Source organism: Gopherus flavomarginatus, chromosome 2 (assembly GCF_025201925.1).
Source record: "Gopherus flavomarginatus isolate rGopFla2 chromosome 2, rGopFla2.mat.asm, whole genome shotgun sequence".
In the NCBI taxonomy this organism is placed as follows: Eukaryota; Metazoa; Chordata; order Testudines; family Testudinidae; genus Gopherus; species Gopherus flavomarginatus.
In genome coordinates this window covers 21,295,136-21,534,394 of record NC_066618.1, presented here as the reverse complement: position 1 = coordinate 21,534,394, position 239,259 = coordinate 21,295,136, and the positions used below count along the sequence as shown (strand labels likewise).

At 42.4% G+C, this 239,259-nt stretch overlaps 1 protein-coding gene across 2 annotated transcripts; it reads right to left on the bottom strand.

Moving 5' to 3' along the window:
* Positions 1-132,473: 132,473 nt before the first annotated feature.
* On the bottom strand, positions 132,474-225,256 carry DNAJB6 (DnaJ heat shock protein family (Hsp40) member B6). Of its 2 annotated transcripts, none has more exons than XM_050942274.1 (10): positions 225,152-225,256; positions 200,971-201,063; positions 199,337-199,446; positions 196,286-196,345; positions 194,736-194,846; positions 186,543-186,674; positions 185,749-185,890; positions 181,123-181,193; positions 142,997-143,197; positions 132,474-134,113 (listed from the first exon to the last, which is right to left on the bottom strand). In XM_050942274.1, exons 2-10 carry the CDS (start codon positions 201,033-201,035, stop codon positions 134,031-134,033), a joined length of 975 nt encoding a protein of 324 aa, XP_050798231.1. In that variant the 5' UTR covers positions 201,036-201,063; positions 225,152-225,256; the 3' UTR covers positions 132,474-134,030. The 2 variants fall into 2 exon arrangements, with proteins under 2 accessions (XP_050798231.1, XP_050798232.1); XM_050942275.1 differs by lacking the exon at positions 225,152-225,256 and adding an exon at positions 224,603-224,805.
* Positions 225,257-239,259: the final 14,003 nt, after the last annotated feature.

Here is a 239,259-nt window from a genome sequence, read left to right as displayed (position 1 = left end):
TACTTAATATAATCCCACCAATACTTTTCTCCCAGTGCTTCTGTTGCTACTAGTAAATATAATGTTGGGGAAAACCAACAACCAGCATGTAGGAAGTTAAAATGAAAAGACTAAGGATGCATTTAGAATGAACCATACATCCATGGGTCTCAAAGCACGTTTCTAATGTTAATTTAAAGTAGGTAAGATACATAGGAACCATAGCGACCACCAACGTGTGTGGCATGCAACAGCTGTTTAATCAACAACTGGAAGCGATACTGGATCCAACTGAAATGCCAGGGAAGGAGTTGGCTAGGCAGAATGTAACTGACTGAGCTGAACTAGCTTCTCTGACAAAAAGCTCTTTAGAGCCCACACGTGGGGAAAGGTCTGAGGCCACAACTCTGCACATGCTGAAGGTGTAATTTCTAGCTTAGGTACACGAACGTGTGCTAACTTTGATTGAGTGAACACACTAGCCCCATACACACTTGGGCTCTCAGGAGCCACTGGACTCATGGCCAACCCTCCAACCACCCTTGCAGCTGTGGTTATACTTCTATTTTTAGTGCTCTAGCTCAGTTAAAACTAGCATGTATACAGCCCCCTGAGAGGGAAAGTAGGTAGCCGGAACTTTACAGATGACCTGGTGCCCCAAGTGCAAGTCTGGAACTGGGTCAGTAATGGGTAGGAGGAAACACCACCCCCTCTTCTTGCAGTAGCTTGGAGTTGTTTAGTGCAGTGACAGTCAATCTTCCCAGACTGCTGTACCCCTTCCAGAAGTCTCATTTGTCTTGCATCTCCCAAGTTTTCTCTCACTTTAAAACTACTTGCTTACAAAATCAGACCTAAAAAATACAAAAGTGTCCCAGTGCACTAGTACTGAAAATGGCTTATTTTCTCAGTTTTACCATATAATTATACAATAAATTAATTGGAATATATATTAGTACTTACATTTCAGTGTACAGTATATAGAGCAGTATAAACAAATCATTTGTCTGTATGAAATTTTAGTTTGTACTGACTTTGCTAGTGCTTTTTCTGTAGCCTGTGGTAAAACTAGGCAAATATCTAGATGAGTTGCTGTACCCCTTGGAAGACCTCTGCATAGCCCCAAGGGTACATGTACCCCTGGTTGAGAAACACTTTAGCAGTGTCTCCCTGATGCAGCGACCCCTGCTGAAGCAGTGAGATCTGAGGGGACTGCAGCACAGAAATAAAAAGTTTGGGGGTGGAGATTGTAAAAATCCGAAAGCGTCATCTGCATTTTACAAATTATAGATTTAAAACCGGTTTAAAAAAAAACATGTTCAGCAAGAGAATATATTCACAACGCAGTCATGACCTGGCTTTCTAACTAAGTGGGTTATAGCTTTTGTCATGAAATAGCATTTGAATGCAGGCTCAAGATTGGTACTGCGTCATGTCTCAATGCGCAGCACCCTCAGGCCTTCCCATCATTCAAATGAGCAATCCCCAAGGAAAACCCAGTGCTGCAGGAAGTGGCGGTGCTCAGTAGCTGGCTTTTTGCTCTGAGTCAGTACTGAACAGCTGCCTCGGCCTGAAGTTAAACTGCTGTGTGTTGCTGGACAAGTAGAAATAAAGTCATGGCCACTTGTGTTCATTAAAGGCACGTTGGATTTTACCCAAGAACAGGCTGTGACCCCGGGAATCTTAGCCCAAAACATTCTGCTTGCATCGCAGAGTTACGAGGTGAAATCCTAGCCCCATTGAAGTCAATGGCTGAATTCCTGTTGACCTCACTAGGATCAGGATTTCACTCATAGTCCTTATTCTTTATGTGCTCTCCATGATATTTTGGGGTGCGGGGGCAGACGACAGTTGTAAGGGTCTCCTCCGGCCTTAAAATGAATGAAACGGGAGCAGAAGCTCTTCCTGTTGAGTGGACTGGGGAGCAATGCTGAGGCTGAGCATCTCTCTGCACTGCTAAGGTAGCAGGCCCAGCAAGAATGTGAAACTGGCACAAATAATATTACTGTCCTCTTCTTGCTGCTGCAGGAGAGGTGCTAATAATGGTGCCGTTCTGAACGACAAGCTCTCCTGCCCCTAGAGAGTGGGGTATAAATTCATTAGGCAAATTAACGGCTTGTGGGTGAATCATGAGAAGCCTGGTAATCAGGTACAGGGGCATGTTTCATTATTAAAATACAAACAGAAAGCTGCTTTTTTTTTTTTAAATACCGCCAGATTTCCTTCTGAAAGGCCAGCAGAGGAAAGTGACATGGCGTATAGCTCCCTTTGTTAGCTCCAGAAAAATGAAATACTAAAGGCAGTGGCAGAGCGATGACTGCATCTTTGCACTGTTTCGTTAGAAATACCTGTAACGTCTATTCCCTGTGCCTTTCTGGTTTGTCTGTCCTTCCTATTGCTAATCTAATCTCCTCTTCCTTCCTTATTTAGCAAATTTAATATATATGGTACCATATTATGAAAACATCTCTCATTACTTAAAAGAGAGCCGTCTGCCATTTCATACCCCTTGTTAATTTTTATCTTATATGGTCATTTTGGCCTTGTCTATGTAGGAAAAAGCATTTTGTGAGAGAACTTTAACTACCATGAGAGCCCTTATGACTCTTGAGTATCAAAGGGGTAGTTGTGTTTGTCACTTTTTACAGAGCCAGACTAAGAGTCCTGTAGCATCTTTATAGACTAACAGATGTATTGGAGCATGAGCTTTCGTGGGTGTGTCTGACGAAGTGGGTATTCACCCATGAAAGCTCATGCTCCAATACGTCTGTTAGTCTATGGCTACGTCTTCACTACCCGCTGTATCGGCGGGTAGCAATCGATTGCTCGGGGATCGATATATTGCGTCTCATCTAGATGCGATATATCGATCCCCGAACGCGCTTATATCGATTCCGAAACTCCACCAACCCAAACGGACTTGCGGAGTCGACATGGGGAGCTGCGGACATCAATCCCGCGCCTTGAGGATAGTGAGTAATTCGATCTTAGATACTTTGACTTCAGCTATGTTAGTCACGTAGCTGAAGTTGTGTATCTGAGATCGATTTTCCCCGGTAGTGTAGACCAGCCGTATAAGGTGTCACAGGACTCTGTCACTTCTGACTCTTGTTTGACAGGGGTTAGTTAAAGCCTGTGAGTTAACTTCCTTTCTAGCATGATGCATTTTGCCAGTGCATCTGAGGCCTTAACTGCAGATGTTTATCTGTCTTAAAAAGCTCTAAAGTAGTGAGTAAAAAACCCTCAAAGAACACAGCTACATATACAACAGATGGGCAAGTGCACCTTGAGATGTATATTATGGATGGAGAATCATTGTAATACGCCTACCAAGCACATGTTCACTTACTCAAAAATTGTACATCTGTGACTCCTTTACACTGCAGTGTGGGAGACTTCCACGCCTTCGCTATCTTCATCACTATCTCTACTCATATAGGAATTGGTGGGTTTTCTTACTTAATGGCTTTTGAGGTGGTAAGTTTTTGAATGCATCTAAATCTAATTATCACAGAGAAACAAGTTGGGCTAGTGGACAGGGCATAAACTCGATGTCAAGAAACTTGGGCTATCCTATGATCTCAGTGATGGAATTTAGCCTCTCTGTGCCTCAGTTTTTCCATCTATAAAATGAAGATAATGATGCTTACTCACCTTTAAGTATTCTATAGAATGAAAGTTCTATAGAGGTGCTAAGTAGTCTTCTTTATTATTGTAGTGTCAGTGCAGACAACACTAAGATAAAGATACAGCACCATACATTGGTGGCGGTGCTAAAGTTTTTGTTTTGTATATTATGTTGTTGTATCACGTCGGGGGGGTTTTAGGTCCTGCCTATCCGTGCTGGAATTGGTATTTGCAGTGTTCCAAGGCTAGAAGTCACTGTTTTGCTTCTGTATGTGCATGGACATATGTCTGTGAAGGCTAATAGAGCACAGGACTTGGAATCAAGATACCTGAGCTGTCACATGCTCTGATAAAGCTGTTTTTTTGTTTTGTTTTGTTTGTTTGAAAGCAAAAGAAATTCGCTGGAGGCTTTACAATTTTGTTACTTTTTTGAAATTTCAGCAAAATATTTCAACTGTCAAAAAATTTCAATTGCCACCTGACAAATGTTAACAAAATTTGTAATGAGTGTTTCTTCCATCAAAAATTTGAATTTTGATGAAAAATGTAATTGAAAATTCAAAATGTAGAAAGTTTTGACCAGCTCTAGCTCAGAAGAGCTTCCCCTGATAAGATTATCCTATACAGTGTTCCCAATTTACAGTTTTATCATAAGTCTTGCGTCAACTGTTGTTTTTCTTAAAGTCTCAGCTCCTGGAGTCCTGTGAATAAGTAAGACTACATGTTTGTGGAGATAAGTGTTAACATTTGACTTCAGTATACTCTTAAAAAATGCAAAAACCAGAAAGCAAATAAAAAGAAATCAGTGTATTTTTAAAAATCTCATTAAGCCAATCTGATGATCTGGAGGAGGGAGGAAGGCAGAGGTGAAAGTAAGCCGGTCCGGTCCGGTACAGCATATCGGCAAGAGCTGGTACGCTGTGCCGGACTGGACCGGCTTCCTGGGCGGTGATTTAAAGGGCCCGGGACTCCAGCTGCTGCGGGCAGCCCCAGGCCCTTTAAATCACTGCAGGGAGCCCCAGGGCCTTTAAATCACTGCCGGAGCTCTGGCAGCCGGGCTTGGGTGGGGATTTAAAGGGCCCGGTGCTCCAGCCGCTGCGGGAAGCCCTGGGCCCTTTAAAGTACCACCGATGGAGCTCTGGCAGCGGGGCTTTGACAGCGCTTTAAAGGGTCCAGGGCTCCCCACAGCGGCTGGAGCCTCTGACCCTTTAAATCCCCACCGAAGCCCAGCAGCCAGGCTCGGTTGGGGATTTAAAAGGCCCGTGGCTCCTGCCACTGCAGGGAGCCCTGGGCCCTTTAAATCACCACCAGAGCTCCAGCAGCAGGGCTCAGGCAGCACTTTAAAGGGCCCGGAGCTCCATAGCGGCCGGACCCCGGGGCCCTTTATTTCACCCCTGAGTCCCAGGGCTCCCAGCCACCTCGGCAGCTGGGAGCTCCGGGGTGATTTAAAGGAGCCCCAGGACTGCAGCCAATAAAATGGCAGGGCTGGAGTCCAGTGCATTTAAGACCTACAGCTGTTGTTTCTAATTATTAATATTTATTTAGTCATCAAACACAAGTGTATATGGTTCGTTACAAATGAAGAAAAGTTCCCCTCCCTAAAGAGCTCACAGTCTCACTCATACATAGCTCCTGCTGGTGTATAATTGCAGTATTCTTGCTGATGAACTTATTTCATACATGATGCAAAAAGAGGGAGGGCAGGCCTCCAAGAAGGACAACTCAATAAGCTAGTCCTTCTCTAAGGGCCAGATTTATAAGAGGTTCTCGGCCCAGCTTCCCTTTTAAAACCACTTTCTTTGAAGGCACGATTGGTGTCATTTCACTGGAGCAGGGACTTAGAACCGGGGGCTCCCAGATGAGCACCTTAGACTTAGTCTGTAGCCTGCAAGTTCTCCCTCTGGCTCAGTTAATATTTTAAGTATTTCATAAAAAATGGAATAGCTTCAACAGGAGCTACTGATCTACAGACCTTTATAGAACCCCTTGGTTAAGGCATTCACCTGGAAGGTTGGAGCCAGGGGTTCAAGTCCCTGATCTGACTCATGTAGACTGGGGATTTAAGCCTGGATCCGTGTGACAGTCCACGCCCCTAGGGTCAGGGCAGCATGGCCTATTGGTCACAGTCTATAAAGCAGCCCTTCGGTGCAGGGCAGCACAGCCTAGCAGCCAGGGTCTGTGAAGCAGCCCTTCAGCGCAGGGCAGCACAGCCCACTGGACAGAGCCTATAGAGCCATTGTGACGGTCTACGCCCCTAGGGTCAGGGCAGCATGGCCTAGCAGCCAGAGTCTATGAAGCAGCCCTTCGGTGCGGGGCAGCATAGCCTAGCAGCCAGAATCTATGAAGCAGCCCTTTGGTGCAGGGCAGCATGGCCTAGCAGTCAGAGTCTATGAAGCAGCCCTTCGGTGCGGGGCAGCATAGCCTAGCAGCCAGAGTCTATGAAGCAGCCCTTCAGCGCAGGGCATCACAGTCCAGTGGACAGAGCCTATAGAGCCATTGTGACGGTCTACGCCCCTAGGGTCAGGGCAGCATGGCCTATTGGTCACAGTCTATGAAGCAGCCCTTTGGTGCAGGGCAGCATAGCCTAGCAGCCAGAGTCTATGAAGCAGCCCTTTGGTGCAGGGCAGCATGGCCTAGCAGCCAGAGTCTATGAAGCAGCCCTTTGGTGCAGGGCAGCATGGCCTAGTAGCCAGAGTCTATGAAGCAGCCCTTTGGTGTAGGGCAGCATGGCCTAGCAGCCAGAGTCTATGAAGTTGGGGCACCCACTGAGGGGTGTGTTAGCCCCAGTAAGGGAGCCCAGGCCCACCCGACTCCACCAGGCCCTGACCCAAGGCCCTAACAGTGGCGTAGCAGCTTGCCACCGACTCTGTGGTCAGCAGAGCCGGTCACCTCCAATGGCTCCTCCAATCAGGGGCTGTGGTTGGCCATCCACAGGCTCTTCCCAGACAGGTCCTTCCCCTGCAGCCTCCAACCCAGAATGAGCTGGGCTCCCTCCCTTTATACTGCTAGAGCATTTGCCAGGGAGGCGGGACTTCCGCTGTCAATAATATGGGTTTAACCCTGTCTGGGCTAGTGCAGGGTAAGCAGACCCTGTCACAGTCGCCTACATCTTGGGTGAGTGCTCTAACTACTGGATCGGGGTAGGCAGCGCCACCGGCATGGCTTCTAACCTGGCTTATGTGCCTAACTCCAGAAAAGGGTTCATAGCTGTTAATCCTGAGTGACGGGAGGCTCCTCCCTTCGGCCCACAGTGAGGTGCTGAACTCCCTTTGAGGCATGTGGCTTAGGCCACGCCCCTCTCGTCAGCATTTCCTATTGGCTATTTTAGACAGCTCCCTGCTCAGCTTGCGGGCTTTTGTGAGTCCTGTTCTTAGGTGCCCAGCTCTCCGCCTGCACTGTACACGAACCCAGGGCTGTGGCATCTGCCTAAACATTAGGCATTAGAATATTGAATCTAAATCCTAATCTAATAAACCGTAGTCCTCTTTGCTTCTTCCATCCCAGTTGTGGCTCATTTGAGAGATAACAGCACCTAAAGGATAGTTGTCATGTGATTCCATGCTCCATTTTGTACACTTTTTACTGGGAAATGCCATTTACATTTCCAGTATGTTCCCCTCCTCCCCCTGCCCCCCCAAAAATCCAGAAACTGTTCAGAAATCCATGTTGCTCATTTGTTTTTCTTTTCTGTTTCCTTCTCTGAAATCCGTTGCATGGGTCAGAAACATAATTTAGGCCCTGGCCTATTACATCTGTTGCCTGTGCTGGGCAGTGTTTATTACCAACAGCCATTCACTTTCAAATCAAGTAGATTTGCAACTAGAGAAGGAAGGAATTGTAGCCAAAAACGGGGCACAGGGGGAAGCCAGCAAAACCCAAAACCATGGAAACATTTAAATCAGCCTCTTTGTCAATAGTTTAAAATCCTCTGAACCCCATGTTTTCTAATCTTCCCATCCAGTGTGTATGTAGGGAAGGGGAAATCCTCTCCTATGCTGTGACACTATGTGCAAAGTTTTAGCCTAGAGGAAGCTTTGATCAGGGTATAGCTGTAAATCTAGCATTGTGGCTGTGACGTAGCAAGCTGGAAATGGCCCTGGGCATGTAAAGTGCTTTGTTCCTAGCTTCTGGCTCGCTCTTGGTTGAATTTGTCCAGGGCAGAGCGGCGGGGGGGCGGGGGGCACAGGCTGTGTAGTGGGTGTATGGGGCTTTTGTAGTTCTGGCACTAGGTAAGTTGGGTCAGATACAGAGAAGGGCTGGAATGCAGCCACTGGCTTTGTGAACATCTGGCAACAGACCTTCATAGCCGGGTGTGCAGAGCTCATGTGTGCAATTTCTGCCCAGCAGCAGAGTTGGCCCAGTCCCTAGTCACAGGTTGAGATGGTGGCTCCTGTTGCCTTGTTAGCATGTGCCTTGTTCTCATTTACTCAGGCTTTGGGTGTGTGTGTGTGTGTGTGTCTAGAGGGGGGGTAAACTTCCCACCTTGAAACTCAGGAGGCCTGTGTCTTGGACAGGTCATTCCTTTACCATTAATTTAGTGCTTAGGAAGAGCCTGACTGCCAGCCCTGGGCTTTTATCTGCAGAACAGCCCAGCCCAGCTCGGCAGTGTAGGGGTGAATTTCCCAGTGCTACGAGTTGTGCTATACAGCAGACATAGGCATTACCAGACTGACTCTAACTTTTAGGTGCCCTCCCACCTAGTAGAGGCTCCCTGTACCATGAAGAGGGAGGGTTAGGCACCTAAGACTGAGATCCCCAAGAGCCACCAGCCTGAGTGGGGAGCTGCCTAAGCTAGCCCCCAGGAAATGTCAAGGAGAGGGGTGCGGCTGAAACCCCTTTCCTCAAAGAGAGTTAAGTGCCCACATCCTGCCCAGACTTGGTGCCCTCCTTTTCTCAGGCTTCACAGCTGCAAACTCTCTCTGGGAGGTAGGGGGGTAGCCCCCTTTCTTGCAAAAAAAATAAAGAGGAGCCTTGTTTATAAACTTTGGCCCAGTGGTTAGCAAGCACACTCAAGATGTAAAAGCACCTAGTTCAAATCTAGAGTAGAGATTTGAACACAGGTTTTCCCACACCTCGGATAAGTGCCCTAAATGGTGTATTCTGAGCTGAGTGGCTCTCGGTCTCTCCTGTGGAGGTAAAGCCACATTGTCTGAACTACTTCATAATCCCTGGGGAAGTAAAAGTGTGAGAATGGCTGTTATAGCTCAGATGTTGGTGCAATCACCCAGCAAGTGGGAGACTCAAGGTCTGGTCCAATAATTATTTCTATCGAAATTTAGGCACCTACAGCATTAGACAGCCCCTGAATAGGGATCTGGGGGTTCTAAATTTTGGAATTCAATGTCTAAATCCCTTCATGAATCTAGTGCTATGCTCCTAACATGTCTCAATGCTTCTCCCAAGAGACCACCTGTAGGGGACAGGAGACAGTTCAGCCTCATCTAGGCCTTGTCCCCTCTGATGGGACTGCGACCAGGCTGCCAGCTGTGGTGCTGGTTAGAGATGTGGACAACTCTTTAGTGGGAACTGAGCTGCGACCAACCGCTCATTTCATGTAGAACATCTGAGCTGCCTTCTGATGGTAACAGCTTTTGGGCAGTACCAAAACTTCAGCATGAGTGCCTAGAAGTACTAGGCCTTAGTTTCTCTATATTAGCCTCATCCTTCAGCACCCAGTCCCTTTTTCCTGAATTTTCTTCCCCTGTTGTGCATGTGTGTCACACTGTGTGCACAAGGCAAGCTGAGATGGGTTGGCATTTTTAGGACAAGGAAACAAATAATTTTCACAGATTTAATGAAAGAATTGTGGCTGCAAAAGGTAAGTGACAAAGGAATAAGAAGCACAGCAAGCCAATTAGTCTCACTCTTAGCTCTCTGGGGCCTGATCTTGCAAACACTTACTCATGTGAATACGTTTCCTCTTGCACATAGTCCCATTGGTTTTAATGAGAGCACTCACAGCACTGTTTTGAGGATTGGGTCCTTGTTTTGCCCACCTGTATTTCTCCTCTAATTTATTGATTTCTCCAGTGCTGGTGATTAGGTCAGTCTGTGTCACATGTTTCAAGTATTCAAGCCAATTAGCACTCTTTCTGGGTGAATGGGCTCGCCAATCGATTAAGCTTCTCCATCCCACTGAGATTCCTTGTGGTGGCAAAAGCAAAAGCTTGTTCATATACAACACATTGAAATAGAATTAATGAAAAGCAAGGCCTGATTGACAGATGATATGGTCTTTACTTTCAGAAGCCCCCCCAAGAGGTCTTTTCTCCCCCAGCTCTTGGACAGGAATAACAGCTATCGTTAAAATGAGTGTGGGAGGGGGTGGAGGAATTCAGGGAGGTTAATGCATGGATTTCAAGTGGAGAAGACTAAAACAAGTCCCCTGTTTAAACGGTCTCCACCTTCTAGATGCATGGGCTCCCATCCACGCCACCTTTAGAAAATGTGCATTATACAGGGCTCTTACACAACACATTATTAATTCCCCAAGGGCCAAGCCTTGGCCCAGCTTGTGCTGCAGTACAAAGGAGTAAGGTGCTTGTGCTGGCTACCTCCATCATGGATAGTAGTGTAGAGTTCCACCCTGAATGAGTAGGCAAGAAGAGGCAAGGAGTGGACAGAGCCTGGGTTCCACATCCCCAGTGTGCTGGTACCCATAATGCCTCACGCACATCGCAGGACATTTGCTGTGCTGAGCTTGTGATTCTCAGCACTATGTTACGCTGTTCTCGTGTCAGAATAAATCTTATAGTCAGGACCTGGCCCCAGATTTGATCATTCAAGTAGTCCCTTGTAGATTGGTTCACTTTTAAAAACTCCCATTATAGATACTGAAAGAACAAGCAAACAGCAAACCTGGATTATTTTCCAGGGTAATTGTAATTTTTCAAAAGAATCGTGGACAGAGTAAAACTCTGACCCTGCAAAGCACTTAAACACAAGAGAAACTTTACTCACGTGAGTAGCCCCTGACTTTGTGCAGATCTGTTGCATGTAAGAAAATACTATATAGTTTTGAGAGATCAAGACTATAAGGGGCTACAGTCCCTCCTATGTGCAGATACAGCTCAGGAGGGGCAAAATGGCACTAGCTGCTCCAGAGCAGACCTTTCTCACACACATGGAATTATCCACTAGCTATTTCTGGCCATGCCACTAGCTCTTTACGTCCCCTTTGTGCTGCTACAAAGTGGACCTAGTGGCTGAGCAAATCTGGCCCAATGTGTTTTAAATGCCCCTGTAATATTACGTTGTTTTAAAAGGGCCAAATACATATTTCCTTTGCAAATGGTCCTGAATGGATGAGTTCACTGAAAAAAGTCCCCTTATAAGACATAGTGCACAAGATCTGCTTACAGTGACTGGGAATGAAGCATGAGGGAGAATTGTAAGGATGATTCTTTCAGTGCTGTGAATCAACTTGGGGGACTTTTTAAAATGCAAGAGTTGCAAATAAATAGTGCTGTTGCATATGCTTTCAGCCTCAGAGATGTGCAGGTTAGAAGAGCCAGTCATGATCTTCTACTCGGACCACCTTCACATGGCAGGCCACAGAACCTCACTCACTCACTCCTGTAATAGGCCCAGAAACTTTGGCTGGGTTACTGAAGTCCTTAAATATTGATTTATATTTACAGAGAATAAGAACATAAGTCACCCATCCGTATCGCCCATTCCCAACTTTTGACAGGCAGAAGCTAGGGACACCATACCTGCCCATCCTGGCTAATAACCATGGCCGTTAAATCTGCCCTGCATTTATCTAGTTCTTTTTTGAACCCTGGTATAGTCTTGGGCTTCACAACATCCTCTGGCAAAGAATTCCACAGGTTGACTGTGCGTTGTGTGAAGAAATACTTCCTTTTGTTTATTTTAAACCTGCTGCCTATTAATTTCATTTGGTGATGCCTAGTTCTTGTGTTATGAAAAGGAGTAAATTAAACTTCCTTATTTACTTTTGCCACACCAGTCATGATTTTATAGCCTTCTATAACATCCCTTTTAGTCGTCTCTTTTCCAAGATGAAAAGTCCCAGTCTTATTAATCCCTCGTCATACAGAAGCTATTCCTAATCAGGGCCGGTGCAGGGATATTTCGCGCCCTCAGCGAAACTTCCACCTTGCGCCCTCCCCTGTCGCCGAGCCCCTGCCCTGAGGCACCCCACGTGGCAGCTCACCCCCTCCACCCTGAGGCATCCCCCCTGCAGCAGCTCCCCATCTCCTGCCCTGAGGCACCCCCCTCACCCCTGCTCCGCACACGAGCATGAGCACCCCAAGCATGCCGTAGCTGCTTCACTTCTCCCACCTCCCAGGCTTGCGGCGCCAATCAGCTTAGGCACCGCAAGCCTGGGAGGCAGGAGAAATGAAGCAGCCACGGCATGCTCGGGGAGGAGGCGGGGTAGGGGTGAGCTGGGGCGGGGAGTTCCCCTGTGTGCCGCCTGCCCCTACTTGCTGCAGGCGGCCCTCCCCGCGCTCCCCTGCCCCAGCTCCCTCCACCTAAATGCCAGCGGCGACCGGGATGGCCAAAGATACGGCCGCCACGGTAGCTGCCAAAGAAAATGCCGCCCCCCAAATCCTAGAGCCCTAGGCAACCGCCTAGGTCTCCTAAATGGTTGCACTGGCCCTGTTCCTAATAATTTTCGTTGCCCTGTGCTGAACCTTTTCCAATTCCAATATATCTTTTTTGAGATGGGTTGACCATATCTGCACACTGTATTCAAGATGTGGGCGTACCATGGATTTATATAGAGGCAATATGATATTTTCTGTCTTCTTATCTATCCCTTTCTTAATGATTCCCAACATTCTGTTCCCTTTTTGCTGCTGCACATTGAGTGGATGTTTTCAGAGAACTAGCGACACTGACTCCAAGTTCTTTCTTGAGTGGCAACAGCTAATTTAGACCCCATTTTATATGTATAGTTGAGAGCGTTTTTACAATGTGCATTACTTTGCATTTATCAAAATTGAAAATCCACCATTTACTCTAGTTCAAACAGCAATTGATCCATGCCGCACACTGCAGAGGAAGGTGAAAACCTCCTAGGGCTGAGGTGGGCAAAGTACGGCCCACGGGACCGTCCTGCCCGGCTCCTGAACTCCCAGCCAGGGAGGCTTGCCCCTGGCCCCTCCCCCACAGCCTCATCTCACTGCGCCACCAGGCAGCTCAGCACTGGCGCACCTCCCGCGGGGGCGGGGTGGGGACAGGGGGGAGCCCGGAGGGAGGCTCACCCACAGCTTCAGGGGAGCAGACGGGAGGTGCAGGAGCACTATGAGCACCATGAGGAGCACCATGAGCATGGGCCAGAGGACTCAGGAGGAGCACTGGTCAGCCGCGTAACTGGCCAGAGAGAAGCAACGCTTTAAAGGGGAAACCGCCACTTCGTTCTGGCTGTGTGGCTGCCCCTGGTCCTCCTGAGTCCTCCAGCCCATGCTCACAGGGCCACATTCCAAAAGGGGCTGGGGTAGGGGGTTGGATTGGAGGTGGGATCGCGGGGGGGTTAGGGGCTGGGGGCCCCAGGAGGGGGGGTTGGGGATAAGGTGCAGGGGGGGGTTGATGGGTTGGGGGTTCTCAGGGAGGGACGTCAGGGGGTGGGACGTGAGCTGAGTTGGACAAGGGGGCGGGGGCCAGGCTGTTTGGGGAGGCACAGCCTTCGCTACCCGACCCTCTATACCATTTCACAACCCCAATGTGGCCCTTGGGCCAAAAAGTTTGCCCACCCCTGCCCTAGGGTCTCTGCCAATCTGACCTGGGGGAAATTCCTCCCTGAACCTGAATCATGAGCATGTGGGTGAGCCAGCCAGCTGGGAAAGCATTCTCTGTAGTAACTCAGAGGCCTCTCTGCCTGTTGGAGATATTTGCTAATAGTAGTCATAGATGGGCCATTGTAGGCAATCCCTTCATACCAAACTATAAACTCATGAAGCTGTCTTGAAACAAGTATATTTCCCTCCTCCCCCCCAACACACACACACTACTTTCCTTGGAGGGCTGGTCCTGAACTTCACTCCTCCTCTGATGGTTAGAAACCTTTGTCTAATTTCAAGCCTAAACTTATTTATGGCCTGTTTATATCTATTTGTTTTTGTGCCAACATTGGTGCTTAACTTAAATAACTCCTCTCCCTGCCTGGTCTTTATCCCTTTGATGTATTTATAGAGCACAATCTTATTGCGTTTCATCCTTTGTTTTTTTAGGCTAAATATGCCAAGCTCCTTAAGTCTCCTCACCTAAGGTAGGTTCTCCATTCTTCTGATCACACCCGTAGCCCTTTCTGTACTTAGACTATCAGGGTTGGAAGGGACCTCAGGAGGTCATTTAGTCCAACCCGCCTGCTCAAAGCAGGATCAATCTCCAGACAGATTTTTACCCCAGTTCCCTAAATGGCCCCCTCAAGGCTTGCACTCACAGCCCAGGGTTTAGCAGGCCAATGCTCAAACCACTGAGCTATACTTGGTCCAGTTTGAATTCATCTTTCTTATATATGGGAAATATATATAAGCATTTTTATTTACTTTTCTCAAAACCATTGATGATGCTTCTGAAAAGAGGTCTTCTCTCACTCCAGCACCATACATATATTACTGCTAGATGCAGGGTATTAACAGAGACATTGGAGTGCTTTTGGCATTATGGAAAGGTAATAGTTGCCCCTGAAATGTTTAAATTGTTTCCTGGGACAGGCAGCCAGGAACTCTGGCGTGCTAATCTCAGCTTTCATATTGATTCCCAGTCCCAGCACTGATAACTGCTTCCCTGTGTGGCCTGGGACAAATCACTAATGACTTGATTCAAAGCCCATTGATTGCAGTGAATAAATTCCCACTAACAGTCCTACCTACACTACTGTTTCAAAACAGTGGGCTGTCCCTTGCAAGTCGTCTCTGCCCAGAGCTCAAAGTGGATTTACTGGCATTCTTCCCTGAAGAGACGGCACGTGCAGCGGTGACTTGCTGCCAAGTGGGAGAGAGAGGAGCTGAGTCACTGTACAGAGGCAGCTTTTATCAGCTTTCCCATGTGACTGGAGTTTTGGGCCTCTCAGGGGAGCTTGGCATAGACTCTATGCCACGTGCCACATTAAACAATGACATTTTCCATTTTCTCTTTTGTAAACTGCCAAGCGAGACTTCTCTGACTCTAATCTCAACACAGGTGACACTGAATCTTACATCGAGCAAAAAAAAAAAAAAAAATCATAGGCATCCTCTCTGAGGACCCAGAGCTCTGGAGCGGCAGAGGGAAGGGAAAGTGACAGTCTAGGTAGGTCACTCAGGCATGGTGAAGGCCTTTCCCAGAGCCATGCTACGGAGGACTCTGAGGGCCCAAGATGGCTAAACAACCTTACAGTACAAGGCCTCTTGCCCTTCCATTTTAGTTTATTATTATTTGTATTACAATAGAACCTAGAGCAGGGATCGGCAACTTTTGGTACGTGGCCCATCAGGGAAAGCCGCTGGTGAGCCTTGCCGGTTTGTTTACCTGCGGTGTCCACAGGTTCGGCCGATGGCAGCTCCCACTGTCCACAGTTCACCGTTCCCGGCCAATGGGGGCTGCAGGAAGCAGCACGGGCTGAGGGATGGGCTGGCTGCCGCTTCCCGCAACCCCCCTTGGCCCAAAACAGTGAACCGCGGCCAGTGGGAGCTGCGGGTAAACAAACCATCCCGGCCCGCCAGTGGATTTCCCTGACGGGCTGCGTGCCAAAGGTTGCCGATCCCTGACCTAGAGGCTCCAGCTGAGAATGGGGCTTTATTGCACCAGGCTCTGTTCAAACACTCAGTAAGAAACTCTTGCCTCTCAAGAACTTATAGTCTTAATAAACAAGACAACAAAATGGTCAGAAGGGAATCAGACGCACAGAGGGATGAGTGACTTACCAGTGGTCACGCAGCAGAGTTGGATATAGGACATCTGGTTTCTGAGTCCCAGTTCACTAAACTCGTTGCACTTACAGCAAATCCAGTCAGAAAATGGCCAATTCAATGAACAGTCTAAATGTACATGGAGTGTCTTGTTTGCAGCCATCAGACACACTAATCCTGAACAGGACACAGTAAAAGCGTGATTGTTTTCTCTCATTACTCTTGCTATCTTTGGCATCATGCCCACATATCTGCTTGGTCCACATCTCTTGTTTTCTTGGTTTTGACTTTCTATACAGCCAGTAGTTCATCAGCAAATAGTGGCTCAGCTTTTTTACCAAAAAGCCAATGATTTGGGGCAGCTGATTGTGAAACATGGTCTTAATTAACATTCTATTGTGCCTAATCTATTTTATCAGTTCCTTAATACAGAGAATCAATGGTTACATACATCAGAGCAGATGAGTCTCTCACAGGGAAAATAAGACAGAGACAGTTACGCTTCGTAAAGCTGCAAATTAATAACAGTGCATTCCACTAAATCTGTTTGCAAGGTGAAAATTGCCATTGTTTTAACCTAGTGCTCAGCTGTCTGCTCTGACAAAATTGTTAAACATGCTTTCAATAACCACTTTCAAAGCAGTTGTAACTTGCATTGCACCTCCGTGAATATTTTGGTGAATAATCCAAGTACAGGTGGTTATAACAGTTATCTGGATGTAATAATAGACATACTTAACCTTGCAAAATTGTCAAGACAATTTACTAGACGCAACATAAATTCCACACAGTTGGCCCTTTACTATGATTGGTGTACTAATGATATTGGTACTTATGGTACTTATGGTACTTACGTATAAAAATTTTTTGTCATGGGTGAGTGGGTGGGTGTCTACTTTAACTAATGAAACCTCACAATAATTCTGTCTGTTGGGAAGGAGTATTATCCAAATTTTGCATATGGGGAAACTGAGGCACAGAGCTGTGAAGGACTGCTCAAGTTTACAGATGTCAGAGCCAAGGTTAGGACTCTGGTATTCTGATTCAGAGGGACATGTATTCTGATTCAGAGGGACATGTTTGGCCAACACTCCTCTCTTATGATTGTTCATGTATAGGTTTTGTATGAAACTGTTTGATGTCAAAGTGGCTTAAGGGCCAGAATCTCAGTTTGTGAAAATCAGCAAAGGGCCATTGAGTTCAAATTAGGTGAGTCGGGGGGGAGGCTACTGAGCTGAGGCCTCTGCCACCCCATATAATCTCATTGTTTCCTTGTGCTCCCGGTCTGTCTGTATTCACCTATCGCCTCCTATCTTATACTGAGACTGGGAAACTCTTTGGGATGAGAATTGTCTTTTTATTCTGTGTTTGTCCAGAACCTAGCACAATGAGGTCCTGGGCCATGACTGGGGCTCCAAGGCGCTCTGGCAATAGATATAATAAATAATAAAAATAACAATTAGATTTTAATACAGCTACATGGCTTTATATCAGTTGATGCTCTGGCTCACTTTCTTTTGTCCAGGCCAGGTGACATCCTGTCCATTTGAACTCCATGGGAGTTTTGCCATTGACTTCACTGGGGCCAGGATTTCATTGTAATTTCTAATGGGATTGACGTGTTGGATTGGCCTTGTGCTGGCCCTCTTCAGAGAAGTGAGTTTGAAGTTATCTGAGTATATTAATTGTGTGATGGGAAATAGATAGGAATGTGTTATTCCAGGGCAGACAGACCAAGTAATGTATTCTCAAAGGTTGGCCTCAAGGAAGTTCTCTGTAAAGGTCACCAATGACTACCTAAATGCTCTTGAGGGGCAGGACTACAGCACTACCTTGAGAGATCGGTGCTCACATACTCTGGTGATAGGATTTATAGAAATGATAGATACATGGGGTGGATTGGCCTATATATTTGAGGAGGCTCATTAGGGTGTGATGGGTTTGGTCAGAGACACCCCATTGGAATTGTCACCTGACGTGCTGAGACTATCTCTGAGCCTGTTTTCTCTGCCAGTTTGAGCCTCCAGAACCCTGTTTTGTTGAGCCAGATACGCTAATCTGCTGCAACACGGACCCAGGGTCTGACCCAGGCTCCCAAAGCTGCAGACTTAACTGAAGACGGTTTAGTAAGTGCTTCTGTCTCTAGCACCCAGACACTCAGCTCCCAATGGGATCCAAACCCCAGATTATAAATCCGTTTTACTCTGTATAAAGCTTATACAGGGTAAATTCATAAATTGTCCGCCCTCTGATAGAGAGATATGCACAGCTGTTTGCTCCCCCATGGATTACTTACTCTGGTTAATTAATAATCAAAAAGTGATTTTATTAAGTATAAAAAGTAGGATTTAAGTGTTTCCAAGTAATAACAGACAGAAAAAAGTAAGTTACCAAGCAAAATAAAACAAAACATGCAAGTCTAAGCCTTATACATTAAGAAACTGATTACAGAGAAATCTCACCCCCAGAGATGTTCCAATAAGCTACTTTCACAGACTGGACTCCAGCAATCTCTCACACGCCCGTAGTTACTGTCCTTTGTTCCAGTTTCTTTCAGGCATCTCTTTGGGGTGGAGAGGCCATCTCTTGAGCCAGCTGAAGACAAAATGGAGGAACTTCCAGGGCCTTTTATATTCAACCTCTTGTGGGGGGAAAACCCTTTGTTCTTTTGTGCAAAATCACAGCAACAAGTTGGAGTTCGTAGCCACGTGGGCAAGTCACATGTCCATGAATGATTCAGCTTTTTGCAGGTCTATGCCATTGTTTACCTAGAATATCAAGGTTGGAAGGCACCTCAGGAGATCTTCTAGTCCAACCCCCTGCTCAAATTAGGACCATCCCCAGACAGATTTCTGCTCTAAATCCCTAAATGGCCCCCTCAGTTCTTGAGCTCATAACCCTGGGCTTAACAGGCCAAGGCGCAAACCACTGTGTTCCTAGAAAAGCTCAAATGTCGATTGGCGTCTCCCAAAGTCATTTAAGTGTTTCTTGATTGGGCACTTACTGAGAATAGTCCTTTCTCAAGAAGCTGACCAAATGCTTCACTGAGGCTACTTAGAATCAAACACATTGAGACACAAGTACATAGCCAATATTCGTAACTTCAAATACAAAAATGATACACACATACTGAGAGCATAATCATAATCAGCAAATGGCAATCTTTCTATAGACCTTCTTTGTACAAGATTCGGTGCAACTATAGGACCTTTGTTGCAACAATGATCTATACGGTCACAGGTCATGTCAATAACGTCACAACAGGAACATAAGGAGAATATTGACTAATATTCAGTGTTGGCACTCAAAGAAACAGCGATTAGCTCAAATCAGGGTTCAGAAATGAATGTGTTTCGTCTTATTAACAAAAGAAATCCCCATAAGAGAAATAACTATCTTGATCTTGCCTGGAAGATAATACAATGCCACAAGCTAATGGAGAAAACTTGAGCTATGCTAAAGTTTATGGGCTACATCTACAGGTTTGTCAGTGACTCTGGGAACATTCCAGAACATGTCACTCTGAGACACTTGATTGGACTGAACTGAGAGGCAGAAGCAGACAGCTTAAGGCTGTGAGAGAGAAAAAGGATGTTTTCTCCCATGCTGTAGGTAGTATTTTAATATTCAGGAACGTATGCTTTATTGCCAGCCTGCTGATGCTTTCCTTTTTATACGTCTAGTCATGTTTATTTTTATATCTAGCCTTCATTTTATGTTTTTTGTCTCTAGTTCTAATTTTTAAAATGCCAGGCTGAACTGGCTCTCGAGACTTTTATGCATTTACAGTGGGAAAAGAAACTGAAATTTGGCCTTAGGGAAGGCAGAGCCAAGAGTGGAGGAACCATTGGGCCAACTCTCTGTAGTCTCTACTGGTGAAGTCATTGGTCTCAACAACAAGTTTTGTGATCTCCCCATGGAGACAGCTATTGCTATGGGACAATTATATCTATCAGTAGACACTGCCAGGGATTTGTCCAATGGCTGCTCTACTCCAATTTATGGGAGAAGACATTTTGACTTATAATCTTAGCCTAGCATCTAGCCCTGGATGGTTTCCAAATGGCCTGATGGTCACTTTTCATGACCACTAGGCCATCAAAAGATTGGATCAAAGCAGGACTTATGATTGGAGCAGTCTGTAAACATTACACAGTCTCCTTTGTATTTGATTACTGTCTGGCTCATTATTTATTAACATTTCAGCCTTTGTGTCATAAAGGTTATTATGTTATGAGGTATTTTTCTTGAAGGGACACATTGGTTATTTAGTTTACTGTAGTGCCCAGGGACCAACCGAGAACAGGGCACCATTTTGCTAAGGAATGTAGAAACTAGAGTAACACAGTCTCTGGCTGGATGATCTTACGATCAAAAGGATACCCTGAGTAACGTCATTTAGCTCTCTATTAGCAATAAAACTCTGATTTAACACAGGTTTTTAGTCTGGGAGTTACTTGGAAAGGAAACACGTCTCCTGAGGAGGAGCAGTAACTCTCTCTTTGTAAACCACAGAGTTTATTGCTGGAATTATCACAGCGATATACTTTAGGCCACACTGTGATACCCTTACATATGTTGAGCAGCACCTTAAACCATAAGCAATCCCACTAAAGTCAATGGGAGCACTTACAGCATATCCTTGTGAGGAAGAGAGTCACAATTTGTCCTTTCTTTATACTTTCCCTGTTACCAAAATGTTTCTTTAGAAACCAGTTCTCTGTGTAGGGTGACCATATTTCCCTATGCTGAATATGGGATACCTGGTAAAATTACTTGTATTCAAGCAAGTTCAACGGCAATCAATCGGAACTATGGAGTACAAATGTTCAAATTAACAAGTTGCCTGAGCCTCTGTTAAAAAGAAATACTGCATAGTTGGATTCTTTTTATTTATCTTCTTATCTTTAAGGCTTTAAGGTTCACATGGGGAGGGGTGACACCTCCCCCCACTCCCATACGCCTCTCTCACAGCAGAGTGCCTAACTCCCATTGGCGCTTTTGAAAAACTCCCCCAATATGTCTATTTCTCTGCCTGGTTAAAATCTCCTGTTGGTTTAAACTAAAGCTCTCATTCTTGGCCAATTTTTAAAAATCAAAGAATTTCTAACAAAAGTGTTTTAATTGGAGGCTCCTTTGTATCCTGATTCTGGCATTTTCCTTCAAATAGAAAAGTAAATTAAGAGTGCCTGCAATGAGTCTTTGTGCATGTTTTAAATGTGCATGTTAGATATATATTCCTTGTTTTTTATCTGTCAGAATAAGATTCTCTCTCTCACAGAGAGACAGAGAGGATTTTGAAGGTCATTTCCCACTGGGGCTCTAGACCTGAGTTATTACTAATTCTGTTTGTTTCTGTTTTCTTGCCATGGCTTTGTGCCTGACTTTGTTAGACCCAGTGAGAGGGGGCTGTTTCAGTCAAAGAGTTATGTATTAGAGACCTGATGGTGAAACCTTGGCTCATACTGGTGAGCACTTAGACCCAGATCCTCAAATGGATTTAGGGTCCAACCAAGAACATTAGTTTAACTGTGAGTTAGGCATCTAGATACCTGTGGAGATCTGGGTGGTAAGCCCAGATCCTGCTGTGGGATCGTTGTGGTCAGATTGTTGTGCTTACATGAAGCTCCATTGATTCCCTTTCCCCACAGATCACAATGGAGGCTCAGGGCCTTACTTGGGTGAAGAGACCCAGGAAAATCAAGCAGCCTTTCAGTGTCAGTAAAACATCACCGACATGAAAAAGGATTGCATAATTGAGCCTTAAGGTCACACTCAAGGGGTGCAATCCTGGCCCTGTCACAGTCTCTGGGAGTTTTGCCATTGTTAATGAGCCCAGGATTTCATTCATGTTTTTTCCCAGATTTTAAGGATAAGCAATTTTCTGCCCAAATGCAGAAGAGTTGGCAAATTCAGTAAAACACGTAATCTAAATGTTTGTGACAAGGATTTTTTTTAAATTACTTTAGTTTTGAAGCTGAACAAAAAATTGACCTTTTGTTGCTGTGATTAATGAGGAGCGTTTTGTCAGGACCCTGAACTGGATGCATCAGCAAATATTTTGTGGTGCTGCAAAATACCTCAGGACCTCCAGCAAACTTGTGTGCAGCCAGCAACAAAAGATGGTTGACTAGCACCTTTAGAATATGAAACACACTCACACAGCCAGCAAAAAAAAAAAAAAAAGAAATCCACATATAACATCAGGCAGGGGATGCTGTTTTCTGCTTTCAGTGAAAGGAATTAAAAAAAATGGGGGGGACCTCTCTGAAAGTTGCTGGGCTCACATTGCTTCTGTATAGTACAGCATGGCTAAGCAAGCCACCTCTCATTATCACTTCCATCTCTCATGCTGGCTTCTGTAGTGTGATAAAGAATTAGGTTTAGCAAATTAGGTGAGGGAAAGGGAATTTGGAAATGACACCCCTGATGATTGATGATACTAATAAGTCCTATGCCAAGGAGACATTCTCTTCCCCCACTACACACACACACACATATATGGGGAGTTCAAACATCAGCATCACTGTACACAATATATAGAAGCATCTAGAAAAAAAATTGCAATCTTAACTCATGTACCTTCTGTAGCATGGTTCCTAGACATAAACATGCCTCATATACATAAGCACATAGCTCTCTCTCTTGCTCTCTCTTGCTGTTATTTTAAAAAAAACCCAAACCAAGACACTCCATTGCATACACCTCTCTCTCTCTCTCTGTGGAAAGGATGCGAGAACAAACACATGACAGATGTTAGTCACGTTACTTAATGTCCTACTGGAAAGCACTTAGATAGTATGGTGACCAGGGCAGTATAAGGACCTATATGGCACAGAATCAAATAGAATCATCAGTAGTTTTTAATTAAATAGGTTTATTGATATGTAGCATTAATTTCTTTATTAGGCTTAATACCTATTCTTTCTTTCTCTCTCCTACACATGTACCCTAGCGATAATATGTTTCTTCAGTCTGTCACGTTGTCAGCAGTTCTCAAACTGTGTGTCAGGACCCCAAAGTTGGTCGGGACCCCATTTTAATGAGGTTGCCAGGGCTGGCATTAGATGTGCTGGAGCTCAGGGCTGAAGCCCAAGCCCCACCACCTGGGGACGAAGCCCAAGGACGTCATCCCTGGGCAGTGGGGTTCAGGTTACAGCCCCATCTCCCTGCCCAGGGCTGAATCCCTTGGGCTTTGGCCCTGGCCCCCCACTGAGTGGGGCGGGGCTCAAGGGGGCTCAGGCTTCAGTTCCCCCCTCTTGGAGGTTATGTAATATGGGGGTTGCTGTGCAGTGAAGTTTGAGAACCCCTGGATTAGGTGAAATGCGAGTGTGTTGGTTGGTCTCTTTGAAGAAGACATGCAGCACAGTGTCCTGAGAATGCTACCTTTGCCATCTAGTCAGGAGTGGCAAGCAGTTGTAAAGTGTGTCTGGGAGGTGCCTGAAGCACGGTGTGTATATTTAGCCAGCATTCTTTTCTACTGAAGCTATTGTTGGGGCCATTGTTGGACAAATGAAGCCAAGGTTGAGACTTTGATCTAATCCACACTCACTGCTGCTACAGCAAAATTGTTACTAAATCTCTTCTGTAAATAACCACCGTGTAGGCTCTTTCAAATCTTTTAATACCAAGTGCCGCCTGTTTTCTGATTTTGAGATGGAAGAACGGACCACCCCCACCCCCACCCCAGACTGGGTCACTGTTCTACATCTTGTAACTGGTTATATTTGTCCACTGGGCCACAGACTTCTGGTGGCAAACATGAAGCTTTTCAGTTTATATTAGCTCCTGGCTAAAATCCTTCTAAACATGGCTTTTGTCACACTCAGTTCTCTTGTCAGCACCCTTGAAAGAGATGTGTAGCCCAACGTACTCTCATAGTCACTAGTCTGTTTTGTTGGACTGACACTTTCTTTTCCTCTTACAAGCTTTGTACATTGAGAGGAACTCTGTCAAACCTCCTCAAGAAGGGAGAGAATGTTATACATGTTTTCTCTGAACTGAGCTGGGGGATTCCCTAATCCTTATACTGATCTTTTCCACTACTCTGATTTAGATGGGACTTCAGGATGGTGAGCAGTGACATCTTGGCCAACTTTGCCTTGGTGATTTCTCCAGTTCCTCAGGCTTAGGCCTGGTCTACATTACACAGTTATGTCACTGTGCACTGCCTTGTGTTGACCCAGTTACCCGTGTCTACCCTACAGTTTGTCTCCCACTAATGTAAGTGCCCTATTATGCTGACACAGTAACACCACCTCCCTGAGCGGCATTGTGCTGAGGCTGGTGTCTAGAGTTCAACACAGCACATGTGTAGACACCTATGTCAATCCGAACAGTCCTCCAGCAGCTGTCCCACAAATGCCTGAAACTGATTGCTCAGGTTGACATTCACTGCCCTGGGGTCACTTAGACCAGAAGCTCATCCTTCCCTTTAGTTATTAAAATCCCTTTCCCTGATTGCTTGGCTTGGTGAGCACACCGAGCAGCTCTCTGTGGGTGAGTGCAACTGCCAGGCTTACTATGCTGAATACACGCTCCAGACTCACTCCTGCCTGAAGCAGGTTGGAGATAGTGGGTTTCCTGGTCCTATGGGGAGAAGAGGCTGTGCAGACACAGCTCCAAATAAGCTGTAGAAAATGGACATCTCCGTCCAGCTTGCTCAGGGGATGCAAGGAAAGGGATATGATAGGGCCCATCAGCAGTGCCATGTGAAAGCCAAAGAGCTGCGGCAGGTGTACCAGAAGGCCAGGGAGGCCACCAGTCAATCTGGTGCTGAGCAGCAGACCGGCTGTTTTTACAACAAGCCACATGTTAAACTCAGCAGAGACCCCCACCATTACCCTACACAACAGTATAGATACATCTGAGATGCCTGAGTCACAGCCCCCTGTTGTGAACAGTCAGGAGGTGGATGAGGAAGAGGATAATGGGGGGGGGCGGTGCACAGTGAGCCAGGACTTCTTTTTGACTCCACTTCAGTCCCATCACTCAAGCACAGGTGAGCCCCGTGCAGGGGAAGGAACCACTGGTAAGTGTGTAGATACATTTTCTATTATGGGGATGGGCCCCTCCCAAAAAATAGCAAGATAAGCTTTTGACTTCATTAATTTATTCATATTAGAAGAGGTAGTGGTACAAGCTAGAGAGATAGAGTTATGATCTGCTCTTCAGTCCTCTCTAGAATAAGGCAGAGTGGCCATGTGGAGAAGCTTGTTTATATACACAGGAATGTCCCTTGGGTCCTCCTGAGAGATCTGGATGACCCTTTCATGGAGGCACTCTGTAATCCTCTCTTGAAGATTTCTGAGGAGGGCTGCCTTATTTCTTCCTCCTCAGTAGGACACGTTCTCATGCCCATCAGCCATAACACTGACAGGCTAGCAGCACATGTCCCCAGGCAGCTTCAGGATACCGGTGGCAGCTGTGCTCTCCCTGCCTTTGTTACCCTCAGGAGTGACATCATCTAAAATCAGCACCACCTGTGGAAAATGCCAGTATTCAATGCCATTGCCCTATACTACAAGATTCATAAAATGAAGTAATTCCTTCCTCAATTCCCTAGGCCCCAGTAGGCCATACTCACTATAGCTGATGCTATGACTGGCACACTCAGTCTCAAGCAGAAGTGAGAATGTTATGCTTTCCATAGTGAATAGACTGACAATGATAGCTATGAATGTTTCGTTTGCAGTAGCTGCCATTGCAGCCTTCAAGGTCTCCCCCTCCACACCCATGAAACGCCTGACCCAGATAAGAAGGAGAAAGAAGACAACTCGGGATGCAGTGAGAGCCTGCAAGGCAGTGCTGCATCAGACTGTGAGCACAGGGCCTGGAGGATGAACACCACGGACAGTCTGGAAAAGGAAGGAGAGGAGAGGAGAAGTAATGGGGCTTCTCAGGCAGCATAAAACAGATGCTGCAGACTCTAATGGACTTGCAAGTTCAACAATCCTGGGCTCATCTCCCTCTGCAACCCATTAAGAACTCAATGTCGGGCCTTCCCTATATCCACCCTGAACCTTCCATATGGTATTGTAGGGGGGTTCATTGCACAGCTCCTACCACTCCACCCTAGAGTACATTAAAGACAATTGCAGCTTTACATACACCAACCATTGCTTTCACAGATCAGTGTATGTGAACTGAAATGGCATGAATGTTCTTTCCCCTTCCTAAATTCTATTCTCTTAATTTATTAAGTTTAATTGTTTTAAATATATTTGTTTTAAAAGGTAATGGTTCTTTTTTTGTATTGAATTCTGTTACAAAATAAAGGTCTATTATTTAAACCATAGTTCATCTTTATTAGTTTGCAACATCTGCTTGTTACAGACAATGTGACACAACTCATCGGATAAGCAACAAACAAAATTAATAGATTTATTGACAGTGTTATATTCCCACATGTACAGCAATCATCACACAATTCCCAAGACACCACAAAACAAGAAGTCAGGTATATCACACTACAACAAAACACATTGCTGTTGTTCACTGTCAAAATGGCCTTTCAAAGCCTGCCTGAGCCGTATAGCTCTGCACTGAGCTCTTCTAATAGCCCTTGTGTTTGGCTGTTCAAACTCAGCAGACCTCCACCCTGGCTGAAACTTTTCCCTCTTTGATTCAGATATATTATGCAGGACATAGCAGGTCGCTATAATCAGTGAGATGTTTTTCTCAGTAAGGTCCGATCTTGTGAGTAAACTATGCCAGTGACCTTTCAATTGACCAAAAGCACATTCAACTGTTATTCTGCACCTGTTGTGTAGTCAGGAGCGGTACCACGGTTTTTGCCGCCCTAGGCGGCAGCGCTCCTCCTCTGAGCATTCGGCGGCGGGGGTCCTTCTGCCTGTATCTTCGGGGCATTTTGGTGGCGGGTTCTGGAGTGACTGAAGGACCGGCCGCTGAATTTCCTCCGAAGACCTGGAGCGGAAGGACCCCCCCACCTCTGAATTTCCGCTGAGGGCAGCAAAATACGGCCCCCACTCCCCAAATCCTGCTGCCCTAGGCAACCACCTAGGGTCGCCCAGTGGATGCATCAGCCCTGTGTGTAGCTGAGCTGTTCCTTGGTGCTGTCAAGATGCCTGATATACAGAGTCATGGGAAAGAAACTCCTTGCTTGCAGTTTTCTGAAAATTTTTGTGTTCTTAAAAATGCAACCCCATGCACCTTCCAGACAAGCCCACAATGATATTGGTGGAGCATCCCTGGCGAGCCACCAGTACTTACATAACCATAGAAAAGTAACCCTTTCAGTTGATGTATTTTATGGCAAGGTGCTCTGGTGCCAAAATAAGGTTATACTGTCTCTTGCTCCACTGCCGTTCGGGAACCCCTTGCTGCAAATCCAGCCACTATGTGTTGCACTTTGCCCAGAGTCACAGTCCTGCATAGCACAAGGCGATTAACAGTGCTTCACATTTACAAGACAAGATCCCCCACAGTGGATTTCCCAACTTCAACTTGCTTTCCAACTCATTGGGCGCAATCTGGCAGTAGCATTGCAAGCTTCCGCAGTGTGATCGCCTCTCGCTTCTCCGCTGTCAGTGAAGCTCTGATTTTGGTGTTCCTGTGCTGGAGGGCTGGGGTGAGTGCAGCGTACAGCGCCAAGAATGTGGCCTTGCACAGCTGAAAGTTCTTCACCCACTGCTTGTCATCCCACGCCTGCAGCACAATGCAATCCTACCAGTCATGGCTCATTTCTCAGGCACAGAAGTGGCGCTCAACCATCTGCAGCTGCTCTGTAAACTCCACCAACAACCTTGCACTGATTCTCGCTATGTACCACAGCAAACTGTCCTCCAAGAAATCATCATGTTCATCACTGATTCGTTTCTTCTCGCGGCACTGCAAATACTGCAAGATTGGGCACTCTGTATTTGCAACACTCATGACACTAGTGCAGAGCTGTGCAGACACCACGCTTCTGTCAAAGATGGTGGAGAGTGAGAAGGGCAGCGAGGGATTTGGGAATTTTGCAAAAAGTATAGGATTCTAATGACATTATGGGATGGTGACTGTTGCAAACTGGGAAGCTGAACCCCCTCTCCCCCAAATGCTCCCAGTCACCACTGTGTGACTTGTTTCAGGCCCATCATGTATTTCCAAAAGACAGTGTGTTGAATGGTGGCAGGTTGCACACTGGGATACCTACCCAAGGTGCATTGACACACGCATGTCTGGTGAGTATATGTACTGCCGACACAAGGAGCCAAGGAGGCATGCGCACAAGGCATGTACCAACTTCAGTGCCTTTATACCTACATAATGTGCATCAATGTCACTTTGTAGTGTAGACACAGCCTCAGATTGTTATGGCCTATATATATTATCACTGAGACCTTGAATAGCATGTAGAATACTGTGGCAGCCTTGAAATTATTTGGTTCAATATGCAGTAAATGATAATGTGTTTATTTCATTGTACCACAATGTTAATATCAAAGATAAAGAACTTGTCTCCACTAGCTTAAACTGTGGATAGTCATTTACATTGGTGCAAAGTTGATGTAAATTGCATCACCATTAGCCACTTATTTACACTAGTGGTAGGGTCCTGCACTCACTTTGTATAGTTGTACATGACTACACAAGGCGCACGACAGGCGTGAATCAACTGAGAGGGTTCTTCTATGACAACTGAGTGCTGTTCCTGCATTTCTCTCACTGCAGATCATCTCTTTCCCAGGCTTGTTTGTTTGATTACATCATATTCTGATCATCCCAATCAGACTGATCGCAGACTGACCTGCACAGTTGAGTTCATCATGCATTTTTCCACTGATTACATAAATAATCATGGCCACGGGTGGGGGCATGTAGAAAGAGTGCCTGTTAGGTTAATATGTAGTTGCCCTTGTATGAGCTTTACTCATCTTTATTATTCAACAGCATAAATACATTTGGGGTGGGAAAGGTAAACAAAAATATTTAGAATGGCATCCTGAAAGAGCAGCACAGTCACCAGAACCCCTCATGTTGATCTTGCTTCTCTTCCTGCTGTGAAAGATGCTGTAGCTTCTGAATTCTCTGTTGAAGGACTTATGGCACAATCAGGGGTGAATTCCAGCAACCAGCATGGGCCCCTTTGTTGTCAAGTGGAATAAACATAACTTTCTGCCATGCAAATCAGGACTGGTAGGGCAAATGGTAATCAAAAAACACAATCAACTGCAGGGATGCCGGGAACTAAAGTAAAATAATTTCAGTGAAAACACAGCAGAGGACAAAATTCCTGATTTGTTGCTATCAGAAAAACATGGAGGAATTCAAATCAAGCCCAGTGGACTCTCAGGCTGAGAAACCACCATGCTCTATAAGAGGGCCACACACGTGCTTGACCTCCCAGGTGAGATGAGACAATGGAATCATGGGGGTATGGTATGGCATAGGAGATATTGCATCTGATTTAGCTTGACATTTCTGTAATAAAACCCATAGAATTAATTCAAATAACACAACGTTGCAATGAAACCGATGAAGAGATAGGAAATGGGAGTCTTTGTCAGTTCACGTATGATGTGCATTTTGAGTGGCAAGATAGACATGACAATTCAAGCACATCCTTAACATTCAACATGCATCTCGATATGTTTTACAAAAGCTACTCTGCGCATATGTCCTGCACCCACTCATCCAGCTGGAAGAAGGCAAGAGACGCCCCCCCTCAGCCTCTCTTTAATATCACCGTGGAAGTGGCTTCCTCCGCTCCCTTGTTCTCTGCAATACTGACATAGCCTGCTCTTCACTGGCAAGGATCTCTTCAAACTTCAGAGAGACATGTTCAGCACCACCGCTGCTCTTATTCACGGTTCTGCAGAACACTGATGCCGTTGTTTTTGTTGTTCTAGTATGAGGACCTTTTGCACCACCCTCTTCAATACAAAGTCCTAGGGCCATGAGGCTCTGCTGAAGCCTCCCAGAACAACACGAAGGTTCAACAGCAGAAAGCAGGCAGCCACTGTGCGCCTGACTTACACAACATCACAAGCTGGGTTGTACATCTCCATGCCACAAACTAACTTGCAGCATTAATCAACGTTCGCTCTCTAGTGGATTGATTAAAAATACCAAAGAAACATCAGTTTATGGAGACTACATAAAACCAGTGGAGATTCAACTGATCAATATCCAACCTCCTCCTCTGGCAATATTGGAGAAACAAGTCATGGTGAATGAGTGGAAGCCAAAATAAGAGAAGGGAGTTTGGAGATAAGTGGGATGAAGGTTACAGTTTGATAGAGTGGAGGGAGAATTCTGAGACTCGAATGAGTAAATTTGACCTGAATTTGGAGATGGACAGAAAGCCACTGAAGTTGGAGGAAGGGATTTAGGATTTCTTGAGCAGTATGGCTGCAGCACGAGAGAATTTAGGAAGACCATCGAATAGAGAACTGCAGTAGTACAAACAAAGTGATTAAGGATTGCTAAGGAACAAGGAGACAGAACCAAAATATAGATAGTGTCTAATTCCAGAAACGGACTCAAAGACAGAGGGATTAAAAAATGATGTGAGGAGTCAGTTGAACCCAGTAGAATCACTTGCATCAACTCAGCAATGACAGAACCTTTGATCAATAGGAAAATGGACTTTGGTGGCTGAGAGTTCAGCATCTTCCTGAGCATGTCAGAATCTGACAAGGTGCATAGCTCCTTTATAGGTCCCAGATAAAGCATTCACTCTGCGTACTCTCATCATGGAGATTGCTGTATCTGGTGCCAAGATTGGGAAATGAGCATAGACCTGAACATGGTTGCTTCCTGAACATGGATGAAACAAGTAAAAGAACAGAAAGAAAAGGAAACCATTCCATTTTTTCTGTGCAAAAGTGGATCATCTGTAATGAAGAGCAATGAATGGGTCATGTCATGGCATCCATAAAATAAGGCACCAGTCCAGGCAGGTGGTTTCATCTATGTAACAATTATGCTACTTTTTGCTCAGCCAGACGGTCAAATTCCATTCTGTGCTACACCAGTGTAAAACCATGATTCTCTCCAGTGGTTTCAATATTAGCCTAGATTAACACTCAGGTTGTGGAGTGGAATTTGGTGCTTTGTGTCTAATTTTACGGTAAGAGGTTACTAACATTACCCAGTAAACAAACCAAGAGGCATAAGGTGGCTTTCCTATCCCAAAAGCTGCAGCGGGGTCTGTTACTCATTTATGATTCACTGATAATGTATTAAACTGTTCTTTCCTTCTCCATAGGCTTTTCTTAAAATAAATAAATAAATAAATAAATAAAGCCCAAGTCTCAAAACCCTATGGGATAGAGTCAGCAACATACAAATAATCATTCTCTCCTCTAACTGTAGTGCATGCAGCTAGCAGTGTCAGTCTAAATCTCTGACTATGCTTTGATGACACCCGCTAAACAAAAGGGGCCAGATCTGTCCCTGGTGTCACTCCAATGAAGTTTTACCCAATATGTTTAATAGTGCTGGATATGCTGAAGTATGTGCATCTCCTGGGTGAATCCGCATTGGTCTACTATCTAGACCAAGTTTTTCTCTGTCACTATGCTTCTCTTTTTCTCTCTGTCTCTTGCAGATTCATATGAAATATATTCTTGTTGGGTTTTTTTGGTCTAATCTTCATCTTCTCAGTTTTTGTCTGCCTTGTGAATTCTGCCTAATTAAGAACATTCCAAATTCTCTTGTGACCCTGAGTTTTCTCAAGCAGAATTTGGAATTAGAAAATTTTTGTGGTCAGATTTGTGCTTTTAAAATGCTAAATTAATAATTAACAGCAATACTTTGCACTTCTTTATGTTTTTTTCTCTGGGGAATGTCAAAGCACTTTAAAAGGGCCAACTAATCATGATTCGACACTGAGTTAAGAATTGCATAGGGTCATATCTCCCACCACTGAAATGCAGCCACCTCTGGAGTAGAAGGCAGTAACTGTTTTAGGATACTTTTTAGTGGAGTACATTGAACACAACAAAGCAGATATTAGGGCGGGAAGTAAAGCAGAACAAAATGTCTGCTTGAAAGTGCCAGGGGGATTTAAATAGGCAGAATGAAATTACTCAAACGGAATTTTAATTAGCATGCCACAGCTAACACCCCTGTGCACTGGAAGTAGAACCTTAGTTTCATGTCTCATGCAGAAACACCCAACAGAGTAGTTCCAAAGACATCACTTACAGGTGCACAGTATCTCCTAATACTGCTGGAGCTTTGGCTTAGTACTAACTCGAGAGGGAAGAGTGCCACCTACTGAATGATCAGCACCACCTACAGTCGGAATCCTATAGTGTTCTCCCAGGTATCTGTAGGTCTGACCCAGCAGCACAGTCTTGCTTAACTTGTAAGAATTGGTACATTCAAAGGCTTAGTATATACGGTGGTAGCTGAAAAGTCAGATTACTGAAAAGATCCAGATGTTTCTTTTAATTAATCAGTTTATTAAGGTGTTCAGAAACAAAAAATATGAATACAGAACTGAAATATATGAAAGATGCCCCGTCTTCTAAGAGGTTACATTTTAGGTACCAGTGAACTGCAAGGCTATATTAAAGACATCAACGAATGAAAATAAACAATTCACTGATTCATATAACACGTTACTTAGAGAAATAAGCATCTGGAGAAGTGTTCATATGTATATAAAATATACCCCCAACGCACCATTTTTTAATGAGCAGCCGGTTGGCCTAATTCTTCAAAACTGGCCTGCAATATCACAGATGCAATTTTGCATCCACAAATCACAGATTTATGCTTCTGTAGCTGGGCATTTGCAGATGCACATAATTACACCTCCAATTTTGTGTCTTTATTATGGGTGCAAAATTGTGCCTGTTTTATAGTGGTCACCCAGCTACATAAAACTTCTTTGGTTAAACTTTATTTGTCCTTCAGGATTGTTCTAAGTCCCCCTTTCATGACATACAAAGTGAATTGAGAATTCTAAAAATTGCATGTGGCTCCAGGAAGGATAGATTAAGAATCAGCATTGTACCGATTGGGAGACTGTTAATGAACACAGAAAAGTAAACAGATGTATTCCTATCAGAGATGTTTGATTTTTCCCAAAGGGTCCCTGGGGTTGCAAAGATTTGCCCTTATGGAGCCTTTGGCAGGCATGGGACTTTCTCCAGTAACTACTTCAGTATTACTGAAGTCAGGTGCGGCTCCAGGCCCCAGCACGCCAAGCATGTGCCTGGGGCGGCAAGCCATGGGGGGTGCTCTGCGGCGCCGCGAGAGTGGTAGGCAGGCTGCCTTCAGCGGCTTTCCTGCAGAGGGTCCGCTGGTCCCACAGCTTCGGAGGACCTGCTGCAGGCATGCCTGTGAGAGGTCCGCCGAAGCTGCGGGACCAGCGGACCCTCCGCAGGCAAGCCGCCAAAGGCAGCCTGCCTGCCGTGCTTAGGGCGGCAAAATGCCTAGAGCTGCCCCTGTGTGAAGTACCGAATCTTCAGTATTCATTGTGTCAACTATCCTTGTCTCAAACAATCACTTTAGTTTGTACTAGTGATCCACTGGGAAGGACGGCTTAGAGCATTCTGAAAGGGTAGATATTGGGTCTTTTTAAAATATATATATAAATCTGATTGTGGCACGCTCTGAAATAGACTGCAAGTATGCCTACAGGCCTAGATTCACAAATCAGTAGACATTAGAAGCCTAAATACCTTTGTGGCTCAGGGCCCCACTGCCAAGAACAATGGGATCCTGACCAAGGCCCTTTTGCACAACTGAACTACAAAAAACAAATTATAATATTGTTATATTATGGATTATGTTCCTTAAAGAGCGTATCTACCTGCACTCCTATCACTTGGTATCTTCCAAAACAATTTAAGGGAATACAAGAATTATATTATTAACTAAAAGTTTCAGGTTACTCACAGCCAAGTAATCCTAAGGACAGGCTGTCAACATTTTAATACCAATTAATGTATTGATAAAGCTGTTGGAGTAGTGACATTAACAGCCTCTCCTTAAAGAGCCCTACAGGTAATATCAATCCAATTGCTACTGAACTCAATGGGAGCAGTGTTGGGTCCTAGATAACAGAATTATCAGGCTACATTGAATTACTTCTGGCAATAGGGAAGCAATAAGAGTGAAGCTCTACAAGGAACATATTTGTTGAACAAATCTGAAGCACAGATGTTCCCAGGCCATTTAGGGCTAATGATGAAATATTCAAAGACTTGTATGTTTCAAGTAACTACAGCCTCAGCAACACTCTCAGTGCACTATCCCTACCTTTGCTTAAAGGGTCTGACTTCAAGGGCACACCCATAGCATGAGGTAGCAGCCCACTAAGGGTCTGAATGCTTTCCATTGACTACAGTGAGTCTGGGGTTGGCCCTACATGACGATTATTAAAGACAAACTTTCTCCTTAAAGATGTGTTTGTGTGAGCGTCAAAACTCGAGCAGAGAAAGCCACTGTTATACAAAAAAGACCTGGATATTTATCATTGCACCAGCTAGCGCTCTCTCTCTCTCTCTCTCTCTCTCTCTCTCACACACAGACACACACACTCTCTCTCTCTCTCTCTCTCATTAGACTCCAGTTCTGGAAATCAAGCTATCACTCATATCCAGAGGCCTCAGAAAGGGGAATTCAGCATCCTTTCCCTTTAGCCTCCCAGCTTTCTAAATGTGTCTGTTGATCTACTCATCAGTTTGGCTTTATCCTCTCATAAGAGCCTTTCCCAGCATAGGATCTCCAGAGCTGGCCCTTTAAAGCTGAGAGAGAGAGACAATCAGTTCTCACCTCAAAGTGGCCCTTTTGCTTCTGACTGCTGCAGGTTGCAAATCCCTCCTTTCAGCCAGTAAATTTCTACCTCCATTTATACTGTTCTCTCTTGCTTGCTCATCTCTGAAGAGCTGATTCCTGCTCATGAATGTGATAGAAATATCTTTGAATACCTGAGATGAAATTCTGACCCTCCTGACATCAATTTCAAAATTCCATTGACTTCAATGGGGCTGGGATTTCACCTCCAATTTCCCCATATATGGCCACAGTTAGATAAAATATGCAATTGTGATGTAATGTATCTTTATAGTAGCTGAGTCTAATATGCTGAGGCTTCAGAATAGTTTCTTCAAAAAGCTCCTTTAAGCATCTTTTGCCGCCTCCCTTCCTTCAGATTCAGAGTGTGTGAGAAATTCAAGGTCAGATGGAAATATCAATTAAACACAGCTTCCTACAGTTACTCTAATATCTGAGTTCTGTACTGGCCATTTTGGTTACATCAAAGGTAACATGTCAGGGTGGGGGAGGAAAGACTAAATGGTCAGAGATGGACTATTTGACGTAAACCAAAAGTACATTTGCCAAAACCAATGAACATTAAAAACCTCTCTGAAATGTGATTGTTTAATGAAGATTCTTAAGCTTTTTTGATTTAAGGAATTTTTGTTTTTCAAAAGCAGCATGTATGATATCGTTTGAAAAAACAATGAAGAGGCCTTGTGGCACCTTTGAGACGAACAAATTTATTTGGGCATAAGCTTTCGTGGGCTAGAACCCATTTCATCAGAATCATGGAGTGGAAAATACAGGAGCAGGTATAAATAATTGGAAAGATGGGAAACTCCCATCTTTCCAATTATTTATACACCTGCTCCTGTTTTTTCCACTTACCAAGCTTACCAAATGTGAGGTCGGTCTAACGGGACAATTCAATTAACAGTAGGATACCAAGGGAGGAAAAAAAACTTTTGTGGGGGTAATGAGAGTGGCCCATTTCAAACAGTTGACAAGAAGATGTGAATAAAAGTAGGGGGAAATTAGTATGGGGGAAATTAGGTTTAGGTTTTGTAATGACCCAACCACTCCCAGTCTTTATTCAGGCCTAACGTGATGTTGGCCAGTTTGCAAATTAATTCCAGTTCCGCAATTTCATGCTGGAGTCTGTTTTTGAAAGGTTTTTGTTGTTGCTGTTGAAGAATTGCCACTTTTAGGTCTGTTATTGGGTCACCAGAGAGACTGAAGTGGTCTCTTACTGGTTTTTGAATGTTATAATTCCTGATGTCAGATTTATTCTTTTGTGTCCTCCCTTGGTATCCTACTGTTAATTAAATTGTCTCGTTACACTGAGCTCACACTTGGTAAGGCAACTCTGTGCATTTATACTTGCTCCAGTAATTTCCACTCCATGCATCTGATGAAGTGAGTTTTAGCCCATGAAAGCTTATGCCCAAATAAATTTGCTGGTTTCTAAGGTGCCACAAGGACTCCTTGTTGTTTTTGCTGATACAGACTAACACGCTACCACTCTGAAACCTATTATATTGTTTGGTACAGTTATGTCAAGAGCCACCAGATGGCACTATTATATGTAGTTTTACAAGTTCATTTCAATGTGTAAGCAAGTTTTTAGTCTTGGAAGAAATACCTTTATTATTGTTGGTTTTCTGAGATAGGATTTTTTGGTGGATCTGCAGCAAACTATGAGAATTTGTTCCCTGGGAACTGATTGTTGATTTTGCCTGAGAGTCCTTAAAGAGGGGATTGCCTTCATGCTATTTGTGACCATCTCTGTTCTAGGACCTGGGTAAGTAAGAAAGTCAAGCTAAGACTGTACCTGGACTCTCTTGTGTTATTGAAATCTTCTCCTAAAGGAAGACAACCTAGAAGACCCCAAGGGTCTTCTGCTCAGCCAGAGGGTGACAGTATCATACACAATGTCGCTTGCAAGGAGGTATACTTACAGACCAATGGAAATGTGCTTTATATCCTAACTCACTGAAATGAGGGAACATGGCATGGGGCTGGGCCTGCATAAAAGGGCACAGTGAAAACATTATGGTTAGTGCCCGTTCAAGCCACAGAGCTGCTCCCATCTGTTATAAAAGCAGATGCCGCTCCAGACAAGCTTCCACCCTCACCAAAACTTGTGTGTGCTGCTCCCCGCATCCTACCCTTTAGAACAGAGGTTCTCAACCAGAAGGGATGCTCTCCCCTACTTTTGGGGAGGTGTGCATCAGACTTTCGGGGGGGCCATGAGGTGAACCTTCTGATGGTTTGGTGGTTATTGTGGAGGGGCAAGCATCAAGTTGCAGCACCACTCACTCAGGTTTGGGTTGACCACCCCTTTGTCATGTTGCGGGGCTGGGCCAAATCTGGGTGAGTGGCATTGTGACCTGGCACTTGGGGGTCACAGTGCCATTTAAGTCTGACCAGGCTGCCCCTAGGCAGTTGCCTACTTTGTTTATAGCTAAAGTAGCCCTTGAACAAAAGCCAAGATTCGGTGTTCCAGCTTCTTGTGATAGGGTGGCCCCTTCTGGAGCGCCCGTCTGTGGCAACCTGTGGCAGCACCGGCACACCTGCCTCAATCCCCCCCCCCCCTTCAGAACTTCACAGCAGCTTGCTTGCCTTAATAATGCCCCTCCCTGGGGTCAGTTTATTACCAAAACTAGGAAAGGAAATAAAGGATGGGAAAACCTCTGAGGTATACAACTTGACCTGGGTATGCTGCTATCCTCTCCATCTTCAAGTCTCTCCTGAAAACACATTTTTTTAGGGGGCCTTCAAATTCTATGATGTCCACTCCACCCTCTGTCCCTTAACTTACTCAAAACTATGGGCATTAAAATAATAATACTAATGAATAAATAAGATATTACTAATTAAAGGACCCATTGAAGAAATAATGGCACAAACAAGGCACATGCTAAACTTCAACATTCATTGACATTACTTTCTGCAGTTTCCCCTTTCCTGGTTGCATTGTGTAATGATGTCTTCTCACTGTCTCCTCTTAATAATCCTTAATGGTATTAAACTGACAAATAGACATTTCAAATAAAGCATGCTTAATTATGGAGTGTTGGAGGTTGATCCAGCATTAGCAATAGTTTTGTTTGTTTGGTTTAGAATTTTGGCAGCAAGCTAATGAAACTATTCCTATATGTGTTTAAATAGCTTGTTCTTCTTCGAGTGATTGCTCACATCCATTCCAGTTAGGTGTGCGCGCCGCGCGTGCACGTTCGTCGGAAACTTTTTACCCTAGCAACTCCAGTGGGCCGGCAGGTCGCCCCCTGGAGTGGCGCCGCCATGGCGCCCAATATATATCCCTGCCGGCCCACCCGCTCCTCAGTTCCTTCTTACCGCCGTGTAGGTCGTTGGAACTGTGGAGCGCGGCATAGCTGTCCTCCACGTCCCTAGCTCTCCTTGTTCTCTATCGTTTATCTCTAGCACTATTGTAGTTGTTAATTAGATTGTTAAGTGTAGATAGTAGTAGTTAAGTTAAGTAGTTTGTAAATAGTTCTTCGCCGGGGGCTTAGCCCTTCCCGGCACCCGGCACCAGGCTCATGCCTGGTTCGCCGGGCTTCAAGCAGTGTGCGGCCTGCAAGAAGCCCATGCCCACCAGCGATCCCCACGACGCATGCCTGAAGTGCCTGGGGGAATCGCACAGATCCGACAAGTGCCGCATCTGCAAGGCTTTTAAGCCAAGGACTAAGAAGGAGAGGGATCAAAGGCTCCGGACTCTCCTTATGGAGGCGGCACTTGACCCGGCGGCTTCGCAGGCCGTGATCTCGGCGCCGGCACCGGATCGCACCGGCACCGAGAAGACTCCCCGGCACCGACCTTCTCCGGCACCGGGGACAGAGCCTAGGCTGTCGAAGTCTATTACTCCGGCCAGGCAGACCCGACTGGAGCGCCCGGCCTCAACATCGGCCGCGGCGCCGCCGGCACCGTCGACTCCGGGCCCGGCGGGTCCGTCGAGTCCGGTGCCGCCAAGCTCCCCCATGACATCTGGGGTTGAGATAGTGGTGCCATCCACACCAGAGACCTTCGCCTCGGCACGGGACCTCATAGCCATGACTGAGCCCACTCAGCGGCCACCCCCGGTACCGCCGGTGCGGGTCGTGTCCAGAGGCAAACCTATGATGTCGGCACCGTCCCGGGACTCACGTTCTCGATCCAGGTCCCGACGTCACGGCCGCTCCAGATCCCGCCGCCGCTCGCAGTCCCGGCACCGCTCCCCTCAGCGGTACCGGTCGCACTCGCGGCACCGGTCGACATCACGACGATCGCGGTCGGACTCCAGCCGCCGATACCGGCACCGCGATTCCAGGAGCCGATCCAGACTTTATTCGCCGCACCGGTCGACCTCCCGGCGCCGAGCTGGTGGCAGGTCCCGGTCCCGGTCGACCTCCCGGCACCGAGCTGGTGGCAGGTCCCGATCCCGGCACCGAAGTGGCGCCCGGTACCGGTCCAGATCCCGGCACCGTGACAGAACCCGGTCCCGGTCCCGGCACCGATATGACTCCCGACACCGGTCCCCGGCACCGAGACGATCGTCCGTGCCGGCCCGCGCGGACCCTTACCATCCAGGGTCCGCCCCGCCATGGCCCTCCAGACAGCCGTCCGTATCTTCGCTGACGGACAGTGGGTACGCGCTGGGCACCGACCGGCAGGCGGCGCTGTTCAGCGATCCGCCACAGCAGGACCAAGGCCCGCAGCAATGGGGATTCTGGACACCCTGGGCATATCATCAGGCCCAGGGCCCCCAACAGCTCCCTGCTAGGCCGGCGACTGCGGAGCGCAGGGCACCTGAAGCCTCGTTGTCTCGCCCCCCTCCCTCCCCGGATGGGGAGGAAGGGTCCAAGCATCAAGACTCCGCTTTGGCTCCTGAGGCAGAGGCGAGGGCCGAAGGAGACCCGCCGTTAGACACTCTCTTGCCAGGGGTCTCCTCATCCTCCTCCCCGGATGAAGCGGTGGCTGGGACCTCCTCCAACACCCCCCCCCCCCCCCCGCTGGACCTCAGGGCGCACCAGGACCTCCTCAGGCGAGTAGCTCAAAATCTGAGTCTGCAAGCCGAGGAGGTCTCGGAGATAGAGGATCCAATTGTGACCATCCTCTCGGCAGACGCTCCCACCAGAGTCGCTCTGCCGTTCGTACGAACCATCCAGGCCAACGCCAACACCATCTGGCAGTCTCCGGCCTCCATTCCTCCCACTGCGAAGGGCGTAGAGAGGAAGTACATGGCTCCTTCTAAGGGCTACGAGTACCTCCACGTGCACCCGACTCCGTGTTCCCTGGTGGTCCAATCAGTCAACGATAAAGAGCGTCACGGCCAGGAGGCTCCAGCCCCCAAATCCAGGGAGGCCAGGCGGATGGATCTCCTTGGCCGTAAAGTGTACTCGGCGGGGGCCCTGCAGCTCAGGGTCTCCAACCAGCAGGCCCTGCTGAGCAGATACGCCTTCAACTCCTGGGTGGCAGCAGATAAATTCAAGGAGCTGCTGCCACAAGATGCTCGTCAGGAGTTTACGGCCATTTTGGAGGAAGGCAAGAAGGTCGCACGCACGTCCTTGCAAGCCTCTTTGGACGCTGCGGACTCGGCTGCCCGTACCCTCGCGTCGGGTGTAACAATGCGTCGCCTCTCCTGGCTGCAGGTTTCTGGCCTTCCGCCGGAGCTCCAGCACACTATACAGGACCTTCCTTTCGAAGGCCAAGGCTTACTCTCGGACAAGACAGACCCCAGACTCAAGAGTCTGAAAGACAACCGAGTCATCATGCGGTCACTTGAGATGCACACACAAGTGACGCAACGTAGACCCTTCCGGCCGCAGCAACAACAACAACAGCGCAGGCCGTATTCCCAGTTCCGCCAGCGGCAGGACCTTAACAGGCGCCGCGGCAGGAACGGAAGGCGCAGGCACTCGGGGAACCAAGGGGGGCAGAACCAAGGCTCCTCTAAGCCCCCGCCTGGACCTAAGCCTTCATTTTGAAGGTGCGCCCGAGGGCGCAGTAGCAGTTTCCCCAATGGATCCTTCCCCCCCGTTTTCCAACCGCCTTTCGTTTTTCCTCCCGGCGTGGTCCCTAATAACATCAGACCGCTGGGTCTTACGCACGGTGCAGTCGGGATACCGCCTGCAGTTTGTTTCATTTCCTCCTTCCCGCCCCCCTTCCTCGTCCCTCTTCAGGGACCCCTCTCACGAGCAATTCCTTCGGCAGGAGGTGCAGACGCTCCTCGGCAAAGGAGCTATAGAGGCGGTGCCGGAGAACGAGAAAGGCAAGGGGTTTTATTCCCGCTACTTCCTGATCCCCAAGGCCAAGGGGGGCCTCAGGCCTATCCTCGACCTGCGAGAGCTCAACAAGTACCTGGTGAAGTTGAAGTTCCGCATGGTATCCTTGGGGACCATTATCCCATCCTTGGATCTGGGAGACTGGTACGCCGCCCTCGACATGCAGGACGCGTATTTTCACATTGCTATCTGGCCACGTCACAGACGTTTCCTTCGCTTCGTTGTGGGGTCTCTTCATTACCAATTTGCAGTCCTCCCATTTGGCTTGTCCACGGCCCCGAGGGTGTTTACGAAGTGCATGGCAGTTGTTGTGGCGCAGCTCCGGCGCAGTCGTATCCACGTGTTTCCGTATCTGGACGATTGGTTGATTCGGGGCACGTCGGAACAACAAGTCTGCAGCCATGTCCGCGTGATCACCGACATGTTCGCCACTCTGGGCATCTTGGTGAACACAGACAAGTCCACCCTGGTTCCCACACAAAGGGTGGAATTCATCGGGGCCGTCCTGGACGCCACTGTGGGCAGGGCCTTACTGCCATTGCAGCGGTTCCAGGCCTTGTCGGCGATTGTGCAACGGCTGCGGACAGCCCCCTTAACGTCAGTGAGGACATGTCTAACCCTGTTAGGCCACATGGCGGCTTGTACTTTTGTGACCAATTACGCTCGGCTCCGCATGAGGCCCCTCCAGTTGTGGCTCATCAGTCATTACAGGCCGACAAGACAGCCGCTAGATATGTTAATCACAATCCCCCAGAGGGTCCTAGATTCTCTCGGCTGGTGGCTAGACCAGTCAGTGTTGTGTGCGGGTCTCCCCTTCCACCCATCTCAGCCCTCGGTGTCCCTAACAACGGATGCCTCAGATCTCGGCTGGGGGGCCCACGTAGGGACCCTGAGGACGCAGGGCCTGTGGTCCCAGGAGGAGGTGGGGCTACACATCAACATGCGGGAGTTGAGAGCGGTCCGTCTTGCTTGTCAAACGTTCTGTCATCAGCTTCAGGGTCGCTGTGTCGCGGTGTTCACCGACAACACGACGACCATGTATTATATCAACAAGCAGGGCGGCACCAGATCCTCCTCCCTGTGCCACGAGGCGATACGACTCTGGGACTTTTGTGTAGCCCACTCCATTCACCTCATGGCTTCCTTCCTCCCCGGAGTACGGAACACGCTGGCGGATCGATTGAGCAGATCCTTCCTGTCACACGAGTGGTCCCTTCGCCCAGACGTCGCCCTCTCCATCTTCCGGAGGTGGGGTTATCCCCGGGTGGACCTCTTCGCGTCCAAGGGGAACAGGAAGTGCCAAGCGTTCTGCTCCTTTCAGGGCAGGGAGCCCGGGTCGATAGCGGATGCCTTCCTCATCCAGTGGTCGACCCACCTGTACTATGCGTTTCCCCCATTCCCTTTGGTCCACAGGGTCCTTCTGAAGGTACTCAGGGACAGGGCTCACGTGATCATGGTAGCCCCGGCATGGCCCAGACAGCACTGGTACCCCATGCTGCTGGACCTGACTATAGCCGACCCAGTTCCCCTGCCCCTTCATCCGGACCTGATTACCCAGGAGCACGGGACCCTCTGTCACCCGGACCTGCAGTCGCTGCACCTAGCAGCGTGGCTCCTGCGTGGCTGACTGGCTCTGAGCTGCGCTGTTCCTCGCCGGTGAGGGAGGTGCTCTTGGGCAGCAGGAAGCCGTCCACAAAAACGACATATTTGGCCAAATGGAAGCGCTTCTCCTGTTGGTGCGTGGAGAGAAATCTCCGCCCTATGGAAGTTTCGGTAGCCGATATCTTAGACTACATTTGGTCCCTTAAAGGGCAAGGTCTGGCCATATCGTCGTTGCGAGTCCACCTAGCAGCTATCTCCACCTTTCATCCGGGTGCGGATGGTCGCTCTGTTTTTTCTCACCCGACGGTGTCTAGATTCCTTAAGGGGTTGGAACGTTTATACCCTAACGTCCGTCCCCCTGCTCCAACCTGGGATCTTAACCTGGTGTTGTCCCGGCTCATGGGGCCCCCCTTTGAGCCGTTAGCCACTTGCTCCCTGCTTTACCTCTCTTGGAAGACGGCCTTTCTAGTAGCTATCACCTCAGCTAGACGGGTGTCGGAACTCCGGGCTCTTGTGGTAGACCCCCCATATACGGTCTTCCACAAGGACAAGGTGCAGCTGAGACCACACCCTGCTTTTCTCCCCAAGGTGGTCTCATCCTTCCACGTCAACCAAGAGATATTCCTTCCGGTTTTTTTCCCGAAACCTCACTCCTCAGGCAGGGAGCAGCAGCTCCACTCGCTTGATGTCCGTAGGGCTCTCGCGTTCTACGTGGAGGGGACCAAGCCCTTCCGCAAATCCCCCCAGCTTTTCGTGGCAGTAGCGGACCGCATGAAAGGGCTTCCTATCTCCTCCCAGAGGTTATCCTCTTGGGTAACGTCCTGCATCAGGACCTGCTATGACTTGGCCCATGTCCCTACGGGCCGTGTGACTGCGCATTCTACCAGGGCGCAGGCGTCGTCGCTGGCTTTCCTCGCCCGTGTGCCCATCCAGGAAATCTGTCGGGCAGCGACCTGGTCATCGGTCCACACCTTTGCTTCCCACTACGCCCTGGTCCAGCAGTCAAGAGAGGATGCGGCCTTCGGATCTGCAGTGCTCCATGCCGCGACTTCTCACTCCGACCCCACCGCCTAGGTATGGCTTGGGATTCACCTAACTGGAATGGATGTGAGCAATCACTCGAAGAAGAAAAGACGGTTACTCACCTTTGTAACTGTTGTTCTTCGAGATGTGTTGCTCACATCCATTCCACACCTGCCCTCCTTCCCCACTGTCGGAGTAGCCGGCAAGAAGGAACTGAGGAGCGGGTGGGCCGGCAGGGATATATATTGGGCGCCATGGCGGCGCCACTCCAGGGGGCGACCTGCCGGCCCACTGGAGTTGCTAGGGTAAAAAGTTTCCGACGAACGTGCACGCGCGGCGCGCACACCTAACTGGAATGGATGTGAGCAACACATCTCGAAGAACAACAGTTACAAAGGTGAGTAACCGTCTTTTTCACAGTAGCATCCTTGAACCCTACAGCATGCACTGTAGCTTCACAGTCTATAGTAAATTTCCATAGAAAGCCAGAAGGGATGATGAACAAGAGCTGTGTCCTTCTCAGCTTGGCTTCCAGAGGCACTTCCTTCTATGAATCTGATTGAATGAAGCTGGTAAACTTTTACCCCAGGGGAACTTAGTGACCCTGCCAGATACCAAAACATTTCACCATGCACCTCAAAACAGTCCCCTTCAGACTGAAACAAAAATGATCCAGGTTTTGTCATCGTTATTTATAATCTTTATTGAGGATGGTGCAGCCCCACCCAAACTAGATGAGACTGGCATATCTAATGCATGTTACAGTATATGGCATAGGCCACAGAGGTGGTAGGCACCAGAGAGGGCCTGAGAGTGTCACTAGCCCAGCTGGGACATGGAGATTACCTGAAAAAAAAAACTTCATGAATTTTGCCATTTTCATGAACACTTTCCTGCTACCATGTAGATCACAATATCTGAATGCAAACACAATGGACCTGAGGTAAGCAGACACAATCACCACTGGCAGGTTGCACTTCACTCTTACCATGTTGGAATTTGGCCTGCTGGCATTTTCCAGCTCTATCAAGAGCTTCAGATTTTGGCTTTGTAAAGCATCCTTGGCAAAGCTGGACATACTTGCAAGGCAGTCAAACTTTCAGAAGGAACAGTTTTGAGCATACCGCTCTTTACAATCTGGTTCAAATTCAGCTGGTCTGAATTCGTTTTGTTTCAGAGGGGTTCTCCAGATTGATTATCCATATCCTTTCCCTATTTGCATGTCATCTGTGCAGAAGCGAAGGATGAGGAGGGATTTGGTAGCTGCTTTCAACTACCTGAAAGGGGGTCCCAAAGAGGATGGATCTAGACTGTTCTCAGTGGTATCTGATGACAGAACAAGGCGTAATGGTCTCAAGTTGCAGTGGGGAAGGTTTAGGTTGGATATTAGGAAAAGCTTTTTCACTCACAGAGTGGTGAAGCACTGGAATGGGTCACCTAGGTAGGTGGTGGAAGCTCCTTCCTTAGAGGTTTTTAAGGTCAGGCTTGACAAAGCCCTGGCTGGGATGATTTAGTTGGGAATTGGTCCTGCTCTGAGCAGGGGGTTGGACTAGATGACCTCCTGAGGTCCCTTCCAACCCTGATATTCTATGATTCTATGAAGTGGTGCCTTTTCTTGCTGTGTTACATGATAACAAACATATAAACATATGGGCTTTAGCCATTTAAGAACATAAAATGCACCTCAGAAACTCTGAGGGGCTGAGCAGTGCCCTAAACCAGCCTTGACTTCAGTGATAGAAGAAAGGGTGCTCAGCACCACAAGTCCAGCTTCTGCTAAGGGATTTAGCAGACTGCATTTGTGCACTCCAATTTCCACTGTGGTTTGTTGCTGTGTCTAAACAATTCTGGTTTTGGAGGCCTAGAATAAGTCACTGAACAATGAGGTGATCAAATTGTTTCCAGTGGATTGAAAATTGTGTTCCTTTAGCCCTCTGGGCTTTGCCACAGCACACAAGTTATTTGTTTTAAATAATGCTTTAGGTAAATGAGAGTATTCACTTGAAGAAGATGAGCAGGATTTGACTCTTAACCAATAGAGTGCCATACTATAGTTAATATTTACCTACAGCATTTTTGCAGTCCCCCCCAAGAAGACCTTAGGTAGATCCGGCAATATACATATAGATCTGATCAAAAGTAATTCCCATGTGGTGATGCTTTTCTGTCCTACATGAAATCAGTTCAGTGCTCTTACACCAGTGACGACTGTCCAAATATCTACATTAGGAAAAAATATCAGTGCTAGTGGCCATCTTAACAGAAGGGCCAATGAACGAATCAGTAAAGATCTTAAATGCACTTCTCAGCCCAAAGACTGTCACCCCCTAAACATGGTTGAGTCATGATGGCTGACTTGTGTGGGGAAGCTTACACTGCTACTGCCAGTGTTATGGCTTCCTAGAGGACTTCAGTCTTCCTAGTTCTCAGTTATCCACCATTCATGCATAGGTGTGAGCACTAAGGGTGCAAAGTGTGATTAAGCGTCAACGTGAGAGATACAAATAAATTCTACATGCAGGAAAGTTGTGATGCTATGGAATTCCTTTAGAGCAAATAGCTCTCTGTAACCTCTGCGCTGTGATTCTTTATTTCTGTCAGCTATAATTTTCAATTTTAAAGGGGAGGCGACAACATGTTTGCATGGCATGTGGCTAACCTCGAGCCTAGAACGAGGGGCATGCAGGTGATATGATCATCTGGTTCCTCACTGCAGCTTGAAGGAGTGGTAGCCATTTGCTGCAAGGCTTGATCCAGATTTCACTCTGGTCCAGTGGCATAACTCCCACTGACTTTGAGGGAGTGGCACTGACCAAAGGGAGAGCAGATTTCAGTCTGACTATTCCAGCTGTCCCTCTGTGTGCAGGACTCATTGTGCAGTGAGTAACTCTGCTCATAAATGGTTTAGAGGAAAAGCAGCATAGAAAAAAGACAAAGGAAGAACAGACCAAAAAGAAAAATAAAATAAAAGAGAAACTTCAAATCAACGTGAAAAATAGAAGCTCACAAGCTTGACTTCAGTGTTGAAAATAATAGGGTTTTCAATAGTTAAAAGGTTTTAAAGGGTCATTATGCATTTAGCAGCAAAAGAGCAATATGAATTTCTAAGCAGCAACATCTGAAAGATCAAAAGAAATCATACTTCAATCAGCATGAAAATCTCTGCTCATTACACGCAATCATATTTAGTTATTAATAGACACTGGCTAGACGCTGACATTTTATACATTTCATCCTATGATGCGCCTGGGACACTTCTGGCATTTAGTTTATCATTTTCATCAGTGTCATGGAAAGAGTGACCGATATGACCCCAAAAATCTCACACTGTCACTCATCGTAAGTGAATTTATCAACACGTACGGAATGGGAATACACATGAGAATTTTAACTGTTTGCATACTAAATTACTTCATTCTTTGCACTTCCAAAAAAATTCAGTTTTGCATAATAAATAATGATAAGGGCCAGTGGACAATTACATAGGTGGAAATAGTATACAAACTGATTGGAATTCAAATCTGTTGTGTGAATGTATCTGGGGGTTGCTTAAGTAATCAGCTTCAGCGGCTGATTTTATCCATTGTTAGAGGTAAATACAAAAGCTCTTCAGCTCATATTAGAAGCAGGCTAACTTAAACTGCAAATTGGCAGATCTCCTATTAGTATTTTCCTTCTATGACATATCCTCCAACTGACTTAGCGCCACAGTCAGGAGAATATTTAAAATTAATTGGTCCGTTATTTTAATGCTGAAAACAAAAGTATTGCAAAAAATGTATGAGGCCAAAAATAGTGATGAATTCGACATGCACACAAAAGGAGAATAGCATAAACTATTAGTTCTAGATTAAAACTGTACAGGTCTTTCTTTCTTTCCTCCTCCCTCAGCTGGGAACCGTTTGCTAATTTGGCATATTTGATTTCATGACTGATTTTTGTGTGTAATAATTGCATTAAAGAAGTAATGAGAGTGGGTTTCTTTCTAGTTTTAACCAATCACTGCAGCAAACATGCTGAGGAACTGCTTCAGACAGAAATGTGATTTTCCTTCTAATTACAATTATTTTTGGACTGAATTGTAATTTAGTTCGTTAATTAGATCTGTCACTGCATTTTCTAACTCGGTTATTGCAGCCTTTGATGATTTTACCAGAATTATAGTTCTATTTCTGCCACTTTGCATTCTATGCTTTAATAATTCTTCAGACAAATACTCTAGGTAGTCGATTACATTTTGTGGTAGCCGTATTTCAAATCCGCTCCCATTTTATATTGATTCAAAAATCATGCTGATCATTGAACCAATGCACTGCATCAATAACTCTAAGAGACTGACGTGTTCCAAGGGATTTAATCACAAACAGATTAGAGGCATACTTTTTTAATGTGTTAAATTAAAATAAATATACATAAGACGTCAAAAATGAAAACAGCATTTAAAAAAAAACCTGGACACTCTAGAGTTCATTTAATTATCAGCAAAATGGTATGTTATCTTCCAATCATTTCTAGACAAATTTGTCTAGGTTTCTATTCTATTTATTTTTAAAGATCTGGCAGATTTATAAAATATTTGCCAATAATACGTGCTGGTTTTATTAGCTTTAAAATTTAATTTAATTTTAAAAGTGAATTATGCCACTGTACTGACCCAAAATGGTAGGTACAGAGACTGATTCATTCATGTAATAAAAGCAATACTGACCCTCGTAACCAACACAATATCGCCAGGGCTCCTGATTTCTGGTTGGGACTGTTCTCAAATGTGCTATGGATGGCTGTATGTATGCAAGGGCAGAAGGTGGATCTGAGCAGGATTACAAACCATGTGCCTGATCCTGAAAATGCCTACAACCAAACGTAGTGTTTACTGCTGTGAGCAGCCACTCCAGGTTAGATTGTGACTTTACAGTCTGCTCTGAGGGGGCAGCTGCAAGTCCCAGCATCAGAGCAGAGGCTAATCTGTAACCCAAAGCCACAATTCCTCCCCGTTTGCCTGTTGCTCAGGGTGGACAGGGAGAAATAATTACCTCACTCTTTTTTGTGGCCAGTTGAGTCCATCTTGATGCTCTTGGCCAGCTACTGTGGCTGATAAATTGGAGGGCCAGGGCTCCACTCACTCTCCCGCCTCCCACCTCATCCCTGTCCAGAACCTCTCCACCCATGCAGCCCTTAGGCCATGGAAAAGTTTTTCTGTATATATTTGCCCTCACCAGTACATGTAGCACAAAAGAGTGCAGCCACAATACTTTGTTTATGCTAGTTTAAGCTTCTTCCCTTTTGACTCCTTGTGTCCACACAACTCTGCCCTTGCTCAAAATAACTGCACAGCATTCCAGGCAGATGGTCCATGTTGCAATGTTCTGCCACTAGGCTCGATGCAACCTGAGATTTTTCTCCTGGTACATTGTGGGATGCACTGAACTTACTGGAATTCTGAGAGATGGGGTCAAACTAACAAACTCCCACAGTTTTCTCCAGGCATCCCATAATTCATCTGTTTATTGTCAGGCAGCATGGAGCAAACACTACTGACTTCTGTGATCTTGACACGCCTGGGAGTATGCCTATAAAATTTGCAGATGACACTAAACTGGGAGAGGTTGCAAGCACTTTGGAGGAGAGGATTAGAATTCAAAACAGCCTTGAGAAACTAGAGAATTGGTCTGAATCCAACAAGATGAAAGTCAATAAAGTACTTCACTTAGGAAGGAAAAAATCAAACGCACTACTACAAAATGGGAAATAACAGGGTAGGTGAGAGTACTGCTGAAACAGATATAGGGGTTATAGTGGATCACACTTTGAATATGTCAACAATGAGAGGCAGCTGTGAAAAAAGGCTGTTACTTTTGGGGGAGGGAGATGGATGTTAGCAGGTGTGGCCTATGTAAGACATGGGAGGAAATGTCCCACTTTACTCAGCACTGGTGAGGCCTTAGCAGGAGTACTGTGTCCAGTTCTGACTGCCAAATTTTAGGAAAAATGTAGACAAATTGGAGAGTGTCAGAGGCGAACAACAAAAAATGATAAAAGTTTAGAAACCCTGACCTATGAAGAAAGGTTAAAAAAAAACTAGGCATGTTTAGACCTGAGAAAAGAAGACTGAGGGGTGCTGACAACGGTCTTCAAATATATTAATGGCTGTTTTAAAGAGGATGGTGATCAGTTGTTCATGTCCACTGAAAGTAGGGCAAGAGTAATGAGCTTAATGTGCAGCAAGGGAGAATTAGGTTAGACATTAGCAAAAACTTCCTAACTATAAGGGTAGTTAAGCTCTGGAACATGTTTCCAAGGGAGGTTGTGGAATCCCCATCAATGGAGTTTTTTTAAGAACAGGTTGGACAAACAGCTGTTAGGGATGGTGTAGACTTACTTGGTCCTGCATCAGCACAATGGTCAAAATAAATAGACATTTGCAGTAATTGGTTTGAACCTGAAGAGTTAACAGTGCTGAGGGTGTGATTAAAAAATAGCCATGGATGCCTCATTCTCCATGCATTTTGAAATGTGCCTAAGGATTAATTTTGGCAATTTACCTCATACAACATAAAGGTAGTTAAAATCCCAGGTACTGATCAAATTGTGAGCTGAAGTATTTGTTCTATGACCTTTTCTCTATCTGCCGTTATAATAAGCATGTGATCTGGCTGATGTTTTCATATTCTGATAGAGTTGTATATCACAAGCCATTAAATTTCACCCAGCTACCCCTATATTAAGCCAAATACCTCAGTTAGACTAAAGCACTTCAGAAGCCTAAACTGTGTGCCATAGACAGAGCACGAGAGAGACCAGGTGCTACCATCCCCAAGGCCTATGCAGTTGCAGGGAATTGATTAGGTGAGATATGTCCAGATGATCCCAGCAGGCAAAGCAGGCCACAGTGTGCAGAGGAAGGTGAAAAATGCCAAGGTCTGTTCGAATCTGACCTGAGGGAAAATTACCTCCCAACCTCAAATCTGGTGATCGGTTAGACCATGAGCACATGAACAAGACTCACCTGCCAGGCATCTAGAAAGAGTATCTCTGGTCCACTTCAGAGCATGCATCCAATCAGTCATGTGTCCTGTCTCCAGCCGCAGCCAATCTTTGACACTTCGGTGGAAGGTGAGGAAAAAAACCCCAGACAAATGGAATACAGCCAACTGTAGCTTTGGGAGAGAAATAATTCCTTCCTGACCCCTACAGGCCACCATCTGAAGCCCTGAAGCATGAGCTTTGATTATAGGCATTTTCTTAATGCAGAGCTGCAAGTGATATGAGCATGTTGAGGGCAACAAAGGCAATCCTGTTTCCCTACAGCTCATGAAGGAAGGGGATGAACAGGGAGATTCACAACCCTTCCTTTACCCCCACACCTTCCTGCACAAACAGGAGTCTGTAGAATCTGGAATCAAGCATATATTTTACAAAGATATCTCATCAAATTTTAAAGACTCCATGCAATGGTGAGTCCACTAGCTCTCCCAGATAGCTGTTTCTCTGTTTAATTAATTAATTAGATATTTTAATCCTCACAGTGCTGCCATCTTGAGCAGGGCCTATGGCTGGCTGGGAGGGAGAAAGAGAATCAAGCAACATGGGAAGAGAGATTGGGGTGGGGGGTGGAATGGTTGACTGCTAGTTATGGGATTGGAGCCTTCAGGGACATAATTGCTTTAGACCTTAAAATCTTTTACAGTGGTGCACTTTGAGCATGCTAGGAAAAGGGAGTGTGCAGGCAGAGGGAGGCTCAAAGCATTGCAGAAATCTGGTCCATCCCCTCGTAGCAGGTACTGGAGGTCTCTTCTTGTCTCTTGTGTTCTTGTAGCTCTGCTGGGGCTCCTTTGCTTTGATACAGCACTGTGCTGTACCCTGTGTCCTGCTCAGTACCCACCAGCAGCCAACCTCCCCCACCCCCAGCACCTCCCACCCACCGGCAGCCCCCACCAAGCCACTCCTCCCCCCTCCCTCCAAGCACCTCCCACCTGCCTCTATCAGCTGTTTCATGGCATGCAGGAGATGATGGAGGGAGGGGAGAGGAGTGGGGACAGGGCACGCTCAAGGGAGGGGGTGGAACTGGGCAGGAAGGGGCAGGGAAGAGGTGGGGCAGTAAACAGGAAAGTATCATTTGGACACTGAATCCAAGTATCCTGCATGAGTGGGGCTCCTACCCCCTTTTGCTCCCTTGCACCGGTTTGTTGTCTGAGTAACCTCAGAGGAATCCATTTTTGTTGAACTAGACCGGTCCTTTATTAAATAGCGGCTCCAGCTGAACTTAGGGTTCCTAGCCATGTGCACACAGACTAACTTCCTGGTGCCTCTCCAAAAACTCTTTCCTCCTGCAAAAAGTGCACCTCCCTCCAAGTTCCATGCAGGTTGCTATAACAAGCTAATGCTAAATAAGTAATTTTAAGGAGCTAGTATCCTATGTTATTGCAAAATAAAATTGAAAACACACAAAAACAAAGTCAGCTTTGCGTTACACATGGAAAAACTGCATGAAAACCAAACTACAACAACAAGAAGTCTGTGTTTATGACACTTCTGCACCATAACATTTTTTGCTACAATAAAAAAAAGTAGAATAAAATTGCCTTTGTCTGAGACCTTTCAACAAGTATCAAATTTTCATAGCTGGGTTATAAACCACTGAATACCAAGGTTTATAATGGAAACAGTGATAGCCCCTTAACCACAATATAATGGTACTGTTGGGTCTCTCTTACGCTGGAAAATGTTCTTTTGTCATGTTATAGTTCCTTTTTTCCCCCAATTAGAAATAAATCTATAAGTTAATGTAACAAAAAATGCAAACCTAATTGTGCAGATGCACAGTTAATTAATCACATAATTTAACTCATTTAGCTTCAATAGGATAAAAATATAATTTAACAGTCAAGGTAGCAATATTTTTCAGTACACTCCAATGTTTAAGAACAGCTAGATTTTTAGAAATAGTGCCTAAATTCAACTGGTTGATGCTAATCTCTATGCTTAATTTCGTATTGGAAAGATTAGATAACATTTAATAGGCAGTGTGCACATTCTGTGTAAAAATAAAAGTGCCATTAAATGTCTGGTAAATATTAACAAGTTTTATTAAAAGCAAATACATATATTTGTGGAAAGATAGATTAGAGAGCTACTTAGCTGTGAAAATTTGCTTTGGGCTGAAATTTGATCAAAAAATTGTGTGCTTATGATTCTAAAGTACACACTGCTACAAAACATTGTGCTGGTTCATTATATTTTAAATCTGAGATTCCCGTGTTAATGACACTATAGTAGCCATTAACATAATGCAGCTTTAAACAAGCTATGCTCCATTGCTTCTACCATGCATCTATGTTTGTCAAGGACAGACCTGCTCCCAAGTCCATTGAAGTCAGTGGAAAGATTGCTGTTGGCGTCAATGGGCTTTGAATCAGGCTCTGGTTCCTTTCAATTTTTGTGTCAAAGCCATCTACAGCTGCGCTGCCATGGCCTGTGGTCTTGGGAGATCTAACCACAGTTTACCTTAGTCTGAATTTGTATTGTTTCTCTTTACACAATATATGAAACATGAAGGAAAATGCACAGGCATGGTGGGGTCCTAATACTTAACATACATAATTTCAAGGCCTCACTCCATATATACAGTGTTGTTCTAGCAGGCCTCTGGCAGCTCCTGAATCACAGAAGACAGTAAGGGCTCACAAACCATTTAAAGGGATAGTATTTGTCCTGTACACATCAGTCATGGAGGCCCTTTCAGGAAAGATTCAAGGGTCTGAAATCAGAAAAGCGCAATGGGTTTACTCACGTATTCAGATGTGAGCATGTGCTTGAGTAAGGGAATAATGCCAGTGCTGATGCAGGTTGCGTTCGCCCCCATAAATCATACTGAGACAGTGTCCTGGGGCTAGGGGACGCAGTGCCGTACTGCTGTCTTTTTGCACTTATATATAGCATCAATGACCTCTGAGTGCTTTAAACAACATGGTTCATGAATTAGAACTCACAGTGTAGTACCTACTGAACGGTAGGGTGACCAGATGTCCCGATTTTATAGAGACAGTCCCGATTTTTGGGTCTTTTTCTTATATAGGCTCCTATTACCCCCCACCCCATCCCGATTTTTCACACTTGCTGTCTGGTCGCGCTATGGAACGGGGAGGTAGGTAACTTTGCCAGCTGGGGAAACCGTAAAAGCCAGGTCTTTATCACTTGTGGTTGTTAGCTGGTCTCTAGCCCGCTTCACAAGAATAAGAGTGTCAGTGCCAACGTCCTGGCCACATTTGACTGTGAGTAGTTATACTTTATCTACCTGCCCTGAAGTGTTGTTTAATGGAGCTCTGAAAGCTACAAAATGCTAGCAGAGGTAGCCACATTTCAGGAGTGAGTGGAATGATTCCTGAATCTACAGTGGATTTTGGGATGAGAATATTATGTAAGTGTAAATAAAAGCTATTACTGAGTGAGCTGCAAAAGCTTGAAAACTCATATTAGAACCCCTTATTATTTGGAGATAGGAGGAATTTGCCAGGACCCGATCCAAACTTAGAAGGGGCTTGTTTTCCATTTCTGCTATATATTTAACCATAATCTGCTGACAACAGCTATTCTCCTTCATGAACTGCCCCTGCAGATTTGCAGCGTTGCCAGCGCGAGTCATTTTTGGCATTTTTCATAAATCTCCAGCTTCTGGATTCAAGTGATTACATGAAAATCCTAGTTCTCATATATATATATATAAAACTTTTTAGCCCTTGTGGTTGTGAAGAAAAGTTTAAAATCCTGACCTCAAGTGCACCTTAAAGGCTTAGAAACCAAAAGACAAATACTATAGGTCCCAAAATTTTTACATCTCATGATTTTTAAGCCAATCTCATATGGGATTTTTTTCATTTTTTTTTTTGAGTGCTTGGACTTGGTAATACTGTATTTGCCCTTCAAAGCTGTGTGCTGAAGAAACACTATCAGTAGAAAAATTGTCAGGGGTTCCCTGTTGCTCAGTGATCAAAACATTCCAGAACCCAAAACTACAAAAGGCTCCGCCCCTGTAAGGATATGTGCACTGTTTCTTTAAATCTGTAGCAAGAGGTCAGGCAGCTGCAAGGTTAGGGAAGGTCTAGGCAGAAGTTTTGCAGCGGAGCAGAAAGACAGAGTAGCTTTGGCAATCATACAATTTTGCTTTATTCTGATGGAGTTCCTTGTTCAGTGTTAGAAGAAAGTGACTCTTTTGTGCTTCCTTACCATTAGCATTTGACATGTCCCTACGCGCAGTCTCAGTTCTTTCTTTTCCATTTGCAATGCTGTCATGGAATCAAAGTTCCTAGGGACTAAACGATTTAATTTTCCCTAACAGGAGAGAAATATTTTACTTGAATCCAGAAACCCTCATGGAGGAATGTTACAAGTTTTACAGAGAAAGTGGTTTTGTCCATTGTGTCATAGGTGAGGGTACAGGGAAAACCTGTAAACTCACTGGGTGAAATTCTGGTCCCACTGAAGTCAATGGCAAAACTCACATTGATCTTACTGGGACCAGGATTTCAACTTTTGTTATATTTTAAAAACTCAGGTCTGTCTTTGTCACTGTAGTAGAGGTTAATTTAGCAGCTCTATGATGCACCAGTTAGGGGATCTTCCCTTAGGAGGCTTTTCTCAATGTACGGTTAAAGATTTTAGAAAGGCCATTAAACTTAGTCCCTTTGATTCATGATTCCTTGTCCCCTCGGACTCAAATCTGCCGTTCTCCAAATTGATGACTTCTCCTTTTAGCACATCAAGCCTGTAAACTCACTGGGTGAAATCAATGAAGCAAGGGACTGCTCCCAGAGCCTGTCTGCTGGACTTCCTGGAGTGCGGGAAGTCTGCCACTGTGGAGCTGCTCTCCTGCAGAATTTCGAAGGTCTTCAAGGTTGGGAGCTCCTCCTGGACCCCTGCAGACCTTGGCAGGAAGATTTTTATACACTAGAAAGAAAAATTGCATATGCTGTAAATTGCCCATGGCTTTGTGAGCTCTGTTTGGCTGAATGTGGGTCTATGGCTTACTGGATCTTGTTTCTGGTGCAATGATTCTCATTTCTGGAGTATGCTCAAGCCAGATTTGTCAGACAGGTGTCACCCTTATAATAGAGTCCACACTGTTTAGTCCTAATGCTGTTAGATCCCATGACTGCCTACTGTGCATTCTTCCACATTTCTCCAAAGAAGCTGGTACTGGCCCCAGTCGGAGACAGGACATTGAACTTGATAGAGCACTGTCTGATGGAGCATGGACATTTTTATGTTTCTAGATCTAGAGGGGAAAATAGCCTACAAGACATATAAGGGAAAAAAAGTGAAATCCTGACACTGATTATTCACTTAAGTGCAATGCCTAGTAATTGAATGGAATGAATACAACAAAATGCTAATCATTGATAAGACCTAGCTTTTGTATAGCACTTTTTATCAGTAGATCTCAAAGTGCTTTACAAAAGTTTTTCAGTGTCAAGTAAAAATGAAAATTGTGAGGAAGTGGAAGATAACAGAACTATGAGCAACAAATAATACAACTATTGTAACCGTCAGACCCCAGTTGCTGGTGGGTGGCATTGAACCTGGGACCTCTGGATCTTAGTGTATGAGCCTCTACAGCGTGAGCAAAAAAGCATAGGCCTCTTAGCCATGGTTGCAGAGCAGACTCATCAATCTCTCTCTAAGTGGTCTTGGTGCCAAACACCACACTCAGGAAGATTGTGGGTTACACATAGAATGTAGAAATCATGCTCAGCCTGGTTGCTTTTTATTTTATCAAGTCACAGATGTAATCGGTGATGGTTGACAAAGGGAAAGCTGGACTTTAGCGCGCCATCAGAGCCTTACTCTCATTAAGTCTTCCCTGAAAAATAAATTCATATTGGCTTGAATGTGGGCTTTGTCGCAAGGACTGACAACTGGCTGAATGGCTGCAAACAATGGGTAACGATAAATGACACTGTATCAAGTCGGTGTGTGTGTGTGTGAAGGTGACGGCCAATGAGATGCCATTGACAAGAGGCTGCAACTGTTATAGAGACAGCTCAGTTTTTATATAGCATCTTTGCTAATGATCTGGACGAAGAGGTTAAAAATACACTATCTGATTTCCAGGAAATGATGTAAGATTCTCACCTGCTCCTAGGAGACCCTTAATATCAAAGTGCTGTTATCCTTGTGTCTAGATTGCTCCAAGCCCGTGCAAATGATTGTTTGAGAAAGTACATGGTACTGTAGGTGGTGGCAGCAACACAAAAGAATGCATAGCAATTACCTGCATGGCACGGGGCTGTACAGAAACAATCCAGCTCTTGACGTCAGCAAAATGCAGAGTGTAAAGCAGCCAAAAATCAATCTGTGAGGTTTATTTTAAACTCTAAATTGGCAGGATTTTGCTCCAAATTATTTTGACAATATGTGGGATTTCTGCAGAGGATTTCTTATTTCCTCTTTCCATTGTTAACTGATTCCATCATGTATAAGAAATGTAAGAAAAGAGGAGGGTGAGGTGGGGAAACATATTACCCAGATGTTGCAGTGTATAATGGCAAGGGGAAAAAAAACAAAGAGAGGGAGAACTGCAAAGGATGATTCGTATGACTGAGTGGACAGAAAACCCCCCACCATGGAAACAGTCAGACAAAGGGAATGCTGTTGTCAAGGGTTGGGAAGAGACTCTGCAAGATGTGCTAAGGTGGGTCGGGAAAAAGTCTGATTCCTCTTTGCTTTTCATGGTCCTGAGAACACAGCCCCAAGTCTATTACATCCCCTGCATCCCATCTGGCTGGAACCCAGAGGGGATATTTATACCAACCCGGAGCAAGGAAAATAAAGCAAATGACAGACCAAAAAAATCAAATAGCAGCATGGGGAAGATGTAAATCCTGCAACAAGCTCTCCTTCAATCCATTCCTGCGGCTGTTACAGAAGTGGAGGGAGGAAAAAAGCCACATACTTCATCCCCTGATTTCTCCTCCACCTTCGCTGACTCCACATTCATACAAAAAGATGCCTCTTCGCAGAGGCTGTTTCAAAGAGCAGATCAGCTAACCACTCCCCTTACTTCTTCTTGATCATTTCTGCTGTTTTGTGTAGGCAGTGCTATTGTCAGACTCTGAAAACCATCACGACTGAAGGAAAAAAGAAAATGAGCGTGGCAAGGAAAACAAAAACAAATGAGCTGCCATTTCTCAGGAATTTTCCAAACAAACAACTTCAGAAAACAAGCCAGGTCTGCCTTCCAGCTGGTTTTGAGAGGCCACACATTTCTATTGCCTTTTATATATATACACAGACATGCACACACATACACAAAACCTATGGCTTGCTTCAGTATAAAAGCCAACAAATAACCCTACACAGAAAATAGTTCAATCGGTGCATTGTAATAGCTGGAGAATTGAATGCAATGACTGTATCTTCTAAAGATCAGAATATTTTGAATATTGAGGGAGCGAGGGGAGGGGAGATGACATTCCGGAATAGCCTGATTAATATCCTTATATGCAGGACCAGGTCTTTAACTAGTGTAAATTGACATTGCTCCATTGAAATCAGTGGAGTACCCTGATTTACAGCAGCTGAGGATTTGGCCCAGATATGTAAATGGTGTGCTTCGGGGCACAGAATGTGTTGTAGGCACACACATGGTACGTTGTGGGTTCTGCTGGCACACAACTAATTAATAGTCATGATAAATTCTACCAATGCCTTGGTATAGAACTTATACATGTCCCTTCACTAGAGTAACTCATTCAGCAGCAGAATATCATGACATAGTATATTTTGGTCCAATAAGGTTGCACAGCCAAAAAGAAGGGGAGAGTGGTTGTGCTTCCTCAAAACCTTTTCAGGACCTGAGGCTGAGAACCATTAACCAATAATACTTCCCAGTCTCTGATTAATATGATATGTGGTAGGAAACTTCCATTTCACTGTAAGAAGAGAATCAATGCTCAGGGCCAAATCCTGTTCCCATTTAAGACAATGGCAAAGCTCCCACTGACATCAATAGCAGCAGTATCAGTAGAAAGAGCTCACATTTCAAGCACATATTTGCGGAAAATGATTCTACTAAGATTACCTAATTAATTAGCCTCTTAGAGCTGGTATGGCATCTTCTGTGTATGTATATATATACTCTTCTTATATGTTCCATTCTATGCATCCAATGAAGTGGGTTTTAGCCCACGAAAGCTTATGTTCAAATAAAATTTGTTAGTCTCTAAGATGCCACAAGTACTCCTCTTCTTTTTACTAAGAACTATGCAGCTCTTATTATGCTCCTCTCTCCCCCTTCACCCTCCCGGTATATTATCAAAGGCAGATTGCCCACAGAGGACACAGATGCACTCCATTAGATGTAGCACAAGTATTGTTAAAAATATCCCCTCTAATACCAACTACATATTTACTTCTTTGTAACCTCATCAACTGTGACACTGTATAATTACAGGTTGTTCAAGAGTCTTGTCTACCCACTCAGTGCCAGAATGAAAAACAACCGCAAAAAAACCCCAGCGCTAAACATGGGACCTATACCACATACTCTGTAAAAGCTCTGGAACATAATATGCCCTATGTCTATGGTCAAAGTTCAAGGAGACTAAAGCCAATCAGCTGGCTAACTTCGCAGATGAGTAATTATTTTTTTTAATCTCATCAATGAAAACCTTTTAATATATTGAAACTAGCAAAAGCAAAAAACACTAACACAGAGAGAAACAAGCAATAAAAAATGGATAAGGATTGGCAAGTCACCTTTAATGACATTCCTTGTTTGAATGCACATGCTTTCAAAAATGATGATTTTCCCACTGGATGAAATAATGGCTTCTTGTTGTTATTATCATTATTGATATTGTGGTTTTGCCCACACTGGTATGCTAGGGCTCTGTCCAAACATATAGGAAGGTGTTGTCCTGCCCCAACAAGTTTACAGACTAAGGACCCCCTGATCCTGCAATCAGATTCACATGTGCAGACCCTGAAGATCAGGCACAGCACCAGTGACTTCGGTGGGACTCACTATGGATAAAAGGAGCTGTCCACATAGTTCTATTCCATTCTATACAGGTTCCTATAGAAACTTCAGTGGGCTAGAGAATAGTTCCAATTGCAGAAGCCAGGTCTAAGAACAAGCTAATAACAAACAAATTGGTAACACATACAATCTGTTTTTTAAACAGAATTCAGCTTGTGCTTTGTTTTGAGCCTCGAAGTATGATATGATTGCTTCAGTGAATCATGTGGATGCTTTAATTAAATTCTTTGTATATATTATAACTGTTGTTTAAAACCATTTACTTCTCCTTGGGGGGAATATATGGCAGAAAAAGTCACTCTTTCCAAACTCACATCTTCCATAACATACACAGTAAACTGTAAGGTAGGCAGGTGTTGAGTGCTGATCATGGCTCCTGATTGGCTAAGAATTATACACAACATATTTTTTTTGTTACCTCACCTCTCTCACTCTCCACCCCAGCCTGCTTTGCCCCACTTACCTGTTGTATCTTATCTTGTAGATCGTACTCTCTTTCGGATAGGGACTGTCATTTATTATCTGTCTGTACAGAGTTTAGCACAATTGGGCCCCCATCTGGTTGGCCTCTAGGCACTTCCACAATATAAATGATCAATAATAAGTACACACATAGATAATTATAATAAATAGGATGGGACACTATGAATCTGAATATAAAATTAGTTGTGAAATTGTATAGTTATCTTGTTTTCAGTGTCACGCGTGTCAGGTTACTGATTTAACACTAGATTGTGGGCCCTTGATCCTACACATGAGTAGTTATTCATCTCAGTAGTTTCCTTGACTTCAATGGGAATATTCAGATGAGTAAGTGATGACCAATAGGACTCAGGAGTTTACAATCTAGCCCCTCACGTGGTGCTTATTTTAACATAAATCCACATTTTCAAAAAGAACAAATCAGTAATAAACTATAAAATCCCCAGAGAGAGAGAGAGAGAGAGAGAGAGCGCGCGCTAGCTACAGTGTGGCTATGAACACATTTCTGTTTAGTTACATTACTAGATGAATGGGATTAATTAATCAAGTGGCCCTGTCTTAGCCTAATAAATTGGTTTTGCACTTAGAATATGTGTAATTATTTATAAGAAAGCAGCATCCTGTTAACTACACGGGTTACTGCTAGAATGAGCACAAATTTCAGGAGCTGTTACCTATTCGCTGAAAGATCCTATAAACCCCTTTGTCCTGAATGGAGCTCTAGATACAATTCATCACGGTGCTCCTTAGACTTGATCCCACAAGGCGCTGTATAGTTCCCCTGAGGTGTGGCATGAGTACCCTCAAATCCCACTGGAACTCAGAAGGTTGAGGACATTCAGTACCTAGAATGATCGCAGCAATAGGAGCTACTACTGCATTTTCTAATGTTCAGCAACATCAGCCTATTCTTTTTGTACAGTGAGGGGCATCTTCTCTCTAGGTAGAAATGGGTGTGGTTCTGTTGGTCTCTTTGATGACAGTGGAGCTACGCTAGTTTAGATCAGCTGACAGGCTAGTACTATGGCCCTATACTACATACAAACTAAACTCATGGCCCCTCTCTTTGCAGGGGGGTTCGGGGAATGCGAGAGCAAACCGCGGGGAAGGAGAGCTGCTTGCGGGGGGGTTCGGGGAACACCGGAGCAAACCGCGGGGAAGGAGACCTGCTTCCCCGCGGTTTGCTTTCGCGTTCCCCGAACCCCCCTGCAAGCCGCCCAACAGCGCTGCAGTGTGGCCACATCTAACACCACTTGCAGCGCTGGTTGCTGTAAGTGTGGCCACTCTGCAGCGCTGGCCCTATACAGCTGTACTAACACAGCTGTAACTACCAGCGCTGCAAAATTGTAGATGTAGACATACCCTCAGCAAACTAGAAGAACTACTCAGCATCTCAAGAGCAGGCTGGGTGAGGGGGGTGTTTAGATATTTTTCCTCACAATATCAATTTGCTATTCAATGGACAACTTATGTCTCTCCCAAAGATCCGACCAATGGTTGACCATTGGACAGTGCATTTAGGAACCTACCATCATTCCTCATTATTTTCCCTGTTCTTCTCCTGCTGCTAGCCATGGGCAGTGCCTGGCCTGAGGAAGTGCAGGACATGAAAAGGAAGCTCTGGAGACATGGTGGGGAAAAGGGCAAAAAATAGCTTTATGGGGCAGATCCTCAGCTGATGTAAATTGTCTTCAATGGCGCTATGACAATTTACCCCAGCAAAGGATCTGCCCCATAGATATTTTCAGGCTTAGGGCTGGATCCTGCTTCCATAAGAATGGGAGTTTTACTACTGATTTCAACAAGAGGGAGAGACAGCCATATACATTTCAGACTAGCATTTACAGTTACAGCTCCCCCAGTTCAATGCACTTTACTGGAGGCTGTGATCTGACAGCCACTTTGAAAAATCAGCTAATGCAGAATATGGCAGCCTACTTGCTTAAAGGCTCCAGGGTCTTGTTTTTGTCCATTATAGAAATATAATCAAGATCAATTATAGGTCTGAGGATCCAGGTCTGGGTTCCAGCCTGTCTCCCCATCAAAGTTCAGGGATTTGATTTGCTGCCATGTATGAGCACGTAGCACTAGGGCTCTTGTGGTCTGGGCTGACTGTTTCCAGGTGAAATTCAGGGTCTTGATTTTACATTACAGTCCCCTAACTCAGTGGTTTTCAATCATTGTATTCTAAGAGTCCCTGTGTGTAATATATTAGTGGACAGACAACAGCTACCCCATCTTCTCATACCATGCCCTAGCACAGCTGTCATAGCTCTACTTTTTCTGTCATCTTCTTCTGTCTCCTTTTCTGTTGTCATTCTTTCACCTTCCCCACTGTTCGTTTTGTTTTCCTCTCCTCTTATTTATAGTTGCTCTTGATCGTGTGTTTTATTCCCCCCCTCTTCTATTTCTCATTTTCCCTTGCTTACCAGAAGGCTGAATGGTGCTTTAGTGGTGGATGTATGAGGGGAGTCCATTCATTGCAATGGATGTCAGGACTCATGCTCTCTCTCAACTAAACTCTGTCCTGGGAGAACAGGAACACAGAGTAAGGGCTGCCAAGCAGCTTCTTGAACCTCTAGCTCTGTACACATGCATTTTATTTTATTTTGGTTTAGAATAAATAAGAAGAGCTCATCCACAAGCATCAAGGAGCTAGCTAGCATTCTGCCCACCACAACCTGTTTCAAGGTGAATCCAGGAGCATGCAGTTTTGCTCATCCTCTCTGCAGGATGGTTGGCCCCTGGGTTGGGAAACACTGTGGTTTGGGTCATAGACCTTTTCTATTTCCATGCATCAACCCGGATGTTGGGATCATTGGGTTATTCACACTAATCCCTGGAGTTTTAGAGCTGCTGGCAGGGTATTCCCAAGGAGTGCCCTAAGCCTGGAACTCATTTCACCCTTGGTCTAACAAAGCTGCAATTTGGTGACCTTTAGTTCACACTGTAGGACCAATCTATTCACTCAGCACTTCCTGAGCAGGTGGCATTAAGCAGTAGGTTTCTTTTTGTGGGCTAGGATGTCCTGTTTGACCTTTGTAAGTTCTTATTACTTTCATTGCACTATATGATGTTTTTAACTCATTGTAAATTCAACCAAAGAGTCCTGATGGTAGAGCTGCTTGAAACTTCTCTAATTTTTATTTTTTATAAAAAGGGCCTTTATTCCAAAGCAAAGGTTTTTAGATAAAATTCTCATGTGAAAAAAAAAATTTTTGTGTGTGAAAAAGTCATCCTTTTAAAAATTTTTATAATAAAAATGCTGTCAAATATTCCATTTACCAAAAATCCATTTTACAGTAAATGAAAACGGTTGATAGGATTTTCAAAAACAAAAATTACATAAAAATATTTTTTGAAGGACAAAAATTTTTGAAAGAAAAAAAGTTTGTTTTAAACTGTTTGAAACTATACCCACTTTAGCATTTTTTTGGTGACAATGGGTTTGCACATTTCAGCCAGCTCTAATCGATGGCACATATTTTACAAATCACAAAGATATCAAGCAAAAGTATTGGATGCCTAGCTGATGCTTCATAGTTGCTGCAATTGTAAAGACAAAAGTTGACCAGAAGACACGTCCTCTGCATTCTCTCTCAAAATATTCCCTCTCATTACCACTCTCTCAAGGTCTTCACACTCCTTCAATTCACATGCCAATCTCCTACTGCCCATGCTCACTCATATCTTTCCTTAAGAACCACTTCTTCTGTGAATGCTTCCGGCACTGCTCTTCTCACTGTTACTGTCTCCAGGCCTTCTGGAACTTGAATGATTGTATCCACCTGAGTTAGATGGTCAACTCTACCACAGGGGCCTTGAGAGATGGCTGCCTTTCCTTTAACTCACACACACACACACACTCTCTCTCTCTCTCTCTTCCCATTCCCCCGCTCCCTCCCACAAAACTTGGGAGAGAATCATAGCATCTTAGTCAGGAAAACTCAGGCAGGTCCCCTTGAGGAATTTCCTATAAAACATCTTAGGGAAGCCACAGAATTCTCTGGGCATGAGGCCTTCATACCATACCAGCAGATCCAGGAAAGAGAGAAGAATTGTTCTGCCAGGATGGTTGCAATGATGCCCAGCTGTTCTGGCTGCCGTACCACCTGGCTTCATGGCTCTGCCATTGGCTGAGCACTTGTGGCTACTTGATAGAAGCCATGGAGAGATATTGGGACAATTAATGTCAATGGCACTATTCATGTGCTTACAGTTATGAATGCACTTCAGTCATTTGTTTTACCAGGGCCTGGCTGAATATTTAAGGTATTCCCAATCTCATATGGGATAGTGCATTTATAAAAGTGTGAGAACTGTCATTTTCCTGCATGTTAGCTTTAGGGTATTAAACATAAAAGAAAAGCCACTCAATGAACCATTTAAAATATAATTGTTTGGTTCAGAAAAACATGACTTACATTTTCTGTGACTTCAGATTGCTAATGTTTTCCATTTTAATGTATCTTAGAGAATCACTTCCACAGAACAATCATATATGTTCACAAGCACGCGTGCACACACACACACATTTTCAGCAAACTGCATCTTGTAGCCATTTCTGGGCTTTAAGCATCATCAAGTCCCTAATGACACATCTTTATCTTGGTTTGGTTTGGGTTTTTTAATGGAGTTTGATGAATACTCTATCATTGTGGAAGGTTTCGGATGGGAAATGCAGTTTTCATCTTAACTATGTTCTTCACCATAAAAACCGTTAATAACAGACAATAATAATAATAGTCAGTCTAGAAATTGGTCTCTTAGAAAATTGACAGATGGTCAAAGCAGGTAATTACAGGTGTTTTCAGTGTCTGTCTTTTCTGTATTCACTGTATTTAATTAATTTGCTCCATTTACTGTTTTTAGTTGCTTGTTGGTTCTTAAACAACAGAACATTTTGCTTAATAATCCTGGAAAACAGGTCATGATCGTACCTGTGAATCACGTGGGGGTTACTGTGTATTTCATCTTCATTTCAGAGCTCCTACTTAAGTCATTTACTTCTCCCTGAGGAAGAATCATGAAGCAGCTGAAACTGTAGGGTGTGAAAGCATAACCCCCACTATAAAATTTGCAGAAATGTATCTGATAGGTTTACATTAATTTCAGCGCTGGGTAAATTGCTTAACGTGTAGCTGAATTAAATACCGGACTTCAAAGGAAAATGGTGGGCCTGATTCTCCTCTCACTAATGTCATGATACTTTCAAGTACTCCGTGCCCTCCCCTTCAATGGATTTTCAGCGAGAGCTGCAGGAGCTCCACACTTTGCAGGATCAAGCCGTTATAGTGGGTCACATTAGAAGTAACTCTACTGAAATCCATGGTTTTACATAGGCTTAAAACCAGCATGAGAGAAGAATCAGGGCCATATCTCTAAGCCTGATCAATATTTTTCCTGTTTACATCTGTCCACTAAGGTCTGATATAAAGAGGGTTTAAATCATTTTGTCACTAGTATGTGAAAATATAAAATATTCTTATTTATGCCCAGGCAGCGTCTGTTGTGATGATATCACTGATACATATAGAAAAATATTAACATTTAAGTAGCATAGTATACATTGTACCTCCTAACTGATGTGTGTGCAGGAGATTAGGGAAGTTAAATGACTCATCCAAACCTGCTTACCTCCCCACTCCCTAAACTTAAAGGATCAGATGCACTATTCATGTAGTGAATGCCAGCTGGGGAGTTAAATGTGTGCAATTACATTCTGGTTTTCACTTGTTTGAAATAGGCACATTGTACATGTAACAGGAACTGAGCACCTCTCTCCAGACAAATCCTATCAAAGCCATCGATTAGAGACCCAAATTGTGCACAGTATGCAGACAGAGGGGCATAGATCATATTTGGGCAAAGACTCCTTATACTAAGTGGACAAAAGAAAAAAATGGTTTTATTAGCTAGTCCTCTGGCCAGACTAGCCACCACAAACCCGCCCCCACTCCCACCCCCCTTCACGGCTGTCCAGGGGACAATTTCCTGTCTAAAAGTCATAGAAAATACCACTTTGAGTGTTTATATCCTATTTTGTCTCCAAACAAAAATAAATAAATAAATAAATACAAATACCCCAAGGGGTCGCAGAGTTCAGTGAAAATCCTACAAGCTTTTCCTGAACCAATAATAGATAGTGACCTCTGGCCCTCTTTTTGCATAAGAATTAACATCAGTATTCAGGAGTCACTGCTGTGACTGGGGACTACGCAAATGCCAGATTCTGATTTAAAACTCAGATTTTTTTTTTTTTTTATTTTTTAAGAACCCAGAAGAAAAGGGGGGACTTGGAGCTCATCTGCATTACAGATCAGGTCTCTTTGAGAAAATCAACCATCCATAATTCATTACATGTTTCCTGCAGGGCCTGGAGACAGCGGAGATCCTAGCAACAGAGTCATAGCAACAGCAGCAAATCCTGGCCAATCTAGTGGTAGGCTTTCTGATTCCACTTAACCAATCCGGGAGGGCAACAGAGACAGAAATATTGTCAACCAACTGGTAATACTGTCCTGAGCCTAGTTTTCTACTAATCTGCTATTGGAATTCTCACTAACAACTAATACATTGACTGGGACAAAAATATCTGAGGCCATGTCATTGATGTGCTGATTTTTTCTATAGGAAATACTGGGTAAATCTGACACTCTATTCAACAAAACCTTAAAAACACAGGTAGATTAAGTATAAAATATGTTAATATTAAAATATTCAGGCTTTTGATTGATTCTAGAGGAATAATAATATTGATACTTAAGATTGTTTTATTGTAAACAAGAAACTACATTTTAAAATGCTCTTTTATCCCAAGAATCACTAATCTGTTGAGAACAAGTGTACCCTTGAAATATTTTACATTGTTTTTATGTTAGCCACAAAGCCTGTAAGAACCTCCTCATCTTTTTTTTAAATCATCTGATGCTGACCTGTAAGAAACGGCCTAATTGTGAATATGTCCTTATAGTGCCCAGACCTTTACAAAGCTGAAGCTACTACAAATCAAGTCATAACACTTCACAAATGAAAGATACTATGAGATCTGCCTTTGCAACTGTTCGTTTATGAATTAAATTTGTAACATTCTATATCTACAATCATAATCATCATTTTGTGAATGCTAATAATTTATCTTACATCATGTGATATGCTGGCTGTCCTGAAATGACACCAGAGAGAACAAAGAAAAGAAATTGCAGAAGACATATGGAGCCAAAATGGAATAGAAAACAACAACAAATCCTTTGGGGTATAATCTATACTTTGTAACAAAAGAGTTTAAAAGAAAAAGAAAGAAAGAAAGCCCTGAGCCCTCGTGCATGCAATTCTGAGGTGATGTTTTGTTGACCGATATAAGGTCATAACAGCATTACACAAACAAACTCAAACTCATGTGATTTCAGTCATGTTTTCTTTGAGAGGGAGGAGTGATATTGGGTTTTGTTTAGATTAAATGAGGCTATTATGCCCATAAACACTCTCTGACAATTAAGGGCATAGGACTGAAACATGTATCTATAAAAGAATATGATTTTAATCATTGCTGGCATAAGAGAATAGTTGTACTTGGAATATTTGCGCTTAATCTAAGTTTTAAAAGTGATGCTATATTTGCATGTGTGTGCTGTGCAGACTTGCTGATACAGAGGCATATAAATCCTCGTATAAACCTTTACCTTTTATGATTTATCTTTGGTAAAAATGAAAAGCAATCATTTACCCCTAGTTGAACATTACACTTGAAACCAAGATATGGTAGGTTATCTGAGTAAATGTCTTGCACCTCAACCTGAAAGCTTATCCTAAATTCCACTCTAATGCATACGTTGCTCAGCTAGTAAAAGCCAAGATTAGGAGATTTGCTATGGATGCTTCAAAGTACATTTTGGGACCTAGTGCCCTATGTTGAACTTTACAGATGATGCATAAATTGACTAAAGCTGTGAAGGCTGCCTGGGGATGATTGAAAAATATATTCCAATCTCCCCCCATATATTTTGTAACGTATTGCAAATGACCTGCTTTGTCAGGTGATGCTGTGAGAGATTCCACAGATGAAAAGCATCATATTCCCAACTACTTTTTGGTACCAAAAAGTGGCTAAAATCCCTGTATTAATAATTCAGTTTCCCAGGAAATCAGTAAACCTAATTATAATGCTTTTCTTATATTTAAAGTTGGCTGTTTTTCCTCCAATCTGAAGAGAAGCCATTCAAGATTATTTTACAGCAGGCTTTTTGCAGGGGTTCAAACTGAAATCAAAATATTTGTGCTACCTTATAAAAAAACAATAGTTCACAATGAAACTGCACTTACTGACTGAAATTTACATTTCAATTCCTTGGTAGGGTGGCTCTATTTAGCAATTTCATATTTTGGTTGCAATTAGACACAAAATGAGAGAGGAATTTGAACATTGGGCCTATGACTGTTAATTAAAATAATCTAATGAACCCTGTAGTTAAAAACAAGAACTTGCCTTCCAAGATGGTTAAGTGGTCCCATACCTTCCTCCTTAACTTTGACGGATTCAACGCAGAGCTAGAGGCATGCTCATTTTGAAAAAGCACAGTGCTCTCTAATGAGCTGTTAGAATCATACAACTTAAGCGAATGGTTTCTTATCCTCTTATTCTGATAAAAGTTTCTGGTAGAAGTCAAAAGATCTCAGCATTTTAAGTGGATTTGTACTTTCCATTTGGGGAGGGGAACCTACAATGGATAAAATTCATAGTATAAATCTTAAACAGTTGTGTGGCAATAACTTAACTAAATAATAATAACTTATAAGACATTCTTGTACGTTCAATTCAAGACAAAGTGCGGAACATAGAAGGACTGGTTCTGCTTCCCTTGAAGTCCATGAATAGTAATGGATCCAGAGGGCAAAATTAAACTCTGCACAGAGAACTAGTCGAAGGGCTATGCACCACTTCAAACCAAGCTGTAGAATAATGCATTCTTTTTATTTGTAAAGACTAAATTCTCCTCTTGTAAATGAGCATAAAGCGATGATTAAAGTCATCCATGATGAATTCAGCTGTAGTGAAACTGCATTGAATAATAACATCAATAATATTTGGCACTTCTATAGACACTTCTGTTCCAGGATCTCAAAGTATTTTGCAATAATTAATTAATCAAGCCTCACACCATCCCTTTTGGGATAGGTAAAATAGGGAATAAGGATTAAGTCAGTCCACACTAACATGCAGCCACCTCTGCAGCAGTAGTTTAACATGAAAGTCCTGAATTGTTTCAGTGCATTGAAATGTGCAAATGCAATCATAGTTCTAGTATGAACATCTGCTTAAAGGAAAGCTCTTCTGATTTTTTTTTTCAATGACTTCACTATAAATTGGTTCCACTGTAAACAAACCTGGAGTGTGTCAAGGAAATCAGCAAAAAGCTGGTGAACGTTGCACATGCAGGTTCCAGGCACGTGTTTCATTTTAATTTATGTTGCCTAATTTGTTTTCCTTTTCAATGAGCAAATGGGGAAGGAGAAGGCCATGTGGCTTTTGTGAGCAGTTTACCGCTGTTCTCTTTTTAAATACCAAAGGTTGTGTTTTTAATACATCTTGATAATTTAGGTGTGTGTTTTCCACCTTAACCTTAGGGCCAAATTCTGGCTTAAAGATAAGCATGCATGATGCAACTCCTGTTTCCCTGGGCTCCCAGTTGCCTTCCCACCTATTTTTTCTTCTTTGAAGGCAGAAAAGAACAGATCCTTGACTTCAATGAGAGCTGCACACTCGTATCTCTGAGTGGAATTCGGCCCTAAGACTTAAAACTCAGAAGATCATCTGTGAAAGCATCTCTCTTGCTGGGGAACCTAATTCTAAATCGTCAGTGATCTTTCTGGGGAGCAATCAAACAACTGCAGCACAAAAAAGGCCGATCCAGAGCACATTGAATCAGTGGTAAGACTCCCACTCACTTCAGTAGGCTTTAGATCCAGGCCCTAAAGGAATAATCCACAACAATTAGAATCTGGAAGGACAATTAGGAAAGCAGGTGACTATGTATTGTTTAGCATTTGCAAGTGAAATGGGCCCATTTGTAGCTGCAGCAGACGCCTTCACCAGTGTAACTGAACATGGAATGTGGCTCAATATCTGTATTTCACTTTTATTTTAAAAGCTTTGCTCAGCCAGTTCCACAGTGCCCTGGCAGCCTGTGTCACGCCATCAAAAGTCTTCACAGATAAAACTTAAAAACTCCCCCTTAGTTATTGTCTCCTTCCAAAATGGGGGCCAGGTAATTAGTTCCTCTATAGACAGAGGGAGAGAACAGAGGAGAGCCAGGAGAGCCTCCCCTCTTTGGGGGATTGGGAAGGAAGAGCAGGAATCTGTCCATTCACAGAGTGGACCATGGCATTGATACAGAATACCCTTCCCTGCTGATGGGACAAAGTCAGCGGAAGTGACTCTTGCTGTGCCTTCTGCCAGGAAGCCAGTGAAATAACCATTGATCTGCCCTTCCTTTCCTCCAAAGCCAAGTCAAGGGAATTAACTAAAATCAGTCCCCGTTTTTTCCCTCACCCAGGAAAGCAGGAGAAAGAGTCTTTTCCTTTAAGGAGGCTGGATGCTCAAGTAAGAGCCCTCAGTTTCTTCTTCCCTCCTGGGAAACAGCATGTAGCCCTAAGTAGACCTCCTGCATCCACAGAGGGGCTGGAAGAGTGACAGCACAGTGGGCAAGGAAAATGGCTCACAGCGAGGCTGCATATGCCCCGTAGGGTTTGCTTTGTAAAGGGGCTCGCTAAACGAGCCCTGCTGTTTGGTACACAAAGCCTGGGAGCAAACCAGGCCTGGTTCACTGAGAGGTTCAAGTCTGTTTGACCCGCTACCCCCAACAACCCCTCATTATTCCCTACCAAGCCCTAGGCCATCCCTTTGAAGAATGGAGGGAGGGGCAGCTGGGGGCTTGTTGGAGGCAGAAGGCACATTTGGGGGCTAGAAAGGGAAACTGGCTGTGAGGCAGGGGCTGTGGCAGCTCCTCCGCTGGGTGAGCGATTGCTGCCCATATCTGCTGAAGTTCACAGAAGCATTGAGCCTTGCATCCAAGGCTAAGTTTGAATGGATCTGAGCTTCAAGGCACACACAGCTCTTCTCCAGGCTGGGTAAAGCGAGGGTGTCTCATTGTCTCCCCTCCCTTTTCAAAGGGGTTTGAATTTGTGTCTCAGATCCACACAGGGTGTATCGGGGGAGGGGTGACCGTTGGTTCTTTCTGCCAAAGGGAATCTGAGAAAATGACCCCTTGCCCTTTAGCTCCATGGGGGCTGGGGAGAGGTCGGGAGGAATGACTCGTGGTCCAATCTTTTTCTCCACAGGGGTTGGGAGGGGGAAAAAAAAAGGACTCGAGGAATATGTGATGCGTGGGATTTCAGGCTTTTTCTGAAAAGGGAGCACATTTACCCACAGACCCTGTAAGAGAAAAAATGTGCCCTTGAGAAGCAAGTAAATCCATTTCAAGCAAGAATGAGCCTCAACTCTGTGACCGAGAAATTGGGAAAGAGTGAAAAAAATATAAAATAAAAAAAAAATCAGGGATGTAAAGCAAAATCAGGAGGTGTCCTCTGAAGAGGTGTAATCAAGACTCAGTTATCAGTTGTATTGATGTTGATTAAAGAAAACAGTGCAGAAGTCAGCTCAATTATTTTTATTTTTAAATGGCATGATTTTTCCTTACAAGTCTCCATGCTGAACATGAACAGATCGAAGGAGGATGTGGGTTGTTTAAAGACAGTCAGGTTAAAAGGCATGGAGAAAAAAACTTCTAAGTACCATGCTTGTTTGTTTTTCAATGGCATGTGCAGAAGTCATTTGGAAATGGGAATGCTTATAAACGGAAATGAAAAATGTGCAAAAGAGATGCCCTCCAGATTTTAGCCAGTCTAGCCACTACTCTGCCGAACATCCACTTCTTGCACAATATCCACGCTAGTCAATATTATAATTATAGGAACATCGGAATTGCCACAGTGGAGCAGGCTTGCAAACCACTTCTGACAGTGGCCAGTACTGCTTTAGAGGAAAACGCAAAACAAAACAAAACAAAACTTCCTGACCTCCATCAGCTAGAGGAAGGTTTATACTCGGATGTATTTCTTTTTTAGTGTTCAAATTGAAAATCAACCTCCCTTCCTATAAATGTCCTATTGACTTCCTACATTGGACTTGTTTGGGCCAAAAGCACTTCAGAGCAGGGAGCATCTGTATTTTCTGTCATGTTGAGGGCAGAACATATTTGTTAAGCACTAACAATACCAATGAGAGAGCCTCTAAAGGTTCAGAGTTTGGGTTTGGTTTGGATCTGCAGTCTGAAGGTGGTCAGATGTTTATTCAAAGCCTTTTGACCATTGTAACTCTGTGCTGGGAGTCTCAGGGGAATCATTTGTCCATGAGATCCCTACCATCACTACTGTTTCAGGATGGAAATGCCTTCAGAACAGTCTTTGTTTTGTGATTTTCATAATCTGAAAGAGCAAATGGTATACATCAAAATGGGTGGTGGTGGGGAAGGAAATATATCCAATTCCAGGTATTTAAGAAGGTTTGAGTTTAGTTCTCTGAATAGGCTAAGGTTTGACAGTAGGAAGATAGGACTAATTTTTTCCAACTATACCTCTACCTCGATATAACACTATCCTTGGGAGCCAAAAAATCTTACCACATTATAGGTGAAACCGTGTTATATTGAACTTGCTTTGATCCATCGGAGTGCGCAACCCCGCACTTCCGGAGCACTGCTTTACCGTGTTATATCCAAATTCGTGTGATATCGGGTGGCGTTACATGAAGGTAGCGGTGTAGTTGCCCTTCTGCTCTGCTCATGTGTCCTTCCTGAACTGCCATGTGCTAGGGAAAGTGGAGCTATGCCCTCATCCACTGCCCTACCAGGCACTGACTAGTCAAGATGCATTTTTACAATTACAGGATTTCTGCTGCCTTCTTTCATTTTTAATTTTCCATTTAAAAACAGCAAAATTTTGAAAGAGATTCAGCTGCTCTCTCTCTCTCTCTCTTTTTAGTTAATTAAATAATAATCAAGAGACACAAAATATCATAGGGTGGAAATCAAGAGAAGAAATCTAGAAGCCAAACTCCCCAGTTAGGGAAGGAGTTTCTATACAGTTAGCTACCTTTTTCAGTGGATCTGAAAGCCAGCTTCTTGCTTGCTATTGAAAACCATGCTCCTATCCCCACTCTCACATAAACACACACTCTAAGGGCTGATGCTTGTGATAATTGTTGGGAAGATAAAGTACCTGCATACCCGTTGATTTCATTTTGATGCTATGGAAGCTTCAGGCTCATGACTGTGCTGTTTTCTCATTCCAGGCTTGATATGCAGACTCAATACACATAGGAGAGAAGAACATTTTCATCAAAAATGCACTGTGCAACGTAGCCCATAAAGCATCAATAGCACATTTACAACATAGCTGAGAGTTTTAAAAAGCTGAGCTGAGTATCTGGACACTGATGCTTGGAGGAGAGTTGTGAAGGGGAGCACAGATGTAATAGTGACCTCTCCCTTGCATTAGACAGAATTAGATCAGGCCTGCAGCCACAGCACCATGTAAAAGAACTAGGAACTGGAGCTCTGACTCTCTTTGTTCCAAGGGGTGAAAATACATGAGAAAGAGAAAACAGTTCAAAGAATGATTATTGTAGATGCTTGCAAATTATGTATGGCCACACTGAATGGTCAGAAAGCTTGTTGTATCCTTCAGTCCAGACTCAATTAGCATTTGATTTCTAGAAGCATGGCAATCTTGTACGTTCTTTTCACTGACAGCATGTGTTCTATATTCATAGGAAATCAAAGTAGTATAATGTTTACATTTCAGCTGCATGCTTTGTGGAATTAATTTAGCCAGTCAAGGCAAAACTACTTTTAAATACTATTAAACTGACAAAAACCCTGGAACACAGCGGGATGTCAGAGTTCATTCCTCACCTGCTGGAACTAGATTCTTAATCTGCCCACTGGCGCCATTGAAGGGTCCTAAGATGCCAAGTGAGTGCCTATGCTAGAACTGCTTAAACTATTAGTCAGGAATAACTTCTTGGAGGTCTCAGCCGTTTCCATAATGTGACCCCCTTTCCTCACATTAAGACCCACCCCCTCTTTGATCGAGAATACAGCTCCTCTCCCATTTAGTACTATGGGCAGCAGGGTGGTCACTCACAACCCCGTTACCTGTGGGTGGATAGTTAATTCCGTGGGTTCAACCCATTTTTCTCATCACTTTGATTCTGAAGGATTTCTTCAACTGTTGCAACTGTTTGATAGTTTAGAGGGAACAATTTCAGGGAATCGTTCTTTGACTATTCATTACTCGTTAGCCACATTGGGTGAGTGGTCACATGGCCTGGTTTATGCTTCGTGATTGGGTGACTGAAATTCTGTAAACAGGAAAATATGGAATGACAGCTAAATGCTCTTGTTCACATAAAAGTACCCTGTTAGCATACAAATACGAGTATTCATAGGAAAAACAATTATTCCCCAATTAAAATCCCATTCACACAAATGTGTGCAAATAGTGAAGAAAAAGGGGCATGACCATGGTTGGCTCATTTGGAGTGGGATTTGTCAGTTAATATGTCTGTGAATGCATTTCCCCAGTATTTGCGGAAGCTCCGCTATGGGCTCCCTTACTTATAACCAATACAGCACTACGGTATTCTACAGCCTTGGTTCAAAGCACAACTTCCAGTAATGTTCTTAAGGTGTTTGGAGTCTTTTCTGTAGAATGCTGAATCGCTTATATTTGGAAAGGCGAAATTTGCCTCTCCTCAATATATTTCACACATACTGTGCAAAGCCAGAGTAAATTAGCTTTGCATGGAGAAGGATGGCAGCACAGGGTTTGTGAAGACTCCCTCTTGGACTGTAGTGGTTGTGGCTGGCTTTCTGAGTAGATTTTCTGGCCAGTAGCCTCATGCAATTTGCAAATCTACTGACCACATACCCAACCCCTCTGCCCTCACCATGAGCTTCTATTGGGTGGGCTGGGGAGGCCACCTGGCTGGACTTAGGAGACATAGATTCAATTCAAACCTCTACCATTGCTTTGCTAGGTGACCTTGGACAAGTCCCTTTCCTCGTTGTGCCTCAATTTCCCCATATCTAAAATGGGAAAGATAATACTGACCTCCTTTGTAAAGTTCTTTGAAATTTATGAATGAAAAGTGCTGTACAAGAATTGGCTGTTAAAATCCTTTGCTTCTATCCCTTATCCTGCATATAGCTGAACTATAATAATTCCACTGACCTTTGGCCATCTAGGAAATGGAGAAGCATTTCACCAATTATTATTAATGGGCCTTATGCTTGCAGCCAGGAAGAAAACATGGGACTGATTCAAAGCCCTTTGAAGTCCAGTGGAGTTGTTCTATTGACTTCAAGTGGGCTTTGGATCAGGCCCTATATGGACTGTATTATCTGAACAATACAGAGGGAGTAAAAAATAGAACGGCAATAATGTGGACGAAAATGCAGACGTAACTAGTTACTATAAATTGCCACTCCATCGCTTATTGGTTTCACCAACGTTAATGCCCTTGATATGTGGTTTCTCTGTCAAAATGTTCCCCAGAAATGAATAAGGTCTTGGAAACCCCAGCAGCATGGCTATCTATTTGGGATCATGTAAATACATACCTATGTGGAAGTTGGCTTTGTTAATTATGCATTCTTGAGTAATAATGGCTTCTTTGTACCAGTGGTGGATTTAGAGTTGGGGGGCCCTGTGTGCAGCTTCATTTTTAGGGGCCCCCCCTCAGGACCCAGCCAAGAAAGAGAACATTCTCTCAAATCTCCCACTCAGCTTCCCATTTTTCATTCTTTTTTTCTTCATCCTCCTCCTATAAGTAATGGGAAGTAAATGAAAATAAAGTCAGGTACTTTGACTGAGGCAGGGGGTTGGGGGTGTGGAAGGGGGCAGAGGGGATGCTTACCTCAGGCAGCATGACTCCCAAAGCGACCGGCACACACGCCCATCTGGAAGCAGCTCCTAGGTGCAGGGGCCAGGGGCCTCTGCACGCTGCTGCCTGCAAGTGCAACCCTCACAGCTCCCATTGGCTGCACTTCCCAGCCAATGGTATCTGCAGAGTCGGTGTTTGGGTTGAGGGCAGCGCATAGAGACATCCCCACCCAGGGGCGCCCTGCTGCTGGCACATCTCTGCACACCTTGAGAGGGGGGACAGCAGGTCTGCGTGTGCTTCCTGGGGTGGAGGCAGCATACAGAGCCCCCCACCACCAGGGGCACGCAGAGACATGCCAGCAACTGGCCGCTTCCAGGAGCGGCTTGGGGCCACCAACCACAGCATGCAGGCAGCCTGCCTGCCTGAGCCCTTCTTTGCCGCTGGCTGGGACGTGGAGCAGGTTGTCAGATATTTGTCCTGCATTTTGGGGGGTCCCCTTGTCGCTGCACGGTTTGTTTCATGGTAAATCCACTCCTGCTTTGTACCCATTACAGCTGGTCAAATGTATATAGATTTGTGGGGGATACATCACCTTCTTAATCTGCAGACATTTTATGGATGTGAAAGACCATATGGCTTATCGGGTAAATATGTATACAGTAAAGTACAACAATTCTGAACCACGATAATATTTATCAAACACACGATACTAGTCCTGAAAGAGTCAATATAGCCTCTTATCTAAGGCTGCATTTTGGTATACATGCTACCTCTTCAAACACGAAGCATTTACATAGCAAACTAATTTCTTGATGAAACCATATTTAGACACTTCTTGTAAAAGTGAATTTTTGACAAGAGAGATTTATTAAGATCCATTGGACATAGTGTGAATGAATTTGGGAAATACGTGTTATTTAGCTGATAGACTGTAAGGGACTCTGAAGGAGCTGTTAGGCTTTTATCAGCTAAACACATATTTGATATGCAGACCAAATTTGAAAAAGCAAAATATTTGCTGAATAATTTGCCATGCTGGACTTCTTGGCATTCTTAGAACCAGAGCATCCTCTCTGCTTAAGCACCGAACTGATGAAAACAACATGGTGTCTGCCATGATAACCGCAAAACTGTTAGAGTTGAGAAAAGCCATTGCAGCATCGTTGCCCTCCCCACATCACTCACACCAGAGAAAACAATGGAGAAGACTTTGGCTGGAGTCTTAAAAGCTTTGTGTGTTGGTTGGAAGGAGTAGTTTAAGGGGCCTACCATCAATCAAAGGTAGTCCCCGCCACCTGACCCCCTCAGGCCCCATCCACCTGTCACCCTAAGACCCACCTTCAGGGGTATTACTTCCAGGGTCAAGATGTACACATGACAGGAAGCAACAGGTGTCATGTGACCCCCACTAAAAACTCCTCCCACTGCCCTCTACTAATCATGATGGGTGTCAGCCACAGAGGACCTCACCAAGAATGGATTTGACCAATCAGGGGGAGTTCCAGCGCGGGGTGGCCCACCCAGAAGAGGGTCATGTGACCTCAGATTTATTTTGGCCCAATCCTCCAATTTGTCTAGGTCACTCTGAACCCTATCCTCCAGCATATCTACCTCTCCCCCACAGCTCAGTGTAATCCATGAACTTGCTGAGGGTGCAATCCATCCCATCATCAGATCATTAATAAAGATGTTGTACAAAATTGGCCCCAGGACCGACCCCTGGGCACGCTGCTTGATACCAGCTGCCGGCTAGACATCGAGCCTTTGATCACTACCCGTGGAGCCTGACCATCCACATTACAGTCCATTAATCCAATCCATACTTCTTTAACTTGCTAGCAAGAATACTGTGGGAGACCATACCAAAAGCTTTACTAAAGTCAAGGTATCTCACATCCACCACTTTCCTCATATCCACAGAGCCAGTTATCTCATCATAGAAGGCAATAAGGTTGGTCAGACATGACTTGCCCTTGGTGAATCCATGCTGACTGTTCTTGATCACCTTCCTCTCCTGCAAGTGCTTCAAAATGAATTCCTTGAGCACCTAGCTGCAAACAGTTGTTTTGGTTTGTTTCAAACTAACAGGAGTTTTTTTGCTCTGCAAAATGTGATGTGTGTTTTTAAAACAGGTTGTTTCAAAATTAGTTTTAATGTTTAAATTGTTGTTGGTGATTCAGGGGGCCTATGCTAGAGATAAGTGTGAGATTTTTAAAAGTATTTGGTTGCAAACTGTTGGTTTGGTGTGTTTAAGACTGCTGGGTTGGTTTGTGTGTGTGTCTGTGTGTGTTGGGGGTCTATGCAAGACATAGGAGTGGGTTTTTTTTAAGTATATGGTTGCAACCTGTTGGTTTGGTTTGTTTCAAACTAACAGGGTTTTTTTACTCTGCAAAATGTGACATGTTTTTAAAATTAGTTAGTGTTTAAATTGTTGGTGATTTAGGGGGCCTGTGCAAGACATAGTTATGGTGGGGGATTTAAAAAGTATTTTATTGCACATTTTGTTTTTGGGTGCCTGGTGGAAACGTGCTTGTATTAAAAAATGTCTAGGCTTTAGAGAAACACTATTGGTAGAAATAAATTAAAACCTGTGTTTGTTGTACAGCCTGGAATGGATTATTTTGTTTTAACACTATGATTTTTTTAAATAGAAAAATACCCTAATAAGTATTTTATTTTTTAAGTTTATAAGAGAGTTTTGTGTGTTTTATAATAATAATAATGTTGTCTGCTCCACAATACGGTCAAAACATGAGAGATCCTTAGACCAGAGGGTAAAGAAGCTCAAAACACAAAAGGAAAGAGACAGCTAAAAAGGAAAATTCACCAGCATCAGTGGCTGATGGATGGATGAATCCTGGTAAATATAATTTGCTTATTGGTTTGGTTATTTTATGAGGTTTTGTATTTTAAGCAAATTCATAGATGTGGGTGAGAAAGATGTAAAGTTTTGTAAAATGTTTATTTGATGCTAAATTGGAATGTCTCTTTTTCTTAATCAGGCCTGGGCAGCTCTCCTGACAATGCTGTAGTCAGAGCAACAGGGACACCTCCACCATAACCAGAAATCTGCTCTGAGACCCTTAACAACAACGCCAACGCAAAACAGCACAAGAGCGCAGACAAAGCATCAGGGCAGTCCAAAGCTTGTATATGTCAAACCCAAGGACAAAACAAAAGACTTTGGTAAAAAGCAACCACTCAAACACAACTCCAGTTTCTCAGCGGTCAACATCACACAAAACCCTCAGAAAACTGTGAGTGAAAACACACACATTCACAAACCCAGAGCATGCACTTTAAGGGTTTTGAATGTGAATAAAAACACACATATTCACAAACTCAGAGCACACTCTATAGGGAAAAACCAAGGACTGAAAGCTCCTGTGATGTTGAGGTATCTCCTTATGAAGTATCTGAAAATTATTACGAACCATTCGCTCAACACAAGAAGCTTGGCACAGGTCTTCGGTATTCTAAAAAGATTTGGGAAAAATATGACACTTAGTTCAGAAAGCTGATGAACGCTCTATCCTTAGGGGTTCTAAAAGAAAGGAGGACTGGAAACTACATCAAAAATGCAAAAGCTCTTGTGAATGACTTTTTGAAAAATACTTCAATTTTTCCAGAGGGTGGCTCTGAGCAGGCATGACTAGTGGTGAAAAGGGATCTGGGTAAAAGGGGCATCCTGAAGGGCACACATCAGTTAAGGTGTAAACAAATGGGGGGACAACATTTGGGGGATAAACGGATGGTGCCCAAAAGTTACGGGCCAGGGTTGCTGTAAATTTTTTTTAAAAGGGTAAAGAGGTGATGAGGAGAAAAAAAAACAAAAAAAGAGATGCCCCTATTGGAGGCTCTCAAACTGGTGTATCTGAGAATGGGGAGGCAAAATCTGACGTGTGAGGTGGTGGTGACTGTCATACAGAGTCTGATTTAAAAAATTCCCCAGAAGGCTCTCTAGATGGGTTCTTGTCTCCTCACAGTGGCCCCTCGGAGTCTGATTCTCAAATAACATCTGACGTAGAAGACACAGCTGATGGTCCCATAGAGGAACCCACAGTAACCCTGAAAATACAGATGCAGACCCTCTCTCCAAACAGACATGTATACGGAGCGAGTGAGAAGTTGGCAACAGGAATTACCTAGATTTGAGGGGGTTGGTGTATTGTGCAGAATTTCTTTTTGTCAACCTTGAGCGTATAAATTCAGCTCAGCAGATCACTGAAGCCATGCATAGGGGGATACAGTTAGTTCTCGATGGCATTCACAGTAGGGTAGCCCCTGACGATTACATTCAGTTATGTTTAGAGAGAGTCATAATTTAGCCAACCCTTTGTTTTCAGTTAGTTACTGAAGAAAAAGATGTGCATAGGATTGATAACTCAGGGTAGTAAACTAATGTGCATGGAAGTTAAGTCCCTGGGTATTCATTTTATAGACTCTTTAAACTTCTTGCCCAGGAAGCTTAGCAAACTCCTGCAGGTGATGGGATTTTAAGATTGCAAAGGGAATTTCCCAAAAATTTTTAACACAGTTTAGAAAACCAAAATTACATGGGGCCTATCCCCAGGGTGGTGCGTTATGGCGTAGACAGCATGATGCCCAGGGAGAAAGCAGAATTTCTTGACTGGTATTGGGACAACAGATATGAGACATCTGACTTGCAGAAAGAGCTGCTTTACTATTGTCAGCAGGTTGTCAAAAGTTTTAGATGGGCCTGTATCCTGTACAGGGAAGAGATCATGAAAATGACAGAGACCTGAGATATTATGTAGAGAGGCCCTGGTAAATTCGCAGAGGTAAAATAGTGTATAGATCTTTTCTGGTACATAATGCTGGCATCTGTCTGCATGGCTATGTACAGGTTTATGTTTTTTGCAGCCTAACACAGTAGCTCTTCTCCCTCCAGACAACTATCACAGGCAGAAAGAGATATTCGACCCCCTCTATCCAGTGGCTGTTGTATACTGCTCACAAAGAAAATACACAGATACGGCATGCTTTACGAGGTGGGGAATTACAGGTAGACCCTGTAGACAGTTATCCCGTCAATGACAGTTATCCCGCACAGCCTTTGAGTATAATGGGTATTTTTTCCACGGCTGTGTCACCTGTTATTGTGGAAAAGCACAGAACCCCATGATGTGGATAACTCTTAGGTTTCTTTATTACAAGATGCAGCTCAAGACTGACTATCTGAAAAGACTTGGTTATGCAGTGAGGACTCTCTGGAAGCATAAGTGGGTGGTGATGATAGAAACAGACAAGGAGCTTGCAGATTTCTTAAACAAAGCCCAGCGGCCTCAGCATCTCGTGCCTAGGGTTGCTCTTTTTGGGGGGAGGACTAACGTTATCTGCCTATATTACAAACCTTACCCCAGTGAAGAAATCCACTATTATGATTTTATCAGCCTGTACCCTTTTGTAAACAAAACCAATACCACCATATCAGATATAGTTCATGACAAATTTGGACCCCTTGCAAATTATTTTGGAATTGCAAAAGTTAAAATGCACCCTCCGTGAGGTCTCCTTTTCCCATTGTTACCTGTCAGACTGAATGGCAAACTTATGTTCCCACTATGCTGAACCTGTGTGGAAGCTGAGCTGTAGGAGACATACACCCATACTGATGGGGAAAGGGCCATCCTGGGGACTTGGTGCACAATGGAACTGAACGCAGCCATAGCAAAGGGGTACGGGGTGGCTAAAATCTATGAAATCTGGCATTTTGACAAAAAATCTGATACACTCTTTTCAGAGTACATAAAATTACACCTCCACCAGAAACAAGTGGCTTCAGGATATCCCAGCTGGTGCACAGATGAAGAAAAGCAAAATAAGTATGTTAACGATTTCTACTGGAAAGAAGGCATGCGTTTATGCCAACATGAGAACATGTCGAACCCCACTAAGAACCAAATTGCTAAACTGTTTTTAAATTCTCTGTGAGGTAAATTCAGCCAAAGAACAAACCTACCCAATATCAGCATCGTGAGAGACCCTGACGTGTCTTGGAAGCATGCAAAAGACCGCTACTCGGTCTCTGCCAATACCAACCTCTTCGTAGCCTGTTTCACCACTGCTTATGCCCACTTAGAACTATACAACCTGCTAGTCTGCAAGAGTGATGCCTCTACCACAACACTGACTCGGTGATATTTGTGAAAAGAGAGAGTGACTGGAACCCTCCTCTGGGGGATTATTTAGGGGACCTCACAAGTGAGATCCGGCCAGATCAACACATCACCGAGTTTGTGTCAACCAGCCTGAAAACATATGGGTGCAAGCTGTAGGGAGGAAAGGCTTATATGAAAGTCAAAGGGATTACCCTGAATGTAGCAAACTGTGAAAAGATCAACTTTGACAGTTTGAAAGATCTAGTCCTGGACTATAGCATGGCCCTGGGAGAGAAATCCCCCCAAAAAGATAGAGGTGCAGCAGCCCTCTATCATAAGGAACAAAAATCAGTGGTAAATAGAGACAAAGACGCTTAAGAAAATGCAAAAAGTCGTTTACAAGAGGGTCCTCCGAGAGGCATTTAAAACCCTGCCTACGACTTTTGGAAATGGATATGAGGCGGAAACACCCCTTTTCTGTAATTCTCACAGGGCCTAGCAACTGCGGGAAAAGCTATTTTATAAAAAATGTGTTGAATAATGCCGAACGAATGTTGTCTGTTATGCCTGAGAACATTGTGTGGTGTTACAGTTGCTGGAAACCTCTGTACAAAGAACTGCTCAGTAAATATCCCTTTATCCATTTTGTGCAGGGGCTGCCCGATGCTTTTGACGATGATCGTTTGTTTCCTACTAATAACGTAAATATGATTATCGTAGATGATCTGATGAACTCTGCTTGTGAAAATGATGAAATCGAGAAAGCCTTTATCAAGTATGTGCATCACAGGAACCTGAGCATTATGTATATAGTTCAGAACATATTTTGCCAGGGGAAAAAAGAGTTGCATGATTAACCTAAACACAGATTACATGGTTCTGTTCAAAAACCTCAGGGATAAATTACAAATCGCTACCCTGGCAAAGCGCAATTCTTTCTAGAACCTTTTGAGGATGATATCAAAAGACCTCATGGCTTCCTGGTGGTAGATCTAAATGCTTCCACACCAGAAGTTTACAGACTAAGGACTGGTCTTTTCCCTCCAGACTGGCCAGCGGTTTATACTTTGAAAAGAACAACAGCCTGGTATAAAAAGAGATTAATTATTGGCAGGCCCTTTTTAACAGCCGGGGGTGCTGACTTAAAACATGTCTAACTGCATGAAGAGAAACCTGGTCCTTTTAAAATTACTTGGCAAATTGTTCCTGCAGGAAAGGAGGACTATACTGTGTTCGGCCTCTGATGATTTAGTAGTGGTCATCTCTGAAATAGCACTCAATGCCTTAAAAGGAAACATACCTTTGACACAGAATCAAGTGTGCATGCTGAAAAAGAGATGCACGTGTAACCCTTCCACCCTTGTGAGTTGGCAGCAACAAGGGTCGGGTTCAGTATCCAGGGGTTCCGTTTCAATAACAATGCAAAACCGGCTCGAGCCCCCCTACAGTGACCTAGGACAATTACATACCACCCCCCCGGGGCGTCTCTAGAAGGCAACACTTCCCCACTCGCAAGCACGGAGTCTGAGTGTAGCAAATCCTTTTAATAAAGGAGGTAAACAATGCGGCATCACATTGGAGAAACACCACAAACAGGATTATAACACAAACCATAAGCAAAAACCCACCTCCAGGTATGTTTGGCAATGTCCTTTCCCCCTTAGGGTCTTAAGTCCAATCACCTCAAAGTCCAACAACCCGAAAGCCTCTGGTCAGTGCCACCCTAGAGTTCAAAAGTTTATCTGCAGAGTTTTACCCCCCCTCCCCCCAGAGCCTGGGTGGAAATGGGGGAGGGCACACACAGGGTGTTAAAGGGGCACCTTACGTGGGCCAGGGCCAACTGCTCTGCCTCTCCGTGGAGTTCTGCTGCAGCCTTCACCACGACCAGCTCCATTATACCAGCTGTGCCGCTCCTCCAGCTGACCCGTGAGCCATTCCAGCCGACCCGTGAGCCACTCCAGCCGTCCCCACAAACTGCTCCACTCCGCTCACTGTTCCATGGGCTGCCCCAACATGCTGCAAACTGCTCCGCTCTGCCAGCCGCTTAGCGATAGATCTTTAGGCTCCCCCACTAGTTAACACGGCACTCAGTAATCTCAGCTCTTTTAGTGATTTCAGCCTGTAGTAGGGGAGCCCTGGTGCTGGTGCACCATTGGCCCAACATGAATTCAGCTCAGCAGCCTCTAGATGGACTCCTAATGGAATCAAAATTAGCTCTACTCTTCAACAGTGGAGAGAGGAAGATATGCAATTGATGTTCCAGGCCCTCAAAAGGGGCCCATACCATCGGGTACACACACCAGTCCCCAACCTCTCTCATTTCAATGGGTTTTGGCACCCATGTCCCTTGTCTAGCAAGTGCTACTTAATTGATATTGAGACATCTCTGTCATAAAGCAGTCTCATAGTTCCTCATTCACATAATCAGGGTGACACCACTCTATTCCTCCTGCCCCAATAACAAAGAAATTGGGGATCCCAGAGCCGTCAAAATAACCATCCCAGGCTGCCGTGGGCTATGCTAGGTGGGGTGGGTGTGCCAATGCAAATACCTAAAATTCCTTTCCACACTCCCCATAATTCACCACCAGATGTCAGGGTAGAGCTCATCCTGACTTTGCTTACACACGCTTATAAAAACTGTGTGTAATAAAAGGGTTTCACTTAAAAGAAAGAAGCATCTGGTGAAGCAGGCTGGGGGGTTTATCAGACCTCTGTTAAGTTTTGCTATCCCTCTGGCAATGGGGCTTCTGACTAATTGATAATGGCATATGCAGAAAAAATTTACCTGGTGCCCAGCTGCCGGATGGAGCAACTGAGGGCTCCCCCTCCGGCGGAGAAAAATATCAGAATGACCTCAACTCACCTACTGGATGCTGATATGAAGTCTGTTCTTCAAAGGACTGACTTAGCCGAATATGAAGAGGCTAAACTTTACAGTGCTGTGCTTCAAAGGTACCTAACGTATGTGAAGCAGAGCAATGCGGATAAAGGGAAAATAAGTCTGTTTCTACTGGAACAGGAACAGAGTGTGATTGCCAAACCCCCAGAAACACCAAAGACCTCAGACCATGTTGCTCAGGAGGTGCTGGATAACTTGAATAAGAGTTATAAGAAAAATGCATTAGTATTGCTAAATAAGCTGAGCCAGGATAAAAAAAATTTCTTCATGGAACGATAAAGGGGCTTTTGTTACAAAGGCTCTGTGGTTTATGGTTCTAACATGCTTGGCTTAGTCAGGGCCGTCACCCAGACACGCTCTGTTCCTACCAGACAAGTAACTAAAGGATGGGATATGTTTATGAATGCCACGGTGGAACTGAACATAGCATCTTCCATCATGGGCAATGCAACCAACAGAGATCTTTTGGAATGCCTGAAGGCCTCGACCACCAATTCCAGGGTTGATTGAGAAACAGTGACCCCTTTTTTGCTGTCTAAAAAATGAAAATTTTCTAAAAGACTCGAATGGCTCAGTGTGTAATGTTTTTCATGTTCTAAAACACAAAACAAAACAAAAAAAACCTGGTAATGGTTTGCTTTAAATAAAATATTTCTATACTTTTCAAAAAAAAATTAATATCTAGGTGTACTTTTTCTGAATTGGTCATTGTTTTAAAAAACAACCAAACATCAATTGTCTTTAAACCCCTCACCTGGGGTGCTTTATTGGGTAACATGGCTATGAAAATCATTGCAAGACACGCACCTCTGCGTTTGTTGAAACATGTTTTGAGTGAGTGTAGGCATGCCTGAGAATTTATATTTTATATTTTTTTACAAAAGTCATCACCATCCGGTTGTTTTGCACTAAGTTGTTAGAATACAATTTTAAAATCTGGTCAAAAGATAAACCCTTGCTACAGTGATGTAATAAAAATACACGATAGCCGCAGGCAGCAGAGTGAGGAGTGTAATTGTCTAGTGTGAAATGCAATGTCGGTGGCATTTTTGTTTGAAAATTTCCTAATGCTTCTAGGAAACACACTGTTTTGGGGGGGATGCTCATATGAGTCAAACTCTCCATGGTTACGCTCCACCAGATACAAGGCAAGCCAGTGTTCAGTCAGCTGGTTGTGTGGATGCATTTTGACCACCAAACCTAGGGGTCTCTGAGACAGCTTGGGAGCCAATCACAAGGGAACACATCTAAGAAATTCTCTTTTGTGTAAGGATCCGCTGATAAGACACGAGAGCTCCATGGTGTCCATATTCACATGTAGTCAAACACAACGTTTCTCCTCTGATTTATCTCTATGACATTGTCAAAAACCCCATATGTGATCATGTGACCGTGAAAGCCTTCCCAAAATGTATTTCTGCTCTCAGGTTCCCCGTTTTAATCAGAGAATAGCGATCAGCGCATTCCTGGTTGGGAGACAGGTCAAAGGCAAACAAGCTGTAACCCTGTGCAAACTCCTCATGGTTGATTAACAGAGAACAATCTTTTATGTGTTTACCAGCCGTCTGTATCAGATTCATGTATTCTTTCACACAGCATCCAGCCTCTAAGTCTGGTTGCAGAAGCTTGGTTGGTATCTGTTCACCATCCACATACAAGGCCACAAAATTAATACTGTAATGTTTAAAATGAAAGGGGGGGGTTAGCGGGAACTTCTGCTAAAGGCATCATTATCCACAAACCCTAGGACAAGCATTTTGGGTAGCTGTCCCAAGAACAGGTTCTCCTGGTTATTGACCCTGCTGCCCGCAGGGATGCAAAACATTTTCATTCCCACACGGTCCACGGGGTATTTAGCATTAGCGGTAAGCAGCGCCTCCACATGCCCCAGATGGACACCCAGGGCCACCCATACTTTAGTCACAAAAAGGGACACTTATACAATGCGCAGTTTAAAGCCTTTGTCCGCATCGCCCATTAAACAGAAGGCGTCTTTACTGCACATCAATTTAATTTTCATATCCACCACATTCAACAAAAGTTTTTCTTGAAAAAACAGGTTGCGGTGTAGATGATCCAACAGCTCTATTGTCCTGCTCAGGGCCGTCAGCTTTGCTCGCCTCACAAACCCTGGATTCCCACCATCCAGCTCCGTTTCTTCATGTTGTCCGGGAGTGTCTTTGTAAAACAGACCAGTGGAAAATTGTATGGCGAGGGTGTTGTCACTGTATTCTATAAAGTTCCTGTATGGGGAACAGTTGTTGCTTTAGCTCATGAGGCTATCTCCCAGCATGACATCCAACTGACTGAAAATAGAGGCCAGGGCCCATCTTGGTGTTCCTGGTGAGCTCAGTTCCATCTCTTTACAATCTTGCAACAAAGGTACAGCAGTATGTTATTTAAATACATATGATCTATGCCATTCCCTGCTATAAAAAAAAAAAAAACCCTATTAGGGAAGCCTCCATAATGGCCGACAGAGGCAGCACCTCAATGTAGATGCTTTTCTCAATGCTGGTCTGCGTAGGTACTATTTGGAACAAGTCTAGTTCGGATTTGGTGCACTCTTCAGACCTGCAGTGAACAAAAGCCGTGTTGATTAAAATGTCTCTCTTTTACCAGCTAGAGAATGTCTCCTCTTTCACCCAGGCTTCCTCTTGGACTGCGTATCAAAGCCCTTCTTTTAAAGGATTTTGGGGGAGCCATGCATCGCAGGTATGACACATTTCTCTTTCTCTTCCTCCTTTTAATGTACATCAGCCCCAATCCCTCCTGTGCAGCTGGATTCTCCACCTCCTCCAGAACAGCATGTCTCTAGCTATGTTTTGAGCAGCGGTTTTTACGGTCAGTTTAATCATCTCTGGTCCCTTCCTCAAAAGCAGTATGGCTTTTCGAAAGAGTCTACAGAATATTCTTCCCACACCAGCCCTGTACATCACAGGAGCCCCATGATATCCAGGAGTGGCATATCCTGGGCTTTGTAATAGTTACTGTAGACCAGGGTTTCTCAAACAGGGGTCAGTGCTTGTGTAGGGAAAGCCTCTAGTGGGCCAGGCAGATGTGTTTACCTGTACCGTCCGCAGGTCCAGCTGATCGCGCTCCCTCTGGCCAGAGTTAACAGCCACAGGCCAATGGGGGCTACTGGAAGCGGCGGCCAGTAAGTTCCTTGGACCACGCTGCTTTCAGCAGCCCCCATTGGCCCAGAGCAGCAATCTGCGGTCACTAGGAGCTGTGATCAGCCTGGACCTGTGGACAGGGCAGGTAAACACACTGGCCCAGCTCACCAGGGGCTTTCCCTACACAAGTGGCAACCCCTGTTTGAGAAACCCTGCTGTAGACAGAGGGGTCACTGTAATATTTTAGGGTCATCATAGCACTTTGCTTTTTAGAAACCTTGCTGTCTCTGGGAACGCAGGTGCAGATTGACAATCACCTTGCCAAAGTGAAATGAGATGCATCTGTTTTGACCTGTCTTCATTTCAATTGTGATGGTGTCAATGTGGTATTTACTGACAGGGACGCAATGACGTTTAGAGTAGGTGATGGTGATAAACACATTGTTCCTTCATCGGATTGGGACGCAGCATAACAGAAGAATGGAAAAGTCTCCCACAAACTGGTGCTCTAGGATATCTGTGTATAGAGACAAGGAGTTGAAACCCCCTGTGATGTCTGCAGAGAAGATGATTATTTTGGAGTCTGTGCTTGGGGCCTAAACCCAGAATGTTAGCTAGCTCCCTGCTGGTAGAAAACATACAAGTAAAATTGGCAGATTTAAGTCTAACTTTTCCACCCACAGGGTCATAGTTCATGACCACCTCAGGCGGTCCAGGTACTGTTCATATTATCCAGTAATTCAGGTATGGACGAGTAATAACCTTGCCATAGGATGAAACTCCACACCCAATCTCCAAAGGTGATTTCAAAATGAGTGTCTTCGTTGATAATGTCCAAGCTGTGTGGATATTGTAATTTCCACTAACCCTACCTCCCAGGCACCCAGGAGATCCAAGGGCTTAATTAGCCATATTGTGAAGTTGGAGCTGGTGTTTTGGGAAGAAACCCCAGAGCTGGTGTTGCTGGGCAAAGTGATGTAAACCCCGCCGCTCATTTTTCTCTCTCTCTCTCTCTCTTTCCAGGAGGAATAGCTTTTGTTCATGTCTAAATGTCACAGAGTTGAGAAGCTTCCACCCAGCTGTAAAACTTATCAGGCCACCCCAACCATTTCACCAATAGCTGCTTTTTTCTCCTCCTTCATTTCTCCGCTAGAACTTTTTCAATCCTGTAAATCCTGTCTCATTTGGGGTTTACTTTTTGTAATTCTTCATGGTAAAAAACCCAGTAACTATCTCACCCTCATAATCTTTTAATCGGTATACAGGTCTCTGGCCCCTGGTTAAGGCTTCATCCACTATGAATATCTCATTGGTAAATATTTGTTCATAACCTTTTTCAAAAGCTCCTTTGGTTTTAGATAGTCTCACGTGGTCACCTTTTTTAAAAGGGAAACAACCAGTTTTATTTTTAACTCTTCTCCGTAAACCGTTTTCCATACCTTCAGAGAATCTGAAGGGTTAATATCAGCGGGTCTGGTACATACAGTTCTGTGAAAGCTCTGGTTGTAACTCTTTATAAAGTTAGGGAACACGTCGATGTAGTGAAAGGTATTATGGGCTGTAAAATATCTCCACATCCTAGCTTTTTAAGTTCTGTTAAATTGCTCCGTAACCCCTGCTTTGACTTCATTATTAGTAACAAAATGGTGAACCCTGTGCTGCTTTAACAATCTGCCTAAAGGTTTGTTTAAAAATTCTTTCCCTTGATTGCTTTGTAATTTTTGAGGCACACGACCTTCGCTGAAAATAGCTTTAAAGGCCTTGGATACCTCACCACATGTCTTGTCTTTCAGGCCTAAGGCCCAGGGATATTTGGATAGAATGTCTATCTGTTAAGATGTACTTAAAACCGCTGCTGTGTTTGGAGAACCGGTGCATACCCACCAAATCTGCTTGCCATTGTGCATTCACATCTGAACCAATGGTAGTTTTCTTTTAAAATTTGTTCAAGACGGTTTGTAAAAAGCACAAGCGTCCTGGTATGAAAGCCAAGCTGTTACCTGTCTTCTAGTCAAAGTTTTACTATGCTTTTTGCTGCTTGAAAAAGAGGGTTCACTCCACTGAAGCTCCCAACTTCCACGGGGGCGTAATATATTGTCTTTAACAGAACTGTCTGCGTAGACATGACTATTACTTGTACTGTCTTTTACTAAATAATATATGAATATGGAGGAGACACATTCATATTGACAAATTTAAACAAGTTTTATTAATCGTCTGGTTTAACACGCTCTTTTACAGACACTTGTGAAAATGGACACCATGACCCTACCCCTTAGCGAGTCTGAGCTGGTTCATTCTTCCATTTTGTCCTTTTCCAGATTTTCCTCTTGAGATCTGTCTCTCAGACACAAGCAAAAACAGCAGATGCATAATAGATTTATTCCCACAGGACTACTGATGTGTAAGTTCTCAAAGGCCTCTAGAAAGGCATCACTGAGCTGTCGAGACGAGAGATTTTCAGAAAATAAACAGTGTAAGCCCCACACTGCTTGTTTTTAAGATTTATGCAACCCTGGGTCAGTTCCTAACCCCCTTACACCCCATTCTTGACTGTCACTTGTCAGTCAATGATTGACTCAGGTAATCATTCATTTACCTGAGTGACATCTTATCTGCTCACCTGGTCCACCAATGACTCCCATGAGCCATGCTCGCCTTCCTCCGTACAGATGGACAATGGGATGCCATCATGCTCATTGGACTGTCTCACAAATGCTTGGGTTTCAGGATGGGGTTCCAGCGTATCATCAATGGCTGGGCCAAAGGGCTCCCCAAGGCTTCTCCGTCCTTCACCTTGGAATTTTTGCTGATGTAGAGCTTCCTCCATGAGTGGTTGAAGGCCCTCAGAGCTAAAAGAAAGTCTGAAGTTCTCACAGGGGTGGTGAAGGAGTCCATGTTTCCTCTCAGCATTTCCATGATTTCTAAAACACGTGTTCTTAGAATGAAATGGCCTCTTCTGCATGGTGCTGGAACTTCTGGGGGGTGGTGCTGTGCTCTAATAGGTAGAGGGCATGGGGGGCTCTTAGAAGGGTCACACAACCCTGTTCTGGTTGGGTTACCTGCCCCAGAACTCCCCAGTTGGTCAAATCCATCCTTGGGGAGGTCCTCTGTGGCTGAAACCCATCCTTATTGGTAGAGGGCAGTGGGAGCAGTTCTTAGAGGGGTCACACGATCCACTTCCAGATGGATCACCCTGTCCTGGAACACCCCCTGAATGGTCAAATCTCCTCTCGAGGAGGTCCTACGAGGGTGACCTTCATCCTAATTGGTAGAGAGCAGTGGGAGGAGTTCTTAGAGGGGTCACATTGCACCCTTTGCTTCTGGTCCTGTGTCTGTCTTGACCCCAGAAGCAATACCCTAGGGGCAGGTCTTAGGGTAACATATGGGTGGGGCCTGATGAGTCATGGGGCAGGACCTACATTAGATTGATGGTAGGCCCCTTATATTACTGGGAGGAAAGGTTGGAACTGCTGGTGGTAACTCTACACAGTATCATCTGATCTCTGGGCACGTGCTGGAAAATACCTTTCGGATTCTATTAGCTTTGGTTCTGAAGGGATTCCTGTTTCACGTATTCAGAAGTCTTTGAAGAATGGAGGTGAAAGAGAAGGCATTGACAGCAAGGCTCTGGCAGGGAGGGTAGGGAGTAGAAAAATAGCAAGCATTTTCCATTTCATTCACAATTTGCTGCAGGTTTTTTCATCAAAATAAACAAAAAAATTCTGGTTCCCTCCTCTCCCCACCTTCTCGTCCATTTTTCCTCCCACTGGAAAATGGGAGGAAGAGAAAGCCATGGAGGAGGACACCAAAAAACAAAAAAAAAATTGTATAGATCTGATACCACTTTTTTTTTTCAGTGAAGAACCAATATATTTTATAAAGAATCAAAAAAAATACATGAAAATTTAATTTTAAAAAGCATTTTGGTCAAATTTTTTTGATTAAAAAGAAGTGACCAGCTCTACCATGAAATAACAGAGAGAGCAGCTTTCCATGAGAACATCCCACCCAAGATCAAAGGATTGCCATACAGATAACATCTCTGAGGCTACACGTCTTCCTGGTTATTCCAGGGGAAAATATCTTAAATATTCTTACAGACATTAGCCTTAGGGTGGTGGCAATAATGGGAGTGCTGCTGTGGACAGAACATTAGCATCTGCTGGCATTTTTACCCTCAGGTCAGCAAGATTTACCATCAGGTCAGCAAGCTGACAAAAAATACTGATGACCACTGAGGTTCTGTCTACACTAGTATTCCCTATGTTGCTACCACCAGTGAAAAAAGGTAAGGGGAAAGACACAGCCAGAAAGCAGATCTCTCATCTTGCCAGAGCCCGTACCATCTAGAGCTTTGGAACCCCACAGTACCTGCTTGCATTCAATATGTCACTATAAAGAAGTCAAGGGAGGAGTAATATGATCACAGATTCTCAAACTAATTAACAGATGTGCTACTGCATTCCAAGCACACTGCATGGAGGTGCCCTGCTGTAAGCCTGGCAAAGAATGAATTCAGTTAACTGAGCCATGTGGGCTCACAAGAGCATGCACTGGTGTTGTGGGGTCATAGTGGGATAAAAAGGGTGCAGCATGAGAAGACTGTGCAACTGAAACAACATTTTTGCACCACATTCAGCTTCCCTTGGAGAGGGTCTGCTTGAAAATGGTACCACGAATCTTAACCTCATTTGCTACTTCCCAATGAATCACCTCAACAAGCAAGGGCACAAAGAGAGACACCAGTGACCTCTACCCAGCAGCAAGGCTTTTCACCAAAGTTGAAGATAAGGTAGCACAGATGCATCCAGCTAGCTTTACAGCTCCAGAACAGAGAACCAACTTGCAGGCTCCTGGGTCAAAAGCTATGTAGTTGAATGCCACTCTGCCCTGGGTTTAGAAATGAACTCACAAAGAAGTGTACCATTACACCTTCAATCACACGGGGGGCAGAACTGATACTCAGGAATGTTGTATTTCAAACAGCCATTCATCAACTGACTCTTATCATCTAGGTCCGAGTAGAACAACTAGATCCCCAGCAATGTCCCTTAGCTGGCAAAGCAAAAATCCCCAAAACGTTAGCAACTGGTGTTTATTTTAAATTAAATTATAATGAGATTACATCACTGAAAGTGCCAGTTTGAAGATGAGGCTGAAAGTGACATGGAACAGGCAGGGAAGAGCATCAATCTGCACAGGAATCCGTCAGACAAGTAGGTGGCTTTGCAGGCCGGCGGCAAACAAGTTTCAGTATGTTTTAAAACAATTGTGTGTGTGAATGGAACTCGGTAAGGGTTACTATTACTAGGGGACACTTATGAGGCAGCCTTAGGAAATCACAGCGCTTCTTTAACATCATTAATCAAAGTTCAACAAAACAGTAGCAAAAACTTAAATACAAACTATGGTATGTAATTAGACTGGTTCTTCCTGGGAAGCACCAGTAAGATGGAAGCTGTCCCTGAGGGTGCATCTACACTGCAGCTGGGAGCATGCTTCCTCGCATGGCTAGACAGACATAGGCTAGCTCTGCTCAAGCTAGGGCACTAAAAAGAGCAGTGCAGTTGTGGGGAGCATGGGCTAGCTGCTGGAGTATGAATCTTCTGGACCCCCTGAGCTGCTGCCCATACTACCCCCAGCTACAAGGCTATTTTTAGCACACTAGCACGTCTGTCTATCCACACCGGGACGCATGCTCTCAGCTGCCATGTAGAGATACCAACACTAATACCATGAAAACAATGAAAGGTAGGTCTAAAAATTGCTTGAAATGCATTTTGGATACATTCTTTCTGGCCAGTTCCGTAGCACGTGGGACAGAGTGGCTATTGGTCCCTTTATTCGTAAGTAAATAAATATATGTCAATTTCTGATCTGAAGAGCAAGATACTACTCAGTGTGACTCAGGATGGCAGATCCTGCCCCGGTTAAGGTATTAGAACCAATCACAGCAGCTTTCCTTTAATTTTGAGTAGAAGATGGAATGGGAGCAGAGAGTACAACATGCACACAGCCACATTCTGCCCTGTGCCTTCGCTTAATTTCCCCTGCATAAGCATTAAGAGAGAACCTCTACTTAGCCACTACTCTTACTCTAGTAGGGAGGACCAGCTGCTATGTTGTAGCAGCTAGAAGGTGTGATCTGCTGCAGAGGTGGTATAGCCTGGCCCCCAGCCACTGCTAGCTAGGAGTCTACACCCCTTCTTTTTGCTGAAGCATTAACACATGTTCAGCATTTCTCAGAGCCTTCTTGCACATTAGGATGTCAAATTTTGTACCAACTACTTGGCTGGGACCATTCATCTCCTCAGACCTCCATCAGATAAGGACAAGACTAGAATGCCACTTTGTCTAATGGTCTAAGCAAAGGATTGGAGCCAGGAATTACTGTGTTCTAATTGCATTGCTACCCCTGCCTCCCTCTCTACCTTACACAAATTACTTCGGACCCAGCTCAGCAAGATATTTAAATATGTGCTTATCTTTAAGCACACGGTCTCGTTATCCCCATTTTACAGATGAGGAAAACTGAGGCACAAGTGATTAAAGTCCCAGCTCAGCAGAGCATTTGAGCATATGCTTAACTTCCATGGGACTACGCTCATGCTTAAAGTTAAGCAATTGCTTAAGTGTTTTGCTGAATTGGGACCATCATTACTTGTGCCTCAGTTTTCCCCATCTGTAATTGAGGGTTGATGATATGTAGATATTGCAGAAATGTGGAGGATTCAATTAGGTAGTGTTCATTACATGCTTTGAAGATGAAAAGTGCCAATAGCTTTCCAAATGTCTGAATTTCCTCATTTTAGTTTTAATTGGTTTGGTCATAACCTCCAATGTTCTTTCCCTGTAGACAGTGCGTGTGTGTGTGTGAGAGAGAATAATGTCTTTGTAGGCGAAATCAAAATGCATCATGAAAGTTCATGAATAACAAAACTTAGCACTCCAGCCTCACCAGCCTAGTGCAGTTCAATTAAATTCACATGCCTGCTCCTGCCTTAGTGATGCTTCTCAGGGCTCCCACTCACAGCTGCAGCTAAGTGGTCACATCTTGAAGAAATTAAAAAAGAAAAAAAATGTAGCTATGTATTTCTTCTTTATTGTCCCCTCCCACTCACTGATGCAAAATATCACACTCTTGCACCCCAGTTTAAACAAACATATTTCAAACAAAAATATTGATCTCTGTCAGTTGCCTCGTGCCTGCAGAACTGACAACCCTCCTTTCCCATTCTAGGTCAAGATTTGATAAGCTATTTTCATAATAATAGTGATTGTTTCCTTTTAACCATCTCTTTCTCCTCTGAGCAGTAATGGTCCATTGTAGCTCCATTTTCAGATCTATTTCTAAGCTGACAGCTGCCTATTTGAGGTGACCACTGCAGATCCCAATCAAACCATAGAACCTGGTGTTCGAATCAACGCTTTTTGTACAGCACTCCATGGAAACTACTGTGTCAAACCTGTGATTACCTAAGAAATTTGCTGGTGTCCCTATGCTGCAAACCATGAATGTTCAGAGTGGGAAAGGTGGAACCAGAGTAAGACAGATACTCTAAAAAAGTATTTCCACAACTATTGGCTAGAAATTTGAAATACAATTGCTTCAACCATGTTCATGCTCCTTTTGTGTTCATGTTTTAAAGATAGTCATGCAATTGAATTATAGTTCCAGGAATGTTCACAAAAAGCGAATTTCACAGTTACATGTGTATTCCCCAAAACTGAATTTTAAAATTTGCTCTTAAGTATTTGCTCCAAAAGCACCCAATGAGTGAACAGAAATGCCACCAGATGATTTATTGGGCCAATCACAAACTCACTAACACAAAGACGGGTTGGGATCCATCCAGAGATTTAAACAAAAAAAAAAAATCACATGAGAAATGGAATACTTTTGACTAATGAATAATCTGAAGAAATCACCGTTTGATCATATATTTTCTGAGAGCTTAAAAAGACGCTAAATTCAGACAAATTATGCATTGTGATTTTTTTACCCAGCTCTAGCTAAAACTCAAAACCTCCTGCTACAAAGCACAGCACTTGAATTAAATGAGAACCCACTTTACATGTATTATCTATGTCTAGCGGTATAGAAACTATGACACACAGTTGAGCAAATATGGCCTTATCCAGCGGAGAGATTATATATTCACATGAGCCAGTTAATTACACTATCAATACAGTGCAATAAAATGAGATGAACAGCTGAATAGAGAGTGTATGTCCCTAGTCTTTTGCCTTTGAGTGACTCACTATAACTCCAGTTTAAGCTCAGGTTTTTTTTGTTATGTTGTTCAATACAGAGGCACAAAATTCCACACTCTGAAAAGACACAGGGATATTCAAAAACATCAGGGTATTTCCCTTTATGATTTGCTACTTCTAGATCTCGGTTTAAAATAGGACTTTTACAACTTATACCATGTGGTCTGACCCAACTCCCACTAAAAGTCAATGAAATGACTTTCATTAATTTCAGGGGGAGTTGGAAGGATGTGGACTGTGTTTAGAACCAAGTTCTGTAATAAGTGATTCTATTGATAAGTTGTCTCTCCTAGGAGAATATGAGGGAATATATTATCTCTCAGAAATAACTTCTTCTCTGTAAAGTTTCTGATATTTAGTATAGCTAACATTGATCCTAACAGCCGAAGAAATAAGAATATTTTCTACTGATGCAGATCTCACAGTCTGCAAATTTTTGGAAACACAAACTCTAGCTGTAGTAGAATCCCGCTAACGTGTAGTTAGTCTTTTCTGAAGACATTTACAAAGACTATTTTAATTTAGGACCTGTATATTCATGACATAGTTAACACCACTGTGCTCTGGAAACAATTGTTGATATTCACAGCTGCAGGTTTGGGGGGAGGGGTATTTAAATTTTATTTTATTGGGAGAGGTGTTTTTTGTTTTGTTCTGGGTTTGGTTCAGACTTTTTAATAAAATTCTATTTGTTTGACAGGCATATAAACGGGCAAAAACACTGATGTGCTGTTATCTCTTCTCTTACACATAACTTGAGCAATAATATAAAAATTCTTATTTTAAAGTCCACCAATGCTATTTTAATCATTTATTGAGCAACTAACAGAATATAAAGAAAGATGAAATGGAATATTTGTGGCTGCAGAGACAGATATCATTATTCAAGGGTAGAAGCATGTGAAAGGGTAAAGAGGGTTTAAAGAGATACTCTTTTGTTGTACTTAACACTGATAAATGACATACAAGTCAGGATAACAGGGCAGAGCTCCTGTCAGGGAGACAATGATAAATGTAGAGGCTGGGACAGAAAGGTTCACTAACCAGAAATCTGGATATGACACCTTGTTCATTTGATAGACTCGTCTGCATGGTTTGACTAATCCACAACACAATCCCCCTTCTCTCACATTATGGTTCTTGAGTCCAGCATATACAGTTATTCAGCTCATGTTTGCTTTTCCATTTCCGTGTGACAGTGAAGATCAATTGCCCCTAATCAGGGCAACACATGAGGCTAAAAACAGTGAAAAAAATATTCTTGTGCAAATATAATTGATACTTATTTCAGACTAATCACTATATAAAATGAAACCAAAAAGCTACCAGATCTTACTTATTATTACTGTTGTCTGAACAATCTTATTCCTCTTGAAAATACGCAGTCTAAGTCTGTTGATGGAAAGAGTTCTATTTAACAGAACCCCCACCCCCAGTTATACTGCCTGTATGAACAAAACAACACAGCTGTGATACATGCACTGAGACTGCGTCTGTTCCATGCTCTCACGCAACATGACCTGCGCTTCTCAAACATCCTTCGCTCAAAGGAGGAAGAAGAGTGAGTACGGATGGAGACAGCCATAAAAGGCATTCCCATCTTCAAGGAGCAATTTATAGCTGCTTACAAAGAAAAAAAATCCAAGTATACATGCATGTAGTATTTGCTGCTCCCTCTTAACCGATGACTGACTAACACTTGTTCTTTCAGTAGGGGTACATACAGGGAGGGATAAATGTGGCATCAGGTAAGGATCGCTCACCCTGTCTCTCTAATATCCTGGGACTGCCATGGCTACAACACTGCATGTATCCGGTAAGAACAAAGGAAGATTGAGTCAAGGTAACCGGTAAGACTGGGGGGACATCAGACGCAGGCCAGTCTGGATGGATTTGGGTTTTATTTAAGACCATACACTCTGTTTGAAAAAAAATGCAGGCAATTGTATCGCATATGCTCCTTGTCTCGCTAAGCACTGTGCGCTTGAAACACATTATAGAACATTTTCAAGTTCACTTTGTTTTAGACAATACCACAAAGTGTGAATATTATACTAGGTCATATCTGACAACAGGTACCACGTGCAAAATATAATATAAATTATGGAGGAGCCTGGGTTAAAATACTGAGATATGGACTTCAAAATCCTCTGCCTTCAAACTCACAGGAGCTGGTATCTGTTTCAGGCCTCTCTAAAGACAATGGTCTGGTTCACCCTCCCCAGGTCTGAGCTCCTCTTCAGCTCTGCCAGGCATATCACTGTGGCACAATCCACAGTCACTTCATGATTTTGGGGTCTGAACAGAGAAGTTGAGTCTGGGGCAGACACAGCTGTATCTCCCTCTCCAGTGCTGCTAAATACAGAGTCTGGAGATATGTGAACTTTTCTGCCGACAACCTCCCACATCACAAGGTCCACTGGAGTCATGCCAGGGATCAGCGTGGGAGGAAAGGGGATGCCAAAAACTAAAGCTTATGTACAGGCAAAGGGCCTCCATACAGATGGCACTGGCTTCCTGTGGATCCCTAGGCATCTATTAAGGTTGGCAGCAAGTCCCAGGACCTATTCTGCAGTGGTAAGGAGGGAGCAAACTCCCCCTCAGCCCCACAGTGATTGGGGCAGGACTCTGAGAGGCTCTTAGGGGAGACTTCCAACCTTTGAGCCCCGTCCTGTGAGCTTTACTGCAGAAGGATCCAGTCTAATGCATTTTAATGCAACAATAGCCCAGTGCTACATGCACTGAAATTGTGAGCTTTGTCACTGGGGAATGCCAGGTAGGCAGATGCCTGCAGGCTATATATGCAGCCTATAGATTCTGTGGGGGAGCCTCATGCTTTTAAAAGTATCTTAACATCTTACAAAAAATGGAGTTCTCTAAATATATTCAAGAACACGTCAACTCACTGTTCGATATTTATAATTTAACATTAATATGACAAATTATATTATGAGTTTAACACAATAATCATATATTCCACACTTCTGGTAGTAGGCGCTCCTCTCCTTGTTATGCCTAGTTCTGATATATATATACACACACCAGAAAGAGTGGAAAAATTATAGCATTTGTATTTTATGTGAATATCTTCACAAAAGTGACTCTCCTTCCCACTGCAGCTCTGTGGAAGTAGTTCCTATGACAAAGAAAGGTTTGTTTGCATATACACTCCAGGCACTTTCTGCATAGCACCAGTAGCTCCCTGAGCTGGATATAGCAGTAAGGATACTTACCTTCACAGTACTGCCTACAACTGCCCAAGTCACATATGCAGGATCTCTTTCAATCCACCCACTTCTCTAATGCTGTCTAAGTTACTATGACACTAAAATGAAAGAGGGTTCAGTGTAAACAGATTCATCTGAGGGGGAGAGGCAAAGGAGTACAGTAAGTTATCCCCTGTGAGCAATGTTCTGCACTAGTTTGTTACATTTTGTTTAACATTACATAAGTGACATTAGCACCTCAATACAGCAACTGTCTCAGTGTCACTGGAATCATATAGTTTATTAAAAGGATACAGAATTCTCCATCATGGGAGATAGTGTTTGGTTGCAAATTTCCCCTATTACTATGTTATGGTTCTTGTCCTTCTCCCCTTGATATCTATGAGAGTTTTTACACTGATTTCAACTGGAGAAATATCTGGCCTTTAGAATGTGAGGAAGTAAATCTACTGCATTGCTTTGTGTTTTCAATATTGCTGTACCTCATAGACTCAGACTCTAGGACTGGAAGGGACCTCGAGAGGTCATCGAGTCCAGTCCCCTGCCCTCATGGCAGGACCAAATACTGTATCACCTAATTGGTAATAATTAATAAAAGAAGGATCATGCATTAAACAAATTAACACTACCTGTTATTACTTTGTTTTTCAGCTTATTCCTGTAATTTTCCCATCAAAGAATGAAGAACTAAAATAAACTGCAGAGGGACTTAAAAAAGAAAAGAGAAAAAGAAAAATCTATTCAATAATAATATAAAATGCAAATTAAATATTTGTTCAGACTTTCCTTAGAGATTAAAATAAATTCTTAATCATGACCTCTACATTGACATTCACATCAAATTAGAAACTTTTAACTGGAACCATGTACGTTGTCCCTAAAAGCAACTGGAAAGAAGAAATTAATATTTTACAATAAATGCAATTTGATTCTGGAATCTGTATTCATCTTGCAAAATGCCTGCTCAAGAAAGACTACGAGTTACCTTTTTACAATTTCATTTAATGATCTGGCATTTCCTAATTAATTCCATCTCTACCTAAACCAGCTGTGATAAATGTAACCTGTGAATACAGGATTACAATGGTGCTTCTGGAAAATATATCTAATAGATAAAGGCAATATGCGCATGCAAGAAAGTTCAGATCAGTCGTATTGCAAACTATAAAACTCTGTATTGTTTATCTGAGGTAGGTACTGTATCATATGCATAGTGAGAAATGCTGTATCAGATAGGCGCTTTTTTTGAAATATACCCTGTTCCATAATAAATAATACCAGTTTTCTGACTATTGATAAAAGTTCCCTTAGCTGATGAATCACTGTTATTTATATTTTTTCAGGGGTACAGCTGCAGCTAAGCATCATTCAGTGTAGCTACCTATTACCTGAAATACAAGAATATAGTAATAAGACGGGAAGAACAACAGAACTTTGTTTAAAACAGTTATTTCTGTGTTTGGTGTTTTGAGGATGCTTGTTAGCAGAAGGCATACTAACAAAATATTTCTAATATCAAATGCATTTAAATGCAATAGATCAGCTGTGAAGAAGTTTGGCGGACGAGCATGAATAAGTATGATCTCCTTTCTAAATTTTAATTTTCAACTTTGTACAAAAATAAGCAAACAATGGGCCATAGCATGCCACTGAATTTAAGCAGGACTTAAATGTGGGATTTGGTTTTTAAAAGAATGGCACCAAAATGGTCCTACGTGATTTAAAGAATGCTCTTGTTTAAAGACTTCAAAAATACTACCCAAGACATCTATTGTCATTTGAGATTGACACAGTCCACAACAATAACTGCCTTTAACATAAGGATCTATGTTAAGAACTAGGCTAAATTTAGCAAAGAATCTTAAAATTAACTGAAAAGACTTTTTTACAAGCTAAAGCAAAACATAGCTTCATGTCCCAAAATTATACAGCACAATGAAATATGGTTTACAGGTTGAAACCTTTCCCTGTAGTTTTATTTTTATGTGGATATTATAAGTTTGGTCTTCTGGTCAATAAAAGTTAAACAAGGGAAGTGACAGGACAGTTTTATGGTCTGCAAAATGCACATTTTCATGCTACAAAAGCTGTGTTATGTTTTGCATCTTAAAGAACAAAAACATTTAGAGAAAGACTATAACATGTCTTCAGCTAGTCATTATTTGGCATCTAACAGAGCCCTCTGTGGAGGAAACATTAATTGTAAAAAAAAAATTGAATAAGCATAACAGTTTTCAAATTCCATGGATGAGCTTAACAATCATTTTAATATAAATTTTGACACACACAAACATTAAAATTTCCGGCCTTCCATTTCATATAAAGATAGAATAATCTTTGCTCTGGGATGTGTTTTGGACACATTTGACATGTCTTCATATTGCAGTACCACTTTGTGTGTGATTGAATTATTTTAACTGAAAGGTACTGGAAATGATGGCCATGAATATTATTTTCTCTATTTGGTTGGGGAAATTATAATTTGTCAAATGTGATCTTGCAATAACATGAGCGGGGTTATTGGGGGATGGAGGAGAGGAAGGTGAGATTCTGCACGGACGATTAAATGACATGTGCAGATTCCTGCTTTGCTACTTGCATCTCACACACACACACACACACACACACACACACACCCTTTTACTTCAAACTGTATTCCAATGAATGGTGAAGACGCCATCCTGCAACCTTTACTCACGTAAGCCATCCCGCACATGCAAATAGTCCCACTGAAATCAAAAGGGCCTGCTCTGGTGAGTAAGGATTGCATGATCAGACCTTACAACATCAGCTGTATGAAATTGAGGGCTTTAAAGGTAACCCTTTGACCATGAAGCGCTCTTATCCTTCTTTCTTCTCCCCACTGTATATTAAACTAATAACTGAGTCACGTTGGGCCTTTGATTTTTATCCAGAACTGACTCATCTGCTCAGTCCTCCATTTGAGTGAGGGTGCATGTGTGTGTGTGTGCTGGTTGCAACTGTTTTTCCTTTTGTAGTGGAGGTGTCCCTCCAGTGGCTTCTCAAAAAACTGCATATTAAAAAAATGCATCTGGTAAATTATACTATAGAATGAAATAAAGTGCAATACCATTTCACAAGGCTAAGCAAAATCTTTGGGGCTTTTTAAAAAAAATCAATATTAGATGGATAATTGGAGAAGTAAAGTGGTGTAAACTTCACTTTTCCAAATGAAATTCAAAAGCATAAGACTGAGAAGAAATTTAGGCATAGTGCTGTGTTAAACAAGAATTATTACTCTCCTTCATAGTTATTATTTACTTGTACTACCACAGTGTCTTGTCATGGATCAGGACTGCATTGTGCTCGCTGCTGTACAAATACAGAAAAGGATGGTCCCTGCCCCAAAGAGCTACCATCCGCGTATAAGGCAGGAGACAACAGATGGATACAGAGAAAAATGGGTGAGTACAAGGAAACGGTGAGAATATTGCTCTGCATGACAGGCAGTGGTATCAGCACACCTGCAGCCTAGCCATTGCCAAGTGTTCTGTAGGCTTCCAGGCAAAGTTGTTTTAAGGAGGGATTTGAAAGACTGACCATGAGGTAGCTTTGCAGATGTTTATGGAAAGCTCCTTCCAAGTGTGTGGGGCATCATGGGGCAGAGTACAAAGGTTTTTGTAACAAGTAGGTAGTGGAGACTGGCACTAAGGGCTGATGGGAGCCAGAACTCAATCTTTCGACAGTGAATGAGAGATGATCAGTAGGGTGGGGATAGGCTGTGAAGGGTCTTGAAAGGGAAGACAAGCAGCTTATGTTTGATAAGAGGGAGTCAACGGAGGGATGCAAAGACAGGGGTGACACAGTCAAAGTGACAAATTAGGAAAATAATCTTTGCCACAGCATTCTGAACAGAAATTAATGGGGCAACTTCGCATTTTTCAAGGCCAGAGCAAAGGAAGTTGCAATAAGCACAATGTGGGATGAAAGCCTGGATGAGAGTTTTAGGTTAGGATGGGGAAGATTAAGAGGCTCCATTTTAGCCATGTTGAGGTTGAGATGATGGTTAGCCATCCACAAGGAGAAGTCAGAGAGACAGGCTAAGATCTGAGTTTGGATAGAAGGAAACAGGGCTGGAGGAGAAAGGTAGACCTGTGAGATGTCAGCACAGAGATGGTAGCTGTATTTGTGTTTGCAGATGAGATTACCTAGAGTTAATGCAAAAAAAGAGAAGAGAAGGTGACCCAGGAAAGAGCTCTATAAACACCCTTAAAGAAAGTTGGAGGTGAGGAGATAAGGAGGATCCTCGAAGGACATGTTGAAGGAACAATTAGCAAGAAAGGAGGAAAACCAGGAGGAGACAGTATTATATGTGCTTGCACAGAGTTTTATTTTCTGATCTAAATGTTCACTCTTGAGTATTCCTGGGGGAACCATGATTTGCTTTGGGTATCAGATATGCTGAATACTTGGCTACTTTTAAGTGCTGTTAGTGCAGGGCTGTGAAACATTTGGCCCACGGGCCAGATCCGCTCTGTGGTACAATTTCATCCAGCCCACTGACTTCCTGTTGATCTTATGGCTTGTCTACAAGATGCTGGAGTCAGTATGACAGGGGTGTGGTTTGGAGAATGCACCACTGTGTTATGCTGTAAATCTCCCATGTAGAACCTGATAGCGTACATTGATGTAGTGCTGTTTTAAATAGGACTACATCAAGGTGCATTAAGGAACATTCAGTGCACAGCAGCAGGGTCCACACAGGGGAGTTAGAGTGCAACACACTGGCGTGCTCTATAAGTCACACTCGCATAATCCAAACTTGAGTGCAGCAATCTAGCACATCTTTGCATACAAGTGTAGAATCAAATGGTGGTATTTAAGAGGTGCCAGAGAAGCACACATCTGGTGGAAGCTGGTACATGTCCGGGTACGGGGAAATGGCACTGAAAAGCACTTACCTGACGGCTGCTCAGTAGATAACCCAATCTGCAAATCAAAGAATAGGAAACTTCATATGAGTCAAAGGATGAATGCTTATTGCATCTGCTGGACTGATAGACTCCTTTTAAATAGAAATTAAAAAAAAAAAAGAATAGAAGGGAAGATATTTTTCCTTCTACCCTTTCCTTTCTTCATTCAGCTTGTGACAAGTGGTCATCGTGTCTTTGTCATGAATTTCAAAAGAAATGAAGTTCATATTTCTTTGTGGACATAAATGGAAAGCCCATGTGCTTGATTTGTAAGAAACAGGTAGCTGTGGTAAAAGAATACAACATTCAGAGACATGATGCAAACCATGGTAAAAAATAAGTACACAGGAAAGTTACATGAAGATAAATACTCTGAATTAGCACACTAGTTGAAAAAGCCGCAATTGGTGTTTACTAATTCTCGTAATGTAAGCAATGCTGCTGTTAAGGCGAACTATATTATTGTCCATGAAATCGCTGTGTCATTGACTCCATTTTCTGAGGGAGAATTTTTGTGAAACTGTATGCTAAAAACTGCAGAAATACTGTGTCCGGATAAGCGGCTAACTTTAGAAAATATCAGCTTCTCAAGAAACACAATTGCTGAGAGCATCAATAATGTATCTGAGAATTTCAACAGTCAACCCTGGGACAAAGCAAAGTCCTTTGCTGCTTTGTCCAGTTGTAATTGATGAAAGCACTGATATAAGTAATGCATCTCAGCTAGCAGTGTCCATTCATGAAGCTGATGAGAATATGGGTCTTAGCAGAGGAGTTTATAGAACTGGTGCCAGTGAGAGACTGCAGCAAATTACCTCTTCAACAATTTGGAGAAGATCTGAACAAACTGCATGTGGACTGGACAAGTGCTGTTAGTCTGGCCATAATGGCATCATCAATGGTGGGCAAGAAAGCTGGAGTTGTGACAAAACTGAAGGCCAAATTGCAATCAACTATAACACACAGTTTAGCAGCATCAATATGATCTCTGTAGTAAAACTTTGAAAATGAATCATGTCAGGATGTGGTTAAACATTTGAGTTGGAGGTCTCAAACACCAGCAGTTCAGCCAGCTGTTGGAAGAATGTGACATTCATGGTCACATTCAATATGACACTGAAGTTCGGTGGCTAAATCAAGGAGCTGTGTTGAAGCACTTTTTTGAATTCTATGGTGAGATTTAATTTTTCATGGAACGGAAAGGTATAGCCCAAGCTTGCCTATTATATTCACTGGTTTGCCTTCGTTGTATTTAGCTGCTATATTCAGCTGTAACACAAGAAACCTTTAGGCCTGTATCCTGTAAGACATTAGCTTAAGCATTAGCATAGCTTAAGTAGGCCATAATCCTTGGCATAGATAAATGGCCTAAGGGTTACCTGTAGATGTTGGGAACTAAGGAGAGCTTACTCAATGGTAGGAGTTAGAGTGTACCAGTCAGTGCGACCACAAGAAACATGGAAGTAATAACAGCAAATCTGCTTAAGCAAGAGGTGACTGGGTCTGATAATGAGCTAAGATGGCAGTTACACATGTTAACCAACAGAATAAGTACATCTCAATATTATGAGGGTGAAAAGGCTAAAAGTTGGCATGGAGGACTAAGCATGAGCAGATGATGCTCAGATCCTATAACAGGACAGCCATCATATGGTTTGGGGGCTTGTTCTTTTCTGGACTCCTTCCATCACTGTTTGCTTTCTACTATTTGACTCTTCAACTCATTTTGAAACTTAGACCATTGGACACCATGGCATGCCAGAGACAGGCCTGTCTCTTTTGTCTCTTGCACCAGGTCCTCAAGGAAGGGTGAGAGTATGCAATTCTAAGCGCTTATGCAAAGAATGCTACCGCAGATAACCCTGATTATTATATTATCTCTACCTTTTTATGTGGCTTGGTCCTTCTCTGGCTTTGTTTATTATTTTAATAAAGATATCTAAGGTTTTACTTTGCCCTCAGTGTGAGAGCCCCTGTCATCCACCCCAAAATCCCCAGAAGATATTGAACTGCATAGCATTAGTTCTGAGCAGCCTGATTCTGGAATAAGAACCTTATCACAGTCAGATCACTTGGCCACTGATCCAAACATTATTAAGCTTAAAAAGAATCAGGCAACAACAGGGAAGATGAATTACAGGACAATGAATGGCTTCAAAACCTTGCTTTCATAGCAGGTATTACAGAGCACCAGAACTCACTCAACACAAGAAAGCAGGAGTACATACAAGTAGCCACAGAATAAGAGGACAACATTCATGCTTTTGAATGTAAGCTTCAGCTGTGGGAGAAGCAACTTTCCCAGAGTGACTTGGCACATTTTTCCACCTTGAAATCATTACATGACACTGTTGGGACTCAATGTGGTGACACCACAGACAGGTATGTGGGCAAAATTGTTAAACTGAGAAAAAAAATCAAGAATGGTTCTCTGACCTCAGGAACCATAAAGGAGAACTTGCAGTTTTTAGCACTCCATTTTCTGTCAATGTGCATGATGGACCAGAGGAGCGCCAAATGGAGCATATTTAACTGCAGTGTGACACTCTGTAGAAAGGCAAGTTTTCCTGATGTTCGCGTTCCCAAGTTTTACCAATATCTGGAATCAAATTATCCCAATTTGAAGTCCTTTGCAGCAAGAACACTTTCCATGTTTGTAAGTACATATGTGAGCAAGTATTCTCCATCATAAATATCAAATCTAAACTACATTCTCAGCTAAGTGACACCCGCCTGAATTTGATACTCGAGATAGCCACAGCGGAGTCATTCGCTCCAAATGTTGATGTACTGGTTTAAGCTAAGAGATGCCAGGTATCAGGGAGCAGCAGTAGCAGTCACCAAAATCAAAGATAAATGTACGTAATTACCAATATGGTGCATCTTTTTCTTCTTTTATTTTAATAAGTTTTGCTGAATATGGCCCATACCAAGTGGCAGGATATCAGATCAGACCCACCATACAACATGAGTTTAGCACTGCATAGTGCTTGTGAAAAGTAGAAGTTAGATACCCTAGGGGAGTTAGTTAGGCAAATGTCCTATTGAGGTAATGATTTGCCCAAGATCAATAAAACATGCAAAGAAAAATCCCAGTTTCCCGTAATAAAGTTGAAATCAAAGTTCTTAAAATGGAAAAGCTGGGAGTTACTGTAAAAGGAGGCCCTCACCTAAAGATAGGGGCCATGGTTCAGGGCTGACTGCACCTCTGTCCTCTCCTTTGGTCTCACTGAGTGCACCCCCTTCAGGTCTTAGGTCTCCTGCCTTCACTTGTCCTGGGATGGATCCCACCATTTTCTCACTCTTAGACCAACTCCCCACACTACTGCTGTCTGTGCACTAACCATAGTTATTCAGAGGGCCCTATGGGGCTTGAGCCCCACAAGTCTTCCCTTGAGAGCTGTGACTGGTAGTTAATACAGTGACCCCGAACAGCCTCTTCAGAACAAAGTATTTTTTTTAAACTTAACAGTAGGGACACAAAGGATAACCAGAGAAAAGGGTCTTTACCACAATAAAAGACCTACATACATATCCATCTTACCTATAGGCCTCAGTAAACTGTCTTATCCCAGACATACTTGTGACAGGTTCCCCCTGGGCAGCCACTTGGAACTGAGGTACCAATGAGCCCGCTTGGGCTCCCTCTCACACTGTGCTTCTGTGACAAGTTGTTATGCTCTCCAAGTTTGTTCTTTCACCAGCATACACACAGATAGGGACACACCCAGCTGTAGCATCACACCGATGTTGAGATCTGCTCTGCATAGGAAGGCTCAGCTAAGGACCTGCCCAGTTACTCAAGTGCACACCCCCCTTTGAAGGGTAAACCCAACGTTATACAGAGAACTGTACAGCGTAAGCTCATGAAATTCACCCCCTCCCTTGATGTGGAGAGAGAGATGCAACAGCTTTTGGCCCCAAGTTATAACTTCCGCATACTCGCTGGCTTTAGACTAACAAAACGAGTTTACTAACTACAAAAGATATTTTAAGTGATTATACGTGATAGCAAACAGCTCAAACCCGATTACCTTGGTGAATAAACAAAACTGCAAACTGAGCGTAACACACTAAATAGGATATAAAATTAGCAAATTGTCACCCCTTGTGATATATAGGCTAGCAGATTCTTAAGGCACAAGCTGCCTTGGCTTTCCCCGGTTTTCATACACAGGCTAAAAATCCCTCTAGCCTGGGACCATCACTTCCCACAGTTCAGTCTTTGCCCCTTCAGTGTTTCCAGGTGTGTTCCTATAGGGGGAGTGAGGTACCATCATGAGGTCATTGGCTCCCTTTTATATCTTCTTCCCACTTGCTGGAAAAAACTCTTTTGCTGTGACCGGGGTCAAACAGTTCCCATTGTGTAGTGCTGTCTGAGATTTTTCTATTGTTCACAGTTCCTGGGGTAATCCTTGTACTTGTCTGCATTTCCTCAATGAGCCATTAACATTGTTTGGCCTTTTTACTGAAAGGCTGTTTGAGGGTGTTTTCAACCTCACAACATGTTTCAGTAACACATACATAGCCAAACTTCATAATTTCACATACAATGATAGCACATACAGTTTAATGAGATAACGTCTAGCATACTTTGTACAAAATATATCCTAATTAATTGACAGTGATCAATATTGGGGTACCAGGTGCCACAACACCAACATCTGGAGTCTGGGTTAACTGTAGTTAAAAACCTCTGTCTCTTCACTTTAGGGAGAGAGTGTCCGTTTATTAGTCTTTCCTGTGTCACTTGAGCATGGTTAAATTGCTTTAAGCGGCTCATTGGGGGTCAGTGGTTGATTCCAAAGTGGTTTTCTGCACTGTCACAGTGTTTGCAGAGTAGCTGTTATCAGGAGCCATTGTTTCTCCCATTCCTGCATAGGTGCTGCTTACCCCTTCTAAACTAACCCCTCGTATACATGCAGTAAACACCACAATCACAATCAGCCAAACAGATGGTATAATATCCATAAAATATTACAGGCATCCCCATGTCCTTAACAATAGGGCTAATTAATTCTATAGATCTAATTGAATAAAGTATAAATATGTATTGTGACAGACCCAGGCCAGTGGGGTACAGGAGTCTGGTAGAGGGCAAATATACTGGGTACTGGATGAGTAGTTTTCTGCTCCCTGAGTGACCAGAGCAGGGGCTGCACTAAAGTAATCAGGAACCTGCTAGAACCAGTTAAGACAGACAGGCTGATTAGAACACCTGCAGCCAATCAAGGCAGGCTAATCAGGGCACCTGGGTTTAAAAAGGAGCTCACTCCAGTCAGGGAGTGGGGAGCTAGAGGAGAGGAAGTGCATGTGAGGAGCTGGGAGCAAGAGGCACAAGGAGCTGAGAGTGAGAGTGAGAGGGTTTGCTGCTGGAGGACTAAGGAGTAAAAGCATTATCAGACACTAGGAGGAAGATCCTACGGTGAGCATAAAGAAGGTGTTTGGAGGAGGCTATGGGAAAATAGCCCAGGGAGTTATAGCTGTGATGCAGCTGTTACAGGAGGTACTATAGACAGCTGCAATCCACAGGGCCCTGGGCTGGAACCCAAACCTCCAACTCCTGATCAGACACAGGAGGAGTTGACCCAGACTGTGGGGAAGATCACTGAGGTGAGCAAATTTGCCAATAAGTGCAGGACCCACCAAGGTAGAGGAGGAACTTTGTCACAGTATTGATCCATTAAATTTAAATAAAGCCATAAAGTTAACATTATCCCATTTTATTAAAGTACAAAGCTAAGATCTCTTAAGCAAAAATGGTCTGTCAGCTGGAGGACAGCTTGTCATAACCTAGTCCCAGATTTGGACCTTAGTGTCCAAAATTTCGGGGTTAGCATGAAAACCTCCAAGCTTAGTTACCAGCTTGGACCTGGTAAAGCTGCCACCACCCAAAAAATTAGAGTGTTTTGGGGCACTCTGGTCCCCCCAAACCTTCCCTGGGGACCCCAAGACCCAAATCCCTTGAGTCTCACAACAAAGGGAAATAAACCTTTTCCCTTCCCCCATCCAGGTGTTCCTGGAGAGACACACAGAAGCAAGCTCCGTGAATCTAAACAGAGGGATTCCACCCTCCCCGTTTCCAGCCTTGGAAAACAGAAGTACTGAGAGCTAATCTCTCTTCCCCCCTCACCCAGAGGGAATGCAAAGTCAGGCTAGTAAATCTAACACACAGATTTCCCCCTGACTTCTTTCTCCCACCAATTCCCTGGTGAGCTGCAGACTCAATTCCCTGGAGTTCCCCACTAAAGAAAAACTCCAACAGGTCTTAAAAAGAAAGCTTTATATAAAAAGAAAGAAAAATACATAAAAATGGTCTCTCTGTATCAAGGTGACAAATACAGGGTCAATTGCTTAAAAGAAATATGAATAAACAGCCTTATTCAAAAAGAATACAATTCAGAGCACTCCAGCAACTACACACATGTAAAATACAAAAAAAACATATAAATCACTATCTGATCTTTTGTACTTACAACTGGGAAACAGAAGATTAGAAAGGCAGGAGATAGAAAAATCCTTCCCATAGCAGAGAGGGAGTACAGGCAGAAGACAAAGAACTCAGACACAAAACTTTCCTCCACCCAGACCTGAAAAAGTCTGGTTTCCTGATTGGTCCTCTGGTCAGGTGCTTCAGGTTACCTCTTTCCAGGTGTAAGAGACATTAACCCTTAGCTATCTGTTTATGACACAGGTATTTTGGCAAGAAAAGCTAGATGACTGAGCTAGTGACAATAAAATTTGTGCTATATGAACAGTGTAAGTGAATGACATTTAGTATTAGTTCTACTTCTGAGCTATTTAAAATAGTAATTGTAGAGGACTCTGGGAGGCTGCAGACAGTATAAAGATTTGGTAGATTCTCTCAGAGGCCATGTGGCTAAAAGCCTGATACTTAGGTCTACAATATTAGAGATCTGGGTTCTGTTCGCAGCTCATGTAACCTCTCAGTGTAGCATGAGGCCTTGGTCAATAAAGAGGAATGTGAAGGCACAGAATTACCAGCACAAATCAACAGAAGAAATGAGACTGAACTCAGTCTCCTGGTTTTCAGCCCAGTGCATCTTCCCCTAGGTCAAAGGGCATTTTGGGATGAAAGTAGCAACAGCTGCCGCTGCTGCCACTGCCATTTTGTCTGTGTGCCATCCAGAGCAGTGTGGCACAAGAGTGGTACATGGACAGTGCAAATGGAATGTTGACCAGTTTTTGGCAGCGCTCCAGCAGCAAGCTCTCCTAAGCAAAGCACCACTGGGAAGTGGCCATTTTCAGCAGTTCATAGTTTTAAAAATATTAATGGCTTTTCATGGGGCTAATAAGGCATCTCACTGACCTCAAGAATGTTCTCCTCCTAAATTTCAAATTCCTGCTGCGAACTTGAGAGATACTACAGGTCTTCCAAAACCTTGCTGGGAGAATTTTTGCAACAGAAAGTGCTAGGCAACTTAATACAGAAGAGAAAAATATTTAGAAACTGATCACAAGCCACTTGAAAATTGTCTTTAGTCTGAATCTAATTTAAGAAGCCACCACTGTAAAGATATAGACTCCATGTGGAATATAAATTGAGTAATGAGCTGTACACATTGCAGAGCGCCATAGCATGGAAGTAAATAGATCAATGCCATCTTTAAATCACATGTGTGAACTTGGTCAATCCACTCACTCTTTGCGCCTCATTCACCACATGTAAAATGAGAATAATATGTCGCTATCTCACAGAAGAGTTGTGTTGTCCCTATCTCACAGAAGAATTGGCAGTCATATTATAACGACGGGGCCATATAGACAGCTAGACAGAGATGGACAGGTACACATTACTTCAAAATTAGCCATATCTGAAACTGAAGTACAGAGACCTAATTTTACATATGCTGACATTAACAATTTTCCAAGTATGGCCTAAAGAAAAAGCAGAGCTAAATTCCAAACTTAGACCTTATTTAGGGAGAAATCAGTAAGGTAAGCTTGACTGATGGTGGGGAAGAATATCGCTCCAGCAGTGCTGTGAGGAAAAAAAGTGTCCATTAAACTATGTAGATCAAAGTAGATATTGTAAAAGATAAGCAAAGGTGACAAGTTGTTTTGTTCTAGCCCAGGACAAGTACTCTGATGGCGCAATAGCTTATTACGATCCATCTGATCACTTCCAAAAAGCTCAAACAAAGGTGTTGATGCAGAATACAGAATCACACAGAGGCCACAGAAAAGGCTTGAGGGTGCTAATTTGAATTGAATCAAGAATCAGTTACTGAAAAAAAATCTATTCGAAATAACTTATAGCAAGTGAAACAGAACATGTTACTTTGAGAAATTAAAGTAGCAAAAACTGAGTGGGAGGAAAGGAATGTTGGTTTAATGGTTCCACTATGGGAGAGGCTATGTAACTAAGATGATGTAGTAAGGGAATGGCTATGCAAATAATGTTTCATTTTACAGGAAGAATAAAGTAGAAGTTGGTCCCTACCCATCTGTATTCCACAGAGTGCACCACTACACAGTACAACCCCTACATTTGGTTATAATGTAGGAAGCAAATATTCTCTGACCTGAAGGTCAAAGGAACTTGCATATTCAGAGCTACTGTTCCTCTCTTCAAAGTACCCACAATGTATGTATTTCAGTCCTCCTTCTAGGTTACCAGGATAAGAACAGAACAGACTTGTAATGGTCCCATCTGGAAGATCTTAGCTTAAGGAATGTATATTATGTATATTCTCCTCCCATCTTTGCAGTAGCTGCAATTGGTGGTTGGGAGGAACAGCTTTCTGTGTAACTCACTATAACAAACTGATACGCACGTGTTTTGATAGGCGGTAGCCTAATCCTCTTCTTGCTTGAGTGGTTTCTCCAATTTCTGCTGTCTAACTGACATCCCTTTGGTTTAATGGAGATTTTTTTGCTTTACTGATTTTCCCTCAAGGGAAATCTCCAAGATCGGCCTTTGCCATAAGAAATAACTTCTCTTTTATTTATTTAGATAAGCTATACAATTCCATTAAATGTTGCTATTGTTAGGATATTTCTAAAGATTGCTTCTTCTGCTCTTGATTTCAGAGATCTCATAGCATCGTTGTAGCACTACTTGGCAAGGTCAGCTTGAGTTGGATTATGTTTTATCTAAAACAGAAAAAGATAGCTTAAACTGCTTTTACATGGGCACTTAAAGAGCATATATTCTAGCCTACATTCTCAGCTGCAGCCAATAGACACCGGCTGTACCCACAGAAGGCATATAATGCGGCACGCTAATCCTGGGGTTTGTTCTACATTGGCGCGGTCCCTAGAGTTTTTTAGATTAGCCTTAAGGTTACTTCAGAATATGTTGTTGACCAGTGTCAAGAGGCCTCCGACTACTGGAACATAGTCAAGTTCTGGCCACGCCTCCTTTCTTCCAGTCACACTCTCACCTCTCGGGGAAGGGGGAGAATTGCTATGCTGACCAGGGACTTCGGTAACACTAGGAGAATTCCCATCTGGTTGGATCTGTTGGCTTTACAATCCCTTTCTGCCACCATATCATAGGAAAGACCCTGACCCAATGTATTCAGCATGTACAGATATGTTTGGGCTTCTGTTGACTAAATGAAAGATCTAGTAGAGAGAACCCACGAAAGACAAACTATACTAGTGGGCAGAAGGAATCGTTTCACAGAACTTTCCTTTTCTTTAACATCCTCTACATTGAGGGCATCTGTACTCATTTGTTAAGACCTTCAGCTCCATTTGGATTTCCCTGTGCTACTGGATGTTCAAATATATACATTAAAAAGGGCAAAAAAGTCTACTCCCCACATCTTGCCCTGTGATTGGGCAGAAAACTGAGCACCATCCCTTAAGACAAAGCTGGCTATGGTTATCCACACACATGACCTCCACATTGGATTATTGGAACATCGATCTAGGAACAAAGCTATGCAACCTAAAAAAACTCCAGCTAGAAGCTATTCTAGCTAGCATGGGACGTTTAGGACCTTGAGCTCTCACGATAGCAATGTCAGACTGAAACCATGAAATTGTTAACTAGTAGTAGCAGTTTTGAGAATGAAGAGATGCAACTTTCGTAGGAGCTGGATTTTACCATCACAATGCATGTGGTGGATTCTCCATCACTTGAAGTCTTTAACTCAAGAGTTGATGTCTGTCTAAACGATCTGCTCTAACTCAACCAGAAGTTATGGACCTGAGGCAGAAGTCACTTGGTGAAATTTTATGTCCTGTATTATGCAGTAGACCTGACAAGATAATCATAATGGTCCCTTTTGGCCTTAAAATTTATTAATCTCTTCTACACAGTTTTCCCTCAATGTCTCCTTCATATATACATACTTGCTATAAATTAATCAAACTCCTTGCTGACAGGCCTGGATGGGAGAAAAAACAGTTTATTATTTGAGGAGATCCTCAGATTCTACAGTGATTGATATAACAAGTACCTTGCTAGATAGAAAGGATTAGAAGATATGCATTACCAGGATGCACTAGATCACAAACAGACATCTCCCATAAAAACTTTGTTTTTCTGATGCTTAGAACATCTGCTTCATCCTTATTGCTACGAGTGGGAAGCACCTTACATAGCTTTCCTAAGTCATATGATTTACTCACTCATATCTCCATGTGATGGAGTAAGTTCATGTCACATTATTTTACTATGTGCTTGTCCTACATACTAATGAAACAGACCCTGCCCCAAAGAGCTTACAATCTAAATAGCTGATGGCTCAAGAGTGAGAGAAAGGAAGCAATGTTATCCTCATTTTAAAGATAGGAAACAGAAGCAAAGAAAGGTTAGGTGACCTACCCAAGGTTCACACAAGGTCTGGGGCAGAGTCAAGAATTGAACTCAGATCTAAGTCCAAGCCCAGACTCAACCCCAAGACCATCCAAATTGTGGAGCTGTTCAAACATGCACGGCACAATGTGGCCTTATATCAAACCACTTGTTGACTCCATGTTACCTCAACTTCAATGAATTTCTCACTTTTAACTTCAGATCTCTGAAGGTCTGATTCCTCTAGAACTCCAGGCTGATAAATTTCACAGCACTGAACCCTTAGAAACTGCAAAAGACGGAGAAGTTGTGTGTGTGTGTGTGTGTGGGGGGGGGAATGACAATATTTCATGCCAACAGATCTGGTTGTAGACTTGATGTCTGAAGTACTGTTGTGTAGCTATATCAAAATAAGAGGCAGGTATCGCAGAATGTGAAAGGTTCTTGCTGGATGCCAAGAAGAGATTTTTAGCATCCATTCCAGTTTAATCTGGAGTCTCAGGAACATGATGCCATGGTTACTGAAGGTAAAGCAAAACACTGCTTTATTTATGAGCTCAAAAAATTGAACAGAGTACATTAAACTCAGTGGAGCAAACCAGCTCTTTCTAGGCTCATAAATGATAACAGGGCTTAGTTTTTACTAAGTCAGTGTTTAAGTTAACTAATCCCAGTAATAAATTCCACATTCTGAGGCGATCCAAATTGGTTTGAGAAGGTTGGTTTATGTTAGTGTGTTGACAGGATTTCTTAACTATTGCACTTGGAAGGAAGCTCATGATTTAAGTCACTGAATACTTATCTATATTAACAGAAATAGCACAGCAACTGACAGATCGGAAGAGAGGTTTGTCTAGTTTTGTTGCAGAAAAGTATTGTACAGAATGCAGTGCATAATTTAAACTGGAAGAACGTAGAATCTTTCATACAGTATGTTCAGTGGCATCTAGAGTTCTTCATCAGACATTGTGTATTATTTGTTACCTAACGTAATAGTCCTGTTTGTCTGTCAAAATAAAATCACACCTTCAGGAGTGAGATTTAGCTTGATGGCCTGTTTAACATTAGTCTATGTAACACGTGTGAGGCCTTGTCTATGTATAAAAATTGTACCATTAACTCTACCATTATAGTTAAAGCAATATAACCCAAGTGTGGATGTAGTTATACTGGTATAAAAATGCTGATACCACTATAGAATATTCCTATAAATTTAGTAACAAAACACCTTTATATTGATATAACTGCTCATATGAGGGGATGTGCTGGTTTAATTGTTGGTAAATTGAATAAATAAAAAAATCTAGTTCTGTCCCTGAAATAGTTAAATTGATTCAAACATTGTATCAATCAAACCCTAGACTTCTCCACCTGCTTTCCTGTTTCTGAACTTCCTGCTGTAAAGAATGGCAGAGACTATACAACCTAGACAGATAGGCAGGGAGCATCTTATTTTTTGGATTGAGAGAGGTTGGGGCATGTTCTGTAAGACAATGATTATGAAGAAATAATTACTTAAATCGACTATACGTCATCCTAAGAAGAGATGCTCTAGCTGAAGCATAAGCTACTGGGCTAGATGTGGGAATTAGTAGGTGAAATTCTATGGCCAGGGTTGTGTTCTGGAGGTCAAATGGGACCATAGTGTTCCTTTTCTGGCATCTATTAAATTATTTATAAATCAGGATTGGAGCCTCATTGTACTTGTACAAACACAACGGCTTACATTCTAAAGACCCTGATCTGAAGCCCACAGAGAAAACCCCTCTGGACTTCAGTGGGCTTTGAGCAGGCCCTTAGGGGTATCTCTACACAGCTGTGGCAGCAAGCCTCCCAGCCTGTGTTGATAGACTCTGGTGCTTGCAGCTCAGCCTAGTGTTCTGAAAGTAGCTGTATAGGCAGTGCTTTGAAGTTGCAGCTTGGGCTGGAGCTCAGGGTCTGAAGCTCACCTCCCTCCCTCGGCTTCAGAGCCTGAGCCCACTTCCAAATGCTGTCTACACAGCTATTTCTAGAGTGCTAGCATGAACCCACATCTGTTGACCCAGGCTGTGAGGCTCGCTTCTGTGGGCTATGTTGACGCACCTGAAGTGCCAAAGTTCAGTTCATTTGATTAACATCCCCTCGATTCATGCAATCACCATCAAGCATGGCATGGCATGGCATGGCACGGCACGACAGAGCATGGCACAAGAGGAAGGGAAGATATTTCATGTATTTATATTCACCTCCATAGGTGGCTCCAGATGCTTTACAAATGTTTAAAAAAAATTCAGTTTTATAGATGAACAATCTCAAATTTACATTTGAAAGAAAATGTAAATAAATATTACCCACACAACAGCATTTGATATTAAAACTCAAATTTGCATGGGAAAATTTTGTATCAGTTCTAAAGGAGAGCAGAATTTAGCCCGTAAATGGATCACTGAGTCCTTGCGCAAAAATAGCAGCATGAAGAAACCACATGGGTATGGTGAGATCCAAATATTCACATTTACTAAATATATACAACATGCAAGGTCAAGATACAGCCGCTCTGGCTGGCTTCTAAAGAACAGAACACGTGGTGAACAATACCCTGAACTTGCAAGGAGCCCACTCAACTCAGTGGGGGTTGATCGGCATTGAGCTCACTGTAGGATTGAGGCCTAACTCAGAAACATGTGCTGCATGCACCACAACGCTGTCAGCCCCACACATTCAAAAATCATTATCCAGGGCTCTACATTTTAGCATTTTATTTGCTTTCTGTTTTTGAGCCTGTAGGGTTCATGTTTCCAAGCTTTTCTCCATAACTATGAGGGTTAGAAACTCACTTTTAAAAAAAATTAAAGCTGAGAATTCTCAAGTAAACACTTGACTCCAGAACCTGGGTGTCTAAGATAAAGAGAGAGAGAGCGCAACACATCACTGTTATGAAAATTCAGTCTGGCCTTTGACTAACTTGCTCTTTCACCAATGATTTTAAAAGACTGCACAGCTCCTCAGATGTCATGAACGAACATTGCTCTACTGACTAGCTGCTCCTGATTGTATAAGCTCTGGAGAAGCTGGCTGTGCAGTAGGTCCTATGGTGGGACAGGTTCTTTAGAGGATCTTCCCTGGGACCATTCCCACTGCTGCGTGAATCTCTTTTGCCATTGGATTGGCATCACATTCTCAAAAAGCTCATGGGGCTCATGGTCAGACAGCTGTCAGATGACTGTCATCTCTCTGCAAAGCCATCATTCCTCAGAGAAGACAGTTACCTTTTTCCGTAACTGGTGTTTGAGATATGTTGCTCATGTCCATTCAACTTAGGTGTGTGCACTCGCCACATGCACTGGTACCGGAAGTTTCTTCCCCTCCGCAGTATCCATAGGGGACTGGCTTCGGTGCTCCTTGGAGTGGCGCCCATATGCCAAGGTGTATAAGGAGCCACGGCTCCCCCCACTCAGTTCCTTCTTGCTGTAAAACTCCGACAGTGGGGAAGGAGGGCGGGTTGTGGAATGGACATGAGCAACACATCTCGGAGAGCACAAGTTACAGAAAAAGGCAACTGTCTTTTCTTCAAGTGCTTGCTCATGTTCATTCAACTTAGGTGACTCCCAAGCAGTACCCCTTGAAGGCGGGTAGGAGTTCACAGATGTATAGATTACAATATAGCTCTGCTGAACCCAGCATCGTCTCTGGCTTGCTGAGTGACAGCGTAGTGGTCTGTGAACAAGTGCACCAAGGACCACGTCATGGCTCAACAAATGTCCTGGATCAAAAAGTGTGCCAGAAAGGCTGCCCGAAGATGCCTGTGCTCTAGTCAAGTGGGCTCTGATGATCGGCGGCCAAGGGTTTCCTGCCAACTCGTAGCAGGTCCGAATGTAATATGTGATCCAGTTAGAAATCCTCGCCATGGACACCAGGAGGCCCTTCATCTTATCAGCTGTAAAGATGAAGAGCTAAGTTGACTTACAGAAAGGCTTTGTCTGATCTAAGTAGAAAGCCAGGGACCTTTTTACGTCCAAAGCGTGAAGGTGCCTCTCTTCACTAGTCTCACGGGGCTTGGAACAGAAAACTGGAAGGAAGATGTCCTAGTATCTACTTTCCATGTGAGCCACCTTAGGAAAGAAGGCTGAGTGGGTTCAGAACTGGACCTTGTCCTTATAGAAGGCCATGTACGGGGGTTTTGAGGTCAGGGCTCACTCGGAGACTTTCCCTGCTGACATCACCGCCACCAGGAAAGCTTCCTTCCACAATAAGTGAGACAGGGAGCATGAGGCCAAAGGCTCAAAGGGTGGGCCTGTGATTCTGGACAAAACCAAGTTTAGATCCCCAGAGGGACTGGGGACTGAACTTGTGGATAAAGTCTCTTAAGACCTCTGAGGAACACAACCATCCTGTCATGAGAGAACACCATCTGCCCCTGGATGGGTGGATGAAAGGCAGAAATGGCCGGCAGATGCACCCTGATAGAGGAGTGTGCCTGGCCCTAGTTCCTCAAAGAAGCAGTTAGTCTAAGATCAGCTGCACCAAAGAATGTGAAGGGGAGATGCCCTGTTCAGTCGCCCAGTGGGAGAACCTCATCCACTTTGCCAGGTAAGTCTGTCTAGTCAAGGGCTTTCTACTCTCAAGGACCTTCTGGACCCCTACTGAACAGGTGCATTCCTCAAGGTTTAGCCACGCAACATCCACGCTGTGAGGTGGAGGGACATGAAGTTGGGGGGCCAAGAGTCGACACTGATCCTGTGACAGTGGGTCTGGTCGGTTCAGAAGGGGTCGCTGAGGGATCGCTGCCAGGCTCGACAGCTTCCCAAACCCCTGCTGGTGAAGCAATGCTGGGGCGATCATGATAACCCGAGGCTTGTCTCAATTTTCACTAGGACCTTGCTAATGAGCAGAACTGGGGGAAACGTGTCCGTCAGGCTTCCTGCCCACCACAGGAGGAAGACATTGGAGAGGGAGCCCTTTCCCAGACCCTGTCTGGATAAAAACCTGTGGCATCTCCTGTTCTTTCACATAGTGAAGAAATCCATTTGGGGACTTCCTCACCTTTGGAAGATAGTACCTAGAGCACCCACTCAGGTGAAAGGAGAAGTCCCTGTTTAGGTGATTTGCTAGTGTTCCTGGCACCTGGAAAGTGATGCACTTCTAGATGGATTCTGTGGTTGATGCAGAAGTCCCAGAGACTGAGTGCCTCTTGGCAGAGGGCTGAGGATCCTGCTCCTCCTTGTCTGTTGATGTAGAACATTGAAGTTATATTGTCCATCAAGACTTCTGACCACTCTGCCCAACACGTAAAGCAAGAAGACCACGCATGCCCTGCTCAGCGTCCTGAGCAATTTGACTTTTATGTGTAGCATCATTTCCTCTGGGGACCACATACCCTGGGTCTGGAGAATGCCGAGGTGTGCCCCCAAGCCAAGGTCTGAGGCATCTGAAACCAACTCGACTGATTGAGGAGTGCTGACAAAGTGAACTCCTTCCAGGACTTTCCCAGGGTTGGTCCACCATCACAGAGATGTAAGTATCATTGCAGGAATGGTAACGACCTTCTTCAGGTGGTCTCTCTGGACTGGGAGGAGACCATCACCAGCCATTGCTGCAGGGGTTGCATCCAGAGTCTGGTGTGGCGCACCACATATGTACACGCTGCCATATGACACAGGAGGCGCAGGAAAACTCTGGCCATGGTCAGGGGAAATGCAGAGACTTCTGCAATGAGGTTTGTCAATGCCCTGAAACTCTCCAGCAGCAGGAATGCCCTGGCATAGGTCAAGTCGAGCACCGCTCCGATGAACCCTATCCTCTGTTCCAGAACTAACAGGGATGTTTTGTCATTTACCAACAGGCCGTGGTGACAGCAAGTGGCTAACAGCATAGCAACCTCCCTTTGGACCTGGAGCTGCCTCTTACTAGCCAGTCGTTGAGGTATGGGTTGATCTGGACACCCTGACATCTGAGGTAAGCAACCCCACTGACATTCACTTGGTAAATACCTATGGTGCTGTCACTATCAGGGCTGGCTCCAGGCACCAGCTAAGGAAGCAGGTGCTTGAGGTGGCCAATACAAAGGGGCGGCACCTCGCCCACTATTGGACCGACTGTCTGGGTCTTTGGCTGTTAATTCAGCAGTGGGTCCCTCAGTCCCTCTTTCTTTGGGCTGCTGCAGAAGAGGAAGAGATGGAGTGAAGGACTCGCTGCCGAAGAATGGAGTGGCATGATTGAGCTGCTGCTGAAGTGCTGATGATCGGCGTTTTTTTTTTTCTTGCAACTTGGGGCGGCAGAAAACCTGGAGCCAGCCCTGGTCGCTAGGCCAAATGGGAGGACTGCAAATTGATAGTGGTTGAAACCTACCATAAACTGGAGGAAGTGTCTGTGCCCTTTGAAGATGGCGATGTGAAAGTACTCATCCTTCAGATCGAGGGCAGCGTACCAGTCTCTTGGATCCAGGGAGGGGATGATGGAGGCCGTGGAGACCATGAGGAACTTCTGCTTCTCTAGGAAGCAGTTCAAGTCTCACAGGTCCAGGATAGGTCACAGACCACTCTTGGCTTTGGGATTAAAAAGTAACAGGAATAGAATCCCTTGCTCCTGTACTCCAGAGGAACAACCTCCATCTGCAGTAACCCCTCTACCTCATGCACAAGAAGACTTTCGTGAGAAGGGTCCCTGAAAAGGGATAGGGTGGGGGGGGGGGAAGGGATAGAAAGCAACTGAAGGGTGTAACCCTGCACCACTGTACTGAGGACCCATCGGTCCAATGCTATAGATGCCCATGCAGGGAGAAAAGGAGGAAGGTGGCTGGTGGGCTGAGATCAACTGAGAAGCCTGTGAAGGCTGTTGGTGAGGATGCCACTAGTAGCCTCTGGGTTTCTTATCGGGAGGCTTCTGGCAAGGGGGGATCCCCTGCCCCTGAGGCTACTGTGGCTTGAACTGCTTGTGGGCAGGGCTCGGAACATACAGGCCCAACATTTGAAGGGTCATGCAAGAGTCCTTGATGCCATGGAGCTTATTGTCCGTCTGTTCCACGGACAGGGCTTGCTCATCGAAGGAAAGGGCTTGCATCTGCTGCTGAGCCTCTGTGGAAAAGCCAGAGAGGAGCAGCCAGGATGCCCGGTGCATAGTGATGGTTGAGGCCATGGTTTGGGTGGTAGTGTCCGCCACATCCGACACCGCCTGGAGTATTGCCCTGGACGCAGTCGTGCCTTCCTCCATGATTGCCCGGAGCACCTTTTTAGAAGCCTCAGGGAGGGAGCCCTCAAACTTGGCCATGGCTTGCCACATGCTAAAGTCATAGCATCCAAGGAAGCCACAAACCGGGGGTGGGGGGGGAAGGGCCACCAAAGCCATTCCCCTATGGATACCACTGAGGGAAAAAACTTCTTGCACCAGTGCATGTGGCTCGCGCACACACGTACATTGAATGGACATGAGCAAGCACTCGAAGAACTGGAACTTCCACCCAAAGAATTAGCAAGATCCAGACCCGCTGGCTAATTCTAGGAGTTCAATCATGCTTGTGGCTGTCCTTAGATATGTGTCCCTCTTCCTCAGCCCAAACTCCTGCTACTAGGCAGGAACAATCTTATGTCTGTTCAGCAGCACTCCCATTGATACAGGAGAAGCAGATACCTCCTGTTCTCCCTTTCCTGCCCACTGCTCTCATAAAGACACAGACAGCTATTGGTTGCTGCTCTAATAAATCAAGTTCACTTTCTGAACAGGAAGAGTCATTCTTTTCTGACAGACAGCGTCAACTGGTAATAGGAGCAGTCAGAGCAACAGTAATTTTTGTATCCTAAAGAGAGAAACTAAGTTTGTTCATTGAGTAGGATGAATGTTATTGATCAAGGGGAAACCAGAGATGAAAAAGCAAAGCAATGATGTATGAGACATGCAACGAAAGGTCTGTCAATGCTTTCATTGTCCAGTCCCTGCCCCAACACCTCATTTTTCAGGATCTTTAGGCGCCTGTACTTATTCTCCTTAGACAGAAGTGGGGAGTTCAAACTGCTGCAAAAGTGATCTGAATCGCCCCCCCCCTAATCTTCAAAAACAACAAGGAGTCTGGTGGCACCTTAAAGACCAACAAATTTATTTGGGCATAAGCTTTCTTGGGTAAAAAAAAAATCTAATCTTCATTTATCAACTCCACAAAGCATTTGGCTCAATTGGCAATTTGTACATCAGTGAAAACTAGGGCTGGAAGAGCACAGGGAGTGCCAAAAGTGAGCAATAGGATGTAGTAGCAGAGCTAGAGCAGGATAAACTTGAATCATACCTTTGACTTGTGAAAGTGAGGGATTAATAGCATTGGCTCTAGGACTGATTCCACTCACATTCAAAATAAAATGTAACCCAGACTGGAATTTGGTATACATATGCTTATTATCTGAGTCAGCTACACACATTTAAATGTGCAAGAAACGTATGCACAAGTTAGCGCGTAATAAGCTATTTGTACATGCTGTCATGGCAAATACATAGCATTGCACAAAAAGGCAAAATGTCTTGCTTAAAGTCTCCCAGAATATCAGGGGAGAGGGAAGAATAGAGCCCAGGTCCAAAGTCTGACACTCCAGTGGGCCACACTACTTTGTACAGCCATATGTAAGTAGTATATCAGCATGTGTGCACCCTCGCTAAGCACTGTGTCCAGCAGCCATGTAAACACAAAGCATGCCTAGAAAACTTCCCCTGTTTGAGTTTCTTCCACTTCCTGAACCAGACAACAAGACACCAGGCCAGCTTCATCTCTTTGTGCAACTCCTTTGATTTCCTGAATTTCACCCCAATATTTTAACTGGGGCCTTAAACTCAGATACATAGGAAGAACAAATGAAGTCATATGTGGGGTGGGATATTCGGAACAGTACTGTAAAGGTTAGTGCCTTCTCCTAGGGCCAAATCCTGTTCATTTTAGTGAGTCAGAGGAACGGGCAAAAAACAAACCTGAAATAAACAGAGGCAACCTTGCCAACTTTTGGACATGCAAATGGACACATTTTAATTTGGATGACTCAGATGCTAAGAAAGGTGAATTCTAGCTGACTAGATGCCTTGACACATGCAGATGGGAAAAGTGTGTGAGGAGACCATTGTTAAACTATCTTACTTAACTTACTTAACCACGCACAGCAAAAAATTCACTTAATAGCATAGGAAATATCTAGTCATTTTAGCATATTTGTTTCACAGGTGAGGTTGGTTGAATTGCTCCAGCTTTGTCAGCTGATACACCACAATAAAACATGATACTAGATAGAACATGATACGAGTGAGTCAGTCACATTCCATCCCTTAATGCGCCATAACACACTGGCTGAACAATGTTTTCCTAAGCACTCATGATGGAAAAAAAGCGTTGTTCTGAGGAAAAAGCCATTTGTTGATTTGAGGGGAAGAAAAAAACCACAACAACGCCATTCACCAAAAAGAGGCTATGGTTCAGTATTAATGTATTTTCAAAGCAAAAATCAAACCCCACCAGCCTACAACCGCAACGTGGAATATTTAAAAAAGAGATTTGTTACAGTCAGAAACCTCCCTGCAGTATTAGGCCAGTCTGCACTAGAACTGAAACCATGCTAGGCAAAATTGTATTTAAACTAGAGATGGATCAGAAGCAGAACTTCAGACTGAAACATCTTCTGAAAATGGTGGATCTTGGAATCACCTTTGGGTTTTGGATTTGGATGCCAAATAGACAAATACTTCTGCAATTCAGGAGCGGAAATTAAGCTCAGTCCTTCCCCTTGCTTTCCATATCTTCCCCACAGACCCTTGCTTTTCTAGGAAACTAAATATGCAGTCTGGCCACTTCCCCTACAGCCTGTCCAGAGGGGCTGCCAGGTCAAGAAGGCAGCCCTGAAATCCAGTGGGGCAATAGTCAACACACACAGGGGACAGTGGGGAATGGCATGACCAAATCACTTCAGTATTAACTACCATTGTGAGCTGGAGAAAAAGGCTACTAAATTGGCCTAATGTTCCTTGGAAGTGACAGCACTCCTCTCATTTCTGTACCCATAATTCAGCAGATATTCAAGAAGCAATAGCAATGCTTGCTAGTTAGCGTTCCAAGTACACCTCTACCCTGATATAACATGACCCAATATAACACAGTAAAGCAGCGGTCCAGAGGGGTGGGGTTGCGTGCTCCAGCAGATGAAAGCAAGTTCAACACCACGCAGTTTCATCTACAATGCAGTAAGATTTTTGGTTCCCGGGGACAGCGTTATATCCAGATAACAGTGTACTGCCTATCTGATGAGACAGCTGCATCAATGGACATTCCAAAAGGGGGAGCAAGTTACCTTTCCAAGGTTTATCGGCACCCGACTCCTGTGTAGTCCTCATAGTCATAACTCTATTTCCTAGGATCTCACAGGCTGGCATTTTTGACATTACCTATTTTTTGCATTAAAGAATATTTATTTTGTATGCATTGTGCTGTGACTGTCACTCACAAGCAAAGCAAGGAGATACTGGGCCAATACCTCATGTGAGCCATTTAAGGAGACTTTAGGTGCTGCAGAAGTGATGTTCCTAAGTCAGTAGGTGATGCTCTGAATCAGTAGCGAAGGAATGCCCAACAGTGTTTTTGAGGAATGGGGAGGGAACGCAGAGGGGAGAAGGGGCATGAATGGTGCCATGCTATGAGGGTATCATCTTTTGTATAAGATGTGTAAAATCAAAGCTCCTGATCATTTGTGGTTATGACAGAGCCCAATGGGTGTATTTGCAGGAGTTGAGGCATTAGCCAATGCTACAATTTCAGTCTGCCCTCTTAAATTCCCTGCAGCCTCTGAAGTTTCAGTTAGATACACCGTTCTTCACTTCCCATCCCAAATCGGTGTGGAGCATTTGTTAAATTGGTCAGTGCTGTCAATAGTTGCTGTGCTTATTTAGACAACCTCAAATTCCAACTGCAGAGTTGGAAACACTACATAAATAGCCTACACGGGAGCAATGGTTTACAACAGTGAAGAATGTTTCAGTGCCTATAACGTCCCCTGCTTGTCACTGGAGACACAGGCAGCCAACACCTTGACAATGCAAAAGGTTTCAACCAACCCACCTTTACTGCAGGTTACTCACATCAGTGTGTGTGCCCAACAGCCACAACCAGCCCGTTTCTGCTTCTTGTTAAATACAACTTTGAAAGCAGCTGCACTCTATACTAAAGGATAAAGAGCATGTTCTTTAGTACAGACAAGGTGAGGTAATATCTTTTATTGGACCAGTTTCTGCTGGGGAGAAAGACAAGCTTTTGAGCTTGGCCAGAGCTCTTCCTCAATCTGGGAAAGGAACTCTGTGTCTACTAAAGAAAACAAAGGTTCAAAGGAATGTTATCTAGTCAGAGTTATGCTTCAGGTTGGTGTACAGTACATGTCAAATATGTACTGAACCCCACAAAAACAGCTGATAAACTTGTGACTCATCAGGGGCTGCTAAAGCCAGGAGCTGTGTCTTGTTTGAATGTACATGACAGAGGGCAGGTTGTTCCCATCAAACGTCACAAGCAAAGACTCATGTACTTCATGGGACCTAAATTACGCAGAAAGAGCCTCCCATCCCCCAGCCCTCCTCCTTTGTGGCTGGCTAGAAATTCTGCATCAAATCATTTAAACTATTGCAGTTTTCTGAATTAAATAGGAAGATGAATATATATGCAATACAATAGTCCATGTCATTTTGGGATACATTAAAAGACATTTTCAGCTTTGCACATGGCAAAGACTTTCATATTTACATAATCCTAGTGTAGAAATTGGCACAGGGGAAGCAAGAAGTTTTGGCAGCTGGATGGAGACAACTGAAGCTGTTTGCAGAGCTATGGGAGACAGTTCAGGATAAGCACATCTGGAAGAAGTTCCTTCTTAAACGATTACCAGTTAAATAATTAATGTGGATGGGGACATTTTTGTGATTAGGTTTCAGAGTTAACACTGCTCCACTGAGAGGAATGGGGGCAGTTGGCTCATTTCCGTGTGGTTTCAGGATGTAATAAATATTAAATGAGGAGAGGGTGCTAAAGTCATTGATGACCAACAGGATACCTTACAAATCTGACAAAAAAAGTTAAAGATTTGTAGTAGAAAAAGGGTTAGAATGAGAAACTGAACTAAGCTCACACAGGACAACTGAATTTGCTGCAGTTTCAGACCTAGGTACCTACTCTTGTGCCCCTGTTAGGGACTGAGGTGCCCAATTTAAGCAGCCAAATCTAGACATGGAAGGCAGCTTCCTTTCCTTACCCAGTGACTCCTAAAACTAGACTGAGAATTGCAGCAAGAGCCATGAATGGAGCTTCTACATTGACTCATGGATGGTCTTGAGAAGTCACTTAAAACTGTTTCAGCTTATCTGTCAGAAAAGGAGGAGGATTCAATGCACCTAATCCCCACAACACCCTGTTTGGAAACTGTAAAGTGCCATTATTAGTTTGTTCTGTTTTCTGCCCCAATGCAAGAGTCAAAGAGAAGGTAAAAGTCAATATAGAGGAAAACATGGGAAGTAAAACTGAATAGTGCACAAAGCTATGAGATAAAAGATTGAGACTGTCTGCAGAGGATTGTGTATCAAATGATAGCACCCAAGATCTAAAATGCAGCTATCAGACTCATTTAGATTATCTATTTCTCAGCTGCAACAGGATCAGACTGGAGAAGTGCAATTAGAAAAGTAGAAACATGTCTGGGAGAAAAACACTGGCTGCTAAATGTAATAAACCAAGGCTCAGACTCAGAGACCAAATGCATGCTCCAGTTTGGTGGTGGGTATTCTGCAATCCGTGTTGGAGAGCAGGAGGGTCACAGTGGTTATGAATTTAAGAAATAGTTTGGAAAAAGGCAATGTAGAGCAATCTTCACTTTCAGTCACAGGTAGAGGATATATGTTGCATGTCTTTAGGTATCTGACTTCTCCAAAAATAGCCTTTTTCATAAGAAAAATGTGGAAGTGGCATCGGCATCTAGAAACACAGTATATTCTGAATCCACAGAAAGGTCACAAACTTTTCCTGCAAAAGGGAAGCAAGGAAGGGAGCCTCTCTAGGGGCTTATAGACTCCTAAACTTTCAGGTCAGAAGGGACCATTATGATCATCTAGTCTGACCTCCTGCACAATGCAGGCCACAGAATCTCACCCATGCACTTCAATAACAAATCCCTAACCTATGTATGAGTCCTCTGTTGACTATTGAAGTCCTCAAATTGTGGTTTGAAGATCTCAAGCTGCAGAGAATCCTCCAGCAAGTGACCTGTGCCCCATGCTGCAGAGGAAGGCGAAAAACCTCCAGGGCCTCTGCCAGTCTGCCCTGGAGGAAAATTTCTTCCTGACCCCAAATATGGGCATCAGTTAAACCCTGAGCATGTGGGCAAGACTCACCAGTCAGCCCCCAGGAAAGAATTTTCTCTAGTAACTCAGATCCCATCCCATCTAACATCCCATCACAGACCACTGGGCATACTTACCTGCTGATAATCAAAGATCAATTACCAAATTGATTGCCAAAATTAGGCTGTTCTATCATACCATCTCCTCCATAAACTTATCAAGCTTAGTCTTAAAGCCAGATGTGTCTTTTGCCCCCACTACTCCCCTTGGAAGGCTCTTCCAGAACTTCACTCCTCTAATGGTTAGAAACCTTCATTTAATTTCAAATCTAAACTTCCTAGTGTCCAGTTTATATCCATTTGTTCTTGTGTCCACATTGGTACTAAGCTTAAATATTTCCTCTCCCTCCCTAATATTTATCCCTCTGATATATTTATAAAAAGCCATCATATTCCCCCCCCCCCAACCTTCTTTTGATTAGGCTAAACAAGCCAAGCTCTTTGAGTCTCCTTTCATAAGACAGGTTTTCTATTCCTTAGATCATCTCAGTAGCCCTTCTCTAAACCTGTTCCAGTTTGGAATTCATCCTTCTTAAACATGGGAGACCAGAACTGCACACAGTATTCCAGATGAGGTCTCACCAGTGCCTTGTATAACGGTACTAACACCTCCTTATCTTTGCTGGAAATACCTCGCCTGATGCATCCTAAAACTGCATTAGGTTTTTTTACGGCCATATCACATTGGCAGCTCATAGTCATCCTGTGATCAACCAATACTCCGAGGTCCTTCTCCTCCTCCGTTACTTCCAACTGATGCGTCCCCAATTTATAACTAAAATTATTGTTATTAATCCCTAAATGCACGACCTTGCATTTTTCATTATTAAATTGCATCCTATTACTATTGCTCCAGTTTATCAGATCATCCACATCTTCCTATAGGATATCCCGGTCCTTCTCTGTGTTAGCAATACTTCCCAGCTTTGCGTCATCTGCAAACTTTATTAGCACATTCTCACTTTTTGTGCCAAGGTCGGTAATAAAAAGATTAAATAAGATTGGTCCCAAAACTGATCCCTAAGGAACTCCACTAGTAACCTCCTTCCAGCCTGACAGTTCACCTTTCAGTATGACCTGTTGTAGTCTCCCCTTTAACCAGTTCCTTATCCACCTTTCAATTTTCATATTCATCCCCATCTTTTCCAATTTAACTAATTCCCCCCCCCATGTGGAACCGTATCAAATGCCTTACTGAAATCGAGGTAAATTAGATCCACTACATTTCCTTTGTCTAAAAAAATCTTACCTTCTCAAAGAAGATCAGATTGGTTTGGCACGATCTACCTTTTGTAAAAACCATGTTGTATTTTGTCCCAGTTACCATTGACCTCAATGTCCTTAACTACTTTCTCCTTCAAATTTTTTTCCAAGACCTTACATACTACAGATGTCAAACTAACAGGCCTATAGTTACTCAGATCACTTTTTTCCCCTTTCTTAAAAATAGGAATTATGTTAGCAATTCTCCATTTGTATGGTACAACCCCTGAGTTTACCAACTCATTAAAAATTATTGCTAACAGGCTTGCAATTTCATGTGCCAGTTCCTTTAATATTCCTGGATGAAGATTATCTGGGCCCTCCGATTTTGTCCCATTAAGCTGTTCGAGTTTGGCTTCTACCTCCGACGTGGTAATATCTACCTCCATATCCTCATTCCCATTTGTCATCCTACCATTATCCCTAAGCTCCTCATTAGCCTCATTAAAGACTGAGGCAAAAAATTTGTTTAGATATTGGGCCTGCCTAGATTATCCTTAACCTCCATTCCATCCTCAGTGTTTAGCGGTCCCACTTTTGTTTTCTTCTTATTTGTATGGCTATAGAACCTTTTATAATTGGTTTTAATTCCCTTTGCAAGGTCCAACTCTACATGGCTTTTGGCCTTTCTCACTCTATCCCTACATGTTCTGACCTCAATAGGGTAGCTTTCCTTGCTAATCCCTCCCATCTTCCACTCCTTGTAGGCTTTCTGCTTTTTCTTAATCACCTCTTTGAGATACTTGCTCATCCAGCTTCCGTGGCGACAAAATAAAACTGACAGAGTCAGTATAACGAGTCTTCGCAACACTCAGCCAATTCAAAACAGGTGAACGCACAGCCGAAGGCAGGGACACTGATCGCACAACACTGGAAGTTAACTTGGGAAATATGCCCCTGCCCTGTAGCGGAAACATTTGCTGACACTGTTCTGCTACGATCAAGTGCTGTCCGATCTCCCAACTGATCTAACATCAAGCAGCCCTTGAAGCAGAGGGTGTATTGTTGGCTGAAGTCATGGGATCCACATGGCCCTGCACTGGGCAAGAAAACCACTCCTCAGGTTTAGGAAGGGCTGTGGGGTGCAGTAAGTCTTTTCGACTGCACTTAAATGCGCTCACCTTTCCTGCACTTGAGCCTGCATTTCTGCTGAAGCACAGGCAAAGCTCAGTCCTTTCAGTATTAACGCTAACCACCAAGAGCGCACGGTGACGCTCTGTACCTTGGGGAGTGTACTGTAATCCCCATATTCCTCATTTACACAGCATCGTGCTCTTACACACAAAGCATGCCTTGCCAGGTATCAAGTGAAAGGTATGATCTGCTGAAAGTCATTTCTCTATCCATATATGTGAATCATTAATGCAAATGAAGTTATGAGAATTGTGTTGTGTGGTTGTCACTAAAGCATGCTGTAAGTTGGGGGAATCAGATATTAGCCCCTCCCCTCCCCCCCCAGAGACAACAGCAAGGAAAGTAACCAACGCCCGGGTGAAGTGTCAAACAGCTCATCAGCAGCCACTGTTCAGCAAGAGAGCTACAATGCAGTGACTCACCTGCATGAGGCCACACCAGAGGAATTGCTCAACCTTGCTTGGAGACACTCAGGGATGCCCCCCAGACATGCCTGGACTTGTGTTCTACAAGCACATGAACTGAGGGTATAAAACAGACAGAGTGGACACATACTGGGCCCTTTGCCTGCTCCCACCTATGCTATCCTGCAAGCAACCAAAACCCTGAGAAGATGACAAGACTCCAACACAGGAGATAGTATACAGGACTTAAACCTGGGCCTAAGAACTGCAATATCCAGTGGGGTGAGAAAAACTGCATAATCTAGTTGCTGCCCAGTCTAATAGGGTTGAGAGTTTAGACTGTGTGCTTATATTGTATTTTGGTAACCACTCTGACTTGTTATGCTTTGACTTACAATCGCTTAAAATCTCTCTTTATAGTTAATAAATCTGTTTGGTTTGAAGCATGTCAGAGGCTCCCCTTGGGATAACAAGCTTGGTATATATCAATTTCTTTGTTAAACTGACAAACACATAAGTTTGCACTGTCCAGCGGGCATAACTGGACACTGCCAGATGGAGGTTCCTAGGGTTGTCTTGGACCAGAGATATTGGCTAGTGTCATTTGCTTGCAAGTAGCCGGGAGCAGCTTACACGCCAGAGATTGTGCGTGAACAGCCCAGAGTGGGGGTTCTCACAGCACAGTGGGTAAGGCTGGCTCCGAGTCGAGGATTGGAGAGGCCTAGTAGATCACTGGTCTAGATAACACCAGAGGGGAATGTCACGCGTGCCATGCAACTTCTTAAGAGTTAATGTGTATTCTCTCTCACTCCCACCTGCAGCGAGCAATTGAAATACTCATGAAAACTTTTCTTAAACAATGATGCAGTAACTATTGTTATCTCTTCTTTTCACCCTTCTGTTACTGTAACATACACGTGTAAGCCATTAGTACTCACCATTTGAGCAAATCTCAAAATGTGCAATGGGGAGATTTCCAAAGACAAAAAAAAATCCCCAAATGGAACAATTTTCAAAATCCCACAGAATAGCTGAATTCAAAGTAACCCTGTGGTGTCAATATGAATGCCATGCTTACAGCAGGTGCATTTCCATCAGAATGAACTCGACGATGTTTCTAGTTTTAGCAGTGTTCACTATTTTAAGTCTAGGGAATCTTTGGAAAGGAAACTAAAACTAGAATTAACGTTGTGTTCCCACTGTAGCATGTCTACCATATGTACAAATATACGGTATATTGTTAATCTTTGCTAAAGAAACCATTCCTCATGGGTACTTGACTGTCTTGTGACTGTATAGCCTCCATTTTCTTTAATACACTGAAGCTTAATTTAGACATAGCCAACTGATGTCAGAGCAAGACTATTTTTTATAGTTAAAAATGACAAAGAGTAAAGAGAATTGTCTTTATTTTTAAATATTAGTAACACTGCACAAAACAATTAAGTGGTACTTATAAGTGACAAACAAAAACTGTTCTCAATCTTAAATTTCAGATAAACCTAATTTAAGTACCCTAACAATCTGCATACGGTTACATTTTCCTAATGCTAGCATTATATGCTAAACCATCCAAATATTGTAGATTACCAAGATTTCTTATATTTTAACAGTCACTCTAGAGCAGCAGATTTTACTTTTCTGTTTAGCATCTTCCTTACATCATTGTGTGCATTGCTACATTTTGTAAATATCAAGGATGAGTGAATTTCTCCAGGAAATCTGGGTTTCCAACAGTGCCAGTTTTAAGTCAGTTACATCATCAACATACTAGCAAAAAGAGCAGAGACAAAAGAACAAAACAAACATGGTTGATAATTACAATTCATAGGTTAAAGAGAAAAGGCAACCTACTGGCAAGGAACATGCAGGGAAGTAGTTAAGACAATAGAAAGATTCTACTTAGTGCTCGATTAAAAGGTTAGGAGAAGCAGTGTGTCATGCACATGAAACAATTATGGGAAGCAACGAAGTAATATTGCCAGACTCAACATATTTCTTTTAAAAGTGAAGAAAATGTTTCCAAACTAAAAAGTTTAGTCCTGCAATATAACTAATGTAAATATACTTTCCTCATGTGTGACTGACATTCTAGATAAATATTTCTGCAAAGAATTACTTGGTAGAATCATATGGAACCTGAAAAACATTCAGGATCTGAAATCCACTCAGCAGAAACCAAGTGTAAATTTAAAACAACAACATTTAGATAATTTGTCTGGAGAGACTTGGTAGAAATTGAAAATGATGAAAAACACAAGGAATGATTTCACTCAGTGACTCACCGGGAGTCTACATGCATAATGAATCAGTATGAATATTTACAGGAGACCAGAATCACACTGGCTTTCTTAAATCACCAGATGTAACCTCACAATGCAACACGTGACAGCATATTTAATCATAACAGAAATTTTTCTGCCTAAGTTACAAAAAAGTTAACATAAAACGCAATTATGAAGTTTGCATAATTACTAGATAGTTTCTTAAAGCTAGTTTCTAAAGGCTTAGTTCTACTCCCACTGAAGCCAACGGGAAAGCGGATCAAGGTTTAACTCAGATATGTTAACAGGCCTGAGGATACCAGGAGAAGTAGACATAAAGAGACATTGTTATAACCCCTTATATCCTAGAGGAAAACACTAGATTACAGTAGATCTAGTTGCTGGGAAGGAAGTAGTAAGTGATTCTGCAAGATTTTCCAAATTTCAAAATACAATGCACCTCTAACCAAGATCAGCCTACTTTGAAGTCCCTAATCTGACTGGCAAAAAAGCCACTCTGTGCTGCTAACGAGTAATAGTGCAATTTTAGTGTAGTTTTAAATATGAATCATCTTCCTTACTAACAGTGTATACAATCAAAAAAAAAATATACACAAAAAAGTGTGCTCAAATATAACAACATATGGTGTCATTGTAAAGGTATTGAGTATCGGAGGAGTCCGTTTTAGTAATTTCCTTTGGTTGGCTTCTTCTTCTTCTGTTCCTCTCTCTGCTTCTGCTTCCTTCTCTTGCTGCCTTCTTTGTGTCCTGAGGAGATATGGCTTGTAAAACACAGTTCATAATATTCAATTGACTTTTCCTTTATAAATGCACACACGTTTTCTGAATGGTTTAGATATTCTTTCAAAAGACCTGGTCTAATTTGGTTTGTTTCTTTAGTGACCACTAAATCTAATACAAAGCTAGGAAAGAAAAAGCTTCGATAGCTTTGAAGTTTGGAAAGATATGAAAACATGCACCAAAGAACTTCAAAGCCATTCAGGAAGAGCCTCAAAAATAAAGATAACTTACAAAAGGGACACAAATAAATAAGCCTAGAGCATATGCAGACAGTGCTATTGCCTGTTCCCAGCATTTGAAGTTGCCATAGTGAAGTTGCCACTGTCTTCCTCATTCTAAGGACAGAAAATGATCTTGAGTAAAAATGATATGCAAAATATTAACATTTAGTGGAGCCCACTGTGTGTGCCGAACATCAGCCTGCGCATGCTTTATCAGCTAATTAAACTAAGTGGATTTATATTGTAAAAGCCTTGTGCAAGAGAACAAGGATTAAATATCAGGACTAAGCTACTTATAAACTCAAGTAACTATCTAGCTCCACTTGAGGGGGGCATATGCAAATGAAGTCTTTATTTTTGCAGCGCCTAATATGCTTTTTCCTTGGTTCTCCATCAGGTCATGTAATCACACTGCAAAAGCAGCCCCAGCCATTATATCAGCTAGGACGGAAAATTATTTGGCCACACTTCCACCAACTAGGAAAAAAAGGGCAGCCAATCAGACTGGATCAAAAAGACCAAGCAGGACAGCACCCCCTAGATGTTAGTGCCTGGGAGGACTGCCCTGCTTGCCTACCCCTAGAACCGCACTGGCGCACTCTCATGCATTTAAGAGAGATGTGAAAACCAGAGTCGTGTATCAGAACCCACCTCTTCTTCTCAAACTCTGGGTAAAATGGAACTGTCCACCCAGGCTTTTGTTGTGTACAACTCACCATAGAAAACAGAACCATCTTAATTCAAGTCTAATTAATTCTAATCTGAAATAAGGCCAATAGATTTAGACTGATATCTGTCTACAATTCCCTTAAAGATCTGCTACGCAAAGCTTTAAGAAAAAGATCACGCTTCTAACTCAGCAATGCTGTGTCACTGAGGAGCATGGTCCGGTGGACGGGGCAGACAAAACAGATAAAGTCTCACAACTACATATCAGATATAGGGCTGTAGAGGGAGAGTGGGATAAATAGGATAAAGGACCAGATTGGGAATGTGGAGATCTATTATGATCCTGATTTTGCTAGTTACCTGCTATGTAATCATGAGCACATCACTTCGCTTCTAAATCCACTTCTCTCATCTGTAAAGGGTGGATAATGATACTTCCCTACCGATGTAAGTACTTTGAGGTCAACTGATTAAAAACACTAGGAAAGAGCTACATATTAACCATCGTGCTTTACAATCTCTGTGGGCTCTACCCTTGAGTCCTCTCATAAGCAGAATGCCTATTTAAATCAATGGGAGTTTTGCCCACCTCACAACTGCAGTACTTCAGGGAAAGTTTCCAGCTTCAGGTCAGCAGAACTATATGGTATCCTTTTGGGTCAATTTCACTTCAGGAACAAGCAAACAGCTTTTGAATTCACTGGAGTTGAATCTATTTATGCCAATGGTGTATTTCTTCCTTGGCTATTATTTCAGCTCCTATACTGCGTGCAGCAGCATTATTTGATAATTTATGCTTAGTAACCATAGGGTTTAAGAAACTGTGCTCCTTATTTAATAGTTCAGCCATGGGCTATTAGCCTGGGCAAGTTAAAGAGAAAACCAGTTTTGCTGTTTAAGGATGAGAAAAAACAGCAGTGTTCTGAGTGTAATTTGTGGAGATGTTGACAAAGCTTTTCCTATTCAAACGCATCATACCACCTTAGTGTCCACAGATGCTGCCCTGAGACAGAGGTTATTGAACATGTGCTTACTAAGAACGAAGCACCATCAACACTTTGCGTCATGTATTAAAGTAGTTCACTCTGAAAGTCAAGCCCCTTCACCAACTGCACTTGACCTACAATTGGAAAAACTCCTTGAGTTGTCTTATATCTGAATGCAACAGACCAGATGAATCTTATCTCAGAAGGGCACTAGCAGCCCCCTTGGAATAGGGAAGAGAAGACAATGCAGAATAAGGTGGTCAGGTGAAGAATCTCCTATAAAAAAGAATCAGTTAGCAATGGGCTGAATTTACAGGATTTTTCCTTTTAGTCAGAAAAGCAATATCAGTACCATAATCAGCCACTCCAAACTAGTCAGTTTAATGACTATGTTAGCAATTATATTCAGAAAGGAACCATTACAGCCTAATGATTTACGCCCTTATTCTCATTTTCCCTTCACAAAAGTCTTAGTAACTCTGAAGAGGCTTTTACAGACAGGTGACACTGCTTCTGAAGTTGATATTTCACTAGATGGGTTAAAAAAAACACAAACACTCAAAAACATAGAAAGGAACCCTATATCACTTAACCAGGATGCAGATAATCTAATCTAAGTTAATTTGTTGTATATGGACACAATATGCTTCATTATGTAAATCAATGACCAAAACTAACACTAAAATGTTAGAATAGAGACTAAGGAACTGGGAGACAGCAAGAACTCTGACCAGTCTCTGGAATGATCTCTCATGGGAAACAGTGACACATTTAAAACTAGACTGCCAACACTACAATAAAGGACCATTCCTGGAAAGACAGGACTAATGGGTCTTCATTTCTAAGCTTGTGATGAAGAAGTCCTTCCTCCCCGTCAAAGTGGGCCAGAATCTCTGCTGGGATAAATCAGCATAGCTCCACAGATAGTGGTGCTATGGTGATTTACACCGGCAGAGAATCTGACCCAAACAGGTTGAGTAACTCAGCCCTTTAACTCTTATATTAATAGTCCCACAGATCTTCACAACTGAAGCATATCTAGTAATCTTCAATGGTATGCAAGATTGTTTTCCATTGACTTTGGGGGCAAAGTTATTTGAATGACCAAGCAGCAGAATTTAACAGCAGGCAGGCAGATTACAAATCGTGGTGAGATAATGACACTGCTGCTTCATTAACATTAATATTTGATTTGAAATACTTTTCTCTGGAGAGTCAGAGACACTCGGTGGCCAACAAAATGAGAAGTCACATTGAAGATTTGGTGAACTGGCTCAGGGTTTTTACAGTCTCTCTTTAGCCAAACAGTGTTTGTTTTGGGAGGGTTGGGGGGAAAAGAGGGGTTTGGGGGAGGAGAGGAGAGTGAATTCTCACATCCAGAAATGACCATGGTACCTTTCTAAAGGTTAGGTATTGCAGCGCAGAGATTACGTATGGATAGGGAGGCTGTAAAGAAGGTTTATCAGAGCTTCACAAAGCCTCAATATGCAGAAAATAGGCCCATTTAAAGACAGATGGCAGACACTAACTATGCACTTTCTTGCTTTTGTTGACTCCTGTAACAAACAGTCAGGTGAAGCAGTCCAGGCAATGTAACCATCTGGAACTGTGACCCATTTCTAGAACCTGAAACCTTGGTTCCATGCCACTACCTCCTCACCTGCCCTTTCTACGTCATGCCCCCTTCTTGAACGCCCCCTTCTCCACAAAGCTTCCACCTAATGGAAGGCTTCAAAAGACTGAATGCAGTTTTATCCTTAAAAAGCCCACTGAAGTAAAACTGAAGCTATATGACTGAACAACTCCCCCGATCAGGGATCAATAAATCTGGCAGCCTCTACGCTGGGTCCAAGGCTGCCCCTTACTTTAGTTTTTCCCAGTGCTCTGGGTCCTCCATTTAAATGGTCTTCAGAGCACACAATGTTTCTGAATCTCCAGAAGGCATGAGACAGATGTATTTAGTCTAGGGCTTCAAAGCACATCACACCCTTGAGAAGCAACAAAGAGGGAGGTATGGACAGAGTGTATACCTAAATATACTAGTGCCCTGCAGAAAGCACTACTACCCAGCTCCTCTGCTCTTTCCTCTATCATCCTGATAGAATCAGGTCAGGAGAAAGGCAAAAGTGGGAGGTGCTGAATCCTTTGCTCTGCTAGGACAGCAGAATGGTGGGATGGTGAGAGCAGCCGCATTCCCTCTCCCCTTGACCCACAGAGAGGAGAATAAGCCAAGTAGATTGGCAGGCAGCAATGAGGAACAATGCACTCAGCAGGCTGGTTTCATTGCCTGTAAGTAGCACAAAGTGCATACCCTAGAACAGCTTCTCTACCTCTTCCTGCCCCCCTAACCCATTGTAGTCAGCAGCAAAGAACACATCCTGATCTTTTTACATTGGCTTTATCTTGGGGGGCGGGGGACAACAGGGACAGGGGATGGATGTGAATCAATCTTTCCTCAGCTCCAGGTTGGCAGCATTGCTCCCTGGCTGCTGCTACAGCCTGCTTGAAGTATGGTGGCAGCTGCTCTCCTGTGTAGGCAGAGGGTGGGAAGGCTGGCCAATGATTCAGTCACTGGCTCACTGCCTCTAGTCCCAGAGAGAGATACATTTAAGTACGGCTCTCAGACTTTCATGAGGTTGGAATCCCCCTGCATAAAATCTCCCCATGAAGGGAAACAGCAGTGGCTCAGTTCTGCACATAGGGCTTCCTAGGGTGACATACAATTTCACCCACTAATTCCTGCCCCAAGTCCATAACTTTGTTGAGCTATAGTGTATCATTTAGGAAAACAACAATCTTTATTCAAAAAGACTTCAACTGATAGTGAATACACTTCATGCCTCAGTAAGTTGTTTCAATTGTTCACTACCCTCACTGCTCAAATGCTGCACCTTATTTGTAACCTGCGTTTACATAGCTTCATCCTCCAGTCATTTGAAGTAATTTAGCTTCACTTTCAAGTTAAATAGGCTTTTAAGGAAAGGCGGGGGGGGGGGGGGGGGGGGGAGAAACAAACCATCTATTTAGGCCTTCCCTTTACATTGTTCACCAAGCTACATGTTACCTACTTGTTTAGTCAGCCAAGCAGAATTGCCATGAAAACATAAGGACCTAAGCAAAGTCTACTTGCCTGCCTTTTGCAATGATACTGCTAATGAAGAAACCCTGAAATTTATTTTTAAACTCACCCTGGGCAAGCAAAAGCTTGCAAGGCTATGCAGCTTAGGAAGCCCTACACCAAAGAAGTGACTCACCAACATAGCTCTCTCCATGGCAACAGTTGTACAGGGGGATGCAACCTTCATGAGAACAGTGCCTGAAAGCAGCGCTCTGAGCCCAGGCCAGGAGGCAGCAAGCCAGTGATTAATCCACTTGCCAATTTTCCCACCCTCTGACCACAGAGGGGTGCAGCTGCTACCATATCACATGCAGTCTAGCAGTGGCTGGGGAGTATTTATTCAGCTCTACCCCTCTACCCAGCTCTATCCCAAAGATTCCTTGGGTTAGGTCTCCATTCCCACCTTCTTCCCTACCCTCCCAAAAAACCCAGCAACTCCTGCCAAACATTTTTCCATCCATTGTACAGACAAATGATAATACCTTGGCAAATTAGAGAGTAATGAATTGGAGGTAACCAACATTATTTGGTTATTTTACTACTTAGTAACATAATTCATGATATTTACAAAGACAGACCGCATTGTGGATACAGTAAATTCTAATAGCTTGACTTCTCAGCTGAGGAATCCGTGCCAGAATTAGTTCAAGATTAGTTAAGCTAGGTTTTTTAAAATGCTTTCCTTTTCAATAATGCCAGCAGATGAAAATGGGTGTCAAGTAATGAACGGATTAGGGTTTAAGATATAGGTTAATACAGGAAACTATCACTCAAAAGGGAAACACACAAATCTTGCCGTATTAATTTACAATTTAAGAACTTTTAATTTATATGTACTATTTACACACTATTTTTAACAATATAACATTTAAACCACTTCACTACGCAACTAAGCTTTTTAAAGTTCAAACTCAGATATACCTGGAAAGTATCTGGACTTCACAAATAGCAAATGAACTTGTTCTAGTTATAGAACTGTTTGAGGTAAATGTGGTTTCAACATGGATTTCTGTATTCTAAAAGGCAGCTAAGCCATCTATCCACTAAAAATCATTAGTAATGTGAGATTTAACACATTTCTGTAGGAAGGCAACATGAAGCTGATAAAAATGTGAACACAGATTCGTTCTATCCCAAAACCTTTAACCCAAATTAGGTTCTGTTTGTGTGACAAATTGTCCCACTGAATGGGAAACTCTCACTTAATTTCTCCTAAACACACTTATCAGGGACTTTTTTTTTTTAAATTTGCAACAGTCTTGCACGACGGCCACAAATTTAATCTCACTTTTGAAGAGGGTTGGAAATTATTTGGCTTCTTCAACAAAAATAGTTAAATTATTTTACCTTAATCTTATTTCAGGTGTTGTGCTGCAGCAGCGGTTCTTAAACTGTGGTCTGTGTCCCACTGGTGGCCTATGGACATTTGTGGGTGGTCACATTGTGCTAGCTTCCCCTCCTCGTTTCAAAGCCGATTGATGTCAACGGTAAAACTCTCATTGACTTCAATGGGCTTTGGATCAGGCTCTAAAAGACGCCAATAGTACATTAGATAGTTGCTCTCACAGAAGAATGTTAAGAAATTGATGCAGCTGCCACAATGATATTGGGGTCCCAGCCAGAGTGGAGGTCATCTGCATAATCAAGGATGTGAGGGGCAGCAGGTGCACAGAGTCCACTTCCTATCGTAAAGGCTCATTATGCAGAGTTTATAACCTAGCAGTAAGAAATGCATTCTTGGCTTAAACTTCAATTGCAAAAAAAAAGTCTTGATGGAGAAGGGAGGGAGCTTCTTGTGTTTTTTGAACTTTGAATCCTATCATGTATACCTACAAAACAGCTTCTTCAGCAATCATAGTCTGCCAGGGGAACAAGCAGTAGCTATAAAATACTTACAGAATGACAGTGAAGTCCTGACCCCACTGAAGTCACTGGCAAAACTTACTTTAATTGGTCAGGATTCCCCTCCCACCCCAAGTCCTTCCATCTGTTGAATAAACATGAAAAAAGTGGCAAGGGATTATATGAGAGATGAGAAGATTCTGTACAGCAGACAGTGACCTATAGTTACATTAGTCACGTTTAGGTATGCGTGCACTTACACTTCAGACTTACTTTAATTACAGCCTAATGGACATAGGGGTGTGAAAAGATTTGCAACTAAAAACTTTATGTAAATGGTGTTAAGGTTGCAACAAGGAAATTCAAATGTGTCAGAAACTTGGGTACTGCCTAGAAAGTGTTCAATTCCCATTCCAGTGAGAGGAAATGGAATCTAAATTCCCTCAAAGGTCAGATCTAGGGTTTGGAGGTCAAACACAGGAACAGCCACACAGTTCAAATCCAGATCTTCAGCTCCAGGGTTTGGTTCAAACTAATCCCTAGAAGAGTTTTTGCTACATCATATATACACATGAAAAGGTCTGATTCTGCAGTCCCAGGGACTACAGGATGAGGAAAAGAAGGTTTCTCAAACATTCGCTCATTTCTGCTGATTTCCCAATCTAAAGTAATTCTGTGTTTGACATCTCTTGAGCTGTGGTGCAAGAATGTCACAAGCAGAGGATCATAGGTGGAGAAACAGCAGGTGCTAAGGAACCCAAGATAGGTGCCTTTTGTCCTTCAGCGTTGATGAGCAAGGAAATAGGGTTGATAAATAGAAATATTCCCGCCAATGTTTTTGGTATTTTTAGGGAGTCATCACCTTCTCTACTAGGCCCTATTCAACTTCATTTGCTCCTTAAAGCAGAACTCCTGCTGAAAGCTACGGCAGCGGGCCTACTTCACTATTGCTGAAAAAAACCCTTCATTTTGGCCACTAAAATCTCCTGTCCTTGCGTATGCAAATCTCAAGCTAACTATAATAGGGGTTTTGCCATATATTGTGTTGAGGACCACAGGACCAAGTTCTATGCATGGCCAAGGACTTGCTATTCAGACAAACTGAAGTAGTCAAATGGATTGTTGTCGTCCAAGCTACCAAACGTATTGTAGCCATAAGTATTACAGGAGGCAAGAATACAGTGGGATCTAATCAGATCTAGAATTTGATGGATGACAGGATCACATGGTCAAAATTACGGCAAAAAGTATCCATGGCAATTGTTGGGCTTCCTTATTTACCTCTGGAGGTTGCTCAGCTCTCAGAACTAGAAATCAAGATGCACAATCCGTGCAAAGCACCTTTGGTATATTCATGCTACAACTGGAAGCAAGCCTCCTAGACTGGGTAGACAGACCTGTGCTAGCTTCGTTCATGATAGCATACTAAAAATAGCAGTGTGGATGTTGCAGTGCTGGTGGAGACTCAGGCTAGCCACTCAAACTCAAACCTAGGGAGCTGGAGAGCCTGAGCCACAATGGTCACACTGCTACTCTTAGCACGCTAGTGCAAGTCTGTCTAGCTGGGCTGCACCGTAGACTTCGGCCTCAAGGAATTCCCACTTCCAGAAACAATATTCAGTTGCTGAAGTCTGGACTTATTTCCATTTGGGGGAAGGAAAACCAAGCAGTTTATTTAAATAAATATGACAGCACATTGATTAGTTAAGGACCTCCCTGTCTTTAAAGGCAAGAAGTATGGATATTATTTCTGAGTGCATTACTTTTTGCTCACACCTACAGGGTCATACTCACCCCCCTTTGGAGGATGTGCCATATACAGCCAGGGCATTTGTGAATCTAGACTGAATTGCAGAGCACAGCTAGTACAGAATGAAAGCCCACAAGCTGGCATTCGTTACCTGCTAGCATTAAGTTAGTATACAGCAATGCTTTCTTTCTTGGGTTTTTGATTCTCTCTCTTGACTAACTGAGTCATTTTCTGTACATTTCTCATTAACCTTTATGTGCACACCTGATGTATATAAAGGGGTCTCCAAGTTGCTTGTAACCCGAGCTCTATCTTGTTCTTCCACCTCATCGTTATGATAGGCATGTTTGGGGAAAGCGGCAGGCTTGTGGGACTTCGGGAGGCGGATATTGGTAGACTGGAAAGGTAGGGCCTGTTGTCCTCTACGGCTGCACTCCTCAGCAAGAGCTTCCTCATCTGCCACACCTGAAAAGCAGACAAGTCAAGAGAAATGAGCTGGAAGCACATCAAGGCTTTAGCTTAACCTGAAACAACTGGAAATCAGGCTGGAAGTCAGGAACAGTAAGTTACACTCTGGTACTGACAGACTGCCTGTAGCCTTGAGCAAGCCATTTAAACTCTTCATGCCTCAGTTTATCCATGGTAAAGACAGGGATAACACTCTCTACCACTCACTCATGTTACTGTCCTCTGAGCTACTGCATAAAGTCTGGGAATGTCCCCCTGTCCCCCTAGAATCTTACCACAGTGAATCCACCCTGCCAGAAGTTACCCTGCCAGATTCTGGTGGAAAATCAAGATGCTCGTGCCCAAGCAGCAGAGCACCCAAGCTGAGCCCCACCATACTGATCAAGGGCCTTTTCCTGGTTTCCCTTGCTGCAGCTGAAAAAGCCATCCCACTATAGCTCTGATTGAGGCCTCCACAGAAGAAGTAAGCACTGCAACACAGAGAAGCGCTGTCTACTGCCAAGAGGCAAAGAGTCCAGTTAGGCTGACTCCAGGGATGAGGGAAGAGGATGAATTTGGTTCTCAGGAGGGAAGGAAGAGAGTTGAGATTCTGAAACTGAAGAAAGAAAAGTAGGGAAGGAGGAAATAAGGTTGAAGAGAAAAAGGGGGAGAGAAAGAGCATGCACGCACACACAAGAAGAGAAGAAACCAAACATGATGGAAATAATATTAAGAGTTCAGGAAAATATAGAAGAAAAGGTCGTACCACTGTGGGAGTTCAATTGAGTTTGCCTGGCTGCACTAGCTGTGACAATAGCAATACAATAAAGCAGAGAATTCAGCCCCTTCTGCTGGAGCTACCATATCAAAACAACATTCAGAGTAAAAACACACACTGAAAAGGAACACAGTACTGAGGGAGGAAAAAAACCTCAAACAGGAACAGGAGTAAAAAGGCACAGAGAAGCTAAAATCTATAATGGGAAAGAAAACTGAAGACCTGAATAATAGTTAGTTATACATTAGGAGAAATACTAAAGGAAAAGTGGGAAATGAATAGGAGACAAAGGAGCTTTTTTTTTTTTAATTAATCCAATTATTTTATCACTTAATATTTGAGGAAATGTGGCGTCATTTTATATGCATCATTCTGTAAGTTTTTTCCCACACTATTTCATGCATCTGCTGCATAGGGATGGGTGTGTTGCATTAGTTCATGTCTGGGAAATGCTTTGAAGATGGAAAAGCACTATGTAATTCATTAAGCAACAGTAATCCAAGGTCAGTTGTTATCTAGTTACCTAAGCAACTCTTGTGTGCTTTAAAACAGTGCTGGGATACTTACACATGGAAGGATTATTGTTTTATTTTTAAAGGTTGTTGTACATGGAGTATTATATTTTAGGGATCAGGAAAAGGAGATGGGGTATAATTTTTTACTTGTTCACAGGACAATTCATCTCTCAGCCACATGAAGTAATTAAAATCCTACAAGTCGCAGATGTGTTTATCGTACTTGTATTTGAGTGAATTTAGCTTGACAGCAGTTTTGAACACACTCTTGACTATAACCTGGTGTATTATAGAGGTGGCAAAACTGATTGTCTATGCTGTACAATGTTTTGGTTAGGCCTTGGCCTCTTTCATAGATTTTACTGTCAAACCTCCCCCTATTTGAAAGGCACAAGCAAGAGGGAGAGACAGAAGAGAAGTTCTGTAAAAAAAGCCAGACATTTCCACATGAAGGTGCAACCTGGCTGTGCTTGTTATATTGACTTTAAGATAACACAGTTGGCAAGCTGTTCCCTAACATTCTCCTGTGCTGTCAACAGGAGATCCCCAGCAGCATGACTTCACCCAACATGCAATGGCCTCGATCCCACATGGAGCAGAGTACCTTCAGCTGCCATTGCTATGGAAAGCAGCTGACAGTGCTCTGCACTGTGCACAATCAAAGCCAAGGAACAAACATTAGTTTCTCCTGCAGGAAGCTAAAGATTGGAATTAGAGTCCTTGTGAAGGGTTTCACGTCAACGCTATCATTTGAGATGTTGTCTATGCAGCACTTGGCACAGGTACTTCTTACACATGTATCAATCTCATTACACCAGGTTTGTTAAGAGGAATCCTTTTAAAAAATGGTAAGAACAGAAATCAGACTCAGTGGAAAAGTCCAATGTACCAATTAAGCTATCATGGCATATCAAGGGAGTTGATTTCCTAACAAATTACTTTGCAAGCTCTGTAAGAGATTCTTCCCCTCCTACAGGAACACAGGCTGCACAACTCTCCCTTTGATGAACATCAAAGTTCTCTGGTGCACTTTTATAGTTTATATCTGAAAGCAGATGCACATTTGTAATGTGTATTAGCCATTAGTTGTAGGAGTTATGTTTGTACCCCTTTCAGGAAAGGCTGCTTTATACCAGCTGAAATGAAAATGGACACTATTGTAAACACTGGGGTAGATGTTAAATTACCTACCTATATGCTACACAAACATGGACACACTGAATTCACTGAACTAGTCCAGCTAGGTTCCTGTCACACCCAGAATTCTACAGTTTTGACTAAAACTACCGAGTCCTTGTGGGACCTTAGAGACTAACAAATGTATTTGGGCATAAGCTTTTGTGGGCTAGAACTTACTTCATCAGATGTCCATGAAAGCTTATGCCCAAATACATTTGTTAGTCTTTAAGGTCCCACAAGGACTCTTTGCTGTTTTTGCTGATACAGACTAACACGGCTACCACTCTGAACAGGGGCGGCTCCAGGCCCGAGCATGCCAAGTGCGTGCTTGGGGTGGAATGCCGCGGGGAGCGCTCTGCCGGAGGGTCTGCTGGTCCTGCGGCTTCGGTGGAGCATCCGCAGGCATGCCTGCGGGACCAGTGACCAGCAGGACGCCCTCTGCGGTGTGCTGCCATGCATGGGGCGGCGAAATGGCTAGAGCCGCCCCTGACTCAAACAGTTTTGACTTTTATTCAGTCAGTCAATATGAAGGAAGAGTTTGAAAGAGCCAGAATTCAGAGTACTGTAATCTCACAACCCCAGGAGCACACTCCTCAGCATGGTTTGGTGCTCAGCCTCTTACACTCTAAACCCCTATCCAGCAGTTACCCTCCCTTCTTTCTGCATCTGGGTGTGTCATATAGATACTCCAGGAACTAGCAACAGCACTAAAAACACACCTAAGAAAGCAGCAGCAGAAAAGTCCTCTTGGGTCCAGGCTTATAAAGTGACATTTTACACATTAAAAAGTTTTATTTTAAGTGGACTAAAGTACTCTGAAAGATGCCAAATGCCCTCAACTCCCATTGAATTCAATTACATTCTCAGCAAGAGATAGGCTACAGCTGTCTGGCTTCTATTGAATTTCATGGCAGATGCTCTTCCTGTTAGACCTCAGTTGTACCAAGTGCTGAAGGATGGTCTTTAGTTAAAACCGTAGACTAGGATCCAGGAAATCTGGGTTTAATCCCTGGCTGTGCCAGACTGTGTGACCTTGGGCAAGTCACTTTGTGCCACCAGTCCCCATCTCTAAAATTCTCTTTATCCTTATCATTTAGAATAAGCAATTTGGGAAGGACCATCTTCAAAGAGAACACTGACTAGCCCTTGAAAGTCTTTGGTTAGTACTTCTAGGTGCTATTCTGTGATACAAAACATTAGGCGATTTCTCTGGTACTTATTTGGGCTAGGGAAAACTATATAGCCATGTCTTGGGCACGTGAGTATGCTACTGCAAACTGCCGCAGGCCCACTGAAGCCAGCTGATTTGTCAGCCATGCTAGTTCCTGTGTACCAAAAGTTGTACACAAAGCTTTTTAACACCTGGTCTGCCAAAATCAAGTCACCCATACAAGACCAGTTTCACTCTGTCTGGGGCGTATCCGAGTGATGCAGCTGCACCTGAAGCACAAAAAGGCTTAGTGTGCAGTGGAAAAACAATATGAAATATTTAGGCATTGTCAGCAAAGAGCAAAGCCAGCAAAGGATGTTTCCAAACTAGCTCAAGTCCATCTCTTGCCTAGAAGGGGACAGCAATCCACACTAAAAACAGTACAGCTCTGTGATATGGAACACAGCAATACAGCACCTGTTATAAATACGGAAATAAATACTTTTAACTTAAGTCCTGCGTACTATCCTGGAATTAAGGTTCCCTCAAGGAATTTTGATTAGTCTCATACATTCTCTCCAGTGAAGGAACTACACCCCTCTGGAAATAGTAATCTTAAACCTAGTTTTGTGAGCGCTTTTTTGCAAGAAATTGCATTTCCTTATATAGTGCCTTGTGTAACGCCGCCTAGGGACACAACATTAAGTAACTGTCCACCACAGACATCACATACATACAGTGTTAAAACTGCTAAAGAACAAATACTATTGATGTGAAATATTTACCCTAATTAAAAAAAAGTAAAAAACATAGTTAGCTGTCTCTCATTAAGCTATAAACACAACACCTTTCCCCCTCCCCCCAACTACACAAACGAAGGATCTCCACTAACTTCTATGTTCTCTATTTCCAGTACACAAGGATTTAGCTTATCTTCCTCTGAACCAAATGCACTGCAAAATTCACTGCACTAGACGTTGAGGAAAAACCATTTTCCCCTTCCTAGACTTATGACATCTAGAAGCATTTGAATGTTTCTCACAATTAGCTATATGCAATAATACCAAGTGTACAGTGCACCAAATATAGTATTGATGACTGTGTCTGTACTCCAGTTGACTACTTAAATTTTCATGTTTGTTTCCATAGTATACTAAAACAGATTAAAACTTACTTTGCATGTGAATGCTGTATTCTTTACCTACTTCGATTTTGCATCTTCATTTTCTTTGTAAAAATTCAGACAATTGGTGAACACAAGTAATAAAACTACTATAAAAAACAGCCATTGCAAGACATTTTAAAAAAATCTATATATTTGCATATACACACACACACGTTTACACAAACATTTAGAAGTTATTTGTCAGCTGCAATGTTTGTACTGAATAAATGAGGCACAGTATCTGTTTTTGTGAGGAAGGGTAATCTTCTGAAAACTGAAAGCATCTGAAAGCATTATATCTTAGATCTTTAATCTACTAAATACTACACAAGATTAAACGTGTTTATTTTCACCCGTGAAAATAGATTTTTGGGGGTATGTTTACCATTACATGTGAAATATTTAGACCCTTGGAATCAATTATTCATTATTTGCTACCCCTAGAGAAAATACTTTCATAGTATAAAGCTATACAGGCTGAGATTTATATTTAGAAGCACAGAACTTCTACAACTAGAACAAGGCTCCTGGTGCTTCGCATATCTGAAAAATCCAAACCACCATAGAAAGTATTTACAACTAATTTAATTAGGGCCAAATTCTACCTTCTGTTATAGCCAGTTAAATCAGCTCATTGGGCCAAATATGGTCTTATAATTTGTTAGATCAAGGTCCTTTGATCTAAGTTCATTTAAGCCATCATTAACCAGCAGAGGGCAATATTGCATATCAAAAGAAAAAAACACACATCTGTCAAAGTAAAAGATAGCTGTCAAGCCTTTCATTTAATAAAAAGTATTTGCATCCTGTAGGTATTTCACATCTAAAAACAAAACAGATTCTTTCACTAAACAAGCACTTTCAATGGGGATGCCAACCAAGTACAAGCTTCATTTGCTCCTGGAAAAACACCTCTTCCCTTGTAACTTTCTTAAAGTGGAAGAAAAAGTACTTGGTAACCAGCAGCTGTCTATGGTAGGTAACATTTTATGCAGGTGGGACACAGTGCTTTAGCAATTCTGTCCCTTCACAAAAAACCAAATTCATAAGAGCTAGAAAAATGTTTTTTGGAGAGCAAGAATAAAAGTTTTCCTGAGTACTTCACTAAAAAGTGAGTGATTATTGCAACTTAGTCTCTTCTGCATTGTGGTTATTTTAACACCTTCATTTAGAAGACAAGGTAGAATAATTGTGGTTAAGGCACAGGACTGGGAGGCAGGAAACTTGGGCTTGGCTCTGCCACAGATTTCCCCATGTCGTTCTGGACAAGTTGCTTAATCTGTGCCTCAGTTTCCCTATTTGAAAAAGGGGGATAGTGATACTTGCTTACTTCATGTGCATATTGTGAAATTAAGTTTATCTTCACAATGTATATTGAAGTCCTTGGACAGAAGGGGATATGGAAGTGGCAATTATTTTATTTAACATTTCTTTGCCCTGTGGATTGTGGTTTAGAAGTAGCCCTCATTTAGCAGCCATATCTAAACAGAGAACAACTATATATTATGACCACAGATAAATTACACAGGATTATATATTCTCATTTCTTAACAGAGAGCTCTCCAGCTCCAACGAACATCTGAACGTTCATACAACTTACATTATAAGCCTATTAAAGGGAAGGTTAAATTCTCCTCTACATAGTTACATTTTAAGAAGTCAATATTAGTATGGCTAAGTGTGACTGGACTTGAAATCCCTATTACGAAGCAGCACAACTTTACTGGTACAGTGATGTAAATATGCAACACCTGCACTGGCAGGAAAACCTTGAAGACATTGCATCATCTATTTCCTTTTCAGTAGGAAATAATGACAGTAAAATTATCTAAGTTGAAAGACGAGTTTGTTCCAGTAAGGAAGGGTTAGAACATGCTTTTTATTTTCTTACATTACCAGTAATATAATGTCCCGTCTTGAGCAACAATAGTACAAACTGGCCTATGCACAGCCTAATGGAAGAATTTTGAGTATGTGACAGTACATACTCTTATTGTGAATAGGTACACATGATGACACAGACATAACACACTAATTCACAACTAAAGTTATGCTGAGCCTCAGAAATGTCATAAAAGCACCTTAAAATAAACTACTAATTTTTCCCTCATCACCTAACCTAGGTTCCTCTAGAGGTGCCTAGAATATCTAAGCATCTTTAACATATATTCATGTTCCTCGAGAGCTGCGATACAACATGACATTTAAAAAAAACAAAACAAAACACCAAAAACCCACACATCTCAGTGTGGAAAAAATTCTGCTTCTATTTGTTTGTAGAGATGGGGTCAAAACTGGAACTATAGGTTCAAGCATTGCCCCTGGAAACGTCACTTTTACCACTGGGGATGAATGACCAATAAGACGTTGTAAAAGAAGAACACCCAGTTTTGCTTGTCTAGCTATGTCTGTTTCTTAACAGCACTACAGCGGCACAGCTGCAGTACAGACATACCCCACTTGTGAGTACCTCTGCTCCTGATGAGGCGATCAAGAGTCCATGGCAACAATGGCTGCTGTGAAGATTAGGGCTAAAAATGGAAGAGCAGATAAACTCCTTAAGGAATAAAGCTTATTTTGCAAACAAAATTTAAAACAATCTGAATATAAAGCTTTCCAAGGTGCTGTCTGCAGATCTTTATAGTCAGTTAACAGTGGGATTTTTTGCAGCAATTAACATCTTCATTAAATAGCTTCAAACTTGCTTTGGTTAATAAGAGATTCTGCCATTCTGTTGACACTTAAGTCAACCAATCAAAAATAATTATGAGTACACAAAATGTAATTTGGTGGCGCCCTGATTGACTCGAGTCACTAAGCACAAGATCACAGAACCAGAGACTTTAAGGTCAAAAGGGACAATTATGATCATTTAGTCTGATCTCCTGCATAATGCAGGCCACAGAATTTCACCTACCCATTCCTGTAACAAACCCCTAACCTATCTGAGCTACTGAAGTCCTCAAATCGCGGTTTAAAGACTTCAAGGTGCAGAGAATCCTCCAGCAAGTGACCTGTGCCTCACGCTGCAGAGGAAAATGAAAAACCTCCAGGGCCTCTGCCAATCTGCCCTGGAGGAAAATTCCTTCCTGACTCCCAATCTGCCCTGAAAGAAAATTCCTTCCTGACTCCAAATATGACCATCAGCTAAACCCTGAACATGTGGGCAAAACTCACCCAGGAAAGAATTCTCTGTAGTAACTCAGACTCCACTCCATCTAACATCCCATCACAGACCATTGGGCATATTTACCACTAATAGGCAAAGCTTAATTTTGGCAATTACTTGATCTCATCATATCATCCCCTCCATAAATTTACCAAGTTTAGTCTTGAAGCCATATGTGTCTTTGACCCCACTACTTCCAGAACATCACTCCTCCGATGGTTAGAAACCTGTGTCTAATTTCAAGTCTAAACTTCCTGATGGCCAGCTTATATACATTTGTTCTTGTGCCCACATTGGTACTGAGCTTAAATAATTCTTCTCCCTCCCTGGTATTTATTCCTCTGATATATCTATAGAGACCAAACATCTCTCCCCTCAGCCTTCTTTTGGTTAGGCCAAACAAGCCAAGCTCATTGAGTCTCCTTTCATAAGACAGCTTTTCCATTCCTTGGATCATCCTAGTAGCACTCTGTACCTGTTCCAGTTTGAATTCGTCCTCCTTAAACATGGGAGACCAGAACTGCACACAATATTCCAGATGAGGTCTCACCAGTGCCTTGTATAATGGTACTTACACTTGCTTATCTCTACTGGAAATACCTCACTTGATGCATCCCAAGACCGCATTAGCTTTTTTTCACAGCCATATCACATTGGTGGCTCAGTCATCCTGTGATTAACCAATACTTCGAGATCCTTCTCCTCCTCTGTTACTTCCAACTGATGCATCTCCATCTTATAACAAAAATTCTTGTTATTAATGTCTAAATGCATGACCTTGTATTTTTCACTATTAAATTTCATCCTAATTCTCCAAAATACAGGGTCATCCAGATCTTCCTGTATGATATCCCAGTCCTCTCAGCTTTGTGTCATCCGCAAACTTTATTAGCACATTCCCACTTTTTGTGCCAAGGTCAGTAATAAAAAAGATTAAATAAGATTGGTCCCAAAACCGATCCCTGAGGAACTCCACTAGTAACTTCCCTCCAGCCTGACAGTCAACCTTTCAGTACAACTCGTTGTCTCCCCTTTAACCAGTTCTTATCCACCTTTCTATTTTCATATTGATTCCCATCTTTTCCAATTTAGCTAATAATTCCTCATGTGGAACCGTATCAAATGCCTTACTGAAATTGAGGTAAATTAGATCCACTGTGTTTCCTCTGTCTAAAAAATCTGTTATCTTCTCAAAGAAGGAGATCAGGTTGGTTTAGGCACGATCTACTTTTTGTAAAACCACTCAAGATGCCACCCAGTGAGAGCTGTTCTAGGAATCAATAAGCTGAATTAACATTATGGGGCTTAGTGTTGCCCTAGAAATGTTAGTTTTCATTCACCTCTTCCCAAGGATAAAAATTGTACTTTCAGGGTATTACCATGAATGAGGAGGCACACAATGGACACAAGTGCAGCTTCTTCTCTTAGACAGGACAGAGCTTTAGCAGTATAATACCCTTGGATGTGCTAAGATTTATTTGCTCAAAACTCTTCCCACCCAATCTGAAATCAGCACATATAAAAAAAGTTAGAATATTTCAAATAAATATGATCTATTAGAACAGCCCATTAGAGCAGACAACTTATTCAATTAAACAGTTACCAGAGTAGCCCTAGATTACTGTATACAGAAAAACCCAAGTGGATAAATTGGTTCTCCTGTTCCGCTCTTGAAAGCCATATTTTAATTTTTATATCTATAGATCTCTCGATCTAGATAGAGACACAGATACACACAGACACAAAAAGCAGATGAGGGCACAAACACAAAGCAGATCATGTGAAGAGTAGAGATATCCTGAAACCTAGACACACAAAAAACAGTACTAAGGCCAACTTTTAAAATTTCTGATTTTGGGTGCTGAATTTGGACCAAAATTTTCAAGAGTTGCTGCACACCGACAGATTCCATCAACTTCAACTGGAGTTACAGATCCTCAAAGTTTTGAAAAAACAGACAAGCTTTTTCTAAAATTTGGAACTCACGAAGCGAAAACCCCCAAAAATTCAGAGGCCACTTCAGGTTTTGAGCATAACATTTCAAATAGCAAAACAGAAAAGTCTGTGCTCAAGGTATGCTACTGCAAACTACATTGTGCAAATTCTTTTGATTAATAATTGCTGTTTGTTTTTTAAATTCCAGGAAATACTAATGCTGCAGAAAAGCTCAACAAGATGAGAGTTATTAAATGCACTTAAGTATGTGCTCTGCAGATTTTTGCCATGCTCAACAGAAGTTAAGTTTTCATTAAATCTTTTTAGAAAAATGTAGTTCTGTTAGGCGGGCAATGAACATGTCTTAAAAAAGATGCTTATATTTGATATGTTCATATGAAACAGCCATTTTAAAATCTACTGATAAAAATGCAGTTATAGCCTCTTAGCCGAAAGGGCCTGAATCATTCAGAAGCTATCCATGGAATGTTAGAGCAGCTGCTAAGTGTGCACCATTATTTCTCATGGCAGCATTTCCACAAACTGTAAAGGGCGTAGCTTCAACATAGTTTATCAGATAAACTATAATGAAAGTATGAACTTTGACTGGTCTCGGATAAACTGGTCACTTTGACCACTATTCACTAATATGGATTTTCCTTTGGGCATAGGTAACTCCACTTTAGTGCATGTATTCACTATCATTGTATTCAAGAACACAGAGAACCCAAAAATAATGGTTTGCCTCCAAAAGCAATGTAATAAGCCTTCCCATCTCCATGGAGCTATCGTTCACCCTCTTTGCTCAGTGGAAAACCCTTCACACACAGATCTTTACAAGTGCACAATTTAATCCATTTCCAGGCATTTCTCTGATGCTCAACTGTTATTGGTGTGGTAGATTTCAGAGTAGCAGCCGTGTTAGTCTGTATCTGCAAAAACAGGAGTGCTTGTGGCACCTTAGAGGCTAACAAATTTGAGAATAAGCTTTTGTGGGCTACAGCTCACTTCATCGGATGCATGTAGTGGAAAATACAGTAGGAAGAGATTGTGTGTATGTGTGTGTGTATATATATATATACACACACACACACACACACACACACACACACACACAGAGAGAGAGAGAATATGAAACAATGGGTGTTACCATACACAAGGCCTTACGGTTTCTTGATCAATGATCTATTCAGAAACTTGCCCTGCCCCATCTCAGTCCATCCCTTCCACCAACAGAAGTTGATCCAATAAAAGGTATTATGTCACCCACCCTGTGTGTTTCCATCCTTTTTGGAATTACCACCCTGCTTTCAGCCCACACAACACTGCCAAAGGAACCTATTCCTATCAAGGCCACTCTAAATCCAGTTTGGACTTCAGAGAGTGGTTAAAGTTGCTCTGCCAAGGTTACCACCTTCTGAGGTTCTGACATGGGGACCCCAGGCAAGGAGTCACACCACATTAAATCCTCACCTATGAAGTAGGAATGCTGATCAGAAAAACTCCCACCTCCACCAATCTTGCTGCATGTGCAACTGATGGTGTAGGTTGCGGATTTCCCATTAGAGGCATAATAATGGAACCTTAGTAGCATGGGAATTCCAACAGCAACGTACTCACATTATAGATTGGAGCAGGACTTTGACAACCACTTTGAGCCAAAGGGGTGAGGGAAGTGGCTAGAGAAAAATGTAGGAATGTTACTTAGGACAGGGAATGGAGAGATCAGTGGTTGTGTGAAGAAAACAGTAAGTCAAGAGGAGAATAGCAGGCAATCTGGGACAACGAAAAGGAATGGAGAGTGATGAAGTAAGCACTACTGTTCTATTTCTGTCATGGAAAGGCCATTGCTTCAGCATGTTTCAAATCGCTGGGAAAGGGCAGGGCTGTTTCTTGCTTAACAGAAACAAGGCAATCCTCTTCCCTTCTGGCTCTGAGAGCTGGCAATGGACTCAGTCCTTTTATCTCTGACTTCATATCCAGCTACTCCCATGCCAGCTCATGCTGTTCCTACAGTCTTGACTTTCTTTAATGGGATGGAGGGGCAGGGGATTTCCCCTTTGCTGCCCCTCTCCCCTAACTGAGCAACTTCCTCTGGTTCACTTTGCAGTAAACCTACCCCTTTCTTCACCTTATTTGACACCAGAGAAAGAACTAAGATAGATATAATGCCATAGATTCAAAAGCACTGAGATAAGGTAAACATACTAACAGATAGCATTTTCCAGCCAGCCAAACAAATGCTCCTTAATGACTAGAATGTGCACTGTAGTTTAACATAACGTGTTAAAATGCATGCAACTTTCAGAATGAGAAACTTTAGAAAAAAGGGAACAGATACTGAAGAACACACAAAGCAATAGGAAATTTTGTTTTAATTATTAAAGTTAATCAGTATGCTGGATATGAACTGTGCAAACAAAAATCAGCACTAACTTAACACAGTACAGTACTATAAATACAGTAAGTCATTAAGGCTCTGCTCCTGCAATGTTCTCACAGTGAGCAAGTATTAGCAGGATAAGATAGAGGCTGCCTATTTGGTTTGCCTCCAGTGTGTGTTACGCTACTGCTCATGGTTTTTCCATCTGACAGCATCTGATAACATTGAAATAGTGCAGCATACGGCATGGAAATGCCAGCTGATGAGTGGCAAATAATTCTGAATTTACCCTTCCATTGCCAAAGTTTACTATCAGAGGCAGCATTTATGCTGAAGCTTTCACCCAGGAAGAGTATTTGGGTCTGACGCTCTCAAGAAGCTCTTTTAAGTTTATGTGAGCACAAAAAGGAACTAAAACTTCCATTATGAAATGAAGTGACATGATTTTGCTACGTCTTGGAGAACCACATGCAATTGTCACTCTTGTAGAAGCAGTCATAATAAGCCCCATAGAGGCTATTTCTGCTGTTCCTGTACAGAAGGAAGGTCTCCGAGATGGGGCACTGAGGGGGAGACAGAATATCAATCCTCATCTCTCCAGTAAACAAGAACAGAGACCATTCTATTGACGGGCCACTGCTTGAGTTTAAGTACATGAAACTGAAGCAAAATTTTTCATTAGACACTGTTCCTTTTGGAAACAAGCTGACTGATTCCCCCCTCCTTGGTTTAAAGTGTGCTTAGAGGCATATCCTGGACTTTCCCTTTGCAGTAAAATTTGGTATCTGAGTGCCTGGCTGCAGATACCATTTCTTGGTGTGTCTGGGGTGGTTTCTGTGGAGGTAATTGTGGTGATCCATGGGTTTCTTGTATATAGTTGTTTGCAAAGCTCCACTGCTGAGGATGATTGTGGTGTCCAGGAAGTTGATGCTGGTGTGAGAGCAATCCAGGCGGAACTTGATGGAGTTTAGGTTGACAGTGCAGAGGATGAAAATATTATCAACGTATCTCAGAGAAAGTCTGTAATACACACCTATACACACTTAAAACTGCCTTCACTAAACAAGACCACTCCACTGGAGAAACAGATTGCATCATGGAATGGACCACTCAAATATCCTGAGAGCCCCTGCTTCAATACAGGAAAAAAAACACACCACAGACCACCCCGCCCCCAATTGTCACCTACTACCCTCTACTAAAACCTATACACTATATCAAACAATTACCACCCATTCTTGAGGGGGAACTATATCCTGAAAGACATCTCTCTCAACCTGCGAACAACCCCTCAACTTCACCAGGATCATCAGAAGCAAGCTCCCCACAGACCAGGACACCACTCAAAGCTACACCAGACCCTGTCAGACCAGATTCAAAATCATGCAGACAAATGTCCACTGCTATGATTAATACCCTCTACAACACACTTCAAGATCCATAGGTCCTAAAACATCCCTAACACAGCGTGTGGTGTACCTCATCCAGTGGATCAGCTGCCCCAATAACCACATGGATGAAATCAATCATACTCTAGAATGAAAGTAACAAAATGACAAAAAAACCATCATGTGGGAGAACGTCAAAGTGATAATTTCATATCCAAACTCTCAGTCCTTGTCCTCAAAGGAAACCTGCACAACATCCTCAGACGAGTCTAGGAACTTAAATTCATAACTCAGCTGGACACTAAAAAACCATGGACTTGAGACACCTTGGTTTTGTGGTTATTTCAAACAATTTGTAACATTTTACTGCCTGCTCACCCTTAATTGCCCACTTCAGTTTAAATAGTCTCCTACAGCATGTGTGAACACCTTATTCTTAACCCATCCCACCTTGTATTTAGCTTGGACACCCTAGTTACCTTCTCCAAATGTGAAAAACAACTCAGAAGCCTGAAACCCTTCCACAGCAGAAGTTGGTTCAATCAAAAATCTCATCTACTTTGTGTCTCATATCCTGGGACCAATGCAGCTACAACACTGCAAGCTCTACAAAAAAGCATTTAGAATGGTTTAAAAAAATCTTTTAGGACATTTTTAGTAGAGTTTTTCTGCTCCTCTACGGCTGTGTAACAAGAGAGAGAGTGAACCAGCCTAACAGCAAACACAAAACACCGGAGGTCCTCCCTCCATTTTGCTTTATAATTTGGCAAATGTATTTCAGGTCACAGTTCTGAGTCTTTATTTTCTGTCTCTTACAACTCAGTGAATAAGATCTACTGTTCGAGTTATCCATGCGGCTGTTCATGAGCTCCTTTGTGTCCAATCTGCAGCTAATACTGGTTTCTGTATCACTCAGCATTTAACTGATGTGTTGGACAAACAGGAACTTTGAGTTAACATGAGTAGAACAGAGGTCCTCTAACTCAGTACAGTGTCTCATTTTTGCTCCCACTTTCTTCATGGCAGGCTTTGATTCACCACTCCTATACTAGTTAGGGGTCAGACTGGAAATGGTGGTACTTTCCCAGGCTCTGTCTACAAATCATGCTCCTTCCACGTGACACTAAAATGCCATGCCACTCAGGAGAGGTGCAGGTTTATATATTAACGAGCTGTTCTTGCATGCTTTCTCCCCCAGCAGTGGAACAGCTGACACTAACATTTAAATAGTTATTAGGCTTCAGAATTAACATCCTGTTGATACCCACGGAGGCAGTTTACACCTCCCAAATATTTTAGACAGCCTGCTGGCCTGCAGACTCAGGCATACACCTCTACCACCATGAAGGTGGAAGAATTTTCTAAAAGTGAAATCTTAGGTTTGGGAACAAAAGGGGCCCCTGCGGAAAAGTATCATCTCACCAATTCCACCCCTGCTATCAGTGGAGAGGAACTGAGAATCTATAAGAATTCAAAACCATTAAATCTTGCCAGACACTATCTCTACACATCCTCTACAAACTTTTCAAAACAATATCTTCTCACACAATACTCCATAATCCACATTACTCATTACTTCATACTTTGCACTCTAAGGGTCAACCAGCATCCTGTTACTGACTCAATAGCTTCAAGACAAATGATAGTCTCCTAATTTCATGAGCCAACTGCTGTACATTTCATTCACACAGAGATTCGCTCTGGGTCACATTCCTTTCATTTATTTGTACTCTCAAAAGAGCGCTTGCACAGATACATTGCAAGATTAAAAGAACGAACTTCAGGAGAGGCAGATAAAGAGACTATACATAAACAAAATATTCCTTAGCTGTCCTAGAGAAGAGCTCCTTGTTTCACCCCCCTACTCCTCCCAAAGAGAGGGCTAGATCAAGGGTTTTCAGATCTAGACTAAAGCCTGCTGACTTCAAATTAGTTATAAAATCCCTTTCACTCAGGAGATAAAACTACTTCTATTAATGCATATATTTATGCCAGCTTGACCATTTTTATACTTAAAAAACTGTCTTGGAGAAAAAATGACAATTGCACTTGGTAAAGCCACCACCAAAGTGACAGCCTATGATCTACAGATTTACTTTTGAACTGATAGCAACAAAGGAAATGTCAGTCTTACAAGAGATGCACAATTATTTTCAGATTCTTAAGAGGTAGTGAAATAGATTGATTAAAAACAAAAAGCATTCAATGATAGCTTTAACTTATATAAGGACTTTATGATTAGCTTCACAGAAGCGTGATGAATACTGGGTTTTAGAGTCATCTGTTTTGCCAACACTAGCACACAAAGTTGGCAAATGACTTAATTTATTTCAGTAAATTGGCCCTTAGATCAGCTGACACCATAAGGAAAGCTTGGAGAAGCAAAAAATTATGGTTGCATGTTTTCAAATTCTGTATTGTATTGACCATGCTTAGTTTACAATAACAGTCTTCCAAGTTCAATAACTATTGTCATTTCAGCTTCTCATCTGTATGTTGAACTTTAATCATGACGCTGCACTAAAAATTTTACACATTTAAGAACAAAATAAAGCCTAATCTTCACCCATGGTTTATCAGATCTGATGCAATTTCCCTGAAAGAGTCACCCAACCCACAAAAAAAACCCCCACCACATGTGACCATCCTTTCAGGCAGTGATTTTACACTTAGGGAAGACTACTGCCACCACCAACACACATAACAAGATTATACCAGCATGATGTACAACTTTTGTATACGAAAAAAGTCTTCCTCCAGACAACTGTAAAGAACTTCTGACCCATAAGTATTCGAATTCTGGTGGACAGTTTCCTTGCTAGACTCTTCCCCTAATCCAATCCTCTAACTCAAACATCTTGTAGGGTAGAACACATTATTTCCTTTCTTAAAGAAAACTAATTCCACAGCTTGTCATAGGCAACTACTAGGAAGAAAAAACACATTTTCATCTCACTTAAGAGAAAAATACTTGCAAGTCTTCAGGGGCAATTGCAGATCAAAGCTGCTAAGATCTGCACAGTGATGAGTGCTACAAGGTCAAAGCACATTTAAAAATCTAAACTTGACAGACTTGTTGCTAGATGGGAATAACTTGTGTAGCAAAACTTGAATTATCACACAAAACAAGAAGTGCACCTAGTAGCCAGGAAGAGAAGCGTGTAGCAGGAATTCATTCTGAAGTCAGCTAAAAATAAAGGTTGATAGAAATAAAATGCTCCGGGGCAGTTAAAGCAAGATTAACTATAGAAGCCACGTGTCATAACCATGTCTCCATTGATTCTGCTTCTACTCTGTCTTCAGTGATGGAGAGTAAGGATCAGGAAACCAAGAGGACATTGATCTCAATGTTTGCACGTCATTCACTCATTTCAAACCACTGTAAAGTCAGACTGGTACTGCACATACACTGGGTGTTTTTGCCAGACTAGGTATATTGGTTTACAAATTCCAAGTGCAAACAAGCCCACAGGTAAAATAGTTTTAGATAAAAGTGACTCAGGATCCTCTTTCAGTTTTAGAACTTTTCTGATTATATTTTCTTTAATTATGAAAATATCTCTTCCTTGTTTCTCTGCAAGACTCCTCCTCACCCTACACACAAGGAGAAACTGACTAAACAAAGAAATGGTCTAGAAATGTTGTCTAACAGAAAAACTGAAATGTCTTTAATGTATCTATTTGTTATTTGCTACAGAAGTTTAGCTGCTAGTGTGTGATTTTCAAATGGATGGTGTCCCTCTAAGAGGGTGACTAGCAAAAGGGGTTTACCGCAAAACCAGCAATCCATGAAAATATTTGTTCTAAGATCTTTTCAGAACATTTTTCTTATACGGAAGTGGAAGTAGCAGCATTAGTTAAATTCTTATGTCAAACACTAATGTTAGTGACGTGTATCAAAAGATTACACTGTTCTTTAAGCAGGTGTGTTTAGTGTACAGATTTTTTTATGCATAGTTGTACCCATAATGTTATACTCCATTATGATGGTCATTTGTAGGAAAGCATATCTGCAAAGCACTAAAAAAAGTAAAGCAAGCAGTTGCCTCTCAGGCTTAATTACTTATGGAAACTCTAATTTTAACAAGATTCTGGAGTATCGCCTGTAAAGATTCACACCTGGGGATCTCTATAATGGAAAAAAAAAAAAAAACCTATGCAGGCAATTAACTCAGAACCAGTTCCAAGCAAGGTTTTTTGTTTAAGAAGGTTGTTTTTTGACAGATAGGATCCAAATTTGATGCGTGTGAACAGAATTGGATGAAGCTAGACAGATATTCAGACCTAACAGGCAGAGCCAAGCAATGCCTATGTATCCCCTGATTTATGGGGCTGCAAATTAAAGAATGCCAAGATTCTCCATTAACTCCATCCAAGTTTCTTTCATGAGGATAGCCTCAAAAGCTTAATCTGCTCATTGGGTGGAAAGAAACAAACAGATAGCTATAACTAGATTTGTCCAGCCATTCATAATGACACCTGATAGTCAAAGACTTGAAATGCACCAAGTAAGTTCTAACCCAACACTCTGGAGAATCTTCGGCAATTTTTGGTTAAGACAAAGCAAAATGGAAAGCAGAGAATATATCTCCTAAAAAGGGAATTTGGAAATATCTTGGAAACAGCAAGTGTTTCATTTGTGGGAAATCTTTCAGCTCTACAATCCTATGGTCATAGTTTTATATGTTTATTGTGGCTTACAGTTAAATTGATAAAAACCTTTAGCTGAGATGCTGGACAGCAAGACCAGTTCTCGTGCCAAAGGGTCGAAAAGGGCACCTGCAATAAAGCTAAGCAATTCTTGAGTCTTGTTTGATAATACTGAGACATCAAGGAAAGTGCTGTTATTGAACTTGCAGATTAACTCCTTCAGGTTGCCACAGGGCCAGATCTCCATTCCATAGGCCTAAGATGACTTGATATTTTAGCTCAGATTGAATAGTCTTTAGTCATAATTTACAGAAACTCCTCAAAGAAAGCCTTTGCAACTGAGCATTGCAAACCCTTTTTGCTTCTCCTTCATTTCTCAGCCAGCCATCTCTAGCTTAAGCCGAAAAAAAGATTCTCATCCATTTTGGTTGCCCACGGCATTCATCACTATTTTTGCACCACTGAACTGTTCTGCATGTGCCAATACACTAGTCAAAAGCTCAATCTGGAGATACAAAGAAGGGCTAGGATTTTTCAGAGTTGAGTGTTGTAAATATATAAGTTACCATAATATACATACCAGGAAGGCAGTTTTCTCTGCGTGTATGCCTTGAGCACAAGTCATAACAGGAACAAGTGGGGTTTAGGAACCAAAGCATTAATTCCCTCAGTTTCCTTCTTTTGTGAAAAGATATTTAATTCTTTCAACTGTTATGATCAATGCAAAACAATTTTTACCCATCATTTTCTCTGGCATGAGTACAGAAGAACTGATACTTGCACTCTGGCAGCAAATGCCCCGTCAGGATGAGGCATATTTTACCCTGACTCCTCCCAGGGTGATATCTGATAATGCTGCAATGTGTTAGGTTATACTATCTATCCTAGACTACACATCTAGCCAGGATATGCACAACTGGTGGAGAATGTGTTGCCAGGCCACAGAAAAGCAGGTAAGAACAAAATGTATTTGTCTATGGAATGGCTGCACTAGTACAGGTTGTGTGTTTGAGCAGCATTCAAGGGACTGCACAATTCCCTTCTACCCACCCCTAGCTACCCCACCATCCACACTTGCATCATGTCTTATCAGATTGTAAACTGTGGGGGAAGGACTGTTGTAGACCTGGGATTTAACTCACCCCTACATTAAACTAGTTTTGACTAACCTCGTGTTGAAGCTCAGGGATCTCACCACTAAAATTAAGAAAAATGCTCTGCTGCTCTTAAGGCACCCTCACCTCAGGAATGCCCCTAACAGGAGTTATAACACCAAGGGCTGTAAAGTAGACACCTATGTGCTCAGAAGTTTAAGGAGGATACAAAAAGACCCAACAAACAATACGATAAGATAAGCTCTGACAAGCGAATTTATGCTGACCATCTGCACAAACAAAAAAGGTCATAAATAAGTAACAATTTGAGCACGAGAGATAAAACGTAAAAAAGATTTGAGCAGGGAGGAAGAAACATAGGTGCCAGTACGTGATTGGTTAAATTTTGTTATCTAGAGGGTACTGAATAATGTGATAGGTTTAGTAAATTTGAAGGAGGTTGTTTTTCATTTACATTGTATAGATAAAACTAAGTTCTTTGGGAACCATCTCCACACTGCAGTTCAACATCAAGCTGCTGGAATTCTGTCCCCTCTGCATGTCACAGTCATGCAGAGACATTGCTGCCCAGATGAGTGGATCCTTACTGTATATTGGGAGTAGTGAGCATAAACAGATTTGCTTGGCATATATATTCTGTGCGTGTTGCTAATAAATAGATGTTTAGAGCACAGCTGTGTAAGGCTCTTTCACTGGGAAAAGATCCTGCAGAGATTGTTGAGCCCCATGGGAAAGGTCAGGTACTTAAACTGACCAGGTTTTCCCCTGAGCCCTGTGGGTAAAGGTTCTTTACAACCCAAGCCCTCAGTAGGGAAAGGGTGGGGATACCAGATCATGATCAGAGGCTGGGAACTACTAAAATATAAATATTGCTAGTGTCTAGGCTGAAGTGAAGAAAGGATTGAGAAGTAAAGAGTGAACATTTTACCAAGGACAGTAGATTCACCATCACTGGCAATTTAAATAAAGTGGAGATTTCCCCCCCCCTCAAAAAAAAGGTACTCTAGAATTCAAGAAGTCTTATGGCCTTTGTTATGCATGTCAGACTAGATCATTACAGTGGTCCTTCTGGCTTTAAAAACTATGAACGGAGTGACAGAGAAACTAGGGGAATGGAGGGAGAAGAAAAGTCCCTAGACAGGACTAAAGAAGGAACAAGACGATTGTGCACACAGGGAAAGAGGATCTCTCAACCTGTGGTGGGGGGGAGGAGGAGAGAGAAAAAATAGGCTATTTATTAATTCCCTGGATGGCTCCTGGAATAAGGTTCTTGTGCAGAGAGAAGAAAGCGAACATGGGGCAACATCCTCCCCTTCAGGGTTCTCTCTCTGCATGTTTGTGGGAACACTGTCCTCCACTGGGAGCCCTGAAGCATGATGAGCACACGCCTATTTTGATCCTGCTTCTGCAGTCAACTGGCGGCTGAAGCAGCCTTATGTGGAAGTAGTCTGGGCCTACTATAAAAGGATGGCAAGAGGTTGGCAGTCTGGTCTTTCTCCATTCTCTTGCCTTACACTTTCCTGAGATTTCCCTGAGGTTCCATATCATTTCTTTGGTCTAGGTCAGACACCAAACAAAAAGGTGACTAGACAAAGCAGCCACATCTCTTAGGTTAAGAGAAAAGAACACACTGGAGAGCTGGCAGGTTGGAGAAGCAGTAGGAAACTGGGAACAATTTCTTCATTTGAATTGGTCACCATATGCCTGAATGACAGGAGAAAGTGACAGTGGCAGCCACGTGGTGAAATTATATTAAAATAAACATGGAGCAAAAAAAGCACAAATTATGCAGACAGGATTTTCAAGAATGGATTTCTATTTTTAGGCGTCTGAAGAAGTGGCCTGATTTTTAAAGATGCTGAGCACCCGCAGCTCCTATTGAATTCCTGTGTCAATCTAGATATTGAAATGTAGAAGTGTTGTTACTTACACATAGAGAACCACATCATACAACAGGTTGTGTGCCAATATATTCTAGTGGACTTTCTAAACCCTCTTATTCAAACAAATATAGTCAGAATTAATATGCAATAGGAATTTATGCTTGAAATAAGTTTTGCACAATTTCTCGATTGGTCCTATTTCTAGATGAAGCTTCATTCACATACAAAAAAGGTCAATTATTGTCAGTCTGGAAACCAGGCTCTGAGGAGTAAGAAGACTGATTTAGTATTGACAGACCTCTAGAAAGATCTAAAAATGCTACTTCAGAATCCCTCTTAATTGCAGAAACACATGCCAGGGGTTTAAGTATACTGACAAATGTGGAACGCATCTAGTTTGCATGATCCATAACTAAAAGTTGTCCTCTAGCTCATTTTAGCACAAGTTACAGAAAAAGGTGTACTAGATTCATGTAGTCAGTGTTCTGACCTTAAAGCAGATTCAAAACAGTATGAATAGAGAAAACTGACAATACCGGGTATCTTGCATATACCTGTTACTCTTTGCCACATCCTGGAGTCTGTACTCCAAAAGAAGAAAACTAAACTGAGGACATTTAGTAGTTTTTCCCCTATTTAAGTTTACAGAGAATTAGGTGAGAATCTGGGTACTAACATCCGGGTGACATTCCTGAAAGAAAACCTTGATCAAAACAGACATTGTAAAGACTGGTTATATAATTGCTGTTAACCATAATCTAAACATTTTAACAATCTTGTGTTAACATATCACAACCAGAGCAGGTGCAAATTCTTACAGCACATACAGCATACAGCTGTAATTTTATGTATACACCTACCCCAGTTCTACCATACCAAAGTCGTCATTAATGAAGGTCTCCCTGAGCTTATCTTCTACCCAGAAATGTTAAATACTGTATAATTATTGCAGACCCAAAAATACACATTGAATGAAATTCTCTATGCAGACACACTTATGCACTGGGTAAATTAAAGACTACAGCCCTAGAACAAAGTAGTGTTGATAACTGAAACGTCTATCTCAATCTAAAAAAGTTGAGTTTATTTTAGTCTCTTTGAAATTATGAGACTAGCCAGAATCAAGATAATTAATGTAAAACTGAGGAGGCTATGCCCCACATTGCGTGGGTGTTATATATCCTACATAGAAACCATGTCAAATCCCTTAAAATTGGCTGTTTGCCATTAACAGGCCCATACTTGACACTTAAGACAGTAGCAATTTAGGGAATTTTCTTACCACACCTAGAAAAAACTAGCAATTAATTTAGAGTCAGATGCTAATCACTTAACAGTTAAAGTTGGCTATTTACTTACATAGCTGAGAGATGCAAGGCAAAACAATACTTCTTCTGAAATGGCCTTTTATAGTAGGAAAATTTTGTCCAGAGCAGGAAAAAAAACAATACACTGAACATTTGAGCACCCAGCCACAGTGGTTTAGTGTAATAAAATATTACCACCATCGATGTAATCTTATGTGCTTTGTCTCAGGAAAGTTTATATATGGGGAGACAGAGCAACTCTTCGAGTAGCAAGCAGAGTGCAATCAACTTTTTTTTTTTTTAAATGGGAAGGTTTAAATGCACATCCTCTCATTTAAATATAATCACACTTCCATCCGATTTTTTAAATTTATTGTAATCAACATCTAAGATTACTGTAATCTAGAAAACATTTAGTGCATTTCACAACACTTTACACAGCAGTGAAAGAAAATGAGACTAAGCAAAGAGACATACTTGCAAAAGGAAGGAAATTTAGACAAGAAAATGTGATGGTAAAGACCACAAATTATATTAAGGGGATTCAGGGACAAACAGCACCTAAGAACTTTTACGCCCTACTAAAAGGTTGACTGTACTTCATTATATCCTTTTGATTAATACGTTCAAGATGGCTCAAAGTCAATAAGAAACTCAAACCTGCTACTCTAAACATGCAGAGCTTTGGAAATGTGATCTTAAATAGTCATGTACAGCACTGAACACAGACAGCATTTAACTAACATTTCAAAAACCTAGGAGTGAGTCTAACACCTTAACAGAAGCTTAGCTATCTTTAGCTCTCCAGTTCTAAATCTAGTTCAAGCCCCACTACGTATCATTTTCTAGATGAACTGTTGCTTCTTATGCAATCAAAGACTGATAGAATATAAATCAGTCACTGTATACTACAGCTGTGCCGAGGATGAAAATTTTTGCCAAGAATTTGGGGATTTCAAGATTTGTTTTCATTCCCATTTGAAATTTCTAAGATCACCATGAAAGAAAACTAAAAAAAATTTCAGATTGACCAAAATATTTCATTTCAACAAAGTCTATATTCAGCATATTATGTAATACAACATTTTTAAAAATATCAAAGAAAAATAGTTTCAAAATTAAGTCAAATTGTTTCATTCCAAAAATGCAAAAAAGGGACATTGACATGTTTCCCCCCCCCTCACGACAAAATTTCTGTGAAAGATTTCTCAAAGTGTTTCAGTATGGACAGAACTGCATTTTCTGACAAAAAATAGTTCTGTTGAAGTTGTACTGACCATCTAACATGCATTTCAAAAAACCTACAATAAAAATGACCAACTGCCTTTAAAAAGCTGGATCAGCAGTTCTGAATCATTGGGCAATGTATGTACATTTTGTACTGATAAAAATTATTGAACTCTAAAAACTTAACACAGTTAAATAACGCAATTGGTATAGTGTATTCTAATTCCTGCAATGTAGACACACTTATACTTGCATAACTGCTTCCATACATGGGAGCTACACTACTTTAACTATAACAGTACAGTTAAGCAGTACAACTTGTGTTAAAACAAGGCCTTATGAACAAATTTAAAAATCTGATTAAAGAAGTGTGGATAATATACTACATCTGAGGAAATTTATGGTAAACTCCAATGTAGAAAGGCTGTATTAGTGGTCTAGTGTTCCCTGGGTTTTAAAGGTAGTATTTGTCCCAAAAAAGTTGAGGAGCCTGCACAGAAATTATTTCTTCAGATTGTATTGCAAAATCCCTGTGGTTTCAAAGGTTTATGGTTAAACACTTTCTGGAAGAAAAAAAAATTAAATATGTACTTGACTGGTTGAGTGGTAGTTCTTAGGCCTTGTCTACTCACAAGCTTGTACTGGTTTAACTAAATCAATGTGTTTTTAAAAACAAGCCTTTAAAGTAGCACAAAACCCTGTGGTAAAATAGATAGGATCAGAGGCTAAAATATGGGAAGAATAAGTTAAAAAATACTTAGACAAGTTGGATGTCTTCAAGTCACCAGGGCCTGATGAAATACATCCTAGAATATTCAAGGAGCTGACTGAGCCATTAGCTATTATTTTTTGGAAAGTCATGGAAGACGGGAGAGATTTCAGAAGACTGGAAAAGGGCAAATATAGTGCCAGTCTGTAAAAAGGGAACTCAGGACAACCCCAGAAATTACAGACCAGTCAGCTTAACTGCTGTATCTGGAAAGATAATAGAGCAAATAATTAAGCAATCAATTTGCAAAAATCTAGATGATAATAAGGTGATAAGTAATAGTCAGCATGGATTTGTCCAGAACAAATCTTGTCAAACCAACCTGATAGTTTTCCTTGACAAGGTAACAAGCCTTGTGGATAAGGGGGAAGCAATAGACATGGTATATCTTGACTTTAGTAAAGCGTTTGAAATTGTCTCGCATGCCTTTCTAAAACAAAATGAGGGAAATGCAACCTAGCTGGAGCTACTATAACGTGAGTGCATAACTGGTTGGGAAACCATTCTATGAGAGTAGTCATCAGTGGTTCAGAGTCATGCTGGAAGGGTATAATGAGTGGGATCCCGCAGGGATCAGTTCTGGGTCCAGTTCTGTTCAATATCTTCATCAATTATTTAGATAGCAGAGAGAGAGAGTACACTTGAAGTTTGCGGACAATACCAACCTGGGAGGGGTTGCAAGTGCTTTGGAGGATAGGATTAAAACTCAAAATGGAGCTGGACAAACTGGAGAAATGGTCTGAAGTAAATAGGATGAAATTCAATAAGGACAAATGCAAAGTACTCCACTTAGGAGTAGGAAGGAATAATCAGTTGCTCACATATAAAATGGGAAATGACTGCCTAGGAACGAGTACTGTGGAAAGAGATCTGGGAGTCATAGTGTACCACAAGCTAAATATGTGTAACACTGTTGCAAAAAAAGGTGATCATTCTGGGATGTATTAGCAGGAGTGTTGTAAGCAGGATACAAGAAGTAATTCTTCCACTCTACTCTACGCTGATTAGGCCTCAACTGGAGTATTGTGTCCAGTTCTGGGTGCCACATTTCAGGAAGGATGGGGACAAACTGGAGAAAGTCCAGAGAAGAGCAACAAAAATGATTAAAGGTCTAAAAAATGACCTATGAGGGAAAATTGACAAAATTGGGTTTGTTTAGTCTGGAAAAAAGATGACTAAACAAAAGGGGACATGATAACAGTATTCTAGTACATAAAATATTGTTACAAGGAGGAGGAAGTAAAATTGTTCTTAACCACTGAGGATAGGACAAGAAGCAATGGGCTTAAATTGCAGCAAGGGAGGTTTAGGTTGGACATCAGGAAAAGCTTCCTGTCAGGATGGTTAAGCACTGGAATAAACTGCTTAGGGAGGTTGTCGAATCCCCATCATTGGAGATTTTTAAAAGCAGGTTAGCCAAAAACTTGTCAAGGATGATCTAGATAATTAGTCTTGCCATGAGTGCAGGGAACAGGACAAAATGACCCCTCGAGGTCCCTTCCAGTCCTATGATTCTAGGATAAAAACCAAAATTAAGTGTCTACACAGACGAGTTTCATGTAGACAAATCCTGACACACACACACACACACACACGCACACTCGAAAAAGTTATATTTCTGTAATCTTAGACATAAAATCCTATCAAAGGGTAATTAAAACAATTTGGGACAGGCTATATGTTTAATTATAACAGCACAAAATTTAAGATAAGCTTTCAAAGCTTTACTAGAGCAAACTTTAAGACGTACACACAATAAGGCAGTATCCAAATTTTAAAAAAATAAATAGTGCAACCTGCCAGTCATGATCCTTTTTCTACCACAAAGGTGCCACTTGGCAAGAGATCTTTTCATCTCAGGAGTAGTAATGTGATCTTTTCACCCTCTGTAGCTTCAGGGTGCTTCATTGAAGGGCTGAGATATGAAGAATACAAGGGTACCAGGTTCTATGCAAACTCCTTGCAACTGCCTTCAAGGTCCTAGATATACCTCTGGTCCCTTTTTATCATCATCATCTACAGTTTTCTCCACTTCAGCAATACCAATAACCTCAATATTCTGTTTGTTCACTGACAAGAAATGGTTGCTTACCTTATGTAACTACCATAAGCGTAGTTCAAGAGGTGTTGTCCACAGATTCCGCTTTTCGTGCGCATGTGCCTCATGCATGCAGATCAATTTTTTCCCCCCGTTGAGGTTGCATTTGTACTCTAGAGGGCCTCTCACCTCTCCCCCCACATTTTAGGGTGGAGAGGGAGGAGTCGTCCCAATCATCCCTCAATTTCTTCTCACTTACACTTACTCCATAGTAGCAAAAAAAGCAGGGGAGGCCATGGAATGCATGTGGACAACACAACTGAAACAAAATAAGTTACCATAAAGTAGGCAGCAATTCTGTTCTTTGAGAAATTGTCCACATGGATTCCTCTTGGTGACTAACAAAGTTATGTTTGCTTGGGTTCTAGGAACTCTACTTAAAACAGTGACTTCAGGATGGCCCTGCCAGAACAGACATCTGATCTGGAAGCCTCTACCAAAGAAGAGTGTAAGAGTGTCAAGTGTGTGGACCAAGCTCCATGGAACTGCCTTACAAATTTTAGAATTAGGGATTTTAGCTCAGACAGCCTCTGCTGCCTCTCTGAAAATAGAATGACTAGCTAGGTGGCTCTAACTTGGGTTAACTCATAACATGTTCTTATACATTTGAAAACACATTCTGATAATTTGTAATATTGCCTGAACCTTTGCTGATAGGGTTACGGCAATGACCCATAAACAAATCTAGTGTCCTCTCTTGAACCATTGTATTTTCTCTACAAAACCATCTACTATGGGGGAGGGATAGCTCAGTGGTTTGAGCATTGGCCTACTAAACCCAGGGTTGTGAGTTCAATCCTTGAGGGGGCCATTTAGGGAACTGGGGTAAAAATCTGTCTGGGGATTGGTCCTGCTTTGAGCAGGGGGTTGGACTAGATGACCTCTTGAGGTCCCTTCCAACCCTGATATTCTATGAACAGGTTAAGTGAGTTCCTGATTTGGACCTGTTAAAAGAAAGATAGTACAAGAACTGCCAAACAATTTGAAGTTTAAATTCCCCTGGGGTTGAATGAAGCCTGGGGAAGAAAACTGGAAAATAAGTTGGGTCCGTATGGACCACAAACAACTTCAGGAAGAAAATTTAGACGAGGCTGTAGTATAATCTTCATCTAAGAAAACACTATATTGGGGGACTCATCCCTGAGCGCCTCACTCTTCCTTACCCTTTAAGCTAATGTAATGACTTCAAAGGCATCCTTCACTGAGAAATGGTATAAGAAACAGGTTGCTAAGGGCTCAGTAGGGAAGATCTACTTAAAGTCCCAAGAAGGAGGGGGCTCCCAAGCTAGGGGAAAACAGATAAGGCACTTACAGAATCTAGTTAATGGGGAAAAAATAGTGGGGCCCTGACAGGAAAGTGATGTGCAGATATTGGTGCTAGATGGACCCTTATGAATAGAAAGTGAAAATTGTTTCAAGTCTAGTAAATAGCCAGTATCACTTAATTGAATGCTGTAAAGGGAAAAAGCAGGTGCTGAGATGCCAATCTGTAAAGCTAAATAAAGTTTCTCTAGGTCAGCCTCAACTAGCCTTTTTGCTCTGGAGAAAAATATTCTGAACTTGACTGGACTGCTTCTCTCTATGGCCATCAGCAAACCAGCACCTAGGTGTAAGATCTGGCTATCATTCTCAGACACTGTCAGGCAAACTAATCAGTACTGTGTTGAACCACCAGATCCAAACACCTAAATTGCCTAGCCTATGCCAGGGCTACCATTATCATTAATCCAGCATCTTGCCTCAGTTTCCTCAGGACCCTTGTCATGAGGACTGGGGGTAGGGAAGGTATACATTAGTCCCAATGTCCAGGGATGAGAAAAGCATGAGGAACAGCCCTGATTGGAACCCACTTTGCAGAAAAACGTGACATTTCTTGTTCTGGTCTGTGGCAATCTCCACTTGCAAAAGTGGTTCTATAACACTGGGTCCTCAGTCAGCACCTGGGGGTTGCCTGGGAACTGTGTGGTGAAGTGATCTGCTAATGAGTTCTGAACACCTGTAAAAAGTGGGGCCAGCAGTGTGATCCAGTGACAGATACAGCTAGTCCAGAGCCAAACGGCCTCCTGACAGAGCAGAGATGACCTAGCTCCTCGTCTACTGACATAATGCAAAGCTGCGGTGTTGACTGTCAACACCTGACCTAAGGGGCACCTCTTCAAATGCTCCAAGATGCAGAGAATTAGCTTCCTGCTTCAACGGTATCTCATGCGGGATCCCTGAAGAGACAGGAATTGTATGCAATACCAGTTGCTGACACTCTTGGCCCCACTTGTCCACAGCAATTCTAGCCCAGGTGACCTCCCCTGCCCCCCCAAAAAGCCATAGCTACACATGCTAAATAGAGTAGAGATACTCCAAATGTATTATGCCAGGCTCTGAACTGTGGTAAGAAGCCTATCAAGGTGAGTCATACCTAAGAAAAAGGTGGTGGGGGGGCTATCTGCATTGGACCTTTGTTTCTCCCTCAGTGGCTCCAATTGCCTCTGAGTTGTAAAAGTATGAAGGAGAGGAATGTTGACTGAAGGAGGTTTGTAGTCTGATGTGCTTTCTCCTTTGGTCTGGTACATGTAAGACCAGAGAATGAAAAATGACTCTCAAGACCTCTCACAAGTGGAGGGCCTCACCTGTATTTGAACTGATTATTAAGTCCTCAAATCCTTCCTCGTGGTCTGTATTTCCCTTAGTATTCCCCATGACTGGAGCCAGGAGGATCTTCACACCTCCACTGTGGCGGCCCTGGTGCATGAGGCTGTATCAAATGTATCCCAAGCAGCCAGCAAGGAATCACCAGCTATAAGATGCCCTTCCAGCATGATGGATTTTAATTCTTCCATGCTCCTGCATGAGTCGTTCCATAAATGAACAACAACGTGTTCCAGAGGAGTGAGTCATTTTGCCAGAAGCACCTGAAAGCTAGCAATGTTCCTCCTGAGACTGGCAGAGTAGACTTTCCTGCGAAATATTAGTAGTTCTATTTATTAAAATGTTGTTCTTGTATTTTAATTCCAATTTCCACCCAACTGCACTTCAACACAAATCCTCATCTTAAAAAAAAGAAAAATCTAGTAAATAAGTATTCACTATTTTCACAATAAAAAAAGATAAAAATTAAGAATCTCAAGAAGTGTAAGCTATATAACTAAATGTATATTAATCATACTCTGTGAACCAGAAAGATAACGCTAAATTTAGTGTAAAGACAATAAATGGTGGCAAAATACCATGTTCTAATGATTATATCAGCCAGTGAGACTCAACCTCTTTAGGAAAACAAACGAAGTACAAATGCAAAACAAGACTAAAACCAGTTTTTTAAATTCAGGTTTCCTGCTACCTGACTTAAATCAGTTTTAAATCATGATCTAAATCACTCATTTAAAAACCAATCCACCCTGCTGCAAAGCCACTATTCTCATTTAAATCCCACATGAAACCCACCTTTCCCCTTCAACATCCATAACTAAAGGGATGTCTACAGTGCTTCAGCCCGGTCTACACTGCATTCTTAGGTCAACCTAGCTGTGGATGTGTCACGACTGAGGCCTGGTCTACGCTAAGGAAGTAAGTCAATCTAAGTTACGCTAGTTAAATTACGGAAGTTACATAACTTAGTCGAAGTTGTCTAGATAGACTTCCAGTACGTCTACACCACACTATGTCGGTGGGAGACGCTCGCCCATCGACTTATGTCTTCACCAGACCCACTAAAAATCGATGCTTGCTGCATCGATTGCAGCAGTACCAATTTAGCACGTAGTGAAGAAGAGCCCTCAAATTTGACTCCTGCCAACAAGTGCCCTGCTATACCGACTTATTAACACAACCTTCCTGAATGGCATGAAGTCAAAGCCAATGCAGTGAGGTCAACAGTGAGACTGTAGACACTGCATTACTGACACAGATTGTCACTGGCCTCCATGTGCTGTCTTAATGCCCCACACTGACTGCTCTGGTCACTGTTGTGCACTCTGCTGTCCAGAGGTCAGGTAGACAGGAACCTGCCCTTCCCTTTAAAGCTCCACGAATTTCTGAAATTTCTTTTCCCAGTTGGCAAGCACACCACACATAGCAGGTCTCCATTGTTGAGTGTAACTGCCCAGCTGACCAGACTGGCTACATGCTGCAGACATGCTCCTGCTGGGACGACAGAGGAGATATTGGATCTCCTAGGCCTGAGGGGAGAAGAGGCTGTACAAGGACAGCGCCAATCCAGCTATAGGAAAGTGGACATCTATGGGCAGATTGCATGGGGGATGCAGAAGGGCTACAGAGGGATCAGCAGTAGTGTTGCATGAAAGCCATGGAGCTACAGCAGGTTAGCAGAAGGCCAGAGAAGCCAACAATTGATCTGCCAGAGACTTGCGAAGGGGAATCCAGCTATGCAGTGAGCCAGGCTGTGTTTTTGACTCCACTGCAGTCCCGCCAGTCCAACAGACGATCATGACTGAGCCTGACGTAGGAAAAGGAGCCTCTGGTAAGTATGTAGTTTGCTTTGAAATTATAGGGATGGAACTCCCAAAGTGCAGCTCATCTGTTGATTTACTCTCTCTTGTGCTAGAAGCAGTAGTGGAACCATTAAGAGGTAGAGTTCCTAGCTACATTTCATTCCCCTCTAGAGCTAGGCAGAGGGAGCCACGTGGAGCAGTTTATGTCCACCGGGATGTTCCACAGAGATCTCAAAAAACTTTCATGGAGGTACTCTGCAATTCTCTGCCGAAGGTTCCTGTGGAGAGTGGCCTTTTCTTTTGTTACGGCAGGACACTTTCCCACACCAATCAGTAACTACTTCAGCAGGCACTATTGCAGAATACAGGCTAGCAGCATATGGGCACAGGTGTCACTGGGATGCCAACAGCAGCTTGTGTTACCCTCAGGAGTGAGATATCAGCTAAAATCATCACCGCTTGTGGAAAACTGTGCCAGTATTCAGTTTCCAGTGAAATCGCCACTTGCTTCTCAACTGTCAGTGCAACTCATTTTGTTGTCCTTGAGTTGGTGCAAGTTCAGCACACCGATGCAGAAATGTGGCCTTGTGCATCCAAAAGTTCTGCAGCTATTGCCTGTCATCTCAAACCTGCATGACAATGTGATCCCACCAGTCTGTGCTTGTTTCTTGGGCCCAGAAGCAGTGTTCTACCATCTCTAGCTGCTCCATGAATACCACCACCACCCTTGAACTGTTTCTATGTACCATAGCAATCTAACCTCCAGTGAATCATCATGTTCCCCACAGCTCCTCTTGCAGCTCTGCAAATACTGCAAGACAGCGTGCCCTGTGCTTGCAATGCTCATGACAATAGTGTAGAGCTGTGTGGGCTCCATGCTTCTGTCAGATACAGCAGACAGCAAGAAGGGACACAGGTTTGTACAGATTTTGAAAAGGTGCAAAATACTGTGAGATAAGATAAAATTATAGGATGGAGAACACTGTCAACCCCATGCTCCCAGTCACCACTACATGACTCATGTTGACCCCATCAGGCACTGCAAAATTTTTCCAAAACACCTTGCACTGGACAGTAGTAATTTGCAGTCAGATACCTATCCACAGTGCACTGCACATCGTTACAAGCACTCCTGGTGAGGACATGCACCACCAGCAAGGAGCAAAAAGTGTGCACATGCACAAGCACCGTACTAACTGCAATGGCTATGCTGATATAACTTAGGTAGACATAACTCTGTAGTCAAGACACTAGCTATGCTGAAAGGAGGGCTTCTCACATTGGCATTGGTAATCCACCTCCCCGGGTAAAAGGGAGAAGTCCTCCTGTCAGTGCTGTCTATGCTGGAAGTTCGACGCAGTTATACTGACCTCTCAGGGGTGTGATTTTCCACATCCCTGAGTGACAAAGTTATACTGACAAATTGCTGGCGTAGACCAAGCCTAAATCTTCTACTTAGCTTCATCCATTTTGTTCATCCTTTGCATGAGCTGTTTCTCCCCACTCCCACCCACCAGCCCTTACCTTTTTAGACAGTCTCTTCCTCTCGAGTGAGAAAACCAGTAGCACATTTTGAGCACTACTGCACTCTATGGGAGGGTTTACACTACAGGGGCATGGGGGGAAGAATGGGGAAATCAATCTAAGCTACACAACTTCTGCTACGTGAACGTGTGTCAACGGGAGACACTCCCGTCGAATCCCCTTGCTTGTCTCATTGAGATGGAGTACTGGAGTCAACGCTAGAGTGATCGGCAGTTGATTTATCGTGTCTATACTAGACACGATGATCAACCCCCACTGGATCGATCGCTGCCAGTCGATCCAGCTGGTAGTGTAGACAAGCCCTAAATAGAATAAAAATAGCATGGGAGAGAAAAGGCAGGAATATTCCCTTTGTATAGTTGAGACAGATAATGGAGCAAAGCATCACTGTAAAAAGGTGCCAAACTCAAACTCAACAGAAGTGCATTGAGGCAATTTGACCTTTCATTCCATTTTTCTATAGAAAGTAGAGTTTTACTAAATCCAAGATCAGAACAAAATAGTAAATCCCATAGTAATTAGAAGCCTGAAGATATAAATTTATCCTACGTGGACAACCTCACATAATACATGCACATTGTACAATAGACCAAAGTCTAAGATCTTTCTGGGTTTTAGCGGTAAAGCAATACAAGTCCTTATTTGCAAGTAATCTTTAAAAGAAACCCATTTTCTAAGTCTTAATATCTATTTCAAGGGAACTGAATGAGGGGGTGAAAACCTTTTACTTGTAGTCACTTCAAACCCAGGGATAAAAAGGAAGCCATCTGAATCTAGTTGGTAGCATGGGAAGTGAGTTTTTGGTCACAATTCAGTTCCAAAGTAAACAAGTCTTTGACAGAACAAGCAGATTCAACTGTCTTTTCCCTTAAAAAAAGATAAAATCTTGAAGTCAGAGCTGCAGCTTGCTGGCAGGATAATACCTATTGTGCATCCATATTGGGGAAAATCCTTGGTGGATTTTTTATTAATTATTATTAAAGAAACAGTGCTAAGCATTGATGCTAGAGGTGGATCTTCCCAAGTACTCAAATTGGGTAATTATTCTTCCATTTAAGTGGAAGTTTTACTACCAAACTTCAATGAAAGCATAGCTAGGCTAGTGCCAGAATGCTTTTGAAAATCCCATCCTATATTTTCTTAAAATAAACCTTAACTACAAGTGTAATACAACGCTGGTATAACCATTTTACTTTGATTACAGTCTTGAAAGTGGGCATTATGCCCATGTTAATGATGAAGAAACTGAGGCAGAGAAGTGAGTCCACTCACTGACAACAAACAGGACACAGGCAGATCTAGATACTCCAGTCTCCAAACCTCCTCGACCAAAGCTGCTTCCTACAGACAATACCACACACAGAAGTACAACTATACAAAAACACAACACTAATCAGCATCACTTTCATATAAAATCCACTGCGCTTAGCCAGGCAGACATAGACAACAGGAAAGTTGAATACGAGCATGAACGCAGACAAGAATGTGTCAAACGATTACTGACCTTTTTGATGGAATTTTAAGAAGTTGAAGTTTCATATCAATAGCTTTGCAAACAGTGACAATTTACTGTTACTGTAGGACACTACAAACTGCAGCAGAGACAAGTTTTTCTGAAACATGCTAGACATCAATCCCATGGTAAAATGACATTTCATCTACTGACTAGACATAAAAACTTAATTCAGAGTTATAACTGCAGCCCACACACCAAGCTATACAACATGCGTGTAGAGCTTTGTCATTTTACCATATAGCTCAGTGTGGTTTAGCTTCCTTATGGATTACAAATTAAAACTGAATGCTGCAATAAACACATTTCAAACATGAAGATTAACAAATAGTATGTTGCCACTTAAATACATTCAGTCAAAACCAAAACCATTAGTTTATAAAGCATTGTGACTCGTCCTAGTGAAAGGATTGAAAACTGGATATTCCAACCCTCTCCCCCACATACCATATAGTACAACATACAGTACTTAAAATTACTGCCCTGTAAAGAATTATCCAGGTTTTGCACAGAAGGGGCTGAGATGTTTCACCAAGTAAAAGCATCAGAATACTATTGGTAGCTGAAAACTAAGTCCAGACCACAGAAAGGATAGTAGTTCTAGAAACCACCTCTACTTTTTCTAAATCTGAAGGAAGCTTTATCTTGGCATATGTCCCACCCTGCTTTTTCAAATGTCCAATATTTAGCATTTTAGTCTCCATCTGCACAAAATTTCTTACTTTTAGGCTAATAGCTTTAAGAGGACAAGTTTCCATTTAGTCCCATTTTACTCTACATATTTGATAAAGCATTGTACCGACATTTGCTGGAACTGAGAAAGTTACTATATATTTTTCTAGAGGCCATGCAGAAGGGAAAGCTAATGAGTCTTTAAATTTGGTGCCCAAAGTAACCCTTTACTCCTAAGGAGCAGGTCTTGCATGCAAAGAATGTATTAGTAAGAAAAGGTGATGCAAAGTTCTTAAATGCAACCTAATAAAAGCCGGTTTTCAACAGAGCAGAAAATAATCATGCATTTCTGTATTACAACAGTGGGAATTTTAATACAGTTAGGCTACCAGAGACATAGGGTTTCAGGCACAGAAGCCTAACTCACACCCTTGTGTTGCAAGTGCACAATGGATCTATAAGGGGGAAGAAGGGGTGGCGGTCAGGATTTGATTTTTATATCCAGAATGAACAGCAAGTGACAATTAAGAGTGAGCAGCAAGTATGAATTTATTCTGAAATAATGACACTCTGATTGCTGAAACTATGTGGAGCCTTAAAGTCTTTACACCACTGTATGCGGAAGAGGGATTGCAGTCAAGTAATAGAGCTGGGACCAAATCAAAATAGTTATTTGGTTCCAGGGTCAACTCCCTCAGATGCCAGTGCTTTTTTTTTTTTTTTTTAAATACTGTGCAGGTCTTTTACTGATTGACTAGAGTGAGTGGACCAACTGGCCAGCTTTTTGTTTTTGGCCTGTTTTCTCTGTTGCCATATTTCAAAACTGCATGGGGCCTACCACTGAAAAATATCAACCATGCAAATCTGAAGGCAGAGAAAGCACCATCCAGACTGGATCTTCAGTGAAGTCACCATGTTACGCTCTCATTATGCAATTTACAACACAGCTTATGCCAAACAGCTAAAGGAAGAGGTTGAAAAGCCACATGTATTTCATAGGTAGGCATTGTAACAGATTGAAGACATGCCAGTAGAAGGGGGAGTGCATTGTGGCTAACATTTTCAGACCTAATGACAAATGTATTTCAAACCATTTTAACTTCTTGTTTCCCTGTTTAGTCATCTTCTGGGCAACAAGTGGTGTGCATGAGAGAGGAAAATTGACAAGGAAAAAATGTAGAGTTGCTAGATTAAGTTTTGAGCTTCTATTACAAGGACCTTGGCATATACTTTAAAAAGGTACATACCTTCTGATCTCCCAACCTTAAAGTATAACTTCTATATTTTATTCCTTCTCCTACCATCTTTAAATTGTTTGACTATAAAGTTGAACAGGAGAAACATTTAAAATTTTATAACCTCAGTGTTTAACCTCACTGCAGTCACCAGCAATTAACACAATTTGTTAGGTTATTTGTTCTTGGTTTAAATTGGATCAGTTATCCTGAAGAATATACTTTGTCAATTTTTTCCATCCACCTCCTGAACTTTAATTCTTAGACATTCATTAGTGCACCATCACAGACAGTATTCTCTAGAAAAGATTAACTGATCACCTCAAAGTGTATGGTTTGAAGTCTTACATAATGTTTGTGGATGTTAAACTAGCCTAGACAATTCACTGTAGGTCAGATGTTCAGAGCTAGCTGCATGCATAAAACTGCACATGCATCACTGATACATAAATACCCAGTGCACAAGACACCTGATGGAGCATAAATCTCTACTGTATAAAGCAGGCATACAGGGGCCTTGCAAACAATTGCTTTTGCCTGGCTTTGAAAAATCTGACCATGTTATATTATCACTCCCCATTCCACTGATGTAAGTAGGCACTTTTCTCCATTTTAATGTTGGTTAGTGTGTAAACCAATGGTACTCGAGTCTATGCAGCTGAAGACACCACATTAATAGCAGAGTTTTACAGTTACTTCCTTGACTACTCAGGTTTGAAGATGCTGACATTTATGAATCACAATTACTCTTCCTTTAACGTCTATGCCAGAACATTAAAAAAAATACTGCTAATTTAGATATTCTGGGTTTGCTTTTCATTGACTGACAGATATCAATAATTTTGTGGAAGTCCATCAACAGATGGGCATGTTGCCCCATATATGAAGAAAAGGACTTTTAATGCAGTGTTTTCAGAGATATCGTATACTCATGTTAAACATCTTAGTTACAAGACAAAAATGGTTTGGAAAGGAAACTACAAGCCATGTTTTCAGTCACATTGAAGAAAACATCTGCAAAGAGAAGGCCCTCAGCCTGAAGCCTGAAGGAAGCAGGTGTTGAAAAGCAAAATATGGTTCCCCACTTGCCCAAATCACACAGACACAAGGCGGCTACAAATGCCATCCATGAAAGAATGCACCACAAACATCAGCATTTATTCATTTGAATTTTTTAGCAATTGACAAAAGACCCAGCTCACCAGCTTTACTTTGTTGTTTTCCTAAGCTTAAACATTACATATTTAAACATTGTCAGAACTTACTAAGTTGTCAGCATTCATGCACAACTAGAAAACATCCTTAATTTATTTAAACCAGAAATGCATTACCAGTAACGTATTAACATCTTTCACTACTAAATATTAAAAAAAAGTTGAAATTAATGAAAAGTTCATCCTTGAAATGTTAACTTCACAGCAGACAAACTACTAGTTGGCTCACATTTCAAACAAAGTGGGAAAAGCAAGATTCATGCTAGTGGTTAGTGTACATATTGCCCTAGCACTACTGAAGGATCACGGGTCACCTTGGATCATGTTTAATAAAAAGCAAAGTGCATACAAAAATTTACAACAATTTAAGGACAAAAAATGGTCCTACTGATGTGGTCCCAACAATTAACTCAAAAGTCTATGACAAATACCATGAGCTCCGATGAGCTGTTTATAAATACTTTAAGTACAGATATTGAAAGAGTTCGTTTGAAATCTTCAAAAAAAATGTTCCTGTTACTCCTCAAATGATGCTTGTTATAGCTTAAAATTTCTGTTAACACGTGCGTTGAATTACTTGTTATCCAAGCGTAGCAGCTGCTCCTTACCATTTACTGTTAATGACTTTAACTGGCCATCTTCTTCAACTTCCACTCTCTCTTGTCCGTTCTCAACAATTCTGTAGGACAAAAATCCATTTAATCATAGTTTTAAAGCATGTTCAATATGATTAAAGTACACCACACGTAGATATTTAAGTAATGAAATACAGTGCCAAGTCTAGGGTCAAAGCTTGGCTGATGCAACTGCAGTAAGTGATCATATTTAACAGCGAGGAAGCCACAACAATTAGCATCTTCTCTCCCAACCCACTGAAAAGCCTTTCCGTAAGGGACTAACTCCCAGTCCTCCAGCATATTACACTGAAGTGTTGTAGACAGCACTGAAACAGTCACTGCAGCTGGCACTACATTCTACATAATCACAGTTCTTCTCTTAGATCGAAGTTTATTCCATCTCTCCCCTTTGCTCCCCACCCTCCCATTCAAAAAGCATCATATGCAATTTAGTTTTGAGTTTCAGCTAAAGTAGTAGTTAGGAACTGTGGCAGTTAAGGTTCTGACAGCTGTGTTCAACGTAGTGTGTTTTATGGTGTATATTTTCCCCACAATATTACACGGATATGTTTAACTAGTTAAGCAGGATGAAACACTATACAGAACACGTGCAACAGCACCAAAATAGAGCTACACAGCATGTGCTTAACGTGGCCAAGTTAAGGTTCAAAAGCAGGATTAACTTTTGCCCCTCTTGTTACATGTTTAGTGTGTAATTTTGGGTTTGCAAAGCAGTCCATTTTATTCTCTTGGTCACTGAATTATAATTGTTTGTTCAAAGCACAAGTGTAGGCCATATTTAGGACTAGTTTGAATTAAATACTATCCATAAGTAACCTGTGTTTAGGGTATAGAAACATGTAGCAGCTTTTCACTTCATAAATCAATTAACAGAATTCTATTTTGATCATCAGACGGGGCAGGACGTACTCAATAAAGAATCAGACAATAGCAGTTGTGGTTAGGAGAAAATGTGATGAACAGGCAGATGTTATATGTTCTCTCCAAAGAAGACTGCCTGCTCTCTCAATGTGGATTGATCAAGGGTTGCTTGGCCTTTTTTTTTTTTTAAATTATATAACTACACCCAAATTTTAGAGGAAATATAGTAATGGCCAGGAACTCTACCATCCTGTGAACTGTGACCAAGGAAGGTTGTCTTCTTTCAAAAGGATATCACCCCTTTTCTCAGACTGCTAGTTATGTTGAGCACGGTACATCTGTGTTCTGTATGTTACAATAGCTTTGGGGAGCAATTAATTCTGTTATTTTTAACCAGACTTAAGGAGATCCTGTCCATCTTACACCTTAACATTTGTAACAAGTTTGTGGCCTGGGAAGTTCTAAGTATGTTTTGTTACATATGGAGAGTACCACTTGGTTAACCACCATGTCAGCTAACAGTATTTTGCTCCTAGACTGAAACAATTGTCTTCCTATAAGCAGTTAACCACACTTGTTTGCTCTGTGGATAGAATCTCCTAATTATGTCTCCTAATTATAAAGTAATTAATTTGGCCTGTTCTTCCCAAGTCTATGCAACAGGCCATCAAATGATGCACTGCCCTGTCTTCTGAGCTACTGATGCCCTCATGACATGCTATGAAACAGCTGTCCAGATTTTCCCAGAACCCACTGATACAATAGTGTGACCAAATGAAGTAATTGTGATGACAGAAAAGCTACTGTGTGGACACAAACTGTACCGTGTTACTTTTAACTGGTTGACATGACTGTGCCTCTTCTTAACTGGTTACAAAAGCCATGGGTAAAGATGTAATGTTGATTACAGGCATGGAGACAGCCTCCCTGTCAACAGCAGAGACTTTCTACTTAATAGTCCAGATATGTCAGTTCCTCCCAGCTGATAGAAGGTCCTTTATTCCAGGGATTCTCAATCTTTCTTTCTGAGCCCCCACCCCCACTATGCTACAAAAACCTCCACAGCCCATCTGTGCCACAATAATTGTTTCAGCATATAAAAGCCAGGGCCAGCATTAGGATGTAGCAAGCAGGGCAACTGCCTGGGGGTCTAAGTTGCTCAGGCTGTGGCTTCAGCACTGGGTAGTGGGGTTGGGTGCTCTGGGCTGCAGTCCTGTGCAGCAGGACTTCAGCTTTCTGCACTGGGCCCTGGTGTGTCTAACACTGGCCATGCTTGGTGGACACCTCCTGAAACCTGCTCATGGTCAAGGGCCCAGGACCCCAGGTTGAGAACCACTGCTCTATTCAAGTTCTTTCACACTGGGTTTATCAGGGCTTGATTTTGCTAACTTGCAAGGCATGATGCAAAGCATGATGACCCAGGCCTTGGCTAAGCATCGTTTTAAATACAAACTGCAGCTAAATGACTGAGGCTGCAGTTTCTGTGTCACGGTATTTGTCCAGTTGACACTGGATAAATACCAAAACGTTGGGGATTTTTGGCACTGTCACTAATTCACTTTAGAACAAACCTCTTGACAAATGTTTGTAATTAAGGGACACCTCTCCAGTTCACTTATATAGTAGAACCTTGTATTTTTGCTAGTTTACAGATGGTATAATTCATACAGAAACCTAGAGGTCTCACTCCATTTCTTAAAGATTTAGTACATGGTATGAGGTCTCAGCCCAATGAGCTCTACTAATAAGTACTAAGAACATTTCAGTTTGACAACTGTCAATTACATTTGTAATGCATATCCTTAATTTATTGCATGTTATTTTGTCACTAATTCATATTTGCAAAGGGTTTCCCAAGGACTGGTGTAAAATAGTGAGGAGAGGTTCTGATGTGTATCGTGCTTGAACGCTCACTCACCAGTAGTGAGCAATACATTTTTCCTGATAGAGAACTTTAACTCCTGCTATTAGCTTACCTGACAGATCAGACAAGACTATTTGCACTTCAAATCCATACCATCAGTAGGGACACAGAAAAGATCACTTTCACTAATGTTGCTTGGGAAAACCTATTGGGCGGGAGGGTCAACTCTCAAAACAGAGTTTGAGGAAAGCTGGAGCATAACACAGACCACCTGTTATGCTTCTCATACTACTTACAACCAGAAGGCTGGGTTGGAGCAGAACAGTGGCCTCCCAATCCCCAATCAATCGCTCCATGGGTGAGGGGAAGGCAACAGTGTACTCCTTTTCTCTTCCAGCAGTCTAGTGAGGAGGGCTTCAGTATTCAGACACTTACTAGCTAGAAGCCAATACTAAAAGATGCATCACCCCTGAGCAACTTCCAATGATAGTACCATTTTGGGAATCCCCATATCCACTCCCTGCCCAACAGCTGACAGGTGGCTGAGCTTCTCAGAAGAAGGTATACCCAAGAACAAAAAGATTATATATTCAAGATATAAAGGGGAAATTAAAGAATTCACGTTGTAACATGGCTTACAGCCATCAGGCATGCAAGATACTTAGCTTTGCCAAACAAGGCCTCAGGACTAAAAGGACAGACCTGACAAAGCAACTAACCAGTAAGTGAACTGGATCAAAATTTGTCACAAGATAGCAATGACCCTACATGACAAGATACCACACAATAGCAGTTTAGTAGCAATGGAACATATATATTGTAATGGACTGGTGAAAGCTGGTTATAATATTTTTTGGATTTTACAGCCAGCCACAAGTTATGGTGATTGAGTAATGTAAATATTAATGGAATAATATGGAACGTTAACAAGTTGTTCCATTTTTCATAGGCTACTCCAAAAGGTAGTGGGAGGTGGAAGTTCAAATAAGGAAAAGAGGTGAAAACCTTCATAAATATACATAAACCCGTGGGCATCAGCATAACACATTATAAGAGCTGTATCCCAATCTACGTCCTTAGAAGATGCCAGGATGACACCCACTGGTGACAATGACAATGAAGATTAGTATACCGACTGACACCGTGGGGATCCCCTGCAGAAGATGTTAGCGATGCCAGTCACAGAGCTAAACACATTACACTCACTATCTGCTGTTGTATTTCAGTGTTTGTGGGATCATCTATATGTTCGGTATATTTGCTAATAAAAAGGTACTTGTGATCAACTTCAATTGTTTGTCCTGTACTCCTTGGGTCTCTCATTCTAACAACATCGGTAATCTTCCTGATGCTGCAGCTGTTCAAGAAACTGAACCCTTAACTACTGTGAAAGAAAAGAAGTTAATCAATATACCAATCCGTCAATTAGGCTACACAGGGTACTGCTGCTAAGGGTTTTCCCCACTTTTGAATAAACTCTTGGCTACAGGGCATTAGGTACTTTTTGCCCAACCCCTGCATGCTTACACATGCTGTAGCAAGGAGCCATCCTGTAATAGTAGGGAAAGAAAAGAGAATTGAATGGGTTTATCATTACAGGTCACACAACTGGATATCTAAGTTATTGGAAACCAAAACAGTAAGAGTAAAGAAAGTTATCAGAAAAATATTGACTAATTCTATTACAACAACTTACATGGTACCAAGTATCAGAGGTGTAGCCATGTTAGTCTGTATCCACAAAAACAACAAGGAGTGAAAAAGTGATTTTTACATCCACGAAAGCTTATGCCCAAATAAATCTATTAGTCTTTAAGGTGCCACCAGACTCGTTTTTATTACAACAACATTTATTTTTTTACATCACTTACCTCTTCGTAGTAATTTTTCTGCCATTAACTATTTTAGTAGATGTTGATACTGATTTGAAGCTACCCATCCCACTGCCACCGAATGATGTAGAGGAGAATGAAGTAAGGCCCCCGTGCCCCAATGAACCAAACGAAGTAAAACCTGGGGGGAAGACATGGTAGCTATTTCATTAAAGCACTGTAAACAATTTCATCACAAACCCTTTAATAACTGTTTTACTTTAGGACGGTCTGCTGGACCATCAAATTTTGGTCTATTAATTCTGACTCTCCAATTTCAAATACCAAGTTCCTCAATTTCAGAGTTGCTGGGTAACTGCTAGTCTCACTGACTTCAAGTGGAGTGGCGAAAACTAGGCCTTTAGCATTCAACTAGGCTCCAATAATTGAGAGCACTTGGAGTCCATAATTTCATTTAAAGGCACACACTACTGTAGCCCCTTTTGGAGGCCTCAAAAACACTGAACACACCATCTGGTAAGGCAAGCAACACTGATATAGAAACTGATGTACTGAGAGGTTAAGACTTGTCCAGTCTAATGGCGTCAGTAAAAGATCAAGAAGCAGAATAGATCTAATTTCCTTCTAACAGGGCTTACTCCCTTTTCATGAGATTTTTGCTATAACAAATACTCTACAGCACTGTGACTATTTAAAACTAGGGGACTCTATAGGGAGATGTAATAGGCCTCAGTGTGGTATAATTTAACTGTGTTGTACCAGTTTACTGTTCCAGAGAAATTCCTTCTCTAGCAATATTAAGTTTGGCTTGAAGTTTGCTTTAAAATATTTACCTGTATCAAATGAAGAAAAACCACTCCCAAATGCAGGAAATCCACTAAATGCAGAGAAAAATGGCCCACCACCTCTGTTTCTGTTCCCACGTTGACCTCGTCGGTTTCCAAATAAGTCATCAAAAGGATCTTCTACAAACAAAAAACAGATTTTAATACAGGAGGCTGATGTGATCAGTTTTATTCAGTAGTTGCTATATTTAATAAGTATGAGGACTTCTAGTAAAGAAGGAAGTTTCTTGCACCTTCCTCTGAAGCATCTGGTACTGGCAGACAGAATATCTGAGCACAGATCTGATTCAATATAGCAATTCTGTGTTCCTCTGAGACCTGTAAGAGACCAATATTATCTCTCTCTCTCACACACACACACACCCCCCCCGATTCTTCTTGGTCTCCAGAACTTTAGATACTATTATTAAAGTAATGGCATGCTGAGAACAAAGTCCTGCTTCCTTAGTGCTGTGCCAGTTTACAAGTGACTAGTAAACATCAGGGGGAACATGCAGAAATTCAGTTTTTAGCAGAGAAATGTGTTCCACATGAATTATGCTACATAAGCCAAACTTACCACTTATACAATTGCTATGTATGTTCATATAGGTACACCCTCCCCCCCATGTTTTATACCAAATTCGTGTAGGTTAGATAGTTCAGGTCAGTTAGCATCTGGGTAATTAAGAACTTGTCTCCTCCTCACATGGCCATTAACTATAAACACTTTTCTTGACAGCACGATGAAAGCAATGACTACTTGTTTTGTTCTGAGAGGCAACAATCCGCTTGCTGTTCAACATGAGAATGTCAAACATCTGAAGTTACTGCAAGAGAAGTCCTTCTCTCTGTGGAATACTTTGTCTGTCAAGCTGAGTTTTGGGGCTTAAACTTAATATTGTTGATGTGATCAAGTTTGATTCAACCCCTAAATATCCAACACTTCTTGTATAACTTCATTCAAGATTTATCCGAAGACCACCACCACCAGGACTTTGCTTAAGACGGGTTGAACATATTAGTGTTTCATTAAGACTGAAATGTAAAGGATATTGGAGACAGGGAATTAAAATAGTCATAATACAACTTTAAGTGATCTGCAAATGTTTTAGTTTAAGTTAACTAGTTGGAGGGTTAGATGCTTAAGAGGAAATTCAAGTAAGAGCTTTATGGGATGAAAAAAATAAGGGCTGAAGGCAGTGCTTAAATTTGTAATGAAAGGTGTTGGGGCTAAAGCATTTTTTTTTTTTAAAACCCCACACACTTTTATTAACTGGTGTAATAAGCCCAGAGGTGCGGAGGCTATGAACTACCAAGTCTCAAGTTGCCAGGGCTCAGCCTATGCAAGCACTTGCATAAATTAACTTCAAAATGGCCTTCAGCCAGTGCATAAGCTCAAAATCCTATAGCTGGATTTAAAAAGCTGGCAGGCCATTAGTTCTATTCCCTGGCACAAATATGATTTTCTTTTATGCTTATAAAACACCGGTCATAGACTAATAAGTAAATATGGAATACCTATATGGAAGTTTCTATAAAGTTATACAATGTGTCTAGATAAAAAGGAAATTCCACTAGAATAATTACAAGTATAAGAAAACTGAAGTTTGAGTTTTACATCATACTAGCATATCAGCATTTTGTAGGACCACGATTTACACAGCACCATGTACCATTAAGTTGTAGATCTTTAGTTCTGAATGTAAGGTATTTTGGATTTCAGCATCCACTGCAGTGGAACTTTACAAGACCCTATATTACATAGCACAGGACACTAGTAACATTTACAAAATATTTTACTAATACTATGGGTTATCTACAGAACAGTTTTAGGCAGGTTAGCCTGACCTGTGATGAAGTGTTGTTGAAAAATGTAATATTGCAAAAAATAGTCTAAAAGTGAACTGTAAGAAGTTATTTTCCAACATATGAGGTCTGTAATAGCATTTATATTTTCTTCAACTATAGAGTTTTCCAATTCTAAACCAAATCTCTGAAGTTTCAGAGAATGGAAGATACTCTCATGCAGGATAAGAGTTAAGTATATGCTTAAGTCCTATTGAAGGCAATATCTAAAGTTAAGCATGTCCCTGCTTTCTTGAACTGGGCCACTGTCATTTTCAGCCAATTCATAATAAACCACTGAACTAATTAGAATTCCAACTTCATTTTAAGTGAAGATCAGAGACCAAGAACAGGTTCCTGCCCTCTTCTCCCCCTCACTCCCCCCCAATTAAAATCCAGTTCCAACCTAGGCTGGAAGACAGATTACTGAGAGCTAGTGAAATGACTACATTACAAGTAAAATAAAAATGAAGTGAAAAGAAAATGGGATTTTTAGTCTCAGTTTAAACCTCTGCTTGGTTAGCTTACATCTTCTTAACATGAATGACAAAATTAACAAATGCTGAATAACTGAAGCCTTTGTTGAGATCTCCAATACTCTTACCCCCATCAAATATGATGTTAAGAACTCACAAACATCTTATACCTCTCATTGGTCCTCCAACAAAACCAGGGAATACAGACGTAACTTTAAATTTGTGAGGTAAAATACAGGCATTGTTTTTCTTCCCCAAAATGCTTTCAGCTCCTCTTTCCCATCAAAAAAACCCAAAGGTTTGTATCAACTTTAATATTTGTTTTTATAAAAATCCTTTGTAGGTCACCTTTAATACTATATATGCATTAGCAAATCTGAGGCTGAACTCTTGGCACAAAAATTATTGGAATTTAATATTTCCAAGTTATTATACACCTGGAGTAGCAATTTCAAAGACTAGCATATAAGAGTCTCTCACTCCAGCGTAGTAGCCAGCAAATAAAGCCATTGCAGTTAACAGTGCTATAGCCCAATTTATTCCTGCTAGTTAGAGAATGACTCACTAGTGAGTTATGAAGGTCATTCACACATGCATACAAGTGATCTATATTATATTACTGCCCACTATTATGCTTTCTATTTATAGTCCAGTTTATCTTCAGTTACCTGGCATTAAAATAAAAACAAAACACTCATGTCAAAGCTATACTATATTTTTATAATCCACTTCATCACTGGCCACTTACAGGTGACCTGTGCCAGACCCACATCCTCCTTATCCCTGTCACAACACCACCACAAGCTAGGGGGAGCCTGAAGGGGAGGAACTATGGAAGTCTCCAGGCTCTTGCCATCACCACTCATGATACATGGGCTTACTCTACACTTAAATTACATCAGCAAAGCAGTGGGGGATGTGAGAGGAAACTCAGCTGACAGAGCTACACTAGTAAATCCCAAGTGTAGACACAGCTATGTTGACAGAACAATGCTTCAGATGTAATTAACACTGACCAGGAAGATGGTGTTCCAATACCAAAAGAAGAAATGCTTTCTGCCAGCACAGGCTGCACCTATACTAGGGGGCTATGCCAACATAGGCTCCAGAGGATAGCTGTAGATTTACACTCCAGATGTCCCACCTCCCCCCACGTCCATGCCCGCTTCTATCGCTGCAACCCTGAAGCTGCCCAGGACCTCATTTCCCATCTTTAATGGGTAGTCCTCCACTTTCTACCCCACAGATTACATCATGTACACTTCACCACTGCCCTACTCTCACTTGATTTTAAGTGCCCCCCAAAAGACACATTACATTCTAACACAGAACAAGCACATATTTACAAAAATGGAACTTGACATGCCTATGATCATGTTGCACATAGTATTGACTTCCCCCCCTCAATCTTAATTGTTTTCTTAGAATTGCAAGCTCAGAGACTTGTTTCCTTTGCTTTTGTACAGAGCCTATGCATGCTTCCATAACAAATACTGATTGTTGGCTGTAATCAGCATCATGCTACTGAAATTCAACTATTTTGGATTTCAAATAGAGTTATTTAATGTATGCATACATAGTTGTGGACTGATAATTTTACCTTGCTTTCAGACAGTAGTATAGATCAGGGGAGCACCAAGTTATGTACAAGTCCATCCCCTCATATATACAATCTAGATTTTATATCAGGGGTTGGCAACCTTTCAGCAGTGTTGTGCCAAGTCTTCATATATACACTCTAAAGCTGCGCATGCCAGTAATACATCTGAACGTTTTTTAGAAGGTCTCTAGGTCTATAATATATAACCAAATGACTGTTATATGTAAAGTAAAAGGTTTTCATAATGTTTTAGAAGATTTAAAATTAAATTAAAATGCAGATCTTATTAGTTTAGTGTGATCCTTGCCTTTGCTTTTCCTTGCTGAGTTTTCCAATGTCTGGTGGCACCTATTTAGATACCTTAAGCTGCACACAGGCTTCTGAGTTACAAGTTGATAACCGGCTGGCAGGGGGTCAGTGGCTGGAACGCCAGATCAGCAGCTGAGGTAAGTGGAGCTGGCGGCTGATAGGGCTGAGCAGAGCCGGAAGCCTGAACCCTGTCTGGCAGGGGGCCTGCGCTGGAACTCCAACTGGAAGCAAGGTGAGTAGGGCTGCGGAGGGGACCCCGGCTAGCAAGGGGACAGCAGCCAGAACCCCAGAGCAGCAGTGGGCTGAGCAGCTCAGCCTGCCGCCACTCTGGAATTTCCAGCACCGGCTCCTTGCCAGCTGGGGTCTCAGCCTGCTGCCAGCCTGGGGTTCCTTCCCCCAGCCTGCCCCGCGTGCTATCAGAAATCAGCTCGTGTGCTACCTTTGGCACGCGTGCCATAGGTTGCTGACCCGTTTTATACTTTTCCTAACATATTTACTGTGATAATATTAGTTGTCATGAAAAGTCAACTGGCTTTTGTAAGGGGAAATCATGCTTCAATCTATTAGAATTGATTGAAGGAGTCAAGAAGCATGTGGACAGTGTAGTCCAGTTGATATAATGTACGTGAAATTTCAGAAAGCCTTTGACAAGATCCCTTACCAAAAGCTCTGAAGCAAAGTAAACTGTCATGGGATAAGAGGGAAGGATCTCTCATGGAACTGATTAATAATTTAGGAAACAAAAGTAGGAATATCTTTTAGTTTTCACAATGGAAAGGGGTAAATAGATGGATTCCCCAAAGACCTGTGCTGTTCAACCTATTCATAAATGATCTGGAAAAGTGGTTGAACAGTAAAGTGGCAAAACCTGCACAATACAGTTCCTCAAGATAATTATGGGCACAGCTGACTACAGAGTGTTACTAGACGATCTCACTAACCAGGGTGACTGGACAACAAAATGGCAGATGAAATTCTATGTTGATAAATGCAAAATAATGAATATTGGGGAAAAGTCCCAACTATACATACAAAATGGTGGGGTCTAAATTAGCTGTTGCTGCTCAAGGAAGAAATCAGACTGATTGTGGATAGTTCCGAGACACGGGGGAAATCTACTCAGTGTGCAGAGGTAGTCAAAAAAACCTAACATTAGGAAAGGGATAGACAGTAAGAAAAAACATACATCGTATTGCTACTATATAAAACCATGGTATACGCAACCCTTGAATACTATATACAGTTCCAGTCACCTCATTTAAAAAAAAATTAGAATTGGAAAAGATACACAGAAGGGCAACAAAAATTAGGAATATACACAGCTTCCACACAAGAAGAGATTAAAAAACAGGAACTATTCAGCTTAGAAGAGAGGCCTGGCAGAGGTCTATAAAACCTGCAGACTTCCTTGCCAAAGGATGTTGTGAAAACCAAAAGCATAAATGGGTTCAGAAAATAAATTAGATATCTTTGTGGAGGATAGATTCATCAATGGCAATTAGCCAAGAAGGTCAAGGAGGAAACCACCACATTCTGGGTGTCCCTAAACCTCTGACTACCGGAAGCTGGGGACCAGATGACAGGAATGGATCACTTAATTGCCTTGTTTTGGCCATTCCCTCTGAAGCACCCTCTACTGGCCACTGTTAGAGAACACTGTTAGGCTATTGGACTACATCAAAGTGGGTTGTGACCCCATTTTAATGAGGGCGGCAGGGCTCGTGTTAGACTTGCTGGAGCCCAGGGCTGAGACCGAATCTAATCCTACTCTGACATCCTTCTCCAATATTTCATCAGATTCTTCCCCTGCCAATCTGCCACTGAGTTCTTTCTCCAGCCCCTCCACTAACTCCTCTGCCATTCCTCCACTAGATTCTTCCTCCAGATCCTCTGATCCTCCATGAGACTCCTCAGGCAGCCAACTGATGATCACTGAGTAGGAACCTAAAGAAACATGCCCACTGTAATCAGTAAATTAGCTCTTAGCTCCTTTGTCACTTACCAGTATATTATGTCAATGAAGTTGCATGTCATCTTAAAAAAAAGATTAGGTCACCCTACCTATAAACACCTTCCTCCTTTATAAGTTAGCCCCATTATCTGGCCACTTAAACAGGAAAGCAGCAACAATAAATGATTTCTATACGCTAACGAAATGGTTTAATATTTGTATTGAACGGTTATTCAATGCTTTGTTTTAGAAGCTGACCACTAAAATCAAGTGTGTAGGCATTTTTACTTCATTATTTTACTATATAGTATACTCTCAGACTGTAGGGATGCTTCAGTTTGTCACAGGATTCCTTGCACTCAGTTTATGTTTAAGTACTTGATTTCATATTCACAGCAGTTGAGAAATAACCACATCACTCAGCAGTACTCCACTTGAAAGTAACCACTTTTGCTCCTGGGTCATTTTTAATCTAAAGAGCAATTAAAAAAGATAGAGCAAGCTTCTGAATAGGAAACTAAAAATCTTCTGACTCCTTTCCCTTTCCTCATTTCTCCCCCTCCCTCATAAGCCCTTTTTTATTCCTGCAGGTCAATGGGGCTCATTTGCAAAAAAACTGAACTTTGTTTTTTCATTATTAACATGAGGAGAATATAAGCCTCTCTTCCTCTTTAAAAACAAAGACAAGAGAACAAAAACAAAAAAATCGCACACAACTCCCTCCCCACTTCCTGCCTCTTTAAAGCATTAGAAAACAAGCTCTCCCCTTTCCTAAGATTTCTTCATCTTCTCTTGTTTTGCATGGTTTTTGTATACTTGTCAAAATCTCTGGGAAATAAATGGCCTCTTCTGTCAACCTAGCTTGATCTTTCATATGCTTACATAGTGTTGGCGTATATGTAAATAGATGGGTAAGGGGAGAAGGAAACATGCATGATGATTAAGATTGTGAAAAGATGTTGGTGCATATGTTACTTTATGGGAAGCTTCACTGCTCAAAACAAATTCATGGTACAAATCTCTCCCACTGCACACTCAACCTTAACTGTACATGTGTACAGTGAACATTTAGTAGACAAGCTTCCTCTGACCCACTAATGCATTTTTTCCAGATTCCTATAACAAAAGAATGATATTTGTTCCTTTCCCATTCTGGAGTTAAACATAAAAGTCACCAACTGTTTGCATTAATTCCTCTTCAGCTCCATGGAATAGCCAGGAGCCCTTTCTTGTCTCTCATGTCTTGTCTGTAAACAGGCAGAGAATTCTTCTTGCAATCTTCCAGCTGTTACTCCTCTGGTTCCTCTAGGCAGTTCCTGAAGTGAAAGGCTGAACACAGGTTGTGTTCCCCTTTTATGGATCAAAAGGGGAAAGCAGCTGCACTGGCAGAGACTGAATAACATCCCTAGCACTTCTGCGGAGATCTTTTGTATGGCTGTGGGTGCCTTCACAAGCAAACAGTTCATTGGCATGATGCTGGCAAGCAAAGTATTTTTAAACTGTTTTGCTGACAACCTAATTCCTTATTATTTTCTTTAACTCCATGGTAGCCAGAGGCTTCAGAAGCTGGTTTCACTGCACCTATTGCTTATGCTTTTATTTTTTATTTTTTTTTGTGGTGGGGGGGGGGAGAGCATTTTTTCTGACTGTCATGCGGCACCAGACTTGGGAAGAAAGTGTTTGTACGCCTTACAGACAGAGCAATCCACATTTACTAAATCACACAGAGAACAATTCTGCTTTATTAGTTCTTTTAGAAAGACTATAGCAAACTTGATATATTTTTAAACAAATCAGACCTTGAGAGAGCAAAAACTGAACGCAAAACCCTACGTGCAACAGCAAAAAACAAGGAAGGAGATAGAGGGAAAGAAAAAGAGAGACTCTTAAATCGTCCAAGAGATCAGTAATAGGACCATTTCCAGTGAAAGACAAATTACACACATCTGCTATGTAGAAATCAATTTTAGCCATTACTTTGATGCTCCACCACAACTCCTCAAAGGCCGCCGACTTACCAAAGAAGTCAAATGAAAAGGGGTCCCTTCCACCAAAAAACTCCCTAAAGACATCTTCTGGGTTACGGAATGTAAATCCATATTCAAACGGGCTGTCAAAATGAACTCCACCTGCAGAAAAAGAAGTTATATTTCACTTCACACTACAGAGGCATAAAATATTTGAGTTGTACATATAAGCTGTATGTGTTTCTATATTTTCTAAAATACAGAATTCTAGTTTTTCACAATAGTTCATTCCTCTGTCATTGGAGGATTTTCTCGATACATTCTTCAAACCACATTTAATATAGTTAAGTGAGACTTCGTGTGAAATTCTCACTTTCTGCTAAAAAGCTCTGCTGTATCTAGAATTGCTGTAATCAGTTTTTCAATAGCAAAGAATGACTGTCTAATTAGTAACATATGGAAACAAAGAGGTCATCTGTAGTTTATTACTAAAGTTTCAATTTCTCTGTCCACCCCCTTTCCAGATCTCTAAAGTTAGTCTACAAGTTATTTTTATCATTTATGTTCTTCTGCAGGTTTCTAGACAACAACATTTATTTCTCATTATACTTAAAGGTACACATTTGACTAAAAATGAAGTCTTCTTGTCTGATTTTTTTTTTAAACTCAAAGCTCTTTGTTGACATTGAAGTTTGATGCATCTTTACTCCCTGAATCAGTATAATCTTGTGATGGTTTATTTGATAATATCACTTGCCAGGTTTTGATTTAGGTCAGTGATTTTCAATCTTTCCTCATGTGCAGACCCTTCAAAAAAATTGAATGGAGGTGTGGAGCCCTTTGGAAATCTTAGTCTTCAGACCCCCAGGGGCCTAGGGACCAATAGGTCGAAAAATCAGTGATTTATTTATATTATACAAAATCTCTGACTTACACTTGGCAAAAACAAGCTAAAACTAGATAGCTCAGTTGTTAAGACTATGCTTATGACTGTAGACTCTCCTAGCAGAATTTGGAAAGAGTTTCTCCTCTGGTTTATTATTTGACTACCTGATAATTGTCTTGTTTTTGAAAGAGACTTTTTTTAAATGAACATGACTAAGTAAAAATGAAACTTTCAGATTCTGCTTTGCAGGTGTCACATTTGTTTAAAAAGCACCTGATAACTGGAATACATTTTAGAAAAAAATGTAGGCTCGTCTTTTAGTCTTCTGCATTGTAAAAAAAATCTCAATTTAAATGTTGGGCCAAGTTAAAGTCTAACTTGCTTTCCCTTACTTTGACTATACAGACTAATTCCGATTATGTGTTTAAAATGTTGTTTTGGACTACACAAGCAAATTCACTAGCTGGAACTAGTCCTATCAGAGTCACGTCAAGTTGCTACTCTATGGTATGTGATAACACAACATCACTAGTGGCTCTGTTTCTACATAATTTAATTGCATTAAAAAAAAAAAAAAAAAAGAGTTTAGCCTTTATGGCTACAAATGCTTTTCAGGGCATGAACTAATCTGTAACTAAAATAAGTCTGCAGAGTGGAACAGTTTGTTAAAATCATTCAGAGGATATGGAAGAAAAAACATGCCAAGTCTACATACCTCCACCTCCTCCATTTAAGCCTTCTTTTCCATATTTGTCATAGATGTCCCGTTTTTTAGCTACAAAAAAAGTTAATTACATCAGTAAACTGCATTTGGAAGCAGCAGAAATGCAGTATGTATCACTAACTTACTCCGTTGAATTTTATCACAGCAAGTTTATTTAAGCCATGTTTGTTACAGAAAATACAGGAGTACAAATATTTTGCTAAAGATAATCAAAGCGCGGGCAAAGAAAAAACTCTATGTCAATAATTTAGTTCTAGTAGCTACTAATAAGGTGTCAAGTTCACCATATTGTATCACAATTTCCACTGAGAGATGATTTAATATGCTGAAAGGTAGCTCTTTCTTGGAAGGAAGCCTATGGACGTCATGTTTGTATATTCAGCAAGATAACTAAAGGCACTGCAGCAGAACTGATAAGAGACTTTGCCACTGTGATATGAGATTGTGGGAAGGCTTCTTTCAAAGAGGATTACACCATTGCTAGGTACGAATGCAGGATGGAAAAGAGAACAAGTGAAGGAGGGGCTGTTTAACACACACACACACACAAAGCTGACTGAAATTACTTGCTTGCCATGTTTGGAAGTCCATGGGTATGCACCTTCATTGTTAGTGATCTTTTCTCAGGGCAATTTTTTTTTTGGGGGGCGGGGGGGGGCGGGGGGGCGCGGCAACTAAATCAAGTGTGCATTGTAAGAGTTCAGTCTGAACTTACTGACAGAGCAGCCTGGAGAGTTCTGCCAGGTGGAACATGGGACTTATTGCTCCAGCAGTTCAGACACTATTCTGGAAGTGAAAGCAAGAGACTTGCCAGAGGATTTGACAAAACTAGACACAGTCTGATCCAACACACACAGACTTTAATGGGAGTCTAATCAGGAATTCAAGACTGTTCAGGGAAAAAGCATTACCACTTAACAGTTAACATTTTGGGACACTAACGAATTTAGTAAGAACCCCTTATCTAAAGGGATTGTGCCTATTCTATAGGCACCAACCACCATTCACGATTCAAGTCCAAGACAAAATTATCTCTTGGATATTGAAGCTTTATGAATTCCTTCTGGCTTCAAGCGCTTCACAAGTTTGTACATTACCTACAACACTACCTTTCAATAAAAGTAATTTCCTGAAGCAAAATGGAGTATTTTAACAGCCTGTTAAACGAGTGAAAGAGGACCAATGAAACAAGAAGCTAGGCAGCCTAGAAAAAAGCAGCAGTCGAGAGACAGGAAGTCCTGTATGTGGGCTGGCAGAACAGAAAGTTTGAGAACTTCATGTTCTTGGAACTACAGGCACAGTGTCTACAAGTCAAATATTCTTTGCATGGATAATCCTTAACAAAGCTACTCTTGCCAAAACTCATCTCTGTTCAAAATGGCAATGACGACAAAATTATTAATAAAATTATAGGAGAATTGACTGCATCTCCAACCACTCTCTTGAGTTAAATTAGACACGCTGAATCAAAGCTACAGTATCTGACATGTGGATTTGTACAGGCTGGTTATGAAAAATAACCAAGCTTTTTAGATGCTACATTACACTGAAATAACGATCTTCGTGCAACATGGGAACAGTTGTACCAGATCAGATCAGATGTCCACCAAGTCCAATATCCTGTCCCTAACAACAATCAGAGGCAAATGTTTCACAGGAAGATGCAAGAAACCTAGAGAATGACAGTTATGGAATAAGTTGCCCACAGAGGAAGTTTCTGCCTAGCCCTTATAAATTAGACACCAGAACCCAAAACGTGAGGCTGGGTAAACAAGTCTGTAGCCTGCCAAACCAGGCCCTATTTTGAGAGGCAGACTAGACAAAGGATGGTGCTGCTCTAGCAGAACTTTTCCCATAGTCACTTGTCAACTTCACTTGCAACATGGACATTTCTGGGGAGGAAGTGGTGTTACTCCTCTAATAACCTGAACATTGAAGGAGGATATGTCCATCAATGGCTATTAGCCAGGATGGGCAGGATGGTATCCCTAGCCTCTCTCTGCCAGAAGCTGGGAATGGACAACAGGGGATCAATCACTTGATTAAAGAACAGAACAGGTAAACACTTAAAAAAGGTTAACAGCTCCAGTAAGTTATCTGAGGATACAGAATATAAAAGATGCACAAACCCTTTTATTTGTGGTTCAGATTAGCTGCTGACAATGTTCTGACAAAAGAGATGCTTCCTTATAAGTCAAGAAGTTACACTGAAGGGAAACCAAAGTGACCTCTTGCTTATAGTAGCTCATACTACACAATTTTGATGCTGACCAAATTTAAGTAAAGGTTTCCTACAAGAGGTTAATCCGTACAAAATACTAAAACTGCAACTTCTACACTAAATTTATAAAATTAACTTTATAAAGACAAGTTAGACATAAATTCACCACCCATACATTCTTTCAAGTTTCTTATTGCAACACAAACCTCTTGCCAGTGAGCCACTCCATGGATTCTTCCACATACATTACCCACTATGCTATGTGGGAAGGCTGCATAATCTATTTAGGAGATTCCCTCATGACATATCACCTCTCCCACAGAATTTTGAAAGCCACAAAGTTCTTAAAGGGGTACTGCCCTTCTCACCATGTATCAGAAATTAAATATTATCTTTAGAGTTACTCTATTGCTGGTTTTGACTACTGAAAGGAGAGGAAGGGAGGCTTTTGGTATTCACATCCACACACGCACCCCAACCATGATCAACTCCTACATACAGTTGTAGAGGATTCATTCTTAATTACAGGTCTCTGTAGACTCAGGATTTAACATGTAGGATTAAACTGTTATATCAACTCATTCAAAATATTTCTTGTGTCTTGGAATCTCTCCTCACGTCCCACCCACTCGGCACCAGAATGTACAACCACTCCCACTTATTTCCAAGAGCACCAAATTAATTGCTCACCACAAAAAAAGTGCCATTTGTGGACCAATTTAAGAAAACCCCTTTAAAGCACTATGCTTCTTCAGCATTTCCACTACAACATTCCATAACTGAAGATTACCTGCTGCCAAGATCCCTTTTAAGATACGTACCATCTGACAAAACCTCATATGCTTCAGCTACTTGTTTGAATCGCATCTCAGCTTCTTCTTTATTATCTGGATTTTTATCAGGGTGCCACTTTAGAGCTAGTTTGCGGTACCTGAAATGAAAAGGGAAGATACTCTATTTCAGTAAACTGCACTCATAAGCAGACAGATATACACAAGAAATACAGGTGTCAAAATAGGAAATCATGATTCTTCTCAGTAGTTTCTGAAAAAAGTGATTAGAAACTAAGATGTGTCACTCACTCACTTGAGCATTGCTGCCAGACAGCTATTTTATAGTTGCAAGTAATGCACAAGTCTAAATTAAAAGCTGTATCTGATTTCTCTAAAAAGTTTCCTAATTTAAATGTGTTCACCTTTTTATAGTAGATGTTCAATCCATTCAGTCAAAACATGGAAAACAGATCTCATTCGATAAAACTGGAGAGTTAATTTCCAAAGAAGATGCCTCATACTTTTTATTAAATAGAGGAGACTTCATCTTGGTTTGAGGCATTCTGAACATTTTGAAAGGAGAAGGAAATGGAGTCAAGACTGATAACTTTAGCTGATCCACACAGCAGATGTTGCCACTGCTTGTGCTGTCTCAAAACCTGAGGCAAGCTTGCAGGGCAGTGTCAGTATTGATTAGGAGGGAGTACTTCTAGGTACCATATGGTTAGGATGAAGTTGTAAAGTACTCTAACAGCTCAATGTTATTCTTGCCCCATTCAGTGCTCTGTGGAAATCTTTAATAGTATTTGAAATCATTACTCCACATTTTGAAGAGGTATAATAATCTGAAGTCATTAAAAACCTAGTATAAAGGAAGTTGCATATAGCATGGTAAGCCAGTTCTCAAATGGTGGACCAGGAAGTGCTCAGTCTAGAAACAGTGACTATTCCTGAGAATTCTGCAAATTCCAGAACCTTATGGGTTTCTAGAAACGTTTTGCTCAATCTAAAAAACAAACAAGCTCCTCTCCACACATATGAATGGCTGCTTTAGGTCTTATTTGTGTTTGTTCCAATCTGATCTAGTTTGCAAGTGGCACCAGACAGTGTATGGATAGTGCATACACAGGAGTGCAGCATCAGAATGCAAAATGACTTGAGGCAGTGGGTGTTTCCAGGAAGCAAGGGGAGATTTGGTACTCGTAAACATGTAGTCTACACCAAGGGAGAGAAAAGAAAACTGATGAGACTGAAGCCAAGGAAGTATGAGGGAGCCAAGAAAGGTTCTAAGAGAATTACTTAACTCTGTAGTTTCTAATCTAGTCTAAATGAGACACAAAACTGGCATAAGTATACGAGAATGAACAGCTGATTATGATCTAATCCAGTGCATTTCATAAAACCTCTATCTGAAAGTGACCAACAAAAAGTACAGAAGTTTTTTTTTTTTTAAAAGCTTGGGATCAATTTTTAGAATGGTTAATGTGCTTTATTAGGATACAAAAGTACCTTATGAAACATTTCTCTTGATGTGTGTACATAAGATGAAAGATGATTTTCTGGAGCACTCAATAGTTTTCTGAATTACTAGTATTAATTACCAATACTTTTGATATGAAATTTGGTATTTATTTATGAGAAGGTGTGCAAGATTTGACTTGAACAAAGAAAATGGTACTTACGCCTTTTTAATGTCTTCTGGAGAGGCATGCCTATGCACTCCTAGAACCTCATAATAATCCACCATGTTTTAACAGTTGTCTTAACAGCAAGTCCTGCAATTACAAGAACCTTTTACTAAATGGGTACAGTACTACAACAGAGTAACATGACATCTCTCCCATTACATGATTTACAAACGGTAGTACAAGGAGGACTAGTCCACTCCTATGCTGATGCAATTTGGTTTTATGTTCTCCAATTCTGTCATTTAGGCAGATATCTACATTGGACTAGACAGAAAGCCAAGTCATTTCTCATTTGTGGATATGAAGTACTGACGGTACTTAGGTGGACACTAATTTTCTAGCATGCTAAAAAACCATCAAGATCTATTGCTATTGTGGTCACTTTTTACGCCGTACCTCTATAGTCACAGGCCATTATGAAGTCTGGCTACCCTATATTTCCATAGCACCTTCTTCATACCAGACTACTACTGTCATTGTAAGGCCTTGTTTATACTACCAGGGTAAGTCAAACTAAATTACACCACTCCAGCTATGTGAATAGATTAGCTGGAGCAGACATAGCTTAGGCTGACTTACTGCAGAGTCCACACTGTGCTGCATCAATGGGAGATGCTCTCCTGTCAATTTGCCTTACTCCTCCTTCTGGTGGAGTACTGGAGTTGACCAGAGAGCGCTCAACTAAAGGAACTAGACAGGTGTAATTTCTAGTAGCTATTCATAAGATCCCAAGGAAGCTTCAGAACGGTATTTTTTTATATTATATAAAAATAAATAAGTAACTTGAGAACCAATTCAGAAAGTTAATTATCTTAAGAACGTATATATCCAAACCCAGCCATAAAGTTACTACAGATGTCATTAGTCTATAAAGCATTATTAAATTCAGTTTGCTAGTCATTCATCTCTTTTATTATGAAAATTATAGCCAAGTGAAAAGGACCCTCTAGTCTGACTCAAATCTAGAAGACGAATCAGCCACCTTGAAAACAAGATTAAAGTTGTTTATTGTGAGATACCCACATGAAATTTATTTTAAGATTAATATTAGATGTTTAAACAGCCAAATAGTTAGGCATCTTATGGTACGTAATTTTAGTGAACAAATTTTGACTTATTTGGCTTAGAGCAACAGTCTTGTCCAGTTTAAAAAAAAAGGCCATGATGTTTCTGGTCACTATTAAGAGACAGAAATACAGTATTAGAGGCAGTTCATCTAAGTCCTCACTTAAGCTGAATGGTCTCTGGAGTACACGAGTCTTTCTGGAATCCTATTAGAGACTTCAGCTAGCTTTTACCTCCTTGCTTTATTCTGTAAAAAATTTCCCTTCCTTTCAGCATTAAACTACCCCTGCTTATTCCTTCACTAAGATTTCCAGTTTTCTGAACCCAATTGTTCTAGTTCTGATATTTTTTAAAGAAAAGTTTTAAATCCTGAGTGACAAATTCAATGGAACATCAAGCCAACATTTAAGAAATCATGAAATACAAAGTCACTCAAGTTAAATGGCAAAACTTCATTAACACAGCGTAAAGGTTGCTCAGTGATAGCTTGTGCTCTTCCAGAAAGCAGAGTTCAGCAATACCAAAATTTCTGAAAACCGGACGACAGAATTAAGGTAAACATCCATACAATCATAACTCTGCCCTCTGGAGCTGGCAATAGCCACTGGGTATTAGCTGCATGTAACAGTGAATGTCGCTGGAATGCATGTAACTGTACTGAATGGTGGAGGAGTGGGTTGAAGTAGTTTGGGGGCAACTGACAGTGATACAAGGAGATCTGGTTTAGAGTCATCTCCCCAGCCAACCTGTTTGTGTTACCAAAGGAAAAAAAGAGTGCATATATACTTGAAGTTCCAGTCTACATCATTTCAATACAGAATTGTGCAGGTTGTATCAGCAGCAGGGCACTTCGGTCTTCTTGCCATGGGTATTGTCAGTAGTGAGGTGGGATACAAGAGCAGTCTGTGGATTTAACGATAGGTGGGGAAAGTAAAACTAAGTGTTACCCTGTGCTGAAGTATGAAGGGGTTGTAAGAGGATATGAAGTGGTTGCTAAAATGTAACAGTGCAGAGTTCTGTCATGAAAGCAGGCTCAATATTTGTATAGGGCAAGCACAGGCACTGCCTATTACAGTAAAGGAGAGAAAGTATGTGTGTGATGAGCATATTGGGGCATTACTCAAAGAAGACAAAGTTAAGGCTGTGTGAGTGCTTACTTTACCTCTATTTCCCGGTTTTCAGATGTTTTACTTAGCCGAACTTTATGTTCTGAAAGGTCATGAGCTATCATCAGGCAACATTAAATGTGTTAATGACCTTTTTTTTGCCATTTAATTTTCTAATTTTTAAAAAAAATTAGACAAATATTTGGTGATAGGAGTTAGTGGTCATTTAGGTAGTTGTAGTTCTCATTCAGATTTGCAGCCGATATATTTTCGTGGTAATAATAAAGAGACCTAGCTTTTATATAGGGGTTTTCATCAGAAGATCTGAGAGCTTTACATCATGCCTCAGTTTCATATCTGTAAAATGGGTATAGAAGTGAAAATGATTCAGGCAAGGTCACCCAGAGCCAGAGCTAGGACTAGTCTCAGTCCAGTGGTCTTTCCACTAAGCCACAGTGATATGCAATTCCTCAAGTTACATCTACACTACATACTTTGCAGTGACACAGCTGAACCATTACATCTGTGTCACGATAAGGTCTCCCATGTAGCTGCTCTTAGCCAGCAGGAGAGAACTCTCCTGCCAGTTTAATTCAACCACCCACAACAACTGGCGACAGATATGTTAGCATAACTGATAGATGATTCTGGTACACAAACAGGGAGTGGACCTCACATACTGCAAGAAAGGCAAAATACCCTACCCCCAGTCAGATGGCAACAAATGGGTAGGGGTCACCAAAATCCTGGCACTTGGGCGCAGGGCTCAAGACATCCTCAAGGAAGCAAGATCCCCCCTGCTCTCTACTCTGGGCTGGGACCTGGAAAAGGACAGACCATAGAGGGGTTTAGACCTAGAACTTGGAATCCTGTGAGCTTCGTGGCACAATCCATTTTTCCCATTGCTGCCTGTCCAGAGCATGATGTTTGACACACATGTAGGTGTGTAAATTTACCCACATGATTAGCTGCACTCAAGTACTGACGTGAATTACTCATGTGCTGACCATTAAGTATGTGCTTAACATTTTTAGCTGCTAGTGCTAGAAATATGTATTTATGAAAAATTTAGTGGCACAGAATGTATCACTCCACAATAAAACTACTTCAGTGTTAAGGGGTTAGGTTAGACTTTGACTACATTAAGTTTTATGAATTTTCATACACATGCCAAAAATTTTAGACACAGGAGCCTAATGTTTGACTCCTAAATTCATATTTACTACAGATAAGCTAAACCTCTCTAACCACTCAGTGACAAACTTGAAGGTGGCAACTTTGCAACAAAAAACTTCAAAAACAGACTCCAAAGAGAGACTGCTGAACTCAAATTAATATGTAAATTAATTAGATACAATTAACTTAGGTTTAAACAGAGACTGGGAATGGTTGGGTCATTACACTAATTGAATCTATTTCCCTATGTTAAGTTCTCACACCTTCTATGGGTCATCTATTATCACTTCAAAGGTTATTTTTTCTCCTGATAGGTTCTCTCAATTGATTGGACTCTTAAAGTTGGTATGCGTACTTCCACCTTTTCAAGTTCTCTGTATGTATAAATATCTCTTGTCTGTGTGTTCCATTCTATGCATCCGAAGAAGCGAGCTGCGGCCCACAAAAGTTTATGCTGAAATAAATTTGTTAGTCTCTAAGGTGCTACAAGTACTCCTGTTCTTTTTGCGGATACAGACTAACATGGCTGCTACTCTGAAACTAGTATTTTGGTAGCCAAAACTGATTTTTTTCAGTTTCTTGCCAAAAACAAAAAAGACTAGAGTTTTTTGGGTCAAGTCAAAAATGACATTTCACAACAATATGTCAAGACTGTTTAGAAAATGAAGTAAACTGTTCTTCTGACTTTCTCTGGAAAAAATAAAAAAGCTTTTATTTAGCTAAAATGCAAATTTGATCCTAATTTGCAAACAGCTTTTTGTCCCAAAACTGCATTTTTTGGCAAATTTACCAATAGCTGAAAAGACTTCTCAGCTCTAATATTTAAGGGCACTTTAATGACTTCGAATCACAAGTCCCACTGATTTCAGCCTGCAAAACCTGGGTGTATAACCAGGTCAAAGCCTGTCAGTTTTCTTGACTTCTGGAAATTTAAGGTACTGGAAGGTGGTAGTGTTGGCAAATATAGCACAGGCCATTTACTTAACTATTTTGAGTTTAGGTTGTTGCTGTTCTCACAGTAACTAATTAAAGAGGCCTAGGACTTACTTATGCCGAAAAAGAAGAATTTTAGTGCTGAGCTTAGGATAAAAGTTATACTAACAATTACAAAACTAATCAAACAAATACAAGACACTTTAGTAGCTTAACATTAAAACGCAACAAAAATAACAAAAAAAAAAGCTAATAAAGAAAATCATGAATGACTCCAAGACATCCCAACCAGTATGGAAAAAGTGGAGAGGAGAATGTGTACTGGTTTACTCCTGGGGGAAATTCTACACCACTGTGTGCATGCATAATTAATAAGCCACACATTAATTATTTGCACAGAAAAAAAGCTTCTGCTAGAAAGCTGCTGCAGTTCCACCTTTTGCCCACAGGGCACCATGGCGCTAGAACAGAGTAGCCTCAGCAGAAAATAACTTTGCCGGAAAGTTGCTGCAGTTTTGCCTTTTACCCACCAGAGGACACTGTCAAGATAGAACAAAGCAGCAGTTCCTCATCAGCTAGGGAAGAGAAAGAGCCCACCTTCTTCATAGTGCCAGTCAGGCCAGATCAGGAGATGGGGGCTATGGGGAGAGAGACATTGTGGGGCTGCTAGGGGGGTGTCGGGCTCGTAAGGGCTATTGGGGGAGGATAGACTGGGGTAGAGGCTGAATGGGAGTGGAGATGCAGGGCCACCTGGGGAGGGAGGGATGGCTGAGTGGGGGCACAGAGACAGATGAGGAGTGAGGGAGGAGTGCAGGCCCACATAGAGATGAGGGAGTGGGTGTCTGAGTGGGGTTGGAGGGACACATGTGGATGAGGTAGGACACAGGGGGACAGGCGGATGTGCCTGACTGAATGGGAGAGACTTAGGGGTCAGCCAACATCTGCATGGGGGAAGCTCATCCCTCCCCACACCTGCAAAAAAACCTTTTTGTTGGGAATGGGTGGGAAAAGTATGGAACAAGTTCACATCCAAACTCCTTCCCAGCAATTACTTCCCTCTCCCTCAGCTCCTCTGTTATCCCTGACTTCCCCAAGCCTTTGCACTGCTTCTGAGCGGCATGGGAAATACAGGTCTGTATTACAGTTTAAATGAATTCAAGGGTTCTGTATTAATATGCCCAGTAAGGAATCTATTTGTCAAAAAACATTTCCTGAATCTTTTTTGTCATCTGTATTGTTAGATACACTTGCTTACAGGATTTTGCAATAAATGACCAAAAATAATTGAAACTGGTGTGATTATATTGTGTTATTTTGAAAAATAAAATATACAGAATTTTAAGATAGTGTGCAGAATCCCCCCAGGACTAACCTGTACCACAATTACTTATGCCCTACATGAGTAAAATATACTTTCAGCCTCCTTTATTATGAACAGTGGCCAAAGGTTACTTGCTTGTAATAAGTCCAGATGTGACTATGTCTAACAAGATGTGAAATTACTCGGAAGTCCTTGTTGCTCATAAATCACTAGTTTGTTATACAATTTGATTCAAATAGAACCAGTGTAGAAAAAAAGTGTCTTGGCATAGTTCTCTAGTACAGGGGTCCCCAACATGGTGCCCGCAGGTGCCATGGCGCCTGCAGGGGCATCTAAATGTGCCCGCGTCCTGGCTGGCGGTCAACCATCCACCAAAATGCCGTCGAATTTCGGCAGCACTGCCTCTCGATGATGTCACCACGGTCCTTTGTCTGGCGCCTGCCAGACAAAAAAGGTTGGGGACCACTACGCTAGTACAATGTTTCTCAACCTTTTTGATACCAGGAACCAGCTTCATGCCTTGCTAAACTGCTTCAGTGAGATCTCCGGGACCAGTGCTGGTCCACGGACCAGGTCATTGAAAAATACTGCTCTAGTACACAGCACTAAAATTATACTGTTCCATGAGCATGACAATGCCACAGTATATACATCAAGAATTGAAAAATCCAGTGATGTTCAAGGCAGGAAACTTTTCTATAAGCACAAGTGATTTTCACTGTAACAAAAGCTACATGAGATGAAAGCTAACCCATCAATAATGAGAGCCTGTATGAGGAAGATCTGTTGTGAAATCCACCCTTGGAGCTAAAAGGCATGTGTTACTGAAATAGTCAGTTTTTGAACAAGAAAAAAAATTATAATCCAGCAGTTGAGAAAAATCTGACATTTCCACATCCCTTTTGATGTAGGCTTGCAAAATGGTCATGAAAACTTACCAACAAAGGCAAAAAGTCAACCTTTGCATTCAAGATGTAGACCTACTTACATTTTATTTTTTCTTTAAAACAAAAAGGTTACTTGCCCATGCAGGGTCGGCTTTAGGCCAATTCCCCGGAATCGGGCCCCACGCCTTAGATGCCTTTAAATTTTTTGTTACTCACCTGGCAGTGATCCGAGTGTGTGGTGGCACTTCAGCAGCAGGGGATCCTTCACTTGCTCCGGGAATTCGGTGGCATTTCGGCGGTGGGGGGGGTGGGGTGGGTTCTTCAGTGCCACAGAAGACCCGGAGTGAGTGAAGGACCGTTCCCTCCCACCACCGAAGTGCCACCGAAGACCCGGACCACTGACAGGAATTCAAATCTGGCCCTGCAGTTCCTAAAGCCGGCTCTGTGCCCATGATAAAGTAGAATTTGCAAGGATGCTTCAGTAATCGTTCTGAACGCCTGCAATAGTTTCATGTCTGAAACTACAAATGAATTAGAAAAAAAGTTGTCATAGATCAAGTTACCTTTTGTATGAGATGGCACTGTACAGAATTTGTCCTTGGCTATGTTTGCAGTTTAATCATGTTCCGCTTCAGTTCAGCTACACCCAGTTATGGGTTCATTTTCCCAAGGTAAATACTAATATTCAAAATAGATCTGTTGCTAATTCACTATTTCCTCCAAACAAGTAGTTTGCGGATTAGGGATGTTCTGCACTCCCAGTATGTTGAGCACATTAAAAAGTGCAGGATTAAGCACTCACTCAGTCAAAATATGTATTGCTAAGTTTTGACACTTATTTGTTACAATAGCACCCAGATGCTCTGATCAAGAGGTGCTGTAGCGAGTACAAAAGGCAGTCCCTGCCCTGAAGAGCTTTCAGTCTTTACTTGCATTATGACATTTTATTACTCCAAGAGGCTACATGAAAAGATGGGAGTTGCATACACAAATAAACACACAGTACGTGAAAAGATGGCAACATCCATATTTTCATGTACTATGTATATATATATATCTTCCTACTGTATTTTCCATTCCATGCATCTGATGAAGTGGGTCTTAGCCCACGAAAGCTTATGCCCAAATAAATCTGTTAGTCTAAGGTGCCACAAGTACTCCAGACTAACACAGCTACAACTCTGAAACCTCTTTAGCGTGTTTTGCTATACAACTAACATTACCTTTGTATTTTTGTATGGCATATGTAATTAACTTCTAGGAAAGCCAAACAGGGATTAGGTTTTAAAAGGATTTGCTAGTTTGTACAGCACCGAATAAAGTTAAAATGTTTAAGTTACTATATTTTTATTCAAATTTGTTTAGAGCAATGCTATTTAAAATAGCCAAGGTATGAAAACGTATGAGAGGAGCATGTGACAAAACGAATTAAAGAAACTGGACTACATTCTGTTCAGTAGTTAGTCCTTATTTATAGTTTGAAAAAAGTTATCAGAATCACAGAAAATTTATCAAGATTTAAAGTGCTAGTGAAATTGCATTTTCAAAATGAAGTTGCCTATTCACATGGTTTAGCAAGTATGGAACAGATTTTACTTCAACTTCTCAGTCGTCACAACTGTCAAAAGAAAAAAACAGCACAAACTTTCAGCCTAAGTACAAAGTTCCAAGCTGATGTGACCAAAAAAAGCCTTGTGTTCATGGGGAGAGGTGAATGAAATCACATATTAGAAATGACGATGAACACTATGGAGCATCATTAATGTAAAAATGGGCAGGGTGAAGTGATTTAAATCACCACTTTTAAGCTTGTGTTACAATTTACTTTACTCATTTTCCTAGAGAAAAGTGGATTCTCACTTGCTGGTATAATCTGGTTTTTTTTCCCTCTAATCAGAAGGATGTACTCTATACACATTTTAGAACTAGAAGATCTAATCCTTTTACATGTAAATGTTATTCACAGATTGAAGGGGAAAGTAAGCTTTCCTGCTTTTTCAACTCCCTATCAGTTTCTCAACTTTGAATGAGCTATTAGTCACTGAACTGAACTAGCTGAATAAACTAAAAAGAAAGTTCTCTTTACACCTGCAGAAAAGACTATGCTGCAAAAAAACTGGTTTATCACTTCAGAGTAGTTCCAGCTGACTGGCCAGTGACTTCCACTAGTTCAGTGGTGAAATTTAGGCCCTAATACAGGTTGCCATAATTCCCAATGTTTAGAACATGTTTAAGATTTATACCAAAATCCAATTTAAGGGTTTAAGATTTTTATCCACCCTGACAATGGGTTATGTTGTTATCTAACATAAAGAAACTAAAATTTCTCAGAAATGGTTCACGTGTTTTACTAGATATGCCAGTACATCTAACTAGAGTTCTAAAGTCTTGTAAACATCTTCTTACAGAAGGATACATAGCATAAGTTACAAAAGCAATCCTAACAAACGACTGCTGTGTCCTACAGTAGTCTAACTCCATTCTAAGACTATACAACCTGGAAATAAGCAACTATAGGGAAAACAAAATCAGGTTGATTGTGACAAGCTAGGTCAAATGATTCTATGACTAACTTACCATACTAGTCAGCTGTTCTCTGAAAGGCACGATTCTCACCTTTTCTAAAAATTGGAACTAATCGTCGTTTTTAAAGACCCAGATTTAACTTAAGTTTCATTTGTCATTGGGTGGTAACGACTATTGAATGTGCCCTCAAGGAGCAACTATGATTTATCAGTAAAATGAACAAGTTCTAGAAGTCAACTACAGTTGAGAAAAATTTCTCCATCTTCATTTTTGTACTGTCTTCAGTCACGTTAGCTCAGTTGACTGACGTAACATGAATGAAAAAATCCTGTTTAAGATGCCGGCTAACAAAGTTAAAGTTGAGTAACCTGGCTCCTTTCGAGACTAAAATGCAGACAGTCAGGTTAAGGTAACTCAAGTGAGCTAACAACTGAAATGCATCACCTTTCTGCTGGTCAAGAAAGGCCCTATGACAGAGGATTACTGAAAGGCCATGAACAGCCTGAAATTCGGGGAACAAGAGTATCAATACCATGCTTAGTACTGCCCTAGATGTTAACCTAAACCTAAAATGCAGCTACAGCGGCCCTGGGTTAAGCACAGCTAGGTCTACAGTCTCCCTGAGAACTAGGAAGTCTGTCCTTTTATTAGAACATTTAATGTATGTCTACCCTTATGGCGGCATATAAAGTACAGAAACTGAACACCCAGCTAGCAGGGGTATAAATAACAGTGGAGACAAGGAGTCATGGATTAGGCAAGTAGAATGCCCTACAGTGCCTGAACCCCCTAGAGTGTACATCCGACACTGTGCCTCAGACATGTACACTGCTATTTTTAGCATGGTAGTATCCCACTGTCTTCCCTTGGTGGAGCCTTAACTTGCTGCATGTAGACACAGCCTGCCTTTCACCACAGTGTATAGCTACATATACTCTGTACACTGCTGTAAATCCTCGGTGGCAAGACAAGACCTGTGAGGCTTAGGCTTTAACTTAACCTGCTTGTTTTACAACATTCAGCATCAAAAGACAATTTGTAAGGAAGCAGATATGTCTGGAGTCTGATTTATAAAAGAGTGAAAGTTCATAAAAAGATATTTTGTCAGTTGGAAATTTAGACTAAGCTCCCAAGGCTTCTGGCATTTAATACAGTAAAGCAGGTTTAATTAGAATGCTTGTAAATCCAGAGTAATGGGCAGGGCTTATTTTCTTTTTTTTTTTTGGTTAAATGTGGACATGGTCTAAGGGAAAAATTCTTAGGCAGTAGCTCTATATCTTTGGAACCAAGACCTACTCATAGAAGTGTGCATGAGGTACTATAGCCACTATATCTGTTTTTTAAAGACTGCAATTTACGCTTCTTGTTACCCCTCTCCCCCAATTCAGCATATTTACTCAGCCCAGTACTGACAGGAGCTGGGAATAAAGCCTCAATGTGATATATGACATCATGTGCCAGCAATGCCCCTCTGCCATGTACATTGGCCAAACCAGACAGTCTCTACGTAAAAGAATAAATGGACACAAATCAGACATCAAGAATTATAACATTCAAAGAACAGTTGGAGAACACTTCAATCTCCCTGGCCACTCGATTACAGACCTAAAAGTCACAAAATTACAACTTCAAAACCAGACTCCAACGAGAGACTGCTGAATTGGAATTAAATTTGAAAATTGGACATCATCAAATTAGGCTGGAATAAAGACTAGCAGTGGATGGGCCATGACACAAAGTAAAACTATTTCTGTATGCTTATTCCCACCCCCACACAAACACAGTTCCTTACATCTCCATCAATTGCTGGAAATGGGCCATTTTCATTACCATTACAAACAGCTCTTTTTCTCTCCTGCTAATAATAGCTCACCTTAACTGATCACTCTCCTTATAGGAAAGTTTATGCTCAAATAAATCTGTTGGTCTCTAAGGTGCCACAAGTACTCCTGTTCTTTTTGCGGATACAGATTAACATGGCTGCTACTCTGAAACCTCTTTAAAGATTGTTAGTTCTTTTCGTGGGCTGCACATTTCTTAATATGTGGTCCTGTCAGAGTCATAACTGGAATGGAGAGTGAGTGAGAGACCAGAGTCCAATCAATGAATCAAGGGGCAAGCAGACTGCTGGTCCACTGACTCTTTCCAATTAACCTTCCATATATAGCTCTTAGGTTTGTTTATAGCTATGGCATCCAAATATTGGTGCTTCACCAAAATATGGCTGAATGAGTTGACTGCCCTTTAGAGAAGGAGCCTGGGTGTGAAAAATGCCCTCCATGCAAGATCAAGAAAAGGCAGAGGAATCGCTGTATAGCTCAATTCTCAGGTGCAGAAGAGACCTACAACCCAGACAAAAACCATTTGAATGCATTTTCAGCTAGCATGAATCCAGATGTTTTTATTTCAGTAGCATCCACAATATGGCAGGTGTTGTTCACATAGTTAGGAAGACAAAACACCTTGAAATCAATACATAATTCCTCCTAATAGCTTTTCAACAGTACTTCTGGGTAAAGTGTAACAGAACCAACTCAAACTTTTGTACTGGTGAACCCTTTCACATAGCAAACCTCTGAGTGTGACCCCTCTCCCCTTTATAAATTAAGAAAAGCTTTTTAATATATTTAACACAATTATAAACGCTGGCTGCAAAGCAGGGTTTAGGTTGGAGGCTGACAGCTCACAACCCCCTATGTAATAACCTTGCGACCCCCTGAGGGGTCCCGACCTCCAGTTTGAGAACCCCTGGTTTACAACAATACATTTGCCAAATAAACTAATGATGCCAAGGTACAGGAATGCAGCAGAAAAAACTTTTCTAAAGATTTATCCAACTAGTGACATGTTGCTTAAATGTCGCTATCATCTTCAGAAATCAATTGTGTTTTAACTCTTTGTGACCACTGGTCACATATGCAGATTAAAATGTAGACTTGGGTATCTTAAAATACAAGTAATTTCAATATTATCTAACCACTGAGCTTGAAGAGATACTACCCCTAGCATAGGCTAATGCATACACCTGTGAAACTCACCTGCAGATTCACATGGGAAGTAGAGTCATTAACTTTGAAGTAAGGTCATTAAACATGAATGCCAAAGACAATTGAATGCCTAGACACAAAATTAAACCAAAGCTATGTCTACATAACTTGTGTCATTCAGATGTGTGAATATTCCACCTGCGAGTGACGTAAGTTACACAGACATAAGTGATGTGTGCACAGTGCTATGTCAGCAGGAGACTATCTCCCATCAGGATACAGCAGCAGTCCCTAAACTTTTTATGTCACGCTCCCCTCCACCACCCGTAATGGAATCTATCCACGCCCCCCAGGAGCAAGGACACAGCCAGCAGTGGATCTGTGGGCTGGGGCTGCAGGCAAGACCAGAGCAAAGCTGAGGGTAGTATGGGACTGTGACACACTCCTTCCCCACCCCCTGGAACATTACTCCTTGCTCCCTAGGGGCCACACCCCCCAGTTTGGTGACCACTGGCATACAGTCTTCACAAGAGGCGCTGCTTCATCAGTGCAGTGGTGCCACTGCCGTGCTGTATATATAGATGTGGCCCCAAGTCAAATCAAACTACACATGAACTAAAAAAACTTTTGGAAGTATATTATTTACCTCTACATTTACACCAGTTTCCCTTCCAAACAGGATAGCTCTATGTCAAAAACAAAAATAGCAGTATTTGGGTAAATAAATATGTGGAATAAGCTCAACAGGATGATCACTTACCTTCTAATTCTGCTTCTCTAAAATAAGGCCAACTTTGCTGTACTCATTTTCAGAGCAAGACGCTCAAAGGAGGCCCCAAATGAAAATGAGTTCAAGATTAAACTGGCAGCAACTACAGGCTGCAGCCAACACTGAACAAGAAAGCATGCAGTAAAATACACAAGTCTGTAGAAGGCATTACAGTTAAGAAAAACTCGCATAAAAAAATCAGCCAACTTAAAAATGAGAAGAAATGGGACAGAAGTTAAATCTTCTACCCCCAAGAATAAAAGAGGGGAGGCACAGTAATACAGAGCCCACACCTCAAATACTCTTGGCTACTATTCTACCCATTAATTACCTCTTATCCATAAGCTAGCTAAATCCATAACTTCAGAGTTACTAGAAGGGACTGTGCTTAAATTAGAGACTGGGCCAAATGTCTACCCCAAGACCACTTAAGGAACAGAACTTTTATGAAAGTCAACAAAAAGGTATTTCAACAGGTACTGAAACAGACTTATCTAGTATTTAACCAAGTTTTTTTAAAAAGTATCCCAATCATCTAAATTTCATCAAAAAAAGTGAAAAAGATACTTTAGAAGGAAAATATTTAGGGAACCTACATACTCATCTATAGTATGTTTCTGTAGCTACAGCATTATACTATTTCACAAATTGGTCTTAAAGTTAGTTTTAGATTAAGGTACATCTAAAGGTTTACTTGTTTGTTTTCAATTGAGATTAGCAATGAATTTTGAAGATAAAAATGAAAGGCTTCCTCAGGAGAAAGTGTCATATACAAGAACTTCGGCAAATAACAGAACATACAAGACATTTTGCTAATTGTAAACTTGGAGCAGACTTGGCAAATTCCTGAGAAAAGAGTAGTTTAGGACAGGCGCTGGTAAATACTGGCTTAGATCGGGTTTACACTGGGAAAAATAACTGCATCTGTGTCAGCAAACATAGAACAAATCTTGCCAAACTTTGGCTACATCCTGTTCCTCAGTTTTGAACAGTCGGTCAATGCATTAACAGCGGGTCTCAGACTTTACTGCACTGGAATCTATATAGCCAGTCCTTTTTGGAATCTTGTCAGAGAGCTATCAAGAATTATCATAGAGCTAAAGAATTCTGGAAGAGATACTAAACCTTATATTTTGAATATCAGGACAAGCCCAGTGTGGAAGGCCAATTATCCCATATTAACCTACTGCATGGTCCTGGGGACAGGATACTAGACTTCATATGGATCTCAGACCTGATTCAGCACAGATACTCTAGTGTTCCTAACAAGTTGACCAGAAGACTTTTTTCTTTTATGTTAAATTGAACTAAATAGACATCAAAAATGTGGAAACAGGGTTTACATTTTGAAGTCAGCATGGGATATAAGCCTGATGTATTTAAAACAAACAATTTGAGATAAGATTGCATCAGCCATGTTTAGATAATGGTTTCGAGTCCCATAGCTCAGTTACATTGTCTGTTGATAAACTCTTAAAAAGTTGCTTAGTCTCAGAACTCAATTTTTTCAGACAGAAAGGAGCTTTTTATAAGAATTAAAAGGTACCTGAAACAAGCTACACAGAGAGGGTAGAGGTAAGTGCACAGATATCCAAGTCAGACTTAGACACTAGCTTAGAAACCAAAACTGTATCATGATCTGCTACTTCAGATATTTGTGAAATTAGTGCTGCCACTGAAAAGCAACTTCCTATCACAAGCTATCAGTTGGCAAGAAGTCCCTATGCAAAGTTCAACTGTACAAGAATTTGCATAGTAAAAATGAATGATCAAATGGAAGAAAAACTAGAAGTTTACAAGAAGCCAGAATCATCTCACTAAAGGTAGGTCTACTTATGGCAGCATGTAGAGTACGGAAACTGCACACACTAAGGGCACAAAAAGCAGTGTAGCCAGTGAGGCACTGCTTAGATGAAAAGAGCACAGGCACACCAGAATCTTAGGCTATATTCCCTACATGGCTCTCTACACGTTCATTGAGTGCCTCCAATGTCTATATTGCAGCATAATACACCGGTGCCTTTACGCCAGAGCCTTAAACTGCAGTGTGCAGCTACACATATCCTTCACACCACTGCAAACAAACAAAGCCTGAGCATTGAGTCACAAATGTAGGGATTACTAGTTAAGAAGAGGAATTAATATAGAATAAATTAAGCCAGCAAAGGCTATGGTTTATAGCAACCTAAGACCAACTGAGGAAAATTTAAGACTGAGGCCTTGTCTACACTACCGGAGTAAATTGACCTAAGCAACATAGCTAGAGTCAACATAGCATAGGTCGATTTACTGCGGTGCCTATACCCCGTTGTGTTGACGGGAGACGCTCTCCTGCTGACTTACCTTACTCCTCTCATTCCAATGGAATAATTGAGTTGATCAGAGAGCACTCTGCGGTCCATTTAGCAGGTCTTCACTAGATATGCTAAATTGACCCCAATGCATCGACCAGAGCAGCATCGATCCCCGGTAAGTACAGACATGGCCCCAGTTTTTCTAAACAGTGACTTAGTTGCAGTAGAACAGAAAAGCTTTTATTTAGTTAAAACTAGGAAGCTAACTGTGACACTGCACTCTGTATATTTTATGGAAATATATGTTTATAAGTGTGAATATGATGTAACTGGAATATGCTTTATGCAAAAGGTCTCTTGTAAGGTATTACAAAGGTTATAACCTACTGAATATATTCATCCTATTTGTATGAACGTATCATTCTTGTATCTAAAACTAGGAATATGAAGTACAACTCTGAGGTCCTATTGTAATTATGAAAACTGTGGGCCATTAATGCTGGTTTAGAATCTTGATGGCTCCCATTGACTAGGACAATTGGTTGTAAGTGGCTTATTTACCTGCAAGCCTTCCTGTATAGGTGTGCGTGCCAGTCCATGGTTAATGAAAAATGAGGTCTTACAGTGACATGTGACCATGTCATCTGATACTGGAATCCATTTTAACCCTGAGGCTTTTCCATTTAGAAAGGGGGTGGGGGGGAATCCAGAGAGACAAAGGATTCCTGCCTTGTGCCAAAACTATAAAAAGGGAAGAGAGCAGACGAGGGTGGTCCCAGCCATGAGAAAGCCCCTGCTTTTCTCCTAAGATGCCTGCTAGAACTCACAAGAACTGTACCAGGGGAAAGGATTGGGCCCAGACTAGGAAAGAGTCTAGTCTGTTAAAGCTTTTTGGAACATCTCTGAGGTTGAGGCTTACTTGTAATCAGTTTCTTAATATATTAGGCTTAGACGTGTTTTATTTTGCTTGGTAACTTACTCTGCTCTGTCTATAATTACTTGAAACCACATAAATAATACTTTTTATATTTAATAAAATCACTTGTTTATTGATAAACTCAGAGTAAGTGAATAATAACTGGGAGAGCAAACAGCTGTGCATGTCTCTGTCAGTGTCATAGAGGATGGACAATTTATGAGTTTACCCTGTATTAGCTTTATAAAGAGTAAAATGGATTTATTTGGGGTTTGGATCCCATTGGGAACTGGATATAAGTGACCTGCTCAGCAGTTTTTGGTTAAAGTCTGCAGCTTCGGGAGCATGACCCAGACCTGGATCTGTGTTGCAGAAGGCTAGCATGTCTGGCTCAATAGGATGGGGTTCTGGAGTCCCAAGCTGGCAGGGAAAATGGGTTCAGAGGTATTCTCAGCACATTTGGTGACAAGTCCCAAGGAGATCTGTCACTGAACCCATCACACTAACATACCCTTGTGAGTAAATGGTTTAAGTGATTCAAGTTCCACGTTCCTGAAATTAGCTTTCTCAAATTGTTTAATAAAAAAATACACACAGTTTAAATGCATAACAAATTTAGAGCATGCAGCCTCTATGGCCAGTTTTATGAAGTTCAGGTTTAGTTTATATGAAGCAGACAACATAAACCTAAATACTAGGGCTGTCAATCACATTTAACTCATGCAATTAACTCAAAATTTAATCATGATTAATAACAGTTTTAATCCCACTGTTATATTTAATACACAATAGGATATCAATTGGAATTTTGATTTTTTCTGCATTTCCAAATATATTGATTTCTATTACAGAAATAGAGAATACAAAGTGTATAGTGATCACTTCTTTTTTATTACAAATATTTGCACTGTAAAAATTGAAAAATACTATTTCTTTTGTTTACAATTCACTTCAAACAAGTACTTTCATGATAGAGATTGCACTAAAGTGCAATTTACAAACGTAGATTTTGTTACTAATAAACTCAGCCCTATTTCTTGGTTAGCCAACCACTCAGAGGAACAGGTTTGGTTACATTTGCAGGAGATAATGCTGCCTGCTTCTTGTTCACAATGTCACCTGAAAGTGAGAACAGGTGTTCGCATGGCACTGTTGTAACCAGCGTCGCAAGATATTTACATGCCAGAGGCTCTAAATATCCCTTCATGCTTCAACCACCATTCCAGAGGATCCAAAGCGATGTGGACTGATGCATGTTCATTTTCATCCTCCGAGTCAGATGCCACCATCAGAAAGTTGATTTTCTGTTTTGGTGGTTCCACTTCTGTAGTTCCTGCATCAGAGTGTTGCTCTTTTAAAACTTCCAAAAGCATGCTCCACACTTCATCCCTCATATTTTGGAAGGCACTTCAGATTCTTAAGCCTTGGGTTGAGTGCTGAAGCTATCTTTAGAAATTTCACATTGGTACTTTTTGTGTTTTGTCAAATCTGCTGTGAAAGTGTTCTTAAAACAAATGTGCTGAGTCACCATCCGAGAATTCTATAACATGAACTATATGGCAGAACACAGGTAAAACAGAGCTGGAGAAATACAAATCTTTTCCCCCCTTCCTTCAGGAGTTCAGTCACAATTTAATTTTTTTTTAAACTGAGTGTCTTCAGCATGGAACTATGGCCCCTGGATTGATGGCCAAAGCATGAAGGGGCAGATCAATGTCTAGCATATCTAGCACATAAATACCTTGCAATGCCGGCTACAAAAGTCCAATGCGAACACCTGTTCTCACTTTCAGGTGACACTGTGAACAAGAAGTGGGGAGCATTATCTCCTGCAAACATAACCCAACTTGTTTGTCTGAGCGACTGGCTAAACAAGAAATAGGACTGAGTGGACTTGTAGACTCTAAAGTTTCACATTGTTTTGGTTTTGAATGCAGGATTTTTTGAACATAATTCTACATTTGTAAGTTCAACTTTCACGATAAAGAGACTGCACTACAGTACTTGAAAAATACTCTCTTTTGGTTTTTATAGTGCAAATATTTGTAATTAGAAATATAAAGTGAGCACTGTATATTTTGTATTAGGTACTGTAACTGAAATCTATTTGAAAATGTAGAAAATGCCCAAAAATATTTAAATAGATGGTATTCTACTATTGTTTACAAGTGCAATGGGGAGGGGGGTAGACAATAGATAAAATATTGCATTGGTTAAAAAAGCTGCATAACATTAATAAGTTTTGTTGTTTGGGGGGTTTCTCTAATTTGCACCAATATAGTTCCCCCCTCCTCCCACCATTTGTGTATTTAGTAGGGTGTTAAGTGATTAAAATAAACAAACAGGTAACCCATTGATCCAGCGAGCAGTTTCTCTGGCAAATTGTAAGACGACCAGTAGGCAGCAGGGGTTCCTGTACTGGGACAGCTACTACTGCCACTTTTCAGACACCTTCACTTGGTCTTACGCTCCTTCAGGCAGGGGTACCATCTTTTTGCTGAGTTTGTACAATGGGGTGCTGGTCCCTGACCAGTGCTTATAAGCACCATGGAAATACCAAGTTAATATTATTACAATCCTCACTTTCCTTCTCCCTGCATTGCCCCACTACTGTTAGGAATTGGGACTTCTTGGGAATTGAGGTGCAGTGTCACATTTCCATCCCATATTCTTCACAATGATATTATGATATGATTATGACATAATTTGGATGTCTTTTACGCAAGTCATGTCATAGATCATTGGGAATTTTATGATTTGCTGAATGATTATCCTGTTTGTATGAATGGATCATTTTTGCATCTGAAATTATGAATGCCCACTAGGCAAAGGCTCTCAGTCTAGAATGGGTCCTTCCCAGCCAGCCATCAAATTAAGAATAGATCTTAGGGGAAGCTCATCTCCCCACCTGGGGAGCCTTCCTGAGGATGCTACAGGCAGCTTCCCAGTAATAGCTGCTGTGACACTACAGGGACAGACTCTGCTTCCAGGTGCTGAAACAATGACTTCCACAAGTTGTGGTTTGACTTTGACTTTCTTTTATTTAGTTTAAAGGATTTCAATATGTGAAGTTTGGGGGCTTAACAGACTGAATTTCCAATTTGAAATAAATGTTTAAAACCCTATATTAAAATTTAAAAAAAATCCTGAAATGTTATCCATGATGGAAGACGGCACTGGAAAACAATTAACTTGCGGAAACCAAAAGTAACTGAGGCAGAAAAACAGGTTATGCTGAAAAAAGGCAATAACTTTTGTGTAAAAGCTGGTTGAAATTGATTTTTTGATGAAAATATCTGAAAATTGCTTGTTTGAAGAAAATGGTTTTGAATTTTTAGGATTTTCCTTCTCTCCTCTGCACTTCCTATTTTTACTTCCCTTCCTTCCCCCGCCCCCCCCCCGCAAGCGAGAATTTCCCCACTATGAGAAAATAAAACATTTCAAAAGTTAAGATTTTTTTTTCAGAGATTTAAAAAAATTATTTGAGAATTTCTCTAAAAGGATTGATGAAATCCTTTTTTGGGAGGTGAAAAAAGTTTGAGAAACTTGACAGGTTTATTTTTAACATATTATAGCGCTCTGAAATTATGCTGATTTATATCTGAAGTTTTGATTTTGCTGGGACTAGCTGTTTAGCTACAAGTCGAAAAACCTAGCTGTTTTCACTTCTAAATTTCAAAGGAAAGTTATTTTCATGTTTTCACTGGACATTAGTAATAATTTTCTTGTGACAAAATATAAACAACTCAACAGTCCATTAACAAACTGAATTCAGTCCAAGAAACCAGAAAGAGGAATTAATATGCAAATTAGATACAATTAACTCAGGCCTAAAGAGACTGGGAATGGTTGGGTCATTACACTAATTGAATCTATTTCCCTATGTTAAGTTCTCCTCACACCTTCTATGGGTCATCTTAATTATCACTTCAAAAGTTTTTTTTTCCTTCTTCTGCTGCTAGCTCATCTCAATTGATTAGACTTCCTGTTGGTATGCATACTTCCACCTTTTCATGTTCTCTGTATGTATAAATATCTCCTGTCTGTATGTTCCATTCTATGCATCCGAAGAAGTGAGCTATAGCTCACGAAAGCTAATGCTGAAATCAATTTGTTAGTCTCTAAGGTGCTACAAGTACTCCTGTTCTTTTTGCGGATACAGACAAACACGGCTGCTACTCTGAAACCATCTGATAAGAAGCGCTCTGTGGTCATAAGTATCAAAGGGTAGCCGTGTTAGTCTGGATCTGTAAAAGCAGCAAAGGATCCTGTGGCACCTTATAGACTAACAGACGTTTTGGAGCATGAGCTTTCGTGGGTGAATACCCACTTCCTCAGATGCATGTAATGGAAATATCCAGGGGCAGGTATATATATGTGTGCTAGCAAGCAAGCTAGAGATAACGAGGTCAGTTCAATCAGGGAGGATGAGGCCCTGTTCTAGCAGTTGAGGTGTGAAAACCAAGAGAGGAGAAACTGGTTCTGTAATTGGCAAGCCATTCACAGTCTTTGACACCATCAGCTCAGGATTGAACAAAGACTGTGAATGGCTTGCCAATTACAGAACCAGTTTCTCCTCTCTTGGTTTTCACACCTCAACTGCTAGAACAGGGCCTCATCCTCCCTGATTGAACTGACCTCGTTATCTCTAGCTTGCTTGCTAGCACACATATATATACCTGCCCCTGGATATTTCCATTACATGCATCTGAGGAAGTGGGTATTCACCCACGAAAGCTCATGCTCCAAAACGTCTGTTAGTCTATAAGGTGCCACAGGATCCTCTGTGGTCATAGACAGAGCTAACAAAAGGACTATCTATAAGGCTCAAATGAATGAACAAACTTATAAAACCAACCTCTACATAATTTGTCCATTCTCTGTTTTTCACATTTAAAAAAAAAAATTACAAGTGTCCTGGCAAGCAGATTTGCCCATTGGTTCACACAGACTTCAGCTATTTAGTCAGCCCAGTAAGGTAATATAACTACTGTTTAACTTAACTGCTAAGTTCTTACACCTCCCCATCTGGAGACAAACACCTTTTCTAACTGGAATTACACAATACCTCATACTCCAAAAACTGAAGAATCCAGACCCATATGATTATTCACCCTTCAGAAGAACAGTAATAACTGCCAAAGGACCATATAATCAGAGCATGGAACTAACAGAGCCCAAGACCATTCCCATCACTCAAACTAGGCCAAAACCATGTTTTTTTCCTCATATTCTATACACGAAACCAGGGTGGATTTGATTTAAGTCAAATTGATTTAAATCATTAGTCAGGAAGACTCGATTTAATCATGGATTTCTACTTAAAACTGCTTTCTTTTTCGTTATTATAACCTTAATACATATTCTTCACAACTCAGAGAGATAGATGTAGGTTTCGTTTTTAGAAGGTACATACTATACATTTTTAAAGTGATTTATTTTTAAAAAAAACTTTTCAGAATAGTTTTACAGCTATATCAGAAAATGAATGGATTGTTTGGTTATTTCATTTACCAAAGGTAATTGAGGCAGATAGTTCACCTCCCAATAACTTCATAAATATCTCCAATTCAGCAGGTTTATCATTACTATTTGGAGGACTTTCTTGCCATGCTATATTAGGAGGAGAACATCACTTGACAGACACTTAAATTGTTTTATTTAACTAAAACAACATCATTATGTATTCTGGATTTTCTTCTTCAACAAACAATATTTTAACAAAACAAGCATATGAATTTAGTTCAATATTCAAGTTCTTTAAAAATCAGGTTTGTTTTTGTTAAAATTGTTTTTAACTAAAATAGCTAAAGGAACTTTAAAAAAAAATCAAATCAACTGTGTCAGCCAGATCAACATGAGAAACTTAAAATACTGGCTTCTGCATTAACTCAGTTGTCTTCACCTTCAGTTTCCTGTTTATTCATAATCTGGAAAAGAAAACCAAGCTTTTCTGCTTTTTCAGATCCCAAATGATTTTTCAATTTAGAATGAATTAGTCCAAAGGAAGAAAATATTCTTTTTATACCGGCAGAAGCTACTGCTGTTAAAAGTGAGATTATCACTTCAACAGTCTCTAACCCAAGTGCTTAAGTGATTTCTGCCAGTTCACTGGTGTGTCTCTCTTTAAAAGATCAGCGGCAAACATATTTTTTGAATGGTTCTTATTCCCAAACTGGGTCTCTTCTATGGCCTGCTGCCATTACAGGTTTTCCCCTTCTAGTGAGAAAATGGTAGATCTCAAATCAATGAAGGCTACGCTCAGAAAGACCTCAAGACATCTAGGGTATGGTGCTCAAACAGTTTCATTTTTGTTTCTACTGTCTGTCCCTCCCTTCCCACATTTATCTCCAGGCTTCTTCTCCTTGTCCAGATCTATTCTGCCTCCCACAGTCTTCTGTTTGTTGAGCTTTTTGAAACTTCGTACTTTTAGAGAGGTAAGGGATTGACTCTGTACACAAATTTGCAGAGGGACAATAGGGTTGAGGTCTGTTATTTCTCACCTCTATATATTTATTTAAAAACATTTTTGCTGTTAACAAGCATGTTATTTCTGGAGACACAAATCTACAGTTTGAGAACTGCAAAACTAAGCATCTCTGATGGTATGACTGAGCACCGAGTCCCACTGGGTAGACAGAAAGATTAACCTAAATAATCTATACAGAAGCCCCTGGAACCCCATAAATCCATGAACTATTAGAATTCATTTACAAAGCTTCTTAAATATTACATGAATATATAATCTCATACTATAGAATTAGAATGTATAATCCCTATTCCACGATGAGATACTTTTCAGCTATAATGTATCTTAATTTTAATTATCTTTAGATCAGATTTTTTTTGATGAAATGCTTTGAGGGAAAAAATTAAATAAAAATCCAATTTTCTTTTATTTATTTTTTTCTTAAGAATCATTACATTTTTATCCACCATGCACAAGACTGACAACTAAATTGCAATGCCAGGTGACAAGCTTGACTATACACATTTAAAACCTTGTTACAAAAGTTTAGCTTCTACAATGTCATCTTGGCCCAGGTAGAACAATGCTCTATGCTAAACACACCAATTTCTATCTATTTTGTTATAAAGTTATAGTTAAAACATAATGAGAAAGGGCTTCAATGATCCTTGCGCCCTGAATAACTTGCCTCAAAGAGGAAACCAGTTTTACAGACAAGTCAACTTGAAATCATATTAGTTGTGATCACACTGAAGCTAGTTTAAAGTTGTATTACCCAAGACCAGAGACACCACTTGCCCACTCACTGCCATCCCAATAATCCTGCAAGTAGTGATGACATGAACCATCTATCTGCCTCACCTTCACAGGGACACTGGGAGTTGAAACTTGGCAACATCAAATACAAAACATCCAAGGCCCCTTGTCTTTTCGAACAACACCCTGAGCTGCTACCGTTGCCCTAACTTACTGAAGCAAAAAACTGACAAGTGCGTGAAAGTTTTGCTGTAAACAAGCAACGTACAAGAACTCCAGCGGTAGCATGTGGTTCAGTGGCTGCTTTCCTCGCTTGCCTTTTAGGAAAAAACTAGCACACGGAGCCACCCGCAAAACTGGAGGCGGCATCAGAGTGAAGAGGCGGCTACACACCGGCTCTTGGGAGTCAGCGCCTCGTTACCTGCGAGCGCCCCGGGGTGCTCTGAGCTCTCTCGCCGCCCCACGCGCGAGCAGCCTTAGATCCCTCGGAGATCTGGCGCAATCCGAGTTCGCCTCGATGCGAGGAACCAGCACGGGCCTTTCCCTTGCTCTGAGCGGCGGCGCCACTCCAGGGCACCCAGCGGCCGGTCAGAGTAACCGAGCCTCAAAGCTGGGAGCCTAGCGCCGCATCCTCCCCCTTCCCACGGCGGCCGACGTCAGGGTCGCGCTCCGCGCAGGTCCCGCCTCACCCCAGCGCTCAGGTCAAGGCTCGCCGTAGGCCCGACCGCCCCCAGCGAGTGTGGCGCCAGTCCAGGCGGCCCGGCGCCCCCACAGCGGCTCGGGCGCAGGCAGCAGTGGGAGCCTCCGCTCGCTCCCCTCCCCCACCGCTCTGCAGCCCGCGGAAGGGGGGGAGGCTCCATCACCAACAACACTGTTGCTGAGGGCGAGAGCTCGCCTCACATTCCACCCACCCCTCCCCCCCGGGTCCGGCCATCGCGGCTCACCCCTCCCCCGCGAGCCCCCGGCTCACCCTGCACGGCCGACGCGCTCCCGTCTCTCCGAGCAGCAGCGATTAAAGCAGCAGCTTTGGCCGCGGAGCCACAACCAGAAATTGCGTCGCACTGCGGAACGTCACTTCCGCTAACTCCCCCTATTTCCGGAAGTTTCTGGAACGACCTCGCCTTCTTCCCTCTAGGCGGAAGGGGGGGAGGGACAGGGAGAGCGAGCTGCGGCGCCACCTGCTGGCCGTAGGCGGCGCGCTGAGCGGCTGTGGAGCGACGGGGGAGGCATGTGCGAGGCCGTCACGGCCCGTCGCAGCGCACTAGGCACCCGCCCGTGTCCCCAGCAGCCTGTCCTGACCCCCGCCCGAGGCCACGAGCCATGGACCGAAGTGACCCTCGGGGCGGGGGCGAAGGGAGTCACACGCCCCCTGGGGGGACCCAGCCACAGGGCGGCCACCCCAAGAGATGGCGCCAGCCAGGTCGTGGGGTGGAGACCTGGAAGGCGTCTGAGCTGCACTGGGTCTGAGTGCCCTGTGTTGAGTCCTGTGGGGAGACTCCAGGGCTGCAGGGCCAAGATGCATTGCACCTTGCTGAGCTTAGAGTCCCAGGGTGGTCAGACAGCAAATGTGAAAAATTGGGACATGGGTGGGGGGGCAATAGGAGCCTATGTAAAACAAAGACCCAAATATTGGGACTGTCCCTATAAAATGAGAACATCTGGTCACTGTAGGCTGCCCACATCTCAATGACTAATAAAAATCTGGGTGTCCAGGTATATAATCAGCTGGATGTGACCTCCCAGTGTGAGGCTGTGGCTAATAGACCGAATGCCATCCTGGGATGCGTACTCATGGATAGGAAACGACCCCCAAGAATGATTAAAAGATTAGAAAATGTGCCTTACTGTGATAGACCCCAATTTATTTAGCTTTGCAAAGATACAGTTAAGAGGTGACTTGATCACAGTCTATAAATACCTACACGGGGAACAAATATTGCTAATTGACTCTTCAGTCAAGTAGAGAAAGGTATAACATGATCCAATACCTGGAAGTTGAAGCTGGAGAACTTCAGACTGGAAATTAAGATGTAAATTTTTAACAGGGGGGTAATTAATCACTGGAACAATTAGCTAAGGGTTGTGGTGGATTCTCCAGCTCGGCCAATATTTAAGTTGCGATTGAATGTTTTTCTAAACTATACTCTCTAGGAATTATTTTGGAGGAGTTCTAGTATCTCTGTAATACAGAAGAGCAGGCTAGATGATCACAGTGGTTGCTTCTGGCCTATGACATCTCTGATTTATACTGTAAGAGCCTGGTAGCTATCTAATACATGGTTGACATGTTACATAATTTTATTGTAAGTTTCACACTTAGTGTTTTTCTTTTTCTTTCTTCTGATGTGATCCCCTGGAATCTCAGCTTTCGTTTAAAAATAAAAGTTGTGAGGAAAAGCTTAAAAAGGTGAACCTGAAGTCTCAGAAACTGGAAGGCAAATGAAAAGAACCCCAATTTTATTTTTTTTAAATCTCTTAATTTTTAAACCAGACAGTTTTTTGGAGGCATGACTTATGGTTTTTGAACTACTGTCTATCCCGATTCTTATATGGTCCTTATCACCACCATATCTATGCATCCGAAGAAGTGAGCTATAGCTCACGAAAGCTCATGCTGAAATCAATTTGTTTGTCTCTAAGGTGCCACAAGTACTCCTTTTTGCAGATACAGACTAACATAGCTGCTACTCTGAAACTTATCTGAGTGTGTAACTTGTGTTATCAAAGCAGTGACAGTTATCACTCTGAGCATAGTTTCTTGTTAACAACAGATTAATTCTTTCTAGCTATTGTGCTTGCTGGTTTCAGAGGATTCTGCTCATTGTAAATTCTCTAGGCAAACCCCAGCCCAGCATGGTCTGGTCTAAGAACAAGATCAGTTATTTGCCGCTCCAGAAGTTTTTCAAAAGGGCCAAACAGAGTTAGGTGCCCAGTGCGCAATGAATTTCTCTGGGGACTGGGCACTTAACTCCCTTAATCCTTTTAGAAAATCCCAACCTCAGTAGAGAAAGTACATTAATTCATTTCTTTTAATTGTTATCCCAGATTTTATAGGAGTCCAATGCTTTGACAGCTCTGGAACATGAAGTCCTCTGTTTATTCACCAAATAAGAACAGCACAGGCAGCAGAAAAAAATTCATCTCGGCACTATCCAAGAGGGAACTAGTGCAGTCAAAAGCACAGCTCTTTCTATGTCCATTCAGTCCTTGGTGTTTCTACTGAAGCTGGCAACGCTACCAACTGTGATAGAGAGACAAAGTGGATGAGATATCTTTTATTGGATCAGCTTCTGTTGGTGAGAGAGCGCTTTTGAGTTTACATGGAGTTCTTCTTCAGCTCTGGGAAACTTGCTGAAGGCAGCTCTACACTTAAGTGAAGACCCTCCTATGCCAATAGGAGAGCTTCTTCTATTAGCGTAGTTAATCCAGCTCCCCAAGATGCAGGAGCTATGTTGACTGGAGAAACTCTCACATCAACATAGTGCTGTCTACATGGGGGATTAGGTCAATATAACTATGTTGCTCAGGCATGTGGATTTTTCACACCCCTGAGCAATGTAATTATGCTGATACAGGCCTGTACTGTAGAGCTGGCCTCAAAATGTCACTGGTGGAACAGATTATTTAGCATAAGTAGTTACTCCTGGGGGAATTCTGCATCAAAAACTTAAAAAATCTGGACCAAAAAACTAAAAATTCTGTGCACAATATTTTAAAATTCTGCAAAATTCTGCATATTTTCTTTGTCAAAATAACAATATAATCATGCCACTTTTAATTATTTTAGTAATTTATTTCAAAATATCTCTCAGCAAGTATATCTGTAACAATGCAGACAAAAAAAATTGTAAAAAAAATAGATTCCATACTAGACATATTATTACACAATTTTGAAATACAGAACTGTGTTTCCTGCACCTGTCAGAAGCAGTGCAAAGGCTTGGGAGTGTCAGGGGTAACGGAGGAAGTGAGGGAGAGGGAAGGAGCCTGGAGTCAACCTGGAGGGTTGTTGGGGGTGGGTGGGAGAGGAGCAGTATGGAACAGGTTTTTTTGGTGGGGGACGGGCTGGATTGTTAGGGAGATCCCAGTCATCTCCCATTCAGCCAGGCACATCTGCCCCTGTCCACCCCGCCCTGCCATCCTGATGGGTCCCTGCAGCCTCCTCCCTATGTGGCCATGCACCCCTACTCCCATTCAGCCCCTGGCTCAACGCTGTCACCCCACTAGCTCCTGAGCCTATGCCCCAGTCAGTCCCCACCACTAACCATACCAGTCTGTGACTCCCCAGCAGCCCTCTGTGCCCTACTCTGTCCTAACCTGGCTCTGTGGGCAGGGTGTTGTGATGAACTCCTGGGGGGATTCTGTGCTACTGTGCGCACACAGAATTTTTTTCCCCACAGCAAATACATTCTGACCCATAAATGCAGCAGAGGCCGCTGTGGCACCAGAACAGCCTGCTACATCCATGCTGTTGGCTGTTCTGGCACCACAGAGGCCTCTGGTGGGAAAAAGGTGGAACTGCAGCACTTCTGGCACAGAAGTATTTGCAGTGGGAGAAATTCTGCAGGAGTCATGAATTCTGTGCATGCACAGTGGTGCAGAATTCCCCCAGGAGTAGTGGTTAACACAGATTTCAAGAGATCACTCAAAGTGAAGTGTCCCTTTCTCCCTACTCCTGGAGTGGTGTTAATTGGAGAAGGCAGCCATTCCATCTTTTATTTAGATGACACTCGAGTTCTAGCAGCAAGGAGTCCTGTGGCACCTTATAGACTAACAGACGTTTTGAAGCATGAGCTTTCATGGGTGAATACCCACTTCATCAGATGCATGTATTCACCCACGAAAACTCATGCTCCAATATGTCTATTAGTCTATAAGGTGCCACAGGATTCTTTGCTACTTTTACAGATCCAGACTAACACGGCTATCCCTCTGATAGTCTTGAGTACTGTTTCCCAGCCCTGAAGAAGTGCTCTTTGTAAGCTCAAAAGCTTGTCTCACAAACAGAAGTTGCTCCAATAAAAGCTATTACCTCACCCACCTTGGCTTTCTAATATCTTGGGACTGACATGGCTACAACACTACTGCATACAAGTATGATAATGATTCTTAAATTTGTCTATGGGAATTTGTGTTTTTGTAATAATTTAATATTCCCTAGCTCCTATATAGCGCTTTTCATCTGTAGATTACTAAGCACTTTACAAAAGTACAAAATATCATTATTTCCCTTTTACATGTGGGGAAACTGAGGCAGAGAGAGGTTATAGTGGCTTTCCCAAAGTCACCCAGCAGGCCAGTGGCAGAGCCAGTGACAGAATCCAGCTTTCCTAAATCCCAATCTACTGCTTTATCACTTAGGCCACAAATAGAAAATTCAAACAAATAGGCAAAAGTATAGAAACAAACTAATGAAATAGTAAATTGCCAAAGTGTAGTTTATCCAGTTAGGGTTTGTCGTATCATGCTAACATAGTAACTTTCTTAAGATTCTTGATTTAAAGGTCACCATCAATTTAAAAATCTCACTTCTCTCTGAAGTGAATTTTTTACCTATTACTATTACACGTGGTACCTGAGATTACGATGATTGAAAGATATTAGAGAAAATAAAATGTTTTTCTCTATTTTTTCCAGTTTATTTACTTTGGACATTTGACAACAGTTTTTATACAGTATCCCTGTCAGTTTCATTATTGTTTGTGCATCTTTTTCATGCAGTAACAAGAGTGAGAGAAACATAAGGGCGGGGGAAGGGAATATGCGATTGCCTCATTAACATCCTCGTTGCCAGTGCATGGCCTGCCCATCCCATCATAGCCATAGGTAGTGGATTAGAGATAGCGCATGCTTTTAGAAGGAAGTTGTGATAAATGAAGCGGGGGGGGCAGGGGGGTTCCTTTTATGGACATCCAGCCAGCCAGCTAGTTAGCTATACAGTTCCTCTTGGTAGCTGTTCTCTACTTGCTTTACCTGTAAAGGGTTAAAAAGTTCCCTAGGTAAAGGGGGAAAAAAGTGGGCACCTGACCAAAAGAGCCAATGGGAAGGCTAGATAGAACTTTTTAAAATGGGGAAAGAAACTTTCCCTTTGTCTGTTGCTCTCCGTGAAAGAGGGGAACAGAGGGCAGCAGGAATGCTGTGTAAAGCTTAAGGCAGGTCCGATCATAAATCATCAGATCATGCCTAGAACTACTTATCTGAACTTCAGATGTGTAAGTAGATCAGAATGTTTAGCTCGACGTGATCAGGTTCATTTCTTATTTTGGCTTCTAGATCTCCTCTGTGCTAACCCCAGATGCTTTTGTTGCTTGTAACGTTTAAGCTGAACCCTCAAGAAAGCTGTTTTGGGTGCTTAATTTTTGTAATTGTTTCTTTTAAGATTTATCAAAAAGCCTAAGTTCCAGATGTATTTTTTTCTTTTTGTTTTTAATAAAATTTACCTTTTCTAAGAACAGGATTGGATTTTTGGTGTCCTAAGAGGTTTGTGCATGTTGGCTGATTAGCTGATAGCCACAGCTAATTTCCTTTGTTTTCTTTCTCAGCTCTTCCCCGAACAGGGGGTGGGGGTGAAAGGGCTTGAGGGTACCCACAAGAACATAAGAATGGCCATACTGGGCCAGACCAAAGGTCCATCCAGCCCAGTCTCTTATCTACCGACAGTGGCCAATGCCAGGTGCCCCAGAGGGAGTGAATCTACAGGTAATGATCAAGTGATCTCTTTCCTGCCATCCATCTCCACCCTCTGACAAGCAGAGGCTAGGGACACCATTCCTTACCCATCCTGGGTAATAGCCATTAATGGACTTAACCTCCATGAATTTATCTAGTTCTCTTTTAAATCTTATTATAGTCCTAGCCTTCACAACCTCCTCAGGTAAGGAGTTCCACAGGTTGACTGTGCGCTGTGTGAAGAACAACTTCCTTTTATTTGTTTTAAACCTGCTGCCCATTCATTTCATTTCATGCCCCCTAGTTATATTATGGAACAAGTAAATAACTTTTCCTTATTCACTTTCTCCACACCACTCATGATTTTATATACCTATCATCATATCCCCCCTTAGTCTCCTCTTTTCCAATCTGAAAAGTCCTAGCCTCTTTAATCTTTCCTCATATGGGACCCATTCCAAACCCCTAATCATTTCAGTTGCCCTTTTCTGAACCTTTTCTAGTGCCAGTATATCTTTTTTGAGATGAGACCACATCTGTACGCAGTATTCAAGATGTGAGAGTACCATGGATTTATATAAGGGCAATAAGATATTCTCCATCTTATCCCCACAGGGAGGAATTCCCAAGTGCTCCTTCCTGGGTTCAAAGTTTTTTTTTTCCTTTTCTTTTTTTATTTTTTTTTGCATTTGGGTGGTGACCAAGTCAAGGTCAGGTAGAAGCTGTAACCTTGGGAGTTTAATACAAGCCTGAAGGGCCAAATATTACTTTTTAAAATCCTTGCGGGCCCCTCGTTCCTGCACTCAGAGTGACAGAGTGGGGATTCAGCCTTGACAGAAGTCGATACAGAAACACCATATTTTTATGAAAAGCAGGAAAAAGGTGATGCTGTGTGCTGGTAAGTGCCGTGTCAAAGCGCGTCCAGCCTGAGGAAGTGAGCTCTCTGTTCTTACAAAGGCCCTTCAAAAGGCACGAGGCTGAAGAACCGAATCCTCAGTTCCATTCTGTAGCAGCTAGCACATGCCTGGGCTACAGTGTTTACTCCAGTGTGTGAGATAGGAGTAAGACACCTGGCCCATGATCCCCAACTTGTGGTGTTTGGGGATAGTAGGGCTATGTAAATATCCCACACCAGCTCACCCACAATCCCACCTTCATGGAATTGGTTCCATGGTTTCTATTGCCTGCTGTCCATTTCTTAGTCAATAGACTCATGGCCTTTCTAACCTATTTGTCTCCTTAGGCAAGATTTGCCCAATGAAAATAAAATGAAATATGGAGTGTTTTGAGTTATGTACTTTTAGTACAATATTGAAACTGCTGAAATATACATTGGCCCTATGTGTAGTATTACCACACAACAGGGTCCATGGTTATGAGATAATCACACGTCAGGCATATAGCAAGTAAGGGAAATGACTGCAGCATGACCCATGCTGGGCCACAACCAATACATACCCTGATGGGTGTTTTTTCTCCTTTATAAAATTGGGACTTGATATTTAAACCTTTAGCACAAAGTATACCTGACATTTTGGAGACCGCCAGATTTTTCACTCCAAGCAAGAAGTGCTGAGCAGTATGAGTGAGGTTAGTCAACAGTCTCATTATGTGCCGGTATATTTGGAAGATGGGTTGCGTGACAGTGCAAATATGGCTCCTTCAGCATCAGCTTTTCTATGTGGGTGGCCTGAACTGCCACCAGGACTGTTAAGACAACCAGTAATTTCATGCAATCTTTGTTTCTGCAATAACTTCATTATTTGTGTAGATATAACCAGAAAGAGGCCCCCACAAGAATTAATTCTCTCTCCAGTCCTTTTCAAACATCTACATGCAACCACTAGGTGAACTGGTCAGATGACATGGACTCAAGAGTCAGCAATATGCAGATGGTACACAGCTGTAATGATCCTTCACTACATACAACCACACCACTACCACCAAGATGGCCAGTGCCTGGATGAGATCAGCTCATGGATGCAGAAGAGCAGGTTGAAGCTTAACCTGAGCAAAAGGAGGTGAAACTGATGGGCAGAGAAGAATATTTTGAGGCATTTGCAGCCATGACACAGTCTCCTTTGATTGATGGTTCACATCCACAATTGATCAGTTCAATCCATAGTCTAGGAGTATTCTTGGATTCCTTGCTGATGCTGAGCTCTCACATTACAATGGCTGCACGTAATGCTTTTTACCAAACCTGGTTATCTATGAAACTCTCTCCCATCCTGACGGATGAAGACGTGGCTTTAGTTATTCATGCCTTCATCGTCTTTCATCACCTGGACTACAGGAGTGTAATATACCAGGGCATGAAATCTTAAGCACTTTGGAAACCCCAACTAGTACAAAACACTTCAGTGCCTCTCCTCAGCAACAAGGTTACCATGAGCACATCACTCTTGTCCTCCATTCTCTCCAATGGCTTCTTACAGAATTTTAGATCAAGCTCAGGATCTCAGTCCTTATCTTCAAAGGGCCCATGGCCTGTGTCTAGGATACCTGATGCTCCAGAGCAAAGACCATGGTTGACAAGTTTGTTCCTCTGGCACAATCAAACTCAACAATAAGAGTAAAGCATGTCTGTGCAGCAGGGCCGGCGCAACCCATTAGGTGACCTAGGCAGTCGCCTAGGGCGCTAACATTTGGGAGGCGGCGACCGCGGTGGCTGGATCTTTGGCCTCCCCGGTCGTCAGTATTTTGGAGGTGGGACCTTCCGCCACCTCTGTCAGGGCGGCATTTCAGGGGCGGGACCTTCTGCCGCCTAGGGCGCCAAAAAAGCTGGTGGCGCTCCTGCTGTGCAGGAGACAGAACTTTCTCTGGGGTTGGTCTGAGACTTGGCATGATCTCCCCCAACAACCAAGGGCCATCACAAACCTCACCACTTTCTGCTCCACGCACAAGGCACATTTCTTTGACCTGCTTTGTCTAACAAACATGTAGCTATGGCACAGGGGAGCATCAGGTTATGTACTGGTTGGAGTTTCCTAAATACTTAAGGTTTCATGCCCTGGGTATATTACATTGCTCTAATCTGGCTCCAGCAGTCACCACCTCCCCTCCTGGTCATGCCTGAGACAGCAACACAGGGCAGCCCTGTGGCCAGATTCCACTGCCTGCACAGGAGATAACAGGCTGGGGCACCCACCTCCCTGCCCAATGGGGACCCTCTGCCAGATTCCCAGTGCTGTAGGCCAGAAGGGGAGTCCCCAGCACCTTCCTGAGCTCCCGGCCCTGGGGCGAGTAGCAGCAGGTATGAGGTTCCAGCCCAGATACTGGGGCTTTCCATGAAGAGTGGGGGTGCTTGAGGGCCCATGGGGCTGCATGATACCTTCCCTTGCCCTTTCCACTCTGCAACGTGCCCTGGCACAGGGAACTCAGCCTCAGCATATCCTAGCACTTCCTTCTGTGCCTGCAGCCCAGCCTGTGGCTGGCTGTGCCCTCTGCAAATCATACAGCAAACCAAGCTGTGCCCTACTCTGGGACAGGCACCCTACTGAAAATGGGTCCTCTCACTAGGCTCCCTCTTTAGGAAAATTCTGGTTGTCACCCTGAACAACAGGTATATTTATTTAATAAACAATAAAAATCAAACTGTACAATAACAAAACCACTGCACACACTTCTCCTTTTGGGGAGCGGATGAGAGAACAAATGCCTTGCGACGGACGTTAGTCATGTTGCTTATGGTGATGAGTATTGTATAAAAAAACCTATAGAGAAGAGAATTCTCCTCTGTTTTGCTCCAGCTCTAAGTAATTTAGCATTTACAGTATGGCATATGCAGAATCAGCAATCTCTCAATGTGCTGAGACAGAGTTTTCCAACACAGAGTCTTTTTCCTAGTTAGAATCATTTTTCTTCTTAGGAATGACACTCCTTGATGCTGAAAATTAGAGAAAAGCCCCCAGCAAATTAAGGGTGTCTGAACTGAGTTAGGAACCCTAAGATCTCTCCTTGTCCCCTTTTCTTTATAATTAAATATTAATGTTTATTTATATTTGTAATCTTCCCGACTGTGACGCAAGAGCGTGAATATCAACCTCCAGGCAGACTGTTAAAAATCAGGGCACAAATCCTAATTGGTTGTGAATTCTAAACGTAGATTTCACTCACCAACTCAGGGCCGGCTCCAGGCACCCGCTCAGCGAGCAGGTGCTTGGGGCGGCCAAGGCAAAGGGGTGGCACGTTGGGCTCTTCAGAGGCAATTTCGAGGCGGGTCCCTTGGTCCCTCTTGGAGGGAAGCACCTGCCACTGAATTGCCGCCGAAGAAGAAAGCGGCGAGGTGGAGCTGCCGCCAATCACGATCATGGGTTGTTTTTTTTTTTTCATTGCTTGGGGCAGCAAAAACCCTAGAGCCTGCCCTGAACCAACTGCACCAAGTGCAGACTCCTCAGGCACTTTAACACGGAGACACAGACAGTTTCCTTGGGTATTCTGATCTTTCTTGTCACCCACATATTATACTTACAAGAGGCACACAGATCTTTTTCAGGGGAAAAGGCAATAAAGCCACGTTTATTGAAGCTACAACAATTAACACACATACACACACGCTCACTGTCTCTCCCTCTCCTGCCAGTTGATGTTATAGTTACCAGTCCAGACTCCAGATCAATCTAGTGGCCAGCTAGGTTGATCACGGGTAGGTAGGAGCTGGATTCTGTCAGTTGCGACACGATGTTCCAGGGAAGTCTTGGCAGAACAAACGCAAAGTTTCATGGCAAGGCACCCTGTTTATATAGTAATTTTCCTTCATTGAGACCAATGAGTTTTTCACCGTCATGCTGTAATCAATTGTTGCTTGACAAGTGCTTGTTTTCTTAAATTGTCCTTCTCATCCTTTATCTTGTTCTTTCATCAAGTTCCTCAGGGAGTTACCCCATGCTGGTTTTGCTCACAGCTATCTTGTCCCCATTGATAAGTTCCTGTCTCATCTTTTGAGTCATCCATCTGCCCTCCTCTGACATTTCAATAGGGGCATGTTGCAGCCTCCTGGCACCCTTGCATCTGTCTCCGGTTCCTCCCTAGACAATCTGGTTCGGTGATGGTCTTCACACTTCTCTTAACACACACATTCCTCATCACACACAGAACAGAAGTCATTTACACAGAACATTTTGAACAGGAACATCAAGTTGCAATGCAAAAGAAGAGCAGTCATTGCATTATTTTACTTCTTTTAAAATGCTAAACCTACAACAAAGTGGTGACCCTGAAAGGTCTGTTACTGTCTTGAAATCAGCTCAGACACAGATTCTGGCTGAGTTCTCTCTACCAGTGGTCCATTAAGCCATTCCTTTCTGTTATTCAAAAAGGGTGGCTGGCAGGTATGGTCAAATCATACACCAATACATTTAATACCTGCTACATTATTATTCTTTATCCTTCATTCTAAACTATATAAAATACACTTATGTGTGTAGTAGTAGGATTTTGTTTGTATCTGTGTAATCAATGGCCCCTTACACAGGGAATCTGAGCAAAATTCAGGTAACTCCTGATCCCAAAGGACCAGTCACTTACCCCATGTCAATTGTGCTTTTGAAAGATTCACACTAAAAACAATATTCGTAGCCAATCCTGTAATAAATTATATGAAGATTTATTAAATAGAGAGTTATTTACAAGATTAAAGCAAGCAAGCAGACACATGAATGAATTACAGTCTTAGGTTTCAAAAGGTAATACAGACGTCTATAGTCAGCAAGCTCTATTTAACCTTTAGGGCAAACCCAGACTATGCAGCTGGGGATCTCTTGCTTATGCCTAGAATCACTTCCCCTTCCTCTCCCACTCGGAGTCCAAGCAGCATAGAAATGCCTAGTTTCTTTTGTTTGGGGTTTTTAAACCCCCTCCTGCCATGTGCTCTGAGCTGCAAGCTCAGCTGATGGCAGGAGTCCACTTGCATGAGTCATCTTCATGAGGAGGAAAGCAGAACTACGAAAAGAGTCTTTAGTCTTTTTGTTGATAGTGTCTCAATCCAGATGTAAGGAGTTTTCAGTTGTAAGAGCAAACCTAGCCCATCAGGTATCAATGGGTCTCCTCTTTCAGAAGAGGCATAACAATTTGTGTAGAAAAGCAACTCTTCACACCAATTAACATCCTGCTCCTGTATGGTGAGTCATGCAGCCACAGAGGCTCACAATACACCCACTCAAATGCTACATTACAATATGGAACACAGATATTACAAACAAGATTAATGGATGTCATAGACTATCAGGGCTGGAAAGGACCTCAAGAGGTCATCTAGTCCAACTCCCTGCTCAAAGCAGGACCAATCTCCAGACAGGTTTTTACCCCAGTTCCCTAAGTGGCCCCCTGCAAGGATTGAACTCACAATGCTGGGTTTAGCAGGCCAATCGCTCAAACCACTGAGTTCTCTCTCCCCCAAATGCAGTAAATCACAAGCATTCAGTAGAGTCCAAACACTTTCTTATAATTCTATTACCTATTTTATCAATATTAACCCACAAGTGACCCAAACAGATTCCAGCTATGGATCTGTCAGTGTCCAGCTGAGACATGGGGACCATGACTTGAGTGGCACCTGGTCTGCCAGCATCACAGTATAACAATAGCACCTAGAGACCCTGATAGGACATTGGGGCTAGGCATTGTACACACACATAAGAGCAAGACAATCCCTGCCCCCAAATCCTCCATTCTCTAGGTCTGATGCAATGCCAAGTGGATAAAACAACTAAACAGGGAAGGAGTTGGTGAAGGTAAACTGTGAAACAATCCTGGTTAAGTTAATAAGAAGCAGTAGCAGCACACCCTTCTGCCTAACCATTGCAAGCATCACAGCAGAGAAGCATTTAAGGGGGCATGTGAAAGAGTACAAAGTATAGCTTCACAGATTTGTACAAGTAGCTGCCCCCAAGCACAGAGGGCAGCATGGACAAAAAAAGGCACAAAAACACTGCGAGGAAAATTGCCCTAATGAGAAAACTGGCATACTTGGCAGAGAAGAGGCTGTCATCAACAGTTTAACAACATATAAGAGGTGACATGTGAGGAAGGGCTAAGCTATGGAAAGATTTATAGGCAAAAATCATGAAGTTTGTGTTTGATGCAGTGGCAAGAGGGAGCCAATGGTATTCAGAAACTAGAGAGGATCTTCTGGAGCACACAGTTTCTCCTTGCCTAGCACTTGTGCTGGAGGGAAGAATCCCCTTCAAAAGGATACCCAACCCACGGTAGGCAGTCAAGGCTTCTGTTTGTCCCTAGTGTCTGCGAGCTTTGGAGTCTTCCAAGTCACCACAGCCAGTTGCACTGAAGTGCTCCATGGGTCCAGCTGTTGGTCCAGGTGTCTGGGATAGGGAGACAACCTGGGAGTCAGTCACTACAATGTATGAATTCTGTCTGAGATTGAATGCTCCGTATGTAACTTTACTAAGACACAAACTCCAGTTTGAATGTGCAGCCTATTTGCACGGGTGGCGGACGGTGGCTAGGGCTAGAGGGGGCTTAGCCCCTCTAAATCTACTTCTGCCTTATTTTTCTGAGCCACCTGTGTGCATGCCAAGCTCACTAGGCAAAGCCCCACAGCCAATGGTGCTGGGGACAGGAAGAGGGATGGCTGGGCTGGGGGAGCCTCATCTGTGTGTGGACATGCATAAATGATACTGTCATTGGCTTCTCCAAATCTGAGATGGGTGAGAGCCAGCTGGCCGGAATAGGGCACCTGATCCAGCCCCCTGGGACAGGACCACTGCTTCAGCGGGAGTGTGAGTTGGGCTTAGCACCCCAAAGAATACTTTCATCAGCCAAATATGCCTCTGTCTTCTCGGCTAGCTATTTGCCTCCATTTTGGACTGAAATTCCAAAGGCTGATGGCAAAAGAATAACAAAAGATGGTTGTTGACTTAAAGTGCTGTCCCACTGAAAGGGAATAGCTCTAAACGGTAGACTGGCTCCCAACCAGGAGAACTTTCAGGGGCACAAAATCAGCTGGCAGGGGTCTGTAGTCTGCTGACAGAGGCTACTGAACGTTATAAACGGGCAGGACCTGCTCTTTTTAGGGACATTTTTCTTCAGTTCAAGAGAAGGGAGAAGTAAGCCAGCAGGTAGGTGCCACTGCCAGCTGAGACAGTGAGGGGAGGGGGAGCACTGCTTACTTCCCCCAACACAGATGGTCCCCAAGGACTCCGAAGGGAAGGGTGAGGAGGGGGGTGCCAGACAGAGGATCTGCAGCCTGGCTGTGCACCTAGGGACCCCAAGACTGAGGCAGTCGCAGGGCTCCATTAAAGCTGTTGACTTTTGAAACACTTGGGGACCCAGTGGCTGGGTTCTTTAAGTTGTCTAGTGAGGACTGGGGTGGGGGTACTCAGCTGCTACCTATGACAGTCACACCAAAGAAGCATCCTTTTGAGAGAAGAAGTTACTCCTCCATGCATC

Excerpts from the sequence above, each read along its gene's own strand:
- DNAJB6 (XM_050942274.1), bottom strand. The coding sequence starts at position 201,035 with ATGGTGGATTATTATGAGGTTCTAGGAGTGCATAGGCATGCCTCTCCA. Across the intron at positions 196,346-199,336 it reads ATATGAGGTTTTGTCAGATG|CTAAAAAACGGGACATCTAT; the intron begins GTACGTATCTTA and ends CTTTTTTTGTAG. Across the intron at positions 181,194-185,748 it reads AGAAAAATTACTACGAAGAG|AATTGTTGAGAACGGACAAG; the intron begins GTAAGTGATGTA and ends TTTGTCCTACAG.